This window comes from Salvelinus fontinalis, chromosome 8 (genome assembly GCF_029448725.1).
Source record: "Salvelinus fontinalis isolate EN_2023a chromosome 8, ASM2944872v1, whole genome shotgun sequence".
Classification (NCBI taxonomy): domain Eukaryota; kingdom Metazoa; phylum Chordata; class Actinopteri; order Salmoniformes; family Salmonidae; genus Salvelinus; species Salvelinus fontinalis.
In genome coordinates this window covers 9,988,512-10,257,360 of record NC_074672.1, presented here as the reverse complement: position 1 = coordinate 10,257,360, position 268,849 = coordinate 9,988,512, and the positions used below count along the sequence as shown (strand labels likewise).

The following is a 268,849-nucleotide window of genomic DNA, read 5'->3' as shown; positions in this document are numbered from 1 at the left end:
TTCACGTAAGCCTACAAAGGAGAGGGTAGTGAGAGTGAGGATATGTAGTGGCATAGTGTGTCGTCCCAAATGGCACCCTGTTTTCTATGTATTGCACCACTTTGACTAGGGCCCAGACACAGACGTAGTGTGGCTGTACCATCATGATCTGCTGAGCCCTGTCATAGTTTCCCTTTATGAGCCAAACTGTCTGAGTCGGGAAATTGATGGCTTCGGATGCGCTGGCCTGGCTCTGCACTGCGGCAGAGGAAAAGGCCGTGTGGAGTGTGTGTGTGTGTGTGTGTGTGTGTGTGTGTGTGTGTGTGTGTGTGTGTGTGTGTGTGTGTGTGTGTGTGTGTGTGTGCATGCTTGCGGGTGTGTGTGTGTTTGCATGTGAGCATGCAGAAGCAGAGAGCTCATCAGTAATCAGAGAGCGGTGTTCACTTTTTCTCTACATGTATTAATTAGTGCACACACACTCCGGCAAGTGTTACCTCGGTTAATGAACAAAACATAAGTACACACACTGATCATGTGGCCAACACACACAAACATCACCTACCTTATCAATTAACAGATGTGGCAAAGAGTCTGCTGATTTCCTCTGCTGTGTCCTTGTAGATCGTGGTGCCAGGAACAAGGGCTTGACATTACACAACAGAGCACAATAGAACTCAGGGCTATTTGGTCAGATCACAACAGGGTTCCCCTCTGACCCACTCAGCTCCAACCCTGTCTCAATCTCTCTCTCCAACAGGGAGGAAAATGATGTGTCACTAGTCCAGCACAGAATTTAGTTATTAGTTTAGTTACACATGTAAAAACACATATAACAAGGCAATGGACCCACATAGTAAAACTGAACCACACAAAATTCTGAGGGGCACAAAGTAAAGGAGGATGGCTGGGGGTGGTCCGGAAGGGTGTTAGAATTTAGCCTTTTTCAAACACCTGAAACAGATTTTCCTGCAATATAGAGTCATAATAAATGTGCTTAATTCTATATTTTTTTTTTTCTGCATATCTAAGTATACCTTTTTTTAAAGAAACTAAATATGCTTCTCCGCATCTCTGCTAAAATCTGGGTAAAAGATTGAAAGGAATGTGAGTCTTATTCAGGACATCAGTAATTGCTTGTTTTAAGTCTACCAGCCATGCCAGCTAAGATAGTTAGTCAAGCTAGCTACTCTAACTTGATTGACAGCCTGAAATGGCTTCTTGGTACCTAGTTATGAGGTTGGGAGATTGGGAACCTGTCTGGACTAGCTAAAGCCAACTTCATAAAATTGCTAGGTGATTAGTAGTATTACACAGAAACAAATAAACCACAAAATATATATATCTTTTTTAAACCGGACAAATCTGACGGGGTGCGTGCCCCTGTGCCCCCTATGGTCATGATGCCAATGACACTGTGTAGGATAACAAAAGCTGCTAAGAACGCAATAAGGAAATGTCTTCACCACCAAATACAGTGTTAGGGCTGATCCTGGAAGCTCATTGGACTGTGCCACATTGCCACAACAATGCCAGGATACTGATTTCCCTTAACCAGCGTGCCCTGGAGTTACTGCACGGGCATGGATGACTGAGCAATGGAGCTTTCTCTGCCTGTCCAGATGTCCTAATTTACTGCGACTGGCGGCGTATGTAGCCCATTTAAATGCCCTCACCCCCGGGTGTGAGCGGGCGCAGTGTGGAGTGCAGGTGTAATGGTGGTCCTCCTCCTCTTCCACCGAAAAGGAGGAGTATTGAGGGAACCAAGGCGCAGCGAAGTTTGAACACATATTTATTTAAACGAAAACACGAACTTGATTAAACTAACAAAACAACAAACGGTGAAGACAGACCTAAACGACGAACTTACATAAAACAAGTAGAACGCATGAATAGGACAATTAGACTACACAAACCGAACAAACCGTAAAACAGTCCCGTATGGTACAGACATGAACGAAACAGGAGACAAAACACTTACAAAATTACAAAACAAGAAAACTACGTAGACGAAAACCTGAACATGAACTTACATAACTAAACGTAGAACTCATGGACAGGAACAGACTACATCAAAACGAACGAACAGCCAAACAGTCCCGTATGGTGCAAACATAACACAGACACGGAAGACAATCACCCACAACGAACACTGTGACAACGCCTACCTAAATATGACTCTTAATTAGAGGAACGCCAAACACCTGCCTCTAATTAAGAGCCATACCAGGCAACCCAAAACCAACACAGAAACAGAAAACATAGAATGCCCACCCAACCTCACGTCCTGACCAACTAACACACATAACAAACTAACATAAATAGGTCAGGAACGTGACAGCCGGCTTGGTTACATCGTATCCATCCACCCCAGGTGACGGTGGTGGGACTACCCAGTTGACTCATGTAGCCTGTTGGAGTCCCTGGTTCAAGGCCTAATAGGACTCTACCATGGCCTTGTGACAGATTAGGTTCAAAGTCAGTAGGGAGAAAACGTTTATAAATGTTCTGAAATGGGGGAGGGACTGCCTGACTTTGTTCAATAACTCAATCACTAGAACTCTTCCTTCACTCACTAGAACTCTTCATTCACTCACTAGAACTCTTCCTTCACTCACTAGAACTCTTCATTCACTCACTAGAACTCTTCCTTCACTCACTAGAACTCCATTCACTCACTAGAACTCTTCATTCACTCACTAGAACTCTCCATTCACTCACTAGAACTCTTCATTCACTCACTAGAACTCTTCCTTCACTCACTAGAACCCTTCCTTCACTCACTAGAACTCTTCCTTCACTCACTAGAACTCTTCCTTCACCAACTAGAACTCTTCATTCACTCACTAGAACTCTTCATTCACTCACTAGAACTCTTCCTTCACTCACTAGAACTCTTCATTCACTCACTAGAACTCTTCCTTCACTCACTAGAACTCTTCCTTCACTCACTAGAACTCTTCCTTCACTCACTAGAACTCTTCCTTCACTCACTAGAACCCTTCCTTCACTCACTAGAACTCTTCCATTCACTCACTAGAACTCTTCCTTCACTCACTAGAACCCTTCCTTCACTCACTAGAACCCTTCCTTCACTCACTAGAACTCTTCCATTCACTCACTAGAACTCTTCCTTCACTCACTAGAACTCTTCCTTCACTCACTAGAACCCTTCCTTCACTCACTAGAACTCTTCATTCACTCACTAGAACTCTTCCTTCACTCACTAGAACTCTTCCTTCACTCACTAGAACCCTTCCTTCACTCACTAGAACCCTTCCTTCACTCACTAGAACTCTTCATTCACTCACTAGAACTCTTCCTTCACTCACTAGAACCCTTCCTTCACTCACTAGAACCCTTCCTTCACTCACTAGAACCCTTCCTTCACTCACTAGAACTCTTCATTCGCTCACTAGAACTCTTCATTCGCTCACTAGAACTCTTCATTCAGTCACTAGAACTCTTCATTCGCTCACTAGAACTTTTCATTCGCTCACTAGAACTCTTCATTCACTCACTAGAACTCTTCATTCACTCACTAGAACTCTTCCTTCACTCACTAGAACTCTTCCTTCACCCACTAGAACTCTTCATTCACTCACTAGAACTCTTCATTCACTCACTAGAACTCTTCCTTCACTCACTAGAACTCTTCATTCACTCACTAGAACTCTTCCTTCACTCACTAGAACTCTTCCTTCACTCACTAGAACTCTTCCTTCACTCACTAGAACTCTTCCTTCACTCACTAGAACCCTTCCTTCACTCACTAGAACTCTTCCATTCACTCACTAGAACTCTTCCTTCACTCACTAGAACCCTTCCTTCACTCACTAGAACCCTTCCTTCACTCACTAGAACTCTTCCATTCACTCACTAGAACTCTTCCTTCACTCACTAGAACTCTTCCTTCACTCACTAGAACTCTTCCTTCACTCACTAGAACTCTTCCTTCACTCACTAGAACTCTTCATTCACTCACTAGAACTCTTCCTTCACTCACTAGAACTCTTCCTTCACTCACTAGAACCCTTCCTTCACTCACTAGAACCCTTCCTTCACTCACTAGAACTCTTCATTCACTCACTAGAACTCTTCCTTCACTCACTAGAACCCTTCCTTCACTCACTAGAACCCTTCCTTCACTCACTAGAACCCTTCCTTCACTCACTAGAACCCTTCCTTCACTCACTAGAACTCTTCATTCGCTCACTAGAACTCTTCATTAGCTCACTAGAACTCTTCATTCAGTCACTAGAACTCTTCATTCGCTCACTAGAACTTTTCATTCGCTCACTAGAACTCTTCATTCACTCACTAGAACTCTGCATTCACTCACTAGAACTCTTCATTCGCTCACTAGAACTCTTCATTCGCTCACTAGAACTCTTCCTTCACTCACTAGAACCCTTCCTTCACTCACTAGAACCCTTCCTTCACTCACTAGAACCCTTCCTTCACTCACTAGAACTCTTCATTCGCTCACTAGAACTCTTCATTCGCTCACTAGAACTCTTCATTCAGTCACTAGAACTCTTCATTCGCTCACTAGAACTTTTCATTCGCTCACTAGAACTCTTCATTCACTCACTAGAACTCTGCATTCACTCACTAGAACTCTTCATTCGCTCACTAGAACTCTTCATTCGCTCACTAGAACTCTTCATTCACTCACTAGAACTCTTCATTCGCTCACTAGAACTCTTCATTCACTCACTAGAAATCTTAATTCACTCACTAGAACTCTTCATTCGCTCACTAGAACACTTCATTCACTCACTAGAACCCTTCATTCATTCACTAGAACTCTTCATTCGCTCACCAGAACTCTTCATTCGCTCACTAGAACACTTCATTCACTCACTAGAACTCTTCATTCACTCACTAGAACTCCATTCGCTCACTAGAACACTTCATTCATTCACTAGAACTCTTCATTCACTCACTAGAACTCCATTCGCTCACTAGAACGCTTCATTCACTCACTAGAACTCTTCATTCACTCACTAGAACTCTTCCTTCACTCACTAGAACTCTTCATTCACTCACTAGAACTCTTCCTTCACTCACTAGAACCCTTCCTTCACTCACTAGAACCCTTCCTTCACTCACTAGAACTCTTCCATTCACTCACTAGAACTCTTCCTTCACTCACTAGAACTCTTCCTTCACTCACTAGAACCCTTCCTTCACTCACTAGAACTCTTCATTCACTCACTAGAACTCTTCCTTCACTCACTAGAACCCTTCCTTCACTCACTAGAACTCTTCATTCACTCACTAGAACTCTTCCTTCACTCACTAGAACTCTTCATTCGCTCACTAGAACACTTCATTCACTCACTAGAACCCTTCATTCATTCACTAGAACTCTTCATTCGCTCACCAGAACTCTTCATTCGCTCACTAGAACACTTCATTCACTCACTAGAACTCTTCATTCACTCACTAGAACTCCATTCGCTCACTAGAACTCTTCATTCACTCACTAGAACTCCATTCGCTCACTAGAACACTTCCTTCACTCACTAGAACTCTTCATTCACTCACTAGAACTCTTCCTTCACTCACTAGAACTCTTCATTCACTCACTAGAACTCTTCCTTCACTCACTAGAACCCTTCCTTCACTCACTAGAACCCTTCCTTCACTCACTAGAACTCTTCCATTCACTCACTAGAACTCTTCCTTCACTCACTAGAACTCTTCCTTCACTCACTAGAACCCTTCCTTCACTCACTAGAACTCTTCCTTCACTCACTAGAACTCTTCCTTCACTCACTAGAACCCTTCCTTCACTCACTAGAACTCTTCATTCACTCACTAGAACTCTTCCTTCACTCACTAGAACTCTTCCTTCACTCACTAGAACTCTTCCTTCACTCACTAGAACCCTTCCTTCACTCACTAGAACCCTTCCTTCACTCACTAGAACTCTTCATTCACTCACTAGAACTCTTCCTTCACTCACTAGAACCCTTCCTTCACTCACTAGAACCCTTCCTTCACTCACTAGAACCCTTCCTTCACTCACTAGAACCCTTCCTTCACTCACTAGAACTCTTCATTCGCTCACTAGAACTCTTCATTCGCTCACTAGAACTCTTCATTCAGTCACTAGAACTCTTCATTCGCTCACTAGAACTTTTCATTCGCTCACTAGAACTCTTCATTCACTCACTAGAACTCTTCATTCACTCACTAGAACTCTTCCTTCACTCACTAGAACTCTTCCTTCACCCACTAGAACTCTTCATTCACTCACTAGAACTCTTCATTCACTCACTAGAACTCTTCCTTCACTCACTAGAACTTTTCATTCACTCACTAGAACTCTTCCTTCACTCACTAGAACTCTTCCTTGACTCACTAGAACTCTTCCTTCACTCACTAGAACTCTTCCTTCACTCACTAGAACCCTTCCTTCACTCACTAGAACTCTTCCATTCACTCACTAGAACTCTTCCTTCACTCACTAGAACCCTTCCTTCACTCACTAGAACCCTTCCTTCACTCACTAGAACTCTTCCATTCACTCACTAGAACTCTTCCTTCACTCACTAGAACTCTTCCTTCACTCACTAGAACCCTTCCTTCACTCACTAGAACTCTTCATTCACTCACTAGAACTCTTCCTTCACTCACTAGAACTCTTCCTTCACTCACTAGAACCCTTCCTTCACTCACTAGAACCCTTCCTTCACTCACTAGAACTCTTCATTCACTCACTAGAACTCTTCCTTCACTCACTAGAACCCTTCCTTCACTCACTAGAACCCTTCCTTCACTCACTAGAACCCTTCCTTCACTCACTAGAACTCTTCATTCGCTCACTAGAACTCTTCATTCGCTCACTAGAACTCTTCATTCACTCACTAGAACTCTTCCTTCACTCACTAGAACTCTTCCTTCACTCACTACAACTCTTCCTTCACTCACTAGAACTCTTCCTTCACTCACTAGAACCCTTCCTTCACTCACTAGAACTCTTCCATTCACTCACTAGAACTCTTCCTTCACTCACTAGAACCCTTCCTTCACTCACTAGAACCCTTCCTTCACTCACTAGAACTCTTCCATTCACTCACTAGAACTCTTCCTTCACTCACTAGAACTCTTCCTTCACTCACTAGAACTCTTCCTTCACTCACTAGAACCCTTCATTCATTCACTAGAACTCTTCATTCGCTCACCAGAACTCTTCATTCGCTCACTAGAACACTTCATTCACTCACTAGAACCCTTCCTTCACTCACTAGAACTCCATTCGCTCACTAGAACACTTCATTCATTCACTAGAACTCTTCATTCACTCACTAGAACTCCATTCGCTCACTAGAACACTTCATTCACTCACTAGAACTCTTCATTCACTCACTAGAACTCTTCCTTCACTCACTAGAACTCTTCATTCACTCACTAGAACTCTTCCTTCACTCACTAGAACCCTTCCTTCACTCACTAGAACCCTTCCTTCACTCACTAGAACTCTTCCATTCACTCACTAGAACTCTTCCTTCACTCACTAGAACTCTTCCTTCACTCACTAGAACCCTTCCTTCACTCACTAGAACTCTTCATTCACTCACTAGAACTCTTCCTTCACTCACTAGAACCCTTCCTTCACTCACTAGAACTCTTCATTCACTCACTAGAACTCTTCCTTCACTCACTAGAACTCTTCATTCGCTCACTAGAACACTTCATTCACTCACTAGAACCCTTCATTCATTCACTAGAACTCTTCATTCGCTCACCAGAACTCTTCATTCGCTCACTAGAACACTTCATTCACTCACTAGAACTCTTCATTCACTCACTAGAACTCCATTCGCTCACTAGAACTCTTCATTCACTCACTAGAACTCCATTCGCTCACTAGAACACTTCCTTCACTCACTAGAACTCTTCATTCACTCACTAGAACTCTTCCTTCACTCACTAGAACTCTTCATTCACTCACTAGAACTCTTCCTTCACTCACTAGAACCCTTCCTTCACTCACTAGAACCCTTCCTTCACTCACTAGAACTCTTCCATTCACTCACTAGAACTCTTCCTTCACTCACTAGAACTCTTCCTTCACTCACTAGAACTCTTCCTTCACTCACTAGAACTCTTCCTTCACTCACTAGAACTCTTCCTTCACTCACTAGAACCCTTCCTTCACTCACTAGAACTCTTCATTCACTCACTAGAACTCTTCCTTCACTCACTAGAACTCTTCCTTCACTCACTAGAACTCTTCCTTCACTCACTAGAACCCTTCCTTCACTCACTAGAACCCTTCCTTCACTCACTAGAACTATTCATTCACTCACTAGAACTCTTCCTTCACTCACTAGAACCCTTCCTTCACTCACTAGAACCCTTCCTTCACTCACTAGAACCCTTCCTTCACTCACTAGAACCCTTCCTTCACTCACTAGAACTCTTCATTCGCTCACTAGAACTCTTCATTCGCTCACTAGAACTCTTCATTCAGTCACTAGAACTCTTCATTCGCTCACTAGAACTTTTCATTCGCTCACTAGAACTCTTCATTCACTCACTAGAACTCTTCATTCACTCACTAGAACTCTTCCTTCACTCACTAGAACTCTTCCTTCACCCACTAGAACTCTTCATTCACTCACTAGAACTCTTCATTCACTCACTAGAACTCTTCCTTCACTCACTAGAACTTTTCATTCACTCACTAGAACTCTTCCTTCACTCACTAGAACTCTTCCTTGACTCACTAGAACTCTTCCTTCACTCACTAGAACTCTTCCTTCACTCACTAGAACCCTTCCTTCACTCACTAGAACTCTTCCATTCACTCACTAGAACTCTTCCTTCACTCACTAGAACCCTTCCTTCACTCACTAGAACCCTTCCTTCACTCACTAGAACTCTTCCATTCACTCACTAGAACTCTTCCTTCACTCACTAGAACTCTTCCTTCACTCACTAGAACCCTTCCTTCACTCACTAGAACTCTTCATTCACTCACTAGAACTCTTCCTTCACTCACTAGAACTCTTCCTTCACTCACTAGAACCCTTCCTTCACTCACTAGAACCCTTCCTTCACTCACTAGAACTCTTCATTCACTCACTAGAACTCTTCCTTCACTCACTAGAACCCTTCCTTCACTCACTAGAACCCTTCCTTCACTCACTAGAACCCTTCCTTCACTCACTAGAACTCTTCATTCGCTCACTAGAACTCTTCATTCGCTCACTAGAACTCTTCATTCAGTCACTAGAACTCTTCATTCGCTCACTAGAACTTTTCATTCGCTCACTAGAACTCTTCATTCACTCACTAGAACTCTGCATTCACTCACTAGAACTCTTCATTCGCTCACTAGAACTATTCATTCACTCACTAGAACTATTCATTCGCTCACTAGAACTCTTCATTCGCTCACTAGAACTCTTCATTCGCTCACTAGAACTCTTCATTCGCTCACTAGAACTCTTCATTCGCTCACTAGAACTCTTCATTCACTCACTAGAAATCTTAATTCACTCACTAGAACTCTTCATTCGCTCACTAGAACACTTCATTCACTCACTAGAACCCTTCATTCATTCACTAGAACTCTTCATTCGCTCACCAGAACTCTTCATTCGCTCACTAGAACACTTCATTCACTCACTAGAACTCTTCATTCACTCACTAGAACTCCATTCGCTCACTAGAACACTTCATTCATTCACTAGAACTCTTCATTCACTCACTAGAACTCCATTCGCTCACTAGAACACTTCATTCACTCACTAGAACTCTTCATTCACTCACTAGAACTCCATTCGCTCACTAGAACACTTCATTCACTCACTAGAACTCTTCATTCACTCACTAGAACTCTTCATTCACTCACTAGAACTCTTCATTCACTCACTAGAACTGTTGTGGACATGCTCAGTTTGAAACCAACTGTACCGTTGTGTTCTAAAAGCAACAGGGGGATTTGGAAATGCACATGCTCAGTTTGAAACCAACTGTACCGTTGTGTTCTAAAAGCAACAGGAGGATTTGGAAACCTGTCTTCCTGTTGGGGAAGTTAATCCACTGTGGAACTGTGTTACTCTCTAATGCATAGAGAGGGATTTAAACAGAGGGATTTAAACAGAGAGAGAGAGAGAGAGAGAGAGAGAGAGAGAGAGAGAGAGAGAGAGAGAGAGAGAGAGAGAGAGAGAGAGAGAGAGAGAGAGAGAGAGAGAGAGAGAGAGAGAGAGAGAGAGAGAAACTCTCTGGTAAACAACTAATAAAACACGTCATCCCTGATCCAGGCAATACACAAGTAAGGATAGATCAAAAGTCTGTACTGTATACACACAATTGCTTTAACATCATGGAGGTGGATTTGACTTGCAGATGTGACCTGATGGTACGGGTTCCTCCGAGTAATTAGAGCTGGGTATCTGGGGACCAAAGTAAGATGTTGAGACAGGCTGTGTGAGGTCACATTGACCAGGCAGTGGGTTGGGGTTGGCACCTCTGCCACCTGTCTCCTGGCAACGGGCCTTGTCTTAGGCACCCACCACCAGCTGGGAGGCTTAAACTGCACAGGCACGCACACATGCACACAAATGGGATCGGGCACAGACACACACACACACACGTGCACACACGCTCACACGAGTGCACGCACAAACACACACACTCCCAGATGTGGCACGTTGGGAGACAGATGTTGTGTCACTGAGGAGAAGACAGGGAGGGAACGAGGGAAGGTTTCAAACAGATTGTAGAGGGGAAGGTGTGCCAAGAGTGCAACCTGTCAGTCTGTCTGTCACAGTACATCCCTGGGAGGGGAATTATACTGGGAGGATACGGCAGTGTTCTGTACTTTCAGGGGTTTTTACTGTGTGTGTTGATCGGGAAAGTAGTGTAGAGATTCCTTATTTTCCTTTATTAGTGACGTTATGTTCTAGGACTGAGTGCACTAGCTCTGAGTGCTCATATGAGTGCACTCAAATTTCTTCTCTCTCTCCAAACTAAATGCAGAAGGCGAAGCTCCGATCCTTGCAATGATTCTCACGGAGTTGTCTGTCTGATGACCTCACTGCAGGTTTAAACTGATAAGACAAGAGTGATTGGCCCGTCTACTGGGGTTAATATGCCCGATCATTAAAGAGAGAGCTACTTGATATGCGTACGGTGGTGTGGCCTTTCTATAAGGAAGTCAACGAGACACACTAAACACACGCACGAATGCACACACACACGATTGATAGGGCAGAGCTGTCAAGGGCCTGACATTATCACGGTCAACGACGTGTGATTGAGCCACACGATGAGCAATCATTGTCCTTTGTGACCGTGTCAATAGCCTCTTAGACAGATACAATTACCCTGCTGCTTCTGATCAGCCATTTACACACAGTGGGGAAGATTACACGAGCAATAGACAATTTCAGTATATTCACTCCTTAAAGTTACTCTACATGAAATGTATGGATCAGGGAGAAACTGTAGATTGACAGGACAATCAGAAATGAAACCAACTTGTATAACATTTTCCTTGAATGAATTGGTTCATTTGTGGGTGTCTGTGAGCTATGCTAGTTAATAAATACACCTGAAACTGTAACTCATGGTGCCAGTCATGACAAGCTTTATTAGCAGAGCAAAAGAAAAGGAAAGAATGTCCAAAATACATTTCAAACAACTACATGTCAACCAAAAAAAAGCAAAGAAAAATAGCAATTATAGCTATCAAATAAATATTCACATCAACAACAACATATTGGTCTTTCATTGTTTGAATCAAACAGTTTCCTGCGACATTCTTTAAAGATGTCTTTACAAAGATTATAAAACAAGATATGTACAATCATACAACTGTTATAGGACATGCTAGGAGTTGGACTGCGTCAATGTACCACACACTGACTGTACTACACAATGGCTGGCTGCATATTAACTGATATGGTCCATGAAATGCTTCTGTATCCAATACCTGAGCCCCCCGTATGAGCTGGGAACTATTAGAAAACTCAAGAAAAAAATATTCTGAATCCAAATTCCGATCAACCCTTGAGATAGAAGCAGAATCTGGAGTTACAATGTATGTGGATATGTCCTGTTATGTGATATGCCCTCTTCACTCCCTATCTGTGCTACGAACCAACCGAGAGACTCAGAGGAGCCAGTCTGAGTCTCGATTGGTTTCCTGTGTTGAACTGTTGCTAGGCGTTGTTGAGGAATTCCAGTGTGTGACCAACAAGGAACTAGAGCCTTTGTGCAAATCATATCACTCCTCTAGTCACTGTGACTGACTGACTACCACAGCTTACCACATAGGTTAACAAACACGGTCTCAGTCACAAAATCAAAACAAGCATTCAATTCACGCTTTAATACGAAAATTAAAACACAATAACCCCAGAAAAACGAATAATGGAAAAATATCTTTCTTTGGACAGGGCCAGCCTGTGCATTTGTTAGTCGATTGTTCGAAGTTAGGAGGCTTCCACATAGCGTACCCCAATGCAAAATGCTTCAACAAGCCAACCGTGGCTGGAGCCTAATGTCTTAGACCAGATCATCGCTTAGTGCTATTTCCTTTACCCACTCATCTCCTAACGATACTGTACATCCGACAGCAGACTCACTGACATCCTCAAATAGCATTGTTCACCTTTAGTCTCAAATTTAAAAAATGGTTTAGTGGCACAGCAAGCCATGTCATTGGTTACCCTACATACCAGTGGCTACTGACGGGTAGAAGAAGAGAAAAGGGATGGGACGGAAGCTTCTTTTCACAGCAGAAATGATGGTGGTTCCGTTTGTTTCGCCATACTGTACATAGGCTACTGTTTGTCCATGGAGCTGTCACATGACATATCTCCCAAACTGATCCCAAAGCTGCATTTTTATTGCCACTCGATCAGTTGACTTTGCATCGCAATAACTTGGATCATTATTGCTTGATATGCTAAAGCAGAGCTAGATCACAATGCCATAGTGTACACACACATTTATAACCATGAAGCCAAAGATTGAAGCAAAAAAAGGGGCATAGTTTAGCGACACATTGGACTGGACTGCCCTCCATGTTGGTGGGACTTAAGTGCTGCTCACTGGAGGTTTACTAGAGGAACAAGAGGAATAGAAGGACGAGAAGAAACATTTTGGAAGAGTAAGAGAGCAAAGGAAATGGAGTGCTACATTGGATTGTTGAAAATTATAATAAATCAACAGCTATATTTTTCAACAATCAAGATGAACTTGGGGGATACGATGTTAAAGACATAATAGAAACTGCACATCTTTGTTGGTTATCAACAGTGTTTCCCCCAGGATTTTTTTCAGCGGCGGTGGCAAATTTAGCGTGTAGGGGGGGAGTTAAAACTTTTCTTCACAAGATAAAAACTTTGTCACACATTGCACATTTTCCAACTTGGACAAATCACCATGTGCCTAAATAGTAGTGATGTCACACCATCATGGTTGCATACCGTTACTGTAACAAGTTAGAACAATGGTTAGCTGATGATCAAAAAGTCAAGATACAGTACTGAAAAATATGAGATATGCACTGAAGAGTACTTCAGGACAAAGTGGACAACAACGTGTCCACCTGTTCTGAATTGATTTCACTTTGAGGGGGGGGAGGATTCAACATGGAAGAAATCCTTCTCTTGATAAAACCCTCGTGATGAAACCCAACACGAGTGGCCAATGGCGCGGCCTCCGACCAAACATTTTAGAGGCCGCCGCAGATAAAATGTTGCTGTTTTAAAGTTAACTTGCTGCAGTTTTACACATTTTGTCATGGCTTATGCTGTGTTCTTATGCCATCTTAGTGACTCAAACATTATAACAAAATCAATATGGGCCTAAGTCATGACATTTTTTGCATTTTTGATTCTTTATTTTTCCTGTACTGGTCTGGAAACTGGAAATCCCATTTCCCCAGTGGATTCATCCTGACAGTTTTTAAGCAGCATATTCTAGTTGCAAACAGACAGTCCTTTAAAGAATCACCTCAGGGGATTTTCAACACTGACCTGGTATCCATTGTCATACGTAAGTTGACAGATCTCTTGACAGATCTGCATTAAACCATGTTGTGTCTATGGCCCAGGGAAGAACAATACCCCACTCCCTGGAAGTGGTTTCCTCTTTATCAAATGATGGGAGAGAACTGGATTTCTAGCACTCCAGTACATTTACTTGTTGTTTTTTTACTTCCCTATTTTCTTTGCTTATCCCAAAGCTCCAGTATCTATCTGTTCTGTACATTGCCTCTTTAGCCTGGTACTCCACTGACTGAGAGCCTAGAAGAGCGCAGATGGCTCACACTTCACAGTCTAGCCTGGCGTCTGCCTGTCTGTATGTGTCTCTGCCTCCCTCCCTGCCTGTCTGTCTGTCTAGACCTGCTGCTATTATCACGGCCGAGACAATGAGATGTGTAATGGCCCTCTGTTCTCGCTGTGGTCAAATCAAACACTCCTCTCTCCACGCCTCTCTCAATCAGCCCTCGTTGGGCCTAAATCAAGAAGAGCCCAAAACCCATTTGGGAGACCACCGATTTGCTCACGTTGCTACACCTTATAGTTCCCACTCTGCAGTGTAGGAGGGATACAATGTTCAGTAATGTCTGATATATTTTCATGCTAGATTTGTTTTGAAAAATAGGCAATACATTTTCTTGAGAGGCATTTTTTCTTCACAAAGTTAAAACTTTGTCACTTGTTGCACATTTTCCAATTTGGACAAATCAACATGTGCCTAAATAGTAGTGATGTCACACCATCATGGTTGCATACCGTTACTGTAACAAGTTAGAACAATGGTTAGCTGATGATCAAAAAGCCAAGATACAGTACTGAAAAATATGAGATATGCACTGAAGAGTACTTCAGGACAAAGTGGACAGCAAGGTGTCCACCTGTTCTGAATTGATTTCACTTTGAGGGGGGTGAGGAAGGATTCAACATGGAAGAAGAGCCTTCTCTTGATTAAGCCATCGTGATGAAACCCCCCCCCCCCCTTCCCCGAACCAAACAGTCAGGGGTTCTGGGGAATCGGAGCAGCGTGTGGGAGGGGAGTGACACCCCCCGCCCCGGGTCTCCACTCACATGACGGAGCAGCTCTTGGTCTTCTCCTTCTTGAAGGTGGAGGAGAGCAGCTCGGAGCGGCTGGGGAGGTGGAGGAGTCTCTTCGAGAGGCGCCGGGTGGGGCTGGTCTTGGGGAGCGGCTGGAGCTTGTTGATGCAAGCAAGAGCGGCCATACGGAACACACTGTGGATACTCTTCTCTGAGGTGAACGCTGAACACTCCAGGTAGGCCTCAGCGCCTAGCTGCTTGGCCATGGAGGAACCCTGAGGTAGGAGGGAGGCAGAGAAGAGAGAGTGGGTGAGACCTTGTTCTGTTCCATACAACAGATACCACGGCTCTATCAGAACATCGTACCCTCCTGAACAGACCCAGACTGTGTGTGTAATGTGTGTCTCAGTCTCACCTGCTCATGGGTGATGGGGACCTGTTTCTGATTGGACAGCTCCATCAGGGTGCAGACGTCAGTGCGCAGGTCGGTCTTACAGCCAATTAGAAGAATGCGTGTGCTGGGGCAGAAATCTAGGATCTCTGTCTTCCACTGGAAAGACAACAGAGCAGATATTTACTCACACGTAGTCATGATAATGAACAAGTCAGGATTAGGTCCGGATAGAGATCCTGAATTAATTCCTAATTATAATGATGGCAGTAAAGGCATAGGTGATGCATTTCCTGCTTTTACTTATGCAGGAAAATAACAGCAAAGCATGTGATATTTCAGAAATATAAATATTGTCAACCCAAATTACTGTTGTACAGTTATAAATACAGTTTATTTGAATTTAATACCAATCTTCTGAATAAATAGCCACTAAAATATATGTAAACAGGCCATAAATGTCTCAATTTGTGTTTTCTTGGAAAGCTGTGAGTGTTATTATATGATACAATATCAGGACTTGTTTCATTTACAACTTGTCTAAAGTCACATCATCAACTGATTTCAGCAAGTGGAATATTGGCAGTTAATTTGGAAAACGTATGTTATCATTCCCAGAGTTAGCGACCTAGTCGCTATATTTACTGCATTTTCAGACCCCTTCAGTGACTTTTATTGGTAAAAGATTCGAGCGACAAATTCAGCTACTTTCAGGCTGCCTTTGGAGAGGTTTGACAAAGAGGGTTTCTATGGTTTTGATAGCATTTTGCAACTTTTCCCACTCAATTATGCTGTAAACGAGAGTGGGAGAAACTGTCTGTGCAACAGAAGTCACAGCAACAGCCGCACACGGGCAGAGAAGCACAGGGGGTGTTCGACAGGAGAGGGGAGGCAAAAACACGCAGCAAGGAAAAATGGTGGTGTGTTGTCACATCAACGTCAAAACGACATCTAATGACTTCTAGCGACAAATCAAGCCAATAGCGGATCTCACTGAAACATTGTTGGCAACACTGATCATTCCTCTAAAACTAGCTGGCTATAGCTAGCTAACAAACAGTGCAGATAATCTTCAAATTCATTGTTACACAATATATTACCACAGCACTAGTTGACCAACTCCCTTAGCAAAATGGCTGACCTTTAGGGACATCATAAGAAGGTTCAATCCCATTCTAGTATTGTAATTCTTAATTCTATAGATAGGTCTCCCATATTACAAATGTACCTGCCTTATGAGTACCTACATAAGTAGTCTAAGGACCTGGTGAAGTACATAAACTAGCTATAAACTAGATAGCAACAATACATTGCCTCTGTTTTGAATATCAAGTTGTGAAAACCCCAATAACAGCCAGATTATTTTAGTCTGATGGCTGGAGACATACAACAGTATGTGGACACTATTTACACCACTCCAGTCGACGCTTGGCATTGCACATGGTGATCTTAGGCTTGTGTGCAGCTGCTTAGCCATGGAAACTAATTTCATGAAGCTCCCAATGAACAGTTATTGTGCTGACGAGGCAGTTTAGAACTCAGTAGTGCAACTGAGAACAGACTATTTGTACGTGCTATGCGCTTCAGCACTCAGTGGTCCCGTTCTGTGAGCTTGTGTTGCCTACCACTTCGCGGCTGAGCCGTTGTTGCTCCTAGACCTTTCCACTTAACAATAACAGCACTTACAGTTGACCGGGGCAGCTCCAGCAGAGCAGAAATTTGACGAACTGACTTGTTGGAAAAGTGGCATCCTATGACAGAGCCATGTTTAAAGCAACTGAGCTCTTCAGTACGGGCCATTCTACTGCCAATGTTTGTCTATGGATATTGAATGCCTGTGTGCTCGTTTTTATACACCTGTCAGCAACGAGTGTGGCTGAAATAGCCGAATCCACTCATTTGAAGGGGTGTCCACATACTTTTGGCCTATTAGTTTATGATGTATGGAGCTACATGCAACAATTTCAACTATTTTATGAAGTTACAGTTCATATAAGGAAATCAGTCAATTGAAATAAATGAATTAGTCCCTAATCTATGGATTTCACATGACTGGACAAGTGCGTAGCCATGGGAGGGAATAGGCCCACCCACTTTGGGCCCACATAATGGGGAGCCAGGCCCAGCCAATCAAAATGAGTTTTTCCCCAAAAAAGGACTTTATTACAGACAGAAATACTCCTCAATTTCATCAGCTGTCCGGGTAGCTGGTCTCAGACGATCCCTCGGGTGGAGAAGCCGGATGTGGAGGTCCTGTGCTGCCGTGGTTACACGTGGTCTGCGTTTGTGAGGCCGGTTGGACGTTTCACCATATTTTCTAAAACGACGTTGGCAGGACTGTGGGTTTGGGTTTAACACCGCACTCTCAAAGACATACTGTGCAAAGAAAACATGTTCTATTTAGGGTTGTACCTCGTTTGTGGAGGTATTGTCTGGGGTGGGGGAGGTGCATGGGGGGAGGAAGGATGTTGAATTGTCCAGTTCTAATGTTGTCACTCTGTCTTCCTTTTAGTTTCCTTTTCTGTATTTTTTCCAAATATCTTACACCGTACATTATTACTCTGAGACAAGTTATCCTGGCACTTTTGGGTATTCATTGCTTTCCACTCTATGCTCTAATGACAGGGTTGTATAACGGGAGTGCTCAGGGTGGGCAAAATAATACCATCAAGTACATTTTGTGGATCATCAAAGTAGCTAACAACACATTTAAAGGGTTTGAACATAAATGTAGCATTTCTACAAGAGACTCACTTGAGGACTGGTGAGCACTTCAGGATTGGCAGGAACTGGGTTGGTCAACTGTTCCACTCTAACTTTTATAGTAAATCAAGAGTTGCTGCCATTTTGGTTGATAAAACTCCTCCCTTTGTTGCTTCTGAGGTTATTCCTGATCCTAAGGGACGATACGTCATAGTAACTGGTCAACTGTTTACTACCCCTCTTGTTTTGGCTAGTGTTTATGCTCCCAATTGGGATGATATAAATTTAAATTCTACCTTTTAATCTGATATACCCAATTTAGATTCCCATTCATTGATGTTAGGGGGGACTTCAACTGTACAATATCCCCAGTTCTTGACAAGTCATCGCAAAGACCTTCAGGCCCATCTAAATGTGTCCTACTTGTTTAATATTTTCTTCAGAAATATGCTATGTGATGCCTGGTGTTTACTACACCCTACAGATAGACAGTATTCCTTTTTTTCTCATGTTCATCAAACATACTCCCACATTGATACAAAAAACTTCTACCTAACCTTCAGAGGTGTTCTTATGAGAGTATTGTTTTTTCTTTTTCTTTTTGTCAATTTAATCACCATTAGTGCTTAAGCTATAGATTCCCCAGCAACCTCCTATGTGTTATCAACAGTGTCTTAATTCCATTTTACTCTCAGATGAGTTTGTCAATTTAATTTCTTCTGAAAGTACCTTATTCCTAGAATTTAATTCAACCCCAGGTATGTCCTGCTCTTCCATATGGGAGTCCCTCAAAGCAAACCTACGTGGCCAAGTTAGTTCTTACACAGCCAACAAAAACAACTTTGAGACCTGAGTAAAGCCATAGCTACATTGGATGAGATGTATGCTACAGATCCTTCCTCTGATCTATATAAAGAAAGCCAGCTACTCCAATCTCAATTTGAGACAAGCTGAACAATTACTCTTACGAGCTCGATACAGATTGTATGAGCAAGGCGACAAGGCCAGTAAATTTCCTGAACACCAGATCCGTAAATCTGAAGGCATCACGTTTAATCCCACAAATAAGGACCCCGTCTGGTGCCACCACAGTTATACATAAAGAGATCAATGATCAATTCAAACAATTTTACTCTGCGCTATAAACCTCTGAATCTCCTCAAGACCCTTTGCTGATTGATTGATTCTTCGATGGTCTGAATATGCCTTCAATTGATACAATTGAGACTCCCATTAAGAAGAAGAATTTACACCTGAGATTGCAACTGCAGTGTCCTCAATGAAAAGTGGTAAATCACCAGATCCTGACGGTTTTCCAAACAAAGTTTATAGGATGTTTTCCGGTCTCCTTTGCCCATTCCTGTCTCGATTATTTGCAGACTGCCTTAATTCATCAAAGGCACCGCCTAGTCTTTATCAGGCTTAAATTTCATTACTATTAAAGAAAAACAAAGATCCCCTGGAATGTGGATCTTATCGCCCAATCTCGCTTTTAAACTGTGAATACAAAATCCTAGCCCTTAGCCATCCATATGGAAGGCTCGCTGCACCAGGTAATAAACTCTGACCAGACTGGCTTTATGAGAAATAGGCATTTGTTTTTCAATATTAGACGCCTTATGAATATACTGTACTCCCCAAGGTTGGGGGACCCAGAGGTGGTGGTCTCGCTCGATGCGGAAAAAGCTTTTGACCGCGTTGAGTGGGACTACCTAACAGCCACCCTTTATAGATTTGGCTTTGGTCCCAAATTCATTGCGTGGAAAAATAGTATTTATTTCTCTCCCATGGCTTCAGTACGGACTAACAACTTGTTCTCTGACTATTCCCCCTTGCACCGCGGATCCAGACAGAGTTGTCCACTCTCCCCATTGTTATTTGCTATGGCAATCGAGCCCCTTGCCATCGCACTGCGGTCTAATGAGGCTGTTTAAGGTATACTCGGGACGGGCTTAGAGCAAAAAGTCTCGCTATATGCTGACGACCTCCTTTTGTTTATCTCCAACCCTGATACCTCATGCCTTATCTATTATATAAAATAGAAAAATTATATTTGAAAAAAAAAAAGTACTTTAATTTGGTCCAGTGGATGGTCAGTCTATGGCCATGACTGTCTGTGAGTGTGAGTAGTTGCATTTCTCCACCCCTATCCAGCATCTGTTTACTACAGATTGCCCTTTAACCTCTGTACCCTTCTGCCCAGTGTGTTTAACTTGTCTAAAATACAGTATCATTATAGGTTTTGTTATTTTTTATGTTCTACTTGCATATATTATTTATATTGTTTATTGTGTTGTCCTATTATGTGTGTAAAACTGAATAAACAGAGTTTAAAAAACAGACATAAGTGAGAGATGAGGACCATTACCTTCTTAAGCCCACAGTCGAAAATGTCTGGGCGGCTGATGTCGAAACAAAGGAGCACCGCGTCAGAGTCACTATAACAGAGAGGCCTCACGTTGTCATAGTAGGGAGAACCTAGAGGAGAGGAGAGACACTTGTTAACAGGGGTCCAAGACAACATGAAGCAAATGCATAAATGGAGAGCATACAATGAAAGACAAAAAAATACTTTGTCAAACAACCATCACAAACACTATTGAGGGTAAAATATGGTAGACTGTTTTCTTTTCTAAATATAATGCAGAAAGGAGACATCATATTTAATAGAACAAACAACCTGTAGTTCGGTGTAGTAGAGAGAGAGAGAGAGCGAGAGAGTGAGGGAAAGAGAGCGAGAGAAAGAAAGAGTGTGTGAGAGAAAGAGCGAAAGAGAGGACAGAGATCAGGGATTATCTCGGGGGGATATTACTTCTCATACTGAGCTGAGCTGTACAATGCTGTCCCTTTCCTCTCTCTTTTCCCTCTCATCCTCTCCCCTATTGGTCTTTCAAAGGGGGAGAAGAGGACAACCAAGGCACTAAATCCACAATGATCTTTTTTAGCAGTGGATTAGGCAAGTGGAACAGAACAGTGAGGCTGGCTGGGGGCGGCAGAGCAGGCAGATGCTCCTACTCATGTGCTCGGAATCCTTAAGCAACTACTTCCCCCTCTCTCTCTCTCTCTCCCCTCTAAACGCCCCCTTGTCCTCCCCCCACTCAGCACGGCGCAATACCTCCAGTCCCTCTGCCGTTACCACAGCAACAGCCTTGGAATCCTCCATCTGCATAAGGCATTCCTCCCACCCCTCCTTAAAGGCTGGCCGCAACTGCCAATCAATCATTTTACACATCCCGCAAACACACTGCTGTGCCTTACTGCCCACCCACCTACCCTGCTTCCTGCTCTACACATTCCTCTGTTAAAACAATGTTGAGGCGCACACACATGCATGAAAACGCCTGCACACATGTATGAGGGCACACACACACACACACCCCTTGGTTATTTGAGTCTCTCGTTCACTCTATTTATTGGTTATATTTGGCTTCAGTGAAAGGTGATACTCATATCTTAGTCTAATCAAAGGGAAAACGAGAGGCTCGAAGGGATAATCTTGTTCCAATGGGCAGCTAATGGGTATAATCGATCTATATTTCCCCTTACGTCTATATATACCACACTAGCCGATGACGGCCCCGTTCATCACATATTACATTCATCCAAGCTAATATATGTACAATGTGATGTACAGAACAACACAGAAACCGCGGTGAAAGGATACTGTGCCATCGCCTCCAAAAGAGCACAAAGAACATGGGCGTGTGTTCGTATAGATCAGTCCATAAATAGTTAATGATTCTCCACATTATCAAAGAGTACAATTGAATTAGCCAGCTGCTGTGAGACGTGTTTGGAATAATGACAAGCTGTGGTAGAATATCTGAGTAGCTTGATGTTCTGTGTCGCTACTGTAGAGGAACAATAGGACTAGCTTGTTGCATCACGAAACACTTCCGTCTGCAGCTATGCCTTGAGAAGGCCACGGCTTTCATCTTAAGGATGTTTCCTCAGCTCACTCCTGACCATTGAGGGATGGAGAGCACGTACTTTGAGCTACCTGAACAATATCAAACAGATCATGCTCACCGACTTGTGCTGTTTTTCCACAGGAGGTAACACAGTCCATCAACCCTCTTTGTTTAAGTTTCAAGTCTTATGTAGAGGAGATACATGGTATATATCGTCCAACGAACTGCTTACTTGCAGGTTCCTTCTCGACAACGCAACGACAATAATAAATAATAAATGATAAGAATACGAACATAAAGTAAATGGCTCAGTAGAATAGAATAAACATTTTGGCATAAGTATAATACAGGAAGGCACAATTTGTAGTCCAATATTTACACTGGTGTTTTGGGGAAAGGGAGATTGGGGGGAAAGTGATTAAAATGTGCAGTATTCAGCAATCATACTAAGAGTTTGATAGCAGCAGATGTGATGTGGGTGTAGTATGAATGAATGTGTGTGTGTGTGTGTGTGTGTGTGTGTGTGTGTGTGTGTGTGTGTGTGTGTGTGTGTGTGTGTGTGTGTGTGTGTGTGTGTGTGTGTCATAAATATAGATATTACATTATCATTACTATATTATAATTTACATTATGGCATTAAGAAACAGCCAGACACACTAATAATATCAGACCAATTAATTAAGGCAGTTCAAAGGCAGGGACAAAGGCCGATTCTCATTATCATGATCAGTGTGTCCGTCAGCGTCTGCATGGAGGTGGCTAGCCGAGCATCCTTCTGCCTCCCAAAGAAGATTAAGAGGTGAGTGTGTGTGTGTGAGGCGTGGGTGTGTCGGGGAAGAGAAGGGCAGTCACGGACCGAGGAGCCCAGCGTGTGACTCTGCATTAAATGGCCACTGATTTAAATGCAGAGATCGATGGACAGGATGCAAACAGGTGACTGGGGAGCCATTTCAATGAAATACGGGCAAATTACTCAGCAGAAGAGGGATGAGCGAGGGGGGAGGATACACATGTCCTTAGGAATGACCTGCTGTTATGACCAACTGGGGTTTGAACACAGATCTCTTGTATGTAGCAAGACTGTGTTAGCCGCTGAGCTATAGCGTAGGTACCCTGTCCTCCAGTAGCTGGAGGAGGGAGGGAGGGAGGGAGGGAGAGAAAGGAGGAGAGGGAAGAAGGGAGGGATGGATGGAAGAGGGAAGGAGTGTGGCTGTCAGTGGCAGATCACAGTGAGACCTCCACTACCATTAATCCTTCACAGAAGAGGCACTTTTCCTCCGCTCTTTTACAGGCTTCTCCTCTGCTACAGGCTGACAATGCCACCACAGCCATACAACACACTGTACAGTGGAGCTCTCAGGTTGCCTGATTTTACACATATCAGAAGTTTGCTATATATAAAGGTTGTTCCATGAGATGGTTAACTTTTCTCCAGACGTTGTGAGAGAGCCGACACACCACTGAAAGCACAGATCCTAACTACGAGCCACGTGTTCTCTCTCACTCACAACTTCACTTTGCTCCTCCCTCTTTCCCCGCTTACAGATGGATACTTCCTGATGCATGAAACATAGACGGGGAGGATACAGTAGAAAGAAGGGAAAAAAAGAGGAAAAGAAGAAAAGAAACTAAAACGGTATCACCATTCCTGTCATGGCTGAACTCAATCACTACTAAAGCCTGAAGCGGTGTGTCGAGGTGGAAAGTGGGCCAGTATTGTGGAAGTGGGATGGAAGGACGAAGGGATAGTGGGATTGGACTGGCCTGTCGCAATATCCACACTAGCCTACAACTAAGCAACGCATTGGGCATAAATTCTAAAAGGTATACTAGTGTGAATATTTGGATGTTTAGTAGTACATCCGGGTGGGGGAGGGGCAGAGACGCAGTCTACTTTGGGGCGTATTATATTAATCAAAGAGTGAGTTCCTTCATGGTTATGCCTAAGAATCCACGTCATTACCCTACAACTCATTTAGAAAGAGGAAAAGAGGGCATTCCGAAGGTCAGGCAGATTAATGATGCAGACTGAGAGCTGGGATGACTCACTGGGTTTTGGGATGTAACTATCCTGACATATCCACCCCTAAGGGCTGCAGTCTGCTGGGCTGATAACTATCTCACAACAACAAAACAGTTTGGGAATCCTAAAACAACCCATGCCCATCCAATTTCCATTGGAAATGATTAGTATCCACCCTGACATCATAGGAGCAAGCCTTGACACATTTCAGAGTCACTTCCCTATCTAAACTGAAATTTTTATTCATTTTCAATGAGGAGAATTGGCATTTCAGTTTACTTCCTGAATTGCAATGGGATTCACCCAAACCCGGACTCATTCCCCATATCCCCTGCTTCCCTATGAATGTGTTATAATACGTGAATAGAATCATTTGATATTTTCTATAATTTCTTAATGGTCTCTGAATGTTTTACTAGCATAATGCAGATTGCCTCATCAGCTAAATGTCTGTGTACTGTAATATAGATGCATATAACAATGTAGTGTATTTATCAAACAGGTTAGCCTAATCATCTTATAATACATCTTGACAATACAAAGCCTGGTATCACAAAGTCTATTTAAAAGACCCTCAATCACTCTGAAACAATCTAACACCAAACACTGTAGATCATAATTTACTTTTCATGAGTTACAGCCACTGTGTGTGTGTGTGCATGTGCGTGCGTAGCTAAGTGTCAGGCAGGCCCAGTCCCTCTTCCACCCCTCTCTCTTTCTTGCATGCCGAACGGTCTAGCGTACTGATTAAAACCAACGGATTGATTTTAGCCAGTAAATCCCAGAGAACCGTCGGAGAGAGCTGCCACGAAACCCAGTGATGAGATCAGTCCAATCAATGGAGAGGAGCATAACTAATGAGGAGAGACTCACTCAGAGCGAGAGCATCAGGCTGGCATAGAAATATAATTACTAGAACAGTAATTCCTATTCAAGTCAATTGAATGGTTGTCCTTTCTAGTAAATATACGTCTATGGCCACAGCAGCAGCAGTAGAGCTCATACAATTATAACATATTACAGTTATGGGGTCACTCTGTGGCATGCATGAGGCATGATGACCATCAGTTAGGCAGAACTGCATGTCACGACCATGACTATGCAGTATGTTAGTTATCTGGCGGACATTATGTTTTCAGTACGGACACTGGCTGCTGTCAGTCACAAAGAGACAAAGAAGAGGGGGATGGAGAGTGAAAGAGGGGGAGAGCAAGGGCGGGAGAGTGAGGGTGGGGGAGAGAGAAAGAGAGAACAGACGGTAATTTTCTTAGATTATTTTTTGAAAGTCTAAGCCGTTGGGGCGGTTCTACTAAGCTAACATATGAAATTGTGTTGACATGTTCATACCATGGATAATTTAGCTATTTAATTTTAGTAGGTATTCAAAAAAATGTTTTAACAATTATTTGATCAAATATTTAAGTTTGCCTTTACTACTATAGCCCATAGAAATGCATTGAAAAACACATTCATAAAGGGCAAAAAAGACAGTCAAAAAATAAATCATAACGAATAAGATTTTGAAGCGTCTGTCTTAGGAGATAAGAAAGATCAGGAAAATGTTTTGTTTTTTGGGGGGGGACAGATATTTAACCCCTTATTTTTGTTGCCACAATACTACCTCCATACTTCCATTAATTTGTTTGGGTTACCTTCAGCCGACCCGGAGAACACCGTCATGTTCGTGAGAGTCTCATCTTTCTATTTTTACCAAGAAGGGGAGTGATGGAGTGCTGCACCAGATGACCTGGCCTCCACAATCACCGACCTCAACCCAATTGAGATGGTTTGGGATGAGTTGTATCGCAGAGCGAAGGAAAAGCAACCAACAATTGCTCAGCATATGTGGGAACTCCTTCAAGACAGTTGGAAAAGCATTCCATGTGAAGCTGGTTGAGAGAATACCAAGAGTGTTAAAAGCTGTCATCAAGGCATAGGGTGGCTATCTGAAGAATCTCAAATATGAAATAGATTTTGATTTGTTTAAAACTTTTTTGATTACTACATGATTCCAAATGTGTTATTTCATAGTTGTAATTCTACAATGTAGAAAATAGTAAAAATAAAGAAAAACCCTTGAATGAGTAGGTGTTCTAAAACTTTTGACCGGTAGTGTAAGCACGATGTGATGGATTGCGACACAGCCCATGCATTGATTTTTTAAATTATCTTTATTATGCACGGGTGCGTCAATAGCCTCTTAAGGATTCATTTGGACTTTGGCAGGCATTTTAAAAAGGGGACTTGATGTGCAGTAGCACCTTAGAATAGTTTTTAAAGTCGCTTTAGCCATGACTTCAGTGTTTAGTTGATTGAAATGCAGGTCATAGGCTGCTACATAACTACTATATCTCACTGAGTTTCTCATCTGCTCCAAAAATACCAAAAATACCTCCCTCTGCCAAATCCACTGGCTCTTCCCACTAACACCTCCCTCCTTCTGCCCTCTGCCCATCAACGGGCACTGTGCCACTCAGTCCGACCAATCAGATCAGAGGCCAGGGCTCGGATTAAAAAAAGAGCCAGAGATTTGCACTGAAACAAATTACATTCACTATTTTTACGTTTCATTCTGTTCATGGGGACAACACATGCAGAGTGGACGACGATGGCGGTGGTAAACATGACTTTATATAGGCTCCAAGTGGGTCTCTTATATAAAAGATTCACAATATCCACTATGAATGCGGCCAAAGGGTACTAATACATATTATTAATCACAGGCTCAGCCATACTGGCCTACAGTAGCCAACATACACATATCTAGAGTAGGGTATCTGAGTATGGAATGAGATATAGGCTATAGGTTGATCATGATGATCTATGTAAATAACATTAAGGTAACATTAAGTTGTTACAGTATGCTGACGGCCAAACCATACTGATTCTGCTAATAATAAGCCATCCTGACCCACTGTAGTTAACACATATCTAGAGTAGCCTACAGTGGTATCTGTATATCTAGAGTAGTCTACAGTGGTATCTGTATATCTAGAGTAGCCTACAGTGGTATCTGTATATCTAGAGTAGCCTACAGTGGTATCTGTATATCTAGAGTAGCCTACAGTGGTATCTGTATATCTAGAGTAGCCTACAGTGTTATCTGTATATCTAGAGTAGCCTACAGTGGTATCTGTATATCTAGAGTAGTCTACAGTGTTATCTGTATATCTAGAGTAGCCTACAGTGGTATCTGTATATCTAGAGTAGCCTACAGTGGTATCTATATATCTAGAGTAGTCTACAGTGGTATCTGTATATCTAGAGTAGTCTACAGTGGTATCTGTATATCTAGAGTAGTCTACAGTGGTATCTGTATATCTAGAGTAGTCTACAGTGGTATCTGTATATCTAGAGTAGTCTACAGTGGTATCTGTATATCTAGAGTAGTCTACAGTGTTATCTGTATATCTAGAGTAGTCTACAGTGGTATCTGTATATCTAGAGTAGTCTACAGTGGTATCTGTATATCTAGAGTAGCCTACAGTGGTAACTGTATATCTAGAGTAGTCTACAGTGGTATCTGTATATCTAGAGTAGTCTACAGTGGTATCTGTATATCTAGAGTAGTCTACAGTGGTATCTGTATATCTAGAGTAGTCTACAGTGTTATCTGTATATCTAGAGTAGTCTACAGTGGTATCTGTATATCTAGAGTAGTCTACAGTGGTATCTGTATATCTAGAGTAGCCTACAGTGGTATCTGTATATCTAGAGTAGTCTACAGTGGTATCTGTATATCTAGAGTAGCCTACAGTGGTATCTGTATATCTAGAGTGGGGGGAGTATAGAATGAGATCCAGGTACTGTATCTAGGCTAGATGTGTGGATCATCATGATGTGTGTCAGTGAGGGAGGGTGGTGTGTGTGTGTGTGTGTGTGTGTGTGTGTGTGTGTGTGTGTGTGTGTGTGTGTGTGTGTGTGTGTGTGTGTGCGTGTGTATCAGGGAGGGAGGGCAGCAGTGGGGGTGGGGGGGTATGAACAGGTGCAGCTTGGCAGGGTATATCAAGGTTATCAGTTAGTCGGTTGTTTTCAGGTCAGTGGTTTTACAGTGGAGGGCCCTGGGGAGGTTTTACACCAACACCATGCTGCACTCAGTTAGCCTAACATACAGTGTAGTTAGCATAATAACATACTGTAGGCCACAGGGTACACGACTCAGTTAGCACAACATATAGTAGGACCAGTGGTTTTAAAACCTCTCCTCGGGAACCCCCAGACATTTAAAAATGTAGTTGTAGCCTCGCTCACCTGATTCACGTAATCAATGTATAATTAGTTGAGAAGTTAAATCAGGTTTGCTAGCTCTGGAAAAGTTAAATTGCATGGAAAGGATGGGGTTCCCCGAGGAGAGGTTTTGAAAACCCATACTGTAGGCTAGTGTCAGTAGGCTACACGAACAGGATTCTATGACGTCGTACACACTACACATGCATCAATATTGTGCTGCCACATAATAAGACTGGATGTGCTGTGCTTTCAGGCGTTGCTATGATATAGTAAGTCATGTCAGTAATGTATCAATGTTCAACACAGTCAAAAGGAAGAGCTAAAGGCCGGCCCTGAGAGCGAATACTTCAGGCCACTGTGACGCAGGTCATATAGCGGGTGAGATAGTTAGAGGAGAGGATATCGGATGGAGGGAAAGGAGGGATGATATAGGATGAAGGGTGTTGTTACCTGATGTGTCCCACAGACTGAGCTCTACACGCTGCTCCTCCAGTTCCATACACGCTGTGTAATTCTCAAACACCGTGGGCACATAAGTCTACGGAGAGAAGCAACATAACCTCAACATCCCTGCTACTAGTGATGGAATTTATAATTTCATAATTAGGACCTACATGAAAGGAAGCTCTCTAATGTGAAAATAGTACAAATGTGAATGTAACTAATTGGTCTAGTCCAATAAGCAATTATGCAGTAAATCATTTCTGTCCCTATAGGCATGGAATATAAACAAAAGTGGGAAAAGTGAACAAAATTAACTATTTAAATGAATGGGGGAAAAATTATGCATGATTATATATGGTTTATATGCATGATTATATATGGTTTATATAAGCACATTCAATATCAGAAGCGTACAGTAGAAAAATTGATATAATGAAAACTGAATTCTTGAAAATGCGCATCGTGTAGCAGCTACTGCAGCCTCTAGTTGAAACGGAAATTAATCCATTATCAATTAGATTACATTCCTAGCTTTCCAAAAACATTTATTAGGCTTATCAAACACACAGAGGCATGTACTAAATCAATATGCATGCTCTGCAGAACATAGACGATTTGTATCTTAAAATGTCAGTATTGCAAATATTCGCATACCTCTGGATAGCAATCCTTCGCGAGGACTTGCAAAATCGCCGTTTTTCCGCATTGAACATCGCCAACAAGAACCAGTTTACATCTCACCACCAACGGCTGCGTATTTCTCCTTTCTTTCATATTTGTAACGGTAAAGAACAAAAGACTTCAAAGAAAATGAGTAAAACACGCAAAACCCCAAAGAAAAACGGTCCTCGGTCACGTAAAAGCACTGTAGCCTATTCCGACGTGTGGTTTACTGCAAAAACTGATCCCTGCAGTTGATGTGAGAGAAAGAGGCAACACTGCGGCTCTTTATACTGAGCTCACAGACAATATGCGCGCGCGGTTCTCCTGACTTTCTAGCGTTCCTTTCACTGCCTCACAGTTCTATTCTCCCCGACGACTCAAATTAAATTGATTATTTGGCCTTGTAATCAATTATATAATAGATTGTTATAGAAAGCTACCTAAAAACCTATAGAATAATCCACATAAAAGTATTATTACTAGGTTTGTGAAGAAGACAGTCAAACTTAATTGTAGTCTTTTCTCTAGGGCCTAGATTAGAGTCAAGGAGGCAATACCTATACCTGTGCTGTAGAGATCCAAGTCAAACACAAATCTGCAACAAACAAAAAAACATTACCTTTGTAACTAACCATAAATCTCACTATTTCCAATGGCAGTTCGTTTAACATATTTTTCAATGTGCGTTTCATTACACTCAATAGGCTACAGTATTAGTATGTTGGTCACTCATTAAATCAAGTCGGTCTATTATTCCTCAGAACATACTGTATAGTGCGGTCTGTTGCTCTAGGACTAGGCTTTGCAGACATAAATTAAATCATTAGATGGACTGAACTCTGCTAGATCAACAGATCAATAAGCACCACAATAGAGTCAACAGACCCTTCCCACTGTTAGATAATTAGTCTGCTTTCATCAGCACCACAGGCTCAAATTACTGGGTAGAGTCTGTCTCAAGCCAGGCTCAATCTAATTTGTCTGGAGAAATACGACAGTAATTGCGCTTTCTAAGCATTCTAAGCAGTCATTTCATTAATAAACCATCAACTTTTCATAGATCTTTTTTCAACGAGTAGTTGGAGCTCCGATCCTTGATTTCTCATCCATCTATTTAACTGTAGTGGTCAACTTCACAAAGGAAATTGCTCATAAGAAAAAACTGTTAGGTTAGTGATGATGATCTGTTGACTCCTCCCAAAACTGTAGCACTCACTTCTGTCATCATGAAGTGCTTGGAGAGGATAGTTAAGGACCATATCACCTCAACCGTACCTGACACCCTAGACCCACTACAATTCCCATATTGCCCCAACAGAGTCATGGACGACGCACTCACATCCTTCAACACCATAGTGCCCTCCAAGCTCATCACTAAGCTCAGGGCCCTAGGTCTGAACCCCTACCTGTGCAACTGGGTCCTGGAATTCCTGACGGACGGACCCCAAGTGGTGAAGGTAGGCAACAACACCTCTGCCATGCTGATCCTCAACACGGGGGACAGGGGTGCGTGCTCAGCCCCCTCCTGTACTCCCTATTCACCAATGACTGCGTGGCCATGCACGTCTCCAACTCAATCATCAAGTTGGCTGACGACACAGCAGTGGTAGTCCTGATTACCAACAACAACAAGACAACCTACAGGAAGAAGGTTAGAGCCCTGGCGGAGTGGTGCCAGGAGAATAACCTCTCCCTCAACGTCAACAAAACGAAGGAACTGTTCTGGGACTTAAGGAAACCGCAGAGAGAGGACGCCCCCATCCACATCGAAGGGGTCGCAGTGGAGAGGGTCAAAAGCTTCAAGTTCCTCGGCGTGCACATCACTGACAGCCTGAAATGGTCCCTTCACACAGAGAGCGTGGTGAAGAAGGAGCAACAGCACCTCTTCAACCACAGGAGGCTCAAGAAATTTGGCTTGGCTCCTAAGAACCTTCTACAGCTGCACCATTGAGAGCATTGAGAGCATCCTGTCGGGCTGTATCACCGCCTGGTATGGCAATTGCACCATCTGTAACTGCAGGGTGGTAGGGTCAGCACAACGCATCTCTGGGTGATGCCCACCAGGACATCTACAGCACCCGGTGTCACAGGAAGGCCAAGAAGATCATCAAGGTCCTCAGCCACCCGAGCCAAGGCCTGTTCACCCCGCCACCATCTAGAAGGCGGAGGCAGTATAGGTATATCAAAGCCGGGGCCGAGAGACTGAGAAACAGCTTCTATCTCCAGGCCATCAGATTGTTAAACAGTCACCACTAGCCTTAGTCACTGTTCTAGCCGGCTACCACCCGATACTCTACCCTGCTGCCCAATGTTTTTATTATTTTTATTTTTGTATTTAACCTTTAACCTTTACTTAACTAGGCAATTCAGTTAAGAACAAATTGTTCATTGAACACTGGTCACTTGAATAATGTTTACATACAAAACAAACCATTATATGTATATATATTTATTCTGGTCTCTGATATTTTCTTATTTTTATGTATTTTTCTGAGTATGTGTGTATTGTATTTTAATTTTTTTTGTTATTATTGCTAGGTATTACTGCACTGTTGGAAGTAGAAAGAAAAGCATTTCGTTGCACCTGCGATAGCATCCGCAAATCTTCTTATGCGACCAATAAAATTGGATTAGATTTGATTTGAATGGATGCAATTTCCACTGACTCTTCCCAATTTGCGTTGAAGCCCTATGATCTGGTGGATAAGTATCAGGGGGTGTTGTGATCCCAAAGTATTGCTTGTCTATTGACTGCAAATCATGTTGAATTTCACAAGTCAGATCTAATTGAGCTTTATATAGCTCATAGCTTTATCTCAATCACCCACACCCATGGGAAACTGGCACCTGGTAAGTCACGGTTTAATCTTACACATGCATTGAGGAAAAAGCCTTGCTTTCACCTATCAATTGATTAATGGTTAACAAATAACAATTCGACCCATGTCTGTGTTCAGAGTGTTGGTTTGGTACACAGAGATGTATCCCATGCTGTTTGAATGTCTCACCAGATATTTGAGATATTGTGAGAGAGGCTATAGGAGCAATGACCCATGTCTGTATTCAGGATGTTGGAAGTGTATTCCATGCAGTTTGAGTCGACCAGCAGATGTCAATTCTTTGAGATAGTGAGATAAATAAAGGTCTGTTTGAAAGGGGGTCATGTAAACGTTGCCATACATTTTTTACAGGTAACATACCACATCTTCTGTCTGAAATGGTTAATAGAGAGATAGTGAGATGGTCACTGAAGTGTATTCCATGCTATTGAAGTAGATGAGCAAAGAAAGGCTATAGGAGGTGCCAAGACAGAGGTATATTCCATGATATTTTGGTTGGTTGAGCAGAGAAAATATTGGAGGAATTGTGAGACAGTGAGAGAGGCTTTAGGCCGGAGCCAAGACCTCCTGCTGGGGACCAGGAGCCGCCAGGAGTCGAGTTGGAAGTTACACCTGTAATCATCCAGAGAGACAGACGTTACATTTCACACCTCAAGGTTACTGTATGTAAAGTGGTCTTAACACAACGAATTGGACATTAAAAGACAAAAGTCGATTAATATAACCATCCTCCCTGGTGGGTTCAAATCCATGTCCACTGCCTGTCTCTGCTACAAGACTGTGCTAGCCCGGTGAACTAAAGCCTAGGGCTAGGCATTAGCTTAGGGAGCTGACTTAAATAAAGGTTAAATTTAAAAAATAAATAGCGTAAGTCTTCAGCTAAATCAAATCAAATCAAATTTTATTTGTCATATACACATGGTTAGCAGATGTTAATGGGAGTGTAGCGAAATGCTTGTGCTTCTGCAGTATGCAGTAATAAACAATGCAGTAATAACCAACGAGTAATCTAACCTAACAATTTCACAACAACTACCTTATACACACAAGTGTAAAGGGATGAAGAATATGTACATAAAGATATATGAATGAGTGATGGTACAGAACTGCATAGGCAAGATGCAGTAGATGGTATCGAGTACAGTATATACATGAGATGAGTAATGTAGGGTATGTAAACATATAAAAGTGTCATTGTCAGGCTAGGTTACTCATCACCACCACCTCTGAACCACCTCCGTCATAACTAGCTAAATTAACTGTCAACCTCAACCAATCATTCCCCTCTTAGTTGAACGGCTCTGTCTGAATTTGACAGCCCAATACAACTTTTCCCTCAAACACAGCCCTGATTGAAGGAAATATAGAAATAGGGACATGGTATCCCTTGTCATGATTGTTGCAAATAATTTGTGATGACACAGTCATATCTGAAAATACTAATGCCTTCAAGTACTTTTCCATCAAACATGATGTTAGCTATAAACAGTTGAAGTTGGAAGTTTACATACACTTAGATTGAAGTCATTAAAACTAGTTTTTCAACCACTCCACAAATATAGTTTTTGGCAAGTCGGTTAGAACATCTACTTTGTGCATGACACAATACATTTTCCAACAATTGTTCACAGACAGATTATTTAACTTATAATTCACTGTATCACAATTCCAGTGGATCAGAAGTTTACATACAGTAAGTTGACTGTGCCTTTAAACAGCTTGGAAAATTCCAGAAAATGATGTCATGGCTTTAGAAGCTTCTGATAGGCTAATTGACATCATTTGAGTCAATTGGAGGTGTACCTGTGGATGTATTTTAAGGTCTACCTTCAAACTCAGTGCCTCTTTGCTTGCCATCATGGGAAAATCAAAAGAAATCAGCCAAGACCTCAGAAACAATTTGTAGACCTCCACAAGTCTGGCTAATCATTGGGAGCAATTTCCAAATGCCTGAAGGTACCATGTTCATCTGTACAAACAATAGTGCACAAGTGTAAACACCATGGGACCACGCTGCTGTCATACCACTCAGTAAGGAGACACGTTCTGTCTCCTAGAGATGACGTACTTTGGTGTGAAAAGTGCAAATCAATCCTAGAATAACAGCAAAGAACCTTGTAAAGATGATGGAGGAAACAGGTACAAAAGTATCTATATCCAAAACGAGTCCTATATCGACATAACCTGAAAGGCCGCTCAGCAAGGAAGAAGCCACTGCTCCAAAACCGCCATAAAAAAGCAAGACTACGGCTTGCAACTGCACATGGGGACAAAGATCGTACTTTTTGGAGAAATGTCCTCTGGTCTGGCAGCATCATGTTGTGGGGGTGCTTTGCTGCAGGAGGGACTGGTGCACTTCACAAAATAGATGGCAATGTGAGGAAGGAAAATTATGTTGATATATTGAAGCAACATCTCAAGACATCAGTCAGGAAGTTAAAGCTTGGTCGCAAATGGGTCATCCAAATGGACAATGACCCCAAGCATACTTCCAAAGTTGTGGCAAAATGGCTTAAGGACAACAAAGTCAATGTATTGGAGTGGCCATCACAAAGCCCTGACCTCAATCCTCAATCAGAAAATGTGTGGGTAGAACTGAAAAAGCGTGTGCGAGCAAGGAGGCCTACAAACCTGACTCAGTTACACCAGCTCTGTCAGGAGGAATGGGACAAAATTCACCCAACTTATTGTGGGAAGCTTGTGGAAGGCTACCCAAAACGTTTGACCCAAGTTAAACAATTTAAAGGCAATGCTACCAAATACTAATTGAGTGTATGTTAACTTCTGACCCACTGGGAATGTGATGAAAGAATTATAAGCTGAAGTAAATCCTTCTCTCTACTATTATTCTGACTTTCACATTCTTAAAATAAAGTGGTGATTCTAACTGACCTAAGACAGGGAATTTTTACTAGGATTAAATGTCAGGAATTGTGAAAAACTGAGTTTAAATGTGTAAGGTGTAGGTAAACTTCCGACTTCAACTGTAGGTTTGAAGGAGAGATGAATGACGAGAGAGAATAACAGATCAGATGGATGGATGGATGAATAGATTGAGGGATGGAGGGAAGGAAGGCGGAGGGAAGAATGGACAGAAGGATGGAGGGATGAATGGAGAGGGAACGAGCGATGGATTGACGGAAGGATAGATAAATTGAGAAAGGGAGAGGAGAAAGGAATGGGTTGACCAAAACAGATGGGCATTGCCCTGCTCTGAGAGAGCAACAGATGCCACAGAAATTCCCCCAGAACCTCGGTGCCAGCCAGGCCACTAAACAACAGTAAATAGACAGATAGAGACAGGGACACAGGGCACACGGGCTCTACAATGCCACTACCCCTCTCTCACACACACACACACACACTCTTGCATGCACGCACGCACGAACACACACACACAAACACACAGAAGTCAGTGAGCCTTATTGGTTGGTTGTGTAGTGGATATGGGGTCAATGAGCTCAGTGACCAATCTCTTCGGAGCATTTGGCAGTCCTATGCTGAGGCTATAGACTGCTATGCCTCATATGGCCTGCATGCCAGGTCAAATGAGAAGAGGTCTGAGTAGATGGATACAGGGGGTGATATCATAATTTTTTTGACAAATCTATTTAATCACTCACTGGATTTCATAGCAGTCCCCTGTTTCAATTGGTTTCAGTTGGACATTTTAATATTTGTTAGATTTCCGCTATTTGCCAGAATCTCTGGTCATGAATATTATCAGTCATTACCAAGACATTAGGTCACTCACATTAATTTTACAAGTATAGAAATCCGGTGTTAATATTCAATTTAAAAATCCAGAAATTGTATCAGCTACTGTACTATGACATTAGAAGGGGGAGTCAATTGAGATACATTACATTTAATTCATGTTCTATTTCATTGTATGGAGTCTCTGTGTTGGTCTCATAATACAGATGCTAATGCCAACGCTGCCCTGAGCCCCATAAAAGAACATGACTCATACAGTACTCTCTATGGCAGATGCTGTGCTCTTCTCTGTGACTGTGGGTTATGGAGACTATCCAGAATACCCAAATTGGTATTTGTTAGGTTGCGACAAATGTTCTCATAACAGAAAAACGGTCTAGTTGTGCTTATGATTATATTTGTGTAAAACATTCACCTGACGTTGCAAGAACATTCCCAGAACACATTTAGTCTGTTCTTTAATAGTTCCTAACACATTTCTTTAGGTTGTGGTAACGTTGTGGGGACATGGCAAGAGATATGTTGCCATAACACAAAAAACTGTCCGGTTGTGCCGATGATTACAATGTTTCTATTAGGTTGAAAAAACATTTGTCTGATGTTGTAAGAACATTCCCAGAATATTTTTTTATGTCCTTTAAAAGTTCCCAAAACACTAAAACTGTCGAGTTGTGCTGACATTCAGATAATGTTTTAATGTTTCTATTAGGTTACACAAAACATTCCCTCAATGTTCTTCCTATGTTCCCAGAATGATACCATTTTGTTTTGAACAGTCCATGGAGGTTTCTTTCATGTGTTTGTGTTATCTTACCGTTGTGGAAGTTAGTTAAACGACAATCCATGTAAAAACACATACGGCAATTTATTAGACATTTATTGTAAACATAGTTTTACCGTAATTTGTAGATAGTCACACGCAGGGATTGAACCTGGGAGCTTTGCAGCGTTTTATCTGGAATTAATCCACTGCGCCACTGGGATGGACTAAGACAACTATAAATCTGTTTACACTTATACTCTGACTTACAGGTCTTTGTCTTTACAAAAGAGAGGATAACTACATCTAGATGTAACGGCAGATTTCCTCCTCTTCGTCTGAAGAGGAGGTGTAGCAGGGATCGGACCAAGACTCAGAGTGGTTAGTGTTCATCATGTTTAATTAAAGACGATAAACGTGAACACTACAAAATACAAAACAATAAATGTGGAAAAACCGAAACTGTCCAATCTGGTGCATAGACGTGAGCTGAGTGGGCATTCTATGTTGTGTGTCTAGTTTTCCCGTTTCTATGTTTGGCCTGATATGGTTCTCAATCAGAGGCAGGTGTTAGTCTTTGTCTCTGATTGGGAACCATACTTAGGTAGCCTGTTTTGTGTTGGGTTTTGTGGGTGGTTGTCTTCATGTCTTCGTGTGTCTGCACCAGACAGAACTGTTTCGGTTTTTCACATTTGTTGTTTTGTATTTTGTAGTGTTCACGTTTATTGTCTTTAATTAAACATGATGAACACTAACCACGCTGCGCTTTGGTCCTCTCCTTCGTCCACAGAAGAAAGCCGTTACACTAGAAAAAGAAGTATCCTCTATTATTTGTTACTCTACCAATCTAATTTATATACTGTAAAGTTGGTGTTCTGACTTTTATGTTTCATACAAACTCGATTTCAGAAATCACTGGCAGATTGAGGTGAGGTGTACGTATACAGTGCCTTCAGAAAGTATTCATACCCCTTGACTTATTCCACGTGTTGTTGTGTTACCGGATTAAATATATTGGTTTTTTCTCACCCATCTACACACAATACCCAATAATGTCAAAATGAAAACATGTTTTTAGAAATGATTGAAAATGTATAGAAAATGTTATCCAGAAATATCTAATTTACTTAAGTACTGTATTCCCACCACTGAGTCAAAACTTTGTAGAAGCACCTTTGGCAGCAATTACAGTTGTGAGTTTTTCTGGGTAAGTCTGGAAGAGCTCTCCACACCTGGATTGTGCAACATTTGCTCATTATTATTTTCAAAATTATTCAAGCTCTGTCAAATTGGTTTTTGATCAATGCTGGACAACAATTTTCAGGTCTTGCCATAGATTTTGAAGTAGATTTAAGTCAAAACTGTAACTCAGGAACATTCAGTGTCTTCTTGGTAAACACCTTCAGCGTAGATTTGGCCTTGTGTTTTAGTTTATTGTCCTGCTGAAAGGTGAATTCATCTCACAGTGTCTGGTGGAAAGCAGACTGAAGCAGGTTTTCATCTAGGATTTTGCCTGTGCTTAGCTCCATTCCATACATTTCTTTATCCTGAAAAACTCCCCAGTCCTTAATGATTATAAGCATACCCATAATATGATGCAGCCACCACTATGCTTGAAAATATGGAGAGTGATACTCATGTGTTGTATTGGATTTGCCCCAAACACAACACTTTGTATTCAGGACAACAAGGGAATTGATTTGCCACAATTTTTGCAGTATTACTTTAGTGCCTTGTTGCAAACAGGATGCATGTTTTAAAATATGTTTATTTTGTACAGGCTTCTTTCTTTTCACTCTGTCAATTACGTTAGTATTGTGGAGTAACTACAGTGTTGTTGATCCATCCTCAGTTTTATCCTACCACAGGCATTTTGAAAGGGGGGACTATTTTAAAGTCACCCCTGGCCTCATGGTGAAATCCCTGAGCAGTTTCCTTCCTCTCCAGCAACTGGTGCAGCAACTGTAGTGACTGGGTATATTGATACACCACCCAAAGTGTAATGAATAACTTTAACATGCTCAAAGGGATATTCAATGTCTGCTTTTTTTTACCCATCTACCAATAGGTGCCCTACTTTGTGAGGCATTGGAAACCTCCCTGGTCTTTGTGGTTGAATCTGTGGTTGAGATTCACTGCTCGACTGAGGGACCTTACAGATAATTGTATGTGTGGGGCACAGAGATGAGGTAGTCATTCAAAAATCATGTTAAACATTATTGCACACAGAGTGAGTCCACGCAACTTTAAGAAAAATGTGACTTGTTAAGCATATTTCTACTCCTGAACTTATTTAGGCTTGCCATAACAAATGGGTTAAATAATAATTTGCTCAAGACATTTTTAATTCAGTTGTAAAAATGTTGACTTTGCCATTATGGGGTATTGTATGTAGGCCAGTGACAAAAAATCTCAATTTAATCCATTTTAAAATCAGGTTGTAACACAACAAAATGTGGGAAAAGTAAAGGGGTACTTTCTGAAGGCACTGTATGTACATATCTACTAAGACTCATAGATGGGTTAGCTGACAATGTCAAGAAAATCATGTGCACACTTCAATGGGGCAGAAGTCTATGAGCTGTTGTGATTCTGGATGGCCAGATAGCCACCAACAATGACAAGAAACTGCCATGTGGGGAATCGTAAGTGACTCGTTTCAGCTAGTTTCATCTTGTTCTTGATACCATGTCTTACCAACAACTGTAACGATGTATTTGAGAGACAACAAGTGCTCATTGTGAAAATGTATTTATGTTTTCATTAAATATTGGAGATTAAATATAGTTTACATGCTGTCAACAATCTAAGCCAACCCTGTCCGTTTTGCCCCATAGTTGTGCATGAGTCGGCTTTATTGCTAAACAACCAACCCGTCTATAGCCATAGTTTGGATCATAATTGAAGGATTTCAGTACAAAGGGATATCCACTAGAAACATTAGGATTCTGGTGTTGCAGCAGACTAAGTAGCCTACAGAGCTTGAAGACGGCAGATCGCAGGTTCAAATCTACTTGAATATCATACTTTACAAAAGCTATAGCTATATTTAGACAATATCCTAATAAAATCTAATGATGTAAGAAGATTGAAATGCCCTTTGTTGAAAAGTTGTGATAATGTTACATTACACATCCATATTAGCAGGACATTGCGGCAAGGTTTTCAGAACTATTTCCACTATGGTTGAAATATGTTTGTAGAACAATTCATCATGTCATAACCTTACAGGATACATTTATAAGAGACTCGCATGAATGTTTCTTCTTTGTTGTTAAAGGTGTTAGTAGTAATCTCCAACAACATTAGCAGAATATTCCAGGAATGTTTTTTTAGAACAACTATTGGTGAAATATGTTCAGGGAACGTTATTAGAACCATCATATCATACTTTTCCCTGCTTCTTGTTATGGGTGTTTTGAATAACATATCCATCAACATTAGCGGAATGTTCCTGAACCACCTTTATTGCTCCCACATTTTGTTGAGGCCGTATGTTCTAAGAACATTACTGGAACATTGTGTTATTACATTTCTTGGCAACCTAATAAGAACCTTGGGGGAATGTTCTGGGGTAGTTTTTACAGATGTTGTAAACAACCGTAATGTTAGGAGAACATTCCAAGGATATTTCATTTTAAACATTTTATAAAAACGTTGTTTACATTCCTGTTAGTGAGCATCTCTACTTTTCCAAGATAATCCATCCACCTGACAGGTGTGGCCTATCAAGAAACTGATCAAACGGCACAACCTTGTGCTTGGGACAATCAACTGCCACTCTAAAATGTGCAGTTTTATCACAAAACACAATGCCACAGATGTCTCTAGTTTTGAATGTCTACCAGAGCTGTTGCCAGAGAATTGAATGTTCATTTCGCTACCATAAGCCGCCTCCAACGTCATTTTAGAAAATTTGGTAGTACGTCCAACCGGCCTCACAGCCTCAGACCAAGTGTATGGTGTCGAAGAATGTGGTGATCGATGGTGTCAGAATCGGCACTGAGGTCTAGAAGCACAAGGACAGATTAAAAGATAATTGACCACCTTCACAAGGGCTGTCTCAATACTTTGATGGGGTTTAAAATCAGACTGGAGTGTTCCATATACATTATTTATCTTCAGGAAGGCAGTGAGTTGCAGAGCAACAGCTTTTTCAAAAATTTGGCGAGGAATGGGAGATTCGATATAGACCAATAGTTTTTACAATTTTCCGGATCAAGGTTTGGCTTTTTCATGAGAGGCTTTATTACTGCCACCTTTAGTGAGTTTGGTACACATCCGGAGGATAGGGAGCCGTTTATTATTTTCAACATAGGAGGGCCAAGCACAGGAAGTAGCTCTTCATTTGTTAAGTTGGAATAGGGTCCAGTAGGCAGCTGGAAGGTTTAAAGGCCATGACTATTTTTGTGAATGTGTCGAGGGATACAGGATTTAAAAAAACTTGAGTGTTTCCATTGGTCTGAGGTCCTGGCAGTACTGTGCAGACTCAGGACAACCGAGTTTTGGAGAAATAAGCATATTCAAAGAGGAGTCTGTAATTTGCTTTCTAATGATCATGACCTTTTCGTCAAAAAAGTTAATGAATTCATTACTGCTGAAATTAAGACCATCCTCACTTGGGGAATGTTGCTTTTTAGTTAGCTTTGCGACAGTGTCAAAACATTTTTGGGGGATTGTTTTTATTCTCCTCAATCAGGTTGGAAAAGTTGACTGCTCGAGCAGCAGTGAGGGCTTTTCGATATTGCAAGGTACTGTCTTTCCAAGTTAGTCGGAAGAGGGAATTTTCTGGAAACTTTCAAGGCTCTGGTATTTTCTGTGTACCAGGGAGATAGTTTTTTGTTTTTAGCGGTGCGACTGAATCTAGGGTATTACGCAAAGTTAAGATTAGATCCTCGGTTAGGTGGTTAACTGATTTTTGGACTCCGACATCCTCGGGTAGGTAGAGGGAGTCTGGAAGGGCATCTAGGAATCTTTGCATTGTCCGAGAATTGATAGCGCGGCTCTTGATTATCCTTGGTTGGAGTCTGAGTGAATTATTTGTTGTGATTGCAAATGTAATAAAATTGCGCTCCGATAGTCCAGGATTATGAGGAAAAACGTTTAGATCCACAATATCTATTCCACGGGACAAAGCCAGGGTATGATTGTGGCAATGCCTAGGACCCGAGACATGTTGGACAAAACCCACTGAGTCGATGATGACTCCAAAAGCCTTTTGGAGTGGATCTGTGGACTTCACCATGTGAATATTGAAGTCACCAAAAGGGATTAGGCTGCATAGATTTCATGACTAGAACCTCAAAAGACGAAAATGTAGTCTTTGTTTTCGTGAATTGAAATTTGCTGTCATAAATGTTAGCAACACCCCGTGGGATTTGGTCACAAGTGTAACCAGGAGCAGACGCCTCAATGAACACAGTAAATTCATCAGGCTTGAGCCATCTTTCAGTCAGGCCAATTTACGTTCAAGTTATTTAGCAGATGCTCTTACCCAGAGTGCATACTTTAACTCTTAACTTGAGTGCATACATTTTCGTACGTGTCCACTGTGGGAATCAAGCCCACAACCCTGGCATTGCAAGCGCCATGCTCTTCCAACTAAGTCACACGGGACTAAAGTTTATGATCAGTGATTAGTTCATTGACTATGACTGCCTTGGAAGTGAGGGATCTAACATTAAGTAGTCCTATTTTGAGATATGAGGTATTATCACAATCTCTTTCAATAATGTCAGGAATGGAGGAGGTCTTTATTCCAGTGAAATTCCCTTAAGATTTGCCAGACCTAGATTGAGGCACAGACACAGTCTCAATGGGGAAAACTGAGGTGATTACACTGACTTTGCTTGGGGCAGTCTCCACTAAGCTGGTAGGCTAGCTAACAGTCTGCTGCCTGGCCTGCACCCTATCTCATTGTGAAGCTAGAGAAGTTAGAGCCCTGTCTATGTTAATAGATAAGATGACAGAACCCCTCTAGCTAGGATGGAGTACATCACTCCTCAGCAGGCCAGGTTTGCTCCTGTTTGTGGGTGAATCCCAGAAAGAGGGCCACTTATCTACAAATTCTATCTTTTGGGAGGGGCAGAAAAGAGTTTTCAACCAGTGATTGATTGTTACAAGTCTCCTGCAGAGGTCATCAGAGACAATTACTCAATGCCAACACATCTTTCTAGCTAAATTACACGCTGAAGCTATGTTGCATTTGGTGACCTCTGATTGTTCCTTTCTAACATTGTTGTTGCCGACATGGATAACAATATCCCTATACCATCTATACTCGCCAATTTTAGCCTCAGCCAGCACCATCTTCAAATTAGCCTTTTTGTCGGCAGCCCTGCCCCCTAGTAAACAGTGTATGATCGCTGGATGATTCTTTTTAAGTCTCTTTATTGCATGTAATGGGATCGCCAATGACTAGGGTTTTCAATTTGTCAGCACTATTGGAGTCAGAGCTTCAGCGGCTCAGACCCTGTAACGGATGGAGGAGAGACCTGGGAAGGCTCTAAATCAGACTTGTCGGGAAAACCGGTTGAAAGCTTATATCAGCTGAATGAGCGACACCGGTTGAGCATGCATTTCTTTCCAAAAGCCATGAGAAAATTGTCCGGCCATCATTTGCTACACTTAAATTGCCCTTACCTAACGACTGCGTCTGAAGCCGGGCATGCAACTCAGCTATCCTCACCATAAGGCGATGGTTCTCCTGTATATTATGAGTACAGCGACTGCAAAGCTTAAGGCAAAATGTTAATTAGCTTTTTCAGCTGGAGGAAGTCCTGCAGATCCATGCCAGATAAAGTGTCCGGGGTGATGGTATACCACCCCTACCTTGTCACGACACAACTAATTGGCTCAAATGCATTAAGAAGGAAAGAAATTCCTAAAATGAACTTTTAACAAGGCACACCTGTTAATTGAAATGCATTCCAGGTGACTACCTCATGAAGCTGGCTGAGAAAATGCCAAGCGTGTGCAAAGTTGTCATCAAGACAAAGGGTGGCTACTTTGAGGAATCTAAAATATATTTTGATTTGTTTAACACTTTTTTGGTTACCACATGATTCCATATGTTATTTCATAGTTTTGATGTCTTCATTGTTATTCTACAATGTATAGATTAATGAGTAGGTGTGTCCAAACTTTTGACTGGTACTGTAGATCAACGGCGGATGTGGAGGATTCATACAAGGTAATATGGATGGAGAAGGAAATGCATTGCTTTACAATGACCATCAGGGTGTACCGTTTCCATGCATACCAAATGTTTGCAGTTTTGGTGACTTGACCTACATTGCATATGACCATAGCGCATGATTTATGGTCTTAATGGGTGGGGTGGGATTCTTATGACATTGCCAGCAGTAATATTTTAGTTCAATTTACAAAAGACAAGGGCTGTAGCTTTCAAATGCTATGTCACTTTCTATTTTCTGACAAACTCCCCAAACTCGCAGGACCCTGTACAGGAATATTCCCTGCTTGTTGTTATGGGTGATTTTAATAACTTTTTACCAGATAAGACTGAGAACATATTTTTATTTACAGCAATTGCCCAGGGAATAGTTACAAGGGAGAGGAGGGGGGATGAATGAGCAAATTGGAACCTGGGGATGAAAAGCACACAGAAAAGCAAACTAAATCAATCTAAGTGCATATTCTATATTCATAGCTGATGTGAAATTTCCTACATGACAGTAGCCAATTTGAATCTGCCGCCAATAAGAAAAAAATGCCCATTCACACACAGCTTCCAAATTCAGCATCACATTACAGTTTTGAATGCCCCCATACCTACTGCGGACAGGTTTGACACCAGTGTGTAGATCAGCAGATTCAGACTGCAGTAACTTGTTATGAGGGTCGAGGAGCCCCAGGATGTTCGCAATAAACTGTGCCATATGTACAAGTAGACTCGATTTCACTGAGCATCTCTGTGATGTTGACAGCGTGTTAAGGTGGCCAGTCCATCTCTGATCAAGAAGTCTTTTCAGTTTTTCTCCAGTGTACTGTGCAGCCACTGTGGGTTTCCTTAAGAAATTGTACAGGGAGCTACACACATTGAAAAAGTCTATCACAAAAGTCATCACACAGGAGTGATGGTTGCTGATAATGGGCCTCTGTACGCCTATGTAGATATTCCACAAAAAAATCTGCCGTTTCCAGCTACAATAGTCATTTACAATATTAATAATGTCTACAATAAATTTATGATCAACTTGATGTTATTTTAATGGACATTTCCAAGTGATCCCAAACTGTTGAACGGTAGTGCATAAATATTTAAACATGATTAAAGTGATCAATTTTCAGTGACTATGTACATAGGGCAGCAGTCCCTAAAGTGCAAGGTAGAGTACCCGGTGGTAGCCGGCTAGTGACAGTGAATGAGGGGTAGAGTAGGATACTAGGCAGAGGGCAGGGTACTGTGCGGAGGATTTCAAGTGGTGTCTGTTTAACAGTCTGATGGCCTGCTTTGACGCACCTGCACTGTCTCTGCCTTCTTGTTGGTAGTGGGCTGAACAGGCTGTGGCTCGGCTGGCTGAGGTCCTTGAGGATATTCATGGCCTTCCTGTGACACCGGGTGCTACAAATGTCCTGAAGGACAGGCAGTGTGTCCCCAATGGTGTGCAGCCCAACAGGACACTCTCAATTGTGCAGCTGTAGACACAAGTCAAATTTCTTTAGCCTCCTGAGGTTTAAATCGACCATTTCAGGTCATCAGTGATGTGCATGCAGAGGAAGTTGAAGATTTTGACAATCTCCACTGCCGGGGTCGTCGACTAGCAAAGGAGATGTGTTGATAGGATTTTGGGAGTTTCCATCAGATTTCCTTTATTAAAGTCCCCAACTACAATAAATGCGACCTCAGGATATACGGTTTCCAGTTTGCACAAAATCCAGTTTACAGTTGAAGTTGGCAGTTTACATACACTTAGGTTGGAGTCATTAAAACTCGTTTTTCAACAACTCCACAAATTTCTTGTTAACTTCTCGGGGATATGCGGGACGCTAACGTCCCACTTGGGCAAAAGCCAGTAAAAATGCAGAGCGCCAAATTCAAATAAATTACTATAAAAATCAAACTTTCATGAAATCACACATGAAAGACACCAAATTAAAGCTACACTTGTTGTGAATCCAGCCAACATATCTGATTTCAAAAAGGATTTGATTATGTTAGGTCAGTACATAGCCACAGAAAAACACAGCCATTTTTCCAGCCAAAGAGAGGAGTAACAAAAAGCAGAAATAAAGATAAAATTAATCACTAACCTTTGATGATCTTCATCCGATGACACTCATAGGACTTCATGTTACACAATACATGTATGTTTTGTTCGGTAAAGTTTATATTTATATCCAAAAATCTGAGTTTAGGCGGGACGCTACTGTCTCACTTGGCCAAAAGCCAGAGCAAATGCAGAGCGCCATATTCAAATAAATTACTCTAAAAATCAAACTTTCATTAAATCACACATGAAAGATACCAAATTAAAGCTACACTGGTTGTGAATCCAGCCAACGTGTCAGAATTCAAATAGGCTTTTCGGCGAAAGCAAACAATGCTATTATCTGAGGACAGCACCATAGTAAACAGAGAGAGAAGCATATTTCAACCCTGCAGGCGCGACACAAAACGCAGAAATAAAAATATAATTCATGCCTTACCTTTGACGAGCTTCTGTTGTTGGCACTCCAATAAGTCCCATAAACATCACAAATGGTCCTTTTGTTCGATTAATTCCGTCGATATATATCCAAAATGTCCATTTATTTGGCGCGTTTGATCCAGAAAAACACCGGTTCCAACTTGTGCAACGTGACTACAAAATATCTCAAAAGTTACCTGTAAACTTTGCCAAAACGTTTCAAACTACTTTTGTAATACAACTTTAGGTATTTTTCAAGTAAATAATCGATACAATTGAAGACGGTGTGTTCAATACAGGATTAATTCAAACTGTAGTTAGCTTTCTGGTCACGCGCCTCTAACTAACAGTACACTTCCAGTGACCTTCGTTCAAGATGGCCGTACTTCTTCATTACACAAAGGAAAAAACCTCAACCAATTTCTAAAGACTGTTGACATCCAGTGGAAGCGGTAGGAACTGCAAGAAGGTCAATTAGAAATTTGTATTCACAGTGAAAACTCATTGAAAAGAGAGTGACCTCAAAGAAAAAATCTGAATGGTTTTTCCTCGGGGTTTCTCCTGCTAAATCAGTTCTGTTATACTCACAGACATGATTCAAACAGTTTTAGAAACGTCAGAGTGTTTTCTATCCAAATCTACTAATATAATGCATATCTTATCTTCTGGGGATGAGTAGCTGGCAGTTGAATTTGGGTATGCTTTTCATCCAAACGTGAAAATGCTGCCCCCTATCCTAGAGAAGTTAACAAACTACAGTTTTGGCAAGTCAGTAAGAACATCTACTTTGTGCATGACACAAGTCATTTTTCCAAAAATTGTTTTTTAATCAGATTATTTAGCCCACTGTATAAGAATTCCAGTGGGTCAGAAGTTTACATACACTGAGTTGACAGTGCCTTTAAACAGCTTGGAAATTTCCAGAAAAGGATGTCATGGCTTTAGAAGCTTCTGATTGGCTAATTGACATAATTCGAGTCAATTGTAGGTACGCCTGTGAATGTATTTCAAGGCCTACCTTCACACTCAGTGCCTTTTTGCTTGACATCATGGGAAAATCTAAAGAAATCAGCCAAGATCTCAGAAAAAAAATTGTAGACCTCCACAAGTCTGGTTCATCCTTGGGAGCAATTTCCAAACGCCTGAAGGTACCACGTTCATCTGTACAAACAATAGTACGCAAGTATAAACACCATGGGACCACACAGCCGCCATACCGCTCAGGAAAGAGACGCGCTCTGTCTCCTAGAGATGAACGTACTTTGGTGCGAAAAGTGCAAATCAATCCCAGAACAACAGCAAAGGACCTTGTGAAGATGCTGGAGGAAACAGGTACAAATGTATCTATATCCACAGTAAAACGAGTCCTATATCGACATAACCTGAAAGGCCGCTCAGCAAGGAAGAAGCCACTGCTCCAAAACCGCCATAAAAAAGTCAGATTACGGTTTGCAACTGCACATGGGGACAAAGATCGGAGTTTTTGGAGAAATGTTCTCTGGTCTGATGAAACAAAAATAGAACTGTTTGGCCATAATGACCATCGTTATGTTTGTTGGTAAAAGGGGGATGCTTGCAAGCCGAAGAACACCACCCAACCGCGAAGCACGAGGTGGCAGCATCATGCTGTGGGGGTGCTTTGCTGCAGGCGGGGCTGGTGCACTTCACAAAATAGATGGCATCATGAGAAAGGATAATTATGTGGATATATTGAAGCAACATCTCAAGACATCAGTCAGAAAGTTAAAGCCTGGTCACAAATGGGTCTTCCGAATGGACAATGACCCCAAGGAAACTTCCAACGTTGTGGCAAAATGGCTTAAGAACAACAAAGTCAATGTATTGGAGTGGCCATCAGAAAGCCCTGACCTCAATCATATAGAAAATGTGTGGGCGGAACTGAAAAAGCGTGTACGAGCAAGGGGGCCTACAAACCTTACTCAGTTACACCAGCTCTGTCAGGAGGAATGGGACAAAATTCACCCAACTTATTGTGGAAGGCTACCCGAAACGTTTGACCCAAGTTAAACAATTTAAAGGCAATGTTACCAAACACTAACTGAGTGTATGTAAACTTCTGACCCACCGGGAATGTGATGAAATAAATAAAAGCTGAAATAAATTATTTCCCCTACTATTATTCTGACATTTCACATTCTTAAAATAAAGTGGTGAATCTAACTGACCTAAGACAGGGAATTTTTACTCGGATTAAATGTCAGGAATTGTGAAAAACTGAGTTGAAATGTATTTGGCTCAGGTGTATGTAAACTTCCGACTTCAACTGTAGTTCCTTGAGAGCCATTGCAGTGTCAGCTTGTAGGGGAACATACACGGCAGTGACTTTAACCAAATAAAATTATCTTGGGAAGTAATGAGGTGGGCATTTGAGGATGAGGTATTCCAGATGGGGAGAACAAAATGACTTGACTTTCTGTATGTTACCTCAATCACACCATGAGTTTTTAGTCATAAGACATTCTCCTCCACCTCTGTGTTTCCCGGAGAGTTATTTTTCCTGTCCGTGCAATGAACGGAGAACCCTGCTGGTTGTATGGATGGGGACAATATATCCGGAGAGAGCCATGATTCCGTTAAACAGACTATGTTGCAGTCCCTTATGTCTCTCTGGAAGGAGATCCTCGCACTGAGCTCATCTATTTTATTGTTCATGGACTGAACTTTAGCGAGTAATATACTCGGAACCAGTGGGTGGTATGCCGACCTCCTGAGTCTGACTAGGACCCTATTTCTCCTCCCTCTCCTCCGGCAGCAACTTTTTGGAGTATCATTCATGATGAATGATGCCGCCTCGGGCAGTTCAAACAAAGGATCCAGGTCTGGGAAGTCAAATGTCTAGTCTAATTTCTGGTGAGTGACCACTGATCTTATATCCAAAATGCATTTTCGGCTGTAGGTGATAGTACTTGAAACGTTCTGATTAAATAATGTAAGAAATAACAAACAAAAAAACGAAATATAGCAAAGTTTGCTAGGAGCTAGAAACAGGGCGACCATGTCTGTCGGTGCCATCTCATTACTGATACATTGTGTTATTACATTACCTGGAAACCTAATTAGAACATTTGGGGAATGTTCTGTAGTTCTGTTGTTACAGATGTTGAACACAACATTTTAGTTACCGCTAGGAGAAGATTCCAAGGATATTTCATTCAAAACATTTTCTGCAAAAAAAAAAATTTTTTTTGTTATCATCATGTTAGACAGTGAATAGAACTTAATGGGATTCTTAGGTAATGTTCTGAGAATGTTCCCGGTTTGCCGGGTGGGGTGTTGGGAGATGCTGTTTTATAGTGTTTTAGAGAGAGTGGATTTGGTGCTGATGAGGCGGCATACCAAGCACGCTCCTGTTATTTTGAAGTAGAGGATTGCCCTCTATTGAGGTAGAAGGAAAATGCCATGGAGGTGCGGATTCTGTCATACACAACAAGGACATCCTGTACATTAAAACAATTCATTAACAGATTTTATTGACTGCTCTATAAACAATCATATAATTGAGATGAATTAGGAGGTATATAAGAAAACATTTATATATTATTATTATAAAATAATAGTATATATATATACATATATATATATATATACAGCAATAGTAAAATGTTATCGACACACCTACTCATTCAAGGATCTTTCTTTATTTTTTAATATTTTTACATTGTAGAATAATAAATACCTATTGCAGATTCAGTCTTCCCAGCCTGGTGCAGGTCTACAATTTTGTTTCTGGTGTCCTTTGACAGCTCTTAGGTCTTGGCCATAGTGGAGTTTGGAGTGTGACTGTTTGAGGTTGTGGACAGGTGTCTTTTTTACTGAAAACAAGTTCAAACAGATGCCATTAATACAGGCAACGAGTGGAGGACAGAGGAGCCTCTTAAAGAAGAAGTTACAGGTCTGTGAGAGACAGAAATCTTGCTTGTTTGTAGGTGACCAAATACTTATTTTCCACCATAATTTGCAAATAAATTCATTTAAAATCCTACAATGTGATTTTCTGGATTTTTTTTTCTCATTTTGTCTGTCATAGTTGAAGTGTACCTATGATGAAAATTACAGGCCTCTCTCATCTTTTTAAGTGGGAGAACTTGCACAATTGGTGGCTGACTAAATACTTTTTTGCCCCACTGTATATAACATTAAGAACACCTGCTCTTTCCATGACGTAGACTTACCAGGTGAATCTAGGTGAAAACTATGATCCCTTATTGATGTCACATGTTAAATCCATGTCAATCAGTGTAGATGAAGGGGAGGTGTAACGGCTTTCCTCTTCCTCTGAAGAGGAGGAGCATGGATTGAACCAAGACGCAGCGTTGTAACTTGACATGATGAATTTATTTAACAAGACGAAAAAAACACGAAAACACTTTAACAAACTACAAAACAACAAACGACGTAGACGCACCTGAACATAAGAACTTACATGACACGAAGGACGCATGAAACAGGAACAGACTACATAAACCGAACAAACAAACCGAAAACAGTCCCGTGTGGCGCAACGTACATAGACACAGGAGACAACCACCCACAAACAAACAGTGTGACAACACCTACCTTAATATGGCTCTCAATCAGAGGAAATGAAAACCACCTGCCTCTAATTGAGAGCCATATCAGGTCACCCTTAACAAACATAGAAACACACAAGACTACCCACCCAAACTCACGCCCTGACTATCAAACACATACAAAATAACAGAAAACCGGTCAGGAACGTGACGGAACCCCCCCCCCTCAAGGTGCGTACTCCGAATGCACCACCAAAAGTCTAGGGGAGGGTCTGGGTGGGCGTCTGACCACGGTGGTGGCTCAGGCTCTGGGCGAGGTCCCCACCCCACCATAGTCAATCCCAGCTTACGTCTCCCCCTCTGAATGACCACTCTCCTATTCCACCCACTTAATTTAAGGGGCAACACCAAGATAAAGGACAGCTCTGGGACAAGGTAGCTCAGGATAGAGAGGTAGCTCAGGATAGAGGGGTAGCTCAGGATAGAGGGGCAACTCCCGACTGAAGGGCAGCTCCGGATAGAGAGACAGCTCTGGACTGAGGGGCAGTTCTGGATAAATGGCCGCTCTGGGCTGAGGGGCAGCGCATGACTCGCTGACGGCTCTGGACGCTCCTGGCTCACTGACGGCTCTGGCTGGTCATGACTCGCTGACGGCTCTGGCTGGTCATGGCTCGCTGACGGCTCTGGCTGGTCATGGCTCGCTGACGGTTCTGGCTGATCCTGTCTGGCGGAAGGCTCTGGCTGCTCCTGTCTGGCGGAAGGCTCTGGCTGCTCCTGTCTGGCGGAAGGCTCTGGCTGCTCCTGTCTGGCGGAAGGCTCTGGCTGCTCCTGTCTGGCGGAAGGCTCTGGCTGCTCCTGTCTGGCGGAAGGCTCTGGCGGCTCCTGTCGGGCGGAAGGCTCTAGCGGCTCCTGTCTGGCGGAAGGCTCTAGCGGCTCCTGTCTGGCGGACGGCTCTGTAGGCTCATGGCAGACGGCTTTGCAGGCTCATGGCAGACGGGCGGCTTTGAAGGCTCAGTACCGACGGGCGGCTTTGAAGGCTCAATACAGACGGGCAGTTCATGCGGCGCTTGGCAGACGGACAGTTCAGACGGCGTTGGGCAGACGGACAGTTCAGGCGCCGTTGGGCAGACGGGCAGTTCAGGCGCCGCTGGGCAGACGGGCAGTTCAGGCGCCGCTGGGCAGACGGGCAGTTCAGGCGCCGCTGGGCAGACGGCATACTCTGGCCGGCTGAGACGCACTGTAGGCCTGGTGCGTGGTACCGGAACTGGAGGTACCGGGCTAAGGACACGCACCTTCAGGCTAGTGCGGGGAACAACAACAGGGCAACCTGGACTCTCAATGCGCACTATAGGCCTGGTGCATGGTACCGGAACTGGAGGTAACGGGCTGAGGGAAACGCACCTCAGGGCGAGTGCGGGGAGAAGGAACAGTGCGTACAGGGCTCTGGAGACGCACAGGTGGCTTAGTGCGTGGTGCCGGAACTGGAGGCACTGGGCTGGAGACACGCACCTTAGGGAGAGTGCGTGGAGGAGGAACAGGGCTCTGGAGACGCACTGGAAGCCTGGTGCGTGGTGTAGGCACTGGTGGAACTGGGCTGGGGCGGGGAGGTGGCGCCGGAAATACCGGACCGTGTAGGCGTACTGGCTCCCTTGGGCATTGAGCCTGCCCAACCTTACCTGGTTGAATGCTCCCCGTTGCCCGACCAGTGCGGGGAGGTGGAATAACCCGCACCGGGCTATGTAGGCGAACCGGGGACACCATGCGTAAGGCTGGTGCCATGTATGCCGGCCCAAGGAGACGTACTGGTGGCCAGATATGTAGAGCCGGCTTCATGGCACTTGGCTCAATGCTCAATCTAGCCCTACCAGTGCGGGGAGGTGGAATAACCCGCACCGGGCTATGCACACGTACAGGAGACACCGTGCGCTCTACTGCGGTGTCTGCCCATACTCCCAATCTCCACGGTTAGCCTTGGAAGTGGGCGCAGGTCTCCTACCTGCCCTAGACCCACTACCTCTTAGCCCCCCCCCCAAGACATTTTTGGGGTTTCTTCTCGGGCTTCCTTGCTCGCTGTGCACCTTCATATCTGCGGTTTTGAGCTTGATTCTCCGGCTTCCAGCCACATCTCTTTGCTGCCTCCTCATACCACCGCTCCTGGGCTCTCGCTGCTTCCATCTCTTCACGAGCGCGGCGATATTCCCCAATATGAGCCCAGTGTCCTTTTCCCTCCAATATTTCATCCCATGTCCAGGATTCCTGTGTAGCAGGCCACTGCTCGAATTCACGTCGCTTGGTTCTGGTGTGGTGGGTGGTTCTGTAACGGCTTTCCTCTTCCTCTTCATCCGAAGAGGAGGAGCATGGATTGAACCAAGACGCAGCGTTGTAACTTGACATGATGAATTTATTTAACAAGACGAAAAAAACACGAAAACACTTTAACAAACTACAAAACAACAAACGACGTAGACGCACCTGAACATAAGAACTTACATGACACGAAGAACGCATGAAACAGGAACAGACTACATAAACCGAACAAACAAACCGAAAACAGTCCCGTGTGGCGCAACGTACATAGACACAGGAGACAACCACCCACAAACAAACAGTGTGACAACACCTACCTTAATATGGCTCTCAATCAGAGGAAATGAAAACCACCTGCCTCTAATTGAGAGCCATATCAGGTCACCCTTAACAAATATAGAAACACACAACATAGACTACCCACCCAAACTCACGCCCTGACCATCAAACACATACAAAATAACAGAAAACCGGTCAGGAACGTGACAGGAGGAGACAGGTTAAAGAAGGAATTTTAAGCCTTGAGACAATTGAGACATGGATTGTGTATAGTATGTATGGGGGGTGCAATTCAATAAGGTGTTCTTAATGTTTTGTACAGTCAGTGTTTGTATATATATATATATATTTTTATAATATAAATGTTCTCTTAGCTCTCTGATACATGGATCAAAAGCTTTTTTTCTGCCACATAATCAGTGGAGAAAAATACGCATTTTTAAACAAATAAAGAAACTGCAACATAATATCGAGAACACAACTTTCAGGCATTGAGTCAAAACACACGTCTTCGATTAACCATCTTAAAGCTATGCTACCATATACAGTGCCCTCCATAATTATGTATTTATTTTTATTAAACCTTCATTTAACTAGGCAAGTCAGTTAAGAACAAATTCATATTTACAATGATGGCCTACCCCGGCCAAACCCTAACGACGCTGGGCCAATTGTCCGCCGCCCTATGGAACTCCCAATCACGGCCGGTTGTGATACAGCCTTGAACCAGGGTCTGTCGTGATGCTTCTAGCACTGAAATGCAGTGCCTTAGACCGCTGTGCCACTCAGGAGCACAAATACTTATTGGGACAGTGAAGAATCTTTTCGTCTTTTGGCTCTGTACTCCAAAGGTTTGGATTTGAAATTAAACAAAGACTGACTGCTTTAATTTGAGGGTACTCTCATCCATATCGGGTGACCCATTTAGAAATTACAGCACTTGGTCCCATATTCATAGCACGCAATGACTACATCAAGCTTGTGACTACAAATTTGTTGGATGCATTTGCTCTTTGTTTTGGTTGTGTTTCAGATTATTTTGTGCACAATAGTAAATAATGCATTGTGTCATTTTGAAGTGACTTTTATTGTAAATAAGAATCAAATATTTTTCTTAACACTTCTAGATGCACAACTATCAGTACCCCCCCCCCCCCAAAAAAAAAAAAATTTAAAAAAAATATCCTGTTATTGTAACGGTGAGAGGATAGCATGTCTTGGCGGTATGATATTTTTGTACGTCTGTAACCAACCTTTTTGGGAACCGTTGGCTACAATCATAACTGCTCAGTGTTGGGGAGTGGTGAACTACATGTAGTTCAACTAGTAATTTAACTACATTTTACAGTAGCTTGGTGGTAGTTTAACTGAATTCAGATCTAGGTAGTGTTTTCAGTAGTTAATTACTTTTTTTGCCATGTGGTGGTGTAGCCAACTACTGAAAACCCACACTGTTTTTTGCTAAAAGAAAAGAAAATATGGGCGAAATAGGCAATACCTTCCTTTCTTAATTTTAAGTTGTTATGTTTAATAGGCCAAATTACACATTCTGTTAACATTTTACCAGTAAAGTGATCTGTTCTTGCAACTTGTAGTCTATGACATTTCAGATTTAAATTTGATAATTTTTCACAAAGTAGTTTTGATGTAGTGTACTACTTTTTCAAAGTAACTTGAAGGAAACTATATTTTTCTTAAGGGTAGCTAAGCTTCTAGTGTGAATTGGTAGCTTGGTAAGCTATATTTTCAGTGTAGCTTCCCCAACACCGTAACTGCTCTTCTCGTCTTGTGTTTGATTCCTGAGTGTGACAATATGTATAGAATTTGAACTAAGAGTAATTCTAGTTCTATGGTTTCATGAAGCTCCAGGGGAGTCAGCTCTCCTCTGTCACTCCCTTCAGACGAAGCTCCTCCTGGACCCTAGAGAGGTAGCCCGGGTCTGGATACCCAAAACTAACAAGGAGAAAAGAGAGACGGCGTATCAGCTTCAGTGTCACATTGATCTGCCATTTCAAAAACATGGCAAAGTTCAAACGCTCTCGAATGTCAATAACACCGTTACAACACTGTCATACACTGATATGGGTCTTCATTAGTCTTAGAGATAGAAATGTCACAACGAAACTTCAGGAGCATTCAAACAGTGTGTGAGTATTCTGATTCTATTTCCTCTGACTAGGATAGATAGGCCTACTTACAACTGTGGTCCTCCACTAATGTTGGTCTTGTGGTGTATGTCGTTCCATGTGATGGAGTTGTTGAGGCCGGTGGTGGCTGATGTCCCGATGGTGAAGATGAGCCTCCTGTGAAAGGCTGTCTGGAGCAGCCTCAGTACCTTCTCTCCTTCCTCACAGGTTGGCAGAAAGGCTGTCCTGGATGTGCTGCAGTACTTCTCACCCGGGTTCGGATGCTCAGGCTGGAGGGATGTGGCGAGAAAGAGTAATATCAATCAATCAACTGTGTCTATAAAAACCCTTTTCCACAGTAGCAAGGAAAACCTCCCTAGAAGGAAGAAACCTCAAGAGGAACCAGACTCAAAACCGGAGCTGGGTCTTCTCCACTGGCTGTAGGCCTAATCATGTTATTTCAAATAACTGACTGGTGGTGGTAAGATGAAACCTACTACTTATAATTAGGGACTCATGGAGGATCAAACTCGACCTTAGGTGATAAAGAAGTCAACAGCTAATCTGTCTGGCATGACATCACCAGCAAGACTGTAATGCCATGGAGGGGCAGTACTAAAGCAATACATCGACTTTCATATAAGGGCTTTCAAGAACAACATTAAGATGAATCTCTGACTAATCTCCGACTATAAGCATGGCCCTTTCATCTTCAAGTCAATAGTGGCACAATGTCTATTGACACTTTCAATTCTGCGATAAAATATAGGCCCATCTGCGTCACATATAAAGTAAACATAGGCTACAATAAATCTCACCCCTTGTACTCCGGCTGGAAAGTGATAATCAATCGTGATATGTCCATTCCCCTCCTCATAGCCAGGTAAACACTGCCAGTTGCGTCTCACTGTCATGATGCCGTTCCGGGGCTGCGTTCCTTCGTAGGTCCCGTGAAAACTATTACATACCGGACATGCGGGCTTAATTTTGAAAAACGAGTCAATACAACTTGAACAGAATGAGTGAGAACATTTTAAAGTGATCTTTTCCTGAAAACTGTCCATGCATATTATGCAATGGTCCTCCTCGTCGCCGCCGAGTCTCTGCTCTGTTGCAGAAGTACATCTGTCGCCTATGTTGGAGAATCCAGATGATGTCATTATAGATTAAGCGTTTGAGGACATTTTATACATAGCTAATTTGTAGCAGAAACAGGAAAACGCAAAGTCATCTGACCAACTCGTCTGAGCTGAACTTTGCTTTTCAGGAAGAGGACTATGTCGACAGAAAGAGTAAAGCCTCCCACATCTAGTCATTACCATACGTCATCCGTTGCTAATGTTCGGCAGAAGCTACAATGTAAGTGTAAAGGCTACAGTAACGTTCCACTTCAATAGTTTGCACTGCCATGTGTGAACCAAGGCATAGGATATCTTCCTGAGGGTTGAGTTGTGTTACAACCATAAATAAAATAAGTCTTGCTATAATATTGCATAATGGAGTGAAAAACATGTGATCATAAATGTCAGATTTGTACTGAGGCGATTTACATAATATTAAATCAATAATAAACAATACCACCACCATAAACAGAACATAACCGTTTTTATTCAAGTATTAAAATGTAAACCACATAATTGTTTAACATCAACAGACTCATAAAATACAAATGAACACAATTAGAAAAGCAAATCTTTAACTTTTCACAATCAATTTGCAACACAATCCTTTTCAGTATTTATTCCCCTGCCTGTACCCCAACCCCCAGTTCACATAGTTTACTGCATAGAAATATTTGCATGGTAGCTTGATTTGAACTACTATTCCTGTCTCTCAAAGATATTCGAGTTGATCCCTAAACAAAAAAATACAAAAAGAGATGGGGGAAAAGGTCAAGTCCCAAATGGCACCCTATATAGTGCACTACTTTTTCTATCATAAATAGGGTGCCATTTGGGTCGTAGCAAGGGATATTTAATGAATGTATGGGCCAAGTAAATTCTTTCACATCATCCGACTGCAGACAAATAAGAGGTTAACACAGACTGGACTATATGCATATTCTTCTTCACACAGTTTGATCATATGAGTGAGGCTAAATTTTTGGACTACTTCGACTGTTTATAACAGAAAGGTTACGTCAAATACACATCCGTTTCTATATTCTCAAACTGTAGAAAGGCAGACAAAGCACAAACATAATGCGGCTGACACTCCAAATAACAATTTGATACAGTCTACTGAAGAATTGCTTATCATTCATTAGTATCAACATGCTACATTTTCTTCAAAACTTGAATAGAAGGCACGCTAACAATGAGAAATGTATCAAAACAAGGTAATTCAATAAATCACTGGCAATACACCTATAAGGGACTGCAGTATTCTCCTTAACATGTTCATATTACAGGTACTTATTGTTAATCCTAGATGATATCTTAAGACAAACTTTAATTACAGCAGATAGATACCTCTTTATTTATGAGACAATCAAACATCTCTTCAGACAGGGCTGGCGTCCAAAATGGCACCCTATTCCCAACACAGTACACTACTTTTAACCAGTCCTATGGGTCCTATATAGTGCACCACTTTTGACCAGAGCCCTATGGGCCCCTAATCAGCACTCGTGCACTATATAGGGAATAGAGTGCCATTTCAGACACATAGTTAATTATTTCAGAGCCCTTTTCTGTCTTTGATTTGGTTTAAGTGGTTCGACATCTTGCCCTTCTCATTTGACATCATCGTGTAAATCTGGTCATTAGAAAATGAGGACCAATGACTGACTGGACATCAAACTGAACTGAACTCAAGCAGTTCAAAACCTGGTTCCGTATTCATAAAAAGAGAGTCTCAGAGTACGAGTGCTGATCTAGGATCAGGGTCCCTTATTTATTCATTATGATTTAAAAAGGCCACACCGATCCTAGACCAGCAGAAATAGAAAACATTCTTCCTGTGTAAGTAAAAACGAGAAGAAATCAAAGGAGAGGAAGATCAAAAGGGAAATGAAGGGCTCGAAGCAAATTGACATCAACTTATAGCTACCAGGCTATTAGCTTCAGGGCTGTTAACGACTAACACCTACCCGATTTGCTCAGAGCACTATTCCATAGACTAGTCTTGCCTGAAAAGGAAGCAGAGAACCATGATCATTCTAATGATATGCAGAGAACAACCAGCCCTCCACTGAACTGAACGACTGACTGACTCCCTCGGTCAAAGTGCCTGTGAGTGCTTTAGATTGCAACGTCTTTTAGAGAAATTAAATTATTTAGTTAGATGCTTTCTATTGAAGCAGACAGTGCTATTCTGCCTGCCACCTATCTCAGATATGGTCTTTATACAAACTGTAAGTAACAGGTTATCACGGAAAACAATGACAGAAAAAGATAATTATTCTATGAACGTACTGGAAAGACCACCAATAATGTGCGCTTGCAACTGGTAAATAAAGAACGTGTCCCCCAGCATGGAAATAAACATATCAGGCAAAATAGACTTCTCTTTTACTTAGATTTCAAAATAATACTTACCAACTTATTAAATCCCTATATTATAACTGCTCGGATGAGTTCAGCAAACAAATGTACTGCTATTGTCAACACAAGTGAAAGGTAGAAGATTGTGTCACACAGAAAATCACATTGCTCTCACTGTTATGTTTTCTTCCACACAAAGTGCTGCTGGATTGAGCAGAAGATAGATACCTAACATAGGAACACAAGGGTGAAACCTAAATTCCACTTTAGAAAATTTTTCACTTACACTTAAGTCGAATGGTCTCCCATTGACATCAATGCATGATTAAATGAAAATTCAATTTAAGTGGAAGTTAGGATTTTCCACATAAAAGAGGTATTGGAGTGATATGAGAGTCTTCACTGGGCTGTAGTCCTGTTTCTGCTGTGGAGCCAAGCCCTGTCCACTGTCGTATTCATCCGCAGCACTGCTGGGTCTAGGTCCAGGAGCCTGCAGCCTAGCAACCACCAGCAGCAGGACAGCTAGAGGTTCCTAGAATCCCTAGTGTTCCTAGAATGGAACATTCTGGAATCTGGACGGTCAGTCTGCAGTGATGCCTTTCTCTCTGAGTTCCTCAGTCACTCTCACCAGGTAAGTGGGGTCTGGGTAGCCAAAGCTGTCAGGGGAAATTAAATAAAAACACCATTAGCATGTCATTGAGAGTTGTCATCGCAGGAACAGCTAGAGTGCCTTCTAGGAGCAAATGGCCGACAGAAATCTTTATTTAACCTCTCACCACATGCTCAAAACATGGATAGCTTTCTTGTTCGGTCACATCTCATAAGACTAAAGCCATGTGATTCTATGTAACTTGTGAGTGATCGAGTTAAAGAAAGAGTTAGAGATATACAGTGGGGAGAACAAGTATTTGATACACTGCCGATTTTGCAGGTTTTCCTGCTTACAAAGCATGTAGAGGTCTGTAATTTATATCATATGTACACTTCAACTGTGAGAGACGGAATCTAAAACAAAAATCCAGAAAATCACATTGTATGATTTTTAAGTAATTCATTTGCATTTTAGACCTCTACATGCTTTGTAAATAGGAAAACCTGCAAAATCGGCAGTGTTTCAAATACTTGTTCTCCCTACTGTACATACATTTATCACTAGATGTTTGAAATGTGTGAAAAAACATGTATTTTAAAGCTACTGTCACATCTCACATCTTAGAAACACACAAAAATCTCCATTAGCCTTCAGTAAATTCAGGCGTTTCCATACCAGCGTGGTCCGCCCCATATGGAGGTTTTGTGGTGGATGTCGTTCCAGGTAATGACGTTATGCATTCCCGTAGTCATGGAGGTCCCTATAGTGAAGATGAGGCGCTGCTCAAAGGCCCGGCGGAGCAGGCCCAGGACCCGGTTCCCCTCTGGGCTGTCTGGGAGGTAAGCCATGCGGTCCGTACCCGGGTAGCTTACACCAGGGTTAGGGTGCTCCGGCTGCATGACCCAGGCATAATTCAGAGGAAAGTTTGAAAAGAACAGGAACAAAAATTAGATGTATACACACACACACACACACACATAATAACCACAAAAATGTGTTAAGTGGTATAGAAATTCAATAACATTACTTCAAGCATGGCATGCTTTCATTGAAATATCCAAGCTTTTTAAGACAAACATTAAGACAAACATATGGGTAAAATACTAATTGAGTGTCCAGTTATGAAAGATATGTTATTCCTGGATTTTCATAGCTCCAGGAAAACTACCAAAGTGTTTGAATATTCTTAAGTGAAAGTGAACCTGAAATGGACTTGAAATGATCCCACCACATCGACACGGTGGTGAAGGCAGCACAACACCAAATCTTCAACCTCAGGCGGCTGAAGAAATTTGGCATGGCCCCTAAGACCCTCACAAACGTCTACAGATGCACCATTGAGAGCATTTTGTCGGGCTACATCATAAATGTATGCAAAATGGCCCATAACTCTAGCTATACAACAACATACACCTAAGACTATTTTTTTTTTCAATCAATTTTATTTTATATAGCCCTTCGTACATCAGATAATATCTCGAAGTGCTGTACAGAAACCCAGCCTAAAATCCTACATCCTTTAAGCACGGTTCATACAGACAACTGGCTCCAACAATTACAACTTTTCACCACCAAATGGATGAAATGTCTGATTTTCAAGCTAGGCCTATTCCAGTACTTCATTTCTTTTCGCACCAAAGTACGTTCATCTCTAGGAGACAGAACGTGTCTCCTTCCTGAGAGGTATGACGGCTGCGTGGTCCCATGGTGTTTATACTTGCATACTATTGTTTTTACAGATGAACGTGGTACCTTCAGGCGTTTGGAAATTGCTCCCAAGGATGAACCAGACTTGTGAAGGTCTACAAAAATTTTCTGAGGTCTTGGCTGATTTCTTTTGATTTTCCCATGATGTCAAGCGAAGAGGCACTGAGTTTGAAGGTAGGCCTTGAAATACATCCACAGGTACACCTCCAATTGACTCAAATGATGTCAATTAGCCTATCAGAAGCTTCTAAAGCCATGACATCATTTTCTGGAATTTTCCAAGCTGTTTAAAATGGCACAGGCAACTTAGTGTATGTAAACTTCCAACCCACTGGAATTGTGATACAGTGAATTATAAGTGAAATAATCTGTCTGTAAACAATTGTTGGAAAAATTACTTGTGTCATGCACAAAGTAGATGTCCTAACCGACTTGCCAAAACTATAGTTTGTTAACAAGAAATTTGTGGCGTGGTAGAAAAACGAGTTTTAATGACTCCAACCTAAGTGTATGTAAACTTCGTACTTCAACGGTACCTCGTGTTTTTTCTCATGAACGTGTTTCTTTTGTCATATATACACTCACCGCCTGTAGACCAGGTGTGAAGCTATAGATGATGCAGATACACCCGTAGCCCTCATGTCCCGGCAACTCCAGATCTGGGTCCCTCTCCACCATCATAGTCCCGGAAGCAGGCTGATTCCCTATGAGCTGGCCGTACACCAGACGACACACCGGACACGCTCTCTTCACCTTGAAGGCCTGGTCCAGACATGACCGACAGAATGCGTGGCCACACCTTGGGAGGGAGTGAGAGAGAATGGTTTTACTTTAAAATTTGAAAGCATTACATACAATGCATGGCCTAGAGTATGTGGACACCTGCTCGTTGAACATGGGCATTAATATTATGTTGGTCCCCACTTTGCTGCTATAGTAGCCTCCACTCTTCTGGGAAGGATTTTCACTACATGTTCAAACATTGCTACATGGACTTGCTTCCATTCAGCCACAAGAGCATTAGTGAGATCGGGTGATTAGGCCTGGCTCGCAGTCGGCGTTCCAATTCATCTCAAAGGTGTTTGATGGGGTTGAGGTCAGGGCTCTGTGCAGGCCAGTCAAGTTCTTCCACAAACCATTTCTGTATGGACCTTGCTTTGTGCACAGGGTTATCGTCACACTGAAACTGGAAAGGGGCTTCCCAAAATTGTTGCCACAGAATAGAATGTCATTGTATACTGTAGCGTTAAGATTTCCCTTCACTGGAACTAAGGGACCTAGCCCGAACCATGAAAAACAGCTTCAGACCATTATTCCTCATCTGCCAAACTTTACAGTTGGCACTATGCATTTGGGCAGGTAGCGTTTTCCTGGCATCCGCCAAACCCAGATTCGTACGTCGGACTGCCAGAAGTGAAGCGTGATTCCTCTCGCCAGAGAGCACGTTTCCGCTGCTCCAGAGTCCTATGGCGGGTGAGCTTAACACCACTTAAGCCGAGACTTGGCATTGCGGATGACCTTAGGCTTGTGTGCTCGGCTATGGAAACCGATTTCATAAAGCTCCAGACGAACAGTTCTTGTGCTGACGTTGCTTCTAGAGGCAGTTTGGAACTCGATAGTGAGTGTTGCAACCGAGGAAAAGGGATTTTTACGCGCTACGAGCTTCAGTACTCGGTGGTCCCAACGGCCTACCACCTCGCGGCTGAGCCATTGTTGCTTCTAGACGTTTCCACTTCAGAATAGCAGCACTTACAGTTGACCGGGGCAGCTCTAGCAGAGCAGAAATTTGATGAACTGACTTTTGGAAAGGTGGCATCCTATGGTGCCACATTGACAGTCACTGAGGTCTTCAGTACGGGCCATTCTACTGCCAATGTTTGTCTATGGAGATTGCATGACTGTGTGCTCGATATTTTAATCACCTGTCAGCAACTGGTGTGGCTGACATAGTTGACCTTTGTGCTTTATTCTTATTTTTGCACGGTCTCTATGTACACTCACAGGGCTCTACACACAATGCACACTGATACTACAAACCACATACAAACACTCCATTTGCTCACACACATAATGTGCACATACATTTATACTGACTCTACACACATATTCATATATGCTGCAGCTACTCTGTTTATCATATATCCTGATGCCTAGTTACCTTACACCTCTACATATCTATCTCTATCGATCCAGTATGCCTGCACATTGTAAATATGGTACTGGAACTGACCTTGTACATAGTATGCTTACTTATTTTATACTGTTCAAATTTTTGACAGTGTTTTTTTTTTTTGTTGAACCTTTATTTAACTAGGCAAGTCAGTCTTAGGGATAGGAGTCCCGTCAACGAGACAGTTGTAAATCATGCAGCGCCGTGTGTCACGATTGCAGATTTGAGAGAAAAAACAAATGTCGGTACATAGAAGTGTCTAACATCGGCTGAAAGCTTAAATTCTTGTTAATATAACTGCACTGTCCAATTTACAGTAGCTATTACTGCGAAAAAATGCCATGCTATTGTTTGAGGAGAGCTCCTAACAATAACACTTTTTTCACCGCAATAGGTTTGATAAATTAACCTCCGAAGGTGAAATGTGTACTTACATTCTGAAATCTTGCTCTGATTTATCATCCAAAGGGTCCCTGAGATAAAATCCTTTCTCATATCCTAAAAAGGTCCATATAGCACGCACGATCGATTTTGTATTTCCACTAGTTCAATTTGCAAAGAAAGGAATCTGTGAAAATCTAACCCTAAACCTTGTTTCAATGAGTCAAATCATGTTTGTATTTATTCCTCATAGATCCTAGAACGTAACCAGACTTTACTATATCACTCGGGGTGTAGTATATCCTATATAACACCAAATTTGGTCAGAGAGCGACGCCTTCAGGACACGCCGATTACGCGGGCGGTCTTCACTTGATCAAATGTAACTTTGTCAAATAAGCACCAATCAGGGTCAAAGAAAGCTAGCTAGATACACCCGTAAAGCCCTGCTCATTGGCTATCGGGAAACCCCGTATCTGTCGCAAAATGTAGCTGCTAACCTTGTGCGACAGCAAGCCTTTTCCTTTTGTACAAAAATTATACGAATATGGAGAGTTATGAAAACGGGGTATTTTACAAATGTTGAACTTATAATATGGCTACTAATACTGGAAAAGCTAAATCAAAGTCCAAGTATACAGATTTGACGATATTCTTGCAGAAAAATGTAATGTGAATGTAAATGTCTCCTTCACGATTTGCCCAAATGTACCTGGGTGACTTCACACTAAATGTCATGTAGTTCTCATACTACAAGTTATCCGTCTGAAACTATACACATACACTGTTGCCATCTTGTGGACACCATCGGAATTACAACCAGAGTGATGGCAAGATTTGGGACCTTTCTGTTGCATTTCAAAGATGGTGGTAGAAAATAAAAAAGTAAATTTTTTCTTTGTATTGTCTTCTACCAGATCTATTGTGTTATATTCTCCTACATTCAATTCACATTTCCACAAACGTCAAAGTGTTTCCTTTCAAATTGTACCAAGAATATGCATATCCTTGCTTCAGGGCCTGAGCTACAGGCAGTTAGATTTGGGCATGTCATTTTAGGTGAAAATTGGGGAAAAAAGGGGCTATCCCTAAGAAGTATGAACAAATTCTTATTTACAATGATGGCCTACCCCGACCAAACCCGGACGACGCGGGCAAATTGTGCGCCACCCTATGGGACTCCCAATCACAGCCAGATGTGATGCAGCCTGGATTCAAACCAGGTACTGCAGTGACGCCTCTTACACTGAGATGCAGTGTCTTAGACCACTGCGCCACTCGGGAGCCCTACCTTTTTATTTTTAGTATTACATTGTTATTGATTACTGCATTGTTGGGGTTAGAGCTTGCAAGAAAGGCATTTCACTGTACCTGTGCACGTGACATTAAAACTTGAAATATGTAGCTATACCTCTCCAGCGTGGTCCTCTCCACCATGTCTCCCATGCAGATGGAACATGAGGTGTGGTCGTCTGCTTCACTCTGGGAGCGGCTATGAGAGGATGCCATCATACTGCAGTTGACTTCCATGTTGTCCTGCTTCCTCTGTCCTGATGCATCGTGGGACATGCAGTTCATGGAGTTGGAGAGGACCACACAGGCCTCATCCTCCGCAGGCTTCCTACACCTCTGTTGCTGCCTCTGAGAGCGTCTGGGCTGGGGAGGCTGAGGTGTTAGCAGGCTCCCCTCTCCATCCCCCTCCAGGACCCCCACCCCAACACAGGGCAGCACAGACCTCTTCCACTTAGGACCCCCCTCCTGTTTGCTCATCTCTTTCCGGGCGCAGCGGCATAAGTCTATGAAGGACTTGCGCGTCTCATTGGAGATGCATCCTCCCTCCATCATCCCTGGTCCTCCCCCAGAACGGGAGCCCTCTACGGGGCGTAGCCGCACTGCGCAGCAGCCTCCCCGCTCCCCTCTGCGGATAATGCCTGCGCTGAGGCCCTGCTTGTCCTGGAAGTCTATGAGCCAGGGCCGGCCGGCGGCAGCCAAGTAGTCCCACACCGCCTGGGACACCAGAACCTCGTCGCTACCCTGCCCCGCGCGCACACTCATTTCAACTGATGAAACTGCATAGGGAAACACAAGAGAGAAACCATTAGACACCAGTAGTGGTCGGTGACGTTTAAGATGAGGGAGGAAGAATTTTTTATTTTATGAGCATGGCATTTCTATTATAGCATATTGGATGACTGTTATTCATATTCCATTCATCCAGCTCAATAAAACATTGATAGGTTTAAGCTACTACATGATACTCAAATTTTCCCTATACCCATCATGTGGCTGCTACAACCTAGCCTATGAATAAACGTTTACAACGTAGATGCACAGGTCGAGAGAACATTATGAGTAATCAAGGTAACAGACTGACACATTCAATACCGCCTTGCAGACTCTTGCCTGCATCTAGCTGATCTAGGGCGTAATCATTAGTCCAACAGTTGCAAACGAGAGTTTCTATTGGACAAATTCAGGTATGTTTATCAAAGCTTCGTTTGCTTCCGTTTAAGAAACGGTTTTCAACAGAATTGGCAGAATGAACACACCCCTGATCACGCAAACAGTTCACTTTCATAGCATCCACATAAAAACAACATGATAATTTTTCTCATTTAATTCTCTCTCGCATCAACGCGCTCTCCTCCTCTCACCTTTTCCCTTCGCTTGTGGACTTCATGGCACAACACATCAGCTGTCACAAAGCCAAACCTTCATAACATAACCGCTACACACAGCCTACATCGTTGTCAACATATTAGCTAATCTCAAAATCAACATAGCTACTAGAACTAACGCGTTAGTAAACCTGCTACAATCATGCAGTAGAGAGTACAGTCAGCAAGCAGTTTAGCAGTTACACCGGCAGGCCCCGGTGGCAATAAATTAATAAAACCAAAAGCTTACCTTGACTTGGAAGAGTTCCAATGTTGGATAGCCAACTAACTAACATAGCATCCCTCTCTGTTTGAGCTAGGTGTTTGAGTAGGCTAAACTATATAGCTGCATTCGCTAGCTAAGAGAAAGTGAGAAAAAAAAATACAACAAAATATAGCTCTCTCCATCTCGTTCATTTTTAAAGAAATTAATTTGTTGAAAACTGTACAACTATAGTCTTTCACTCTCTTTGAGTCACATTTTATGCACTGCAATGCTAGCTAGCTGTAGCTTATGCTTTTAGAACTAGATTTAAACTCTGATCCTTTGACCGAGTAGAAATCTGTTAATGCTGCAAGTGCTCTGATAGGTTGGAGGACGTCCTCCGGAAGATGTCATAATTGCTGTCCAAGTCTATGGAAGGGGGTGAGAACCATGAGCCTCCTAGATTTTGTATTGAAGTCAATGTACCCAGAGGAGGACGTAAACTAACTGTCCTCAGGCTACACCATGGTGCTGACCTACAGAGTGCTGTTTAGGCTACTGTAGACCTTTGCAAAACAGTGTTTTAATAAATTATTTGGTGAATATATTTAGTATAGTTGTATCTAAAAAGTATAACTTTAATGTTTCACTATTTCAAAAAATCTATGAAATTCACTGAGGAGGATGGTCCTTCCCTGAGGAGCCTCCTCTGTTAGACACATATTCACGCCATTAAAGGAAAATATGTAATGTTACATTTATTACACCGGGATGAAACTGTAAACAGGGAATTGAACCCACAATCCTGTCGTTGCACGTTCCATGGTCTACTAACTGAGCCATACAGGACCAACAAAGTTTCTAATATGTCATTCTCTCATTTCAGGCAATCCCAATATACTCTGATCTGTATACATTTTTGAAAATCTGAGCTAAAATGAAACTGCACAGGAGACACCAAGGACAGAGAGAGAATGTGTCATACAGCCACCTCATAATCAATAGTGGCTTGTGATTAAGGCAAGCCACTTGTGAAACAAAAACATGTCAAGTGAAATACTGACCTTAATAGGCAACATCAGAATTAAATGAACATAATTAGGGAGTTTGGCTAATCCCATATTCTGAAATGACTAATTTCAGTTCATAAAACTTGAAATAAACACAATGTAATTGACTCCTTCCTTAATCTTTACCTAAATTTGAACCATAACAGTGTAACAATGCAGTAGGAGTTTACTAGCCTACCATGACAATAATGACACATTAATGAGATATAAGAACACCACGACTAGACTATATATGCAGTTTCCATTCGGTGCTCGAGTGGACTGTTACAACAACAAAAAAGCATGCAGCCAGGTTAAAATGTTGACTTGTGGTTTAAATCACTTATTTCTGCTGGTACATCGTTGCTACTCGGCCTACCGGTATGTTGCGTGAGGCAATGAAAGCAAGGTGTATGCACCGCGACGCAATACAGACAGAACGTTCGAATATCGCTAGTCTTAAACCACTACAAATAACAACTGTGAAACATGTCTGTTGGAGCGAGTGCTACCATTCCGCTTGAGCTCGTATGTTTGGTGTCAGTGGTCGCAGGACAAGTCAAAGCTACAACACGCTGGCTGGCTGGCAGTATCGCGGCAGTGCTGAAATGGACGTATCAGCTGTTCTGAAATGCAGACTGAGTAAACAAAGGAAACTGAGGCTAGCTCAACCCGATCCTCTATTAACATGTTTGGTTGTGAGCAACATTTGACCTCTGACAGTCATATGAAACAATTATACATATTTATTAGACAGTTACCTTGCGATCCCATATAATCCCTTCAATCGAGAAAATATCCCCCTGTTGAACATTAAGAGAAAAACTGAAGTAGTACAAATTGTAACATCAGATTACTAGACAAATATTCGCTGACATTCGAGTTGCGCAGCGAGGAACCCAAGGAATCTGTTCAAATTCCAAAGTGGAACGTCCATAATCATTTTACTAAATTAGAATGCGGTGTGGGGTGAACCGTCTCACCTTTTGCCGTAGCTGTCGGATGGGGTTTAGATTACGGAACTAGCTAAAACATATATGGACATTGCCTGAAAATCGTGTGCTGCAGTGGATATGTTGATAACACGTATTTTGTAGTCAATATATACTTGTTATCCATTTTAATCTATCCGTAACGTTAGCTAACAATTAATCGAGTCCCCTTCTCTATACTCGAGGTTGTCCTTCTCTTTCCACGTCCTTGAGACACAGCCTAATACAAAATCAACCCCTACTTACATCATACACATTCTGAACTTTCACATAACCACGTTAAGCTGTTTCATTATTATGACAACCGCGTACTCAATAATATACTTATGGAAATGGTTTGTACTTTCAAGCCATGCCCAACAGTTTAATGACGAGAGACAACTGAAAGCAGGAAGTTCGTCATAGAACCCTCTGTGATTGGTTAAAAATTGTTGGCAAGGATTTGGGGAGACTCGAGTATCTTCTTGGGCAATCCAGTGCAATCTACATACACACTTCTCAGCACAAATATGTACAGCGCATGCATTACCTTAGTGAAACGACCTATTTAACCTTGTTCCCAACATTTTCCCTAACATGCCGCTATGCAAATGTAATGCCATAACATTAACAGACATTTACCTCTATTCCTCAGCCCCAATATCTATATACCTCAGCCCACATACCCACATACCCACACACCTAAACCCCATTACCCACACACCTCAAACCCATTACTCAAACCCCCATGTCCTAACCATAACACCCACATGTCAATAGCCTGATATTGATACAATCAAGTACCGATATACCCATGTCTTAGCCCTAAATGCCCTATTTGTTATTCATAGACCCAGTTCCTTTGCCAATACATCTCATATCTGTTACTCGCCTATCCCAGCCTTGGTATCCACTTTCCTTAGGCCTCTATTCCCCAAATCACCAACAGTAATCTATATCCAGCTATTCACTGCACACCCCAACACTGTTATTTGCACATGTTAGTCCTGTGATCTCGGACATGTATGCACTCAAAATTTCAAAGATCATTTCTGAGTACAGTGGTATAATAAAACATGTAACCCAGCCCCACTGGCTTTTTTTCTACCACAAACTTGTTGCCAGAAAATATATGAATGGGCAATAGATGTCCATCCACACCCATTACCTGTATGAGCCTTGTGTATCCCTACACCCCATTACTCATATAAACCAGGTAAATCCAAGGGCATACTCATATAAAAACAGATCTACCCAAGTGCCCAAGCCTCAACATTCATACAAATCAGGTTTACACTTCTACTTCAGCGCCAATAGTGTTATAGACCAGTGTGAGGGAAAAATTACATATTTACCTGATTTATTTGATATTAATGGTTAACAATTCATATTTAACTAATAGTAAGACATTTCTGTCCTACTAGTGTCTGTGTTTTCATGGGCTCCACTCTAGTTCCCTGCAGCTAATCTGGGCGTATGGTCACTGGAGATGGCTTGAGCTGACAAATGTGTTAAAGACTGCATTACAGAGACAAAAATGTGTTTTACTAGAGATAGCTTAGAAGCAGAACAATCCCTCATTGTTTCAAAATCATCCTTGCATTTGGGAAACTAAGCCAGGGTGGGGTTAAGACAACAACCCACGTGCAGATAACGACAGGATGAACCCAGAGTGGCTTATGATGTTCTTTGGTCTGCATGAGGGGGGTTGAACCAACCATGACTGACCATTGTTAGTGTCAGCTATATATAGTACTCTGCATTTGTGTAAAGGTTAGGGTACTTGGTCCAACAATCAAGAGTAGGAGGTCAAGCAGCCTTATTATTGCAATAATTAATCAATATTAAATAAAGATTATTGTTTTAATAAATTACCAAATCTCTCTCAGTACTGAATTTCCACTACACCAGGTGTACACCTGCATGTCTAACCCAATATAGATGTACTTTTTTAAACAGGTCTACTGCTACATGCCAGAACCAATTGTCATAACAATGAGTACTTCTGCATTTCAGCCCCTATATTCATACCAACCAGGTCTACACCTGTACTTCAGCAATTTACATACCTATAAAGTCTGCACTTGTGTTTGATCCCAATTAGTAAACTAAGCCAGGTCTAAATGTACTCAAATTGTAAACCAGGTCTACCTCTGCACCACAGCTCCAGTACTCCAACAAACCAGGTCTACACCTTTGACTGAGTCCCAATACTAAGATAAACCAGATATACACCTGCAAATTTCGGACTAAATACCAACGTGCAAAAATCCACCACGTAGTCTTCGACACTATTGGAGTCTTGACACAGTTAGAGCAGCTTAAAAGCAGCCTCTCTTTCGGACAATGGAGAATCAAACACTTTTCTTACCTCTGCCACAAACTCCTCCAGACTGAGGCAAACAGTGGACTGTTACTCCCATATTGACACGTTCCTTCACAGATTATCGGAGGTGATTAAAGACAAGCTCGCAGCGCGGGAGCTGCCCATGGACCTCGACTCCCTCATAGCTTTGACCATCTGGATTGATGGGCGGCTACAGGAAACAGAGAATGTCTGTTTCCTGTCGCCCTCGCTCTTCTTCGAATTCCACCTGCCACTCGAGGAATCCCGGAAATCGCCAAAGTCTACATTTCTGAGAGAATCTGGTGTCAAAGAATCTGGTGCCTCGGAAATCACAGAGGGCTGTCGACCTGCCTGCTCCGGAGCCCATGCAATTGAGCAGGGCTAGATAGCAATGCAAATAGTCTGGGTAGCCATTTGATTAGATGTTCAGGAGTCTTATGGCTTGGGGGTAGAAGCTGTTTAGAAGCATCTTGGACCTAGACTTGGCACTCCGGTACCGCTTGCCGTGCGGTAGCAGAGGGAAGAGTCTATGACTGGGGTGGCTGGAGTCTTTAACAATTTTTAGGGCCTTCCTCTGACACCGCCTGGTATACGGGCCCCGGATGGCAGGAAGCTTGTCCCCGGTGATGTATTGGGCCGTACGTACTACCCTCTGTAGTGCTTTGCGGTCGGAGGCCGAGCAATTGCCATACCAGGCAGTAATGCAACCCGTCAGAATGCTCTCGATGGTGCAGCTGTAAAACCGTTTGAGGATCTAAGGATCCATGCCAAATCTTTTCAGTCTCCTGAGGGGGAATAGGTTTTGTCGTGCGGTAATCATTTAGGCAGGTTACCTTCGCTTCTTTGGGCACAGGGACAATGGTGGTCTGCTTGAAACATGTAGGTATTACAGACTCGGTCAGGGACAGGTTGAAAAGTCAGTGAAGGCACCTGCCAGTTGGACCGCGCATGCTTTGAGTACACGTCCTGGTAATCTGTCTGGCCCCGCGGCTTTGTGAATGTTGACTTGTTTAAAGGTCTTGCTCACAACGGCTACCGAGAGCGTTATCACACAGTCGTCCAGAACAGCTGGTGCTCTTGTGCATGCTTCAGTGTTGCTTGCCTTGAAGCGAGCTTAAAAGTATTTTAGCTCGCCTGGAAGGCTCACGTCACTGGGAAGCTCGCGTCTGGGTTTCCCTTTGTAGTCCGTAATAGTTTTCTAGCCCTGCCACATCCGCCGAGCATCAGAGCCTGTGTAGTAGGAGTCAATCTTAATCCTGTATTGATGCTTTGCTTAGTTTGATGGTACGTCTGAGGGCATAGCGGGATTTCTTATAAGCGTAGTGTCCCGCTCCTTGAAAGCGGCAGCTATAGCCTTTAGCTCAAAGCGGATGTTGCCTTTAATCCATGGCTTCTGGTTGGGATATGTACATACAGTCACTGGGGGGATGACGTCGTCGATGCACTTATTGATGAAGCCGATTCTGAGGTGGTATACTCCTCAATGCTATTGGATGAATCCCGGGACAATGTGTGCTAGTCCTGTAGCATAGCATCCGCGTCATCTGACCACTTCCATATTGAGCGAGTCACTGATACTTCCTGCTTTAGTTTTTACTTGTAAGCAGGAATCAGGAGGATAGAATTATGATCAGATTTGGTCAAATGGAGGGCAGGGGAGAGCTTTGTATGCATCTCTGTGTGTGGAGTAAAGGTGGTCTAGAGTTTTTTTCTCCTCTGGTTGCACATGTGACATGCTGGTAGAAATTATGTAAAAGGAATTTGAAGTTTGCCTGCATTAAAGTCCCCGGCCACTAGGAGCGCCGCTTCTGGATGAGCATTTTCTTGTTTGCTTATGGCCTTATACAGCTGGTTGAGTGCGGCCTTAGTGCCAGCATCGGTTTGTGGTGGTAAATAGATGGCTATGAATAATATAGATGAGAACTCTCTTGGTAGATAGTGTGGTCTACAGCTTATCATAAGGAACTCTACCTCAGGCGAGCAATACCTTGAGACTAATCTAATATTAGAAATCACGCACCAGCTGTTGACAAATAGACACACACCCCCACCCCTCATCTTACCAGATGTAGCTTTCCTGTCCTGCTGGTGCATGGAAAATCCCGCCAGCTCTATATTCGTTGTTCAGCCGCGACTCAGTGAAACATAAGATATTACAGTTTTTAATGTCCCGTTGGTAGGATAATCTTGATCGTAGGCCATCGATTTAATTTTCCAATGATTGCACATTGGCCAATAAAACGGATGGCAGTGGGAGTTTACTCGCTCGCCTACAAATGTTTAGAAGGCTGCCTGACCTCTGCCCCCTTTTTTTCCGTCTTTTCTTCACGCAAATGACAGAGATTTGGGCCTATTCCTGAGAAAGCAATATATCCTTTGCGTCGGACTCGTAAGACTCGTTAAAGGAAAAAGCTTCTTCAGGTTCGAGGTGAGTAATCCAGAAGTTCTTCTCGTCATAAGAAACGGAAGCAGCAACATTATGTACAAAATAAGTAAACAATGCAAAAAAACGAATAAAATAGGACAGTTGGTTAGGATATATATATATATATATATCCTAACCAACTGTCCTATTTTATTCGTGATATAATTACATTTTGCAACCCCACTCCCCCCATTTACCCAAGATGAATGGTTTTGACCTCTAAAGTTTTGCTTCACTACATGCTCCACTGCTTTTATTGGTGCAGCTAGAAACCACAAGTGTGTATCCTTTAATGAAATAGCACACCGTGAAAAGAAAATTCAAGTAACATTTATTGTGCTGTTGTTACATGTCATTTGCGGCATGCATCATGAGCAAAGTCGTTGTAGCCTATAATTTCACTTCCCCTGTGAGAACTATGAGCACAGGACTTGGCTTTATTGTACCGCAGCCAAATAGCCTGCCAGCCTACCAAAACTTGCACAGTGTCCATTACAGTGTAGAAGAACTAGTCTCTAGCCCAAACCGTTCAATATTTACCCATATTATCAGAGCTTCATCTTATTCTTTCTATTTCTATGGCGGATTTGAGTCCGCAATTTATGGAAGATGCCAAAACATTGAAGATAACAATCAATGGGGAAGTCAAAGATACTGGTTTCCGCTATCCATCTATGGCTAAGTTTTCCCCCAAATGCTTATGACAAATCCAGCTCCAGAACCAGCCATAGCCTAGACAGCTGGCTAATCTTTTGAATACGGTGTAGTAAAAAAAGAAATCCAGCAACAACAGATAGTATTAAATAGCAAGATAAGGTTAGCATGCTAGCTAGCTACACCTACTGCTGTCAATGCCCCTTTTTGTTGTTTCTCCACTCAACCTGGAAATCACTGCTATGTAATTCTTCAGAGGTGGAACCAAAACAATCATTTCCACTCTAGGACAGGAATTATGTTGAAATAGGGGTCGGCCTTGCCCTCTGGGCCCCAGCCCTTTTTAATGGTTGCAATGACTTTCAGTTCAGTTTCCTACGGACAATATGTTTATTGCACACTATAGGCAATACGTTTCCTATGGACAACATGTTTTCTATGGAGAATAAAGCAATGATCTTCTCTATCAACACCAGGCCAGGTGATGGGCATAACCAGGGTTAACATCAGGAAGTCCACGAACATCCTGTTTGTCATCCCCAAGCTAGACGTCTCTGACGCATACATTTTCTTCGGGGAAGCTAAGGCAAGTGACACTATTTTAACCATTGTGTGGTGTTTCTGTTTCTGTTATTCACCCAATGTTTACCCAATGTTATTGGGTTTTTAAAACAAAACAGACATAACAATTTACGTAAAAATACTTAATACTTAGATGTTTTCTCTGCTAGATCACATTTATAAATAAAAGCACAATTCGTTTTTTGTTGTTGATCAAATTTGATTTTTGTAAACAAATCTATCATAATCAGGACATGGGTGGAATAAATGTTTATCTTGAACAAATATAAATGAAACAAGGTTTTTATCACTATTGATGTTTATTGCTTTGAACTGAACAATTTGGAAGGACATATTTTACATACAGTATGGTATGGAAATTACAAATGTGCCCCATTGAACACATATTAAGGCCGGACTACACACACAGTTTTACTGTGTGATGCAAATGTATTTTGTTGCACTTAATGCATGTGTTATGTGTCTTCCTGTCCTTGATGCTACTGGCTGCAATCTAGAACACCAGCAGCCATATCACCCTGCATACCACTGCTGGCTTGCTTCTGAAGCTAAGCAGGGTTGATCCTGGTCAGTCCCTGGATGGGAGACCAGGTGGTGTTGGAGTGCCAGTAGGAGGCACTCTTTCCTCTGGTCTAAAAAATATCCCAATTCCCCAGTGTAGGGTGTTGTCTTTTGGATGGGATATTAAACGGGTGTCCTGACACTCTGAGGTCAATAAAGATCCCATGGCACTTATTGTAAGAGTAGGGGTGTTAACCCCGGTGTCCTGGCTAAATTCCCAATCTGGCCATTCAAATAAATGCAAACACTTAGTTCAGGAATTGTACTAACATCTCACTCACATATATAGTTACAGCAGGCCAAGGTAGGAGAGTCAGACACACACACACATGCAACAACATCACTCACACTTACTTCTGGTATTGGAGTTGTTGGTTCGGGCAGATGGGGCACCAGCATCCTCTTCACGATGGCTGCAGAAGCTGTGGTCCTTGGGATATGTTGGCAACTCTGGATTTGAGGTCTTACCCAGCTCCTCAAGAAAGAGCTGTCTCCTCTGGAGCTTCCTTCTGTTCCAATCTGGGTTCAATGCCATTCAGATGATGTCCAAGATTTGAAGAACATCACAAGTGCCCAGTTAACTTCCTCTTGAGGAGCTCCTGTCCCAGCTTGTGTGAAGTACATTTTTTTATTGCATGTGATGTTGTGGCCACGGAGTCCCTGTGTCACGTCCAGGACAACCTGCATCCCTTGATTATTCTCAGGGGCTCCTCCATCTGGCTTCCCCGTATACACTTGCAAGTTCCACGCATAGATGAAGCAGCATCACAGGCAGCCCAGATCTTGATTTCATATTTTGCGGGTTTAGACGGTATGTACTGCCTGAAGGGGCAGCGGCCCTTATAGATTTCATATTTTGCAGGTTTAGACGGTATGTACTGCCTGAAGGAGCAGCGGCCCCTAAATTATTTCATATTTTGCGGGTTTAGACGGTATGTACTGCCTGAAGGAGCAGCGGCCCCTAAATGATTTCATATTTTGCGGGTTTAGACGGTATGTACTGCCTGAAGGAGCAGCGGCCCCTAAATTATTTCATATTTTGCGGGTTTAGACGGTATGTACTGTCTGAAGGAGCAGCGGCCCCTAAATGGCATAAGCTGCTCATCAACGTTGGGCCCTGGGTTGTAAAACAGGGGAAGGCTGTCCACCCACTTGTCCCACACTGACCTGATTGCAGCTAGCTTGCCTCCGAGCTGGTTGTAAAACAGGGGAAGGCTGTCCACCCACTTGTCCCACACTGACCTGATTGCAGCTAGCTTGCCGCCGAGCTGGTCTGGTGTCTCGGTTATCAAAGTGGATAATCCTGAAAATAATGTGGAAAATAAGTTTTCCAGAGACATTGCAGCATGGAAAGGTTCTCTGCCAGTTTCTGCATCCCATAGGGATTCTGTGGATTCCACATTGGATCTGAAAACACCAGCAAGGATAAGAACCCCAAAGTATCCATGTAAATGAGTTTGGTCAATTTCCTTCCATCTCTCTACAAAAATGTGCCTTCCCTCCAAATTAGTGCAGTCCAGAATGATTTTCTGGATGGTGTCTGGGATGAACAGTTCAAAAGAAGACTTTATGTCCTGCACATGCGTAACCGCCATCTGCGTCAGGCCTAGTTTTATCCCTAGTTTTATCACATTGACAGCCATGCGAGGTGGCTCATTCCTTGGGCAAGAAGACCATTCAATTACACAATTTTGTTGAAGGGTGGTCCTGGGGCTGTCTGCTGATGGGCTGGTCCTGGGGCTGGCTGAGGGTCTATCTTCTCCTCTTCTTCCAACTCACTGTCAGACTCCGAATTGACAGAGACATGATCCTCATATTTGGAAAACACTAGCCACACATGCAAAGCTATTTATTTGTTGTGTCCCAATTTGTACCGGCTGGGGTAGAGTGAGGGAAAATACAGAATTTTTCACAATGTATCGAAATAATGTATTGTAATAACATTGTGCAGGATCCCACAAGAGATTGTGCTTCTACACCTGCATTGCTTGCTGTTTGGGGTTTTAGGCTGGGTTTCTGTACAGCACTTTGAGATATCAGCTGATGTAAGAAGGGCTTTATAAATACATTTGATTTGATTTGTGTAGTTTCACACACTACAAAGGGTAAAGAGTGCGAGAAAAGTTGGAGACAGGCCGACGGGCAGGGAGACAGACAGACAGGTTCTTGGTGCTATGTTGAAACAGCAAGCCCAGGGAGGAGGAAGACAAGAGTGAAGTCACAGAGGAAACCTTTTTGTTTAATTTTTATTTGTTTTTTCCCCTACACACCCACCTTTCCACACTTTTATTACACTTGGATAACCACATATGTAATATAAATGTGTAGGGGGGTGTGCACTCAATGAAAATGTGATCTTTTACATGTTCGTCACAGAAAATGAGCCAAGGCCAATGAGTCTCAGGTTAAAAAAAACATTTTTAATTTAGTAAACATTGAAAATGTAACCACACAAGGTTTAAGTAGTAATCAGAAACGCGAGGAGAATCATTTATCCATTGCATCTTGGTTGGATCTGAAAAAGTGTGGCTTCTCATTTCAGATCGGACGTGATTACTTTCAAATAGTTTACAAATACCTTATAAAATTGCTATAAATACCATAAGCAATTTATTTACATTTACATTTACATTTAAGTCATTTAGCAGACGCTCTTATCCAGAGCGACTTACAAATTGGTGCATTCATATTTATTAAAGTATTTATGTTAAGTTCTTTATGAATTAGAGATATTCTTGCAATTCTGTTTTCTGAGAGTGGATTTCCTTTTCTTCCAGATTGAGGAGTTGTCCCAACAAGCTCAGCTGGCAGCAGCAGAGAAGTTCAAGGTCCAGGGAGAAAACAGAACGTCCATCATCCAGGAGAACACACAGAAGCCCACAGTATACAAGAGAGCAAAGAGGAAGAGGTGAAGGGTCGAACTTAGCGTGGCCCCGTATCTGTTTGTGCTGTTCTGTCAGATCTTGAACCAGGCTTGTTCCAACCTACATCCTCTGGCGTTTACTTCACTTTTATCATAAAACATTGTTTATGACGTCAGCAGTTTTTACTTCCTCATTATGCTCTAACAGTTAAAGCAGTTCCTGATTCACTACCAATGTGTTCCATCATGCTTTGCAGGTTGATGAGACTGCCGTGAAGGACATTGAACTGGTGATGTCACAAGCCAATGTGTCTCGACTGAAGGCTATACGAGCGCTCAAAAACAACAATGACATCATCAGTGCCATCATGGTAAGAATATTTAATTGGTTGTCAATCTGTTGTAAATGTAAGATCATGTGTAATTTACGTGTTTCTTTGATTTCTATGTTGTAAGGTGATTACAGGCACATCTGGACATTACAGTTCTAGATTCTATTCTGTTCTATTCAATGTTGGAATCTCATTAGATGCAAAAACCTTTTGAATTCTTCTTTGCAGGAGCTGACCATGTAAACACCAAACAACCATGAGGATCAGGTCCAGTCCAACCTTTTAATAGACGTTGTCTAAATTAATTTCAAGGCTAGAAATAAAGTTGTTGAATAAGGAGATGGAATATTTTGTTTCTGTTTAGTGTTTACACTGTGTATTTATGTTTCCCATTTATTGGTAATCAAATACAAAAATCACATGTATTTTTTAAATATTGTTTACACACGTAACACCTGTTCATACACACCTGCGTTATACAGGTGAAATAGTTGAAATGATGTTACAGATCGTGTGTGTGTGTTGCCACGGTAACGGCGTTCAACCTAGGCTTCAGGTAAAGCGCGTGCAAGAAACTTCCCCCGGCATGAGAGAATGATCCAGAAAGGTCTCCAGACGGTGATAGTGAAACCAGCGAATACGAGAGATACGTCATTGCGCACGAGAACGAGGAAACATTGTGCCCTGTCATATTTAGCTACCGATTGAACTCAATATCCAACAGCACATTGTGACGAATACTGCCTTTCTGGAGCGGAAAGAACTAGATAGCAAGAGATGTAAGTGTGGGATGGAGGGTCGGATGAGAGAGCTAGCGTCCAACGCGATGGCCTCCCTTGCAAATGCAGGGTAGCTTGCTAGCAATTTAGCCATTGCTAGCTTCAAGTTTTGTTACTCATAGCTTAGCTATGTTAGCTAGCCAACGTTACTTGTCTGGAATGCTCCGACATGTATGTATAGCAACTCTGCAATAAAAGTACATTTTGTCCACGGGTCATAAACTGCAACTCTATAGCTTTAGCTAACCGTAGTTAGCTAACGTTAGGCCTACATGCTGCCTCCATGCACATGGGGTACGATTAGTGGGAATGAATGGAGCGCTTGTCAGTTCACACTAGTCGAATTGTCAGCTCTACACTCCAGGAAAAGTCTCATATGAGCCGTAATGAGATATTATCAATAATACAAGGCTGGGCTTTAGTTCTCCAAAACGGTTACATGAGCAGATAGTCCTTTATTCACGTGGGCTAGCTATTTCCTTGCAAATAGACTAGCCTAGCAAACGTTACTGGCTTGCAAATTGGAGTGACATTCTATGTGACCTGTCAGCTAGCTAGCGCATGAATTAATATATGGAAGAGTGTTGGATCTGGTTAGCCAAGAATAACCATTAGGAAATGCCAGCAAAACCACTGAAATAAGGGCAGAGACCAGTGACAATTAGCCACCTGACCAAGTATAACCTTGGATAAGGTTGAATGGGTGGAGGAGCTAGACTAGCTTGGCCACCTGATGATGAATGTTCCTGATGTATAGTATTGAATGTAACCAAACAATATTATCTTAGTTAGCTAGTCAATGCTTAAAGCAAACGTGCATGCTTTTTCTGTTTCACCTGATGATGCATGCAACAGACCTGGAGACTGCTTTCTAAACAGCAAATTATTCAGTTTTGCATCCAAAATGAAATGTTTTTATCCCTTCATTGTTTTCCATCCCTATTTCCTAATGATGGGGTTGCAATTTCCCAAATATTTATGTTTGGATTTTATGAACAGAACCTAGAAGACATTGGCCGTTGCTTTGTATTGGACTAATAAGTCTTCTCTCTTCTCTATTGTCCAATAGGCAGCCAGCAACAGCAAAGTGGTTTGACAGAAGGGACTCTGTGTTCATTGAGTTCCTGGTAGAAGACAGCAAAGATCTTCAAGTAAAGTTTGAAAAATCAAAACTTGATTTTCGGTAAGCTGCTTCACCATGACCCGGGACACACTGCAGTTTAATTGACACTGATGTTAGGGTAAATTGTGAGCTGTCCATAAATTACGCCTATTGCACTTGCAGAAGCAGTTTCCCGGACACAGATTTAACCTAATCCTGCCTGGACTAAAAAGCATATGTATTTTCCTTTTAGTCCAGGAATAAGATGAATTTTATCGGCCCTTACTGTCTGAATGAGCAAACCGTTCATCTACAGTGCCTTCAGAAAGTATTCACAACCCTTGACATTGACTATCCCTTTGAGCATGATGAAGTTATTAATTACACTTTGATAGTGTATCAATACACCCAGTCACTACAAAGATACAGGCGACCCTGCCTATCTCCGTTGCTGGAGAGGAAGGAAACTGCCCTAACCCATGAAGCCAATGGTGACTTTAAAACAGTCAGACTTTAATGGCTGTGATAAGAGAGAACTGAGGATGGATCAACAACATTGTAGTTACTCCACAATACTAACCTAATTGACAGAGTGACAAGAAGGAAGCCTGTACAGAATACAAAAAAAATCCAAAACATGCATCCTGTTTGCAACAAGGCACCAAAAGTAATACTGCAAAAATGTGGCAAATCAAATCACCTTTTGACCTGAATACAAAGTGTTATGTTTGGGGCAAATACAACACATTTACTGAGTACCACTCTCCATATTTTCAATCATAGTGTTGGCTGCAGTATGTTATGGGTATGCTTGTAATCGTTAAGGACTTGGGAGTTTTTCAGGATATAAATTAAACTGAATGGAGCTAAACAAAAGCAAAAACGTAGTGGAAAACCTGGTTCAGTCTGCTTTCTATCAGACACTGGACAATAACCTAAATCACAAGGCTAAATCTACACTGGACTTGCTTACCAAGAAGGCAGTAAATGTTCCTGGCTGAGTTACAGTTTTGACTTAAACCTACTTGAAAATCTGGCAAGACCTGAAAATGGTTGTCTAGCAATGATCAACAACCAATTTCACAGAGCTTACATTTTTTTTGAAAAGAATAATGGGAAAATGTTTGACAATCCAGGTGTGGAAAGCTCTTAGATATTTACCCAGAAAGACATAGCTGTAATTGCTACCGAAGGTACTTCTACAAAGTTTTGACTCAGGGGTGTGAATAGTTCTGTAAATGAGATTTCTGTATTTAATTATCAATACATTTGTTTTCACTTTGTCATTATGGGGTATTTTGTGTAGATGGATGAAAAACAATAATATAAATATATATTTAATCCATTTTTAATTCAGACTGTAACGCAACAAAATGTGAAATAAATCAAGGGGTATGAATACTTTCTGAAGTCACTGTATTTGACTCTGTTCTGTCTTTTCAGTTGTGTTGGCGGGATTGAAAACCTCAAACACCAAAATGAATTGGACCTATTTGACTCAATTGACCCCAATGTAAGTATTATTATTACATTTTTTCATTTAGCTGCTGAATCACCAACTGCAATGACCTGGATGTTAAATAGGATGAAAAAGATGATCCCTCATACAAAATTACTTGTAATATATTATGAGCATCTCTCTTCTTCTCCTTGTAGGAGTCCAAGCACAAACGTACAGACAGGTCTGTGTTGTGTTGTCTAAAGAAAGCAAAGGCAGGTATTGCATGGCCACGGTTAACGAAGGACAAGGCAAAGGTCAGAAATGTTTTGGTACAATATTCTACATTCCCTCTTCTGTTTTGTATTTCTGGGCTCTTCTTCAGAAAGTGTCTCAGAGTAGGAGTGCTCATCTAGGATTACATCCCTCATGTTCATGTATCTTATTCATCAAAAAGGTCAAACTGATCAGCAGTCCTACTCTGAGACTAAGATCACATAAGAGGGGCATTTTGTCTTAAATGTTGGTTAAAATGTTGATTTGGGATGTCTTTTTTGTTTTCCACAGTTTCAATGGCTGGGTGTCGACTTCAACAACTGGAAAGACTGGGAAGATGATTCTGATGAGGATCTGTCCAGTTTTGACAAGTTTTCAGAGGCAAGCAAAGCAAGCATGTCATGTTGCACAAAGTGTGTATTGTTTTTAAATGTTCAATCATTGTAGTTTTTTTTTTTTTAAATGTCCAAACAGTGATTGTTGTCTCTTATTTTCAGATGATGAACACGATGGGAGGAGAAGACGGTATGCCAGATCTGGGCATGGGTGGTATGGAAGGTCTAAAAGAGGTTTGTGTTTCTACTTATTTATTTTTTATCTCCAAATTAACCTTACAGCAAATATCAAAGGAATTGCAAACATGTAACGTTACTGTATACGATGATGTAAGGAAAAGGATATCTACTTGCTTTTATGTTTTGCCGTTTCGAGTAAATTTGACACTAATCGTCAATTTCTTTTATTTACAGCACGACAGTGATGATGAAAGTAAGTTTTGATAACATTTTAGCACATGACCAAAGAATGTAGGAAGCAGACCTTCTTGAGCATTTTCATAGTACATTTCATTTTAAGTTTCTTAAAAATCCTCATACCATCCACACATGAGCGATGTTGTGGAATTGGTAGAATAACTTTTTACCTTAAGTCTTCTAACTTTTCAGAGATGCCAGACTTGGAGTAATGGGAGCATAAAGGAAGTTTTGTAACCGATGACAACAAGGAAGTAAAGCCTCCAAAGGTCGGTTGAAGAGAAAGATTAGAGATGAGTTATTGGTAGTCATATTTGAAAGGAGGAAACATCACCAGTTTTCCAAACACATCACAGGAAACTCACTGACGAAAGACTGTTTGTCGTACCATGACACCAGAGCATTCTTCAGCCACTGTCCTAGTGTGGTGCTGTTCTAATTCTGCATGGAAAATTCAGTTGTTTCCATGATGTGTTGTTGTGGGGTTTAGTTATATCGTCCTTTAACTTAACCAAGGGCCACATTGTGGAACATTCAGATTGAAATACGTAATGTAGATCAAACACGCCTCTGACATGTAGAATTAAGGAATCATGTCGGTTCTATTCATGCTATTTCTATCTGCAACGTTTGACAATGTTTGCCTGCTGAATGTGGCCCTGCTCTGATGGGATAATATCTTAGTTACACCCCACCTCTCCCTTTTTTATTTAATATTGTCTGAGGTTACGTATTGAATTTAGACATATTTGTGAATTTTAAATGAGGGGGAAAAACAGGTTTCAAAACATCTGCCTATTTTCAATAAAGTAGTTTCTTTTCTTTTTTTAAATAAAAATGTCCCATTTTATTGTTCATACTGTTCATTTTGTTTCAGTTTGATTTAGATTTTTGTTAATGTATCTATACGTTTAACTCAAAGCAAATATTTTCCCAGTGTACATTAACGTGCAAATATTACAGGTAATAGTTCATTCATTGATTTTAAATATTGAGATATTTAAATGATTATGCATGTTAAACATATTTTACAGTATAACATAAGTTGTAAGTTATAATGAATGATACAACCTTTCCTTGCAATCGCATTTTGCGAGGATGTTTTTTTCTTTAGTATATATCAGTGTAAATACAGAACATTTTCAAAGGATATACCGGTAGTTTATTTCAATGCAGTGGTCCTTGGACATTTTGTATCAAACAAAAGTGTAGGAGCAGATAACAAAAATAAACATAACAAAAATATAACTTGTCAATAAGTTACCTAATTTAATTTGCAAGTGTTAAAGAAAATGCACTATGTTTCGGAACCCTTTTTTTTTTTTTTGCAGATCAGGTTAAATAAATTTCAGTTTTAAATGCAGTGGGAATTTTTGTTTACGTATTTCTAATAAACTGTCTGAGACTAAGTTGATGTTTGGAGGTTGTCCGGTTTAATACAGTGTCTCTTGCTACTTAAAGTGAGAATAACATGTCTCATATAGAGGGTATGAACAAAGATAATTTGTTATTTCAGCAGTTGTCACTTAAATGCATATACATCCTCTGGCCACCTGGTAGTGCTTATGGTCTACCATGGCTACAAACCCAGATATAGGCTATTGAGAGAATCTATTCAGATTAGGAACCATCATATCAATATAATGTGCTGCCAGTCTAGGATACCTTACCTTTTGGACAGTCCCACTTGAAGTTTTAATTTTTCTCAATAAAATGATTTGCTGTTGGGTCAATATAGGAGCATGCTAAATATCACAACTGTGTGCCATTCGGAGAGACTAATGAGACTTTAGTAAACACTAACACACACTGAGGTCTTAATGTTGGTAATATTCTCCTTATCGAAGATGTATGCACAAACCATTAATTCCAAGTCCATTTTTATTTACATAAATTCAATCCCTGTTGGAGTTAATATCAAATTTATATTGAGGTTAGATTTTACAATTGGCTTAGAAATAATGTATATTCGGTTCAAGGGGATTGGAGCCAATTGAGTTTATATTATTGAACTTAGTACCCTAAATGAATGCGCTGTAATATTGTATGTCATTGAGACCAGTAGTGACAATGCCCATCATTTACCAACAGAAATATGAGCATCTTAATAAAAGATATTTGTGTGAAATTGAAAACACCTGTCATCTGCCTGGTAATAATGAACATCAAAACTGTTTTTTCCTACAGTTCAATCTAGAAGAAAACAGACCGACAGAATAATCTGAATTTTAGGATGTTTTTTTTTTACATATAAAGTAATCAATCCAGGGTTCTCTGATTATGAAAGTATGTTTATAATATGTTCTTGATAGGATCCAAGCATATTGTTATATTGTATCACGTCTTTCCCCATACCTTTCATAACCAAATGGCCAAAGAGGAGACATTGTATAGATTTGAAATTATATTGTCTATCCATCCTGTTTCAACAATCATGGTCAATTAAAAAATAACATTTTACACTGTACATCACAAAGCTTTTCAATGGAATACAAACATAATTATTTTAATTTCAAAATGTTCAACATAAGTCATAAACTAAAATAAGGAAGGAAATCTATTCTATCTACCGCTGGAGGAATCAAGCGAAATGAAAGCGAATGTAAAAGGAGAATCAGCTTCATGTCTTGTTCAGTTTACTGCTCTATCAAGTAGTGAAAATGGAAGTGGTTTGTAATAACGCTATGAGCTGGTTCAACACTGCAGTACCCCTCCATCCCATCACAAGAGTCCCTGCAGCATCAACTGTCCTGTCACCTTTAGATCGGAACACAAAATGGCCGCCTTGTAAACAGTGGGAGGAGGTAGGGGGTGAAAGCGGGAAGGAGGAATGGAGGGAAGAGTGCGACTAAGGAGTCAAAAAAGGGGGGTTTGACCTCCAAGTTTAATGTCCCTCTGATAGAGATGTTATGAAGAGATCATACAGGTGCACGTTTAGTTTACCCCACGTCCACACCTAGTAACACAAAGCTAAAGAATTAAATCGCCTCAGTTTAGGTGATTATCTTCTCGATTCTTCTCTGTTTTTACCCCCCAGGTGTAAGAACCATAGCCTGGTTTCAGATCTGTTTGTGCTGTCTTGCTAATTTAGTGGCAACATATCACAAACAGAACTAGGACCAGGTTATAAGAACCTGAGTTTGGAGGGCAAACAGACTAGATATCAGAGAGGAGGGTGGACTTACCGGTACACTGAAAATAACTCCCTGATCTTAAATCGATCCCTCTTCCCCTAGAGAGAAAAGAGAACCTCTCCCCCTAGAACCTCTCCCCCTAGACCTCTCCCCCTAGAGAGAAAAGAGAACCTCTCCCCCTAGAGAGGAAAGAGAACCTCTCCCCCAAGAGAGAAAAGAGAACCTCTCCCCCTAGAGAGAAAAGATAACCTCTCCCCCTAGAGAGAAGAGAAAATGCACCAGGTGTCTGCTAACACCAACAAGAAGCCACTGCATCATCATGCACTCATTTTGGTTTTCAGCCACAATTTGGTGATTTTTTATCTTTAAAAGGTTATGTATAAGAAAGAACTACAATCAACTAAGAAAACAAGCTTGATCCACATAACAAAGCCGGTCAGGTTTTTTGTTGTTGTTATTACATAAAATGACACGAAATGAAAGCCAATCCAGCTGTCACACGTCTGTACATAAATCTGCTCTAAGGGCACAAGCTTTAATGAAAAAAAAGGCATTCCAGAAACTGAGTAAAACGTAACAGTCTGGTACAGATAATACTGGTACTGAACTGCATACAGTAAAAACCCTTTTATCTTCTTAGGCACTTAACATGGCTGTATCAAAGTCAAGGAGAGCCAACAGGTCAAAGAAGTGGAATTTTGTAGTAAAAAAATTATAATAATGTACAATTTGGTAGCTTTGCGGGTAGGAGACTTGCGCCAGTAACCGAAAGGTTGCTGAATCGAATCCTCGAGCTGACAAGGTAAAAATCTGTCATTCTGCCCTTGAGCAAGGCAGTTAACCCACTGTTCCCCGGGCGCTGATGACGTGGATGTCGATTAAGGCAACCCCCCGCACCTCTCTGATTCAAAGGGGTTGGGTTAAATGCGGAAGACATATTTCAGTTGAATGCATTCAGTTGTACAACTGACTAGGTATCCCCCTTTCCCTTTCAAGATGTGTTTAAATAGAGATGGAGATTGAGTTAACAAAAGACCTGTTAAGTTTTGTGTGTTGTGTGTTTATTCTGATATAAATCTGACTGTGTTTGTGCTCCCCTTGAAAAGACACAGACTCAGAACAATTTGACTTCAACGCAAAAATGTAAGGGCTTTGCGATAAAAGGGGAGCACTCTAAATATGTTGTCTGTAAAACTACTAGTGAATCAGAACTTTACTGTAGCAAAATCAATGAAGGAGGAGGGGGGCAAAAGATGCTTCTTTCCCTTAGAATAGGCTGCAGCGTGATGAATAAAGACAACAAAGCATGATAACGAACAAAGGAATTGTGGTAATGAAAAAAGGCCAGAATAAAAATGGTTTGCTAAAACAGGCACACACACGCACACACAACACACGCAAGACTTGAAAATGGAATTTGAGTCGAATAAAATCCTCATATCCTTATATTCTTTGAAGGTATAATATAACATACATGTCAGGTTCCCAAAGTTTCATGAAACAAAAACAGAAAAACACAAGGGAGAGATTCAAACTGGATAAAAAATTGGAAAAAGCATGCAGAAGTCCACTGCTCTACTGTAGCTTCACTCCTAGCAGACTACAAACGAGAGAGAGAGAGAGAGATGCCCCTGTCCTGAGCAGTTATAGCCACCTGGTCAGCCAGGAGTGACCCATTCCCTACACCACAGGCCACAGTAGGGTGCTTTCTTCAGTGGCAACTAAGTCCTCTTCTTACCCTACGTCTTTATCCTGCAGTCCAAGGGGGAGGTATGGGTGAGGGTCAGTGGTGGAGTGTTGGAGGGTGGTTAGGGCTTTGGCTGCCCTGTAATTCAGCACGTCCTGTTTCTGGATCAGCAGAGTGAGAATGAGGATGGTGAGGAAGGTGGAATTGTTGTGAGGGTGAGGAGGGTTTGTGTCTGTGGTTACTATGTGTGTGGGTGGGTTAAAGGGGAAGGGGGGAAGAGGTATGTGTGCGCGTGTGTGTTGGGTGGGGTTGAGGGTTCGGAGGGGGTTTGGGTACAGAATAGGGGGATAGGGGGTTCAAAAAGCCAACCTTCTTCCACCAGGCTTATAGGGCCTGAGTCTTGAGCTCGATGGCCTCTCCTCGGGTGTCCTGCTGGCTCTCAGCCTCTGTGGGCCTGGTGCCCTTCAGTATGGCCATCCTCTCAGAGAGACCGCGCATGCGGGGAAACAGCATGAAATCATAGATAATAGCTCCCATAGCACCACCAATCATCGGACCCACCCAGTACACCTGGCACATGACCAGACCAGACCAGGGAGAGGGAGACAGAGACACAAAGAGAGAGATAGAGAGGGGAATGTGTTGGTGAGTTCATCTAGCTTTTTCACAGTTCTAAACTCCAAACAACATATTGTAAGTTGTTGTAAATTGCTGTAAATTGTTGTAAAATCTTTAAATTGCTGTACGTTGTGGCTTTGTAAGGTGTGAACCAAGTGTCTTACCCAGTGGTTGACAAAGTTTCTGACCAGGACAGCGGGGGCGAAGGACCTGGCAGGGTTCATTCCAGCACCAGTGTAGTACATCTATATCAAAGAGAAAAGACCGGGGTTATATTTTGGTAACAGTATGTAGAGTGCAGTGGTGAAAAACCTACCTACATCATACAATAGTACTTTTTAATGCACTCATATTGGTCTATCTAGAGTCCTGACCATCAAAACAATGGATTACACACCCCTTCTCTCTTGTAGTCACAGAGATGGCGATTCCTGCTTCTGACATCATCTATTCATATACATTATTGGAATTGACCTATCCCTAAATATCCCACTTTGACTGGTGTTCTATATTGTTCAGGGCCGGGTTTCCCAAAAGCATCGTACTGTAGCGCTAAGATCATATTTCGTCCACTCAATTTCAATGGAATTAAGATGATCTTAGTGCTACAACGCATTAGGGAAACCTAGCCCTGATCCTAGCATAATGCGTCATAATGGTCTCTTACCACCCCACTCCAAGCCTATGTCTCTTAGTTTAGTTTATTGCTCTTTCAGCATTATTACAAGTTATTAAAAACAGTTGTCAAAAAAGTTAAGTAAATACAACATTTTTCAAGTGCTAAAAATCTCTAAACTTCAACCCACCCAACCCTGTGTCTCAGCCCGTTTTCACCGGATACAATTCCCTGTATTCTATGGTCTATAAACATCTATTTTATATATTTGGAAAACATGTCTTACCCCCAGCAGGTGTCCTATGAGGACAGAGAAGCCGATGGCTAGGGCGGCAGAGCCCAGGCGTCCATTACGCCTCTCATCGGTCACAGCGAAGATGCAGACAACCAGCTGCAGGGTGAGGAACACCTCCATGGTGGTGGCCATGCCCAGGCTGATACCTGGCTGCAGCTGGAGAAGGGGGACGAGATAGAACAGACAGTTGAATGAATGATTACTGTTCACTTTTTGAATTTATATCTACTCCACTGGCCGATATGAAAAACTCTAACAGTCAGTCAATCAATCAATAGGTTAAACCTTGAATGCATAAAAATAGCTCACTAAAAAGTATAATTGGCAAATCTTACATTGCGCATGCATTCTAAAGAGTGGTGTTTTTGTACACATTTAATTACAGATATTTTATGACTATTAACTATTCATAACATCTAACATTGTTCAAATATATATATATATATATATATATACGGTACCAGTCAAAAGTCTGGACTCACCTACTCTTTCCAGGGTTTTTCTTTATTTTTACTATTTTCTACATTTTAGAATAATAGTGAAGACATCAAAACTATGAAGTAACACATATGGAATCATGTAGTAACCATCCTTTGCCTTGATGACAAGTGCTCAGCATATGTGGGAACTCCTTCAAGACTGTTGGAAAAGCATTCCCCGTGAGAGAATGCCAAGAGTGTGCAAGCTGTCATCAAGGCTACTTTGAAGAATCTCAAATATAAAACATATTTTGATTTGTTTAACACTTTTTTGGTTACTACATGATTCCATATTTGTTATTTCATAGTTTTGATGTCTTCACTATTATTCTACAATTTAGAAAATAGTACAAATAAATAAGTCGTAGTTACACAAACAGATGTTCTTTATCACCTGTCAAGTTAATTTCATTTATTCATGGCAGATGACAAAAGAACTCTGAAATGTGTGATTGTCACCACAGACATTCCTATCAGAGTTGTGATCAATTCCATTTCAATTCAGTCAATTCAGCTGAATTGAAATGGAATTGACCCCAACCCTGGTTCATTCCTATATCACCTGTCATTGGTCAGGTAGTCTTACCGTGTTGAGTGCCAGGTTTCCCCTCATGTTGTTGGGGGTGACCCCGTAGAGCACGGCGGCCCCAGCCAGCGCCCCCAGACATTGGGCCACGATGTAGAAAAAGGCGCGGAACAGGGACATCTGGGAGCCAATCAGGTAGGCGAAGGTGACGGCCGGGTTGATGTGTCCCCCGCTGATGTGACCGATGGACTGGATGAGGGTGGCAGCGGCCAAGCCAAAGCAAAAGGCCACATGGAGAACGTTGTGGGGCCCGGTGGTCCAACGCAAAGCCGCCCCCAGACCAAAGAACACAAAGAACATGGTGCCATAGAACTCAGCGAACACCGCCCGCCAGAACGACATGGACCGGAACTCCCACATGGTGGCCAAAAAGTCAAGAGGCTACCCCAAAGCAATGGAGGGATGAAAAGAGGAGCGAAAACAGGAGAAAATGTGTATTCTCCTTTTGAGTCACCAAGCTCTGTTTACCGTATCAATAATGACTATCTCAGTGATGCCTTCAAGGTAGTATAAACAAAAAACAAGACAGCAAACTTAGAAGCAAAAAATGCCTCTCTAAACCTAAAGATGCTTCCGCACTTAAACAACAGTTCCACATGCAACTCTCTAGGAGTCACTAACTTTACTGACTTCCAATGACCTGCAACGTCGCTTTCTGTCTAGTCTAGTCATAGAGACCTGTGTCCTGTCTGTGTGGAGCGGAGCGTTGGTCTCTGTGCATCTATATGCCAACCCTGCTGGTGGTTAGTAGAGGAACATTGATAGACAAAGGTTGAGCATGTCCTGCAGACATTTAGCCTCACTGTCAGAGCAGGGGGAGCCCACGGGACTATTTATAACGGCCGCAGGGCCACGGACCCCAGGGGAGGGGGCTGGGAGGGGCCACCACACAATACAACAAATCAAAACAAAAATACTTAACCCTTCTAACACCCTGACCTCTCTACCCAGTGCCCATGCCAGGGTTCATCATCCTAACCCTTAACCCTAACTATGAGCTTTATATTGTCCAGGGGCCACGTAGAGAAGGACACAGCTGAAAGGTTTAAGGGGGATATTTTAGAAAAGATACATTCAAATACATTAGGTTTTCATAGACATATTACTTTTGATCAAAAACTCAGGAAATTCATATTGAACAGGAATCAGTATTTTAACTGGTTGTTAATGTTAGATGTTGGTTGAGGACAGGAAGGCCAGATACATGGTTTATTGACCTTCTGCTACAACCAGTAGTGGATTGCTTCAGACAAATATAAGACCAGGGCTATACATATGGGCGGTGCCTGGATAGCCTTTCCAGAGTCCCATTTGGCCCATCTCATCTCTCCAGTGGGGTAAAAAGGGTCTGGTCTTCCTTTCTCAACATTCTTCAAGTGCTGACAGACGCCAGAGAACAATCCCAGTATTCATAACACCATAGAGCAAGTGAGGCCCCATAACGGAAACCAGCCTGAACTCGCTACCTGCTGCCAATAGAAAGACTGAAATCAAATGTGTTGTTATGCATACAACTCCTATGGACACAGAGAGGAGCAGTACTCTTATCTCATTATGACGTGAAAGATGGGCCGAGTTACTGTTTGTTATGACAATATCAATGAAACTCGGACAATATTCTTTGATTACTGAGGATTTATAATGTGTTGCTTTATGTTAATGCGAATCAGTGATGTAAACTATACTCATATTAAGAAACAGATTTGCCTCTACAATGTTGTTCTCAACTGGCAGTATTTTCCAAAGTAGATCTCTAACACTGGCTTGAACTAGTGACAGGACTTCAACCTTTAATCATGTGTCATGTTCTGTTTAACCCCCTCAATTGGCAGCATGCCGAGTAGCACACTGCACCCAGAGGAATCCCTCACTATCAATCGGCCTTTCTCAATACTCTTTTGATTGTGTCCTTTTGTCCCACATACTCAACTATTCTCATTCTCACACATCCACTCTATTAAACACTTCAATTAAAACTCCTAGTGAAGGATCATTACATTCATTACAACACATGTATTACTTTATTCTCCATATGTAGTGCTCTCCATAGTATTCAGGATGGGTGCAGTGCAATGCAAGTTGGTTCTACGCAGCCCCAGAATTGATTAGGCAGACTTTTACATTGTATATGGTGACTGAGCGGAGAGGCTCGGGCTCAGGACAGATAAAGCGGCAGATAAACCCGTGTTGGGGGGGGGGGCCAGCAGAAGGTTTGGCATTGAGCTTCTGCACTGGAGCATCCAGCATCACGCTGACCAGGCTAGCCTGCCAGAGAGGGTGGATGGACTGAGCCGTGAAAGCATAGTGCTGTGGTCAGGGGCTTTTCCCCTCCCATCCTTTCATACGCTGGAGAAACAAACCGCTGGCCGTAACAGATTCTGTCGCTTTCCACGATCTGTTTTGTCTTGCTGCGCCTGCTGTCGAATGTATAAGAGCTTCCCTTATCCATGGTGGAGCAATAGCTGGTCCTTTAGCCTACTCTTTCCATCCCATCCCTATATGTACTATGTAGCCTACCCCTTACCGGAGTGCTTATAGTACAGCACCATGGAACTAAGAATACATTGATTTTGGGTGAGCCATGTATGATATAAATGACAATGTGTATTCAAAGGAAAGGGATGTTTGATTTTTATGATAAGATCAGTGTAACTCTAAGCTATTCTCTCATGCCAGTCAGCTGCACACTTAAATGTCATTTCCAAGCCACCTCTGGAGAAATGAAGGAAATTCAGTTGAGCACGTTGGATGCTATCACAATTTTCGTGAGTTGGCAAACAACTGAAATAAATGAACACTCAATTCTGTATTATCTCCAAGTCTGAGACGACCAAATTTGTTAAAACCAAGCAGAGAGAATCATTAGATCAGTTGTTTTGGTACTGTCCATATGTAGCTTGTTTTTGGTTGCAGGAATGGCTGAAGAATTGCAACATTTACCTGGAGATAACTCTGCAGATAGCACTGCTGGGTAGTTTGAAAAGTCATAGTCAAATCGATCAATAATATAATAATACTTTTAGCTAAAATGTTCATCTTTAGTTTACAATCTGTAGAAACGATGAGAACAGAAAGGTTCAAAACCTTTGTGAAGCATCACAGCACAGTTGAAACATATATGGAAAATAGAAAAAAAAACTGGACGGTGTTCAGAGATAGATGGGAGGGGTTGAGTGGAGCTGAAGGGTGGGATTGAAAACAAACAAAATATAACTATTGTAAAATACATTGTGTCCGTATAATGTGCATAAGCTGGAAGTAGAAGCCTACAGTAAGTGTTGTTGTCCATTAGTTTACTCCAATTAGGGGAGGGGTGGTAGGGTTAGGGGAAATGAAAAGAAAAATGATTTAAAAAATATCTAATATATATATATTTACCCAAGAATATATGGGGGATTGGAAATGATGCAGAAAATTACATTGATGGAAGCTACAATCTATCTGCAATATTAAAAGCTGTTTTCTGCCTGGCCTGTAGGTATTGGTAAGGCAAAGACGGACCAGGCTCAGAATGAACTCGTTGGGTGGTGGGTTGCTGTATCTCTTTTGTGGTCTATGCATTCTGCCTCCCTCCCGGCCAGTTCTGCGTTGGTAAGCCTTCTATTGTGGGTGTAAGCCTGTTTTACAGAGGACGGGGTTAAAACCTGCTAGAGTGGGGAATTTATCTTCTATCACCTCTCTGCTTCAGACTGCTGACACCAACACAACTAACCAATCCACAGCCCCTCTACCATCCAACTCATAGCTCGCTACCATCTATCTCCTACTCTCCAACATCAGCTCTAACACTATGTGGTAGAAACGCACGCTACAGCACACAGAAGCCAGGACAATCTCCTACTCTCTTCAATACCAGTCCTGGGCTGCCTCACAGGCCCTACATTGTGGTAGAAATAATCATTACAACTCTCACTACAGCACAGACAGACACCTGGAGAACTGAGTAGAACATACATGGCTGTAGACTAGTAATATAAGAATATAATGCACTGTGTACAAAACACTAAGCTTTGACCTGGACTCTTTCCATGACATAGACTGACCAGGTGAATCCAGGTCAAAGCTATGATCCCTTATTGATGTCACTTGTTAAATCCACTTCAATCAGTGTAGATGAAGGGGATGAGACAGGTTAAAGAAGTATTTTAAGCCTTGAGACATGGATTGTGTATAAGTGCCATTCAGAGGGTGAATGGGCAAGTCTAAAGATTTAAGTGCCTTTGAACAGGGTATTGTAGTAGGTGCCAGGCGCACCGGTTTGTGTCAAAAACTGCAACGCTGCTACGTTTTTCACGCTCAACAGTTTCCCGTGTGAATTAAGAATGGTCAACCAATCAAAGGACATTCAGACAACTTGACACAACTGTGGGAAGCATGATTCATGATTCATGATTTCTTTTAAAACCACAATTAGAGTCTCTCCACGGCCTCATTGTAACGGCAGTCCTCCTCCTCTTCATCTGAAGAGGAGGAGTATTGAGGGAACCAAGGCGCAGCGTAGTGAAATGACATATTTTATTAACGAAAACACGAACTTGACTAAACTAACAAAAACAACAAACGGTGTAGACAGACCTAGACGACGTACTTACATAAAACAAGAAAAACGCACGAATAGGAAACACAGGCTACACAAACCGAAAACAGTCCCGCGTGGTGAACAGACACAGACACGGAAGACAATCACCCACAACGAACACTGTGACATTGCCTACCTAAATATGACTCTTAATTAGAGGAACGCCAAACACCTGCCTCTAATTAAGAGCCATACCAGGCAACCCAATAAACCAACACAGAAACAGAAAACATAGAATGCCCACCCAAACTCACGCCCTGACCAACTAACACATATAACAAACTAACAGAAATAGGTCAGGAACGTGACACTCATAGATGATCTAGATACTTTTGCTATCCTCTCTGGATTAAAACGAAATTATGATAAATGTACCATATTACGTATTGTATCACAAAAAATGCAAATTTTACATTACCGTGTAGTTTACCAATTAAATGGTCTGACGGAGATGTGAACATACTCGGTATACGAATCCCAAAAGAAAGAAATTATCTCACTCCAATACATTTTTATAGAAAGTTATCAAAAATAGATAAGATCTTGCTTCCATGGAAAGGAAAATACCTGTCTATTTGTGGAAAAATCACCCTTATTAACTCTTTAGTCAGTTTACCTATTTGCTTATGGTTTTGCCTACACCTAGTGACCTGCTTTTTAAATTATATGAACAAAAAATATTCAATTTTATTTGGAATGGCAAGCCAGACAAAATTAAAAGGGCCTATTTATATAACAAATATGAATTTGAAAAGTGTGATAAATAAAAACATATACCAATTTCATTTAAGGACCAAAAAACTGACAGCTGTGCTATATAAATTGCAAAATAGTTGGGAAGAGATTTTCGATGTACCCATTCCATGGCACATGGTTTATGAATGGAGTAACTGAGTCAGGTTTATAGGCATCTTGCTCGCACACGCTTTTTCACTCCTGCCCACACATTTTCTATGGGATTGAGGTCAGGGCTTTGTGATGGCCACTCCAATACCTTGACTTGGTTGTCCTTAAGCCATTTTCCACAACTTTGGAAGTATGCTTGGGGTCATTGTCCATTTGGAAGACCCATTTGCGACCAAGCTTTAACATTCTGACTGATGTCTTGAGATGTTGCTTCAATACATCCACATACTTTTCTTTCCTCATGATGCCATCTATTTTGTGAAGTGCACCAGCCCCTCCTGCAGCAAATCACCCCCACAACATGATGCTGCCACCCCTGTGCTTCACGGTTGGGATGGTGTTCTTCAGCTTGCAAGCATCCTCATTTTTCCTCCAAACATAACTATGGTCATTATGGCCAAACAGTTCTATTTTTGTTTCATCAGACCAGAGGACATTTGTCACACCCTGACCTTAGAGAGCCTTTTTATGTCTCTATTTGGTTTGGTCAGGGTGTGATTTGGGGTGGTCATTCTGTTTTGTTTTCTATGATTTTGTGTTTCTATGTTTTGGCCGGGTATGGTTCTCAATCAAGGACAGCTGTCTATCGTTGTCTCGGTTTGGGAACCATACTTAGGTATCCCTTTTTCCCTCCTTTCGTTGTGGGTAGTTAACTTTGTTTGTGGCACTAATGCCCTAAAGCTTCACAGTCGTTTTGTATGGTTTATTGTTTTGTTTGCGACATTTCTAAAATAAAGGGAAAATGTACGCTCACCACGCTGCACCTTGGTCCAGTTCTATCATCGGCCGTGACAACATTTCTCCAAAAAGTACGATCTTTGTCCCCATGTGCAGTTGCAAACTGTAGTCTGGCTTTTTTATGGCGGTTTTGGAGCAGTGGCTCTTTCCATGCTGAGCAGCCTTTCAGGTTATGTCGATATAGGACTCGTTTTACTGTGGATATAGATACTTTTGTACCTGTTTCTTCCAGCATCTTCACAAGGTCCTTTGCTGTTGTTCTGGGATTGATTTGCACTTTTCGCACCAAAGTACGTTCATCTCTAGGAGACAGAACGCGTCTCCTTCCTGAGCGGTATGAAGGCTGTGTGGTCCCATGGTGTTTTTACTTGTGTACTATTGTTTCTACAGATTAATGTAGTACCTTCAGGCGTTTGGAAATTGCTCCCAAGGATGAACCAGACTTGTGGAGGTCTACAATATTTTTTCTGAGGTCTTGGTCACTGAGTTTTAAGGTAGGCCTTGAAATACATCCACAGGTTACCCTCCAATTGACTTAAATGATGTCAATTAGCCTATCAGAAGCTTCTAAAGCCATGACATCATTTTCTGGAATTTCCATGCTGTTTGAAGGCACAGTCGACTTAGTGCATGTAAACTTCTGACCCACTGGAATTGTGATTCAGTGAATTATAAGTGAAATAATCTGTCTGTAAACAATTGTTGGAAAAATTACTTGTGTCATGCAAAGTAGATGTCCTAACCTACTTGCCAAAACTATAGTTTGTTAACAAGAAATTTGTGGTGGTTGAAAAACGAGTTTTAATGACTCTAACATAAGTGTATGTAAACTTTTGACTTCAACTGTAGGTATGTGTATTTATATATGTATGCATATGTGTATGTATATGGATATATATATTTACCAAAACAAAGATATGGGGGATTGGAAATGATGCAGACAATTACATTGATGGATGCAACAATCTTTCCACAATATTAAGCTGATCCACTCCTTAAAAAATAAAAGGAAATAAAAATAAACTGTGGGAAGCATTGGAGTCAACATGGGACAGCATCTCTGTGGAATGCTTTCAACACATTGTAGTCCATGCCCTGACGAATTGAGGCTGTTCTCAGGGAAAAAGCAGGGTTGGGGGGGGGGGGGGGGGGGGCGTGCAACTCAATATTAGGAGGGTGTTCCTAGTGTTTGGTATACTCAGTGTATATGCCAAAGCGACTTATATGCGTGCATATATTTTACATACATTTGGACCCAGGAATTGAAACCACTATCCTGGTGTTGCAAGCACCATGCTCTACCAACTGAGCTACAGAGGACCACTAGTCTAGTGTGCTTCAGAGCAAGATGTTTATCTGCCTGTGAGCACAAATCTGTGGCCATTCTCCTTCAAGAAGCACTGTGACTCTGGTGGGAGTGCTGATCTAGTATCTGTTATTCATTATGATTTAACAGGCAAAACTAATTCTAGATCAGCAGTCCCACTCTGGAATGTTTTTTGAATATGGGCCCAAGTGCCTTGGCTGGGAGGGAGGTGAATAGAAGTAGGCTTATCATTGAACTGTGGAAACTCCAGATGGCAGTTGGTCAAGTTATAGAGTTGTTTTAATCCCTGTCTTAATCCTCATGGTGTTGATTGTATGTCTGTTTGGTGTGTTTCTTTGTCTAAAAAAGGAAATCAATCCAAAATTCAAGAAAAAGTGGAAGGATTATATTGTTTTGAAGACATACAAATACTGTTACATGCAAAAGGATTGTTGCCTATATTTGATGATCATGATGAAGTCATTGAAGCAGGGCTAGTTAAATTTAATCAGCTGGGCAATAAGGGCATCTATGATGATGATACACAAAACCAACGAAACCAACTATTAACAAATGTCTAAAGTAGTGACACAGTGATCACGTCACGTGCTGAATTCAAATCCATAACACTAGATCTAAGTAACAATTATGGAATTATTGGAACTAGTCATACCAGGATCTGTGACTATTGTAACTATTGTAAAGCCACAAATAACATTAAACTCTGGTGACTAACACATTTTAGACATCCACGCTCACTCAATTCCATGGAAAATATTAAGGATAGCTGAGTTCTTGAGAAAACCTCAAATGCATTTCCTTGATTCCTCACATCCTTTCTCCCGTCGGATGAGTTCAGAGGTCTCTGACAGAGTAGATAAAAGCTGCTGTTGAGAAAAGCCTGCAGTTATGTTTTAGTTTTGCTTCAGACTCTGTTACATTGTACTTGAATCCTACTTATACATGTAGGATCTTAATTCAGTCACTCTTTTGTTGCTGAGAATTTTCTTGCATGGCAGGAAATGCAAACTTGTAGTGTATTAAAGGTTTAAAAAGGCTTCTAAAGTTAGTAATTTCCACTTTAAAATATGAAAAATGTATCAACCCCTACAAAAAATGTCCATTATTTATAATGCACATAATAATTCACAATTCCTGTTGCTGCAGGATTATTATCCTGCTGTAACAAACTGGCTCAAATTAAGATCCTACAGCTGTACATAACGACTAAATAAGACTGTCATAGCCATGACATGACAGATGTCGTAAACAGTTGTGACAGTTTATGACAACTCTTTTAATAGTTCAAAGGAAAATAAATCTGAGTGAAGGTGGGTTGGTTTATATAGCCATGGGATTTATAGGAAATACATTTATTGTGGAAGTATGAATAATTATGACTTGTGAAGCATTCTGATTATAGTGCACACCCGCTTCATTTGCTCACAACAAATTTTTAAAAAGAAGAGAGAATGCTTCCGAATACATGTTTGAGCAAAATATCAAGATACCTTTGCATAGTTGAGAAAAAGACAGAATATATCATGGAGTATGACATTCCCTTAGAAAAAACAAAAGCGCAACTGGTCATTTAAAAGTAACGTAGTAAAAATGACAGAGAAATAACAAAGCATTGAATAGAAACATTTTGTTTTCTATAATACATATACTATCATAATAGCAACCTATATTTGTGCCTACTCATCTGAAAAAACTATATTTAATCTCATCACCCAACAATCAATGATTTAATATCACTCTACTATGTGACTATGTAGGTTATGTCATGGAATACTGTATAAGATGCCATGTAAAATCAACCATCTCTGTGCTACGGACATTAAAACTAGGTAAAACTAAGTTATTTACAATAAAAAGACAACTTAAAAATGGAAAGATATTTTCATTTTAAGCATTAGAGATCCAAACAGAATAAAAAATATTTTTTGTGGGGGGTCTGAAAGTGTGGAAGTCCCCTTGTAATCTACTAGGATATGAGGAATGTATAATTTGTACATACAAGCAAACAATGATAAATCATCAAACTACTACATAGTGAACTATCATATTGACAGCTAATAATGATGCCGGTATATTAAAGAAACACTTCACCTACTTCGAACCTCATATTCATTATATCCAGCCCCATAAGTGTCTACATATGTGCAAATGGTGTGTTTCTGAAATACTCCTTTAAATGGAAACAAAGTTTACTGTATAGAAAATATGTATGTAAGTACTGTATGAACACCCAACATGTACTTTATATGGCTGTGATCTGGTTTATTCCATTGTGTTAGAAAGCCTAGAAGTTTGTTCTCAGTCTCATACTGTAAGTAGCCTGGTTCCATATATGTTTGTGCTGGTATATTGCTAACTCATTTGGTCGTTGTCTTGGCTATACTATACTATTTATGTTGTCTGCATAATGTGGTAGTCTTCCCTTAGTGTACATCCATCAGTCTCATATCCTTTATACCAAAAAAGACAGAATCGTGACAGACGAAACAGACCAACGCGAATGCGAGATTTGGTTCTGGGTGCCAAAATGCCAGGCCAGAGCCTTTGCAAGAGATTTACTAAATAGATGATCCAATGGCTTTTAACACACTTCTGTATTATAAACTAGGGCAGTGGTTCCCAGATCTGGTGGTCCTCAGCAAGGAAAAAGTCGAGAATGGGAACCACTGAACTAGGAGAAAGGAGTGATAGGTATTATGTCTATGTCTCTCAGAACATCTTGTCTCTCTCAATACTCTTGAGTCGATATTCACGTCATAAGAAATCCTCTTGACCACGGCCACAAATTGGAGAATAGAAACATTGTTTCCCATTGTACCCCATTATAAAAGAGCTAACTTCGTTGTCAATTTTTTGCTATACATAAATAACAAAACATGCCAAAAAGCTGCTGTGTTGTTCAATGTACATGTAATCAGGTAAAAAAATCCCAACCTATGGTTTGCAATGCTCCCACGTAGGGAAATAGAGCCTGCGAGAAGAGCCCTGTGGCTTCAGGATTTTTGGCGTGGGAGAGTGGGCACCCGGTGTCCAAGTAGGCTACACATAGCTATGTGTATGGAAAACATTACATCACATGTAAGACATTTAACTTATTTAGTATAATCCGTTTGTAACTCTACTCACTACTTGAAGCTTAATGTTCCAGTCGGTAGCTAGCTATCACTCACTCCCTCACGTGGCTGCTAGCACCGTCATGAAAAGGGGCTTGAGTGAAGCTCTACAATATTACGTTTTTCTAAGTATTGAGAACGCTCGGGAGCAGGCAATGTTGAAAAGTAATCTTTAAACATGTTTTACTTGTCTTAAATGTAGTTTTGTAATTTACTTAAACAAGCAGACAACAAGAAAATTGCGTTTGAAAAAGATTGAGGTTTTGCTGTGAACTAACGGGGTAACCTAGGTAACCCTAGGTTGTTTTCCCCACAGGCGGGCAGGGGGCCGCAACGTTCTAATACCGACTGGGACTATAGATGCAGTAAATAGGTCAATCAAACTCGACTAAAACAATGGAATTGCCATGAAAACGTGTGAGGGAAAGATCCCTATTCTCCTCATTGCCCCCCAGCAAAATTAGCTTACATTTCGGCTAATGTTTATAAGCGTATTTCACACTAGGTTGAGGTAAAAATCGGAGTATAATGCTTGTATAGATGTCAACCGCATCACATGTTCATGTCATCATTACCAATCAACTGAATTACAGTTAAAAAATTACTACCACCGATTTCTGTATGCTAGCTATGCTAACCATTTTATACAAACGGAGTTAACATTTAGCAGTCACTTCTAAACCTGAAAAGGGACAACTTCTACATGTTATGCAGCGAAAATCCTTACGAAAAAGATTGCTGTCAGAGTGCAGTATAACTGCAGTATGCAACAAACACCGTTTTTTTTTTACTGCTGTAATTTTGCAGTGTAACTGCAGTTAGAGTGTAGTATAATTGCAGTTATTCTACAATTATGCGTCTTAAAATACCACAGTCGACTGCAGTTCATGCACTTTCACTGCAGTTTCAAAACGGCAATCTTTTTTTGTAAGGGAACAGCCAAATACATCCAAAACGGACTTAAGTAAGCACATTATGGGCCTATTACAATACATAAATCAAGACTGATTTGACGAATATCCACTTTGTTAGATCAGAGTGATGAGAAACTGTCTCCACTGGGCTCCTCCTCCTCTTACATTCCCCCTCGTCCTCTTCCTCCACTTTTTCCTACTCCTCCTTCTCCTACTCCGAGAGTGTGTTCAGAATCTCCTCTAGCTCCATCTCAGTAGTCGGGCCCTGGGACCTGAAAACACAAACACACAGTATATGGAGGAGTCTGAAGTGCTGTCCCAGTGAAGTGTCAAATACAGTGCCTTAACATACCCCTCAAATACATAACCCTTAACGTATTCTACAATTTGTTGTTACAGCTAGAATTCAAAATCCATTAAATTCATTTTTTTCACCCATCTACACACAATAAATACCCCATAATGACAACGTGATTTTTTTTTTTTTTTTTAAATGTTAGCAATTTTATTGATAATGAAATATAGACATATCTCATTTATATAAGTATTCACACCCCTGAGTCAATACATGTTAGAATCACCTTTGGAACCGATTACAGCTGTCAGTCTTTCTGGGTAAGTCGTTAAGAGCTTTGCATACCTGGATTGTACAATTGTTGCACATTATACTTTTTAAAATTATTCAAGCTCTGTCAAGTTGGTTGTTGATCATTGCTACACAAGTCTTACCATAGATTTTCAAGTCAATTTAAGTCAAAACTGCAACTAGGCCACTCATGAACATTCAATATCATCTTGGTAAGCAACTCGTGTATATTTGGCTTTCTGTTTTATGTTATTGTCCTGCTGAAAGGGGAATTTGTCTCCCAGTGTCTGTTGGAAAGCAGACTGAGCCAATTTTTCCTCTAGGATTTAGCCTATTCCATTTCTTTATATCCTAAAAAACTACCTAGTCCTTGCCGATGACAAGCATACCCATACCATGATGTAGCCACCACCATGCTTGAAAATATGAAGATTGGTACTCAGTGATGTGTTTTGTTGGATTTGCCCCAAATATAACACTTTGCCATATTTTTTTATTCTGTCCAGGCTTCCTTCTTTTCACTCTGTTATTTATGCTAGTATTCTGGAGTAAATACAATGTTGTTGATCCATCCTCAGTTATCTCCTATCACAGCCATTAAACTCTAACTGTTTTAAAATCACCATTGTCCTCATGGTGAAATCCCTGAGCGGTTTCCTTCCTCTCCGGCAACTGAGTTAGGAAGGGCGCCTATATCTTTGTAGTGACTGGGTGTATTGATACACCATCTAAAATGTAATTAATAACTGCATCATCCTCAAAGGGATATTCAATGTCTGTTTTTTCCCCATCTACCAATAGGAGCCCTTCTTTGCAAACCATTGAAAAACCTCCCTGGTCCTTGTGGTTGAATCTGTGCTTGAAATTCACTGCTCGACTGAGTGACCTTACAGATAATTTTATGTGTGGGGTACAGAGATAGGGTAGTCATTTAAAACTCATGTTCAACACTATTATTGCACACAGAGTGAGTCCATGTAAGTTATTATGCACATTTTACTCCTGAACTTATTTAGCCTTGCCATAATAAAAGTGTTGAAGACTTATTGACTCAAGACTTTTCAGCTTTACATTTTTTATTAATTTTTAAAAACATAATTCCACTTTGACATTATGGGGTATTGTGTGTAGTAGATCAGTGACACATCTCAATTTAATCCATTTTAAATTCAGAATGTAACACAACAGAATGTGGAAAAAGTCAACGGGTGTGAATACTTTTTGAAAGCACTCTATATCCCCTCTTCCGAGTGTGGTGTAACTCACATGTCCGGGGCAGGGAAGAGTCCATTGGGATTGGAGAGAGGGTCAGGATACATCCCCCCCTGTAGGGGTACTGGGGCCAGCTGGAAGGGGGTGTGGAACTGGTTGTTCCTGATGAGAACATGCAAAAAACTTTGATTTTTATTTGTAGCTATATTCAATTATGTAACTGTTATTTCACCAGATGAGTCAAGTTAGCCTGTTTTTGAACTTGCCAACTCCAGTGACAACGAGTTGGCATGATAGCAGCAAACAGACTGGTACTCAGGCTAGAGTCCTGTCACTGGTCAACACATGAACTTCACAGTAGCTCACAATTGCACATGAGACATGAAACTGACGGAGTCTGTCTGGGATTTAAAGCAAATGTCCAGTGTTTCCAGATTCCTATGAAATATGACCTTGAATTAATTATATGAGGGGAATCGTTTTCCTTCCAAATGTTTTAAATTAAGTATGTTAAAAAGCAGCTTTTCTGTATTGGAATGGTGTGGGCATATACCGGCCATAGAAAATATTGCAAACACATGCATAAACACACAAATTTACCCAGAATATCATGTTGTTCTCAAGGCATAAAAAAAAAAGATTTTTGTTAGGAATATTGTTTGATCAAAGTAAGGCTAGTTCTAAGACTCTGTGTGCTACATTGCTTCATTTCTTGTTACAAAAGGAATAACCTACTAGAATGTATTATTGTGACATCCAACCCCGTGATGGGGCTGTTTGTCACAATTGAACCGAGTGTGTTTGCTGACTAACGACTCCATGTTGGAATAAGAGATGTTTACGTTGAAATGAGTCTTAATATATACTGGTGCTGAGAAATACGCATCAGAGTAAAAAGTGTGACAACCAAATACCCTACACCCTACTGTTGTACTTGCCTGTCTTGCAGGAACACTTGCACTTCTCTTTTCTTAATAGCACTGACTTTGCTGATAGCAGCTTTGTTGAGGAAAATGTTTACTATGACATGTGGTTGTCTTACCTACAGTGCCGTGAAAAAGTATTTGCCCTCTTTTTAATTTGTTACTGAATGTTATCAGATCTTCAATCAAAACCTAGTATTAGATAAAGGTAACCTGAGTGAACAAATAACACAACAATTACATAATTATTTCATTTATTGCATAAACAAACGTATGCAACACCCAATGCCCCTGTGTGAAAAAGTAATTGCCCCTCAATAGCTGGTTGTGCCATCGAAACACTTCCTGTAGTTGTTGATCAGTCTCTCATGTTGCTGTAGAGGAATTTAGGCCCACTCTTCCAGGTAGAACTGCTGTGACTAAGCAACATTTGTGGGTTTTCAAGCATGAACTGCTCGTTTCAAGTCCTGCCACAACATCTCATTTGGGATTAGGTCTGGACTTTGACTAGGCAAGTTGTCCAGGTCCTGAGGCAGCAAAGCATCCACAAACCATGGTATGAGGTTCTTACTGTGGAATGCAGTGTTTGGTTTTTGCCAGGCATAATGGTACCCATGTCGTCAACTTTTGAATCATCTGTCCATAGAACATTCTTCCAAGAGTCTTGATGATCATCCAGGTGCTTTCAGGTGATATTTGGCAAACTTCTGTCAACTTTTTGGACGACATGGGTCCCATTATGCCTGCCGAAAACCAAACACTGTATTCCACAGTAAGAACCTTTAACCAACAGTCAATCATGGTGGTGGTAGTATGATAGTTTGGTGATGCTTTGCTGCCTCAGGACCTGGACGACTTGCCTTAATAGAAGGAACCACGAATTCTGCTCTGTATCAGAGAATTCTACAGGAGAATGTCATCCATCTGTGAGCTGAAGCGCAGCTGGCTCATGCAGCAAGACAATGATCCAAAACACATAATCAAGTCTACATGAAAATGGCTAAAAAGCAGCACATTTGACGTTTTGGAATGGCCTACTCAAGTCCAAACCTAATCCCAATTGAAATGTTCTGTCAGAACATGTAATGAGCAGTTCATGCTTGAAAACCCACAAATGGCACTGAGTTAAAGCAGTTCCTCCACAGTGACTGATCAACAACTACAGGAAGCGTTTGGTTGGAGTCATTGCAGCTGAACCAGCACAACCAGTTATTGATTGTGTGTTGCATAACTTTGTTAATGAAATAAATAAAACAAGTATACTTTTTTTTTGCTATTTGTAAACTCAGGTTACCTTTATCTAATATTAGGTTTTGTTTGAAGATCCGATAACATTCAGTATCAAAAATATGCAACAATAGAGAAAATCAGAAAGGGTGCAAATAGTTTTTCACAGCACTGTAGCTATCTTAAGACGAATGCACTAACTGTAAGTCTGGACAAGAGTGTCTAGTAAATGTGTCTTCCCGGCACTGTATAGTTTATCACATTAACTAACAAGGTACTTACGGAGAGAGAGAGTAGAATGGTGATGCACTGGCTCCATTCCCCTGGTCCCTAAGAGAGAATGATGAAGACCTTGTGAAGTCTGTTTGTGTGTGTGTGTGTGTTTGTGTTTGTGTTTGTGTTTGTGTTTGTGTGTGTGTGTGTGTGTGTGTGTGTGTGTGTGTGTGTGTGTACATGTGAGTGAGGGATTCAGACTCATCTGGCGTGCGCGTGTGTGTAAGTAAGTGATTCAGACTCACATGGAATAGAAAGAGGAATTGTTGTCCTGTGGGGTCTCACTGCGCTGAGGAGAGTCACAGTGGGCTTCCCTGCAAACACACACACACACACCAATAATTCACAACAAATAGTATGGTTTTAACAACATCATGTTAGGTAAAAAGGTTATGTCCCAAATGCCACCATATTCCCTGGTCAAAAGTAATGCACTATATAGGGGATAGGGTTCCATTTGGGACAGAACCTTGGTTAGTTACATAGCTTCTGTGTAACTTACACTCCTACTTTGGTCTGGATGGAGACTAAGAGGTATCCCGAGGTGGTATCCCGAGGTAACGGGTTATCTGGTCAAATGAGGCAGGGAAGAAGATTGGAATTCCCATTTAAACTGAGAATTCTTACAATTGTCAAAATATTAATCTAATTCAAAGCTTCTTCTCACAAATAATATTCTATTGCTCTCTGTGTTTCTGTCTCTCTCGTTCTCGCTGTCTATCTATCTGCCTCTCGCTCGCTGTCTCTCCGCCCCCCGCCCCACTTTCTCGTTGGTCAACAATAGGACTTGCCTGTGTAGTATTTTCGGAACACGTCATTCTTCGGCAGATCTGGATACACGTGTGTGATGAAGTCGATGTCTTGAATACGGTCACCAAGGGAACGGATCTCCAAGTCTCTCTTGGTGGACGGTTGAATATTCTGGATCTTCTGGCCCCCGTCTGGAAAGAGGGATGGAGGTTGGAGAGAGGAAAGAAGAGAGAAAGAAAGGCCACTTTAATAGGAATGTATCTCAGGATTTCTGGAATCCAGTGTTCCATTCCAGAGGTAAGCAGCCAGAATGAAAAAACAGCACGAGAAACTCCAATAGAGACTGTAAACCAAGTCGGACAATTACTTTGAGTGGACAGACAGACGGACGGACAGACTAAACCCTTACTCTCTGATGGAGCCACGTATGCGATGGTGATGCCTCCTATCTCAGAGTCGCTGAAGCGCAGTAAGAAGGTCCCGTTGGGCCGGTCCTTCAGAATCAGGTGGAGGTGCTGCTTACCGATGAAACCAAATATCAACCTAGAGGAAGGAAGACACCAGGACACACAGTTATCTACGTGTTTGTGAATCATATTCATTTTCTTTTAAATAATTTAACTGCTCAATTGAACCAATGGAGTAGTCCCAAAGGTGCAAACCCTGTCCATCTGACACTCAAAACAGGCTTGAATCTTTGAAACACTATTTGAAACCAGGTCTTCTCTGTCTCTCACTGGTAGACAGTCTTATTTATTAGGTCACACTAGCAAAAACATTTTCAAAGTCAAATTAAAACAAGCGTTTCTTATTGGATAAGTTCAGGTAGTCCTTTCCTGTTTCAGTCTGTTTTCTTCCGTTTGGTGCTTAATGAACAGGCCTAGCTCTGTCTCTGACTGGCAGACATGACTCACCCGTCACTCCAGTAGCTCTTCAGGTGCTTCTTGGTAAGCTCTATCACACCATCAAACCACTGCCAGAAGGTGAAAGGTCGTCCAGGGAGCACCTCCTGACCAACGAAATGACACTGTTTAATCCCTCTGCTTGTTACATTTCACTCTGTTCTGTCCACAATATTACTAGCAATCATGTGGCATATGGAGTTACCCTAGAGGTGGTGGGTGCCTACCCACTGGGCACACCACGTAATTTCAACTTAGAAATGTGGGTAATATTTGGTTGAGACCAATGAGATTTCAACCTTTATTCACCCACTCAGCCAGAAGTTTGTTGAATTCCCAATGTGTTATCCCTATGCTTCAACCCATCTAAAAGCACAATTGTATCGATGTGCGCTGAGAGTCGGGAAGCAAGTTCAGAGAGTGAGTGTTTTAATAAATAAACACAACATAATACAAAAATAAGAAACACGAACAATGCACAGAACTGACACAGGAACAGAAGCAATGATGCCTGGGGAAGGAACCAAAGGGAGTGACATGTATAGGGAAGTGATGGAGTCCAGGTGAGTCTGATGGCACGCAGGTGCGTGTAACGATGGTGACAGGTGTGCGCCATAACAAGCAGCCTGGTGAACTAGAGGCCGGAGAGGAAGCACACGTGACAACAAAGTTCCAATGGAAAAACTGTCTGACTTTTGGTTTAAACTTCACATCCAAATGTGTTATTACTGTACTTTCAACCATTTAAAAGCAGAACAAAGTTCAAATGGGGATACAATGTCAGATATTTTGTATTTATACAACTTAATGTGTTATCACTGTGCTTCATCTAATAGCACAACCAAATGACCAGGGCCTGGTTTCCCAAAAGCATCTTAAGGCTAAGTTCATCGTTAGAACCTTCGTAGGAACATGGTTAAATCTCTGAGCTGTTTCCAAAAACCATTGTTACTAAAGTTGCACTTGAAAATGCACTTTAGCAACGGCCTCGGACCATATAGAACAGCGTCACCTACTGCGTCACTTGATTCATAGAAGATCTCCTCTAAACATACATTCAATATGTTTATCTGTCTCTCTGTGACCGCAAAGTTGACTACAAATACAAAGTTGCCAATGTCTGTGCAATTGTTACAAACAAGCAAAGGATTCAAATGAAAACTGAGATGACTGCATTAACAGATAAATAGCCTTCACTGAGTATACCAAACATTAGGAACACCTTCCTATTATTGAGTTGCACCCCCCTATTTTGCCCTCGAAACAGCCTCAATTCGTCAAGGAATAGACTCTACAAGGTGTCTAAAGCTCCAATGCTTCCTACAGTTGTGTCAAGTTGGCTGGATGTTCTTTGGGTGGTGGACCATTCTTGATATACATGGGAAACTGTTGCGCCTGGCACCTACTACCATACCCCGTTCAAAGGCACTTAAATATTTTGTGTTGCCCGTTCATTCTCTGAATGGCACTCGTACACAATCCAAATCTCAATTGTCTCAAGGCTTTAAAAACCCTTCTTTAACCTGTCTCCTCCCCTTGATCTACACTGATTGAAGTAGATTTAACAAGTGACATCATTAATGGATCATAGCTTCCACCTGGTCAGTCGATGTCATGGAAAGAGCAGGTGTTCTTAATGATTTGTACACTCAGTGTACAGTAGGCCTATAGGCCAGATAGGTGTTTACATTTCAAAGATATTAAAATCAATTTCATGTTCATTCAATTGAATTTTATTTAGCTATAATCTGTAATTTTTGATAATGATATGTATCCTAACATCCTTGATGATGTGCCAAATCTTGATTGAGTGCATTATTATAGGTTAAGCATTAGAATAAGACGCCTCAATATTTGCAGCCATAGGTGATAATATCTGTCACGCCCTGACCATAGAGACGCCCTTAGTTCTCTATGGTGTAGTAGGTCAGGGCGTGACTAGGGGGTGATCTAGTATAGATATTTCTATGTGGGTGCTAATATGGTTCACAATTAGAGGCAGCTGTTTATCGTTGCCTCTGATTGGGGATCATATTTAGGTAGGTTGTTTCCCCACCTGCATTTGTGGGATATTGTTTTGTGCATGTGCACCACGTAGTCACGTTTCGTTGTTAGTTTATTTGATTTATTGTTTTGTTTTGATAAGTTTCACTCTATAATAAATATGTGGAACTCAACATCCGCTGTGCCTTGGTCCATCTCTCCTCACATTCGTGACAGAATATCCCACCAACCAAGGACCAAGCAGCGTGCTATGATGGGGAAAATAAGTTGGCCCTGGGAAGAAATAATGGAAGGACAGGAGATCCTTCCTTGGCAGGAGTCACAGAGGACGCAAAGAGAGAAAGGAGGACAGCGACGACGCCGGGGTTCGCGGCCACAAAGAAAGCCCAAAAAACAGCCCGAAAATATTTTTGGGTGGGGCACAAGGGGTGGTGAGGAGTGAACCAGAGCCAGTCTGGGAGAAGAGGGAGAAACTGGAGGAGAGTGAACGGAGAGAGTCAGAGACCGTCAGTGAGTAGATGGAGATATTGGAGGAGAGAGAACGGAGAGAGTTGTTGAGTTGATGGAAGATGCACGACATTTGCCCTAAGGAGAGTGTTATCAGTTTAATGCCATCTGAGTCAGCTCTCCGTACTCGTCCTGAGGAGCGTGCTATCAGTCTGGTAAAATCTGTGCCGGCTCCACGCACCAGGTCTCCAGTTCACCTTCCCAGCCCTGTACGTCCTGTGCCAGCTCTCCAAACTCGCATTGAGGAGCGTGTCATTTGTCCGGTACCATTTGTGCCGGCTCTACGCACCAGGTCTCCAGTGCGCCTCCACAGCCCAGTACGTCCTGTGCCAGCTCCTTGCACTCACCGTGCAAAGTGTGTCATCGTTCCGATACAATTGATGCCGACTATACACACCCGGTCTCCAGTGCGCCTTCACAGCCCAGTACGTCCTGTGCCAGCTCCTCGCACTTGCCGTGCGAAGTGTGTCACCAGTCCGGTACCACCTGTGCCGGCTCCACGCACCAGGCCTCCAGTGCGCCTTCACAGTCCAGAGCTTCCGGCGACGGTCCACAGTCCGGAACCTCCGGCGACGGTCCACAGTCCGGAACCTCCGGCGACGGTCCACAGTCCGGAACCTCCGGCGACGGTCCACAGTCCGGAACCTCCTGCGACGGTCCACAGTCCGGAACCTCCTGCGATGGTCCACAGTCCCGATCCAGGGCAGGAGCTTTCCTCTGCGCCGATGCCCAGTCCAGCTCCATGGCAGGAGCTTCCCTCTGCGCCGGTGCCTAGTTCAGGCACGGCGTCCAGTCCTGCTCCATAGCAGGAGCCTTCCTCTGCGCCGGTGCCCAGTCCAGGCACGGTGTCCTGTCCCGCTCCAAGGCTGGAGCCTTCCACTGCGCCGGTACCAAGTCCAGGTACGGCGTTCAGCCCGGCGCCATGGCTGGATCCGGGGTCTGGGCGGGGGCTACGACCTGCACCGGAGCCGCCACCGACACTAATCCCCCCCCCTCCCCCCCTCCCCATTTGGTTTCAGGTTTTGCGGCCGGAGTCTGCACCTTTGGGGGGGGGGGGGAGGAGGGGGGGGGGGTTCTGTCACGCCGTGACCATAGAGAGCCCTTAGTTCTCTATGGTGTAGTAGGTCAGGGCGTTTGTGGGATATTATTTTGTGTACACCACGTAGTCACGTTTCGTTAGTTTATTTGATTTATTGTTTTGTTTTGATAAGTTTCACTTTATAATAAATATGTGGAACTCAACATCCGCTGCACCTTGGTCCGTCTCTCCTCACATTCGTGACTATCTCTCTAGGACCTGATCGTCGTCAGTATTGTGGAATAACTAATGCTAAGGTAAGATTTGAATGGAGAAAGCTGATCGAAGGGCAGCACTGCCTTTCTTTTGATCCTATCAGTATCGAAACATGGCGCATTTAGCGAGCGTTTTGTTTGCGTGGTGTTTTGGGAAACGCGTGGTGTTTTGGGAAACGCGTGGTGTTTTGGGAAACGCGTGGTGTTTTGGGAAACACGTGGTACATCTTCGGCCGTTGCAGGAAAGATGCATCCTTAAAATATTCATAACCCTAAATTCCATTGCTATCGGGAAACCGGGCCCTGGATTGTAGTTGAGATTACATTAAAAGTACATGATCAATGTTGTTCAAGATTCTGTACAGATTATAATAGAAATTGTGAAGATCTCTACAGACCTGCAACCTTGCTATGATTACATAAGAAGACATTAACAGAAACCTCAAAATGTGGCCATGGATATGTTACTCATTTTAAGGTTGAATGTTACATTAGTTTGTAAGACAGCCTTAACGTTAGGCTATTTACTGTATTAGGAAAGTAATATTGAATTGTGTTTGGTTGACAACGCAACCAAATATCAACATTTAAAGGATATGTACTGTATCTAAGGCTTGGATAGTTTAATCTGAACCACTGGCTTAATCCTATTTTTTCCCTTTGGTTTTTGGTCATGAATCATTAATTTGTAGACAAACTGGAATTAAAACCAGATTAAGTCAGTGGCCCGGATAGAACTAGCCAAGCAGAAGACGCATCTCATTCAAATGTTTATTTGTTTGCATTGACAACCAAAACATCAAAAAAACATCAAAAACATCAAAAATCAAAGTTAAATAGGACTAAATAGCACTTTTTAAATAAAGTTTGATTTAGTCCTATTCTAAGTTAGATTGAGACGCGAATCCAACATATTAATTATATATAGTCTATTTTTAGTTGAACCCTGGGTTAAATTCAAACAATAGCTGTTGTAAATGCTATATAGGCCTAAATAGTCTCATTGATGACATATGACTTGTAAAGTATGGTTACATTTCATCTGTTAAATCTACCCTTTGGAATTACGTCAATAGCAACAGTGAGTCTATTTAGTTATTAAGAGATCTCTCAGTAGTCATTCTCACCATAGCACATTGCTAATAGTCAGTGACAAAAATCAAAGCTGGGCTTGGTTAAAACACTGGATGGGAGACCAAATGGATCACTGTAGGTAGACCCAACTCTCCAGTAGGAGGTGCTGCCCAGTCTGTTTTTTTTCTGATAGTGGATATAAGATTGAATATCTGACGTTATTACAAAGTTACAAATTCAACATATTTTATACAATGTTTGTCTATGTTGAAAATCAGTTACCATGATGACATAAAATGTGGTTGAAATGTCACCATCAAAACAACTGTTTATGCATAATATATATGTATTTAAATCAAATGTATTGTCCATGTAGATTCCACGTCACAATACGCTGACAAAATACATTGAAACTGCATTGATTCAACCAGTTTGTACCCAGTGGGTAAAGACTGGTGTGTGTGTGTGTGTGTGTGTGTCCATGTTGTGAAATTGTTAGGTTAGATTACTTGTTAGATATTACTGCATGGTCGGAACTAAAAGTACAAGCATTTCGCTACACTCCCATTAACATCTGCTAACCATGTGTATGTGACAAATAAAAATTGATTTGTGTGTGCGTGCGTGCACCTTGTTGAACTGTGCCCAGGATACCAGCATGTTGCTGTAGTCTCCAGCGATGTCTGGCTTGTCGAAGATCTTTTGGGCCAGGAAGTGTTGGTTGTAGTTGTCTAGGCAACGCTGCGTTCCGACCTCCGACATGAACTTACTGTTCAGGGTCCTGCACATCTGCTTCCAGGGAACGCGCTCCGGAACCAAAAACGGAATCCTTTCCTGATGACGTCATAAGATTAGAGAAGGTTGATGTTGTGAGTGAAGTGAGCAGACATACTGTTTAGTCTGTGTTGATAGTGGGTGTGATATGAGAGGGAAGAGAGTTGTGAGAGTGAGAGAGCAAGAGAATGAGGGATGGCCAAAGGCAGGCACTCACTGGTTCAGAAAAGGCACAGTCCCAGATGATGGTTGCTAGGGCATTGTTATCCTGACTACCGTGAACGATCACCACCACCGGCACAGAGATCATCTACAAGCACACAGGAGAGCAACACCATGTCAGTACAGCCATACTAATAACTGATCATCAAGACAAAACCTTTCCATTGAGGATCTAAACTATACTTGTACAGTGTGTCGTGAGATGCTGTATATTTTGCAGTTCAAATTAATAACATTTCAGCCTGGGTGCCAGTCTGTTTCTGCTCTCTTGCCAACTCCTTATGGAATTGTCATGCCAATGACAGCAATGGAGTTGGCAAGAGCATAAACTGATCTGGGACCAGGTTAATAACACATGTCACCCTAAGAGAATTTAGAGATGTGGCACAATCTGTCTGCATGTCTCAGGCCTGCTGTGCTATAATACTGCTATTACCAAGACGTTAAGAGATAAAAAGTGATGTCTAATCGTACATGTCAAACCTCAATTGACATTACACAGGCAAATGGGCGAGACCAGAAAAAGAATGTAGAAAGAGACCAATACTTTGTCATACCACACATTGGTGTCATTCGAGCTTTGATATGTACCTCTATGTTTGATCGGGCTGTACAAGTGTTATTAAATGTTGAATTGAATATAATATTAACATTACAGAGGCCAAAGGGAGAAAGGATTTGGAGCAGAAAATGAGGGGAGAAGGACACCTGACCTGTATTCTGTAGGGAATGTCACAGCCAGTGATGCTGATCTCTGTGGTGAAGAAGAGAGCAAACTTCTCCTCTGTAACAGACTCTGACCCCTTTCTGTCTGCTCGCTTGATCTTCTTAATAGACTGGAGGAAATGACAGAATAAGATATCACTTTATGAAGAATATAACAACAGAACAAGATAAATAGCTTTATGAACTATAATTTCATTTTGACATAATTATAAGATTTTGACTTTTTCTTACATATCTTTAAGACATACAGAATTTAAAAAATATATCTTCAAATCTGGTTGATTAAAAAAAATCTGGCAAATATGACATTACAGGAAGCAACACAAGAAGCTTGACAGTGCATGGTAAAAGCAAGGCTGCAGTACATACCATATTCCTGAAGGTGGCACATGTACTCTTGCTGGAAGTGTTGTGTTCCAAAATGGCTGTGTTATTGATCAACTCTCCAACATTCTCACTGGGATAGACAGAACAAAAACACTTATTTAGACTCGAATATAACTTCTTAAAGGCCTACAGTAATATGGTGAGTGATATCCGTGTCTATTGTAGATTATGACTAATTGGCCTACTATGCTCTCTGCACAACTATTGACAGCCACCAAGGAAGTTGCTCACAGAAATGTGTTAAGGGATGGATTGAAATGTACAGAATGGGTACCTGGAGAAAAATGGGGAAGGGTCATGCTTTTTACATTTCAGTCAAGGGAAGGGTTTAGTTTTTTGTTTTTTTATTAGTCCAGGGGAGGGACATGTAATTTGTAATTGCTGAAAGTTCAATATTTATCAGTGTTTTGGAATTAGTTGTTTATTAGGCTATACAGTGCATTCGGAATATAGTCAGACCCCCTGACTTTTCCCACATTTTGTTACATTACAGCCTTATTCTAAAATGGATTAAATTCCCCCCCCCCCCCCCCCCCTCAATCAATCTACACACAATACCCCATAATGACAAAGCTAAAAAAAAAGTTTGGATTTTCCCCCACATTTATATATATATAAAAAAAGAAGAAATATCACATTTACATAAGTATTCAGACCCCATAGTTGGGAAGAGACTTTCGATGTATTTTCATGAATGAATTTACATGCAAAAAGACGCCGGAATCAAAACTTAAATTATTATACAAAATTCTTGCAACCAATAGAATGTTAAATATATGGTGGATACAATCTTCCCAGCTATGCAGATTTTTCTGCGAGGAGGTAGAGTCATTAGATCATTAATTTTGGTACTGTCCATATGTAGCTCGTTTTTGGTCACAGCTCAAAGAATGGCTGAAGAATTGCAACATTTACCTAGAGCTAATGCTGCAGATAGCAATAGTGGGTGATTTGATAAGTCATAGTCAATTGATCAATAATATAATAGTTATTTTAGCAAAAATGTGTATCTTTAATTTACAATCTGTAGAAACTATGAGAATAGAAAGATTCAGTACTTTTGTGAAGCATCACAGCACAGTTGAAACATATATGGCAAATAGAAATCCAATATGGATGGTGTTAAGAGATAGACGGGAGGGGTTGAATAGAGCTGAAGGGTGGGACTAATAAAACCAAGATAACAAATGTAAAACATACAGGGACTGTAAAATGTACATAGGTTCAGAACTTTTGTGAAATAACACAGTTACAAATATATGGCAAATAGAAATCAAACTGGATGGACATCAGAAATAGAGGAAGGCCTGGACTAAAAACAAACAAAATATAACTATTGCAAAATAGATTGTGTCTGTAAAATGTATATAGTATGTATAAGCTGGAAGTAGAAGCCTAAGTGTTATTGTTTATTAGTTTACTCCAATTGGGGTAAGGGTGGTAGGGTTTACGGGGAACATACACTTAGGTTGGAGTCAATAAAACTTGTTTTTCAACCACTCCACACATTTCTTGTTAACAACATATAGTTATGGCAAGTCGGTTAGGACATCTACTTTTTGCATGACACAAGTCATTTTTCCAGCAATTGTTTACAGACAGATTATTTCACTTATAGTTAGCTGTATCACAATTCAAGTGAGTCAGAAGTTTACATACACTAAGTTGACTGTGCCTTTAAACAGCTTGGAAAATTCCAGAAAATGATGTCATGGCTTTAGAAGCTTCTGATAGGCTAATTGACATAATTTGAGTCAATTGGAGGTGTACCTGTGAATGTATTTCAAGGACTACCTTCAAACTCAGTGCCTCTTTGCTTGACATCATGGGAAAATCTAAAGAAATCAGCCAAGACCTCAGAAAATAATTGTAGACCTCCACAAGTCTGGTTCATCATTGGGAGCAATTTCCAAACGCCTGAAGGTACCACGTTCATCTGTACAAACAATAGCATGCAAGTATAAACACCATGGGACCATGCAGCCGTCATACCGCTAAGGGAGGAAACGCGTTCTGTCTCCTAGAGATGAACGTACTTTGGTGCAAAAAGTGCAAATCAATCTCAGAACAACAGCAAATGACCTTGTGAAGATGCTGGAGGAAACAGGTACAAAAGTATCTATATCCACAGTAAAACGAGTCCTACATTGACATAACCTGAATGGCCGCTCAGCATGGAAGAAGGCACTGCTCCAAAACCGCCATAAAAACATCAGGACAAAGATCGTACTTTTTGGAGAAATATCCTCTGGTCTGATGAAACAAAAATAGAACTGTTTGGCCATAATGACCATAGTTTTGTTTGGAGGAAAAAGGGGGAAGCTTGCAAGCCGAAGAACACCATCCCAACCGTGAAGCATGGGGGTGGCAGCATCATGTTCTGGGGGTGCTTTTCTGCAGGAGGGACTGGTGCACTTCACACAATAGATGGCTTCATGAGGGAGGAAAAGTATGTGAATGTATTAAAGCAACATCTCAAGACATCAGTCAGAAAGTTAAAGCTTGGTCGCAAATGGGTCTTCCAAATGGACAATGACCCCAAGCATACTTCCAAAGTTGTGGAAAATGGCTTAAGGACAACAAAGTCAAGGCATTGGATTGGCCATCACAAAGCCCTGACCTCTGTAGTACCCAGCGTTGTACGAGATCTGCAGTTTCTTCGCAATTGTTCGAATGGAATAGCCTTCATTTCTCAGAACAAGAACAGACTGATGAGTTTCAGAAGAAAGTTCTTTGTTTCTGGCCATTTTGAGCCTGTAATCAAACCCACAAATGCTGCTCCAGATACTCAACTAGTCTAAACAAGGCCAGTTTTATTGCTTCTTTAAATCAGGACAACTGTTTTCAGCTGTGCTAACATAATTGCAAAAGGGTTTTCTAATGATCAATTAGCCTTTTAAAATGATAAACTTGGATTAGCTAACACAACGTGCCATTGGAACACAGGGGTGATGGTTGCTGATAATGGGCCTCTGTACGCCTATTTTTCATTATTATTTTTATTTAACCAGGTAGGCAAGTTGAGAACAAGTTCTCATTTACAATTGTGACCTGGCCAAGATAAAGCAAAGCAGTTCGACACATACAACAAGACAGAGTTACATATGGAGTAAAACAAACATACAGTCACTAATACATTTGAAAAATAAGTCTATATACAATTTGAGCAAATGACGTGAGATAAGGGAGGTAAAGGGAAAAAAAGGTAAATACAATATAGCAAGTAAAACACTGGAATGGCCTAATGCCTATGTAGAAAATCCATTACAAAATCAGCCGTTTCCAGCTACAATAGTCATTTACAACATTAACAATGTCTACACTGTATTTCTGATCATTTTGATCAGGCAAACTCAGCCTCAAGTCTTCTTGGGTATGACGCTTCAAGCTTGGCACACCTGTATTTGGGGAGTTTCTCAAAATCTTCTCCGCAGATGCTCTCAAGCTCTGTCAGGTTGGATGGGGAGCGTCGCTGTATAGCTATTTTCAGGTCACTCCAGAGATGTTCAAGTCCGGGCTCTGTCTGGGTCACTCAAGGACATTCAGAGATTTGTCCCGAAGCCACTCCTGTGTTGTCTTGGCTTTGTGCTTAGCATCATTGTAGTGTTGGAAGGTAAACCTTCGCCCCAGTCTGAGGTCCTGAGCGCTCTGGAGCAGGTTCATCAAGGATCTCTCAGTACTTTGCTCTGTTCACTTTTCCCTCGATCCTGACTAGTCTCCCAGTCGCTGCCGCTGGATCACATCCCCACAGCATGATGCTGCCACCACAATGCTTCACCGTAGGGATTGTGCCAGGTTTCATCCAGACTTGACACTTGGCATTCTGGCCAAATAGTTCAATCTTGGTTTGTCAAACCAGAGAATCTTGTTTCTCATAGTCAGAGTCCTTTAGGTGCCTTTTGGCAAACTCCAAGCGGACTGTCATGTGCCTTTTAATGAGGAATGGCTTCCGTCTGGCCACTCTACCATAAAGGCCTGATTGGTGGAGTGTGCAGAGATGGTTGTCCTTCTGAAAGGGTCCCCCATCTTCACAGAAGAACTCTGGAGCTCTGTCAGAGTGACCATCGGGTTCTTGGTCACCTCCCTGAGCAAGGCCCTTCGCCCGATTGCGCAGTTTGGCCAGCTCTTGGTGGTTGCAAACTTTTTCCATTTCAAAATGATAGAGGCCACTGTGGTCTTGGGGACCTTAAATGCTGCAGAAATGTTTTGGTATTCTTCCCCAGATCTGTGCATCGATACAATCTATGGACAATTCCTTCGACCGCATGGCTTGGTTTTTGCTCTGACATGCACTGTCAACTGTGGGACGTTATATAAACAGGTGTGCGCCTTTCCAAATGCTGTCCAATCAATTTAATTGACCACAGGTGGACTCCAATCAAGTTGGAGAAACATCTCAAGGATGATCAATGGAAACAGGATGCACCTGAGCTCAATTTCGAGTCTCATAGCAAAGGGTCTGAATACTTATGTAAAATAAGATATCTGTTTTCATTTATAATACATTTGCTAAAAAAACTAAAACCTGTTTTCGCTTTGTCGTTATGGGATATTGTGTGTAAAAGCAATATGTTTCTTGCCCATTATTATAAATACAGTATTTATCAGAGTACTGTGTGTAGATTGATGAGGAACATTTTTTATTTAATCCATTTTAGAATAACGCTGTAACGTAATAAAATGTGGAAAAAGGGAAGGGGTCTGAATACTTTCTGAATGTACTGTATATCGATGTGTGCCCGATGCCGCCCCTCATCTCTGATTCTCTGCTGGGCGTGCAATATCACATGTGCCTATAGGCTATTCAGTGTGCTCAAACAAATGATCCATAGCCTATACACTACAGGCTACAAAGTGCATGCTCAGAGTAGCACAGAGCAGTTATATTTCTAAGAAAATGTTCTTCCTTCCCGAGTCTGATGGGATGGTGTAAATAAAACTAGGCTGCGTTACACACTGAAATGGATATTCCGGCCCAGCCCCGGCCTGCTCTGCTCTTGCTGATCAAAATGTATTTTTGTGCTGCCTTACCAATGCTGTGCTGTGTAGGCCTACAGTAGCAGTTCAAGAGGAGAGTCAAAGAACTCTTCTGAAATGTATTTTTGATAAGGCCAAGTCCAGAACACGAACTAGTCTATGTTCTGTTCAGTTTGAGAAGGAGAGCGAGAAGATGAGGAGGACCGGAGGTCAACTTTGATAGCTTGCTACTATTATATATGTGATTATATATACACTGCTCAAAAAAATAAAGGGAACACTTAAACAACATAATGTAACTCCAAGTCAATCACACTTCTGTGAAATCAAACTGTCCACTTAGGAAGCAACACTGATTGACAATAAATTTCACATGCTGTTGTGCAAATGGAATAGACAAAAGGTGGAAATTATAGGCAATTAGCAAGACACCCCCCAAAACAGGAGTGATTCTGCAGGTGGTGACCACAGACCACTTCTCAGTTCCTATGCTTCCTGGCTGATGTTTTGGTCACTTTTGAATGCTGGCGGTGCTCTCACTCTAGTGGTAGCATGAGACGGAGTCTACAACCCACACAAGTGGTTCAGGTAGTGCAGTTCATCCAGGATGGCACATCAATGCGAACTGTGGCAAAAAGGTTTGCTGTGTCTGTCAGCGTAGTGTCCAGAGCATGCAGGCGCTACCAAGAGACAGGCCAGTACATCAGGAGACGTGGAGGAGACCGTAGGAGGGCAACAACCCAGCAGCAGGACCGGTACCTCCGCCTTAGTGCAAGGAGGTGCACTGCCAGAGCCCTGCAAAATGACCTCCAGCAGGCCACAAATGTGCATGTGTCAGCATATGGTCTCACAAGGGGTCTGAGGATCTCATCTCGGTACCTAATGGCAGTCAGGCTACCTCTGGCGAGCACATGGAGGGCTGTGCGGCCCCACAAAGAAATGCCACCCCAGACCATGACTGACCCATCGCCAAACCGGTCATGCTGGAGGATGTTGCAGGCAGCAGAACGTTCTCCACGGCGTCTCCAGACTCTGTCACATGTGCTCATGTGCTCAGTGTGAACCTGCTTTCATCTGTGAAGACCACAGGGCGCCAGTGGCGAATTTGCCAATCTTGGTGTTCTCTGGCAAATGCCAAACGTCCTGCACGGTGTTGTGCTGTAAGCACAACCCCCACCTGTGGACGTCGGGCCCTGATACCACCCTCATGGAGTCTGTTTCTGACCGTTTGAGCAGACACATGCACATTTGTGGCCTGCTGGAGGTCATTTTGCAGGGCGCTGGCAGTGCACCTCCTTGCACAAAGGCGTAGGTAGCGGTCCTGCTGCTGGGTTGTTGCCCTCCTACGGCCTCCTCCACATCTCCTGATGTACTGGCCTGTCTCCTGGTAGCGCCTGCATGCTCTGGACACTACGCTGACAGACACAGCAAACCTTTTTGCCACAGTTAGCATTGATGTGCCTTCCTGGATGAACTGCACTACCTGAGCCACTTGTGTGGGTTGTAGACTCCGTCTCATGCTACCACTAGAGTGAGAGCACCGCCAGCATTCAAAAGTGACCAAAACATCAGCCAGGAAGCATAGGAACTGAGAAGTGATCTGTGGTCACCACCTGCAGAATCACTCCTGTTTTGGGGGGTGTCTTGCTAATTGCCTATAATTTCCACCTTTTGTCTATTCCATTTGCACAACAGCATGTGAAATTTATTGTCAATCAGTGTTGCTTCCTAAGTGGACAGTTTGATTTCACAGAAGTGTGATTGACTTGGAGTTACATTGTGTTTTTTAAGTGTTCCCTTTATTTTTTTGAGCAGTGTATATATATATGATTTTAATAAAAACAATATGTTTCTTGCACGTGATGTATTTATCAGAGTTACTGACCTCACAATAGGCCAGATTCGAGTTACATATTTGTGCTGAAAATGTAAGCAGCAGCCGGGGCACAATCAATCGGAAATGGACAGCTCATGGTGCTGAAAGTAGGCAAATTCGAGTAGACATAATTCATTTAAACCATCTTCCTTTTAATTAGACTTTACTTACAACAAGAGGGCTTTGTGTTGACCCTATTTATTTGACATGAAGAAATAAGAGGTAGGTCTATCTGTTTGGAAGATTATATTAGGCTATAGGCTGCTATATCAAATCAAAGTTTATTTGTCACGTGCGCCGACTACAACAGTGAAATGCTTACTTACAGGCCCTAACCAATTTTTGGTGCAATTTTTAGGTAACAAAAGGTATTAGGTGAACAATAGATAAGTAAAGAAATAAAAACAACAGTAAAAAGACAGTGAAAAATAACAGTAGCGAGGCTATATACGAGGCTATATACAGTAGCGAGGCTATATACAGGCACCGGTTAGTCGGGCTAATTGAGGTAGTATGTACATGTAGGTATGGTTAAAGTGACTATGCATATATGATAAACAGAGAGTAGCAGTAGTGTAAAAGAGGGGTTTGTGGGTGGTGGGCGTTGGGACACAATACAGATAGTCCAGGTAGCCAATGTGCGGGGGCACCGGTTAGTCGGGCTAATTGAGGTAATATGTACATGAATGTATAGTTAACGTGACTATACATATATGATTAACAGAGAGTAGATTTGTCTGACAATTTCTCCACCCACCATGCACTCTTTAAATAGTCTATCTCCGTGTCAGTGAAGGGCTGTCAAATTAAAACCAGGACTTGAATTGAGGGGGTATGAGAAGGTATGCCATAAGCCTACCTTTTACTAAAGAAACTGGCTGAAAGCACAGGCCTACCCATTGTTGGCTTAAGATTTTGAAAAAAAACTAAACGGATCCGATTGAATAAAGTGATCTACAACATTGCTTTGGTCCGTGATGCTTTATGCTAGAAACAAGGAAAGATGTGACTCCAATGTATATGGGGATATCATTGTTTCGTTTCTTTGACATTCAGAGGCTGATCTACAACTTTTTATAGCTGGAGAAAAGAAATTGACTTTGCTTGGGAAGTAAACTAATTCTGTCACTATCAATTGATTAAGCTATTTGGAACAGTTTCTAAAACAGCATATCTAAGGCTCTGGTCTGTCCAAGAAGTGAGTAAATGGTAGACATGTTCTCTGCTATCCACTTTGTTTTAATTATTATTTGGGGTATAGGGGACTTGTTTTCTTTTAAGCGTTCCGGGAGGGTTTGCTGAAGGGAGGGTCATCCATTTTCATTCCAGAGATGTCAGATTTTCTCCACGTAACCCTTATTATAAGTAAGGTTAACTCTCTAATCAGATTGAGAGAAGACTCTTTTTTGGCCATCTTGTCATGGGTTTACAATCTATTTTAGTTTGTATGCATTCTATCTAAGTGACTGAGTGGGCTAAGTGTAATCAAGTAATAGAGGAAGCCAAATGTTAGCAGACAAATATGTAAACAAAGAAATAGCCAATATTAAATTTGTTTGAGGAAGTTAATTTAACTTCCTCAATCTAAAATCTCCCACTGGTGAAAAATGATGTAGACTACTAAATGACATTTGGCAAGAGCTTTTGACCAATTCAGACCAATTCAACTTTATAGCTTTTCTCTACCTTCTGATCACAAACCATGCCATGGCTTTCATGGGTCCGGGACAACAATGCTTCATGTCTCATACAGTGGGTATGTGTTACACAGTGGATGGAAATAGATGTAATTGTGATTTTTTTTTGGTGTGTGTGATTGATCTATGCAAAATACTCCATAATGTCAAAGTAAAAAGTGAATTCCATTTTTTTTCTTAAATTAAATCACAAAAATATAGTTGTTGCATAAGTATTCGCCCCCTTTCTTTAGGCAAGCCTAAATTTCACACAGGAGTCAATCGTGGCTTAACAAATCACATAAATTGACTCACTCTGTGTGAAATAATAAGGGGTTGACATGATTTTTGAATGACTAACTCTTTCACTGTCCCCCATACATACAACATACATAAGGTCCCTCAGAAATGTAGAATACAAATATACAGGATAAAAATATTCCGAAACATGCATACTGTTTGCAACAAGGCACTAAAGTAATACTGCAACAACAACACAACAGAGGAATACACTTTTTGGCCTAAATGTAAAACCTTAAGTTTGGGGCAAATCCAACATAACACACCACTGAGTAACTACCTCCTTATTTTCAAGCAGGGTGATGGCTGCATCATGGTATGGGTATTCTTGACATCGGCAAAGACTGGGAAGTTTTTCAGGATAAAAATAAATGAGATGGAGCTAAGCACAGGCACAAAACTAGAGGAAAACCTGCTTCAATCTGCTTTAAGCCAGACACTGAGAGAGGAATTCATCTTTCAGCAGGACAATAACCTATAACACAAGGCCAAATCTACATTGGACTTGCTTACCAAGAAGACATTGAATGTCCCTGAGTGGTCAAGTTACAGTTATAATTTAAATCTCCTTGAAAATCTATGGCAAGACCCTAACACCTTGACAGAGCTTGAAAAATGTTGAAAAGATGAATAAGCAAATATTGCACAATCCAGGTGGGAAAAGCTCTTAGAGACTTACCCAAGAAGTCTCCCAGCTCTAATCACTGCCAAATGTGTTTCTAACCTGTATTGACTTAGGGGGTGAATACTTATTTAATCAAGGTAAATAAGTGTTTTATTTTTCCTCCACTTTGATTATGTTCTGTAAATCATGGACAAAAAGGTAGCCTAGCGGTTAGAAGCATTGGGCCAGTAACCGGATGTTTGCTGGTTCGAATCCCCGAGCTGACTAGGTGAAAATGTGCCCTTGAGCAAAGCACTTAACCCTAATTGCTCCTGTAAGTTGCTTTGGATAAGTGTCTGCTAAATGACTCCAATGTAAAAAAGACAATTAAATCCATTTTAATCCCACTCTCTAACACAATAAAATGTGAAGAAATCCACGGGGTGAATATTTATGATACCCACTGTAGTTCAGCAAGTCAGTAGTGATGCAAACTTAACCATCCACCACAGTGTTTTTCAACATCCGGTTCGCTGATGGAAGCAGTCACAGGAAGAAGGACCATAACGTACTGGTCCAACACAAAAAATACTGTAGCTTGCCTGTCCCCGGTACAAAAAAGGTTGAAGTACTCCACTACATCACTGACCTGGGTACGCTGCCCAGCTGTCCGAGGTTCCTAGCCTGGGCCTCAGTGATGATCTGGGCCTTGAAGAGGACTGGTTTTCCGGGTGCCACCTTCTCCCCCAGCAGGTAGCGCACCGTGGTGGAGAACTTAGACTGGGTCTTAATCACCTGGGGAGGCTGCTTGTCCACCATCAGGGAGCTGCAACCATAGAAATAGAGTTAGTAGAATGATCAATGGGTCTGTGATGTGTGGACTGGTAGCCATAATGTCCCCCCACCAGAGAGCTGCAACAGCATAGCGCAGGAGAGGAAACATGACTTAGTAAAATGAGTCAGTAGTGTGCTGGTATGTCCGCACTACTTAATGTTTTTAAAGGAATGGGGTACTTGTCTGGGGAAACATTGTCGATTCAGAGCATTTCCTGAAAAAGGGAAAATAACACCCAAACATGATATGACCGGCAACAACAATATGACTCAGGCATAACACTATGTGTTAGAAAGGCCCTCCCACTGCCCAAACTGGTTGAATCAACGTTGTTTTCATGTCATTTCAACAACAGAAAAATCTATGTGACGACATTGAATAAACATGGAAAACTGAGTGAATTTACAAAAAGTCATCAATGTAAAAGGAATTTAGTATATAAAAAAAAGAAGTTCCAACTGTAATATATTTGTTGATTGCACGTTGAATTCATGTTAGTTGACAACTCAATCAAATGTAAATCAAAAGTAGATGTTGAACTGACATCTGTGTCCAGTGGGCTGGCTGACTGGCAGGTCATAAAGGGAGGGACAACGTTAAGTCAAGTGGGTTCCAGCAGGGCCTACAAAAGCGGTTTGTTTGGTTTTCAAACTGAAGACATTTCAGTGAAGGCAAATTAGTTTTCTAATACATAATACCACGACATTAACGAATTAGATCACTATCAAACATATCAAGAAAACACAAAACGGTGTTTTAATAATCCTACAGTTTGGGTTGAAAGCACAGTCAATGAGGGATGAGGGACTAAGATTAGTTTTTACTGTCTGTTTCCACAGAAATTTGATTTGCGTCTTTAAAACTCCATACAGGACATATACTTTCTCATGGACAGATTACGTAAACATAAATGGTACCACAATTTTAGTTCTGGGTTAACCAAGATTACAGGACAATACAACATACAAAGCATAGAGGACAGGGGATTTACTAGGGGACTATGCAAGTGAACATAGAACTAACAGCATTCCATATAGTGCACTAGTATTTAAACCAGTCTTATTTGCCCTTTTCATAAGTAGCACACTATTATAGGTAACACAACCGACCTCTGGATTAGAGTTTGCAGCAGACGTCCCAGTCTCTCTTGCAGCTCTGGGATTGGCTCCCCGGCCAGCATCACTTCCTGTCTCAACTTCCCGTTCACCCCCAGGAGTTGTTCACACCTCAAAGAGGAAGAGATAGTGTGTTAAATTCATCAGAGAGAAGGGGGAGGGAGAGAGAGAGAGAAAGAGAGATGTAAAACACCAAATAATGCATGCAGAGCAGAATTAGGCCAATACCCACTAATTATCAAAAACCAGAAGAGCCGTTAAATTCTATAACCACCTAAAAGGAAGCAATTCACAAATCTTCCATAACAAAGCCATCAAAGAGCCAGAGAGATGAACCTGGAGAAGCGTCCCCTAAGCAAGCTGGTCCTGAGGCTCTGTTCACAAACACAAACAGACCCCACAGAGCCCCAGGACAGCAACACAATTAGACCCAACCAAATCATGAGAAAACAAAAAGATAATTACTTGACACATTGGAAAGAACTAACAAAACATTGAGCAAACTAGAATGCTATTTGGCCCTAAACAGAGAGTACACAGTGGCAGAATATTTGACCACTATAACTGACCCAAACTTAAGGAACGCTTTGACTATGTACCGACTCAGTGAGCATAGCCTTGCTATTGAGAAAGGCTGCCGTAGGCAGACCTGGCTCTCAAGAGAAGACAGGCTATGTGCACACTGCCCATAAAAATAGGTGAAATCTGAGCTGCACTTCCTATCCTCCTGCCAAATGTATGACACATATTTCCCTCAGATTACACAGATCCTCAAAGAATTCAAAAACAAACCCAATTTTGATAAACTCTCATATCTACTGGGTGAAATACCAGTGTGCCATAACAGCAGCAATATGTGTAACCTGTTGCCACAAGAAAGGGGAAAAAAGTGAGGAACAAACACCATTGTAAATATAACCCATATTTATGTTTATTTATTTTCCCTTTTGTACTTATTATTTCCCTTTTGTACTTAATTATTTGCACATCGTTACAACACTGTTTATAGACATAATATGACATTTGAAATGTCTTTATTCTTATGGGTGAGTGTAATGTTTACTGATCATTTTTTATGTTAAATTCACTTAGATTTATTAGCTACTTTGCTTTGACAATGTTAACATATGTTTCCCATGTCATTAAAGCCTTTGAATTGAACTGAGAGAGAGGGGGGAGGGAGGGAGGGATAGTGAGAGAGGGGGGGAATGGAGGTAGGAGAGAGGGGGGGAGAAATGACAGAAGGTCACAAAGCAATGTTACACTTCAAATCGTGCATCTGCAAACATATACAAATGTTGATGTGTGTCATAATTGATTAGACAAACCAGTCATTCACAGAGGATTAACCTTTACAGGCAGTTTGCATAAAAAGGATCTCATATTCAAACACGACAACCTGAAACTTGAGTCTTCATTTGTATATGTGTTTACCCATAGGCTTTAGCTGTTTAATAGTCATTTGCCTAGAGAAGTTGTATTATATGGATGAATGCAGTCGGATACGCGTGCGCATGGAGGTGGGGGGGGGGGGACATGTGTCTCGGCGGCTGGGCATGTTTCTTCTTGTCCGTGCGTATGGACAGGGTAGCATGGCTCCTCAGGTATCTGAACATCTTTGTGGTATGGTTGACTGTTTACGGGTAGCCTATGTGAGGAAAGCTCTATGTATATGAAGGGATGCTGTTGTTATGCATACAGTGGCAAGAAAAAGTATGTGGACCCTTTGGAATTACCTGGATTTCTGCATAAATTGGTCATAAAATGTGATCTGATCTTCATCTAAGTCACAACAATAGGCAAACACAGTGTGCTTAAACTGATAACACACAAATGATTGTATTTTTCTTGTCTATATTGAATAAATCATTTAAACATTCACAGTGTAGGTTGGAAGAAGTATGTGAACCCCTTGGCTAATGACTTCTCCAAAAGCTAATTGGAGTCAAGTGTCAGCTAACCGGGAGTCCAATCAATGAGACGAGATTGGAGATGTTGGTTAAAGTTACTCTGCCCTATAAAAAAACATTTGCAAAATTTGAGTTAGCTATTCACAAGAAGAAGAACCTGATGTGAATCATACCTCGAACAATCGAGATCTCAGAAGAGCTAAGATTAAGAATTTGCAAGTTGACTTGCATAAAGCTGGAAAGGGTTACAAAAGTATCTCTAAAAGCCTTGATGTTCATCAGTCCATGGTAAGATAAATTGTCTATAAATGGAGAATGTTCAGCACTGTTGCTACTCTCACTAGAAGTGGCCATCCTGCAAAGATGACTGCAAGAGCACAGCGCAGAATGCTCAATGAGGTTAAGAAGGATCCTGGAGTGTCAACTAAAGACTTACAGAAATCTCTGGAACATGCTAACATCTCTGTTGACGAGTCTACGATACATAAAACACTAAACAAGAATGGTGTTCATGGGAGGACACTACAGAAGAAGCCAATGCAAAGTTAGTTACTTTAAGGAGCAGTTCTCTCTGTGGGTTTAACCCAAGAAGTTCTGGAAAATGGTTAAAGACCTGGAGAATATACCCAACCCTCCTCATCACAGCTGCCCATGTCCCTTAATGTTGATGATATGGTTGTTACTGACAAGGAGCACATGGCTGAGCTCTAATCACCAGTCCATTAAGTCAGAGGTTGGACGTCTGTTGGATGTCCAAGATTTCCACATCTCCCACCCCTTCTAATGTGACTATCCCTGATGCTCCTCCCTCTTTTTCCCCTGCCCCGCTACAAAGTTTTTCCCTGCAGGCGATCACTGAGTCCGAGGTGCTAAAGGAGCTCCTTAAACTTGACCCCCAAAAAGCATTTGGTTCAGATGGTTTAGACCCTTTGTTCTTTAAGGTTGCTGCCCCTATCATCGCCAAGCCTCCCAAGTGTTGGAAAAACTTGTCAATAATCAACTAACTGGTTTTCTTGATGTCTATAGTATTCTCTCGGTATGCAATCTGGTTTCCTCTCAGGTTATGGATGTGTCACTGCAACCTTAAAGGTCCTAAATGATGTCACCATTGCCCTTGATTCTAAGCAATGTTGTGCTGCTATTTGTATTGACTTGGCCAAAGCTTTTGATACAGTAGACCATTCCATTCTTGTAGGCCGGCTAAGGAGTATTGGTGTCTCTGACGGGTCTTTGGCCTGGTTTGCAAACTACCTCTCTCAAAGAGTGCAGTGTATAAAGTCAGACAATGCTGTCTCAGCCACTGCCTCTCACCAAGGGAGTCCCCCAAGGCTCAATCATAGGCCCCACGCTCTTCTCAATTTACATCAACAACGTAGCTCAAGCAGTAGGAAGCTCTCTCATCCATTTATATGCAAAAAACACAACGTCTTATACTCAGCTGGCCCCTCCCCGGATTTTGTGTTAAACGCTCTACAACAAAGTGTTCTTAGTGTCCAACAAGCTTGCTCTACCCTTAGTCTTGTCTTGAACACCTACAAAACAAAGGTCATCCAGTTTGGTAAGAAGAATGTCCCTCTCCCCACCGGTGTGATTACTACCTCTGAGGGCTTAGAGCTTGAGGTAGTCACCTCATACAAGTACTTGGAAGTATGGCTAGATGGTACACTGCCCTTCTCTCAGCACATATCAAAGCTGCAGGCTAAGGTTAAATCTAGACTTGGTTTCCTCTATCGTAATTGCTCCTCTTTCATCACAGCTGCTAAACTAACCCTGATTCAGATGACCATCCTACCCATACTAGATTACGGAGACTTAATTTATAGATTGGCAGGTAAGGGTTCTCTCAAGCAGCTAGATGTTCTTTACCATTCGGCCATCAGATTTGCCACCAATGCTCCTTATAGGACACATCACTGCACTCTGTACTCCTCTGTAAACTGGTCATCTCTGCAAGACCCACTGGTTGATGCTTATTTATAAAACCCTCTTAGGCCTCACTCCCCCCTATCTGAGATACCTACTGCAGCCCTCATCCTCCACATACAACATCCGTTCTGCCAGTCACATTCTGTTAAAGGTTCTAAAAGCACACATATCCCTGAGTCGCACCACTTTTCAGTTCGCTGCAGCCAGCGACTGGAATGAGCTGCAAAAAACACTCAAACTGGACGGTTTTGTCTCCATCTCTTCATTCAAAGACTCAATCATGGACACTCTTACTGACAGTTGGGGCTGCTTTGTGTGATGTATTGTTGTCTCTATCTTCTTGCCCTGTGCTGTTGTCTGTGCCCAATAATGTTTGTACCATGTTTTGTGCTGCTACCATGTTGTGCTGCTGCCATGTTGCTACCATGCTGTTGTCATGTTGTGTTGAAACCATGCTGTGTTTTCATGTGTTGCTGCCATGCTATGTTGTCGTCTTAGGTCTCTCTTTATGTAGTGTTGTCTCTCTTGTCGTGATGTGTGTTTTGTCCTATATATATTTTATTTAAATCCCAGCCTCCATCCCTGTAGGAGGCCATTTGCCTTCTGGTAGGCTGTCATTGTAAATAAGAATTTGTTCTTATCTGACTTGCCTAGTTAAATAAATGATGTCTGAGTGTTGGCGTCTGTCTGTGTGTAAATAAAAAAAAACAAGAAAAGTGCCGTCTGGTTTGCTTAATATAAGGAATTTTATGTATAGCATTTGCTTTTACTCAAGTATGACAAATGCTAATGTTTTCCACCACTGCACACACACGGGCGCAGGCCTCACCACGTCTGCAGAGGGCTGAGGTTGTCATCGAAGGGGTGTCCAATAGTAGCTTGATGCTGTTCCCACCTCCAGGCTTTGATCCTGCTGATCAGGCGAGACTGACACTTCTCCAGACTAGACACTGCCTCCTGGAGCAGCTGGACACGCTTCTGCAAACGGACACATGCACACACACAAACACACGTACGCACACATAGTTTAGCTTATAGAGAGAGAGTTATGCAGAGAAAGGCAAACACAGATTACAGTACTGGGAAACTCCGACCTCAGGGAGACAAACAGTTCATACAGGGAGAGACAAACAAAACTAGTTTAGATGGCCCTCCGGCCATAGAGATCCACTTAGAGTATAGGTGTAGCAGGGTCATATTCAGAAGGGCACACCGTAGCAAAATATTTTAGACAACTTCAGGTATAGTCTCTCATGACAGATGTAACAATAGCAGGCTCACACGTGAGAACAACAATTGTGTGTGTTACGTAATAGCTTACCTTGGCTATGACTTGGCCATTGTACTCATGCTGTTTGATGTTAGTCTGGAGTTTGGTGACTTCTGACATGCTGGGGTCCATCCCATTGGTCTGGGTCTGCTGGAGAGTGCCTGTCACCCAATTAAATGTAACATTTATTTATTTTATTGGGCCGTTTACACATGCAGCCAAATGTGGATATTTTTTCCACTAATTGGTCTTTTGACCAACCACATCAGATATTTTCACATCAGTTCTTTTCCAGAGCTGATCTGATTGGTCAAAAGACTAATTAGTGAACAAAAATATCAGAATTTGCCATGCTGTGTAAACGCAGTCAAAGTAGCCTTGTCCGAGACAGAATGGCCCATAAGTCAGGAGCATATCTCCTGTTCCTATAGCGTGAGGCACAAGTCAGGGGAGGCGACTGCCCCCTCTCACTAAAGCCAAGGAAGTTCAAGGACGACTGCGGTACTGCAAACATTGTTAGCAGAAAACAGGATCCCCATTATTGTGAATGGAAAAATTACTATCTTCATGGTTAATCTTAGTGTAAAAAAGAAATAAAAATTGAAGACAATCATGGTACCAATAATTGCTTCTAACACACCAGATGTATGTCCTTGAACCGATTATTTTAAAATTGTGCACAGAAGAAGTTATAAGGATAATTTAGTTGCTTATTGCAGCCTGCAGTAACCCGGTCTGCCTTCAAATTGAGTTACTCAATGAGAGGGGGCAGCACTGAGCTAGCCTGAAACTTCACTTCCTGGAGAAGCTCAACTGTGCATGTTATGTCTCCATGAGACGCCATCTTAACCGACTTAATTTGGCTTAAATGCGCTATTGAGGAATTAATGGAATTAATGGTGTCATTTGATCAATGGCTTTGTCCAATCATATATACAGTCATTGGTACTAGTACACCCCCTAAACAGGATGCTAGTCTGTCGCAGAGCCTTGGAGGAAAATAATGCACACTGGGCCTCATTTCAACTAGACACAGAATAACATGGCTGTGTTTACACAGGCATCCCAATTTTGATCTTCTACCCAATTATTGGTAAAAGATCTGATCTGATTGGTCAAAGACCAATTATTGGCAAAAGATCACAATTGGGCTGTCTGTGTAAACACAGCCAAAGTCCGCCATGAGCTCAGGGCCCGTATTCACAAAGTGTTTCAGAACAGGAGTGCTTTTTAGAATAAGATCCCATGGACAGTGAGGGACCTGATCCAAGATCAGCACTCCTACTCTGAGATACTTAATGAATACTGGCCCAGCTCTCTGTTCCCAGTCTCTCAGCAACAGGGAGTTCCTTCCTATATTTTATGTCTGCTAAAGTCATCAGGCAACAATGTACTCTATGTATCCTGGGAGATATTCAAAAGCTAGTCAAAAGCTCTGTCTTTCCCTCTCTCTGGCTATGAAAAGCCAACTGACATTTACTCCTGAGGTGCTGACCACTATAACCACTGTGATTATTATTTGACCCTGCTGGTCATCTATGAATGTTTGAACATCTTGAAGAACGATCTGGCCTTAATGGCCATGTACTCTTATAATCTCCACTGGCACAGCCAGAAGGGGACTGACTGGCCACCCCTCAGAGAGCCTGGTTCCCCTACATCAGTGGTTCCCAAACTTTTTATAGTCCCGTACCCTTTCAAACATTCAACCTCCAGGTGCGTACCCCCTCTAGCACCAGGGTCAGCTCACTCTCAAATGTTGTTTTTTGCCATCATTGTAAGCCAGCCACACACACACTAAACAATACATTTATTAAACATAAGAATGAGTGTGAGTTTTTGCCACAACCCGGCTCGTGGGAAGTGACAAAAAGCTCTTATAGGACAAGGGCACAAATAATAATAATACATAATTTCGTTTAGCCATCTTACATATAAAACCTTATTTGTTCATCAAAAATTGTAAATAACTTACCACAGGTTAATGAGAAGGGTGTGCTTGAAAGGATGCACATAACTCTGCAAGTTGGGTTATATTGGAGAGAGTCTCAGTCTTAAATCATTTTCCACACACAGTCTGTGCCTGTATTTAGGTTTCATGCTAGTGAGGGCCAAGAATCCACTGTGGTTGCAAAGGGTATCAGTGTCTTAACAGCACGATGAATATAGTTGAATATAGTTGTGGAGAGTCCCTGTAATCCTAGATTCAGATCTTTCAGGTGAGAAAAAACATCACCCAGATAGGCCAGTCGTGTGAAAAACTCATCATCATGCAAGCGGCCAGACAAGTGAAAATGATGGTTGGTAAAGAAAACTTTAAACTCATCTCTCAATAAAAAAAAAACGTGTCAATACTTTGCCCCTTGATAAGCAGCGGAATTATGTTGTAAAAGCGTTGCATGGCTGCTGCCCATATCATTGCATAATGCAGAAAATACACAAGAGTTTTGCGCCATCAGTACAGATACCAACACATCTTGACCACCAAAGTCCATTTGATGTCACAAAGCTGTCCAGTACTTTAAAAATATCCTCTCCTGTTGTCCTGGTTTCCAGTGGTTTGTAGAAGAGGATGTCTTCCTTAATTGACCCCCCCCCCCCCATAAACGCAACGGACATATACCAGGAGCTGTGCCAGGCCCACCACGTCTGTTGACTCATTCAGCTGTAACGGATAGAATTCACTGGCTTGTATGCGTAATTGTTTCAAAACATCTCCTGCCATGTCACTGATGCGTTGTGACACAGTGTTGTTTAATGAAGGCATGGTCTGTATAGTGTTTTTTGCATTTTTCCCCAGCATTGTCCCAGCCATATCCGCGGCAGCAGGAATATTGAAGTCCTCCACAATAGTATGGGGCTTGCCTGTCCTAGCCACTCGGTAGCTCACCATATAAGACGCTTCGAGCCCTTTCTTATTAATGGTATCTGTTGCTGTTTATACATGTCTTACTACTCGAATGTCGTCTTAATTCTCGCTCCAAAAACTCCAGTGGCTTATTTTTCAAATTGACATGTTTCGTTTCAAAATGTTTGCGCAAGAGTGAAGGTTTCCTGCGAGAGAGTAAAGGTTAATGTGATCGGATGTTAATTATTACCTGTATTTGACATTGTGTTATTTCGCTGAACACTAGATGGCTTAATTTGATTTTTGGCAGTGAGAAAAAAACATCACCCAAATGTATAGCCCCGTTGGAAAAGCTAAATGGACTGTTTGAAAATGTGTATTACATTTTTATTTGGCGTACCCAACGGCATTGGGAATAGTTTAGGAATAGCCGCTCTAGAGGTTCCTAGTTCCTAGTTTCCTGCCTTTCTAGGGAGTTTCTTAGCCAACATGCTTCTACATCTGCATTGCTTGCTCATTGGGGTTTTAAACTGGGTTCTGTATAACCATCTGCTGATGTAAAAAGGGATTTATAAATACATGTGATTGATTGAACCATGTTTGGCTGTGAAAGCCATGATTTCCATTGTGGAAGACCCGTTTCATATGAATTGACTTAATCTTGACACCATAGGGATTACAAACTCTGCTACATCAAGCTGCTTCTACCATTGAATTTGAATAGAATGTGGTTGGCCAGGTTCTCAAACTAACAACAGTGAGGAATCTGGAATAAGAGTTGACCTTGGGGGTACAACTAAATTCCTCAGAATAACTATGAACCACATACACTACATGACCAAAAGTATGTAAACACCTGCTGGGCAATAATCTCATTCCAAAATCATGGGCATTAATATGGAGTTGGTTGTCACTTTGCTGCTATAACTGTAACGACTCTCTTTCGGTGAGTGAGTTGACCAAGGCGCAGCGGGTTGTGAATACATAATGAACTTTATTTAACAAGACGAAACTAAACACACGAAGAACACTTGAATAATTTTACAAAACAACAAAAACGAACTAGACAGACCTAAACTATGAACTTACATGAAACGAGGAACACATAAACAGGAACGACCGAACGAGACGAGACAGTACCGTGTGGTGCAACAAACACAGACACAGTGACAATCACCCACAAACAAACAGTGAGAACCTCCTACCTTAATATGACTCTCAATTAGAGGAAAACGCAAAACACCTGCCTCTAATTAAGAGCCATACCAGGCAACCCAAAACCAACATAGAAACGGAAAACATAGACTGCCCACCCAAAACTCACGCCCTGACCATCACACACATACAAAACAACAGAAAACAGGTCAGGAACGTGACAATAACAGCCTTCCACCCTCTGGGAAGGCTTTCCACAAATTGTTGGAACATTGCTGCGGGGACTTGCTTGCATTCAGCCACAAGAGCATTAGTGAGGTTGGGCACTGATGTTGGACAATTAGGCCTGGCTTGCAGTTGGCGTTCCAATTCATCCCAAAGTTGTTCGATGGGGTTGAGGTCAGGGTTCTGTGTAGGCCAGTCAAGTTTTTCCACACCGATCTTGACAAACCTGTATGCACATTTCTTTGTGCACAAGGGCATTGTCATGCTGAAACAGGAAATGGCCTTCCTTAAACTGTTTCCACAAAGTTGGAAGCGTAGAATAGTCTAGAATGTCATTGTATGCTGTAGCGTTAAGATTTCCTTTAACGGGAACTAAGAGGCCTAGCTCGAACCACGAAAATCAGCCCCAGGCCATTATTCCTCCTCCAACCACCAAACTGTACAGTTGGCGCTATGCATTCGGGCAGGTACCCAGATTCGTCCGTCGGACTGCCAAATGGTGAAGCGTGATTTATCACTCCAGAGAACGCGTTTCCACTGCTCCAATGGCGGCAAGCTTTACACCACTCCAGCCGATGCTTGGCATTGCGCATGGTGATCTTATGCTTGTGTGCCCCTGCTCAGCCATAGAAACCCATTTCATGAAGCTCCAGACAAATAGTTATTGTGCTGACGTTGCTTCCAGAGGCAATTTGGAACTCGGTAGTGAGCGTTGCAACCGAGGACAGACGATTTTTACGAGCTACACGCTTCAGCACTCGCTGGTCCCGTTCTGTGAGCCTGTGTGGCCTACCACTTTGCAGCTGAGCCGTTGTTGCTCCTAGATGTTTTCACTTCACAATAACAGCACTTACAGCTGATCGGGGAAGCTGTAGCAGGGCAGAAATTTGACAAACTATCTCGTTGGAAAGGTGGCATCCTATGACGGTGCAATGTTGAAAGTTACTGAGCTCTTCAATACGGGCCATTCTACTGCCAATGTTTGTCTATGGAGATTTCACGGCTGTGTGCTCGATTTTACTGAAATAGCCAAATCCACTAATTTGAAGGGTTGTCCACATACATGTATTGTAGTTGACAAACTAGTCTGAGCATGAGTAATAATCCATACAGTATATTTAGGTTGTGTCCCAAATGGCAACTATGGGTCCTGGTCAAAAGTAGTGCATATTATAAGGAATAGGGGGCCATATGGGGGCCAATTTGTCAGAACATTAAACCCAGATCAAAGAAGTATGTTGTGTTAAATTCTGTAGCTTCCATCCAGATTTGTATAGGTTCCAACTGGCTCAACTGGTAAATTGACAAAAAATGTATGTACTCAATATACAGTCTTTTTGGATAAAAGTGTCTGCTGAGTGGCATATAGGGACGAATCCTAACGTCCACTAAAGTCACATTTTACGTCACATCCCATAAAAGTCCATGCATGACTAAGGGGGAAATATTACTTAAAGACATGCTCCGGAAATTTAGCGACAACTATTTTATCAACTTGGGCTGAATGTGTCAGTGTGTAGTTCATACATGCATAATCTACGAGCAGAATTACTGTTTTACCTCAATTAGCCACAAAATCCCTAGTTTAAAAGCGAGTGTTTACTAGAAGCTGTGCGGCACCATTTTCCCTACATTTCCTCCCACATGGACCAGCCCACTAGCAATTCGAGTTCCAGCCAATGAGATTTAGAACCTCGCTATTTAAGTGACAGCTAGCAAGATGCACAATGACGTGGTGCACATAATGTATGCACCCTTGACTGTAAGTCGATTTTTGATTAAAAAAGTCTAAATGGGGCCACTTTTGGCTCGTGAGCGCTACTTTCAGAACTACTGGCTAAAAAGTATACAAAAGTACCAGAGAATCTCTTTATCCCCAGCCATCTCATGCCACGGAATGGATTCATAGTTCTGCCTCACCCATAGCTATTTGCTATGCAAATGCTCAGCTCGAATTAGCATTGCGGCTAAGTGTGACATGTTTTGCTATGGGGAAATGCTAACTGTTCCCCGTCTTAGTAATATGTGTCTTTGGTATTTCTCACCCTGCATGGACTCATAGTTCTGCCTCTCCCAGTTGAGCTCCTCCTGCAGCTGGTGGATCTGCTGTCTGCAGTCCTGGATCTCAAGCACCTTGAGCACAAGCAGGTCCACGTCCCTGGTGGGGGGGGCTGCAGCCATGGAATCCTGGGCTGGGGGTTGAGAGAAGAAGGCTAGGGCCGGGATCTGGGTAGACTGTGGAGGGGGAAGACAAAGTATTAGAGGTGTGTCTGGTGGTGGGGGCAGAGCCCATGGGGTTCTGGGCTGGGTTGGGGCCAGGGGGAAGTGGAGTGAGGGAATTTGGGTAAACTATGGAGGGGGGCGGACTGGTATTACCTATTATGCCCACATATTAAACATTCAAATGTTTTAAAAGTCAAATGTAAAAAAGCCAAATTTTTTACACGGAGCTTTCTTGTCATATTAACAATCCAAAACATATTTTGTGTTGGAAGTGAACTTTTGTGGTTTCTGTGGCCCTCCTATGTGCCCCAAGACTGTGTTGGCACGCTGAGCTAAAGGCTCTGTTACACTTACCGCCTGATTGAGCAGCTCTCTCTCCTTCCTCAGGACATCCCTGACTGTGAGTACCAGCTGGAAGGGTTGGGAGCGGAACATATTCTGGAAGACAGGCAGAGCTCCCATCAACCACCAGACCATATCCACATAGTCAGGTCAGTTGATTCAATATAAAATGACAATATTACTGAGGACAACATGTTCCCTCTGAGTACTGAGAACTGTTAGACTGGTCCTAGATCTGTTTGTGCTATCTTGCTAACTCCATGTGTGACAATTCCATAAGGACTTGGCAAGAGAGTAGAAACAGACTGGCACCTAGGCTACTGAACTGTATGCTTTCAAACCTGTATTTTCAGTTTTTGTCTTTACAGTAAACAATGGTGAGAAGACCATGTATAAGGCCCTGAGTGGGCCACTTCAGTATCATTAGTGTGTGTGTGTGTGTGTGTGTGTGTGTGTGTGTGTGTGTGTGTGTGTGTGTGTGTGTGTGTGCGTATGCGTGTGTGTGGACTTGACCAGAATGTCCTGACAAAATAGGAAAACCAGAACAATACTGAAAAGCAAAACTGCTATTTTAGGTTTAAGGTTTAGGGTCAAATGCCCACACCAGTAGAAATCCACTATTTAGAGCAGAAAGACGATGGCTGAAGATTACCCATGATGTTGCCAACAATTTAAGTCATCGTTTTAGTCAAAGTATGATATACACTGTGTACAAAACATTAGGAACACCTGCTCTTTCCATGACATAGTTTTCACCTGGGTATACCTGGTCAGTCTATGATCCCTTATTGATGTCACTTGTTAAATCCACTTTAATAAATGTAGATGAAGGGGAGGAGACAGGTTAAAAAATGATTTTTAAGCCTTGAGACAGTTTCCCGTGTGTGTCAAGAATGGATCACCACCCGTAGGACATCGAGATATCTTGACACAAATGTGAGAAGCATTGGCGTCATGGGCCAGCTTCCCTGTGGAACGCTTTCGACACCTTGTAGAGTCCATGCCCTGACGAATTGAGGCTGTTCTGAGGGCAAATATTAGGAAGGTGTTCCTAATGTTTTGTACACTCAGCGTATTAGGGCTTGAAGTGACAAATCCAAAATGCCCACTTTGTACAAAACCATGAGCTAGATTAGGTTAGCAAGATAGTTAGCTAGCTAGCTAGATAAGGTTAGCATGCTAGCTAGCTACACTGACAGCTGTCAGTGCCCTATTTGTTGATGTTTATCAGCTCCATGTAGAGATTCCCACACCCAATTTGTGAATATGTATAAATAGCCTTCGTCCGCTGGTGGAACCTGAACATGCATTTCCTCTCTAGGACAGGAAATTGCTTTGAAATAGTGTCATCAACTTCCTCAGGGGGAGTCTCTCTAGGTTAGGGTTAGGTTTATCCCTACCACCTTCTTGAAAACAGTTTAGAATTGCATATCTGAAGAAGTGCAAGCTATTGCTAATCACTCCCTGTTCACAGTCACTTTCCCCACTGCAGTAAAAACTGCTATGTGTCTGAAGAAAAGTAATCTAGATTCTTCAGCTGTTATACATTTTCGGCCACTCTCCAACCTTCTATTCTTAAGTACATTTCTGGAGAAATTTATTTTTAAACAGCGAAATTATTTTTTAAGCGCTAGCTGTTTAAAAAAAAAAATCCTATCTGTTATTTGTGCCCACCACAGCACAGACAGCCTTAGTTAAAGTGGTAAATGATCATAGAGCCAACACAGATGCCAAACAGCTCTCTTGTACTCTTGGATTTAAGTGCTGCATTCGAGGTTCGATTTTGGGTCCGTTACTGTTCAGTTTATAAATGTTACAACTTGGCAGCGTTATCAGAAAGAACAGCATTGATTTTCACTGCTACACAGAAAATACTCCGCTTTACATTTATGTGTCATTTATTTTAGCTCCACGGATACATTTTTAGACTGTATTGATTTACAGTTTTGCTTTTTCTTTGTCCAAAAATAATTGACTTGTTCAAAACAATTAACACAAACTGACACCAAATCAACTACCTCCGTCAAAACATACAACTTGTTATCTAATGAAAAGTCATTTCAATCAATCGTTACATAATGGCCCAATAAATACTAACTACAACTATCAATAAACCCTAACATGGTTAACCTTCTTTTATACAATATGTCTGTGCCATTTGTTTGTACTATATTTATAGTATGACCTTAAAAGGCAAGTAAACATTATCACATCATCGGCTATATTAGTGTTACCAAAGATGACCAATGCAGAAAGAATGTCACTCAAGAGCATGAACATCCATAAACAAAAGGCTGAATTTGACCTTTTTCCATATCAACTGAGGGCCCATCTATCTCTCCTTTGTCCTTGCTCTCGGCCTCTTACTTGGCCCGTTCTTGGAAACAGCAACTCAGAGGTGAACTCTTTTATGTCTGAATTAAGGACTGATTGCTGATCGAACAATTATGCGAAGAAGTTTTGCTCATGTGCCAATTTGTAAGTCGCTCTGGATAAGAGCGTCTGCTAAATGACTTAAATGTAAATGTAAATGCAAAAGAGGTTCACATTCATTTGAGTAATTTGTATCAGCTGTGACCAATTTAAAAAAAAAATGATTTACACAACTGAGTTTTGTGTCTTTTGTAGAGTTGTGTTTACTGTTTAGCAACAATGTGCTTAGCATTTGCATTGTGTGTGAAAGCAATGACAAATGACTTACAGTTTTGCAAAAAAAGAATACTGTTGTGCTCATTATGTTATGATGGAGATCAAGTGGAACCCAGTTTCATTAAAAGTGACTTTAAATACTTGGATGGCTCACAACTTCCTCCAGCTAAATCAAGATAAGACTGAAATTCTTATTGTTGGACAGAAAGAGAATGTGTCCGCACATTTTAATTTCCTGGTCAATAAAAAGAAAACACTCAGTAAAAAATTTTTGGGGTTTAGGGCAAATAGGATTTTGAATGGGAATCCATTTTTACAAGTGTGTGTGTGTTTGGTGGAGAGGATAAGTGTGTGTATCTACTGTACCATGTTCCTGGAGATATGCTGCAGCCTCATACTCTCCACCACATTGGGGTTCTGCCTGGCTAGATTCTGTAGGCAGGATATGATCTGATCGAGCAGGGTCAGAGCCTGGGGCTCCTGGTCTACCTTCTCTGGTTCAAAGTCCTCCCTGGGGAGGGAAGAAAGAAAGAAAGAGAGAAAAAAAGAAAGAGAGAGAGAGAGAGAGAGAGGTGTGTTTAGGGTGTATTTGTGTATCCACTTTCCCACTTTTATTTGTCAAAATTCACACTGTATGTGTGCTTTATGTGTGCGTCATACCATCTCTGCTCCTCAATCCAGTTGGCCAGGTAGCACCTGACGTCCATGGGAAAGGAGGGGGAGTAGAGCTCGTTGAGGGTCTGTGTGGCCAGATAGGGGATCAGCTGTTTCATCTGCGTCCACTGTGCCATGGTGAAGCAGAGCTGGAAGAGACAGGAATAAAGGACATTGAATGATGTAATATATCCATAAACATACAGGCTGCATCACAAATAGCACCCTATTCCCTATAGAGTGCACAATGTTATACCAGACCCTTTGGCTCAATTCATTCAAAGCCACATTGCTGTGTTATTAACAGTTAATGTGTCAGCTAATGTAGCGTTGATTGAATTCCATCTTAAACCAAAGGGAATTAGGGAATACTTGAGATAAATCTGTGAATATAAATCCATCATAAAGAGGTCATTTTTTTTTTAAAGAAGATTGACACGAGGTCAATGTAGGGTCCATGCATCATACAAACACCAAAACACCAGAGGGGTATACTACAAAGCAGGATCAGGATCGAGGATGTAGTCTTTAATTTTTGGGGGAAAGATAAGCTTGAAATGAGCATGGTCTAATTGATTTAACAAAAAATATATATATATATCTAAGTTTAGCTATAGTTATTTCTTGTTGCTTATCAAAGTTAGCTGGCTAACTCCTCGATTCTGCTTTGTAGTATACCCCTCAGAACATTCACTTTCAGACATGTCAATTATTATCCTAACTCAGTAATAAAATAACATACATAAGTCTCCAACAGGACAGTGGAGGGACTGAGACAAATAAAATGTTTCATCATTGTCCGTCTAGTGTTATGTTAATAGCGCAATGCCGTCACCCCTCAACAGATTAAAGCAACAAAAACGAGAACTACAGAAGAAATGCGGTGCAAATGCAAGACATGCCGAGCAAACAGTACATGGCAGTAGGATAAACAGTACAGAACAAGACAGGACAGTCGTGAGACTGATCCCCAATCTATTTTGTTCTGAGTGTTCTAAATCTGGAACACATGGAGGAGAGGCTAAAACAAGACATGAAGGCAGTCAAAGTCTGTGTGCAAAGTGAGGATATAGAGAGGGTCAAGTCCCCAACAAGACAATATATTGCCTGACCCCCAATCTATCTTGTACTGGGTGTTCTGAAATCTGTTTTGGGGAGGACAGGAAAGGCTAGCACTTTCTGTGTTGTTTTTATCTTTGGCCCACAGGTGTAGCTATACTAGAGCCAAGAGATGACAATACAGAAATGACGGTATTGTGTTTGTGTTGTTACACATAGCTGAATATTGTCACATCTTAACACACCTATAGCCTATATTCACCTGTAAAACAAAAAGTAAAGAGAAAAAGTAAAGAGTGGTAATATTGTGTAACATGAGGTGAAAAGCACCAATACTGTATCTGATACTGTAGAGCTGGGACGATAAACTGAACATGATCAACACTGACCATACGGATCACTTATTGCAAGCATTTTGACGATAATGTTCATTACGATAAGTAGCCTATACTAGAGAAATGTGAAGTTTGAAATTAAATATGTTTTCTCATATTTCTCAAACGGTTCTACAGCTGCAATATCGAGAGCATCCTGACTGGTTGCATCACTGCCTGGTACGGCAATTGCTCGGCCTCTGACCGCAAGGCACTACAGAGGGTAGTGCGTACGTCCCAGTATATCACTGGGGCTAAGCTGCCTGCCATCCAGGACCTCTACACCAGGCGGTGTCGGAGGAAGGCCCTAAAAATTGTCAAAGACGCCAGCCACCCCAGTCATAGACTGTTCTCTCTACTACCGCGTGGCAAGCGGTACCGGAGTGCCAAGTTTAGAACAAAAAGGCTTCTCAACAGTTTTTACCCCCAAGCCGTAAGACTCCTGAATAGGTAATCAAATGGCTACCGGACTATTTGCATTGTGTGCTCCCCCTATACCCCCCAAACCCTCTTTTTACGCTGCTGCTACTGTTTATCATATATGCATAGTCACTTTAACTATACATTCATGTACATACTACCTAAATTGGGCCGACCAACCAGTGCTCCCGCACATTGGCTAACCGGGCTATCTGCATTGTGTCCCACCCACCACCCGCCAACCCCTCTTTTACACTACTGCTACTCTCTGTTCATCATATATGCATAGTCACTTTAACCATATCAACATGTACATACTACCTCAATCAGCCTGACTAACCGGTGTCAGTATGTAGCCTCGCTACTTTTATAGCCTCGCTACTGTATATAGCCTATCTTTTTACTGTTGTTTTATTTCTTTACTTACCTATTGTTCACCTAACACCTTTTTTGCACAATTGGTTAGAGCCTGTAAATAAGCATTTCACTGTACCTGTTGTATTCGGTGCATGTGACAAATAAACTTTGATTTGATGGGTGATCGTTAATGGGGCAAATGATGGCTACAACCATCAAACTAGTAGTGGTAGTTTAAAGGATAATAAATAAATAAAACTGTGGTGCACATTAATGTTATAAACGTATTGCTCTATTTTATCGTTAATCAATTCAGGAAAGTTATAGCATTATGGATTTTTGGCGATAGCGCCCAGCTCTATAACTAGGACCCAGTTAAGTGGCACTACAACACTTTCACTTCTTCCTCTTCTCTACAGTATATGGCTGTGTGACCTACAACCAAAATGGACCCCTATTCCCTACATAGTGCACTACTTTTGACCAGAGCCCATCAAAAGTAGTGCACAATGTAGGGAATAGGGTGCAATTTGGGACGTAGCCTATTGCACCATTTGGGAAGCAAACTATGGCTAGCCCCATGGTTTCCTGTTTCTCTCTAACTGTACTGTACTGTCAGTTGGCATGTTTGAAGTGCAGAATTCCTAATCTTGGTCACATACTGTGATTAGTAGTTATTTGGAGTGCAGGACCCGTATTCACAGAAAGTCTACGAGCCCAGACTGTAATGTAGTTGATCTTAAACACACACTTTGACAATGAGCAATCACCTGCTATTCTAGTCAAAGAGCTCTTCTTTAGTGAAAACATTTCTTGGCTCCCAAATGGCACCCTATTACCTTTAAAGTGCACAACTTCTGACCAGGGCCCATATAGAATAGGGTGTCATTTAAATAGGGTGCCCCCCCACATACCTTTGTATATACTGTACCAGTCAAAAGTTTGGAAAACTCAGTCGGTGTCTCAACTTGCTGTTGAGAATTTGAATAATAGAAGACACCAGGTGCAATTTAAAAATGTGGCTGTGCATCAGCAGTCATTCAATTAGCCCATGACAGCTAACACTTTTTAGATTGCCAAGTTAGTCTAGTGGACAGCTATCTAAACTTGTAGTACGCATGGTCAAATTACCGACCAGGGTGGGGCCCACTGATCATCAGTTATCATATTAAAAACTGCACACATTTGCCTCCATCCTATGGCAAAGTGTGCAGAATTGCAAGAAATTAACTTTAAAACGGCCTCAGACCCACGAGCAACTGCAGCCCCTCATGATGAGTTATGATTTTTTTGTGGCCCTACACCCCCATCAAAGTTGTCAATCCCTGCTCCAGAGGAGGTCAAAGGTTTGAGAGATATTAATTAGTACCAACTACCCAGTGGGCAAAACTGGTTTAAATGATGTTGTTACAAACAGAAACCTGCTGTAATGGCGTCTTTTTTTTAACCAATTTTGCTCTGTTGATGTACAGTTGAAGTCGGAAGTTTGCATACACCCTAGACAAATTTAAACTCAGTCTTTCACAATTCCTGACATTTCATCCCAGTAAAAATTCCCTGTTTTAGGTCAGTTTGGATCATCACTTTATTTTAAGAATGTGAAATGTCAGAAAAATAGTAGAGAAAGATTTATTTCAGCTTTTCTTTCTTTCATCACATTCCCAGTGGGTCAGAAGTTTACATACTCAATTAGTATTTGGTAGAATTGCCTTTAAATTGTTTAACTTGGGTCAAACGTTTCGGGTAGCCTTCCACAAGCTTCCCACAATAAGTTGGGTGAAATTTGGCCCATTCCTCCTGACAGAGCTGGTGAAACTGAGTCAGGTTTGTAGGCCTCCATGCTCGCACACACTTTTTCAGTTCTGCCCAAAGATTTTCTATAGCATTGAGGTCAGGGCTTTGTGATGGTCAATCCAATACCTTGACTTTGTTGTCCTTAAGCCATTTTGACACAACTTTGGAAGTATGCTTGGGGTCATTGTCCAATTGGAAGACCCATTTGCAACCAAGCTTTAACTTCCTGTCTGATGTCTTGAGATCCTGCTTCAATATATCCACATAATTTTACTTCCTCATGATGCCATCTATTTTGTGAAGTGCACCAGTCCCTCCTGCAGAAAAACCACCACAACATGATGCTGCCACCCCCGTGCTTCACGGTTGGGATGGTGTTCTCGGCTTGCAAGCATCCCCCTTTTTCCTCCAAACATAACGATGGTCATTATGGCCAAACAGTTCTATTTTTGTTTCATCAGACCAGAGGACATTTCTCCAAAAAGTACAACCTTTGTCCCCATGTGCAGTTGCAAACCGTAGTCTGGCATTTTTATGGCGGTTTTTGAGCAGTGGCTTCTTCCTTGCTGAGCAACCTTTCAGGTTATGTCGATATAGGACTCGTTTTACTGTGGGTATAGATACTTTTGTACCTGTTTCCTCCAGCATCTTCACAAGTCCTTTGCTGTTGTTCTGGGATTGATTTGCACTTTTCGCACCAAAGTAGGTTCATCTCTAGGAGACAGAACGCGTCTCCTTCCTCAGCGGTATGACAGCTGCATGGTCCCATGGTGTTTATACTTGCATACTATTGTTTATACAGATGAACGTGGTACCTTCAGGCATTTGGAAATTACTCCCAAGGATGAACCAGACTTGTGGAGGTCTACAATTAGTCTTGGCTGATTTCTTTAGATTTTTCCATGATGTCAAGCAAAGAGGCACTGAGTTTGAAGGTAGGCCTTGAAATACACCCACAGGTACACCTCCAATTGACTCAAATTAGTGGCTAAAGACATGACATCATTTTCTGGAATTTTCCAAGCTGTTTAAAAGCACAGTAAACTTAGTGTATGTAAGCTTCTGACACACTGGAATTGTGATAGAGTGTGATAAGTGAAATAATATGTCTGTAAACAATTGTTGGAAAAATGACTTGTGTCATGCACAAAGTAGATGTCCTAACCGACTTGCCAAAACTATAGTTTGTTAACAAGAAATTTGTGGAGTGGTTGAAAAACAAGTTTTAATGACTCCAACCTAAGTGCATGTAAACTTCCGACTTCAACTGTAAGTAGATGAATGTTGGTTTGTTTAGCTTAACCAAAACATTTGGCATAATAATGTATCCTACTCAAAGCATTTGAGCATGTGGATCTGTTAAACAGAGATAGATCTCTTCGTGGCCATATAATAGAATAGGATGGACATTTGTCTGCCATCACCATACATACAGACTAATCCAAACATACCTTTTTACTGTGCTTTCTGACTCACTGACCGGTGTTAAGACAAGGACTCTTCTGAAGACTTTAGGAAAGGCAGCAGCTCAAAGGCAGCTCTACGAGGACACTCTCATCCTGTCCAGTGTTAGTGGGAACCTCCTGCTCTTCACTCCTAGAGTTAGAACATGTTACTTAGGTGTCACTCCAAAATATTACAGTACACAATACAGATTTAAAAACCACATTGTGTACCACTTAGAGTTTTGAGACACTGTCACTGGTATCACCTATCATACATTAGATCACCTATACACCATTGGTATCCTATAGAATAAACAGTTACTTCTCAGTTAACAGGTGAACAATAAAAGCCTGATAAGATATGTGAATTACTGTAAGGTTCTGGGTGTAGCTGGTGCAGAGGAGTCAGGCGCAGGACAGCAGAGATGAGTAACACAATGAAGTTTACTCAAAATCTCCAAATACATGAAGTAATACCAAGCCCACAAACATCGGACCGAACTTACACTAAAACAATCACTCACAAAAACCATGGGGAAAACAGAGGGTAAAATAATGAACATGTAATTGGGGAATTGAAACCAGGTGTGTAAAACAAAGACAAAACAAATGGAAAATGAAAAGTGGATCGGCGATGGCCGTTTGACGTCGACTGCCGAACGCCGCCCGAACAAGAAGAGGGACCGACTTCGGCGGAAGTCGTGACAATTACAAACTATTAAATCATTTCATGTCCCTTTGACCGGAACTTGATACAGGTTGAAATTGATGTAAGGAGATGAGGAAATGTTGAGTTTAGCAAGAACTTTCTAGGATTACATAATTATTCAGATTTCCTAATTAACTTCTCAAACCACAAACAGCTCAAATAGACACACACACACACACACACGCCACCGCGCACGTGAGCCAGTGCACACACACACAATGCATGCATGAGCACATACACATGCACACACACACACGCACAAACATACACACACACATACACTGCTGGATTATTGTTGTGTTATGATGGGAAATAGAGTTTTTCTTCATCACTTTGGTGCCATTTTCACAAGTATGTGCTACAACTCTAGCACGAAATTCTAAACAGATCATCGAAATGGCTCATGTTTCAAAACACTAAGCACATTTGCAATTGACTGAAGACAACAAACAAATACAAACTACATACACTACCGTTCAAAAGTTTGAGGTCACTTCGAAATGTCCTTGTTTTTTGAAAGAAAAGCACATTTTTTTGTCCATTAAAATAACATCAACTCCGGGATGCTGGCCTTCTATGCAGAGTTGCAAAGAAAAAGTGTGTTATTATACACACACGTTTCTCTCTTTACTCACCCTCTTCTGAACCCTCAACCAATTTGGTCGATAGAATGATGTAGCTTATCTCTCTGCCTCAAATTTCAGAACAGCTGCGATTTGACCGAAGGTTCCAAAAATATATACAGTGCATTTGTAAAGTATTCAGACCACTTGACTTTTTCAAAACATTTTTACATTACAGCCTTGTTCTAAAACAGATGAAATTAGTTTATCAATCTACAACAATACCCCATAATGAGAAAGCAAAAACAGGTTTTTAGAAATGTATTGAAAATAAAAAACAGAAATACCCTACTTACATAAGTATTCAGACCTTTTACTATGAGACTCGAAATTGAGCTCAGGTCCATCCGGTTTCCATTGATCATCCTTGAGATGTTTCACAACTTAATTGGAGTACACCTGTGATAAATTCAATTGATTGGACTGGATTTGGAAAGGCTCACACCTGTCTTTATAAGGTCCAACTGTTGACAGTGCATGTCAGCAAAAACCAAGCCGTGAAGTCAAAGGAATTGTCCGTAGAGCTCCGAGACAGGATTGTGTCGAGGAACAGATCTGGGGAAGGGTACCAAAACATTTCTGCAGCATTGAAGGTGCCCAAGAACACAGCAGCCTCCATCATTCTTAAATGGAAGAAGTTTGGAACCACCAAGACTCTTCCTAGAGCTGGCCGCCCGGCTAAACTGAGCAATCGCCCGGCCAAACTGAGCAATCAGGCATTTATGGTAGAGAGGCCAGACAGAAGCCACTCCTCAATAAAAGGCACGACAGCCTGCTTGGAGTTTGCCAAAAGGCACCTACAGGACTCAAGCTTCTCTGGTCTGATGAAACCAAGATTGAACTCTTTGGCCTGAATGCCAAGCGTCACTGTGACGTGGTAAGGTTGGACCCAGGTGCAGAGAAGAGACCAGACGAGGAATCAGTGGTTAAGGATAAAGATATTACTTTACTGAGAAACAGTAGCCGCAAGATCACAGTACATTTGAGAAAAAAAAACACTAAGTCTCCAAAACCTCACTCAGGAAACAAACACACACGGTAAACATTTCAAGCTTCTGCAAAGGACAACAGAAAACACACTTCTTTTAACAGAGAAACCATCATGAGTAAATTGGAGACACCTGAGTGTCGTTAATGTCTCTAGGACGGTCTCGGCCGCCCACTGGTGACAGGTGGAACCATGACAGTCACGTCTGGCGGAAACCTGGCACCATCCCTACAGTGAAGCATGGTGGCGGCAGCATCATGCTGTGGGGATGTTTTTCAGTGGCAGGGAGACTGGGAGACTATTCAGGATCGAGGGAAAGACGAACGGAGCAAAGTACAAAGAGATCCTTGATGAAAACCTGCTACAGAGTGCTCAGGACTTCAGACTGAGGCGAAGGTTCACCTTCCAACAGGACATTGATCTTAAGCACACAGCCAAGACAACACAGGAGTGGCTTCGGGACAAGTCTCTGAATATCCTTGAGTGGCCCAGCCAGAGCTCGGACTTGAACCCGATTGAACATCTCTGGTGAGACCTGTGCAGCAACGGTCCCCATCCAACCTGACAGAGCTTTAGAGGATATGCAGTGAAGACTGGGAGAGACTCCCCAAATACAGCTGTGCTAAGCTTGTAGCGTTATACCTCCAAAAAACTCAAGGCTGTAATCAGTGGCGGTTCTACCAATGGTGAGCTATACAACCCCCCCAAGTCACCTATACCTAAATCTGAATACTTATGTAAATGTCAATGGGTCTGAATACTTTCTGCACTGTATAGCCAGCAGTCTGCCTCCTGTTTAGCCAATGTTCGCAATGATGATGAAAAAATAACAGTAAATCGCTGACTGACTGACTGTCTGTGTCTTGCTTGTTTGATATGCTGTGTAGGCTACATATAGCTTGCCTAAATAGCTGCATGTCACTCCCCTCCAGAAAAAATAACATGAAATTATTGTACAACCTTTAAGAAAAATATAGTTTACTTAACTAAAGTTACAGTTCGATACTTCCAAACAACCTCGTGAAAAAATATAATATCTAAATCTGAAATCTCATAGGCTACAAATTGCAGATCACTCTGTAGTCCAATGGTAACAGTATGTGTGATTTAGCCTATTAAAGAAAAAAGTGAGATTCGGCACACAAAAAGTGTTTCTTGTGAGAATTAGGCAGGTCTGATGCCAGAAAAGAAGGGAAATCTTGCCTACTTTATACATATGTAATTTTATTTTTGAAAAAAAAGTAGTGTGTAGTTCCACTAGTTAGCTACACCACTACATGGCAAAAACGTTATTAACTACAGAAAACACTACCAAGATTTGAATGTACACTACCATTCAAAAGTTTGGGGTCACTTAGGCAGAGTTGCAAAGAAAAAGCCACATCTCAGACTGGCCAATAAAATTATTAAGATGGGCAAAAGAAAACAGACTGGACAGAGGAACTCTGCCTAGAAGGGCAGCATCCTGGAGTCGCCTCTTCACTGTTGACGTTAAGACTGGTGTTTTGTGGGTTCTATTTAATGAAGCTGCCAGTTGAGGACTTGCTGTTTCTCAAACTAGACACTCTAATGTACTTGTCCTCTTGTTCAGTTGTGCATCAGGGCCTCCCACTCCTCATTCTATTCTGGTTAGAGCCAGTTTGCGCTGTTCTGTGAAGGGAGTAGTACACAGCGTTGTACGAGATCTTCAGTTTCTTGGCAATTTCTCGCATGGAACAGCCTTCATTTCTCAGAACAAAAATAGACTGACGAGTTTCAGAAGAAAGTTCCTTGTTTCTGGCCATTTTGAGCCTGTAATCGAACCTAGAAATGCTGATGCTACAGATACTCAACTACTCTAAAGAAGGCCAGTTTTATTTCTTCTTTAAATCAGAACAACAGTTTTCAGTTGTGCTAACATAATTGCAAAATGGTTTTCTCATGATCAATTAGCCTTTTAAAGTTAGATTAGCTAGCACAAAGTGCAATTGGAACACAGGACGGATGGTTGCTGATAATGGGCTGTACGCCTATGTAGATATTCCATAAAAAATTTGCCGTTTCCAGCTACAATAGTCATTTACAACATTAACATTGTCTACACTGTATTTCTGATCAATTTCATGTTATTTTAATGGACAATAAATGTGCTTTTCTTTCAAAAACAAGGACATTTCTAAGTGACCCCAAACTTTTAAACAGTAGTGTATATAGTTGGAACTACCACCAAGGTACTGCAAAATTTAAAAAGTTATTAAAATTACTAATTGAACTGCTTGCAGTTCACTACTCCCCATTCCCCAACACTGGAATTAGGCTAATGGATCATGCATGTGCAGAAATCTCTGTGTTTTTACCAACGGCAAATCCAGAACCACTTGTGCCTGATAAATGTGCCAAAGTTATTTAAGAACACTGTGATGTGACCTCCCACTGCAGGATAAACATAGTTTGCTATGTCTGAACCTGCACCAAGCATTATTGCTCAATGAGTATGTATGCAATGTGCTCGAGTTTTTGGATTTCTAAGGAAAGGATCTGTGATAGGACGATGACTCAAAAGCACATTTAATTTCCTAGAAACGTCTAAATCTGGGCCTAGGCCTAACGATGATACTAACAATGTTGTTTCTCCTTATCAACCATGTTTGGTGTATCCCTGAGGTAGCCTACAGTCAATGGTGTATAAGTCAGGTCTGGCATTGAAGTATACATACAACACACAAGGTTTACAAAGATACTGTACATACCAGTTGGGGTACTATCACTCAAATTGGTCTCATATTGGAAACTTTGGTCCAAAACATATCACTTTGTCAAACTGAAAATGGCTAATATGTGACATCCCCCCTCATTCCAGACAGCAACCCATATAGGTAGTAGGTGTAAACCTACATTCTAATAAATGGTTCCTTCGGTCTAAAAATGTCCTTCCTGTTCATCATGTTAAGTTTGTACACCGCAAATGTTAAGCTTGCACTTTTAATATTTTATTATAAAATTATTAACATTGTTATTTATGTACTGTATCCGAGTGGTAACTATCACAACATTGGGATATGCATAGGTTCTTAATATAAAACTTAATAAAACTAAATGGCCCATTATTTAGAAGGTATTTTTTGGGCTGCGCCACCAGAGTCTCTGGGTTCGCGCCCAGGCTCTGTCGCAGCCGGCCGCGACCGGGAGGTCCGTGGGGCGACGCACAATTGGCTTAGCGTGGCCCGGGTTAGGGAGGGTTTGGCCGGTAGGGATATCCTTGTCACATCGCGCTCCAGCGACTCCTGTGGCGGGCCGGGCGCAGTGCGCGCTAACCGAGGGGGCGGGTGCACGGTGTTTCCTCCGACACATTGGTGTGGCTGGCTTCCGGGCTGGAGGCGCGCTGTGTTAAGAAGCAGTGCGGCTTGGTTGGGTTGTGCTTCGGAGGAGCTCCCGTACGGGAGTTGTAGCGATGAGACAAGATAGTAATTACTAGCGATTGGATACCACGAAAATTGGGGAGAAAAGGGGATAACATTTTTAAAAAATAAAATAAAAATAAAAGTATTTTTTCTTCTCCGTGATGTTACATACAAACCAGTATCTGCTTTGCTTCAACCTTGGTTTATAAAGACTCATTTATTAGACATTTGAGAGAACACACAGCTGACATGTTGAGTTCCATTTAAAATAGCAGCTACATATTATAACAAGCTTGCTGTATTGCCCAGTAAATAATTATTGAACGATATCTAAATAAGAATTATCGGAGGATGTGCTCTACCTTTACCTGCCTTGTGTTTGTGTAAATGACATTCCATATGTCCTATTTATATATGAAAACTGTACATATTCATTGAGAACTTTATAAATCACTGGATGTAAATGATTTTTGTTTGAAAAAAGAACTGGTTTACATTTGATGTCCCCTAGTCTTTAAAAAAAAAATACAATAAATAGTCACAATACAACATCCTTCGGACCTGGCAAGGAAAAACAATATAAGCCATTCAGCAGATGCTTTTCTCCAAAGCAATTTACAGTCATGCGTTCATACCAGAATGGTATCAAACCCAGAATGAATGGTGGATTGGCCACTGTGGGTGACAATCCAGCACTTGTGGAAAGAGGAAATTAGGAATATATGTATAATTATTTAACTACAGGTAGATGTGAAGTGAAATAGCTGTAAGTAGCAGTGGAAGTATTATTTGTCTGTTAGTTTACTTCAATTAGGATATCAGTGTTGTGTTCGAGACCACTTAAAGCGAGACTGATTCAAGATCAAGACCGGGGCGAATCGAGTAGGAGTCAAGACCAAGACCGGAGGGGGGTGAGACCGACTCAAGACCAATACCAGGAGGGGAGCGAGAGGTCCGAAACAGAGTCAAGACAGAGACCAGAAAAACCAGAGTCCAATGCAAGACCATGACTGTAATTTTGTCAAATCATCAACATAATAAAAGTTCAAAATGTCCAATATTTCTGTGTTCATATTTCAGAAGAACATACTGTATTTACATTTATTCTTTACACATTCAGAATGGTGAAAAAAATGCATGCCGATTGCAAATAGAGCCACTCTACAAAGTTCTACTAACTCAAAGACAGTGGGGAACAATGAGGGCCATCTATGCTTTCAGAGAAAGGCTAAGGATTTATAAAATAATTTAAAATATATATATATATATATTATTATTTTCAATTATGTTCTGATTCAATCTTTTCAGTTTTTGTTAGAAAGGAAAGGGTTAGCAACAAAATTCTATCAGGATTTTTCTTTGGTGGTCTCAGCTAGCTAAGTCTGTCATTGGCTAGGCCATCAGAAGCTTGATTGAAGGCATCTGCCATTCAACTGTATTAGTGTCACCCCACATTTAGGAGTGACAGCGGAATCAACCAATTACATTGACTCGTAATCGGTGGGACCGTTTTTACGAAAACATGGAAACTTCTGCCTTCTCGACGGCCAACAGGTCACTGTGCAATAGCTAGAAGTAGTTTTCCCACAGTCTAGCTAGCTAGCTTTTGTTGTAGGCTAGTTTGCAGCAGCTGCACCAGGTGTTATCGAAGAGGACGTTGTTGCTAATTTGTTAGCTTCTCCCTTTTCAAGAATAACTTTCAAAAATAAGTTTCAAATTATCATCATGTGGTGAGTGGAACTGTGTTAATTATTGCAACTCTCATGCTGTTGTTAGCCATCGCTTTACAAATAACTTGTGTGTGAAACATTGTTGCATTTAAACTTTACATCACCTTTGGTGCAAAACGTAAAATGTTTTTTGCAATGTTAAGTAATAGTTGTAAATTGAGATTGGGAAATGCTTAGCCTAATGGTTGTGTTTTTGTATTCTTATGATTGGGACCTACTGGCTTATTATCTCAGAGTGATAAGACTGCTGTCTTTCCATCGGCTCTATGCAGTAGTGTAGCGGTGCCTGGAGAAGTGGGTCCTGTGTGAAGGTAAGGTGCCCTGTGTGAAAAATCCTAGATTTTCATTACATTTACATTACATTTAAGTCATTTAGCAGACGCTCTTATGCAGAGCGACTTACAAATTTTCCTATAGATTTTTCAGATTTTCACTGTCAAAATCACACTTTTTAAAATAAAATACAAAAAATGACAGAAATGTGATGTTCTAAGTCCACAACAACGCTTAAACCACATCATGAGACCATTTTTGAGGTCTTGGAAAAATTGACAAATATATTTTTGGAGGGTGTAATTGCCCTTTAATTCTTTCCTACCTACCAGCTACCGATGTCATTATTCTGTGAGCTGCTCCATGTGACAACCAGTTGAGAGCTGCATGCTCTTGCTGCCTGCAGATTATATTCTGCTGAAACTAGGCTATGTGTGCTGCACGGATGTGAATATATTTCACATGCTTTGCAATTGTGTAGGTTACTGTGTGCATAATTTCTCTATTGTACTACATAATTAATAAGTCGTATACCTCCACTAAATTACTTTGATACGTAACAGAAGGGATTAAGAAGTGAGTATAGGCAATGCCCACTGAAAAACAAAGTGGGTATATGGCTTATACCTGCATATAGCCTCTACTACACCACTGGCCTTTTGTGATTTAAAAAAAGTGCACTCTCTTGCTGGTATTACGGTTGCTGTCCTTTCAGCATCAGGAGCCTGTCAGACACTGAAGGCCTAGGTCCAATCACACACTGAAGGCCTATGTCCTACAGGTTTGCTACTGTGCAAACATGTCTATAATAGGGAATAACATGAAGCCTGTTAATATTACCTTCTGTCAACCCTTACTAATAGTGAGCTTGCAAATGTCAAACTATTTCCTCCACTCTTCCCTACCAGCGAGTCAACGAAATTCTGACAAAGTTTGAGGATATTTTTTAATTAAAGTAAAGGACAGTAATGTTACTATTAAAGTAGGAATCCAAGGTTTCAATAGGCGATAAGATAATATTGTTTCAAAAAAAGGGTGTATATATTTTGCCTGGCGAATCGCTTTTATGCGCTGAATGAATGAAGCCGATATACTACATCACCAAAAGTATGTGGACACTTGCTCATCGAACATCTCATTTCAGAATCATGGGCATTAATATGGAGTTGGTCCCCCTTTGCTGCTATAACATCCTCCACTCTTCTGGGAAGGCTTTCCACTAGATGTTGAAACATTGCTGCAGGGACTTGCTTCCATTCAGCCACAAGAGCATTATTAAGGTCGGGCACTGATGTTGGGAGATTAGGCCTGGCTCGCAGTCAGCGTTCCAATTCATCCCAAAGGTGTTCGATGGGGTTGAGGCCAGGGCTCTGTGCAGGCAAGTCAAGTTCTTCCAAGCCGATCTCGACAAACCATTTCTGTGTGGACCTCGCTTTGTGCATGGGGGCATTGTCATGCTGAAACAGGAAAGGGCCTTGCCCAAACTGTTGCCACAAAGTTGGAAGCACAGAATCACCTAGAATGTCATTGTATGCTGTAGTGTTAAGATTTCCCTTCACTGAAACTAAGGGCCCTACCTGAACAATGAAAAACAGTGCCAGACCATTATTCCTCCTCCACCAAACATTACAGTTGGCACTATGCATTTTGGCAGGTAGCGTTCTCCTGGCATCCGTCAAACCCAGATTCGTCCATCCAACTGCCAGATGGTGAAGCGTGATTCATCACTTCAGAGAACACTTTTCCACTGCTCCAGAGTCCAATGGCTGCGAGCTTTACACCCCTTCAGTCGACGCTTGGCATTGCACATGGGGATCTTAGGCTTAAGTGCGGCTGCTCGGCCATGGAAAACCACTTCATGAAGCTCCCAACGAACAGTTATTGTGCTGACGTTGCTACCAGAGGCAGTTTGGAACTCGGTAGTGAGTGTTGCAACCGAGAACAGATTACTTTTACGCGCTACGAGCTTCAGCACTTGTCGGTCCCGTTCTGTGAGCTTGTGTGGTCTACCACTTCGCGGCTGAGCCATTGTTGCTCCTAGATGTTTCCCCTTCACAATAACAGCACTTACAGTTGATCAGGGCAGCTCTAGCAGCGCAGAAATTTGATGAACTGACTTGCTGTCAAGGTACCATCCCTATGACGGTGCCACGTTGAAAGTCACTGAGCTCTTCAGTAAGAACATTCTACTGCCAATGTTTTTTCATGGAGACTGCATGGCTGAGGCTGTGCTCGATTTTAGACGCATGTCAGCAGTGGGTGTGGCTGAAATAGCAAAATCCACAAATTTGAAAGGTTGTCCACATACATTTGAAGTCGGAAGTTTACATACACCTTAGCCAAATACATTTAACCTCAGTTTTTCACAATTCCTGACATTTAATCCTAGTAAGAATTCCCTGTCTTGCGTCAGTTAGGATCCCCACTTTATTTTAAGAATGTGAAATGTCAGAATAATAGCAGAGAATGATTTATTTCAGCTTTTATTTCTTTCATCACATTCCCAGTGGGTCAGAAGGTTACATACACTCAATTAGTACTTGTTAGCAAATTTGGTTGCCTTTAAATTGTTTAACTTGGGTCAAACGTTTCGGGTAGACTTCTACAAGCTTCCCACAATAAGTTGGGTGAATTTTGGCCCATTCCTCCTGACAGAGCTGGTGTAACTGAGTCAGGTTTGTAGGCCTCCATGCTCGCACACGCTTTTTCAGTTTTGCCCACAAATGTTCTATAGGATTGAGGTCAGGGCTTTGATGGCCACTCCAATACCTTAACTTTGTTGTCCTTAAGCCATTTTGCCACAACTTTGGCAGTATGCTTGGGGTCATTGTCCATTTGGAAGACCCATTTGCGACCAAGCTTTAACTTCCTGACTGATGTCTTGAGATGTTGCTTTAATATATCAACATAATTTTACTTCCTCATGATGCCATCTATTTTGTGAAGTGCACCAGTCCCTCCTGCAGCAAAGCACCTCCACAACATGATTCTGCCACCCCCGTGCTTCACGGTGGGATGGTGTTCTTCGGCTTGCAAGCATCCTCCTTTTTCCTTTAAACATAACGATGGTCATTATGGCCAAACTGTTCTATTTGTGTTTCATCAGACCAGAGGACATTTCTCCAAAAAGTACAACCTTTGTCCCCATGTGCAGTTGCAAACCGTAGTCTGGCTTTTTTATGGCGGTTTTCGAGCAGTGGCTTCTTCCTTGCTGAGCAACCTTTCAGGTTATGTCGATATAGGACTCGTTTTACTGTGGATATAGATACTTTTGTACCTGTTTCCTCCAGCCTCTTCACAAGGTCCTTTGCTGTTGTTCTGGGATTGATTTGCACTTTTCGCACCAAAGTACGTTCATCTCTAGGAGACAGAACGCATCTCCTTCCTGAGCGGTATGTCGGCTGCGTGGTCCCATGGTGTTTATACTTGCGTACTATTGTTTGTACAGATGCACTGGACCCTTCAGGCGTTTGGAAATTGCTCCCAAGGATTAACCAGACTTGTGGAGGTCTACCATTTTTTTTCTGAGGTCTTGGCTGATTTCTTTTGATTTTCCCATGATGTCAAGCAAAGAGGCACTGAGTTTGAAAGTAGGCCTTGAAATACATCTACAGATACACCTCCAATTGACTCAAATTATGTCCATTAGCCTATCAGCAGCTTCTAAAGCCATGTCATCATTTTATGGAATTTTCCAAGCTGTTTAAAAGGCACAGCCAACCTAGTGTATGTAAACTTCTGACCAACTGCAATTGTGATACGGTGAATTATAAGTGAAATAATCTGTCTGTAAACAATTGTTGGAAAAATTACTTGTGTCATGCACAAAGTAGATGTCCTAACCGACTTTCCAAAACTATTGTTCGTTAACAAGAAAATTGTGGAGTGGGTGAAAAACAACTGTACTTTTGTATATATAGTGTAATTATTCGTTTTTTACTCCGCTGGTCTCAGGAAGAAATTACGAGTCCACACTGTCCGAGACTTAGTCAATGTATCCGACACTGATACAAGACCGAGACATTCAATGTATGGTCTCGAGACCAAACAACACTGGATGGTAGGGTAAGATAAATTGTTTTTACATGCATTTGTTCATTCAATAAAAAGGGGGGTTTTGAAAACCATACAATCAATCATGATTGTAGGCCTTATACACATGCAACTCAGACAACAACAACAACAACAGCAACCACTGGTGACACTTTACATTACAGGCTAATGTTGAATTATTCCTGTAAGTACAGTGTAGCTAGCCTATGGTACTTACTTATTCTTACACTGTACTTCTTACAGTTAAACTACTTAGGGTTAACAACCATATAATAATGGGTTAATAAGCCACAGTGATCATAACCATGATGATTTTAAATAAGTTAGACTACTGAAAATCACTAGTTTGAGAACTTCATGTCGGCGTAGAATAGCAGAACATAGAGACAACTCAAGACATAACGTCAAGACATAAACAGAGTGAGGAAGGCCGACCTTAAATAATCAGACCCTGAATAATCATGGGTCTGCTTATGCATGTTGATATAAATTATAATTATATGACAGTGTTGGTAGTTGTATTCTAAAAATATTTGATCTTATAAATTGTTGACGAACTTCAACTGAAGAAAGCACTTTCGATTGCGCAGTGAACGCACCAACAGGCTGCCAAAACGATTAAAACTTGAATGTTTGATAAAAATCGATCTTCTGTGTAGTTATTGCATAATTTAACTCCAATATGAGACACATTTAGGATATCAATAACTTACCGTTCACAAACTCAATAAAAGTCAGCTATAAACATTTCAAAAGAGTTAGATATAATTCCGTTCCGTTTCTTCTCTCCGTCTTCCCTCACTCACGTGAAGACAGCTGAATATGTATATCGTACAGTTGTAACGTCAATCCATCTACAACAGCATAGCCTGTTGACTATTAGGCTATTTCTTAAAAGTTTAGCAAAGGAAAATAAAAATGTCGCGGCCGAATAAGGTTTTGGTGAAATAAGGTGAACGAGGAGGAGAGGACTTCCCTGTTAGGCATAACGCAAATAAACGCATTTAATAATGTAGTCTACGGAAGTGATCGTGGATCACGTTTACGTTCACATACTTAAGGGGGATGGGGGAATAAAAAAAATACATAGCAGGGTAGCCTGCTCATGGAACAACAGTTTAATGGTATCAATAACATTTGGTTTGTATTCACACTTTTTTTTTTTTTTTTTTTTTTTTTACAAATTTACCACAAATTAGTGAGTTGTTTCGGTTTGCTCTAAATTGTGCAAGAAACCATCCCCTTCTTATAAAATATATATGGAGTTATTATGTATTATTATACGGATATATGGTCTATAATACTTCAATAATACCATTCCACCTCTACATATATTCAAATTAAGGGGCCTGTGATATAGTCAGTGGCTTATCTGTAAAATAGAGACCATTTGAAACTACTATAGAATTTACATACTGGCCTATCTGCTATTGAGGAAGCATTAAATACATTCGATATGCATATGCATATCATAGCTCTAGTTTAGATCCCTGTAATATGGATACCGTCCATAGGACGGAGTTGAGTTTACTTTGCCATTGCATATCCGTGTAAAATGACTGCGTAAACGACCTTAAGCTGCTGGCACTCTGAAAACGAAACTAACCAAGCATACAGTGGTAGCCAATGGGCATGATATTATAGTAACAGACATAGTAAAGGTCCATTGAATGGTAACGGTAGGCGGACGAAAGCATTGTCGCACACTACACACAGTAACTTCCAGTAAAACAGGTGTTTGTTGTTAGGTTCTCAGGACTCCGGCATGCACGCCCACGCAGTACTGTTGGCATACGTTCATGAGGTGAATAGACAGACATAAATGGTGCATCATCTTTGGGGGACATAGTCATAGCATATTGGTTTAAAAAGTAATGACATATACAAACCACAGACATGTACATATTTACTTTGGTTCATGTGTAATGATGACCAGACACTTGTATCCTTACGCGTCATTTCACCTTTCTTGGCACACTTGAACGTTGGGCCAGTAACCGAAAAGTCCCTAGTTCGAATCCCACGAGCAGACAAGGTAAGATGGGTACATTTCCATATCCGTCATTAAGTGTATGGCTACAATCATATTAGGACAAGGCCATTTGCCAATTAGGCTACTTTAGCCACCGCCTCCTACGTGTCATGTAATCAAGTTAGATGTCTGCTGCCTTCTAGTTGCGTGCGCCTCAACCTCCAGATCTGACAGGCCACCATGCCCACATGAATGCTGGTGGGCACTAGAGAAAATTCGATTGAACATGATAATACATCATAGACTGAAGGTAAGTCCTAATTAACTTTATTTAAATATCGTTCAACGGCCTAACCATGAGCGTGTTATCTAAACATTTAGGGTATGCTACTGTAACCACAGATGAAAGGGGAAGTTATCAGTATCTTTGCTGTAACTTTCCATTGCAAATTTGTTTGCGGATGCAATGGTGCAAATGTGTTTGACTTTAGATGTGAGACCATAGAGATGCCACAAGAGGGAGTTGTTAGACCGCCTAAATTTGAATCCTCTTCATTCACTGCCCTCAGCAGAGGCAGCGAGGAGGCCAGGGCACTACATGAGGTGGAGGGATGTTCTCTGATAGATAGAACAATTGGGATATATGCAATGACCTCAACATGGTCAGTGGATGTGTTGGACATAGAACCACCATGATATAAGCCTGGTTGTAGATCGATTAGGTCCTGTCAGTGTTTGCTTCTTCCTGCTTGGGTTAGTATTAGGACAGGGAATGCTGATTTTTTTTTTTTTTTTTTTTTTTTAGATCAGTGATCGGGTTGGTTATAGGGGACCGCTAAAAACAGTTAAATTGCGTGTTTCACTGAGTATGTTTGTATGTGTTTCTCTTTGTGTTCTTGTCTGTGTTTTTGTATGTAAAGGCTTCCTGTGTGTGTGTACAGATTGGTTGTGCGTCTGTGTGTGTGTGTGCATCATGGTGTACAAGTAACGTTTGCAGTGATGAAGCTTAATGTGTCTGCACCACAATGCTGTAATCAATATCAATTATGCACTTAAAATAACATAAGGTAGAATATAAACACACAATAAGAAGAACATGAGAAAGTAGGCATACTATTTACAGGGTCAGTTCCAATGCCATATTTACAATGTGCAGGGATACTGAGTTGATAGAGGTAGATATGTGTAAGGGTAAAGTGACTAAGCATCAGGACATGTTATGATTAACAGTGTATCAGCAGGGTAAATGAAGAGTGCGTGTGTGTGTAGAGTCAGTATAAATGTGTGTGCATGTTATGTGTGTGTTGAAGTGTCAGTGTGTGTGAGTGTGTAGAGTCCTATGACTGTGCATAGAGACAGTGCAACAACAACAATAAAATACAAGGGTCAACTCAGTCTGTGTAGCCATTCTGTTAGCCATTTAGCAGTCTTATGGCTTGGGGATAGAAGCTGTTCAGGTGCCTGTTGGTGTCAGACTTCATGCACCGGTACCGCTTGCTGTACAGAGAGAACAGTCTATGGCTTGGGTGGCTGGAGTCACTCAAGGCCAATTTTCCGGGCCTGGATGGCAAAGTGTGTGGCCCCAGTGATGTACTGGGCTGTCCACACTACCTTCTGTAGCGCCTTGCGATCGAGGGTGGTGCTGTTGCCATACCAAGCAGTGATGCAGCCAGTCAAGATGCTCTCAATGGTGCAGCTGTAGAACATTTTGAGGATTTGAGGGATCATGCCAAACCTTTTAAACTTTGAGGGGGAAGAGGTGCTGTCGCACCTTCTTCACGACTGTGCGCGTGTGAGTGGACCATTTTAAGTCCTTAGGGATTTGGATACCAAGGAACTTGAAGCTCTCAACCCACTCCACTGCAGCCCCATTGATGTGGATGAGGGCGTGCTCACCCCCCGGTTTCCTGTAGTCCACGATCAACAGAAGTACCGCAGTTAGGGTTTCCTATGTGTGTGTTTTGTAGTATTTTGCCCTGTCCTCTTCGTTGCTATTTTCATTTTCTGCATGGCTGAAGGACTGCACCATTGAAACACTGTTTGAGATGGTCCACATTCCAGAAAGACACAGTTCAGCTGAAGGTTGTCATGAGTGAAACACTAGCAACACACACACACGATATTGTACTTGGTTCTTTTCTTATGTCTTAACCAAGGTTTTCTTTTTTTACAGGTTTTGAACAGCGCCACAGAAGGGTGGAGAATAGAGCCAGAGTATTGATTTGATAAAGGTAAGACTATTTTGCTTGAAAGCGAGAAGGAATTATTTATTTATTTTTCTTTCTCTCTCTCTTTCTTTACACAGCCCCTTAGCTTCCCTGTTTCTACATTGCCCAATACTAAATCAGTCATTATAGTGGATTAACACATAACAGAATTTGTCCCTCACAGCAAATAAACCTTTGAAATGGGAACTAATATTACAGTTTGATATATGGTTTGAGACAAAACAATAACGGTCAGGCCTATTAACATCACCACTAGGGGTCAACAGTTCAGCACGTCATCTTTAAAATGTATTTAGCCTGTTAATGATGGCCATCAGATTCCTATCTCTCTTTCCTGCTCACTCGCTCCCTTGCTCTCTCTCTCCCTGCCATAGCCTGGAGGAGTGTTGTAGCCAGCATCTGGAGTCAGGCTGTGTGAATGGGATCCTTTCTTACGGGGGCCTGCGCTCCAGTGAGCGCACTCAGGGCATGGGGCACTGCACTGCAGGCCTACCAAGGTAGGGGTAGGCAGGGGAAAAGGAGGTGCAGGGGTAGGGCCAGGCAGGCAGGGAAATGGAGAGGCAGGAGGGATGGAGTAGGAGAGGGGGTTGGGGATATTGGGACGCCACAGAGTTTATCACACGGCCACTAGCTTTGAGGCTCTTTTCAGAGTCTCACCTTTCCTGCTGTATACTATCTAGTTTCATGTTCTGTCCTCTCCCCAATTTATTTCTTCTTCCCGTCCTCTCTCTCTGTTTTAGGGGAAACGGTGGGGACAGGTCTGGTAGTATAAATGAAATGGAGAGGGCCAAGTGGCTGGGGTTAGGGAGACAGATTTATTGGGGTTTGGGATGGGAGGAAGAGGCTTGGTGGTCCAGTGCTGGGACTGGGGCTGGTGGGGATGCTAGCTACATAAAAATGGTTGCCGGTCTTGTCTTGTAATGAGATAATAAAAGCTTAAAAAGCTGGGGATCATGGATAATACCTTCCAAGGCCCTCTTCTCCACAGGGGACCTGGTGGGTGGGCAGACTGGCTCTGACTGCTTTCTCTTTTTATTTATTTTACTAGGCATGTCAGTTAAGAACAAATTATTATTTTCAATTACGGAACGGTGGGTTAACTGCCTTGTTCAGGGGCAGAACGACAGATTTGTACCTTGTCAGCTCAGGGATTTGATCTTGCAACCTTTCGGTTACTAGTCCAACACTCTAACCACTAGGCTACCTGCCACTCAAGTTGGGGATGAGGTGGTAGTTATAGAGAGCAGATGAGGTGTTGGTTTTATTTTCAGGTTCTATTCAGAGTTGTATTTTCAGGGGTTTGAAGTGCAGGACCACTCCTTTCATAGTTCTTTGAGCTTTTTATTGAAGTGATAGTAAAGATGGGGGAGGGTGAGTCAAAGGGCAGTGAGTGGGCCAGATTCGAACCCATGTCGACTCTGGCATACATGTGTGCCGGGGTCAGTGGCTGTAACTGCTGGACGACGCAGGCCACAGTTTAAAGGAAGCTTCAGACAACTGGAGGCATGAGCACCTGAATAGTGAACACCCCCGATGGCTCTACAGCCTCTCAAGGTTATAGCACATATCAATTATTATCTCTAGCTCTTTGTTGAGCAATTATATCCACATTCATTCATTAACTGAATCCCAAGGTGGAATGTACAAGAAATGTAGCTTGGCCAACTGAACATATAGCCGATAAACTCCGAAAAATCAGGTGAATAAATGGACGCACTCGCTTAGGCTCTACCGGTGCCCAGAGCTGACAGATGTTGCATTGATGTTACAAGTCATTATACCACCCCGCTCTTAATGATCTGCCCGCTTTGTTCCCCGATGGGTCAAATGCGAATGCTCCCCACATGTGGTTGCGTGCAATACAACGGAAGCGTAGGCTACTCCAGGGGTTATAGGCCTGCATCTGTTTGCATACATTTAATTGGAGAATTATATGGAGAGTGTTTTTCTCTTATTGACCCTACGAGGGATAGCCTATTCCTTTCCTTTGCCTTAAAAAAAAAATACAAGAGGTAGGCCTATCATGCTGGCCAGGATAAAGGATCAATGTCTACTTTAGAAGTGTCATATCTATCTCAGAAGGCAGAACCAGTCCTAGACAGGACTCCTTAATAATTATCACTATATTTACATACTTCAAAAACACTAATTATGCTAGTTGACTGCACATAGCATAGACACATAGTGCTGACGCTCACTCCGCAGTGGTTGGGAATGGGTACGGGAGTTGAACATGCAGCGACCCAGACCCCCTTACTGTCAGAGATTATGTGTAATGACATTCTTTTAATGTATAAAAAATAATAATCATAAAGAAGTGTCTCATTTAGTCCTAGTTGGGCAATGGAATCATAAGTGTGTGTATATATACTATGTATTTTTTATTTCTTATTCTCCTTCATAACGCACCTTGCTTAAAGGGATATTTTGGGAATGAGGCCCTTTATTTACTTCCCTAGAGACAGATGCGTGCATTTTGAAGGAAGTTTAAGTCTAAGACTAGCGCAATTGCTAACTAGCATTAGCACACTGACTGAAGTCCATGGGTATCTTCTAGCAGGTTGTAAATCACAGCTGGCGTTGTACATTGTTTGCTTCCTTCAGCCATTCGGGAAAGACTGTTTCAGTTTCAATGACTCAATATTTTGGACAAAAAACTGATGAATGTAAATAAGGCTGGGAATGTCAACACAATCAGACTAACAAGTCAATCATAACGTGGCTAATAGGCTAGCGTATCTATTTATGTAGCTATTTATTTAGTCAGATAAAAACACAGAGCATGAAGTTAGCTAGCTGCTGGGATGATTTTGTCATTGGACGAGTGGGTGAGTGGCCAACTTTTTCCACTCATATCATTTTTGTTTAAGGTGTCATTTAGTTAGCTACACTGAACAAAAATATAAACGCAACATGCAACAATTTCAAAGATTTTACTGAGTTATAGTTCATATAAGTAACTCAGTCAATTAAAATCAATTATTTAGGACCTAATCTATGGATTTCGCATAACTGGGAATACAGATGTGCCTCTGTTGGTCACAGATACCTTAAAACAAATTGGGGCATGGATCAGAAAACCAGTCAGTATCTGGTGTGACCACCATTTACCTCATGCAGCGAAACACATCTCCTTCGAATAGAGTTGACCAGGCTGTTGATTGTGGAATGTTGTCCCTTTCCTCTTTAATGGCTGTGCGAAGTTGCTGGATATCAGCGGTAACTGGAACACGTTGTCGTACACGTCGATCCAAAGCATCCCAAACATGCTCATGGTGGCATGTCTGAGTATGTAGGCCATGGAAGAACTGGGACATTTTCACCTTCCAGGAATTGTGTACAGATCCTTGCGACATGGGGCTGTGCACTATCATGCTGAAGCATGAGGTGATGGCAGCGGATGAATGGCACAACAATGGGCCTCAGGATCTTGTTACGTATTTCTGTGCATTCAAATTGATATCGATAAAAATGTGATTGTGTTTGTTGTCCGTAGCTTATGCCAGCCCATACCATAACCCCACCGGCACCATGGGGTACTCTGTTCACAACGTTGACATCAGCAAACCGCTGGCCCACACGACACCCTACATGCCATCTGCCCAGTACAGTTGAAACCAGGATTCATCCGTGAAAAGCCCACTTCTCCAGCGTGCCAGTGGCCATCAAAGGTGAGCATTTGCCCACTAAAGTAGGTTACGACACCGAACTGCAGTCAGGTCAAGACCCTGGTGAGGACGATGAGCACACAAATGAGATTCCCTGAGATGGTTCCCTGACAGTTTGTACAGAAATTCTTCGGTTGTGCAAACCCACAGTTTCATCAGCTGTCCGGGTGGCTGGTCTCAGACGATCCCAAAGGTGAATAAGTCGGATGTGGAGGCCCTTGGCTGGCGTGGTTAATCGTGGTCTGCGGTTGTGAGGCCAGTTGGACCTACTGCCAAATTCTCTAAAATGACGATGAAGGTGGCTTATGGTAGAGAAGATTAACATAAAATTCTCTGCAACCACTCTGGTGGACATTCCTGCAGTCAGCATTCCAAGTGCACACTCCCTGAAAACTTGAGACATCTGTGGCATTGTGTTTTGTGATATAAATGCACATTTGAGTGGCCTTTTATTGTCCCCAGCACAAAGTGCACCTGTGTAATGAAAATGCTGTTTAATTGGTTTCTTCATATGCCACACCTGTCAGATGGATGGATTATCTTGGCAAAAAAGAAATGTTCACTAACAGGGATGTAAACAAATTTATGCAAAAACATGTGAGAAATAAGCTTTTTGTGCGTATGGACAATTTCTGCGATCTTTTATTTCAGCTCATGAAATGGGACCAACTCTTCACATTTTGCATTTATATTTTTGTTCAGTGATTCACTTTACTAGCTAGCTATGCTGAACTTGAACGGCTTTTATCCGCAGTTAGCATACCTCTTAGTTGTCAATGAAATGTATTTGGCATCGATGAAATGTATTTGGCATTGATCAAATGGGCGGGTAGGCAGGCAAGTTCCCATGGAGTTGTCAAAACGTGGGTTGGGACGAACATGCACTGGCAGGCAAGCTGCAGAAGGGCGAGCAGACTACTATTCCCCATTTGTTTATCAGTGCAATTTCTGTCAACCAACTACGAGCTGTTCCCTTGTTAGATTTTAGCTCATCTCGCTCTGGCCAACATTTGTTGTTGATCTTTTTGTTGTTGATGAATAGTTCCCAAATGTAAGAGGACTCCCGTGGTATTTACATATTTTCAGAAATCCATTCTGGTGTATTGGGGCTTTTGGCGAGTGCTTTCTAATGATCTAAAGTTGCGCTGTTGCTACTGCCTGTAAACAGAAGTGCTCCAATGTCAGAAAAAAAAGCATCATATATTCTTCCTGGGGGTGTATATGAGCAGATTTTAATAAGGTTTCTTATTGCTAAAATGCTGCGAGTTCCACTTTAAGTCTGGTCAAGACTTTATAATGTATATATTTTATTTTGTATTGCACAGAGACATAGTCACTGACCAATAACCTGCATTTAAGGGGAAAGACCTCTACAGCGGCACCAATAAGGTCGCTCTCTCATCTGTGCAATAGAACAGGACAGGTTTATATGGGAAGCATCAAAGGGGAAGAGGTGAAAAAGGAACATGAGGGATTTATTGTCTTGTTAATATATGCCCACTAAGAAGCTTGAGGATTGAGCAATACTATTTTAATTGTAGCTATTTATGTAGTGAATCAACAACTTACATAATGTATGGAGTCAATATGAGACAAAAAATATGTAAAGACTTTGGCTATTGCGGTGACCACAGTAAAATTCCACGTGACCATTGAGTCATGGTAATCTCCTTTTATGCTCTCTGGACATGTGTTGGTAGTACCCAACTAGCTAACGACCTGGCTAATGGCCTGGTACTCAGGGCTTTATTGTCCCTCTAACCACTCTGACATCAATGCAAATGCAATCAAAAATCACATCAAACACATCATCAAAACAGTATGTGCTTTTAAAACTCACCTCACTGTGAGCTGAGTGGAAAACATGGTCATTGTGGATGTTGTTTGAAAGCCTAACACAACAAAATGGACAGTGCTCTCTAATGTGATGATTCATTCAAAACACTATGCATATTCAATCTTATGCATAGGCCTATATATGAGCCCAAGCACCCCCCCATTTATTCAAAAATAAATAGTGATTGAGCCATTATACAATACATAGCCTACTACATATTACGCACAGCAGAAAGAAAACGTTTTAAAAAGCTGAACATAGTTGGTCTAGCCTATGCTCCAAAATTAAACAAATTCTAGTAATCACCTTTGACTGCATTATTATGCATCCTGGATGGACTGGTTACCTTATGCTAAGCTCCAAACTTTCTATCCATGAGTCTGGGAGAGAACATATAGGCCTAGGCAATGCTGTTGGTTCATTGATTGTGCAGAGTTAGCCTACAATTCTAATGAATTTGTATTTGATTTTGTATTTGAATAGCCTAGAAATGGGGAACTTTTTAATATTGTCATAATTAATAGGCTTATACATTACCTTTTTTAGCTACAGAATATCTCACCACTGTGCGTTTCCATCTCTCTCTCCTTCATTCCTTTCTTGAGCGAGCATGTTTCACTGTGAAAATATGTTAGTATTGATGTTCCCAAACAGATTTCAATTGGTTTCCCAAATTAAGCATTGGGTAGCTACAGGAACAGGATTGGAGAGCCCAAGGCATACAGAATTTGAGAGAAATATCACCTGTCTGGCAGAGAGGCTGCATGCTCATCGAACAGTGGTTGATGAGTGGAGTGAAATAACAGGAGTAACTTACCCGAACCAGCGGAAAGCGGCCTCTGTTTGCTATTGGAGTGCATACAGATGACATTTTTTACCCCATTTGATAAGTGGCTTTTCTAAATCTTAACTGCTTTTACAGATTCAATTGAGAATAGTCTGATGGGTGAAAATATGATCACTTGATAGGAGAACAGTGCAGCCTGAGGCAAGGAACCGAGCACTTTCTCAAATCATCAATATATCGTGTAGTGACATCATGCAGCCCATCTATGTTTTTATTTCTAAGACATTTTAAGGTTTGTATCATTCACAACTAAAGTTGCCAAATAACTCTAAATCTAGCGCATAGGACCTGTTTCAAATGATGACTTTTACGGTCAACATAGCCACTTCATATGTGCACTAGCTTCGGAATGGAAAAAATATCCTTTCTATTTTATTCAGCAAAGTTATCATTATATTCTTCTTACTATAAAACCATATAATATAAAATAATGGCATATGATTTATAAGACTATCTTATCTACTAAATGGACAAACCTACAGCCTATGGCATGGCCCATACAGTAGGCCAACTCATATTCTGTTCTTCTGAACTACATTTTCTGAAATACATTTTCCCTATATCATGTTTCTTTAGACCTGCCTAAAATAAATATAGGATTTATTGTGATGGTGTATATTACATTGATTTATTAGACTTTTTATATTGTTTATATTAATTAACGTTCAATTACTGTGAAGATGGTGAGAGCGGCAGTCTTTTGCATGACAATAATCGGCTGATATTTCATGACGGCCACAACCCTAGTAAAGACCCATTTCAATATAATGTGTTATGGATACATGAACATGTGTGCCATGGGATGTCAATGGAATTGTGGAGGCTGTCAAAAGAATTAAGGTATATTCTTATAAAAAAAAAACATTTTTAAACACCGTCATCAGGTTTAGGTAAGCTTGGGATGGGTTGTCATTCTCCTCCACCTACTACTTAATATCCAGAGGAGTATACATTTTCATTGATAAAAAAACTAAATCACATTGAAGTCTACAGAATTTACTACAAACCCAAATGGACGTTTTATAAGGGAAACCTAGCACATTAAAAAGTCACTCTACTGAATTGTTATTGCCCAGATGAAGAGGACCCAATGTTCATTAATGATCTTATACTAAATCTTTCTCAATGTAACCGGAATATTATATGGAGAGGGTGGTATTTTAATTGTGAGCGGATGCAACTCTAGACAAGTCATCAACAAAACTATATCCTCTTCCTAACATGTCTAAAGTATTAAACCACAACTGGAACAGTTCTCACTCATCATTATTCACGATTCATTCAGGGCTACCTGTAATAAGGAAGTACGCGTACTGGGATATGTTTCCGGGTAGCCTCTGAGAATAACATCAACGAATATACGGTGACTGAGTTCATCAGGAAGTGTATAGGAGATGTTGTACCCACAGTGACTATTAAAACCTACCCAAACCAGAAACCGTGGATAGAGGGCAGCATTTGCGGTAAACTGGAAGCGCGAACGACCACATAACCATGGCAAGGTGTCTGGGAATATGGCCGAATACAAACAGTGTAGTTATTTCCTCTGTAAGGCAATCAAACAGGCAAAACTTCAGTACAGAGACAAAGTGGAGTCACAATTCAACGGCTCAGACACTAAATATATGTGGCAGGGTCTACGGACAATCACAGACTACAAAGGGAAAACCAGCCACCTCGCGGACACCAACGTCTTGCTTCTGTACAAGCTAAACACCTTCGCCCGCTTTGAGGACAACACAGTGCCACCGACGCGGCCCGCTACCAAGGACGGTGGGCTCTCATTCTCTGTGGCCGACGTGAGTAAGACATTTTAAGCATGTTAACCGTAACATATTCAATCTCTCCATATCGCAGTCTGCTGTCCCCATTTGCTTCAAGATGTCCACCATTGTTCCTGTACCCAAGAAAGCAAAGGTAACTGAACTAAATGACTATCGCCCCGTAGCACTCACTTCTGTCATCATGATGTGCTTTGAGAGGCTAGTTAAGGATAATATCACCTCTACCTTACCTGACACCCACTCCAATTTGCTTACTGCCCCAATAGATCCGCAGACGATGCAATCGCTGCCCTATCTGGACAAGAGGAATACCTATGTAAGATTGCTGTTCATTGACTATAGCTCAGCGTTCAACACCATAGTAACCTCCAAGCTCATCATTAAGCTCGGGGCCCTGGGTCTGAATCCAGCCCTGTGCAACTGGGTCATGGACTTCCTGACGGGCCGCCCCCAGGTGGTGAAGGTAGGAAACAACACCTCCACTTCGCTGACCCTCAAATCAGGGGCTCTACAAGGGTGCATGCTCAGCCCCCTCCTGTACTCCCTGTTCACCCATGACTGCGTAGCCACGCACGCCTCCAACTCATCATCAAGTTTGCAGACGGCACAACAGTAGTAGGCCTGATTACCAACAATGACGAGACAACCTACAGGGAGGAGGTGAGGGCCCTGGGAGAGTGGTGCCAGGAAAATAACCTCTCACTCAATGTCAACAAAACAAAGGAGCTGATCGCGGGCTTCAGGAAACAGCAGACGGAGCACGCCCCTATCCACATTGATGTGACCGCAGTGGAGAAAGTGGAAAGCTTCAATGTCCTCGGTGTACACGTCACTGAAGATCTGAAATGGTCCACCCACACAGACAGTGTGGTAAAGAAGGAGCAACAGCGCCTCTTCGACCTCAGGAGGCTGAAGAAATTTGGCTTGGACCCTCACAAACTTTAACAGATGCACAACTGAGAGCATCCTGTCGGGCTGCATCACCGCCTGGTACGGCAACTGCACCGCCTGCATCCGCAGGGCTCTCCAGAGGGTGGTACAGTCTGCCCAACGCATCACCGGGGACACACTGCCCACCCTCCAGGACACCTACAGCACCCAATGTCACAGGAAGGCCAAAAAGATGCACTATTGTAAAGTGGTTGTTCCACTGGATATCATAAGGTGAATGCACCAATTTGTAAGTCGCTCTGGATAAGAGCGTCTGCTAAATGACTTAAATGTAAATGTAAGATCATCAAGGACATCAACCACCCGAGCCACGGCCTGATCACCCCGCTGTCATCCAGGAGGCGAGGTCAGTACAGGTGCATCAAAGCTGGGACCAAGAGACTGAAAAACAGCTTCTATCTTAAGGCCATCAAACTGTTTAATAGCCATCACTAGCCAGATTCCACCCGGTTACGCAACCCTGCACCTTAGAGGCTGCTGCCCAATATACAGTTGAAGTCGGACGTTTACATACACTTAGGTTGGAGTCATTAAAACTCATTTTTCAACCACTCCACAAATGTCTTGTTAACAAACTATAGTTTTGGCAAGTCGGTTAGGACATCTACTTTGTGTATGACACAAGTCATTTTTCCAACAATTGTTTACAGACATATTATTTCACTTATCACACTCTATCACAATTCCAGTGTGTCAGAAGTTTACATACACTATGTTGACTGTGCCTTTTAAACAGCTTGGAAAATTCCAGAAAATTATGTCATGGCTTTAGAAGCTGCTGATAGGCTAAATGAGTCAATTGGCGGTGTTCCTGTGGATGTATTTCAAGCACTACCTTCATACTCAGTGCCTCTTTGCTCGACACCATGGGAAAATCAAAAGAAATCAGCCAAGACCTCAGAAAGAAAATTGTAGACCTCCACAAGTCTGGTTCATCCTTGGGAGCAATTTCCAAACGCCTGAAGGTACCACGTTCATCTATACAAACAATAGCATACAAGTATAAACACCATGGGACCAAGCAGCCGTCATACCGCTCAGGAAGGAGACGTGTTCTGTTTCCTAGAGATGAACGTACTTTGGTGCGAAAAGTGCAAATCAATCCCAGAACAACAGCAAAGGACCTTGTGAAGATTCTGGAGGAAACAGGTAAAAAAGTTTCTTTATTCACAGTAAAACGAGTCCTATATCGACATAATCTGAAAGGCCGCTCAGCAAGGAAGAAGCCACTGCTCCAAAACCGCCATAAAAAGCCAGACTACGGTTTGCAACTGCACATGGGGACAAAGGTTGTACTTTTTGGAGAAATGTCCTCTGGTCTGATGAAACACAAATAGAACTGTTTGGCCATAATGACCATCGTTATGTTTGGAGGAAAAAGGGGGAGGCTTGCAAGCCGAAGAACACCGTCCCAACTGTGAAGCACGGGGGTGCTAGCATCATGTTGTGGGGGTGCTTTGCTGCAGGAGGGACTGGTGCACTTCACAAAGTAGATGGCATCATTAGGAAAGAAAATTGTGGATATATTAAAGCAACATCTGAAGACATCAGTCAGGAAGTTAAAGCTTGGTTGCAAATGGGTCTTCCAAATGGACACTGACCCCAAGCATACTTCCAAAGTTGTGGCAAAATGGCTTAAGGAAAAGAAAGTCAAGGTATTGGAGTGGCCATCACAAAGCCCTGACCCCAGCCCTATAGAGCATTTGTAGGCAGAACTGAAAAAGCATGTGCGAGCAAGGAGGCCTACAAACCTGACTCAGTTACACCGGCTCTGTCAGGAGGAAAGGTCCAAAGTTCACCCAATTTATTGTGGGAAGCTTGTGGAAATCTACCCACAATGTTTGACCCAAGCTAAACAATTTAAATGCTACCAAATACTAATTGAGTGTATGTAAACTTCTGACCCACTGGGAATGTAAAGAAAGAAATAAAAGCTGAAATAAATAATTCTCTCTACTATTATTCTGACATTTCACATTCTTAAAATAAAGTGGTGATCCTAACTGACCTAAGACAGGGACTTTTTACTTGGATTAAATGTTAGGAATTGCGAAAAACTGAGTTTTTAAATGTATTTGGCTAAGGTGTATGTCAACTTCTGTATTTAATGTTCAAGCATTCTTATTGGTTAGTTCAACTCTGATGACAATAAGGTGTGTTGTGATTGGCCCCGCTTGCAGATAGATGGAGATCGCGAACGTCAGGTCTTCCCAGTAGGAAAATGTGATGCAAGGGGTAGGTCACGTTCTGAATACTGTTTTCTATTTTACAATGTGTACAAGTTTGCTGTACGTTACTGATTTATACATGTGTGGGTATATGGTACCTGTTAGGGATTGAGGGGCTTCTGGGATGTGCTTTGGCATATGATTTCTGTAAATAAGTGTGTTAGCTAGCATACACCGATGTCATGGTCACATAAGCCACTGCTAACACAGTTGTCTTCATGCTACAGATTTTGCCATCGACAGCCATCAATACTGTTAAGCCCTGCACAACTAACTTGCTGTTTCCCATTTAACAACAGAAATAAATGATGCTCAACTGGGACCACTGGCCGAAGTGATTTATTATGAGAAAACACAACGCATGGAGAGTACATTATACATCTGTTACATAGACTTGGAATCACTGGCCACTTTAAATAATGTTTACATACTGCTTTACTCATCTCATGTGTTAATACTGTATTCTATTCTACTGTATTTTAGTCAATGCCACTCCGATATTGCTTGATCTAATATTTATATTTTTCTTAATTCCATTCTTTTACTTTTAGATTTGTGTGTATTGTTCTGAATTGTTAGATACTACTGCACTGTTGGAGCTAGGAACACAAGCATTTCGCTACACCCGCAATAACATCTGCTAAATATGTGTATGTGACCAATAAAATGTAATTTAATTTGATGGTAGCATCCATATTAATGTAGAAGTGTTTAGAATCATAGTCTATTCTTATTTACAATAGAAGTCACATAATACATTATTCACCATTCATTTCTAATGGGCACAAAATGATCTGAAATGCCACTAAAACAAACATCAAATGCATCCAACAAGTTTGTGGAGTCACAAGCTTGGTGTAATTATTGCATGCTTGGAACTGGGAACCAAATACAAACATTCTGACTACTTTAATACACATATAAGTGAATTTGTCCCAATACTTTGTCTCCTAAAATGTGGCGACTATTTACAAAAAGTGGTGTAATTTCTAAACGGCTCACCCGATATGGATGAAAATACACTCAAATTAAAGCTTACAGTCTGCACACCATATTATTTCAAATCTAAAGTGCTGGAGTACAGAGCAGAAAAAACATGTCACAGTCCCAATACTTTTGGAGATCACTGTATGTTGATGTTGTACGAGGTTAAAATATGCTCGATTTGAGTTCAATGGAAAAGCAATAAAAACGAATTGTTGAAAAAAAGACACAAATAATGCTTGTGAAACAGTGTGATTTAACCATTTAATCTGGCTGTTCATCTACAGAGTTCTTCTATAGCCTAGCAGTCCATTGATGACATTATCCGACAGTGTTAACTCTTCCCCTGCATGTCCTTTGAAGCCTCGCGCCTGTCTCCTCTCTATTGATCCTGCTGATGCTGTGACCCTCTGAGTTGTCATGTCTTTGATGCGTCCATGCTGTAGCTGCCCAGTGCCTTTACAACCCAGATCAATGTCTTGTGTCTGCTGCGTTGTGGTACGGTAGAGCGGAGGCCGAGGACGGATCATACACACACACATGGACGTACGCACGCACACACACTGGAGCTGTGGCTGAAAGCCAAGGCTGGAGCTAGGTAATAGGATTGTAAGTGTCTGGGAATGAAGGGTAATGAAATGACCATCCAGAGCAATCAGAGGGAGAGAGGAACTGAGGAAGGAAGGAAGGGAGGGGAGGGGAGGGGAGGGCTAACTGACAGAGACAACCTGCAATACCCTACAGACCAGAACAACACTTCCCCTTTCTCCCTGGCCATGACACCATTACTGCGGTACACACGTTGCAGGATGAAAGGCGTGGCAAGCTTTGGTATTTCATACTCTGCTGATAACTTTTATCTCTAACACAAGACATGGGATTATGGTATAATGGTGTTCCCCACAGTCAAAATAACTTTTATGTCTCTGAAAGATATTACAGAGCTCAGCCTGCCTCTAAAAAGACACCTACAGATTCCCATGTAGGCCCACAGCACAACATAGCACAGCACAGTGTGTCCATGCAGGGGCTTTAAACTAGCAGGAGGTCATTTTGGCTTCTTGAAACTTAGAGCTTCCGTTTTGTTGTCTGTTTTCTATATCTTGTCCCATTCCCCGACTCCTTACAAATATTCTTCTTCCTGTCTATTCTCAGAATCCCGGTCCGCTTCTGTCTGCTTCCATGTGCTTTTTAACAAATGTTTCGGTGCACTGTCTTTATGTGATATGTATTCTATTCCCATTGTGATTTGATTTGTGGAACAGAAATGGCAGATTAGTCTTAAATCCTCCCAAATAGATGATCCACTCATCTGTGTAGCTCATGCATCCAGGGCCTCAGCATAATTGCTGTTGATTTGTGGTGAAGGCTGGACAAGACCTGGGTTCAAATAGTGGTTGATATCTTTCAAGTACTTTTGAGCGTTTACTTTAGCCTGCCAGGAGTAACAATTGGGCAGAGTTAGCAGTTTTGGGACTATTATATTGGTCCATTTAAGCCAGGCTATCTCAATCAAGCACAGATCAATTTGTTTTAATGATTTTAAACCCAGGTCTGGACAGGACAATGCTTGGCTTATAGCCTACGCTGAGCCAGGAGAAAAGGAGCCGATCTGCTCTGCATCCTTCTATCCAACAATACCATCCGATCCAGCATGTGCTTATTAAAACCGTTGTGGACCAGGGCTTTCCCCAGTGTCGCCTCTCCCTGTTGTGTCCTATCTGATTGATGTTGACTGGGGTCACCTAAACTTGTAGGAACCAGGGGACCAGGGTATTGCTGTGTGTATGTGTGTGCGTGATGGTGCACACAGGGGGCTAAACGTTTACATTCATTCATTTGACTTAATTTGACTGGTGGCCTAGGCTGAGGTACAGACTCTAGGCCTTACAGATATAGGATCTTAATTTGACTTGTATTGACACAGCTAAATAATCTTGCCGCAACAGGATTTGAACGTTTAGTCCATCATGTTGCTTGATCTGTGATTAGTCTATTAGCTGGTCAAAAGTAGGCTACATGGAGGAAGGATTGTTGACATATATTTTACATTTGTATCTAAAATCATAATTGAGAAGTAATTAAGCAAAGTTGGCATATTCATGATATGTGGGGCATACCCAGGCCTCCTTCAAGACTCCATAATGTTTCAACTGTAGATGCTACAAAGCAAACATTTTATACAAAGCATCTTATACAGAGAAATTGGCATGATAGACAATCATTGCACATCCTGCAAATCACCAGCAAAGGGTGTCCATTTTGAATCCATTTTCACATTCACTCTGTTGGTAATGCTTACAAATTGGATCATAACTCTAAAAGTAGCAGAAATCCTACTCTTGAACTTTGATTTCCACGTAGAGTATGTTATGTTCAACAATATTTTGAAAATAAACATTTTTTGCCAAAATGTCATAAATATGCTAACTTTTATCAATAATTTCTCAGTTATGCTTTTAGACACATGTCAAATATATGTCAACAATACTTCCTCCAAAGGACTATTCTAGGGATTAGTCTTCTTTTGTCTGTGTTTTCTTGAGGAATCACTTCAGAAAGTATTCAGAACCCTTGACTTTTTCCACATTTTGTTATGTTACAGCCTTATTCTAAAATGGATTAAATAAAATAAAAAATCCTCAGCAATCTACACACAATACCCCATAATGACAAAGCGAAGACATTTTTTTATTTTTTATGTTTGCAAATGTATTGAAAAGAAACAACAGAAATACCTTATATATATACAGTTGAAGTTGGAAGTTTACATACACCTTAGCCAAATACATTTAAACTCAGTTTTTCACAATTCCTGACATTTTAATCCGAGTAAAAATTCCCTGTCTTAGGTCAGTTAGGATCATCACTTTATTTTAAGAATGTGAAATCTCAGAATAATAGTAGAGAATTATTTATTTCAGCTTTTATTTCTTTCATCACATTCCCACATACACTCAATTAGTATTTGGTAGCATTGCCTTTAAATTGTTTAACTTGGGTCAAATGTTTTGGGTAGCCTTCCACAAGCTTCCTACAATAAATTGGGTGAATTTTGGCCCATTCCTCCTGACAGAGCTGGTGTAACTGAGTCAGGTTTGTAGGCCTCCTTGCTCGTACACGCTTTTTCAGTTCTGCCCACAAATGTTCTATTGGATTGAGGTCAGGGCTTGTGATGGCCACTCCAATACCTTCACTTTGTTGTCTTTAAGCCATTTTGCCACAACTTTGCAAGTATGCTTGGTGTCATTGTCCATTTGGAAGACCCAATTGTGACCAAGCTTTAACTTCCTGACTGATGTCTTGAGATGTTGCTTCAATATATCCACATAATTTTCTTTCCTAATGATGCCATCTATTTTGTGAAGTGCACCAGTACTTCCTGCAGCAAAGCACCCCCACAACATGATGCTGCCACGCTCATGCTTCACAGTTGGGATGGTGTTCTTCAACTTGCAAGCCTCCCCCTTTTTCCTCCAAACATAACGATGGTCATTATGGCCAAACAGTTCTACTTGTGTTTCATCAGACCAGAGGACATTTATTCAAAAAGTATGATCTTTGTCCCAATGTGCAGTTGCAAACTGTAGTCTGGCTTTTTTATGGCGGTTTTGGAGCAGTGACTTCTTCCTTGCTTAGCGGCCTTTCAGGTTATGTCGATATAGGACTCGTTTTACTGTGGATCTAGATACTTTTGTACCTGTTTCCTCCAGCATCTTCACAAGGTACTTTGCTGTTCTGGGATTGATTTGCACTTTTAGCACCAAAGTACGTTCATCTCTAGGAGACAGAACGAGTCTCCTTTCTGAGCGTTATAATGGCTGCATGGTCCCATGGTGTTTATACGTGCGTACTATTGTATGTACAGATGAACATGGTACCTTCAGGCGTTTGGAAATTGCTCCCAAGGATGAACCAGACTTGTGGAGGTCTACAATTTCCTTTCTGAGGTCTTGGCTGATTTCTTTAGATTTTCCCATGATGTCAAGCAAAGAGGCACTGAGTTTGAAGGTAGGACTTGAAATACATCCACAGGTACATCTCCAATTGACTCAAATGATGTCAATTAGCCTATCAGAAGCTTCTAACATAACACGCCTTCTAACACGCCATGACATAATTTTCTGGACTTTTCCAAGCTGTTTAAAGGCACAGTCAACTTTGTATGTTAACTTCTGACCCACTGGAATTGTGATACAGTGAAATAATTTGTCTGTAAACAATTATTTGAAAAATTACTTGTGTCATGCACGAAGTAGATGTCCTAACCGACTTGCCAAAACTATAGTTTGTTAACAAGAAATTTGTGGAATGGTTAAAAACAAGTTTTAATGACTCCAACCTAAGTGTATGTAAACTTCTGATTTCAAATTAAGTATTTAGAGAGACTTGAAATGTAGCTCAGGTGCATTGGACTCCACCTGTGGTGAATTCACTCTACCAATCAGGCCTTTTAGGTAGAGTAGCCAGACAGAAGTAGCCAGACAGCCACTTCTCAGGACAGCCCGCTTGGAGTTTGCCAAAAGGCACCTAAAGATTCTCAGACCATGAAAACAAGATTCTCTGGTCTGATGAAACCAAGATTGAACTATTCGGCCTGAATGCCAAGTGTCACATCTGGAGGAAAACTGGCACCATCCCTATGGTGAAGCATAGTGGGGGCAGCATCATGCTGTGAGGATGTTTTTCAGTGGCAGGGACTGGGAGACTAGTCAGGATTGAGGCAAAGATGAACGGAGTAAAGTACAGAGAGATCATTGATGAAAACCTGCTCCAGAGTGCTCAGGACCTCAGACTGGGGGCGGCGCTTCACCTTCCAACAGGAGAACGACCCTAACACACAGCCAAGACAATGCAGGAGTGACTTCGGGACAAGTCTCTGAATGTCTTTGAGTGGCCCAGCCATTGCCCGGACTTGATCTCTATTGAATATCTCTGGAGAGACCTGAAAAAAGCTGTGCAGCAATGCTCTCCATACAACCTGACAGCTTGTGATGATCTGCAAAGAATGCGAGAAACTCCCCAAATACAGGTGTGCCACGCTTCTACTGTAGCGTCATACCCAAGAAGTATGGGGCATGGTGTGTAGATTGCGGAGGAGGAGGGGGGAGGGGGGGGGGGGACAATTTAATCAATTTTAGAATAAGGCTGTAACGTAACAAAATGTGGAAAAAAGTCCAGGGGTCTGAATACTTTCCGAAGGCACTGTGTTTGTGTGTTAGTGTGGGTTTTCAGTGAATGTGTTTTAAGTCACAAGGCTCTTCTACATTTCCTGCAGTGCAAGAAATAGCTTTTGGCTCTTTCAAAGCGGAAAATAAGAAATCCAGAAATCAATGTTATGTGTGACGAGTCTGGGTTTCAACAGTGAAGCCAAGTACACACTCAGACTGTGTGGGTCGTTTACTGACTAATGACAATGTTGTGTAAGAGTTGCATGCTGATTTTGCTCCTCTGTTGACGTTACTGAGAGCTGATCGACTGACTGCCGTTAATGAGAAATATAGGTCAATTGGGCCATCTTCTCCTCATCGGAAGCTAAGTTTGATAAAGAAAGACAGGGGAAGGAAAGATGTTAATAGACAGAAACTATTGTTGTGCTGAAGGTGAAACAGCTCCTGGGTGTTACTGTAGAGCTTCTGTGTCTCTGTACTGCTTAAATTCACTGAATGATCAAACAGTTGGCCATTTGATTCTTGTGGTAAACATTAATTGCGTACAAAAAAAGCCTTTTTCACTCTGATTGGATCGTCTGTCTGTCTCTGTCTCTCTCACATTTCCCCCTTAATACCAATACAGCTTGTGAAGGCATTACAAATTGGAATGTGCTTTTGTGCTTGTGCGTGTCTATGTTTTGAAATTAACGTTAACCGGCATGGGGGGGTGGGGTTTTCTAGGGGTAACTGATTGTAGAGTGATTGAGTGTGTGTGTGTGTGTATCTTTGTCTGAAAGAACAGAGGAGAGAGCAGACAGTGTGAGAAATGACTGATTGTGTGCTAGTTTCTCTCAGCCATTAACCAGACTGGCCCATTGTTATTTTCACATCCCCACTGGCACAGTGTTGCTTTGAGTGACAGGCTGACACGCTGGCTCTGTAGGTTGGCCACATGGTGAGTAGACTGAATGAGGAATGCATGGCATCACTGCCGCTCTGACTCAAGATGCAGCGTCTAGCTACACCTTCTCATTCTCAAGTCAACAATAACAAAAGCATGACACAGCACTTTGCATTGTTGTTCTGGGATGTGTGTTGTTTTGTCTGTGTGTACAAATCAATTATAATTAATTGAAGTAGGCCTAAATACTAATGGGGGAAAAGTGTGTGTGTGGTGCGCACACACACACACACAACGCCCGTCCCAGACTTCCGACTCCACAGGGCTGCAGAATGGAGAGTGGCGAGACCGTGAGTCGAGAAAGAGTGGGATGTCTTTCCCAGCTCTCCCAGTCCCAGAGGAGGGGAGGCTGTCTCATGGAATCCTGTCCAGACCCAGGCTGACCAGGAGGCAGAGAGAAAGAGGAGGCTGATGGTAGGAGCCTGGGAGAGCGATCTAGCTGATGGCTAGAACAATAGCCAGGGACATCTGTCATGCGTGGCTGCTTTTCCCTCCGCAGCTCCACTCACAATAGGGCCAAGGGACCAGCAAGTGGTGGCTTTCTTTCTTTTCTCTCTCCCTCCTTTCTGGGGACACTTCTTCCCCTTTACAATGGCCCTTTTGTCCCCCTCCCTCCTTCCCTCCCTCCACACTTTTCCAACGCTTTAGCCCCTCAAGCCTGCTCATTTTCTGCCCTCCCTCGCTCGCTCTCTATGTATCTTTCTGTCTTCACTGGAAAACAAAACCTATTTGACTATTCGCCACCTCCTGCTCTCTGATTCTCTGCTGCTTTGTCTCTAGATGTGCAGCTGCTGTGTTGTTGTAGTGTGTGCGTGTATAGAGAAGATTCCTGCATGGTGTGGTCCTGGACTATAGGAATAAACTGAGACAAACTAAGCCTCACACTCCAGCGCTTGCCTTGCATAGCACTTTCACACGTCTCTTATTTCCCATCACATCTTGCCCCTTGCAGCACAACATGGCTATAGCCTCTGGCACTAGGAAACCACCTCTCCTCTTCCCCTCCCGTCCCTCAATCTGTTACAGTTATCTCAATGGTGTCCTCTTCCCATCGCCTCCATTGTGTGTCAGCCCATCCCCAGTTTCCAGGAAGTCAATTCTACTTAAGATGCAGCTACATAGCACACACTGCCCGTTGGTGCGACACAAATCCGTTCCCCCCTGGTTGAGACCTGTCAGTGTGTGTCTGTAGTGTCTGTGTGTGTATCAATGTATTGACCAGCCAGTGTATAATAATGGCAGGCCTGTGGATACCTGGAGCTGTGGTCCCGAACCATTGATTATCACACCCACAACTGTTGGTTGTGTGTGTGTGCGTGTGTGTACGTGTGTGGGCGTGCGTGTGACTGTATGTCTGTGTTTTTGCATGCATGTGCGTCCATATGTGTGTGTGTGTGTGGGCGTGCGTGCGTGCGTTTGTGTGTGTGTTAGGATGTAATTACGATGCAGTCCTTGGCACCGTCTTCTTTCTTACCATTTTCAACACATTGGACAGAGGCTGATGTAAATTGTAAATGGATTATTTTCCCCTGCCTCCCTTAAAGACTTAAGGGGTTCAATCCGGTCCACGATTGATTGGAGTCAAATTGTAATTTGTTAATGGTGTCAGCAACAAGACTTTTCAAGGGGAAACTTCTACATCCGATGGGTAAACTCATCCGGATGATGTTGGTTCGCCAACTTGAGACAGTGAACACACTGACGGACTTACCATTAGGCAAGAAGAGGAAATTGCCTTAGGCCTCACATTATCAAGGGGCCTCATGAGCTGAGCTTAAATTTTTTTTATTCAAATTTAAAAAATCTCCGCTTGAGGCCCCCCCATGCTCCACTCGAGGCATAATAAATACATAAAAGACCCCTAAATCTGTCTGTTTAATCGAGAGATATCTGCCGTTTTTTGCACGGGCTGTGTCTCAATCCACCACAACCGCCGATGTTGGCCTTCCACATCTGCTGTGGAAGGTGGCAGAGCTACAGCGGTCTTTGTCAGGCCAGGAGACATCCCGAAAATTGGTTTTCTCACAAACGTCTGTAGCGTTCGAACGGTTTTGGCTACACACTAATATGACCCCTCTATGGAAAGATGAGACTCTCATGAACATGATGTTCTCTGTTTTGCTCTACAACCACCACAAGTGTCACAGGACTTGCCTGAAGGTAACCTGGTACCGGGCAGAAACATTTATTGAAGTGAAAGGGCATTTCCCACATGAAAGGTAATCTGGTAATTCTACGGAGTTTTCTGATATTACTCAGATATACTGTAGGACAGTAACTTCAAAATGATCTGTTTTTCCATGTATCAATCTGTTTTTCTACGTGTTTCTATGGGCTGATAGCAGCAGAGGGCAAATTCAATGTTTCATTTTTTTTAAATCATATTTTTGATACCTACAGCAGTCTTAAAATTCTAAATCAAATAGCAAATTGATCCTCGGTATGACCATCTTAAAACAATTACATATGTTAGCTTAGTAGAAACCCAGGCCTTAGACTCTAGCAGGATACAATACACATTTATTTAGTAAAAGACAGGTGCTGCTGAAAATACTGCCATCGTCATCGAGGGAGATGACATGTACAGTTGAAGTTGGAAGTTTACCTACACCTAGGTTGGCGTCATTACAACTCGTTTTTCAACCACTCCACAAATTTCTTGTAAACAAACTATAGTTTTGGCAAGTCGGGTAGAACATCTACTTTGTGCATGACACAAGTAATTTTTCCAACAATTGTTTACAGACAGATTATTTTACTTATAATTCACTGTATCACAATTCCAGTAGGTCAGAAGTTTACATACACTATGTTGACTGTGCCTTTAAACAGCTTGGAAAATTCCAGAAAATAATGTCATGGCTTTAGAAGCTTCTGATAGGCTAATTGATATAATTTGAGTCAATTGGAGGTGTAACTGTGGATGTATTTCAAGGCCTACCTTCAAACTCGGTGCCTCTTTCAACCAAGACCTCTGGTTCATCCTTGGGAGCCATTTCCAAACGCCTGAAGGTACCACGTTCATCTGTACATACAAAAGTATGCAAGTATAAACACCATGCGACCACTCATCCGTCATACTGCTCAGGAAGGAGACTCGTTCTGTCTCCTAGAGATGAACGTACTTTGGTGTGAAAAGTGTATATCATTCCCAGAACAACAGCAAAGGACCTTGTGAAGATGCTCAAGGAAACGGGTACAAAAGTATCTAGATCCACAGTAAAACGAGTCCTATATCGACATAACCTGAAAGGCCGCTCAGCAAGGAAGAAGCCACTGCTCAAAAACCGCCATAAAAAGCCACTGCACATGGGGACAAAGATCGTACCGTTTGGAAAAATGTCCTCTGGTCTGATGAAACAAAAATAGAACTGTTTGGCCATTAATGCCCATCGTTATGTTTGGAGGAAGAAGGTGGGAGGCTTGCAAGCCGAAGAACACCATCCCAACTGTGAAGCCCGGGGGTGGCAGCATCATGCTGTGGGGGTGCTTTGCTGCAAGAGGGACTGGTGCACTTCACAAAATAGATGGCATCATGAGGAAAGAAAATTATGTGGATATATTGAAGCAACATCTCAAGACATCAGTCAGGAAGTTAAAGCTTGGTCGCAAATGGGTCTTCCAAATGAACAATGACCCCAAGCATACTTCCAAAGTTGTGGCTTAAGGACAACAAAGTCAAGGTATTGGAGTGGCCATCAGAAAGCCGTGACCTCAATCCTATAGGATTGAAAATGTGTGGGCAGAACTGAAAAAGCCTGTGCGAGCAAGGAGGCCTACAAACCTGACTCAGTTACACCAGCTCTGTCAGGAGGAATGGGCCAAAATTCACCCAACTTATTGTGGGAAGCTTGTGAAAGGCTACCCAAAATGTTTGACCCAAGTTAAACAATTTAAAGGCAATGATACCAAATACTAATTGAGTGTATGTAAACTTCTGACCCACTGGGAATGTGATGAAAGATATCAAAGCGGGCATCAATCATTCTCTACTATTATTCTGACATTTCACATTCTTAAAATAAATTGGATATCCTAACTGACGTAAGACAGGGAATTTATACTAGGATTAAATGTCAGGAATTGTGAAACTGAGTTTAAATGTATTTGGCTAAGGTGTATGTAAACTTCTGTCTTCAACTGTATGTGAAGGACATGCACAGTGGCAAGAAAAAGTATGTGAACCCTTTGGAAATACCTGGATTTCTGCATAAATTGATCATAAAATTTGATCTGATCTTCATCCAGGTCAAAACAAAACAACCACAGTCTGCCTAAACTAATAAAACACAATGAATTATATGTTTTCATGTCTTTATTGAACACACTGTGTACACATTCACAGTGCAGGGTGGGAAAGGTATGTGAACCCTTGGATTTAATAACTGGTTGACCCTCATTTGGCAGCAATAACCTCAACCAAACGTTTTCTGTAGTTGCTGATCAGACCTGCACAACGGTCAGGAAGAATTTTGGGCCATTGCTTTTTACAAAACAGTTCAGCAATATTCTTGGGATGTCTGGTTTGAACTGCTCTCTTGAGGTCATGCCACAGCATATTTTCTTCTGTTGAAGCCATTCTGTTGTTGATTTAGTTCTGAGTTTTGGGTCATTGTCCTGTTGCATCACCCAACTTCTGTTGATCTTCAATTAGCGGACAGAGAGCCTAACATTCTCCTGCAAAATGTCTTGATGAACTTGGGAATTCATTTTTCCGTCGATGATAGCAAGCTGTCCAGGCCCTGAGGCAGCAAAGCAGCCCCAAACCATGATGCTCCCTCCACCATACTTTACAGTTGGGATGAGGTTTTGATGTTGGTGTGCTGTGCTGTGCCTTTTTTTCTCCACACATAGTGTTGTGTGTTCCTTCCAAACAACTCAACTGTAGTTTCATCTGTCCACAGAATATTTTGCCTGTACTGCTGTGGAACATCCAGGTGCACTTTTGCAAACTTCAGACATGCGGCAATGTTTTTTTTGGACAGCAGTGGCTTCTTCCGTGGTGGCCTCCCATGAACACCATTCTTGTTTAGTGTTTTACGTATCGTAGACTCGTCAACAGAGACGTTAGTATGTTCCAGAGATTTCTGTAAGTCTTTAGCTGACACTCTAGGATTCTTCTTAACCTCATTGAGCATTCTGCACTGTGCTCTTGCAGTCATCTTTGCAGGACGACCACTCCTAGGGAGAGTAGCAACAGTGAACTTTCTCCATTTATAGACAATTTGTCTAACCGTGGACTGATGAACATCAAGGCGTTTAGAGATACTTTTGTAACCCTTTCCAGCTTTATGTAAGTCAACAATTCTTAATCTTCTGAGATCTCTTTTGTTCGATGCATGGTTCACATCAGGCAATGCTTCTTGTGAATAGCAAACTCAAATTTTGTGAGTTTTTTTTTTATAGGGCAAAGTAGCTCTAGCCAACATCTCCAATCTCGTCTCATTGATTGGACGAGAAGTCATTAGCCTAGGGGTTCACACACTTTTTCCAACCTACACTGTGAATGTTTAAACGATGTATTCAATATAGACAAGAAAAATACAATTATTTGTGTGTTATTAGTTTAAGCACACTATGCTTGTCTATTGTTGTGACTTAGATGAAGATCAGATCACATTTGATGACCCATTTATGCATATATCCAGGTAATTCCAAAGGGTTCACATACTTTTTCTTACAACTGTTTGCTTAGCCCATGCGTCTGATGCTGTCTCAATAAAAAGATTATGGCATGTCATACTCTTTTTGGCCAGACAGCATCAGATACATGCGCTACATATAGTAAGACAGAGGGGCGCTGTTTCGCTCACTCGGATGCTTTTTCTGGTGACATAGTTTCAGCAAATTGCAAATTGAAGGAAAGTTGGCAGGTGCACAGCATGGACGTTACCAGGACCTAGCTTTCAGGGCTTTAACCCCGAATGATTTTGGGACAGCCCTGAATATTTTGTGCTGCTGCTGTGGTGTAAAAAAATGGTTGCGCCACTTAATTCATAGAGCTGTGGTTATGTGAAACTCCCAAAGTCATCCAACGTTAGAATTAGGGGTGTAGTTCTGCCGGTGTGCAGCGGAGCACGCCACTTCTCAATAGTGCTATGTCTCCCAAGATCACCTAATGAATCAGTATTCTACATAACAAATATAATATAATAGCATGATAATGTTACACAAAAAAAACGTCATTTCTTATGACAATTTAGGATGGTTGTGCTGAAACGTTTTTTTCTTCTCGTGCTGTAGTTGTGTTTAACTTAATCTGCTCTAAAACACGATTGACAGTGATGATGGCCTAATTTATAATAAGGTAGGCCTAATTTGGTGTTTTAGGATTGTATTATTTTTTCCCCCTTTAGCCACTTACAGTATGTATTTTATGCATTTTATGTATAGGCCTATTCTAAAATGATTTTCAACTTTCATTCAGAAATGATGGCTTAGTTATAATAGTAATAAAATAGTGCTCTGGTAGGCTACCTATGAAAATAGCACTAGACCACTGGTTACCATAAATCTAAAGCAATTGCCATGTGTGGTCAACTGAAAATTTCAGAACCATTTTGATTGGGACAGAGTCATTGCGCTGCTTTGAGACAAGCATGGGAACTCATCTTGATAAATCAATCAATGTCAGATTTTTGGTTGTCACTGAATCTCCGTTTTGGATCTTTGGTACAATTAGGCTGGGAAATGTTAGCTAAGTTGAGGTGAGTGCTCATGATCATTGGTCTAGCAATTGAAAGCAATCCAGATCTTGTCTACACAGACACACACACACACACACACACACACTAGGCCTGATGAGCTTCTCTGATGTTTTCCTAAACTTTCCAATACTTTTCTGATGCATTTCAGTCACTTAGCCTACTGATGCGAATACAAGGTTTGACAATGACAGAAGAGTTGGCTACTCTACAGCAGTATTGGACCAGGCTAGGAGTGGAGAGATTGAGGATTAGGCTTGCAAAACTGTCGGTAATCTACCAAAGTTACTGTAATTTTGATAATTAACAGGTAATCTATGGTAATTTAGGTAATTTATACTTGAATAACAAATAATATAGTATTCTTATTTAATTATTCTTAGTGTTCATGAGTTTCTAGTGGATAGACTATGGTTCAAGAGAAAATAGCCTAATTAAAATAAATAACATCTAATCAACAATGGCATTATTTTCTGTTACCTCTGCAACTCTTCTAACTATTGTCTTTTTTCAGAAATGCCACCAGTTTGGACCGCAAAACATTTACAGACACATTGGAAGACATGTTGCCATAAAATATTATATTGTTATATTGTCCCATATTGTTGTTTATCCTCTTGCTCTTTTGCACCCCAGTATCTCTACTTGCACATCATTATCTGCACATCTATCACTTCAGTGTTAATGCTAAATTGTAGTTATTTCACCTCTATGGCCTATTTATTGCCTTACCTCCCTACTCTTCTACATTTGCACACACTGTACATAGATTTTTCTATTGTGTTATTGACTGTACGTTTGTTTGTGTAACTCTGTGTCGTTTTTGTCGCACTGCTTTGCTTTATCTTGTCCAGGTCGCAGTTGTAAATGAGAACTTGTTCTCAACTGGCCTACCTGGTTAAATAAAGGTGAAATAAAAAAAATAAGTGTGTCAAAATATATAAAGGATATTTCATGCGGAAACCCTCATATTAAACACCAATGGTATTCACTAAGTTAATGGTTTCTACTGTAAACTGAAAAAAATATATAAACGCAACATGTGAAATAAAAGATCCCAGAAATGTTCAATATGCACAAAAATGTATTTTGCACACATTTGTTTCCATCCCTTTTGTTTACACACATTTGTTTACATCGTTAGTGAGCATTTCTCCTTTGCCAAGATAATCTATCCAACTGACAGGTGTGGAATATCAGGAAGCTAATTAAACAGCATGATCATTACACAGGTGCACCTTGTGCTGGGGGACAATTAAAGGCCACTCTAAAATGTGCAGTTTTGTCACAACACAATGCCACAGAAGTCTCAAATTATGAGGGAGTGGGCAATTGACGTGCTGATTGCAGGAATATCCACCAGAGCTGTTACCAGATAATTGAATGTTAATTTCCAGACCATAAGCCGCCTCCAACGTCATTTTAGAGAATTTGGCAGAACGTCCAACCGGCCTCACAACCGCAGACCACATGTAACCACGCCAGCCCAGGACATCCACAGCCGTCTTCTTCACCTGCATAATCGTTTGAGACCAGCCACCCAGACAGCTGATGAAACTGTGGGTTTACACAACTGAAGAATTTCTGCACAAACTGTCTCAGGGAAGCTAATCTGCTTGCTCCGACTTCAGTGGGCAAATGCTCACCTCCTCACTGGCACGCTGGAAAAGTGTACTCTTCACAGATGAATCTTGGTTTCAACTGTACCAGGCAGATGGCAGACAGCGTGCATGGCGTCATGTGGGTTAGCGGTTTGCTGATGTTAACGTTGTGAACAGAGTGCCCCATGGTGTCGGTGTGGTTATAGTATGGGCAGGCATAAGCTATGGACAACGAACACAATTGCATTTTAACGATGGCTGTTTGCATTCACAGAGATACCGTGACGAGATCCTGAGGCCCATTGTCATGCCATTCATCCACCGCCATCACCTCATGTTTCAGCATGATAATGCAAAGCCCCATGTTGCAAGGATCTGTACACAATTCCTGGACGCTGTAAAAGTTCTCAGTTCTTCCATGGCCTACATACCCACTAGACATGTCACCCATTAAGCATGTTTGGGATGCTCTGGATTGACGTATACAACAGCGTGTTCCAGTTCCCGCAAATATCCAGCAACTTCACACAGCCATTGAAGAGGAGTGGGACAATCAACAGCCTGGCCACAATCAACAGCCTGATCAAGAAGGAGGTGTGTCGTGCTGCATGAGACAAACGGTGGTCACACCAGATACTGACTGGTTTTCTGATCCACGCCCATACCTTTTTTTAAGGTATCTGTGCCCAGCATATGCATATACCCAGCATTGTTACACGTTGCGTTTTATATTTTTTGTTCAGTGTAGTTAGGATGCAGATTTGTCATTCAATTTTTATATTTGAAAATGAACCTATTAGATTTAAAAATATATATTTTACATGTGATAATGCCACACGGAGCGTCAGAGAAAATTACAGACACCTGTGATCATCTGAAGTACCCAAAAAGGCTATCCGATGTCATCTGATAAAATTCCATGTATTCCTTAAGTTACCGGAATTATGGTAGTTTACTGGTGATTTCCCATAATATACCCTGCCTTTGCAACCCTATTGAGGATGCACTGTGGCAGATGCAACGATACAACAAGGGAGTGGAGGAGTACACCGTCCGTAGGACAGATATCATTTACAGCGCTACAGTTTTAGCCACACACAATGTAATGGACTAACTAGCAACTAAGGCAACACTTTCTGCCACTGTGTCCTATGTCCTGTCCTGACAGATAATAGTTCCCAGCTGTTGTTGGTTCAGGGGAACAAAGGGCTGTTTGAAAAGTGATCGGTTGATTGGTCCTATTGGTGCTGTTTTAATAGGACGTGGATCAGAGGAGAGCTGGCATCTGTGTATGGTACTGCCTTACACACACACACACGGACACGCACACACACATTCCGGTGGCTGGCCCAGCATACTGTAACAACACTGGCCCATCTGTGTGTGTCCAAGTGGAGAGGGAGAGTGCGGTGAAGAAGGAGAGAGATTTTTACATTTGACATTTTAGTAATTTGGCAGATGCTCTTATTCATATTTAACTTGTTTTCATACTTGAGATAAAGGGCAAGAATGTGTATCTTTGTATTTGCTGTAGGGTAAGTAACTAAGCCAGTGCCCAAAGGTGGAGGATCCGGACTAGAGGGCGTCGCTGGAGGCTCCGTACCTGAGAGCGACACTGGAGGCTCCGTACTAGAGGGCGACGCTGGAGGCTCCGGACTAGAAGGCATTGCTGGAGGCTCCGGACTGACGTCCTTTGTTGGAGGCCTCGTGCCATAACTCCTCACTGGAGGTTTCGTGCCATGGATCCTCACTGGAGGCTTCGTGCCATGGATCCTCACTGGAGGCTTCGTGCCATGGATCCTCACTGGAGGCTTCGTGCCATGGATCATCACTGAAGGCTTCGTGCCATGGATCACAGGACTCACCAGGCTGGGGAGACATGCAGGAGGCCTCGTCCTTGGCCGAGGCACCGGATACACTGGGCCGTGGAGGTGCACTGGAGGTCTCGAGAAAAAAGCCTGCACAACCCTTCCTGGCTGTATGGTGACTTTGGCCCTGTGGGGCGCAGTCACAGGCACAGGACGCACTGGACTGTGCAGACGCACTGGAGACACAGTGCGCAGCGCTGGCGAAGGATAACCCGGGTCGAGGAGACGCGCTGGAGACCAGATGCGCTGAGCCGGCATCATCACTCCTGGCTCGATGCCCACTCTAGCCCGGCAGATGCGAGGAGCTGCGATGTAGCGCACCGGGCTATGAACACGTACTGGAGAGACCGTGCGCTCCACCGTATAGCACGGTGCCTGACCAGTACGACGCTCGCCACGGTAAGCACAGGGAGTTGGCTCAGGTCTCCTACCTGAGTCCGCCAATCTCCCCGTGTACTCCCCCCAAAAAAAGATTTATGGGGCTGCCTCTCGTGCCCGTTACCTCGCGCCAATTCCTCGTAGTTTCGCCGCTCTGCTTTTGCTGCCTCCAGCTCCTTTTTCGGACGGCGATACTCTCCCGGCTGTGCCCATGGTCCTTTGCCGTCCAAAATTTCCTCCCATGTCCAGGAGTCCATGTTCCCACGCTGCTTGGTCCTTTGTTGGTGGGTGGTTCTGTAACGATCGTCGTATAGAGGAGAAGGAGAAGACCAAGGTGCAGCGTGTTAAGTATTCATAATTCCTTTTAATGAATACGAATACTAGAACAAAACAACAAAAACGATAAACGAACAGTTCTGCAAGGTGACATACACTAAACAGAAAACAACCACCCACAAACACAGGTGGGAACAGGCTACCTCAGTATGATTCTCAATCAGAGACCACGATAGACAGCTGCCTCTGATTGAGAACCATACCAGGCCAAACACACAGAAATACAAAACAAGGACAACATAGAACACCAGACATAGAATGCCCACCCAAACTCACGCCCCGACCAACCAAAATAGAGACATAAAAAGGATCTCTACGGTCAGGGCGTGACAGTCATAGCCTACAAATAGGACCCAAAGTTTTACCTGACCAGGTCATGAAATTAGGAAAAACTCCAGGCGCCAGAAAAGACATGTACGAATTATGCCACACCACTTTTGAACCTATGGTGCCATCTCTGAATCCAGTGGCCCTCCAGGCGTGCTGTTATGACAGCTCACTCCACAGAGACATCCCGCCTGGTGGTGAGTTCTTATAGGGTAAACACTCACTCCGAATGTCTGTGGTGATGGGAGCAAGCTCAGACTCCCTAAATACACTGTAGCATATGTTTCAGTGTAGGACATGCTGCAGAAATCCAGCTGTGGATCAAGACAGCTCTGCACCTGAAAATATGGACCAAATAAGTGGGCAACAACCACAACACAGTACTATTGAATCTCCATCCCAGCAACACTGATAGAGCCATGGTGGTGTGGTGGTGAAGAATAGATAGGGAGAGCTGAGCATTAAAACTGGTTTGTCCTTGATGGTCCCTTCCTCTGTCCTCGCCTTCATTACCAGATCATCCGGACCCATCTGTGGCAACCCCAAAACCAATTATCCCCTATAACACACACCCCTCCTCTGTCCACCACACTGCTGCAGGATCTGTATTAAACACACACACACACACACACACAGGAGCACATATACACATATATTAAAAACTGTTCCACAACACCTGAAATTAACCTAGGATCCCACCACTCCTCCAGTAATCTGTATTCTATCTTTCTCTATCTTTCTCTCACCTTTCTCTCTCTCTCTCTCTTCTCTCTCCCGGCCCCCATGTACACGGCACTCAGCAGAACCAATGACACAGGGCTGCTGGTTCGAGATCAGCCTACACTTGGGGTAACGATAGTCCACATTGACGTTCTTCTGGTTCCCAATCATAGGTATGAGTGCCATAAAGAGACCCACAGCTGAGCACAGCCATATAGCCATGACTCATGCCATTATACACACAACCATGCGCACACACACACACACTAAACACAGAAATGACAGAGAGCAGCAACAGAAGTACAGGCTGTAAAATCTTCTCATGGTCCTCTTATAGAGCCCTGTAGGTCAGCCAGCACAGGGTAGTGCAGGTCTCTCTGTTTCTCTCTGCCTTTCTCTCTCTCTTTCTCTCTCTCAGCCTTGCTAAAAACTATTTCATATTTCATTATTTTATTATCCCGTTACTTAAAAAAATAAAACGTTACGTAGAACTATTGTGAGCACGGACACTGAACACCAATGTGTTATGAGTAGGTGACACTGTTTTTTATGTTCTTCCATCCTGTAGTGTACATAGAAACTCAGTATGAGTTTATTTATTGACATATTCCACATTTGTCATAGTGCTTTGCCTTTTGCTTCCCTTGACCCTTGTTGACAGTTATGAGCGTACACAGTGCACGTTTATTACTGTAATAGACTAAAAGGTGAGACCAAGGACAAGAGGTAGCTGGGTGAGAGGAGTGGACTGTCTAAAAGTGTGTGGACGTAATCGTATGTGGAGAGGAGATGGTAACCAAACAAATGAATTAATGAACAAACCTTTTCAAACCTCTATCTAGCCATTGATCAACTATGTGGTCTTCCACTCCTTCCATCTCATATAAATGTTATTGTTTTTTTCCCACAAATTTGCTTTGTGTCATGAAAAATGACATCTTTCTAAGACTGGTCTCCATCTCTGAACAAAAGCCTTCCCTACCGTAAAGAGGTACAGATCAATGTTAACGTGGCTGACCATCAGTGCTCTGCCTTCACTACAGAAAATGAACAGACCTTGGAGGTGCGGACGGCACAGTCCTCTTCATGTCAAAATTAAAGGCCTTGCAAATAGCACTGACAATGAGCAGAGCTGACTGAACGCAGTGGCCTAAATTATGGCTGAATGGACCTAGGAACCTGTGTGGGTGTGTCCATGTTTGTTTTGATACGAAGTGGCCGTAAATATAGCTGTGTTCTTTGTCCCCTTGTGATACAGACGGTAGGATACCAAGACGAGTGGGAGAGCAGAGGAGCAACGCCTTCCCTCTTACTCTCATCCCTCTCCTTCACTCTTCATCTCTCCATCTCCATCCTCTTTATGTACAGACAACATGAAACAGGGCTGAATAGAAAGAGAGAGATTGAATTGGCTCTGGGTCCGCTCTTGTGTCCATTTCAGAGTAACAGCATGCATTGACACATTGTTTACAGCATGCATGCAATGCATTGACGCTCAGTGTTTTTGTTTTTCTCTAATGTTCGAGGCACTGGACTCTTGTCTGTCTGTTGGCCTTGTGTTGCACCACTACAGCCCATGAAAGGCTGTGCTCCTCTGTAGCCAATATAGACCTCTTGTACCTAACAGAGAGAACTATTGCATGTGAAAGACCCCCTCGGTGTGGCCTCTTGTACCTCGCAGAGAGAAAGGGTTGTATTGCCAGGTAAACAGAAGAGGACAAACAGCACAGACCTTCTATCCCTCAGAACTCAGTGTCCTCTGGCCTCTAAGCTGCAACACACCGACACCATGGTCTTTGTGTAACATCATCTGACAATAACGCCATAATCCAACATTCCTTGGCTTTAAACTTCATTGAGATAAAAATGCCCAAATTTTGGGACTATCTGTGTATTTGAAGTGTGTATTCTAAATCCCTCTCTGAATGTGCTATGCACTCATGGATAGTGTTGAATGAAAGCCACTGTCCCCTTCAACAGACCCACCATGGCCTTTTTGTAACATCTGATAATAACTCCATAGCTAAGATCAATATTCCCTGGGTTTTACATGAGTTGAATACAGAAGAGGACTTTTATGTTTGGCTCCCTGGTACTCCCTCGGTACCCGCATTCCAAATGACACCCTATTTCCTATATAGTGCACTATAAATGGATTAAGGTGTCATTTGGGATACAGCACTGTCTATCCCAGCTCCATGTTCTCCTCAGCCAGGGGCCATTAAGCTATCAAGGATGTGGCCTGTAAGAAATGGAACACTGTCCAGAGATACTGAATTCCTCTGAACTGGGGGAGGAAAGGCAGAGGGTAGTGTGTGTGTGTGTGTGTGTGTGTGTGTGTTGGAGGGGGGGATTGTGTGTGTGTATGCATGCATGTGTGCGTTAATTTGCGCGTGTGTGGTGGCTAGGATGATGATGGACAGACATGGGGAACCCCCCAGTATCAAAGCAGCAGGAATGTAGAGCAGGAGACCGGTGGGACCTGGAACCTCTGAGCCTGCTGCTCCCATCTCACCTCAGCCCCCCTCCTACCAGTCTTCATTATAGCCCTGCTCTCTCTCCTCTCTCTCTCTGATCTGTAGAGTAGTGAGACACAGAGCAGACTGTATCCATGCAGATGTTCACCACACCTTCACAGTGTACAGCCTACTGACCTTCAAATTATTCATACAGCCATTCCACTTTCACTGAAAGTCTATGGTTTCAATAGGCTCTGAAGGATTGTGTGTGACACTGAATAGACTAACTTGTAATATTTCTGTTGACTTACACGGTTTACTGCATGTAGCCACAGTATGTATATGGAATCTGATTATATACAAGTCCATTGTTCTTTCTGCCATAACCTTGGGATGACCTCTGCAAAACGAAAAGTCTATATCTATTTAGTGAGAAGAACCAATACATTGTAAGAATGTGTGTTCAGTCCACTGCCTGGGCGTTGATCTCTGTCTCTGTATGAGCCAATCAGAGAGCAGCGCTGGCTAATTGAACAGGGCAGCACTCCATCACTGCATGGGGTCATGGGCTGTAGGCTAGCCGGCAGTATTTGGCCTCTAGCTTCCAGTCCACAGTCCAGTTTCATTTCCCTCTAATAGACCAAGCAAACGCTGCTTCCCACTAGTGTTAAATCACAGTGAGAGAGACACCTCGTAACAATCTAATGGTGTATTTCTCTGCTGCTCAGCTCAGTCTAAGAAACACCCACATGCATTCACTCACAGTATCAGAGCTTTGGCTGCAGCTGCAGTAGAGGCACCAGGAAATTATATCAGACCAATAACAGATGCGGTCCAATGTATTGGCACCCTTGCACAATTCACTATTTCTCCTAGAATAAATTTAAATTGAACAACTTTTGGTGTTTACCCATGTTTTTGTTTGATTTACAACTGCGCAGGACCAAGAAAAAAATATCTAAGCTGAAAGTGAGATTTTTCACTTCAAAGAAAGAAAAAAAAGTAATTTGGTTAGAGGCAATGATTCTTGTTTATGTGTAATTTATCTCACCAGTGGTAAATTGCAGTGACCTATATGAAAAACATAGCCCTACGACCAGTTTTTTTTTAAAGAAAAAACTGAATATTGTACTCCATTTTAAAGTGCAAGGGTTCCAATATATTTGACTGCATCGGTACATGGAAAATAATATTGTTTTTAAGTAACTTTGGCTTTGCTTAACTATTCCAATTCTCCCTCAATGCTGCGCTCCTTATCTCAAACACAAATGTTTTTGCCCCTTTTCTCTCTCTCTCTCTTTAACTCTTTCTCTATCATTCCCTTTCTCATATCTCTGCCTCCAGTCTGTGTGTCTCCCCTCCCATGCCCTCTCTCTCTCTCCTCCCTCCCTCCCTGTAGAACAAGAAGGCCGCTTCTCGCCACCGGCGCCTGGCTGAGATCATCGTCGGAACTGTTGGTTTTGTTTCTCTCTGGGTTTTTTCCCACTCTCCTCCACTACATAGGAACAAATGGAGAACATTCAATAGTTATTGATTTGGAGACAGACATACATCTTTTACTGGAGATTCCATTTAATCACAAAAGCTGATTTATCGCTGCCTATTCTGACAATCCCATTAAATTGCTGTCTAGCTAATCAAGTACATTCTCTTTCCTTGAGGAGTAATCTATTATAGGGCCAGCAGAACAAATCCGTACGATAACAGGATTGGAGTCTAGGTAGGGTTGGAGGCTCGGAGCGGGAGGCCCAGTTATACTGCCTTACTCTGCTCTGCCCAGACGGCCTCTCTCTTTCTTCCCGTAAATGAAAAAGAACATTCACAAGACCTTTATGATGCTGACCTTTCCTCCCTACGCCAGAACCACACAATTTGTCTTGTGAACAAAAAACACACCATTTGATTCCAGTAAGCGTTGGATTAAATTAAGATACAGAAAACAATGGACTATCTTTTTCTATACAAACAGTTTACAGTCATGTCTCTCCCTTACAAAATGACTTTGAAAAAAAAACACATCGTTTTCGGACACGTGGATATAATAATCTCAGCTTTTTACAGAAACAGGTGGGGAGAATGCTTAGTTATTGTTTCAACTGCCGATTGCCTCTTTAACTGAAATATTAACAAAGTGTACTCCCTGCCACAGTTTTGGTAAAAAGCTGAGGGATGGAGCTCGAGAAACACTCTCTCTTCAAGTACTGACCATCCATAATATCAAAATTATAGTTTTAATGTTTTTAGGCTATATGTTTACATTTACTTTGTTTATAAACATATTTCCATGTGAAACTTTAAAGGTGGTGTTAACATATGAACTCTAAAGTTAATATATGTGAAAAATATGGTTTCACGTGTTAAATTTAAGCGATTATGCAAATGTTACGTGCACACAAACTCATTTGGAACATAGCCTAAGATTTCAATCCAATTGTTCTGTGTTGTGGTCCAGACTTCAGATAGATAATGCTGTAATGTTGTCGTGAGATAAAGAGCAAAGGCTCCAGCCACTGTACGTCACTGTAGTTATTTTAATACCTGCGTGACTTGTCTTGTTGATCATGTTGATCTGTAAACCATCTTCTAATCCTGTAGCCAGGCAATGCTATGTGGCTGCTACTATGGAATATGCGTCCCAAATGGCACCCTATTCCCTATATAGTGTACTACTTTTTACCAGAGCCCTATGAGCCATGGTCAAAAGTAATGCCGAAAAAATGGAACAGAGTTCCATGCTTGGCCTACATTCTCTTAGCATTCTGATATTGTACACAGGGCCGGTGGATGTGATTTGTGACAGACACAGCTACATTTCTGCATGCACTCTGTGTGTGTGTGCGTATGTGTCCACCCTGTACTTTTAGCTCGCTGCTTTGGCAACGCACTGCTCGCCAGAGAGAGAGCTAACTATATTTAGTTGTATTTCTTTTGTTCACTTTCACTTAGCTAGTTTTGCACTTAGCTAGTCAATGTAAGGTTTTGGTTGAATTAATTTATTGCCACTGGGCCCTGCCAGTGAACTACTAAACTCCTTGCTGACTGTACACTCTACTGCATGATTGTAGCGGGTTTATTAATGCGTTAGTTCTAGTAGCTACGACGATGTAGGTAGGCTGTGTGTAGCAGTTAGCGGTTATGATGAGGTTTGGCTTGGAAAGTTTTTTTTGCCTGGTCACAGACAGCTCATGTGTTGTGCATTGATGTCCACAAGCGAAGGGAAAAAGTGAGAGGAGGAGAGTGCATAGATGCGAGAAGGAATGCTACTACGAGCAAAAGGATCATGCTGTTTGTAAGTGGCTGCTATGAAAGTAAATTGTGTTTGCGTGTGATCAGGGACGTATTCATTCTGCTTATTTTGTTGAAAAACATTTCTTAAACGGAAGCTAATGGAATGAAATGGGGATAAACATACCTGAGTTTGTCCAATAGAAACTCTTGTTTGCAACTGTTCGACTATTTATTACACCCTAGATCAGCTAGATGAAGGCAAGAGTGTGCAAGGCGGTATTGAATGTGTCACTGTCACCTTGATTAGTCACATTTCTCTTGACCTGTGCACCTACGTTATAAACTTTCATTCAAAGTCTAGGTTGTAGCAACCTCATGATAGGTATAGGGAAAATAGTTGTATCATGTAATGGCCTAAACCTATTGATGTTACATTGGACTGGGTGAATGGAATATGAGTGACAGTCTGTAATAGAAATAAGGCCATACACATTTTTTTTTAATCGCCCTCCCTAAGGCTGTTGTGGTGACTGAATTACTGCCACACCGGCGGTCACCAGTCATGAAGGCAGTCAAATTCCACGTGACCGTTGAGTCACAGTAATTAGGCTTCTCCAAGCTCTGATGCTGCTGATGGTCATTAGTAGCCTACCAAACTTGCTAACGTCCTGGTACTCAGCACTTTATTGTCCCTCTAATCACTCTGACATTAATGCAAATGAAATGGAAAATCTAATCAAACACTTCATGAGGGCTCACAAGCTCATGTTGTGCAACATTTCTATAGGCTATGCAATTGTGTGAGAAAAAAGAATGATGGCCTCTATTAAAAAGAGGGGGCTCCCATCAGCTTTCCATAGGCTAGGCCTACTATATTTATTTCACAACTTTCCTAATATTAAGCACATTGCTTCTCTTTACAACAGGAGTATAGAGCCTACCTGGCTGGCATGAAAATGAACCAGGGAAAAAGCATCCTCCATTCGCTATTTAAGTGCATAGATGACATATATTTTTCCCCGCTACCCCTGTTTCGAGACAGGTGCAAGATAATGGTCCATTCTAAATCAAAACAAATTTCACACATATATTATTTAGTATATGTAAAGACAAGACAAATACCTTTTCTTTTTTTTGTGCAACTTTTTGGACTCAGTCGCACACCTCATGTAGCCTAGCCCATAGGCCTATATGTTTTGATAAGATTTGTATCACAACTAAAGTGGCCAAATCATTTCTTAAAATTAAGCACCTTAATCCGCTTTGCAAGGGGTGTAGAGCCTAACTGGCATACATAAGCAGCGTGTGAATTTCAAGTTTGGGGAAAATAATTTTCGCTATAAAAATACACCTTACAAACATACATAATCGCATTTGTGGTCACTTATGATAATGGTGTTTTCCCGCTAATGGAACATTCACCCTTATAGCCTACTGCCATGTGTGCATTTGCTGCACTTATAATGTGACGAAATAGACTAATAGTTTATCAACATTTAAAGCTAAACGTTCTGATCTGTTGCGTCAGCCACATTGCGTAAAAAAATGTTTGGGATGATAGTGGTTGTATTAATTTGGGATCTATCGCATTCCACAACTGTCCTAGACCATGTTTGGAATATTTATTTCTCGCACAGAATAGAATAGGTCAACCTTTGTACTATGTGGGATAGTAGATTGACATAGGCTAGTGCTTTTGCTGTTGGCTGACAAAAAGTAAATGTGGACAGTTCTTCCAATATCTTCAATATGCACTTTAGAATTGGATAAGGACACGCGCAGTTGCGTCCCCGATGTTTCTGTCTTCACTTGTAGCCTGTGAGAAAGACAGGATGGAGAGCCATGTGAGTGAAAGGTGCTTTGGAGCGTGCAGCAGGGAGAAGGGCACAATGGTCACTGGCTGCTAAAGGTATGGATTTTTTTAGGGTGCATTACTGCCACACAAAGGGGATGCCGCCGTAAAGTTTTAGGCATTATCAAGTGCTTGTCAAATTGTGAATGAGAGACTGATAGTGTGTACAGACAAAGCAGAGCTCATGCTTTTCAAGCGACTTTTTTCAAATCATCATTAGAGTCGCATCATGCAGCCTTACAATGTATTAAAAATCGAAACATATAGCCCAATGTTTGTAGAACAACTAAAGTTTCATGATAAACTCTAAATTAAGCATATATGAGTACCTATTTCTTTGTTAACCGCTCAACACAGAATCATTTGGAGAAAATATAGTTTCTATTTTATTCAGCTTTGTTCAATTGTATTCTTCATACTATAAAATAATAATTTATAAAAGAATGCCACGGAGTTCTAAGAACATCTTGTCTGCTACATTAACTAGTGTAGCTACACAGCCATTTGACATAGCCAAAACTCAGAGAATGCTATTCTGTTCTTCTGAAATAGACTACATTTTCTTTATATTGTGCTTCTTTAGACCTGTCTAAAATAAATCATGGATTTATTGTGAAGGTGTAGGCTATATTACATGGATTTATTAGACTTTTTAAAATGTAGATGTTCCAAAGGTCAGCATCGGTGGCTTGTAAGCTATGTGTGGAAGCCAGAAGAGACCAAATGTGTTTATGTTAATTAACTTCAATTACCGTGAGACCGACAGTTATATGCTTGACAATCACCAGCTTATGCTTGACAATCACCAGCTGATGAAATTTCGGAACTACCACAGCCCTAGTCAACCCTCATCTTAAACTTTGCGACCGTCACTGGGGTGTGTATGTGTGTGATTGTGCCTTTGTGTATTGCATGCGTGCTTATGGGTCTTAGAAGTGTATATTGTATATGCACACAAGTGTGTGGTGTGGAGATCCTATTGGAGTTTAAATGAATTGATTCAAGGGAAGACCACTGGGGGCCCTAAACTCTGTCATAATGAAATGGTACTAGTAAACCCTGTGTTTTTGTGCACGTGTGTGCATGAGTGATTTTGCCTGCGTTTAGTGTGTGCGTGCACACATGAGTGTGTGTGTTTGTTAAGCAGCCAGGCCCTGCTTTACAAGTCAACCTCTTCATTGTGTTGTTCTCCATCCACTTAATGACGTGGAGACCCAACAGGAATCATCAGGGTGGAAACAGAAACCTGGAGACATTTTATTGGCTTTTATGAGTCACCACGTATACTATTTCACTGGCTGGGCCGACCCAATAACTTTCTAGGAAAATAACTACTGTGTCTCTGTACTACCTTATGTCTTTTCCCTCTTTGAATTTGTTTTGTCTATTTAGGCAAATTGACAGAATGACATGATACATTGCAACCAGTTTTGCCAGTGAGAGACCAGAGAGCCCAGCCCAGGCCATGCAGGCCAGGATAGGACGTATTTCTGCATCTGCAGTGTCTGTATGTCTGTCTGTTCGTCCGTCCTAAAGCACCAGCTCAGCACATCTCTAGATCTCTGTGGACTCGCAATGATTAAATCTGATCTCCTCACTTAGTCCTTCCAGGCTTGACAGAGACACACTACAAATACACAGTTTCTGAATGGAGATACCTAACTCATAGTCAAGTCTAAACAGGCTCGTTGTGAAGTGAAACTCACTCAACAGAATGTAGAGGTCCTTTATCCCTGACACCGTTCAATAGAAATCCTGCCTAGTCTCTAGATTGTGACTGCTTTTATCTTGTCTCATTTACATAGTAAAGAGTAGGTTCCCACTAAGAAAGATCAAGCCAATCCATGAGTAGCCAGTGCTGGACTCCTGCCAGTAGGACTCTGGCTGTGTCCGAAATGGCACCCTGTTCCCTACACCCTATTCCCATCGGGCTCTGGTCAAAAAGAATGCACTGTGTAGGGAATAGGGTGCCATTTGGGATGCAGCCTCTGTCGAGGTGGGGCCATGATGTTTGTCATTACCCTTATTGATAAACACACACACACTTCCTTATTGATAAGCAAAGGGGCAATTCTGTGATTTATTCTCTTGGGACAGACTTAAGCTTTAGTCACAAGTTTCAGCAGGACCCTGATCAATAGTACCCCATGGACAAGTACAGCACCACACATGAACTGTTGAGGAGAGGACACACACACACAATGGCACGTACAGGAGCATAAACACACAGACACACACACACACACACACACCATGAACTGAGGAAAACGGCAAATCATGTAAATGATCATTGAAAGTGATTGGTCAGGTAGCCATGTGGAATGTCGGCATAGAAACGGTGTAAACTGTGTAGCAAAGTGGATTAGCCAGTGAAAGTCTCACTGAAATATTTCACAATGTTCAAATTGTTCAAGAACTGTAGATCTATTTTCCAGTAAAATGTCATAGTATATTTGAAGGAGAACATCTGTGTATGTGTGGACTAAGTATGTCCCCATGTGTGTATGTCTGGAATAAGTATGTTCCTGTGCAGGTGCTTGTGTGTTCCCATGTGTACAGTACGTATATAGTATGTTCCCGTGTGTATGTTCCTGACTTCCCGCGTGCTCTCCCGTATGTAAAATACCCACAGGTGTCAATAGGTATTCTCATGACTCTCTACATCAACTTTCCATTTTGGCCCCGGTCTCAAAATGTTTGGAGTAGGATTACACTGAGCTATTTCTCCCCCATGTCACCCTGTGTCACGAGACATACAGTGCCTTCAGAAAGTATTCATACCCCTTGACTTATTCCACATTTTGTTGTTACAGCCCGAATTCAAAATTAATTAAATTGTAGTATTTTTACCAATCTACACACATTGCCCCATAATGACAAAGTCAAAACATGTTTTTAGAAATGTTTGCAAAAGTATTGAAAATTAAATACAGAAATATCTCATTTACATAAGTATTCACACCCCTGAGTCAATACATGTTAGAATCAGCTTTGGCAGCGACTACAGCTGTGAAGTCTTTCTGGGTAATTCTCCAAAAAGTACGATCTTTGTCCCCATGTGCAGTTGCAAACTATAGTCTGTCTTTTTTATGACGGTTTTGGAGCAGTGGCTTCTTCCTTGCTGAGCGGCCTTTCAGGTTGAACGTGGTACCTTCAGGCATTTGTAAATTGCTCCCAATGATTAACCAGACTTATGGAGGTCAACAATTTCTTTTATGAGTTCTTGGCTGATTTCTTTTGATTTTCCCATGATGTCAAGCAAAGAGGCACTGAGTTTGAAGGTAGGCCTTGAAATACATCCACAGGTACACCTTCAATTGACTCAAATGATGTCAATTAGCCTATCAGAAGCTTCTAAAGCCATGACATAATTTTCAGGAATTTTCCAAGCTGTTTAAAGGCACAGTCGACTTAGTGTATGTAAACTTCTGACCCACTGGAATTGTGATACAGTGAATTATAAAGGAAATCATCTGTCTGTAAACAATTGTTGGAAAAAGTACTTGTGTCATGCACAAAGTAGATGTCCTAACCGACTTGCCAAAACTGTCGTTTGTGGAGTGGTTGAAAAACGAGTTTTAATGACTCCAACCTAAGTGTATGTAAACGTCCGACTTCAACTGTATACATACATTTTACATATACATTTTGCATACATGGTACTTTTAATAAAACAGCCAAATAACAATAATACATTACCAAACATAAGCTCTTTAATCCCACCCCTCAGCCACTCTCAGCCCATCCCACCTATCACCATAGACCACCCTCGTATGGTTTCCATGTGCCGTATATGTTTCAATTGTGCTGTGATGTTTTACATATTTTTTTTACCTTTCTAATCGTATTGTATCCACAGATTGTGAGCTCAAGATGAAAACATTTCCTACGAGTATTATTATATTATTTATAGACTGACTATAGCTTTCCAAATCTCCCAACACTATTTGTAAGGTTAATTTTAAGTGTATGTTGTGATTTTTTTTTTTTTACCCATCCTGAACCTGTGACCAGATACAAGCGACATACAGTAGGGGCAATACCAGAATACATGATCTATTGATTGTCTCTTCGCAGCAAAATCTACAGAGCTGAGATTGTTGTATGCCACATATGTAGCATTCTGTTGGTGGCAAGAATCATTTTATAGAATTATTTGCATTGAGAAACTCAAGTGTAGTTTTTTGTACCAGTTCATAAACCATGTGTCATGGAATTGGTACATCGAAAATCTCCTCCCATTTATTTTCAACCTGTATGGTGCAGCTGTCAACATTTTTGTCCTCAGATGAAACTGGTATATTTTTCTATTTATGCCAGTTCCTTTCAGCCAATTTGTATCTTTAATATACACTGCTCAAAAAAATAAAGGGAACACTTAAACAACACAATGTAACTCCAAGTAAATCACACTTCTGTGAAATCAAACTGTCCACTTAGGAAGCAACACTGATTGACAATAAATTTCACATGCTGTTGTGCAAATGGAATAGACAAAAGGTGGAAATTATAGGCAATTAGCAAGACACCCCCAATAAAAGAGTGATTCTGCAGGTGATTACCAAACACCACTTCTCAGTTCCTATGCTTCCTGGCTGATGTTTTGGTCACTTTTGAATGCTGGCGGTGCTCTCACTCTAGTGGTAGCATGAGACGGAGTCTACAACCCACACAAGTGGCTCAGGTAGTGCAGCTCATCCAGGATGGCACATCAATGCGAGCTGTGGCAAGAAGGTTTGCTGTGTCTGTCAGCGTAGTGTCCAGAGCATGGAGGCGCTACCAGGAGACAGGCCAATACATCAGGAGACATGGAGGAGGCCATAGGAGGGCAACAACCCAGCAGCGAACCGCTACCTCCGCCTTTGTGCAAGGAGTAGCACTGCCAGAGCCCTGCAAAATGACCTCCAGCAGGCCACGGGGAGTTACAGCGATGAGACAAGATCGAAATTGGGGAGAAAAAGGGGGTAGAAAATATATAATAATACAATTTTAAAAAACACGCTGAATAGACGCTGAGTTGCAGGACTAGTCTACAATGTGATTATATCAGACACACAATGTCACAGCAGCATCATATAGTCCTGACGATCTGACGGCATACACACACACAGACATACACGCACGGTTGCACACTCACGCTCACACACACACACAATGTCACAGCAGCACTACTGACCTGACAGTCTGACAGCAGCTTCAGAATGGAGCGCTAACAGATTACATTAGTGGGTGTGGGTGTGCCTTGACATTACAACCATGTCATACATGTTTGGAGAAAGATATTGTTTTCCTGACAGTGCTTGGCAAGATATGGGTGGCCTTTACCATCACATCATAGCACAATGTCATTGCATGGTACTGTAGAAGTAAGAGGGAAACGACTTTGAACATTGACTATGATGATGGCCCACCCATTCCTAGTTTTCATGGCACAGCTTCACATGGTCTTCCTTCCTCTCTCTCTGTGTAACACTTCATATACAGTCATTGATGTATAAACCCGGAGGTGGAATGCAGATCCTGTAGCCTTATGGCTGCGTTCCAAAGGGCACACTATTGCCTATATAGTGCACTGCTTTTGACCAGAGCCCTATGTTCTGGTCAAAAGTGTGCCATTTGTGATGCATAAACGAGGGCAGAGACACGGCAATAGCGTTTGCTGGCCGAGAGTACTTAGCACCTCCAAAAGTTGTTTGCGAACCGAGTTGCGCATCGATTTTACATGTAGAATTGGGTGAAAAATGTCAGCAGTCAGACTGTACAGCGGGTGGTCCCTAAAACACGCTGAACGAACACTAGATCCACATTTGGTGCGATGTGTGCAATGGGGCTATTAGGCCTAGTATTGCCCATATGTGTGGGAATAAACCATTGTCCCACCCTCTTACAATGAACTTGAAGTCGCTTATTGGGATTGATTTGATTGGGATTGAGAACAGTCAAAGTGCAGCAACAGAGTTAGCCACAGGTTTGTGCAGGGTTGGTGATAGCTAACTAACTAGCTTGTCTCCCTCAGCATAAGAGTTGGCTAATGCTAATAAGCTCGTGTTAGCGCTCAGTATCCTTAAGCTATTGGATGTCAGCCAGTTATTTAACAGTATATTCGGTGAATATATCAACATCCTTAGCTTGCCTAAGTCATGGAAGATATTAGGAAAAGTGTATATTTCCAGCAAGTGTATTTGATGGGTTTTGTTTCTGTAGCTAGCTTTGCTGAGTAGCTTCGGTAGCTACTGGCTCGCTAGCTAGCTGAGACCGAAGACATGAGAGAACGTTTTTTGACTGAAACACATATCTTCTGACAGTGACACAGTGCCCCCTTGTGGACTGAAGCTGAACTTTACTACAATTAGATATTAAACCCTGTTTAAAATGGGCAATGTTTAGGTGGTAGAACTGACTAAATGAAATGAATCAAAGGTCTTATAACCTATTCCATTCTACAGGTAAACATGCATTATTTCCATATATGCTATGTAACTATTTGTAAAAAACTACAAATTATTATGAAATTATTTCCTTAAGTTTGTATTTGTATTACTCTGTTTATTTACTTAGCTACTTACTTTTTCTATTGTTGTTGGGTTGTCAAGAGTTTAACCTGCAAGTAATAATTTAATTGCACTGTGTACTCCATGTGCAGTCGGAAAGTATTCAGACCCCTTGACTTATTCCAAACAAAGTAATGAGTAAAGGTATTTTAGTTTCTTATTTGTAATACATTTGCAACATTTTCTAAAAACCAGTTTTTTCGCTTCGTCATTATGGGGTATTGGGTTTAGATTGATGAGGGAAAAAAGTATTTAATCCATTTTAGAATAAGGCTGTAACATATCAAAATGTGGAAAAAGGGAAGGGGTCTGAATACTTTCCGAATGCACTGTATATCATGTGTATGTTGTCACGCCTGCTCCTGCTCCCCCTCTCGAGTGCCAGGCTGCCCATAATTACGCACACCTGTCACCTTCATTACACGCACCAGCGCTTCATTGGACTCACCTGGACTCCTTCACTTTATTGATTGCCCCGTCTATATCAGTCTGTTCCTCAGTTTGATCCCCGCACTAATGTTGTTTTATTCCGCTTGTCCAGACGCCGTCCTTGTTGTGTTTCATGTTCGTTATTTATTAAATATTCACTCCCTGTACTTACTTCTCATCTCCCAGCGTCTGTCCTTACAGTATATGACAAATAAACAAACTTGAACCTAGAAGTGAAGGGGGAGGACAGCCAGAAGGATAGAGGATAACATTGAAAATACATAGGCCCTTAAATTGTGTCTTCAAAGTTATATAATCTCACATTAGCTGTTAGAACTGACGAAACTGAAATGAATTATACTTATTTCATTCTACAGGTAATTTGTTGGGCTCATGACTATGTATATTTATATATCCTAGGGGCTACTGTATGTCTCTTCTTATATGTCATGTCTGTCACACCCTGATCTGTTTCACCTGTATTTGTGATTGTCTCCACCGCCCCTCCAGGTGTCGCCCATCTTCCCAATTATCCCCTGTGTATTTATACCCGTGTTCTCTGTTTGTTTGTTGCCAGTTCGTCTTGTTTGCTTGCCATGCGGCAGCAGAGAGAACAGTCTATGACTTGGGTGGCTGGAGTCTCCGACAATTTTTAGGGTCTTCCTCTGTAGGGAGTTCGACTCCAGTGATGTACTGGGCCGTATGCACTAACATCTGTAGCGCCTTGCGGTCGGATGCCGAGCAGTTGCCATACCAAGAGGTGATGCAGCCATTCAAGATGCTCTTAATGGTGCAGCTGTAGAACTTAAGGATCTGAGGGCCCATGCCAAATCTTTTTAGCCTCCCGTGTCATCTGTTGCTGTCTCTCTTGTCTACCTTACTCTCTTGTCTGCTGCTGTCTGTGTCTTGTCTGCTGCTGTCTCAGGTACTTGTTTGTTACCGTCTCCTATCCTCTACTGATATGGACTGTTCTGTTCTTCTGGTGTTCCTATCCATCATATCTTATTCTTGTGTTGCTGTCTCTGTCTTGTCTGATGTGTCTCTAGTTTTACAATCCAAAATGGTCAAGGGGATACTGGGGTAGCTTAACTTGTTTAGGGCCTGTGTCTGGCTCACCTACAGCATCCTCTTTCCTATCAGTTTCCCCTGGCTGCTGCTGTTCTATAAGTGCTCTACTGACCTGCTGTTCTCATCTGTCCTCCTGCAAGGTGGCAATATGCAACATGTCATTAGTTTTAAAGTTACTTTATACTGACAAGACCAGGGCAACTCAACTGTAAATAATAATTCAAGTGTCCGCATAACAGAGCAACACAACTCCAAACATTATCAGGCATGAAGATAAGACCCAGATGTAGACAACGTCGAATTAACAATGGTTTAATAATCCAACAGGGGCAGGCAATAGACAGGTCAAGGCAGGCAGGGGTCAGTAAACCAGAGGTGGAGCAACGGTACCAGACGGCGGGCAGGCTCAGGGTAGCCAGAGATCAATAATCCAGAGGTGAGGCAAAGGTACAGGTCGGCAGACAGGCTCAGGGGCAGGGGCAGGCAGAGTGGCCAGGCAGGCAGGCTCAGGCAGAGTGGCCAGGCAGGGTCAGGGTCAGAGGCAGGCAGAGAGGTCAGGCAGGCAGGCTCAGGGGCAGGCAGAGTGGCCAGGCAGGCTCAGGGGCAGGGGTAGGCAGAGTGGTCAGGCAGGTAGGCTCAGAGTCAGGACAGGCAAGGGTCAAAACCAGGACGGGAAGAAAAAGAGAGACTGGGAAAAGCAGGAGCTGAGAACAAAAATGCTGGTTGACTTGACAAACAAGACGAACTGGCAACAGACAAATGGAGAACACAGATATAAATACACAGGAGATAATGGGGAAGATGGGCAACACCTGGAGGGGGGTGTAGACAATCACAAAGACAGGTGAAACAGATCAGAGTGTGACAAATTGGGGTACTGGTAGTGTCTGCAGTGGGAAGGTTCAAGTTACCTGAAAAATATCTCAAAGTGCACCAAATTCATGCCTTTAGCTGTTGAAATTCCTTTCTTTGGGGCGGGGGCTCCCTATTGGGCTAAACCACATAATATATCTATCACCTAAGACATTAAAAACAATGAATTAAACCACAAATATCTATATTTAAAATGATAGAACAGTGCAAACAGAGCTTGCATGCAAGTAAAGACCACTTATAATGTTTAGAAATTACATTAGACAAATATACTTTGCTCTCACAGTCTCAACATTTTAGCCTCTTCTGCAATTGTCTGAAAATACACTGTATTCGTTCAGCAAATATGGCAAAGGACAGAGAGCAGACTGGAACGGAAGGGAGGGATATTACACCCCAGGTGCAACTGACTGAGATCGTAAATTGAAAATAGAGATAAAATCACTTTGTAAAGGCAGAGCGGAGCTATAGAAGGAAGAGGGAGGAAGGAAGGTGGTAAAATACAATTATCCATGGAGGTGTTAGGTATTATAGTTGACCCTGTAAAGCCATCCAGCCAGGGTGTGTGTGTGTGTGTGTGTGTGTGTGTGTGTGTGTGTGTGTGTGTGTGTGTGTGTGTGTGTGTGTGTGTGTGTGTGTGTGTGTGTGTGTGTGTGTGTGTGTGTGTGTGTGTGTGTGTGTGTGTGTGTGTGTGTGTGTGTGTGAGAGAGAGCTGTATTATCCCGGCTGTATAATTGAAAATCATTGAGACAGCTGTACAGTTTAACCTTGGAGAAACATGGTCTTAGTGCTAATTGATGGCTTGGCATGCAGCAGCAATTGAAAAGAGAATGGGCTTGTGTGGGTGGGCATTGGGAGGTGTGTGTGCAGAAGTTTGGGGAATGTCTGCTTGGGTCAGCCATTGTGTGTGTGTGTGTGTGTGTGCTTTTGACAGTTTACAATACGATAGAAGTGTGGAAATTGCTTATTTAACTTTTATTCCCCAAACCTTGTTTCATTTTCCGTGCTTCTATTGATTGTCATTATTACTATACAACAATAGCAAACTGTGTGCACTGCATCCCCAAACCATCATACTGAATCACATGTACTATCCATGTTACAACTACAGCAGGGCCAGGAGAGGGATAGGCCTGCTCAGAGGAAGCAGTGTGGCTGTGTCCCAAAAGGCACCCTATTCCTTATATACAGGTGCACTACTGTTGACCAGAGTCCTATGAGTGGTAATGCACTATACGGTGCTATGGGACACACCCTGAGAGTGCTTTAGTTTGAGATACAGGAAGTAATAAAGGAAGTCTTCCATCAGACTGCAGGCTCCAGGCTCCTATGTTTCCCAGCTCAGACCAGTATATGTGGCTCTCTGTCTCTGATCCCAGCCCATTATACAGTATATGTATGTAGTATGTCTCCTAGTCTGTTTCACTGCCCTGGTGGAGCAGATTAATTATTGATGGATGGCTGATTGGGAACTCAATTAAGTGAGGATTACTGGGAATGAGGTTGGACTAGGCTGAGGGAGCCGAGCAGAGCAGCAGAGACTTGGCCATTGGGCCACTGAGAGACTGTCAGATAGATTGAATTAAGGTCGAGGAGAAAGAGGGAAAGTGTCCTTCAGAGACGCCTCTCCACCTCTCTCTCCGGGACCTCCTGGGGATCTTGAATGTACACAGGCCTAGTTCAGCCTTTTATATAGGCTATGACCTTTGTTTTTTAACTGAGAAAGAGAGAGTGTGTGCGTGCGTGTGTGTGTGTGTGTGTGTGTGTGTGTGTGTGTGTGTGTGTGTGTGTGTGTGTGTGTGTGTGTGTGTGTGTGTGTGTGTGTGTGTGTGTGTGTGTGTGTGTGTGTGTGTGTGTGTGTGTGTGTGTGTATAAGAGAGAGAGCAGTGCTGCTCTACTGAAGCTATTCCCCACAACATCTAGAATAGATCATTTCAATATATATCACTGCATAATAAGATATAGGCTGTATTTTCTATGACACACAAATGTCATTTCATTAGTGTAAAACAGTATTTCTGGTATTGCATTATTTTGATGCGTGTGCAATGTGTGCATGCCTGTGTGCGTTCTTGTGTGTGTCTGTGCTTGCGTGCGCGTGTTTGCGTGTGCACGTGGATTGTGTGTGTTTTTCCTTTTTCCTATATTATCAGTGTAATTTGATTTATCAGAGGCAGCTGCTCTTCCCCCTGAACTGAAATAGGCACCATGGTGTGAGAGACGGACAGAAGGGAAATGTATGTGCATAAATATTGGCATTTCTTCAAATCTCATTCATATAACATGGACCCTTGAATTGGAATCATGCCTTCCAGGGTAGAAGGCTATTACAAGTTGAATGTGAGATGTGTATTGAAGGAGGAGGAGATGGAGCTGAAGCATTCATCTCCTCCTGTCTGTTGGTCAGCTAAGTGCTCAAAGAGGAGGTAGAAGGAAAGAAACAAATAAAACTGAACAAGAAAGAAGAGAAATCCTTCGACTCTGTCTCCGTCTGTGTTTTGTACCGTTGTCTATGCATAGCTACAGTTTATTGTATTTATTAATATGGGACGAACATCTCTGATTCCGTTATGTGCCAACAGATTTCTACCGTTGGACTCAATGTTAGAAAAAAGTCACATACCGATATATGACTTTATTGGTGAGCAGACCATGCAGCTCTTGAAAGAGGCCATTGTTTGTGCTTACTTTGTCATTGGAGACAGAGACATAGATGGGATTAGTTGAACAAGAGGCAGCTTTCACTGGGGGTTTCTGCTTTGTCCAGCCAGGGGTTCTAGAGCTATCCAAGGGTTCTATAGTTGTCCAGGGATTCTAGATCTGTCAGGGGTTCTAGAACTGTACAAATGTTCTACAACTGTCCAGGGGTTCTAGAGCTGTCTAGGGGTTCTAGACCTATCTAGGGGTTCTACTAGGGCTGTGGCGGTCACAAACTTTTGTCAGCCGGTGATTGTCAAGCAAATAACTGTCGGTCTCACGGTAATTGACCGTTAATTAATATAAACACATTTAGCATATCCTGGCTTCCACACATAGCTTACAAGCCAATGATGCAGACCGTTGAAACATCTACCTTTTAAAAAGTCTAATAAATCCATGTAATATAGCCTACACCTTCACAATAAATATTTTTTTTATTTAAGACAGGTCTAAAGAAGAATGATATGAAGAAAATGTAGTCCATTTCAGAAGAACAGAATAGTATATGCTGAGTTGTCCTTATGTTAGGCCCTGTTCTGGCTGTGCCAAATGGCTGTGGATTTCTTTAGAATTCCATGGCATTATTTTATATTATTTTACAGTATGAAAAATATAATTGAACAAAGCTGAATAAAATAGAAAGGATATTTTCTTCAAACGATTTGAGGGAGTGCGCATATGCGGCTATTCTGTATTGAGTGTTTAACAAAGACAGGTACGCCTATATGATTAATTTAAAGTTATTAATGTAACTTTAGTTGTTCTACAAATGTTGGGCTATATGTTTTGATGTTTAATACATTGTAAGGCTGCATGATGCGACTCTAACGATGATTTGAAAAATTGGCTTGAAAGGCATGAGCTCTGCTTTGTTTTTTTGCGCAGGCTGTACACACTTCATTAGTCTCTCATTCACAATTTGACAAGCAGTTGATAATGTTTCAAATTTCACGCCGACATCCCCTTTATGGCCGTAATGCACCCTAAAAAAATCCATGTCTTTTGCGGCCAGTGGCCGTTGTGCCCTTGGCCCGGGGTTTCTGGGTGCTCTTAAGCACCTCTCACTCACATGGCTCTCCATCACGTGATTGGGTCTTTCTCACAGGCTACAAGTGAAGACAGAGACATCGGGCAACTGCAATATGGGCTAGGCTACATGAGGTGTGCAAGTATGATTAGAAAAAGTCGCAAAAAAAAGCTGTTTCTTATAGTGGGCATCATTCACAAGTGATAGGCTAATATTGTCACCAATCAGACTATTCTTGATCTAATCTTGTCTTTAAATATTCTAAATAATATATGTGTGAAATTTGTTTTGATTTAGAATGGACCATTATCATGCACCTGTCATGAAACAGGGGCAGCGGGAAAAAATACATGTCATCTATTTACTTAAATAGCGAATGGAGGACGCTTTTCCCGTGGTTCATTTTCATGCCAGCCAGGTATGCTATACTCCTGTTGTAAAGATAAGAAATGTGCTTAATATTAGGAAAGTTGAGAAATAAATATAGTAGGCCTAGCCTATAGAAGCTGATGGGATCCTCCTCTTTTTAGTAGAGGTCATCACTCTGTTTTCTCACGCAATTGCATAGCCTATAGAAATGTTGCACAACATGAGCTCATGGGCTCTCATGAAGTGTTTGATTAGATTTTCAAACCCATTTGCATTGATATCATATTGATTAGAGGGACAATAAAGTAATAAAGTGCTGAGTACCAGGCAGTTAGCAAGTTTGGTAGGCTAATAATGACCATCAGCAGCATCAGAGCTTGGAGAAGCCTAATTACCATGACTAAACGGTCACGTGGAATTTTACTGCCTAGCGGTAATATGGTCACCGCAAATGCCCTAGGTTCTACAACTGACTGTGTTAGACTGCTGAGCTAAAGCCTCACCAAACCATCTCCATGACACAATCATCAGCCATAGCTCCCACTTCTGTTGATGGATGTAGTGGAGGGACTAAATAAGAGCAATTGGCTGCTGTGACAATCTGTAGGGAAATGTAAGAACTCCCATGGACGAGTAGTGCTCTAACAAGGGATTAGAGCACAATGAGATATGTACTGCTATGGAATACTTAATGATTTGCAAGTGGCTGGAGTTAGCTAATAGCTACAGGTAACTACCAAAATAAAGGAAACACAAACATAAAGTGTCTTAGTAAGTCGTTGGGCCAGAACAGCCTCAATGCACCTTAGCATAGATTTTACAAGTGTCTGGAACTCTATCAGAGGGATGCGACACCATTCTTCAATGAAAAATGATATAATTTTATGTTTTGTTGATGGTGGTGGAAAACGTTGTCTCAAGCGCCACTCCAGAATCTCCCATTAGTGATGGGTCGTTCGCGATTGAGTTGGCTCTAAGAGCCGGCTCTTGTAGGTGAACGTTGGGAGCCAGCTCGCATATCAGAAGAGCCAAATCTATTTATACAATTTGTTTTTAAAGATATGAATAATCAAAAGATTTAAATGAATAGAATTAACTCATTCAAAGAACGAAAAAAATTATAAAATAATTTAGGCCTAAATGCTCAAGCGCGCACACATTCGTTCTGATTGTCTGCTCAGATTAACAGCCTCACCTGTTGTTCCTGTCAATCAGACACGCAGACACCATCAGACACCAAAGATGCATGAGGGAGGGCCGAGCCAACTCACTCAGTCACACACTTAGCAGCCGAGGAGAGAGAGGAAGGACTGTGAAAACAACAGCTGGAAAATGAGTCGGAAGCACAGTAGCATTTGGATGCATTTTAATAATGTAGACAATGTTAGAGCACAGTGTAGAATTTGCCAAAACAAAATCTCATATGAAGCCGGTTCTACGCACAAGCTACAACGGCATATACGAACTGTGCACCCAACTGTGAAGCTAGCTGTAGCGGAGCTTCGAGAAACTAGTGGGCCTGCTAGTGATAGTGGTTGATAATTGCTACATTTGTATGCACTTTCTTTATATACATTAAAAAAGTTATACTTTAAATGCACATGTGTAATAGCATCCTTATTTTTTACATTTATTTCAATTTGTGGGATGCTGCAGTTTTGCAAATTATTTATTTTTCTTTGATATGGTGCAATATTCTATTATGCTGTTCAGATTGTATTCATTTTGAATGGTTAGATTTATATACATTAAATTTATACTTTAAATGCATTTAATAACATTATTTTTCATAACAAACCAATGCATTTTTAAAAACATTGTGGAGTATGATTTCATTTAATCATTTAATTAGAATTGTTTTAATACCAATCATAGTCAAACTATTGCAAATGGTTTGACTTGAAAAAATACAAAACATATTTTTTTAAAGAGCCGTTTGGGAGCCAAAAGAGCCGCCTCTTTTTGGTGAGCTGAACCGAACGAGCCGGCTCACTGAAAAGAGCCGGAATGCCCATCACTATCTCCCATAAGTGTTCAATTGGGTTGAGATCTGGTGACTGAGACACACACACACACACACACACACACACACACACACACACACACACACACACACACACACACACACACACACACACACACACACACACACACACACACACACACACACACACACACACACCCTTTAAACACTCTATGCTCCTTTGAGACCCCTCTTTCAAAGTCACTGAGATCTCTTCTAGCCATGGTAGCCAAAATAATGGACGACTGGGCATTTTTATACATGACCCTAAGCATTATGGGATGTTAATTGCTTAATTAACTGAGGAACCAGCACCTGCTTTCAATATACTTTGTATCCATCATTTACTCAAGTGTTTCATTTATTTTGATAGTTACCTGTATCTCCCCACTGTCCCACTCCATCCAATTTTGTGGATGCTGCAACCCACACCCACCCCATTATCTGTCACATATAGTGATGTCTGTCTCTTGTTTTTACTCTCTCTCCACTCTCTCCACCCTGACGCTGTGTTGCCTCTCCCATCATGGCTCCAATGGGCTCAGTGTGGTCTGGCCTCTTCCTTTATTACACCTGCAGGCTCCTTTCTTCTCTCTGCATCCCTCTCTCTCTCTCTCATCCCCTTCTTCATCACTCTCTCTCTCTCACAGTGTCACAGGATGCTCTCACTAGCGCGCGTGTGTGCGTCTGTTTGTGTGTAAGATACTACCATATCCCTGGATATTGCTTCTCACTGGTTGCCTGCGTTCCTTCTCTTGACCAACATTGATTTCCCATGTGGAGCAGAGAAATCTATTCATCTGTTAGATTGCGTAGATATGAATTGTTTTTTTAAGAATAAAATCCATTTCTGATCAATTTCCCAGAAGTCCTCTCTGGCCTGGAACCATCAGTCATGGTGATGTCTACGTTCCAAATGGCACCCTATTCCCTACATAGTGCACTACTTTTGACCAGAGTCCTATGGGTTCTGGTCAAAAGTAGTGCACTGTATAGGGAATAGGGTTCCGTTTGGGACGCATACATCACCATGACTGATGGTTCTAGGCCAGAGAAGACTTCTGGGAAATTGATCAGAAATTGATTTAATTCTTAAAAATACAAATCCCCAAAAAAATATATTCTGTAGTATGTAGGTCTACTCCAACACATTCAGATGGGACGATTGGTATGAAGGCCATTTATTTATTTATTTTTCTGTTCAACATCACAGCAAACCAAAATTGTTTCTGTGAAGGTTCCCAGAACATTCGTGTGGTCACAGCAAATGTTCTCATAACACAAAAACTGTCCAGTCATGGTGATGATTATAGAATGTTTGTATAAAACATTTGCCTGATGTTGCAAGAACGTTCCTAGAACACATTTAATCAGTTCTTTAAATGTTCCCAGAATGTTTCATTAGGTTGTGGGAAGAGTGGTGGGAACAATGTGGGGACATCACAAAAGATACAGTATGTTCCCAAAACACAAAACTATCCATTTGTGTGGATGATTCCTCAATGTTTCTTTTAGGGTGCAAATAACATTCATCCTGATGTTACTCGAATGTTCCCAGAACACATTTAGTCTGTTCTTTAAATGTTCACAGAATGTTTCATTAGGTTGTGGGAACATTCCCACCAGAATGTTCCCACAACCAAATTAAACATCCTGGGAACCTTTAAAGAACATATTAAATGTGTTAAAGGAAGGTTCTTGCAACATCATGCAAATGTTTTATACAAACATACAAACTTTTGGGGAATGTTCTGTGGTAGTTGCAGAGATGGAAAAAAATACTAAAATGTCATACTGTAGTAAAAGTAAAGATACCTTAACAGAAAATGACTCAAGTAAAAGTGAAAGTTACCTAGTGAAATACTTTTAGACTTTTATTCAAGTAGTATATGGTTTTAAATGTACTTATGTACAGTGGTAGAAAAAGTACTCAATCGTCATACTTGAGTAAAAGTACAAAGTAAAAGTAACTGCTATACATCAAATTCCTAATATTAAGCAAACCAGACGGCACGATTGTCTTATTGTTTTTAATTACGGACAGACAGGGGCACACTCCAACACTCAGACATCATTTACAAACACAGTATTTGTGTTTCGTGAGTACGCCAGATCAGAGGCAGTAGGGTTGACAAATTGTTATATTGATAGGTGCCCTAATTCTGTCCTGGTTGAGCATTCTAAATGCAATGAGTACTTTTAGGTGTCAGGCAAATGTATGGAGTAAAAACCGACCAATGCTGGTTGCGTTTTGCTTGTACACACTTTGTTCTGTCTGCCTGTCTGTCTATCTGACTTACCAAACATCTTGTGAATGCATTCCATGATATTATTCCTGACATCATGCGGCGTGGTAAGCGATAGCTGGCAGAAAGCTCTCAATAGGCTGAGCTGGCTAAAATGAGTTAGCTAAGTTCTGAAAGTCATTTGGGTCATGAGAGAGAATCCGTAGAAAGATGTCTGTCAGAAATCATGAATACATTCATGCAATTTGTAGCTGACTACAGTGAATAAATGCATGATATTATTCCAGGAAATTATGTTAATTTAGGAAGCATTTTTGTAAATTCATGTCAGTGACTTGTGGTGTCAAGTTACAAATCCCCTCGGTAAGCAAGGTCCTACTTTGCATCAGTTATCATTTTTGATCTTCCTTTATTTTCATTATTAGTAGGACTCAGGAAACACTTAATACAACTCAATTAATTGAGCGTTGAGGCTGAGTGGAGGCACTCAGAGGGAGTGTAAGGGTAAGTCTTCACAGTAGCTAGTGGATTAGATTAGTCTTTAATTATTGCAAACACATGCACACACACACACAAACTGAACTGTTGATATCAGCTACAGCCAGTTGTGAAAAAAGTACCGAATTGTCACACTTGAGTAAAAGTCAAGTTACCTTAAAGAAAATGACTCAGGTAAAAGTGAAAGTCACCCAGTAAAATATTACTTGAGTAAAATCTAAAGGTATTTGGTTTTAAATATACTGAAGCATCAAAAGAAAATGTAATTGCTAAAATGTACTTAAGTATCAAAAATAAAAGTATAAATCATTTCACATTCCTTATATTAAGCCAACCAGACGGCACAATTTTCTTGTTTTTTTTCTACATTTACGGATAACCAGGGGCACACTCCAACACTTAGGCAATCATTTACAAACAAAGCATTTGTATTTACTTAGTCCGCCAGATCAGAGGCAGTAGGGATGACCAGGGATGTACTTTACACCGCTGGCCTCAGCTTCAGAAAACTCCTCCAGAGCATTTTGCCATTGCCTAACCCATGACAGAATTCTCCTGTCTCCTGAAACAGAAGGCCATTAAATCTAACATGGGTAACCTTTGTAGGTGTGGCAGGACCTGTTTCTTTGGCCCCAAACTGCATGCCTGAATGACACACACACACACACACACACACACACACGCACACGCACACGCACACACACACACACAGAATGACACACACACACACACGCACACACACACACACACACACACACACACACACACACACACACACACACACACACACACACACACACACACACACACACACACACACAGGCCCCAAACTGCATGCCTGCATGACATGGATCGTTCAGATTTCCCTGTCTTCTGTGTCACATGACCCATATGTCCCTCTACACATTAACAACGTGCATGGACATCTTAAAATATCCCAATGCTGGGACGCCATTGGCATCTTAAAACTAACAAATGATATAGAGATAGTCATTGTGTGGGTGCAGCAAGGCAATGTGCATCATTGTGCTGCTAATTTAATTGAATATTGTGGAATTATATATTTTCTTGATAGATAGTCATTTACGTTGTAACCATGGATAATCATTATCTCTCGGCCATTTTAAACATCACGGTTTGCCAGCGAGATAAAGAAAAAAGAAAAGCAAGAAACCATAGAAACCTTTCTTCTCTCCATAGCGTGTCTATAAAGTTTCATGAAATGCTACCAACAATGCGCCTGAAACTTCGCCACTGCCATAAACTTTACTGCCTATGTTGTCAATGAGAAAAGAAAGCAAGCGCCTCACAAACCTCAAATAAAGCTATGGTAACCAACTAAGCTAACCACCTCTTTATATGCTTGTCATCTATTAGAAGTGTAAGGCTAAGCTATGGGCATCAATCTGTGAACCACCCTTATCACTTTAGGCAGCAGTAAATCTGATGTGTCTGTTAAGTTCTGTTAGTGACCCCTGATGTGTGTCTCTTCTGAGCCTGTAGCACGCACGGGCGCACACACACACACACACACACACACAGAGACACACACAGAGACACACACAGTGCGTAGTGCTGCGTCAGTATCTGAAGTCGTCTCTCTGTGCTCTGTTGAGCTGCACCACAGGGTTTAACCTCACTGCATTGATCCCAGGCATGCTCCGGGCACAGTGCTCATTCTCCCATTTTCAGCTGTTAGAGATAGAATTGGAATAATAAACAGCTGAACCTCCCAGCAATAATCCCAATGACCCACCCCTCCTCCTCATCCTCCTCCTTCTCCTCCTCCTGTGTGTGCGTGCATATTACAGGGTGTGTGTGTGCATGTGGTGTGTGTGTCTCCCCTCCACCCCCACCCCCCTTAACTACCCAGCCCTGGGCAGGGCAACCGGGGCTGGGGTAGGGTTTCACCCCCCCCCCCCCCCCCCCCACCCCCACCCCACCCTAAACTCTGGTAAAGCCCCAGCACTCGCCTGCATAGCTCTATTGAAATAATATCACCCAACCCTAGCCGCCTGGAACTGATTATCACCCCCCCCCCCCCCCCCCCCCACACACACACACATACACACACACATATGCATGCACACACACACCGTTTGCTTCAGGTTAAATGCAATACATAAGTTATGGTTTCACACCTTGTATATTTTCAAAACGTGTTGTTTTGAATAAACATAATTGAGTTGATCACACAGTGCATAGTCTTTAGCTATAGTAGTTTGAGGCATGACCAGTTGGAGGCATGGCCAGTAGGGATGTTTAGTTGCTAGGCAGGGTTCTAAGCATGATCAGTTACAATCAGTGGGGGGGTTGGTCAGACTCGGAGGTCATTCTCTGTTAGTTCCCGACAACACAGCCCTAATAATAGGTGACTTTTATTTTGGGACAGTCCTGGAAGAAAGCAGGACATTATTCCGGCCACCGGCATCCCCGGAGCTGTTGTCTGTAGCCAAAAAGACTACCCTCTTTTATTTTACCAGGCCAATATTCTCAATAATTCACAAGTTGGAGATCTTTCCTTATATTACACAACCATCTTAGATTAGAAACCACACTTTAAACCAGCTAGGTCTACAATTCCAGTCATCCACAACTAGGAGATCTTTGTCCAGTTATGTCAAATGAGAAACCACACCATAGACATATTGTTATGCCAAGATAGGCTAATCAGCCAATGGAAATACATGGTATGCAGTGCTTGTCTTGCAGATTTCCATCTACCCAAATTAAATATACCATTATTCAATAGATCCCGGGTGATTAAGCCAGCTGACCTGCTTACACAGTTCAAACACACCCGCACGCACACGTAAATACAGTACACACACACACACAGTACACACACACACACACAGTACACACACACACTGATCCACAGTTCAGAGAGAGCTCAGCCAACCTGCTGTAGAGGTGTTGAGTTGACATAAACTGCGGTAAGAGATCATAACATAAGAATGTTGACCTGTAGCCTCTAGTCTATTCAGGAGTCATTTTCAGCCTGACACAGTGCTTGAGTTTTGGCTTCATATCTCTATCGCCATTAAGCCATTAAACACTCCAAAGCAGGCCTCTGAGCGTTAACAGCAATGTGAGAGAAAATTTTTTAGTGTTTACCTGATTTGTTTAATATTAATAGTTAACAAGTATATGCTTAACAATAGCAAGACATTTCTATTCTACTAATGCTGTGTTTCTGTAAAGGGATGTTTCCATTCTAGTTCCCTGCAGCTGGTTTAGACGTAGGGTCAAGCACTGTTAGCAATTCTATCAGCAGAAAGGAACGTTATCACTTGTTTGTGCACTATGACCCGATACACATAGCCACAAGAAGAAAACAAGGTTGCTTATGAAGCACTGATCTGCCAGGGAGGGGTGGAACCAGCCATGACTAAGCATTTTTAGTCTCACCTATATAAGACCCATGATTCCTCTGTAAGGTTGGGCTCTCAGTGAATCACCTACGGGTGGTTCGTTGACCAACTTCATTATTGCAATTCTTAATCGATAATGAAGATTGATTGTTTGAAGAAATTACAAAGTCTCTCTCACTTTTCGCCCGGAATGTCGCGGAGGAGGATGGGATGCTGACCTTCATCTGCTGACCGCTCCTAAGGACCTGGGTAAACTGTGCACAGGAGTAACCCTCATTGGGTACTCAGGGCAGACTACACTCCAAGAGTGAGCAGATGAAACCTGCCTAAGATCCAAGAAGGACGCGTTGGCAAGTGTATACAGTATTGTGAACATAAACCAATAGCACCTCTGTAGCCTTTCTTGAAAGCAATTCTTTCCGTGAGAAGCCAGTAGCTACTTGTGGGCCTTAGGTAACAAGACTAGTGTGGGAGGCTCTGAGAAGCACTCTCAATTAGGTGAGCCTGTTGGTTCTAGGCAACAAGACTAGTGTGTGAGGCTCTGAGGAGCACTCTCAATTAGGTGAGCCTGTTGGTTCTAGGCAACAAGACTAGTGTGTGAGGCTCTGAGGAGCACTCTCAATTAGGTGAGCCTGTTGGTTCTAGGTAACAAGACTAGTGTGTGAGGCTCTGAGGAGCACTCTTAATTAGGTGAGCCTGGTGACTGGGAAACAAGACTAGCGTGTGAAATTCTGAGGAACATTCTCAACTTGGTGAGCCTGTGGAACTGATCAATAAGAGTTTAATAGAAATGAGGTTATGCCATGGGTTAGTATTGTAAGATGTCAATGTATGAGTTACGGTATCCCAGAAACTAACACTGAGAGAGAAATTTGAAAATATTCCTGCAGGTTATAAAAAAAATACTGTAGAAAACAACAAATTGATTAGTGTGTTTTGGGAATGTGATATGAGAGAATTTGAAATTTGGATAATAAGAGATTTGCATAATAAACTGATTGAAATTTGGAGAATATGTTTCTATATATAACAGTTATCCAGGGACTCCGCCCATCACCACCCATCATAGTAATATCACGAGGTACGTGGGGCGCATTATTGCGATGACCGGTCGGGAGTATCCGGGAAACCAAAGTCTTTGGGTTCCGGGGGTAGTGTGGTTGCAAGGCGGATTTGTAGCAACGGAGAGTCGTTGCAATGCACAAGGAGTGGTGTTGATGTGAATAGCTAAGATTTATAACGTTATATATGGATTCTGTGAAGATATGAAAAAAATATGAATTTGTATATGGGTATAATCGATTACTGGAGATTTGATGAAGTAATTATGGAAATAATAATAATATACAAACTTGCACACCCAAACGTAGACGTACGTAGGGGGTGAAAAAGTAGGGGTGGGCAATTCCAGTCCCCGGCGGCCTGATTGGTGTGACCGTTTTAACCCAGCCCCAGCTAACACACCTGACTCCAATAATCAACTCATCATGATCTTCAGTTTAGAATGCAATTTGATTAATCAGCTGTGTTTGCTGGGGATGGAGAAAAAGGGTGACACCAATCAGGCCCCGAGGACTGGAGTTTCCCACCCCTGCTACAGGTTCTGTGAAATAGTCTCAGAAAAAGATTGCCGGATGTCCACTTTTAGTAAAAGTACGGGGACAGTGCCAGGCCAGTTATAGTGAAAGTTATAATCAGAAAGAAACCTAGCCTCGAGATCTACTTTAGAAAGTAAGCTGAATCCAAAGTTTATATTTTCTCTTCTGAAATTGGCCGATGTATTTTATAAATTTGGCTCATTACATGTTAATCTTAAAATTATAGACATTTAATGAGTGTGAAGCAAATAATGAATATCCAATGGAGATTGGTTATAGTATATACAGTAAATTCTGGAGTGGATTAAAACAAATTATTAAAGATTCTGTTAACAGAAGTTATAATGTTTTGTTTTGTCTATAATTTAAAACTTTTTGTTCACCTGGTAAAGTAACGTTAGACAGAGAGATTGTAGAGAGAAACAAGTATTTGAGTGGAAAAGAAATGTACTGGGTGATGGTGATTGAGAGGGCTTCTGAGTTAAACAGAGACAGTTGAAGTCATAAGTTTACATACACCTTAGCCAAATACATTTAAACTCAGTTTTTCACAATTCCTGACATTTAATCCTAGTAAAAATTCCCTGTTTTAGGTCAGTTAGGATCACCACTTTATTTTAGGAATGTGAAATGTCAGAATAATAGTAGAGAGAATGATTTATTTCAGCTTTTATTTATTTTATCACATTCCCAGTGGGTCAGAAGTTTACATACACTCAATTAGTATTTGGTAGCAATGCCTTTAAATTGTTCAACTTGGGTCAAACGTTTCAGGTAGCCTTCCACAAGCATCCCACAATAAGTTGGGTGAACTTTGGCCCATTCCTCCTGACAGAGCTGGTGTAACAGAGTCAGGTTTGTTGGCCTCCTTGCTCGCACACACTTTTTCAGTTCTGCCCACAAATGTTCTATTGGCTTGAGGTCAGAGCTCTGTGATGGCCACTCCAATACCTTGACTTTGTTGTCCTTAAGCCATTTTGCCACAACTTTGGAAGTATGCTTGGGATCATTGTCCATTTGGAAGACCCATTTGCGACCAAGCTTTAACTTCATGACTGATGTCTTGAGATATTGCTTCAATATGTCGACACAATTTTCTTTCCTCATGATGCCATCTATTTTGTGAAGTGCACCAGTCCCTCCTGCAGCAAAGCACCCACACAAAATGATGCTGCCACCCCTGTGCTACATGGTTGGGATGGTGTTCTTTGGCTTGCAAGCGTCCCCCTTTTTCTTCTAAACATAACGATGGTCATTATGGCCAAACAGTTCTATTTTTGGTTCATCAGACCAGAGGACATTTCTCCAAAAGTACGATCCCTGTCCCCAGGTGCAGTTGCAAACCGTAGTCTGGCTTTTTTATGGCGATGGAATTGGAATCACTGGAATTGTGATACTGTGAATTATAAGTGAAATAATTTGTCTGTCAACAATTGTTGGAAAAATTACTTGTGTCATGCACTAAGTAGATGTCCTAACCGACTTGCCAAAACTATAGTTTGTTAACAAGAAATTTGTGGAGTGGTTGAAAAACGAGTTTTAATGACTCCAACCTAAGAGTATGTAAACTTCCGACTTCAACTGTATGTAGTATGTGAAAGTATCAAAGAAAGTGGGAAAGAAAGGAAATGGGAAGTTAATTGGAAAGTAAAATGGAAAGTAAGAATTCAAGTTTTGAACTGTTTGGGCTGATTAAGATTTAACAAACATGTTCCCGAGGCTGTTGCCTTGGGAGAGTAGTTAGTGCAATTCTGTAGTTCTATTAAGTATAAAGGTACCCAGCTCCGTCCGTAAAGGCCATTTGTTTGTTTTTGTCCTATGTTTTACCACACACACACACACAACCCACCTGTTATGAATATGTATTGTGTTAATACGATGTTTGATGTATTGTGTTGGGTCTTTTCATTTGGTGTTAGAGAGGATGTAAATTCAATTTCTGGAGGTTTTTCTTTTCAGAGTTTTAATTGAACACGTGATTTTTTTTGATAAGAGATGTACTGAGAGAAAAAAACAATGTAAACCTGGTATACAAAATGCATGAAATTTTTGAAATTTTTTCAAATAATGAGTCGGAGGGAAAGAAAAGGGAGAGAAACACTCACTTAATGGGGTTGAATGACCTCTGACCTTGGTTCTGTCTTTCTGGTGGGGCCTGATCACCCTCACTAGAGAGCTTAGACACATTGGGTGAGATGTGGAATGTAATATGTATACACTCATGATTAGTAAGAAGTTTATAAACTCAGCAAAAAAAGAAATGTCCTCTCACTGTCAACTGCATTTATTTTCAGCAAACTTAACATATTAAAATATTTGTATGCACATAACAAGATTCAACAATTGAGACATAAACTGAACAACTTTCACAGACATGTGACTAACAGAAGTGTCCCTGAACAAAGGGGGGGTCAAAATCAAAAGTAACAGTCAGTATCTGGTGTGGCCACCAGCTGCATTAAGTACTGCAGTGCATCTCCTCCTTATGGACTGCACCAGATTTGCCAGTTCTTGCTGTGAGATGTTACCCCACTCTTCCACCAAGGCACCTGCAAGTTCCGGACATTTCTGGGGGGAAAGGCCCTAGCCCTCACCCTAGCCCTCACCCTCCGATCCAACAGGTCCCAGACGTGCTCAATTGGATTGAGATCCAGGCTCTTCGCTGGCCATGGCAGAACACTGATATTCATGTCTTGCAGGAAATCACGCACAGAACGAGCAGTATGGCTGGTGCCATTGTCATGCTGGAGGGTCATGTCAGGATGAGCATGCAGGATACCACATGAGGGAGGAGGATATCTTCCCTGTAATGAACAGTGTTGAGATTGTCTGCAATGACAACAAGCTCAGTCCAATGATGCTGTGACACACCGCCCCAGACCAAGACGGACCCTCCACCTCCAAATCGATCCTGCTCCAGAGTACAGGCCTCGGTGTAACACTCATTCCTTCGATGATAAACGTGAATCCGACCATCATCCCTGGTCAGACAAAACCGTGACTCGTCAGAAAAGAGCACTTTTTGCCAGTCCTGTCTGGTCCAGCGACGGTGGGTTTGTGGTGACGTTGTTGCCGGTGATGTCTGGTGAGGACCTGCCTTACAACATGCCTACAATCCCTCAGTCCAGCCTCTCTCAGCCTATTGCGGACAGTCTGAGCACTGATGGAGGGATTGTGCGTTCCTGGTGTAACTTGGGAAGTTGGTGTTGCCATCCTGTACCTGTCCCGCATGTGTGATGTTCGGATGTACCAATCTTGTGCAGGTGTTGTTACACGTGGTCTGCCACTGTCCGCCCTGTCTCCCTGTAGCGCTGTCTTGGGCGTCTCACAGTACAGACATTACAATTTATTGCCCTGACCATATTTGCAGTCCTCATGGCTCCTTGCAGCATGCATAAGGCACGTTCAAGCAGATGAGCAAGAACCCTGGGCATCTTTCTTTTGGTGTTTTTCAGAGTCAGTAGAAAGGCCTTTTTAGTGTCCTAAGTATTCATAACTCTGACCTTAATTGCCTACCGTCTGTAAGCTATTAGTGTCTTAACGACCATTCCACAGGTGCATGTTCATTAATTGCTTATGGTTCATTGAACAAGCATGGGAAACCGTGTTTAAACCCTTTACAATGAAGATCTGTGAAGTTATTTGAATTTTTACAAATTATCTTTGAAAGACAGGGTCCTGAAAAATGTACGTTTTTTTTGTTGTAAGTTTTTTGTTGTTGCTGAGTTCATTTTATCAACAGTCCCCTGTCTCTAGTCTATTTTACTATTACCTTATGGGATAAAATTATTTATGGAGTTATTAACGGTAGTAATTCTAATTCGATTTGTTATTTTTATTATTTTTATTTAACCAGCAGTGTTTTTTTTACACATTAATCACAATGTGAGTCATGTGTCAACAGGGGGGATTACCAGTCCCCTGAGGCTTGTTGGTTAAATATGCAGATTGTTTTGTTCACATGCCTGCCTGTAAAAGGAAGAAGTGTATTAAAGGATATATGCAGAAGTTTATGGCTATTTGTTTTGTTTGTTCTGTTTCTGTATTGCTTTAATATAAATCTCACTAGATTGGGTCTGCTGGCCCTGTAACTCTGCAGTGAGGTTGTCGAAATGATGGGGGAGTATAAGCCAATTAAAAAATAAATATGATTTCAACTATGTGTTGTTATTCTCTTTGACATGTGTCTTAGAAATTTGTATTAAGAATATTGTTAAAGTACTAATTTGTCATACAGTGAATCATTTGTATGGATTTCTTGGATCAGAAAACTAAACTGTTGTTCTGATCTGTCCTCTCTCTCGAGGTTATGCCGAAGGTGACCACAGATGGTATCTAGATGCATGAAAGGGAAAATTTGACTGTGAACAGTGTGAACCTAAATCCCCTCTAACCGGCTGAAGTAATGGCGAAAATGAAATTCCGTATGGTTCTTCACCACCTATACCATGAGTCCGAGTCCGAGCCAGCAAATGGACAAGACACAATGGACTGTAAAGGACAGTGGCGGCTCAGGTGAGAGACATTATCAAGGGCCATCCACTTTGAACATGTGTGCCATTGGGAAGACGAACTTTAAAGCTATCTGAAGAAGAAAATGAAGAGACGCCAGAAGATTGAATGCCGGAGGGGTTGCGGGGGGGTTGATCAACTGTGCCTGTATTGGGTTATCAAGTTGATTGTAGAGGTCTATACACTGTGAAATGTATAGTAATTTAGACTAAAAATGCTTTGAGAGACTGACCTGTAATTATCACCGTGATAAGAAAGTTAATGCTAGAATTATGGATAATTATACTGTATGTTAATGTGAATGTACATTCTGCTAGTACCGATGTGTGCGAAGTTGAGGGTTTTAACTTTGAGTGATAGAACCAATGTGAATCACTGAGCAATGTCATTCTAAATTTGGGTTGGATAATTAATTGGGTTTTAATTATGATTTGGAAACTGAATGATTTCCCTGAACTATTCCTGACTACATCTCTGATGATGAGGACCCCAATCCTGAGCATAAGGACCCAGATATAGAGCTCATGTTCCACACTGTGTGTACAAAGTGCCCAAAGAGGGGTCTCTGTCACTGGTGTAGGAAGGGTTCTGAATGAGATCACGCTGACCCCTGACCCGCTGACCCCTACAACTGCGCTCATTGTCAGCGGGATGACTGTTCCATTTGCTGTAATGAAGATTGTGTGTGATGTTCATTTTATGGGTTTTATTATTTTCCAGATTGACTGTGTTTTGATACAGAAGGTATTAAACTCAGCAACCCAAAGGAAGGTTGTTTACCATGGATGAAATGTCAGGCACCAGAAGGATGTATTTTGTTTGTTTAATAGGGCTAGGGGTCCCGCTACTTCCGGTGAAACTGGAGGGCGCGCAATTCAAATAAATGATCATATGTATTATGGATTTTAAATATTTATGTATATATAAGTGTCTTATATCGGCTGAAAGCTTAAATTATTGTTAATCTAACTGCACTGTCCGAGTTACAGTAGCTATTACAGCGAAAACATGCCATGCTTTTGTTTGAGGACGGCGCCCCTCAACAAAATATTTTTCCACCAGCACAGGTTTCATACATTCACAAATAACGATTAAATATTCACTTTCTTTTTGAAAATCTTCCTCTGATTTGTCACCTAAAGGGTCCCAGCTATAACATGTAGTGTCGTTTTGTTAGATAAAATAATTCTTTATATCCCGAAAAGTCAGTTTAGGAGACGCCATCGATTTGAGTAATACACTCGTTCAACTTGCAGAGAAAGGAATCCAAAAATCTACCCCAAAACTTTGTTTCAACAAGTCAAAATACATTTCAATTTGCTCCTCAGATACCCTAAAATGTAATCAAACTATAATATTTCTTACGGAAAGAAGTATGTTCAATAGGAAACTGATTTTAAACAGGTGAGTAATGTCTTCATGGGGCATGCAAACACGAATTTCCAAGACTGTGTCCTTCTACTAAAACTGATATTTCTTATTCGTGTTTGAAGATACAAGCCTGAAACCTTGAACGTAGACTACTGACACCCTGTGGAAGCCATAGGAATTGCATCCAGGGAGCTAATTTTCAATATGACCCTTCTCTTGAATTTCTAGGAGGATGGTCTCTCCCCCAAAACATCTGGTTGGTTTTTCTTTGGATTTTCTCCTACCATATCTATTAATTTATATTCTCCTATATTATTTTAACATTTCTACAAACTTCAAAGTGTTTTCTTTCCAATGGTATCAATCATATGCATATCCTGGCTTCAGGGCCTGAGCTACAGGCAGTTTACTTTGGGCAAGTCATTCAGACAGGAAGTGGAGAAAAAAGGGCCCTAGCTCTAAGAAGTTATTAAATATATTTTGTAATGCTTGTACCCTTACATTTGTATGAAATAAACTTAGTTTCTTGAGAGGGGAATGTGTGAGAAAAATTATGTATTTACCTGATTTGTTTAATATTAATAGTTAACAATTATATGCTTAACAATAGCAACACATTTCTTTTCTAACAATGCTGTGTTTCTGTAAAGGGATGTTTCCACTCTAGCTCCCTGCAGCTGGTTTAGACGTGTGGTCAAGCACTGTTAGCAATTCTATCAGCAGAAAGGAACGTTATCACTTGTTTGTGCACTATGACCCGATACACATAGCCACAAGAAGAAAACAAGGTAGCTTATGAAGCACTGATCTGCCGGGGAGGGGTGGAACCAGCCATGACTACGCATTTTTAGTCTCACCTATATAAGACCCATGATTCCTCTGTAAGGTTGGGCTCTCAGTGAATCACCTGAGGTGGTTCGTTGACCAGCTCCATTATTGCAATTCTTAATTGATAATAAATATTGATTGTTTGAAGAAATTACAGTCTCTCTCACTTGATTCGAATTTTCCACGATAGTAACAGTAAGTTAACCCTGCCCTTTCATAATGTCTTGACTTTTAAGCAGCGCTTTCCGACTCTGGGGACTTCAAAGCAGTCTCATACTATTGTGTTACGTGGTGACTTGTGAGGTGAGGACTTTTTGGGACTGTCATCTGTCAAACTCCCTTTTTCAAACCACACACCGGCTTGTCTGCACTGGCGTCTCTCTCTCTCCATCTCTCATCTCTTTCTCTCTTGTTTCTGTTGTGAAGTAGCATATAGCCCTCCTTTGTGCCCCAGTAGTGCTGGGCTCAGCATGCTGCCTGTGTCCAGGCTGCAGCCTCAGCATTGTGAAGCCAATAGAATGGAAGGATAGCAAAGAGTATAGAGTGACAGAAGAGGAGAGAGATAGAGAGAGGGGGATAGAGTGACAGAAGAGAAGAGAGATAAAGAGAGGGGGGGTAGAGTGATAGAGGAGAGAGATAGAGAGAGGGGGGATAGAGTGATAGAAGAGGAGAGAGATAGAGAGAGGGGGGATAGAGTGATAGAAGAGGAGAGAGATAGAGAGAGGGGGGATAGAGAGATAGAGGAGGAGAGAGATAGAGAGAGGGGGGATAGAGTGATAGAAGAGGAGAGAGATAGAGAGAGGGGGGATAGAGTGATAGAAGAGGAGAGAGATAGAGAGAGGGGGGATAGAGTGATAGAAGAAGAGAGAGATAGAGAGACGGGGGATAGAGTGATAGAGGAGGAGAGAGATAGAGAGAGGGGGGATAGAGAGATAGAGGAGGAGAGAGATAGAGAGAGGGGGGATAGAGAGATAGAAGAGGAGAGAGATAGAGAGAGGGGGATAGAGTGACAGAAGAGGAGAGAGATAGAGAGAAGGGGGATAGAGAGATAGAGGAGGAGAGAGATAGAGAGAGGGGGGATAGAGAGATAGAAGAGGAGAGAGATAGAGAGAGGGGGGATAGAGTGATAGAAGAGGAGAGAGATAGAGAGAGGGGGGATAGAGTGATAGAAGAGGAGAGAGATAGAGAGAGGGGGGATAGAGTGAAATTCCACAGTGTGCCATCACAGCAGCAAGATTTGTGACCTGTTGCCACAAGAAAAGGGCAACCAGTGAAGAACAAACACCATTGTAAATACAACCCATATTTATGCTTATTTATTTTAACTTGTGTGCTTTAACCATTTGTACATTGTTACAACACTGTATATATATAATATAACATTTGTAATGTCTTTATTGTTTTGAAACTTCTGTATGTGTAATGTTTACTGTTAATTTGTATTGTTTATTTCACTTTTGTATAATATCTACCTCACTTGCTTTGGCAATGTTAACACATGTTTCCCATGCCAATAAAGCCCCTTGAATTGAATTTAATTGAGAGGGGGATAGAGAGATAGAGAGAGGGGGGTAGAGTGATAGAGGAGGAGAGAGATAGAGAGAGGGGGGATAGAGTGATAGAAGAGGAGAGAGCTAGAGAGAGGGGGATAGAGTGATAGAAGAGGAGAGAGATAGAGGGGGGATAGAGTGATAGAGAGGGGGGATAGAGAGATAGAGGAGGAGAGAGATAGAGAGAGGGGGGATAGAGAGAAAGAGAGGGGGGATATAGAGATAGAGGAGGAGAGAGATAGAGAGAGGGGGATAGAGTGATAGAAGAGGAGAGAGATAGAGAGAGGGGGATAGAGAGATAGAGAGGGGGGATATAGAGATAGAGGAGGAGAGAGATAGAGAGAGGGGGGATAGAGTGATAGAAGAGGAGAGAGATAGAGAGAGGGGATAGAGAGATAGAGGAGGAGAGAGATAGAGAGAGGGGGATAGAGTGATAGAAGAGGAGAGAGATAGAGGGGGGATAGAGTGACAGAAGAGGAGAGAGATAGAGAGAGGGGGGGTAGAGTGATAGAGGAGGAGAGAGATAGAGAGAGGGGGATAGAGAGATAGAGGAGGAGAGAGATAGAGAGAGGGGGATAGAGTGATAGAAGAGGAGAGAGATAGAGAGAGGGGGGATAGAGTGATAGAAGAGGAGAGAGATAGAGAGAGGGGGGATAGAGTGATAGAAGAGGAGAGAGATAGAGAGAGGGGGGATAGAGTGATAGAAGAGGAGAGAGATAGAGAGAGGGGGGATAGAGAGATAGAAGAGGAGAGAGATAGAGAGAGGGGGGATAGAGTGATAGAGGAGGGGGGATAGAGTGATAGAAGAGGAGAGAGATAGAGAGAGGGGGGATAGAGTGACAGAAGAGGAGAGAGATGGAGAGAGGGGGATAGAGTGATAGAAGAGGAGAGAGATAGAGAGAGGGGGGATAGAGTGATAGAAGAGGAGAGAGATGGAGAGAGGGGGGATAGAGTGATAGAAGAGGAGAGAGATAGAGAGAGGGGGGATAGAGTGATAGAAGAGGAGAGAGATAGAGAGAGGGGGGATAGAGAGGTAGAAGAGGAGAGAGGTAGAGAGAGGGGGGATAGAGTGACAGAAGAGGAGAGAGATGGAGAGAGGGGGGATAGAGTGATAGAAGAGGAGAGAGATAGAGAGAGGGGGATAGAGTGATAGAAGAGGAGAGAGATGGAGAGAGGGGAGATAGAGAGATAGAGGAGGAGAGAGATAGAGAGAGGGGGGATAGAGAGATAGAGGAGGAGAGAAGAGGCAATGCTCTGTTTTCAACATCCTCACCAATCCACCATACCACAACTTCTATCTCTATAGAGGTGGAATCAGCTCAGCCAGTGGAGAAACAGAAGGTTATGTTCCAATATCCACACTGGCCTACCACTTAGAATACATTGCTTCGTACTAAATGGTATGCTATGGACATTTGAATGCGTTGTCTGTCTAATGTTATGGTACAGCTTTGGTAAGTAGGTTGTTTTGTGAGGTTACTTTGTTTCAAACAGAAAATTAATTGTGACTCTCTTGGCCTACATTCCAATTTGAGATGTGCTAACTGACTACACCAGCCGCTCTCAATAGAACTCAGGTCACGTCTTTGAAGGGGAAGCCTACTTTTAACCGGCTGTAAGGTTCATGTTGGGAGTCAAACACAAATGGGCCTGTATAAATGAGGCCAGGGGGACCAATGTCATGTGATGAACACACAATGTCACAATGTCATGTGATGAACACACGATGTCACAATGTCATGTGATGAACACACAATGTCACCATGTCATGTGATGAACACACGATGTCACAATGTCATTTGATGAACACACAATGTCACCATGTCATGTGATGAACACACAATGTCACCATGTCATGTGATGAATGCCATTTCACAATAGTGCAGTACTGTCAAGTACTGTCCACGTTAAAGGCATGATGAAACATTTGAGATTACTGTATCCCCTTCTATCACACTATATGTTTGTTTGTGTAGGTATGCATGGTGTGTGCATCGTTGTGTGTCAGTGTGTGTGTCGGGGTCAGTGTGTGTGTCGGTGTCTGTGTCGGTATGCCGGTGTGTGTTGTGTGGTAAGGCTTAAGGCGGGAGATACATTGTGCATTAACGTGCAGTAACGTGGTGTGGATGGATGTATGTGTTTGAGAGGAGAGGAGTTCAGTCTCTGTGTGTAACAGGAGGAGTCCTGCTGGCCGTGTGGCCCTTGGTGTGACTAAAAACAGACACACAGCTGGTGCTCTAAGAGAGAGAGGGAGAGGGGGAGAGACAGAGAGCGAGGAGAGAAAGGGAGAGGGGTAGAGCAGTAAAGTGAAAGAGAGAGAGAGAGAGAGAGAGAGAGAGAGAGAGAGAGAGAGAGAGAGAGAGAGAGAGAGAGAGAGAGAGAGAGAGAGAGAGAATGCCAGTGTGCTGGCGTTTCTTGTACTTCACTGCCAGTAAGAGCAGCAATAAACTGGGACAGCATCACCTGACCAGTGACCATGGGGATGGAACCCAGATCACAGGAACAGCTTACGTCATCAACATCACATCCATCTAACATTCTGTCCATTATGTCCTCTACATATAGCGACAACTGTTGAGCTTAGTTGGAATATAGTGTGTCTACTACAGTAAAACAAATGTGGAAATTTGCATTTGAAGAGATTTGGGATTGGTCTTGCTCGGTAAATCAGATTGCTTTCTTCGCAAAGGAGATTTGTCAGTAAATTACATGAATTGTCATACCTGTGGAATACGTTTTAAAAAAGATTTAATTTCAGGACACAATGCAGTTCTAAATAGCCCCTTTTTTTCTAAGAGTGTACCCCTAGATAATTCTCCAGGGGCCAAACTCAATCTGGTCATTTCCCTCAACCCTCATTCCTCTCCTCTTCTCTTCTTCTATCCTTCCCTCTCTCACTCTCATTCTCTATATGGGATAAGGCTATAGAATACAAGCCTTCTCTCTCAAGCATGATTGGTCAACTCCCCTTTTCCCTCTGCCCCCTCTCATTCTCTCTCGCCCTGCTTAAATACTTTTAACATAAAGAGAGAGAGGGAGGGAGGGGAGAGGGGGATGGGAGCGATGGGGGAGGGGAATTGTGTGTGTGCACTCTGTTGTCACTGGCAGAGAGAGAGGGAGAGGGAGAGAGAGAGAGAGAGAGAGAGAGAGAGGGGAGAGAGAGAGAGGGGAGAGAGAGAGAGAAGAGAGAGAGTAGAGAGAGAGAGAGAACGAGAGATAGAGAGAGGGGGGAGAGAGAGAGAGAGAGAAGAGAGAGAGTAGAGAAAGAAAGAGTGAGAGCGAGAGCAAGAGAGTGAGAGTTGAGTTGAGTTGTGGAAAAAAAGCCTAGCAGTGAACACACGCTCTGCTCTCTGCTCTCTGCTCCACAGGATTATCTAACTGCTGATTAAGATCTGCTAGAAAGAGTACATGCTGGCATGAACAGGTAAGAACAGCTTCTCTCTCCTCTGTCTCAGTGTGTTGTAGTGTTGTGACTGCACTGTGTTGTGTTTATACTGTAGTGTGGTAGGTGGCGGCTGCTGTCTGTGTGTTTGACTTGGCCCTATCTCTAGAGTTGTAAATGAGTGAAGTGAAGGAAGTGTTGACTTGTCTTTGGCCACTGGCCACTATGTACATCCCCCAACCTCAACACCTCCTGGTCTTCTGTCCGTCTGTTTAGCCCCTGTGTGCTTCTCTGCCCTCTCTCTTACCTCTCTATATCTCTTTCTGTAATTCTTTGTCATTGCCTGCACTGTTTATAGAATTGAATACCATTTATGGTGCAAAGCAATTGCTTTTAGGAATTAAAATCGAAATGAATAAATCGAAATGAATAAAGCTAGTTTAGAGATGCGTGTGTCAGGAGAAGTGAAATCACTTCAACCCACTTAAGGCAGAACTCTTATGTAGCCTGTAGGTTAGGGATAGTTGTGTCATATTGTGGTTATTGCATAATATTCACTTCCATATGATTGGATGGTAATTGTTGTACTGTTGTACGTAGAGGTTCATGCTCTTCATTGCATTCATGAAACATGCTGAAATCCACATTTGTACAGATTTGGGATATTCATGGAATGTTGTATTTTTAAGTTGTTAAAAAATTGGTTTAGCATTTTTTTATTTGATCATGACTGTAATAGAAAATTGCATATGTTAATTCTGACTGTCAACAGACATTTTTCTATATTTAGCCTAGTTTCTTCTAGCTGCTTTGAAATAGTCTGTGGAATGTATGCATTAGGTTTTGAGATCCAAGTCCTTCAAATATGTGCAATGTTTGAGACCTGACATAGTATGTTTGGCGTGATTATGTACAGTGCCTTCAGAAAGTATTCACACTCCTTGACTTTTTGACATTTTGTTGTGTTACAAAGTGGGATTGAATTGTAATTTTTGTTCCGCTATCCAGACAAAATACTCTGTCATGTAAAAGTGGAAGAAAAATCTGAACATTTATTTTAAAAATGATGAAAAATAAACCACTAATATATCTTGATTAGATGAGCATTCAACCCCCTGAGACAATACATGTTCGAAACAGCTTTGGCATCGATTACAGCTGTAATTTTGGGTAAGTTTGCACCCTGGATTGTACAATAGTTGTCCGTGATTCTTTTCAAAATTCTTCAAGCTCTGTCAAGTTGGTTGTTGATCACCATTGTATGAGTCAAACCTAGTGGTCAAAGAAGGAAATGGTTCCAATAGTTTTCCACCATTCATTTTTCACATTATAGAAACACTTTTAAAAAAGGTCTGTAGGCCTACCATGGCGTGACGTTTTGATAACAGTGTAAATCTCTCTAGGACAAGATTACTTTTATCAATATGTTCGCCTGTATTTACCCCCAAAAATGAAACAATAATTAGCTGCTAATGTGGCTGTCATAAAGAACTACAAATGCCATGATGATCTGGACAAGACTGCCGAATCGAGGCAAAGGTAAGAATCTCTGGATTAACTATCTAATGTTAGCTAAATGTAGTAATTCATAAATTGGCAATTCTGTGAACTGTCCTTGTGCAAGTTTTAAATTGACACAATACCTGTTAGTAAAGGTGTCAGCTAGAGATGACATGCAGAAGCTTGCAGGGATTTGTAGTCTTGCTTGATGTCTACTTTGATGCTAATTAGCATTTTCGAATCTGAGAGTAAATAGAGCCTAATATATTGATAAAAGTCACCTTGTCCGAGAGAGATTTACATGGTTATCTAAATGTCACACCAGAGTAAGCCTACATGAAACACAGCCCTTATTTTAAGTGTTTCTGAAATTCCCTATGGTAAAAATGAATGGTGGAAAAACGATTGGAACCATTTCCCTGTTTGACCACTAGGTTTTATGGGTATTAGGGCACCTCCAGTGTGGGGCTCTAGGGCTAGACAGCCTTGGCCTAGATATTCATGCCGATTTAAGTCAAAACTGTAACAACGCCACTCAGGAACATTCAATGTCGTCTTGGTAAGCAGCTCCAGTGTAAATTTGGCCTTGTGTTTTAGATCACAACCATTTGGCCTTGTGTTTTAGGTCACAATGGCCTCATGGTGAAATCCCTGAGCAGTTTCCTTCCTCTCCGGCAACTGAGTTAGGAAGGATGCCTGCATCTTTGTAGTGACTGGGTGTATTGATTGATCCTCCACAGCCTAATTAATAACTGCACCATCCTCAAAGGGTTTTTCAGCATCTGCTTTTTGAATTTTTACACATGTACCAATAAGTGTTCTTCTTTGTGAGGCATTGAAAAACCTCCCTGGTCTTTGTGGTTGAATGTGTGCTTGAAGTTAACTACTCGATTGAGGAACCTTACAGATGATTGTGTGTGTGGGGTACAGAGATGGGTAGTCATTCAGAAATCATGTTAACGACTATTAATGAACACAGAATGAGTCCATGCAACTGATTATGTGATTTGTTAAGCATATTTTTACTCCTGAACTTATTTAGGCTTGTCATAACAAAGGGGTTGAATACTTATTGACTCAAGACATTTCAGCTTTTTTATTTTTTATTCATTTCCAAAAATAATTACAAACAAAATTCCTCTTTGACATTATGGGGTATTGTGTGTAGATTAGTGACACAACACCTACATTTAATTCATTTTAAATTCAGGCTGTAACACAACAAAAAGTGGAAAAAGTCAAGCAGTGTGAATACTTTCTAAAGGCTCTGTATTATCTGTTCAATTCTCTGTGACCTGATATTGTCCTGGGGCTGTTAGAGAAGCTAAAGTCATATTGGAACAATAAAGATAGAAATTACAGGATTAAAACACAATTCTTCTGGTTACATTATTTCCCTAGAAATGCTTGACATTTATTATCTCCAACCTTCAAAAATGAAATATTTGTTTTATTTGTCCTTGGAAACTAAAGAAAAGCAACAAATTAAAATGTCTTTCTTCAAATGTTTTATGTGTTTTATACATTTGGGGGATTGTATTTTTGAGTACTCTTAGAACATAGCAGCATTGTGAGTTGTCTTTCATTTTGTATCAAAAGTATATCTAAGATCTGTAAAACAAGTCAGTTAAAATCGAACACGTGCTGTCAGTCAAACGTTGTTGTAGGAACCATTGTTTCTCGCCATTTGGACTAATTCTACTGCCATAAATGTGTTCAGGCTCATTGGAATGCAATCTTTACAGCCCTAGCTAACCTACAGAGCAACAGAGCAGTTGTGTGCATCTCAGCCTCAACTGTTCTCAGTTAATGCACAGAGAGGAGTGGTATTCTGGGTCTTTCTGTGAGGCAGTCAGATTAAGAAATCCCTCATTAAAGCTATGGCCACAGCCTCACAATCAGCTTAATGCTCTGTTTCCCTTCCTGCCCGTCTCTGTCTAATGAATACCTTGTGTGTGTGTGTGTGTGTGCGTGCGTGCGTGCGTGCGTGCGTGCGTGTGTGTGCGTGCGTGCGTGCGTGTGCGTGCCTCAATTTGGGAGACAGCCTGTGTGAGTGTGCACGTGCGTGTGTTTGGGTTTTTCTTCGACTTGTAGGCTGCTAGTTTTTTCTTTTGCTTGTGAAGAATTGTTTCAACTTATGTTGTGTGTTTAGATTTTTAATTGGTCTCGTGCTTGCTTGCGTACATTTGTGTGTGCGTGTGCATGTTCGTACAGAGACATTGTGCAACTGTAACTGGTCTGTAACTGTCTCTCCTCTCCTTCTCCAGGGCTGAGTGCAGTAGTGTCAGTACCAGCAGCAAACCCCAGTGATGGACTACAGGCGGACAGACGCTAACCTCGACCTGGCTCCTGCTATTCTCTCACAGTCCCACTCTCCTCCTAACTGAGGCCAGCTCCGCAGAATGCTGAGTCCTATTGTTCCCTATAGTAAGTACCCTACACTTATCGCCTATATTGTAGTAAGTACACTGCTTTTCGTGATACATATCAGTAGTAAGTACACTACATTCCCACCTGAGCAGACTTTGAATTCTCAGGTGTTCTCAGACAATCTAGGTGTAGTGTTCACTCTGTACAGTAATTGTAAACAGAAGAGGAATCCACTGTACTGTACTGTAGCTAGTTATAGAAGGGTTTGAGTTTGTTGGCTCCAGGAGCTGCCTGTACCTTCTGGTGCACTCTGAATGCACTCAGTGTTACTTTCCTGGCCACGGTCGGACATTGGCCCTGTCTTAACGTTCCATCACAAGGAGGAGAATAAGGGGAAAGGAAAGAGTAAGAGAGAGAAGAGGTTGGAGTGGGGATGGCTTGAGCAGCAGAAACCCTATGGTTCTGACAGTGTCATTTCACAAACCTCAGTCAGTCCTCCTCTGGTTCAGAGTTTAGGCTACCACAGTGGTCACTGCTGCCTCCCCCTCTCCCTCTCTCTCTGCCCCTCCCTCTCTTTCCCTTTAACGCGGACCTGATGACTGACGTGTCCATTTGGCAGGAGGTTAGGAAAGTGCAGCTCAGTTTCCACCTCATTTTGTGGGCAGTGGGCACATAACCTGTCTTCTCTCGAGAGCCAGGTCTGCCTACGGCGGCCTCTCTCAATAGCAAAGCTGTGCTCACTGAGTATGTACATAGTCAAAGCTTTCCTAAATCTCTCCCTCTCTATTTCTCTCCCTCTCTCTTTCTTTCTCTCTCTCTCTCTCTGCCTCTGCTCTCTCACTCTCTGTTTCCATTCCCCTTTACATCTCTGCCTCTCAATTCAATTCAAATGGTTTTATTGGCATGGGAAACATGTGTTTACATTGCCAAAGCAAGTGAAATAGATAAACAATAGTGAAATCAACAATCAAAAATGAACAGCAAACATGACACTCATAAACGTGTCAAAGGAATAGAGACGTTTCAGATGTCATATTATGGCCATGTACAGTGTTATAACGATGTGCAAATAGTCTCTCTCTTTCTCTTCCTCTCTGCCTCTCTGCCTCTCCTCCTCTCTACCGCTCTCCCTCTCTCTCTCCCTCTCTACTCTTCCGCCTCTCCGCTCTCCCTCTCTCTCTCCCTCTCTACTCTTCCGCCTCTCTGCCTCTGTCTCTCCACAAAAAGCATTGTTTGGCTGCCAGCATGGGGCTGCTGCTTCTCTCTGCATTTCAAGAGCTCCTTTTCTCCCTGCTCTTTAACTCGATTCAAAGGAGCTTTATTGGCATGACAGTTACAAGAAAAGAGGTCGAAATCGAACAAAATGGCCAATTTAAAAAGTATTACTTCATAATAGCTTGGAATAAATCCTTTTTCTAGCAATCTGGAGTATGTTGAGGAGTGGTAGTATTTATTGTGGTGTTTGTGGGAGTGTGCTGATAGGAATTTAACCTGGACAAACTTTGCAATTAGAGTAACTAAAGTATTTGTTGTGAAATTCAGTTTCTTGTTCTTTCTTTAAATGTAATTGTCTTCTAGCTATTTAACAGAATGTGACTGGCAGAAAGGGTGTTGTATGTGGAGGATGAAGGTTGCAGTGGGTATCTCAGATAGGGGGGAGTGAGGCCTAAGAAGGTTTTATAAATAAGCATCAACCAGTGGATCTTGCGCTGGGTATACAGAGATGGCCAGTTTACAGAGGAGTATAGAGCGTAGTGATGTGTACTATAAGGAGCATTGGTGGCAAATCTGATGGCCGAATGGTAAAGAATGTCTAGCCGCTCAAGAGGCACCCGCACTGCCGATCTATATATTACGTCTCCGAAATTTAGCATGGGTAGGATAGTCATCTGAATCATTAGTGAGTTTGGCAGCTGGGGTGAAAGAGGAGTGATCCAGCTTGGATATGTGCTGAGAGAAGGACAGTGTACCATCTAGCCATACTCCCAAGTACTTGTATGAGGTGACTACCTCAAGCTCTAAACCCTCAGAGATAGTAATCACACCAGTGGGGAGAGGGCTTTCTTCTTACCAAGCCATATGACTTTTGTTTTGGAGGTGTTCAGAACAGGGTTAAAGTCAGAGAAAGCTTGTTGGACACTAAGAATGCTTTGTTGTAAAGCATTTAACACAACATCTTGGGATGGACCAGCTGAGTATAAGACTATCATCTGCTTTTAAATGGATGAGAGAGCTTCCTACTGCCTGAGCTATGTTGTTGATGTAAATTGAGAAGAGCGTGGGGTCTAGGATCGAGCCTTGGGGTACTCCCTTGGTGACAGACAGTGGCTGAGACAACAGATGTCCTGACGTTACCAGAAGTCAGAAATGTTGCCAGATCACTAATAAAGGTCTGACCTTATTGTTATATGAAGAAAAAAAATTGTTTTGCAGTTGCTGCCCCTAACTGACTTAATAGAATATCTTATGTATAATCTTATTTTATGACGTGGTAATTCAGTTGGTAGATCATGTTCTTACTGATGTCAGAACTGTTATTAACTGAGTTCCATCCGGTCCTTGTAACCAGGCAGACCACACTGACTGACCAATCAACGCTCTCCTCTGCTCTCCTCAGAACATGTAGATCCAAGAATGTCACAAACTACTGGTGGAGTATTTTGAATGCCTTCGAATTCCTCTTGACTACGGGACACTGCTTTCTTTTACTGGACTCATTCAACACACCAAATATTGGGCGTTTGTCTTAAATGGTCTCGGCTGGCTCTGCCTCTACACACACAATACAGGTTTTCTTGTAGTGTGACTGTAGAGCTTCAGGCCATTCATTAGAAGAGAAGCTCTGTCGTGCTGTGGTTGTGTGTGGTTTCTCTCTCCCTCCCTCTATCCCCCCACCCTCTCTCGCCCCCTCCCTCCCCCATCTCTCTCTCTGTCTCTAACTCCCTCTCTCTCTCTCTCTTTCTCTATTATTTTATTGACAGTTTCTTCATGATTCTTCAGGACACAGATCATGTGAAGAGGAGGCTTAATGTATGTTGTGTACATGTGAACAATCTCACCTATATGTCGGTATTTTCTTGGTGGAGAAGACAGAAGTAACATTCCTACTTTTTAACGTTACTTCTGACTCCTAGCACTGGCATTTCAGCCCAGTCTGTTTAGCATAGCATTCACACACACACCTATAGTCACACACACACTCTGTGCTACTCTTTGTGCCCATAGAGAGCTTTCTTAGATCTAGATAAACACACATGCATGGCACACACACACACACACACACACACACACACACACACACACACACACACACACACACACACACACACACACACACACACACACACACACACACACACACACACACACACACACATGCACACACACACACACACACACACACACACTGCACAAATGCACTCTCTCCAGATAGAGAATAGATCTTTTATTCACCTTCTCTTTTCCCTCACATCGCCTCTGTGTTAGTCCGTCCGGCCTTGGTCCCTAACCCCTGGCTCGTGGCTCTCTCTCCCTTGTCCAGGAGACCCCAAGCTGGGCGTGGCAGCTAGGGCCGGACCTGAAGGAAACCTGAGAGAGATTCCAGGGGCCATAAATACTCCTGGAGGGATTTGGTGCAAAGAATCTGTAATCTGCACTTCAAACAGGCTCCTAAATCAGTCCCAGGCCGGCAACCCAGGAGTGCCCTAACTCTTGTTGCTGGGAGCCCCCACTGCTGTTGGTGAAGGGATACCTTTTCTTTTCAACCCACCGACGCACATAAGCCTGCCTGGCCTAACTCGGAGTAGATTAGAGCAGCTACTCAGATCCGGCAGATTTTTATAGCTCTCCTTTCTGTGACCCCACTCTCTCTCTCTCTTTACTCTCTCGTTTTCTCATTTTGTTCTCTCGTTCGCTCTCTCTCTCTCCCTCTCTCGCACACACTCTCTCTCTCTTTACTCTCTCGTTTTCTCATTTTGTTCTCTCGTTCGCTCTCTCTCTCTCCCTCTCTCGCACACACTCTCTCTCTTGTTTTCTCTCCATCTCTAAGAACAACTTGACCCATGAAAGCCGGGCTGACTTGAGTCATGGAGCTGTTTGAAATAAGGAGAGGCAGGGAGGGGTTGGAGCATGGCTCCCACGTGTATCTGCCTAGCACTCCTCTTACTCACTGCTCCCCAGGTCGGTCACCCTATAAAGCGAGTCAAACTGGTCCAAACGACATTATAAGTTTGAAAGAAAGGCACATGTTTTGAAAATGGAAAGCACAGGAAAAGCACACGTTTCTACTGGCATCCAGTATAGTGAGAGGACCAAGAATGGAGCATGGCTCCAGCATATATCTGTTCTAGTCCAGGTTGAACCAGCATAGAGAGTAGTGTAATGGGTGGTGTATTGGATGGTGCAGTGAAGGGCCCCAGGACACCCTTGAATAAACACAGAGCCCGCTGAAGTTTCTGTGTGAATGAGAGGCTGGGATCATTAGTGAGGGGTGTGAATGGGCTCTATTTAGCCCCCAGCGCAGTATATGTGTGTGTGTGTGTGTGTGTGTGTGTGTGTGTGTGTGTGTGTGTGTGTGTGTGTGTGTGTGTGTGTGTGTGTGTGTGTGTGTGCGCGCATGCGCGTGCGCGTGCGTGTGCGTGTGCGTGTGCGTGTGTGTGTGTGTGTGTGTGTGTGTGTGTGTGTGGGTGTGTGTGTGTGTGTGTGTGCGCGCAGTCTTAAATAAGTGCTTACGTGCATATGTGTTTATATTGTGTTCTTGCATGCATACACGTGTGTGTATGTCCAGAGATGGGGTAGAGGGTTGGGGTCCCTAGGCCAGCTCAGTACAGCCAGGCCTCCCTCTCCCTGGGTTCACCAGCTCATTATGGAGACCTTCGCTACCATTAAGTGCCCAATTAAGAGGCACACACACACTCACGCACTCACACACACACACACACACACACACACACACACACACTTCACAAGGGTTCTGAGGCAGAAGAATTCAACCTGAACAATGAGACTCACCGTCTTTCACAGTTCACACCATGGTGGCTAATTAGTAAATGACCTTACTTGAGAAATAACACAAACTACCTTCATCGTTAGCAATCCATTAGTAATGTACAGCGTACGTATCGTAAAACACACCACAACATCATTGAGTTGCTCCAACAACTGTGTAGTAACATTGTATTAACAATTTTTCAATTGCATAACAGTATTTCATTGTGAGCTTTTATGTATTTAGTGTTGTGAGTGTGTGTGCTAACAAATCTCATAGCTGTTGTCCATGTGGTCAAAGCAGAGGGCAGGGAGGGAGGGAGGGAGGGAGGGAGGGAGGGAGGGAGGGAGGGAGGGAGGGAGGGAGAGAGAGACAGAGAGAGAGAGAGAGAGGGAGAGAGAATAGTGGGAGAAGGGAGATTGGAAGGAGAAGATGGAGCAGAAGAGCTGTAGAGGAGAGGGAGATATATAAAGGAGTAGATTGGAGGAGAAGGAGGGAGGAGGAGGAGGAGGGAGACAGATGGAGGTGGTGATTGGTCATCACAGAGCCTTCGGACCGCTGTTCTTTGATATATTAGTGGAGAACACACACCCTAAACCCTGAAGCCTCCTCCTGCCTGCAGCCACACACACACACACGGCCGGCCCTGGCCGTAAGTGACATAAGCGGTCGGTTAGGGCCCCCAGGCGTTAGGGCCCCCCCAAAAAGGAACTCAGTCGGGGTCTGTTAAGAGTTAGAATTAACAAGGTGAAATTTGGTTGTGCAACATCAGTTTTTCTCTTGCTATGTCAGAGCCTGACAGTCACTCAATAAGCCCATGTCAGCTAATATTTTTTACATTGTAAATTTGTCTATCTAAACTTGTAGTAATCATGGTCAAATTACTGCCCTGACCTCCAGGAACCCCCCATTGATTTTAATAGTCACTCTCACTCAGATATCATACTAACATAGAATTGCAGGAAATTAGCTATAAAACTGCAAAAATGTCTCTCCACCCTATGTCAAAAAGTGTAGAATTGTAGGAAATTAGCTGTAAAATTGTACGTTTTTCTCTCCACTCCATGGCAAAATGAGTAGAATTGCATGAAATTAGCTTTAAACAAAATGTAGCTTAGGGGTCCCAAAAGGCTAGGGGCGGCCCTGCAAATACAGTGCTTTCAGAAATGCTCCTTGACCTATTCCACATCTTGTGTTACCCGACTGAGTTCAACATTGATTTAAAAATATATATATCTCACCCATCTACACACAATACCCCATGATGATGAATGGAAAACATGGTTTTAGTCATTTTAGCAATTTTCTTGGAAATTAAATACAGAAATATCTCATTTACATAAGTATTCACACCCCTGAGTCAATACTTTGTCGAAGCCCTTTTGGAAACGATTATAGCTGTGAGTCTTTCTGGGTAAGTCTCTAAGAACTTTCCACACCTGCATTGTGGAACATTTAGCCATTATTCTTTTCAAAATTCTTCAAGCTCTGTCAAATTGGTTGTTGAGCATTGCTAGACAACCATTTTCAGATTTGGCATTGTGTTTTAGGTTATTGTCCTGCTGAAAGGTGAATTCATCTCCCAGTGTCTGCTAGAAAGCAGTTTTCCACTAGGATTTTGCCTGTGCTTAGCTCCATTCTATTTATTTTTTATCCTGAAGAACTCCCCAGTCCTTAATGAATAGTAGCATACCCATAACATGATGCAGCCTCCATTGTGCTTGAAAATATGGAGACTGATACTCAGCAATAAGTTGTATTGTATTTGCCCCAAACATAACATTTTGTATTCACGACAAAAAGTGAATTCTTTGCCAATTTTTTTGCAGTATTACTTTAGTGCCTTGTTGCAAACAGGATGTGAAGTAACTACAATGTTGTTGATCCATCCTCAGTTTTCTCCTATCACAGCCATTAAACTCTGCAACTTTTTTAAAGTTACCAGTGGCCTCATGGTGAAATCCCTGAGTGGTTTCCTTCCTCTCCGGCAACTATCTTTGTAGTGACTGGGTGTGTTGATACACATCCAAAGTGTAATTAATAACTACACCAGGCACAAAGGATATTCAATGTCTGCCATTTTTTTACCCATCTACCATTTGGTGCCCTTTGCGAGGCATTGGAAAACCTCCCTGGTCTTTGTGGTTGTATCTGTGTTTGAAATTCACTGCTTGACTGAGGGACCTTACAGATAATTGTATGTCTGGGGTACAGAGATGAGGTAGTCATTCAAAAATCATGTTAAATACTATTATTGCACGCAGAGTGAGTCCACGCAACTTATTATGTGACTTGTTAAGCACATTTTTTGGACTAAACTTATTTAAACTTGCCATAAAAAAGGGGTATAACACTTATTCACTCAAAACATTTCAGCTATTCATTATTAATTAATTCATTTTTTTAAATCGAAAAACATAATTCCACTTTAACATTGTGGGATATTGGGTGTAGGCCAGTGACTAAAAAAATCAAAATTACAATCAGGCTGTAACACAACAAAATGTGGAGAAAGTCAAGAGGTTTGAAGGCACTGTATAGGCACTGTATACGGACCCTGTTTTTCTTAAATGGGGTTGGGGAGAAGCGGCTGTGGCCTCTACCATTTGTGGACGTGTGTGAGGGCAGGGTAGCAGGGTAGCAAGCACGGGGGATGGGAAGGGTTGTTTTCTAAAATGACAAGCGAGAGGGAGAGAGAGATAGAGAGTGGGTGTGTTGGTGTGTCAGTGGCCTGAGAGAGAATCAACATGGTGGCTATCTAAAACCGCTGTGTGTCCGCTCCTACAATCTCACTGTCCATATAGAGTATTTCAGAGGGGTTCCCCATTTTTTGAGGGCTGTAAAATAAAGACTGTTGACCTTAAATGGGATTTGCTTTTGCTGCTGCTGCACACACAATATCATCAGTAGGACCATTATTGAACATACATTAAGATGTGATGTCAACTTTCCTTTTTATTATCTTTATCCATTTCGTCTTGAATGGTAACACATATACATCTTCCGCTGATGGATGTTTGGGGAATAAAGGAGAGAGAGAGAAGAGAGAGAGAGAGAGAGAGAGAGTAGCTCTTACCAATAGGTTGAGGGTTTTCTGTTACTGTCTGACAAACTACAGAGGAGCAAGAGAGTGGTTAATAGGGATGCAAAGTTATTTGTAGATCAGGGATTTCATGCAGTCCGACTGACTCTCTCTGTGACACTGTCGTCCGGTGAAACGTGGTTGTGGGTAGATCAGGGATTTCATGCAGTCCGACTGACTCTCTCTGTGACACTGTCGTCCGGTGAAACGTGGTTGTGGGTAGATCAGGGATTTCATGCAGTCCGACTGACTCTCTCTGTGACACTGTCGTCCGGTGAAACGTGGTTGTGGGTAGATCAGTGTTTTTATGTTAGAGCCCCAGTATGCAGGAGAAGAACCACCTCAACCAGATAAGCATGTTGGATATTAGCGTCATAAATCAAACATAGGAGAGGGAGGAGAGAAAGGTACCACGACTATTGAGGGGTACGTCTGATTAACACATTCATAGGGTGGTTTCCTGGACTAAGAAGCACTTTACTGAATCTCCATCGAACAACATTTTTTGTCTAGGACTAGTCTCAGATTCTCAATTCTCGGAGAGCTCTATTCTTATTTTCTTGTTCACTTCCCTTATTTGGTTGTTCCTTGTATGTGAATTAGTATGTGTCTTTTATAATACAGGTGAACCAGAACGGTGTTAATGAGAGGAACATTGTTTAACATTCCAGTAGAGAGACTAGCCCTGCAGATAACCACTCTATAAACAATTAGCCGAGGTTATAGCATGCTGGAGCTGCATCCTGCTTGGCATTGATTACCTGTTGTTGACTGAATACATAACAGTAGAGCAACAGACTGGATGGCTAACCTGCTTTATCTCAGCCGCACGTTTGTGATTTATCAGTGCAAATACAGCCTCTGTCACACACTGTCTCTCTCTCTCTTTCTCTCGGACGTGGAGCTACTCTACCCTCTCGCTCTCATCTCATCTCGTCTCATCTCATCTCTGTCCAAGTGATTTATATTTCCAGCACCCAGTTTGAGCTCAGAGCACCGGGCTTCAAAGGTTTTTTAACGCGACTGTTTCTGAAACAGAATTCCACACATACTTCCTCCGTGCGTTAGAATCTCAATGAACTGTTCTGGACTCTTCTCCCTCTGCTGTCTGTGTTGGGCTGTGGGGGACAGGCTATAGCACTGAAACCTTTTAGGATCCTTCAGACCGTCTCAAAACCGGTTTGAGCTGGGAATTCTCTCAGGGAATGTCTGTGTCTTCTGCTTGACAGACAGACAGAGTGGCAGTTTGAAGTCAATGATAGAAGGTGGAGGCACTTAGTTACCTAGAATGTGCTTTATTACTGCTTTATTACTGCACACATGCACTGCATCTTCAATTCAGGTCTGAGAAGGGATCTATCAACCATGTTTGTGTGTTCTGAGGCTTAGGGTTGTCAAGGAGAGTAATCATGTTTAGACAGCCAATATAACACTTTGAGATTGTTAGGTAAACATGAATACACGTGTGTACATCATTTGTGAGAACATACACAAGCATGTTTAGGAATCAATTCCACTACTGGCATACTGAGGAAGTAGCTAGTACATCAAAGAAGGATGCTGTCCATTTAATAAACAGCACTTCAACCCACAACTGAGTTTGTAGGGAGAGAGGCTTCATGCAGTCGGCAAACATTTGATTAGGAGCAGCAATGAATGGCTTTTATAGATGCTGCTGACGTTTTATGTTGGGTCTTGTTTCTCCGGCCCTGGGTACAGGGGGTGGAGTATGTAGCTAGTTTACAGGTTTTGCTGGGTTAGGTGGGGTTGGAGGTGGACTGTGTGGCTCGCTCTCCCTGACTACAGGCTGATTGGATTTATCCAGAGAGGGAGAATCTGTCTCCTCCTCTCCACCTCCCCTTCTCTCCATCCTTTCTCATTTATCTGTCTGCTTTAATAGGTACTCCGTCCCAGAAGGCTTGTTGCATCCATGTCAGTTTTGTTCCTCAGGGCAGAAAAACATCAGTGCGGCCAGGGGAGATGATAGGCGGAGCTGGTGAGGAGGGAGAAGAGGGGGGAGACCCCCAGGGGAGCAGTGAAACAGCACCGGTACTAGGCTGCCTGCCAGGCTCACGTTTCAACCTCTGCCTCATAGAAAACCACAACACACTGACTGACAGTTCAGCTCCAGTCCACCATAACGGATCTAAACTCCCAGTTTCACTCAGTCAACCCGAAAAGCAATTGTGCCGTTGGAAACTGAGGAATACAAGTGAGTGAACGATTCAAAGCCAAAACCAAATGTCTAGCAAACACTGTTCCTCAGCTCTTAAGTTAAAACCCTCCTCCTCTCCTCTCCTCAAATGCCATAGCCAAGTGAGGAATACCACTGAACGGCTCAAAGATACCTAACTACCCTAGCACTGCTCCTAAACCCTTTCCTCCTCAGTGGCCTACCCAAAGTCATATTAAAGAGCGCTCTCCTTTCCTATACAAAAGGATGCACCAGCAAAGACACACACAAACACACACACACACACAGGTCCCTCAATAAATCCCCGGTAGGGACAAAGGCTGTCAGAGGGCTAGCTGCTGCTGCATAGATTAATACGATTTCCATAATTAGGCCTCAGGCAGCCAGCTGACAATAGGATCCTCTAGGCTTTGTCTCAGAGCCAACGGAATGGTACGATAACACACAAACACACAAGCTGGACGGCAGGGCTGAGGGGCCAGAGAGGATGTTTGGTGGATGAGTAGCTCTCACAATGACTGAAGAGACTCTGAGACAGTAGGACTAGAACGGTCAGTAGGGAACATCTGTCACACTCGCTCTCTTTTTCTCAGGGGCTGAGAGGACACACATGCATATTCACACACGTAAACATAGGCAAAAGCGCAAATACAAATAAGTTGCTCATCAGGTTTACGTGTGGAAGAGATACTGAAGAAAGTCCCTGAATTTCTTTGTGCATGTGTTATATTGGCTTTACAAGTCGACAATCAATGCATATTTGATGTGGACATTACAGAGCACGGAGTTGGCAATATGAAGTATTTAAATACTCTCCAATTTACAGAGTAAAGCAGATCTTTTCATTCAGTAAGCTTCCAAAACAAGTGAAACTAAGAGAGTTTCATAATATTTATTACTGCCAATGACCTTTCTAAATGTGGGTTTTTACCCATAATCCTGTGTGATCATGAACATTTGACTGAGAGGTCTCTGTGCCTACAGTACAAAATTCCCCATAGAGATGTGGCTTTTTAAACCACATAATCCCACAGAACTAGATAGAATTACAGGATCTGAAAGAGCAACTAGAGAACAACGTTACCATAGTTTTCGACTGTGGATGAACAACACCGCTATGTGCACTACGTGTGAACTCTATGGTGCACATAGCGAATTATTATCATGTGTTATCAAGCTTTTGAGAACACATTCCCTCCACTGGCGCACCAGACACCCCCACAGCCCCCATAAGGCAGGGGGGTCCACAAGCTCTGGGGGTCCATGCACCTGTCATTGATGTCAATACATTTGGATTAAAAAAATATTTTCACAGTAACCTCCCGAAAAGTCATTCATAAACCTTTTTAATGTCCATATGTACTAGGAAGCTAAGTACAGTACCAGTCAAAAGTTTGGACACCTACTCATTAAAGGGTTTCAATTTATTTTTACTGTTTTCTACATTGTAGAATAATAGTGAAGACATCAATACTATGAAATAACACATATGGAATCATGTAGTAACCACAAAAGTGATAAGCAAATCAAAATATATTTTATATTTGAGATTCTTCCAAGTAGCCACCCTTTGATATGATGACAGCTTTGAACACTCTTGGCATTTTCTCAACCAGCTTCATGAGGTAGTCACATGGAATGCATTTCAATTAACAGGTGTGCCTTGTTAATTTGTGTAATTTCTTTCCTTATTAAAGCGTTTGAGCCAATCAGTTGTGTTGTGACAAGGTAGGGTTGGTATACAGAAGATAGCCCTATTTGGTAAACGACCAAGTCCATATTATGGCAAGAACAGCTCAAATAAGCAAAGAGAAACGACAGTCCATCATTACTTTAAGACATGAAGGTCAGTCAATGCGGAACATTTCAAGAACTTTGAAAGTTTCTTCAGGTGCAGTCGCAAAAACCATCAAGTGCTATGATGAAACTGGCCACCACAGGAAAGGAAGACGCATAGTTACCTCTAAGTTCATTAGAGTTACCAGCCTCAGAAATTGCAGCCCAAATAAATGCTTCACAGAGTTCAAGTAACAGACACATCTCAACATCAACTGTTCAGAGGAGACTGTGTGAATCAGGCCTTCATGGTTGAATTGCTGCAAAGAAACCACTACTAAAGGACACCAATAAGAAGAAGAGACTTGCTTGGGCCAAGAAACACGAACAATGGACATCAGACCAGTGGAAATCTGTCCTTTGGTCTGATGTGTCAAAATTTCCAACCGCCATTTCTTTGTGAGACGCAGAGTAGGTGTACGGATGATCTCCGCATGTGTGGTTCCCACCGTGAAGCATGGAGGAGGAGGTGTGATGGTGTGGGGGTGTTTTGCTGGTGTCTCTGTCCTCTCTGTCACTTGATCTCTCCCTGCACGCAGCTCCCTCTGCATGCACTCTGCTCATGGCGCACTGAGTCTGTGTATCCATACCAATGACTCCAGTTGGGTTGCCCGGCCAGATATATTCGAGAACGGAGGAGATAGGAATCCCCTTTGGAAATCAATGGAGGAACACATAATGCCCCACCAAGCAGAATGTTTACCAATCACATTCACATTGCCATGCTGTATCACGCGGTTGCTAAGCCAATCATCACTCAAAGTACGTAATGTCACGATTCCAAAGCTATACAATATTACAGTTAATTATTAGCAAGTTAATTATCTCACGTCTCAGAAAAGATTTCTAATGTTGTACTTCTTGTTGATGAAATTCATGCTAATGTTGGGTTTTTGAGCTAGTGCCCAATTGACTCTCATTCACTCCTTGAAGGAGAGCTCTACTTGTCCCAGAATCGCCCAGAATGCACCGCACGGCCCATTGACGTAGCATTGGCAACGTACACAATGGGCGTTAACATGATTCCGATGGAGTTTCCCATCTCCTCAAAAGTATCTCTGGCTCCCTCTGCTCAAGGAATGAAGAGATGTGAGAGAGCAGTTAGCTACTTTTCGTCACTCTAAACTCCAACAAAACTCATGGAACATCATATATATTTTTTTATCATCTCTCCTGTCATATTTGATGAGGTTGAAGCACTCTGCGGTCCAAGTCATCCCTAACCATCTCAATTGGGTTGAGGTCGGGTGATTGTGGAGGCCAGGCCATCTGATGCAGCACTCCATCACTGTCCTTCTTGGTCAAATAGCCCTTACACAGCCTGGAGGTGTGTTGGGTCATTCTCCTGTTGTAAAACAAATGATAGCCCCTCTAAGCGCAAACCAGATGGGATGGTGTATTTCTGCAGAAGGCTGTGGTAGCAATGCTGGTTAAGTGTGTCTTGAAATCTAAATGTTTTGAGGGTGGACTGACTGTATTATTTGACATTAATTGACTGGTTTTGCCCACAACAACTTCCTTTCCCAGCTGGGAGAGAGCGTGAGGATGGCTCAGGTCATACAGGTTCAGATAGGACAATACAGGACAGTTGTATCTTTTTGTAAAAATCAGTTGGTTGCTGATTAGTATGCTGTTGAATCAAAAAATTCCCAACTTTAATTACTGAACAAGTAATTACATTAATAGCAGCCTTGCGACACCGTGTATAGCTTTGTGAAATGTTAGGCTTAACATGAGAAAATGATGACAAAATAGGCCTACCGATAAACATTTATCCATTAGCTAAAGCAAAGCTATAGGCTACATGCACTGGCACCACAGAATGCCTATCATCGATTAGATAGGCACCCCCAATAGACGTCTCAATTTCAGCACCATGGACAGCGATCGGTAGTCTATACTTTGTGAGTGGCTGTCTAGCTGACGCATTCAATGTATATATTTTTTAAATGTGGACTGCGACCTTATTGGGGGTCCAGAGAAACTGCGTTACGCCAGTGATCGCATCATTAAGAAAAGAGAGAGTGAGGTTTTTTTCTAATATGAGAAATAAACTGCCCTAGTGAGTCAGATTTTCTGTAAAAATGTCAGCCAACCTGTACCATATGCCCCAGGTCTCCCTGGAACAGGATCCGCCTGTACAGCTCTTGGCATGCTGCTCTGATGATGGAGTGGCCAGCAGTTAGACCCCCCTGGATGCCTCAATGAGGTCTCTAACATCCTAATGTCCTAACGTTCGCCCTCCTCCGTCCTCTTTGGGTCCTCACGCCTGCTGTCCAGTCCCTCCCTCCCTCCCCCCCTCCTCTCCACCTTCCCCTTCCTCCCTCTGTCCGCTGCAGGTTTTATGAGATCCCCTGGGCTTCCATCTGTCTCTGTCCCACACTGGCTCCGTTATTGGGCCTTACGCTACTCACAAACTGCCTGCTGCCGCAGATGGGAACGGATTGGCCTGCAGGACATGGAGCTAAGTCTCTCTGTAGCAACACTCTCTCTCTCTCTCTCTCTCTCTCTCTCTCTCTCTCTCTCTCTCTCTCTCTCTCTCTCTCTCTCTCTCTCTACCTGTATCTCTCTCTGTCTCTCTCTGTTTCTCTCTCTCGCTTTGTCTCTCTCTGTTTCTCTCTCTCTCTCTCAATTCAATTCAATTCAATTCAAGGGGCTTTATTGGCATGGGAAACATGTGTTAACATTGCCAAAGCAAGTGAGGTAGCAATACACAAAAGTGAAACAAACAATACAAATTAACAGTAAACATTACACATACAGAAGTTTCAAAACAATAATCTCGCTCTCTCTCTCTCTCTCTCTCTCTCTCTCTCTCCAATCTGCCGGACAATGACTTCTAAGTCAAACCACAGAAATATATGGTCAGCTGGCTGGGTGTGGAGTGGAGAATGTCCAAATGTCTTTAAGCATGTTTCCTAAAAAGACTGTGGTGTCCTAGTACAGGTTGTTAATGTTTCTGGAAGGACCGCCGTGTGTGGCAGGCTTAGGGGACTGATTATTTTAACTGGTTTGGACGTTGGGAACTTAAGGCAGTCTGTGGATTTGAATATGAAGAACTTCATAATCCAACAGCCATCTGCTCTGCTGCTCTGATCTGATGGGACTGAATTAATAGGGAGGCTGTAATCTGAAGAAAACACATGGAGAAGCTGAAGAGAGGTTGGAGGTTTCCAGGGGGAGAAGAGAGAGAGAAAAGGGCCAACGTTTAGGTTGAGGAAAGCAACACAGTCAGAGTGATGGCCATCAGTTGAGGTTGATTTGATTTAAATGATTGATTTAAAAGATGCCGTTTGAAGAAAAAAACATGGAGAGCGCTGGAGGTTGGAGGTTTCCACTGGGCGGAGAGAGAGCGATGGAGGCAAAGTTTAGTAGTTGAGAAAAGCAGCATTGTCAGAGTGAGACAAGAAAAGGAAAGAGTGAGGAAAGGCACAGCGGTTGGTGGATGTTGTTGAGGTTTGAGAGAGAGACAGAGAGAGACAGAGAGAGACAGAGAGAGAGACAGAGAGAGAGAGACAGAGAGAGAGAGACAGAGAGAGAGAGAGAGAGAGAGAGACAGAGAGAGAGAGAGAGAGACAGAGAGAGAGAGACAGAGAGAGAGAGACAGAGAGAGAGAGAGAGAGAGAGAGAGAGAGAGAGACAGAGAGAGAGACAGAGAGAGAGACAGAGAGAGAGACAGAGAGAGAGACAGAGAGAGAGACAGAGATAGACAGAGAGAGACAGAGAGAGAGAGAGAGAGAGAGAGAGAGATAGACAGAGAGAGACAGAGAGAGAGAGAGAGAGAGACAGAGAGAGAGAGACAGAGAGAGAGAGAGAGACAGAGAGAGAGAGAGAGAGAGAGAGAGACAGAGAGAGAGACAGAGAGAGAGACAGAGAGAGAGAGAGAGAGACATTCTATATTATTATTTGTCATTGTTTATAATTTTATTACAATGTATATTGTATACATTGTTGCTTTGGCAATATTGACACAATGTTTTTCATGCCAATAAAGCAGCTTGAATTTGAATTTGAGAGACAGAGAGAGAGACAGAGAGAGAGACAGAGAGAGAGACAGAGAGAGAGACAGAGAGAGAGACAGAGACAGAGAGAGAGTGGCAGTTGCCGGTCGGTGGATATTAGCGGTTTGATTTAAATGGCAATAAGAGTCCAGGCTCCAGCCTCACAGTCATACAGACAGAGGAATGACTCATGGATCATCAAGCAGCTAGGCCTCTCTCTATTGCTGAAGGAAATACTTAGTGTGCATCCCAAATGGCAGCTTACGTAGTGCACTACTCTTATGGATCCTATAGGTCCAGAAGTAGTGTGCTAGAAAGGGAATGGGGAGGGTGCCATCTGGGGCGCAGACTAGAAGAGGCCAGGCAAGTAATAATGACAGCTTCTTGTTCTTTATTCCTTTACCCCTCCTCTCCTCTTCACTTCGTCTACCTGGCTATAGTTCAAGTCCTCCACTCCTCTCCTCTGCCTGTTCTGCCGGGCAATAGTTCTAGTCCTCCACTCCCCAGGCCAAATCGTGACAGTTCAATAATGCCAAACTATTCCTGGAATATCAAGCTAACGCCTCAGCAAGAAGCAGCCTGACTGTGTGAGTCTTTATGAAACGGCGGATTCTACTAAGTTGTTTTTAATCCTTTGCATTCCTCCATATGCTCCCCTTCTCCCTTTTTTGCTCGTCTTCTCAGTGTATTGAACAGGCATGATCAATCAGAGGCTCCCTGCGTTGTGCTACACACAAACGTGCACCAACAAACGCACACACACACACACACACACACACACACACACACACACACACACACACACACACACACACACACACACACACACACACACACACACACACACACACACACACACACACACACACACACACACACACATATAGAGGAACAGTGCCAGCTAGAGTCAGCCAAAGTACAGAGTAACAGACAGGAACATGCATTCCACTCTCCCAATGTTCCATGGGAGGCTGCAGATGAATAGCACGCTATTCTGTGATTCCAAACCCACCCAACCCCCTCCTCCTTTCTCCTCTCTCCACAACACTGCCCAGTGTCCATACTCCCCTTCCCTCCATCCCTCTTCCCCCCCTCTCCACAACACTGCCCAGTGTCCATACTCCCCTTCCCTCCTTCCCTCTTCCCCCTCTCTCCATAACACTGTCCAATGTCCATACTCCCCTTCCCTCCATCCCTCTTCCCCCCCTCTCCACAACACTGTCCAGCATACAACCCCCCCCCCCCCCCCCCCCCCCCTTTCTCTGTCGAGCCGGCCAGGGGTCTGTTTTGAAGCGATGGTGTGCGCAAAGGGGTTGGTTCAGGTGGGTGGGGCCAGGGGGGAGGGGAAGGGGTGACAGCATGCAGCAGGGAGATAACAATAGGTCATCTGGGAGTGCTGCTGGTGCAGGGAGCATTAGGATAACCTTATCAATACTATCACCACCACACTACTAACACAACCTGGGAAACAGCTCCATCCAATTCCTCCTGGCCCCTTACCTCTCTCTCTCTCCAGCTCTCTCACTCTCTCTCCCCCTCTCTGTCTTTATTCTCCTCCTCTCTCCAGTCTCTCTTTCCCTCTCTCTCTCTCTCTCTCTCTCCCTCCCTCTCCCTCTCTCCACTCTCTCCACCCCCCTCCCCCCCCCCTTCTCTCTGGGTAATATGAGCTCCTTCTGTTGCCATGCCTGATGGTAACACTAAAACACAATCCCCTACCAGCAGGAGAAACAGGAAAAAGTCATTCCCACTAACAGCCTCTCTGATAAGAGGTGTTCTGGCCATGTATCACTGTGGACACAGTAGTAGCAAAGAGGAAAACAGGCTGAGGAAAAAGAGATTGTTGATGAAAGGAGTGTTGAAAGGCCTGTTAAACAATGTTAAAAGACAAGTGAGGTTGAGGGACGTTTTCCAATAATAATATATGTGAGTAGAAGAGAATAGGTTGCACATAAAAACAATAGGCTTTTATAGTGTTTCAACCAGTGGAGGCTCCTCATAGGAGGGAGAGGATGATCATCCTTTAAAAAAATGATCCTTTTTAGACAAAACTATACTCAATATACTCATGTCACCAAATGTTTGATTGAAACACATTGTTTGCAATGAAGGTCTATAGTAGCCTCACCAGCACTCTGTAGGTCAGCACCATGGTGGAGCCGGAGGACAGTTAGCTTCCATCCTCCTCTGGATACATTGACTTCAATACAATACCTAGGAGGCTCATGGTTCTCACCCCCTTCCATAGACTTACACAGTAATTATGACAACTTCCGGAGGACGTCCTCCAACCTATCAGAGCTCTTGCAGCATGAACTGACATGTTGTCCACCCAATCAAATGATCAGATAATGAATCTAGTACTGAAAGCATAAGCTACAGCTAGCTAGCACTGCAGTGCATAAAATGTGGTGAGTAGTAGACTCAAAGAGAGAGAAAAACAATAGTTGAACAGTTTTGAACAAATACATTTCTTCCAAAATGAAGGAGAAGCAAAAGGGAGTTAGAGACATATTTACTTAACTAGCAAATGCAGCTAGGTAGTCTAGCCTAGTCAAACACCCTGCTCAAACAGAGGGATGCTATCTCACTGGCTATGACTATTCAACACAACACTGGAACAAAAGAAGGAAGGGGAGCACTGCTGAGGTACACAATAGCAGATTTTGGTAGACGGAAGGTGCTATTCGGTAAAAGGGGTAAATTGGTCATCAAAAAGAAAGGAGGACCAAGGCACTCTTCATATAATTAATTAAGATGCCTTTATTTGTATGGCATGTTCTATGGAAACACAGTTTAAAAACACTGGAACTCTTCCAAGTCAAGGTAAGCTTTTGGTTTTACTAATTTATTGCCACCAGTGCTAAACTGCTTACTGACTGTACACCGTAACGTTACTGCATGATTGCAGGGGGTTTACTAACTTGTTAGTTCTATTAAATATGTTGACTACAACGTTATTTTAGCTAATATGGTGACAACGATGTAGGCTGTGTGAAGCGGTTATGGCTTGGCTTGGAAAGGTTTTTTCGCCTGGCCACATACAGCTGATGTGTTGTGCATTGAAGTCCACAAGAGAAGGGAAAAGTTTTAAGAGGAGATTGCAAAGATGCGGGAAGGAATACATTGTGGCTGCTATGAAAGTGAACTGTGTTCACGTGTGATCAGGTGTATATTAATTCTACCAATTCTGTTGACAAACTTTTCATAGGCTAGGTTGTAGCAACCTCATGATGGGTATAGGGAAAATTTGAGTATCATGTAGTACCCTAAACCTATCGCTGTTACATTGAAATGGGTGAATGGAATATGATTGACAGTCATCCAATATGCTTTAATAGAAATAAGGCCACGCTCATGATTTTTTAAAATCATCCTCCCTTCATCTTAAACGGCACCGACCGCCACTGGTTTCAACACATTTATTGTTCTGTGTTGTCTCGTATATTTCCTGGTTTCTGTCTCTGTCTCCTCCAGGCTTGTATAAGATGCACTGGAACCACTGTCCTAAACAGCACCTTACAACCTGGTGTCTCTCTCTCTTTCTGTTTCCTCTCCTCCAGGCCTGTATAAGATGCACTGGAACCCGGAGCATGCCCAGTCCCTCAGCCAGTGGCCTGAGCAGCACCTGGATGTGTCCTCCACCACCTCCTCGCCGGCCCACAAGTCCGAGCTGTACACCGCTGGCCGAACCCACGCCAGAGGAGGCTCCACCCACGGCTACGCCTGGGCCAATGACGACATTGGTGCCCTAACCGCCTCCAATCTGCTAAAGAGCTATGCAGAGAAGTACTCTGGTGTTCTAGACTCACCCTACAACCGTCCACCGGGGCCCACTGTAGGGGCCTACCCAGAGCCAGGGGCCTTCGGGGGCCTCAATGGCCTCAAGACTGAGCTGGAGCCCTGGCCCCTGAGCCACAGTGCGGAGGGGCCCTACCCCGGGTCCCTGGATGGTCTGTCAGGCCCCAAGGTTGGGGCCACATCAGCAGGGCCCCCAGGGGCCAGCAGTGTGTCAGTGGTCAACAGTAACCTCTCAGACTCTGGATATAGTGGTAGCAGCTCCTGCTCTGGGTCTCACTCTGGTGACTACAACCCCCCCAGCTACAACGGTACCTACCTCTCGTCTGGGTACTGCCCCGGGCCCCTGCCTGGCTCAGCACTTCCCCCCGCCTCCCTCCACCACCCCCTCCAGCCCACGCCCACCCTGGTGCCCAGCTACTCGCCCTCCACCCAAGTTTACAGCTACCCGCCAAGCAGCTATCCCCACCAGCCCAGCCTGGCCCCCGCTTACAGCCACCCCTCTGCAGGGTACTTACACTCCGGGCTGGCCACCCCTACTCCTCTCCCCTCCCGGCCCACCGTAGTCGGGGGTAGCTACAGCTACCAGGAGTCTGGAGGTGGGGTGAAGAGGAAGGCATTTGACATGTCATTGGAAGAGGAGGGGGAAGTTTCTCGATACAGGAAGTATTCAGGCTACGACCCAATGAAGTCCGGAGGAGGAGGGGACTCTCTCTCTCCCTACAGCATGGGGGATAAAGGAAACATCAGATTCACCACAGGCAGCACAGATCCCCTGGCATTTAAGCCCAGTAAGCCCTCCTCCCAGCCCCTGGTGTCCCCTCCCTATATGGTGGCTGTAGCAGGGGAGAACAGCCCGGCAGCAGGGATGACTGGAGAGAACGTAGGAGGAGGAGGGTCAGAAAACCAGGGCTTCTCCCACTCCCAGCAGCAACAGCAGCAGCACCGCTCCTCCCAGGCTCACAACCAGAAACGCCCCTCCATCCACGGCCAAGGCCAGCCTGGGTCTGGACCAGGGGAGACAGCCAGCCTGAAGAGTCCAGACCCCATGGTTCTGGATCTAGTCAACGGGGAAGTGCTGGACTGCAGCCCAGCCCTGCTATGGGGGGAGCTGGCTGGGCTGACCCACGTCAAAGCTGCCCTGGAGGAGGAGCTGTTGTGGCCCTGTCTAAGGCCCAGCCCCACCATCCTACCCCCAGCCACCGTGCTGCTGTTCGGCCCCCGGGGAAGCGGGAAGACCACCCTGGCCCGCTCCATGGCCGCCCAGCTGGGGGCCTCCTTCTATAGGCTCAGCGGGGCCATGTTAGCTTCTAAAGGCAAGGTGGATGCCGAGGGGATCCTGGGGGCCACGCTGCAGGTGGCGGGGGCGAGACAGCCTTCTGTTGTGCTGCTCAGTGAAGTGGAGGCTCTGGAGGATGAGGAGGGTCTGAGGCAGGTGTTGCTATCCGCCCTGGAGAAGGCCCAGATGGGGTTAGGGTCGGCAGGGGGAGCACCTGGGCTGGTGATTGTGGTGTGTACCACCGGCAGGCCAGACCTGCTCCAGGATACGGTGCATCGAAGCTTCGCCAAGCACTACCACGTGGGCCTGCCAGATGCGGGGATGCGGAGACAGGTGCTGCTGCAGGCGCTAGTGCCCCAGGGATGTTCTCTCAGTGACAGGGAGCTGGGGGCTGTACTGCAGCGGTCAGAGGGCTTCTCTGTGTGGGAGCTGCTGCAGCTCTGCCAGCAGGCCCTATCCTCAGCATCCTCCTCGGGCCCTCAGGGGCCCTTACACAGCCTTTCAGGACAGGCTACGGGGCCCCCAGCCCTCAAAGACTTTGAGAACGCCTTCTGCAAGGTGCGTCCGCAGTCGCACGCCACCCCGAAAGAACTGGACACTTGTATGGAGTGGAGCAAGGTGTACAGTCAATGAGAAGGCAGGGAGACAGCCACTGTATGTAATATAAATGTAGGGGACTGTGAATGTAAACCCTGTCTTCACTTTTGACATGATGATGAGTCTTGGGAATGTTTTACTGTTTAGTTTTTTTGTAATTACTTATTATTATGCAACCAAAAGAGTTAGATTGTCAAGATCGAAGGTTTGGGAGAGATGAGAAGCAGATTTAACATAGGTTTCTCTGGTTAGCATGCTGATGTTTCTATTAAATATACATATACTTTATTTTTCCCAAAGAAAAAGATAGATGAGGCCTTTGTGGACGGGGCAGTGTATTACAGTAGTAGTTGAACCTATATGGTGGGATAACTGCATCATTGGAGATTACTTCTCAAATCCTAACTTGAGATCCATGTGCATAACTTGTCTCAAATCTCGACATCAGTGCATGAATCACGCAAAGTCGAGTTTTGTGCAACGTGCATCTCTAGACAGTTTGGATTCCACCCAAAGTTTCATATTTTTTTGTGATCCAGCACATAAATCAGTAATGTGTTGTCAAGGTGACGTAGTCCAAGGTGATGGATCATCAGGATCTTTAGGAACAACCTGGACTTGTCCAATAAGAAACACCTTTTTTTTGCTTTCCGTTGCAAAACAGATTGAAAAGGGGCAGGACTACCTGGACTCGTCCAATAAAAAACACACATTTTCGTTGCAAAACATTTTAAAACATTTGTTTCCTCATGAACATGACCCAAGGATTGTTTGAGAGATCCCTCTGTCGTCTGACTGTTTTAGTTTTCATTGGTCAGGTGGAAACAGCTTAGAATCTATTTGAACAACTATGGTGGGGGTTTTTCCCACAAAAAAAATGATCAACAATTCCTCATTGTCTCTTAGCATTATGGGTTATTAACTTAAAACACCGCTTTTAGCTTCTCGCCAAAGTCATGTCATTGTGCTGAAATAATTCAACAAAACGCATCATCATCATTTGATCTGGTCTTATCGTGGACACTTTGGGATCAATGGTCCCTCTTCCCCCTATAGTACAGTATCACATCATTCACAGCTGTTTTGGAGACAAACCCACTACAATAGCTCATCAATTGTGTACATCCTGAATGGTGCCGTACGTACAAGAAAAAACGTTAACATGCAACTTTACAAAAACGTTGAAATGGAACACAAATGTCATGAGACTAGGTTGTGGTTGAATATACAACACTATCATTCAAAGCCATGAGTATAACATCCACACATACAATATATTTGAACTGTGGTTTATCACACATTCCTCATTCGGTGCAGTTTTCCCTGAGAATGCTGCTTTAATACAGCCCTGTAACACAGACAAGCACATCAAGGCAAGATGGCGCTTCCTTTGATGTCTGTTTGTCTCTTTCACCTATCTGCTGGTTTTCTTCGTATGTATGTATGTAGTCTTGTTTGAAATGCTCAGGAAGAATTTCTTTACCTCAAAGAAGAAATAAAGAATGTATGTAGTCGTCAGTCTTAGTGAAGAGAGTCAAAGAGGGGAGGAAGAGCTGACGAGCAAGAGGAGAAAAGACCTCACACAGTCCTGTTGTATACACACTGCAGCTGTCTGTGCATATGCCTCGAGGGAGAAACTTGAAAATGCTACAAAGAGTAACATTGAATGTAATTCAGGTATTTCAAAGGATATTTGATCCCATAAAATCCATGTTTTTATTATTATTATTATATATGAATATATAAATACAAAAAAAATCGTATCCTTTTATTTTTAATGTAGATGTTTTTGGTGGAATGATGATTGTCTTTATGAAGTGTTATGTAGAACACAGAAAATATTCATTTTTTTGCTGGACAAACTGTTTACAAATCAACCCAAAGCATTGTGAGTTAACATGTCATATTCATGCATTAATGTTATATACATCTTTTATTGTAATAGATGCAACTCTTTATAGAAATCTATTAATAAAAGGTGCACATTTATATTCCAAGCCTGGACACAGACAAGAAGCAGTAAAACCATTGTCATACACATTTAATTCTCATATACATTTAAGTGTCATATACATTTAATTGTCATATACAGCAGAAAGAAAATAGAAAATGAGCAAGGACCTAAAGATGAATCAGTTATATGCATTCGGCAGCTAATCATGTCTAACAATAACCATATATTGTTAATCAGTATTATGTACAATACAATACAATCCTAAATATAACATGACAATCCAGAGAAAAGCATACACACAGGGTTGTGCTATCGCTACTACTCTGTTTAACAACAGCCTGGAAATATCTTGTCATTCAGTTGAGCTGCAGGTACTGAGGTGAGGTCATGATTATTGGACCGTTACCATGGTGTGCAGACCGCAGGTACACTGGAGGATGATGTAATCGTCTTCTGCTTCTTCTCCTTCTCCCCATCTCTCGCTCTTCTCGTTATCTCTCTTTCTCTGTACCCAATGCAGTTATTATAGAGGTAGGGTCGTCCCTATAGCCCTAGCTGCTGGCCCCAGTGACCATGTGGCTGGCCCCCTCTGCCCTCTCCCTCCTCCATCGATCCCTCCCCTCCTCCTACCCCCTGCTTCCCTCCTCCTTTTGGAGTGGCATTGCTCTGATTGATGTCCGGGAACCTAATATCACAACCCTGGCCTCTCTCCAGTCTCCCCTGTACAGCTGGTGGCTTCAGTCATGCCATAGAGCCGGGTCAAACACACTGACCCCAGGGTTGAGGCACATTTGGTAAAAGTAGGACACTATAAGGGGAATAGGGTGCCATTTGGGACACACAGTAGGTTTAAGAAACTGGAAATACATCTTCAAACTAAGCAGGAGAAATAAGCCTTAGGGAGCCTCTGAGAGATGGGTTTAAATATGGAATCATTTATGTGTCATAACATTAAGATACATAATTTATAAGGATCATTAGAGGAAGTTATAATTCGTTTTCAGATAGAGGTGTTACATATCAGGCAGGGGCTGGGGCTTGAGGCAAATTGTCGTAGTTTATAACAGAATTCATGGGAGTTTAGTTCATGAAAAGCAGCCGATATCAATACTATCATTAGTTAATGTGAATAATGAAAAATATTTCAGCTATTTCCCAGAGCCCAGATTCCCAAAATCCTCCATGTTTGTCAAACATGTAGATTCAGAAAAACATAATCATTTTGTTCATTATTCTGTCAGTTGTTTTATTGTTTTTCATTAATGGATTACCTCACTCTACATATGTTACTGCTTAATGTATTAATCAGAGATAATGAGTGGGAATAGGTCTTATCGTTAGAGGTATTGATGATTGGGTGAGGTAGTACTTCCTGTTTGACTCATGCATATCATTGATATCATCTCTACAATACACCTTTGTTTAATCAGTGTTGTGTCTTAAAGCCAATAAGGAAACAAAAAATACAACAACAGTTTGTTCAACAAAATCGGCTTTTGTTAGCTGTTTTTAATCTAATATTACAGTAACTTTGTTCTTGCTTCTTGTACATCTTCTGTAACCATTTCTACCTCATTTGGCAACATATTGTACATGAAAGTATTAATTTCATGTCTTTTTTATGTCTGTTTTCAAACTGATAATAATGTTCTTGAACTGTAATAATGGTCTACCTCAGAAAAGACTGTATTTTAAGAGAATATTATTACACAATATTAAACAGAAATATGTCAATATTGGACTGCTGGCCCTGTCATTCTTTTTTTAATGACATCAGAGTGTATGATTTTTTTGTGAGTATTTTGACAGTTTTAAAATGAGAAGAGAATACAGGTAGGTGGGACGAATAGATGGGGGGTTTGAACCCCAGTCCACAGTGGGGAGCTTGATGTATGTGCCAGAAGTCTTGCCACTCAACCACAGGTTTGATCAAGCTCAGGGTTTTGGTTGAGGAGTTCTGATTTTGGATTCCAATTGGGTTGTTAAAAAATTCCAATTCCAGAGAGTGCTGGAATGACAACATGGTTTCATCTTACCTCACTCCACATCCATATCCTGGACTGACCCCAATGTTAAGGTCAGTTAAGTCACTTCAATTGATTAACAAATCATTTAATAAATCAAAACGCTAATGATTTTTCGCACTAGCAGTAACATGGCTTTATATACTGAACAAAAATATAAATGCAACATGCAAAGTGTTGGTACCATGTTTTATGAGCTGAAATAAATGATCCCAAAAATCTTCCGTACGCACAAAAAATATTATTTAGCTCAAATTTGGTGCGCAAATTTGTTTACATCCCTATTAGTGAGCATTTCCCCTTTGCCAAGATAATCCATCCACCTAACAGGTGTGGCATATCAAGAAGCTGATTAAACAGCATGATCATTACACAGCTGCACCTTGTGCTGGGAACAATATAAGGTCACTCTAAAATGTGCAGTTTTGTCACAAGTGTCTCTAGTTTTGAGGGAGCATGCAATTGGCATTCTGACTGCAGGAATGTCCACCAGAGCTGTTGCCAGAGAATTTAATGTTAATTTCTCTACCATAAGCTGCCTCCAAAGCTGTTTTAGAGAATTTGGCAGTAGGTCCAACCGGCCTCACAACCGCAGAACACGTGTATTGCATTGTGTGGGCGAGCAGTTTCCTGATGCCACCGTTCTGAACAGAGTGCCCCATGGTGGCATTGGGGTTATGGTATTGGCAGGCATAAGCTATGGACAACGAACACAATTGCATTTTAACGATGGCAATGTGAATGCACAGAAATACCGTGATGAAATCCTGAGGCCCATTGTGAGGCCCATTTTTTTTAAGGTATCTGTGACCAACAGATGCATATCTATATTCCCAGTCATGCGAATCCATAGACTAGGGCTTAATTCATTTATTCCAATTGACTGATTTCCTCGTATGAACTGTAACTCCGTAAAATCTTTGAAATTGTTACATGTTGCGTTTATATTTCAGTTCAGTATAGTTAGGCTATATTGCCGCCGTGCTATATATTCACACCACAGGCTGCTGTGGGGAGAACCTTATTATGGTAATGGCGGGAGGGGAATAGGTGGAATGGTATCAAACACATGTGTTTGATGCCATTCCATTAGCTTCGTTCCAGCCATTATTATGAGCCGTCCTCCCCACAGCAGCCTCCACTGATTCACACAGGCATCTCTGGTGACATAGATTAGCCTACACATGAATGATGTACACAGAACAAAGTATAGATTAAAATAAAGCCTTGTCTTGGTGGTTGTTTTTTGTGTTGGTGCTTGTGTTTTGGGAATGTGGTCATCCTCAGTGCTCTCGGGGTTCAAAGGCAGCAAAGAAAAAAAAGAATACTGCTTTCAAACCAAGCTGCATGAACATTAAAAAACTGTCCAGCAACTGTCAATGGAAGTTTGTTTAAAAAAAATTATGATTTATTGTTCAAATAAACCTTAGTTTCCTCCACTGTTCTCCAAAGAGTTGCTGGATATTTTTCACCTCCTTAGTGCAAAGATCCAGCAGCAGCAGCGGCAGTAGCAGACCCAGGCCAGAGACAGCTGAATAATTACACAGTACCCAAGAGGACCCAGAGCAGCAGCACCAGAGCACTGAGCTCCTCCATCCCTGTCATACCATGTAAACAACACCGTGCCCCATACTGTCTCAACTTTGCTATTTCTGGGCTTCCTTGACACCTTTCAGAAAACACAGACTGAATGTGAATAAATGACAAATGATGTATAGGGACGGTCAGTGACAACTACAGTTAACTCTGAAATAGTTCATTAAAGCTACTGGTAGCCCTCTCTCAAGAACCTGCAATCCAAATTGAATGGCAAGATTTTCCATAGAGGAAAAATCAGTAACAATAATAGTATAAGGGCTCGATTCAATCCGTTTCGCTGAAGTTCAGAGCTATAGTGTGCGAACCCGGGAACATTGCCTTTAAATTCAATCGCGCTATAGCACTGAACTTCAGCTATACGGATTGAATCAAGCGCTAACTCTGAAATTAGTCAGTTACTTACTAGATGTGGTTGATGGTTAGGGTTGTGGTTGAGGGTTAGAGTTGTGGTTGAGGGTTAGGTTTAGGGTTGTGGTTAAAGCTAGGGTTAGGGTTGTGGTTGAGGCTAGGGCTAGGGTTAGGGATAGCGGAAATGTCAACATCTTAACTGAGCTATAACGTCTGTGTGAGTCCCTGTAGAGTAGCGTGTGGCGGCGGTGGTGGTGTGTGTGTGCATGCGCGTGTGTGTGTGTTGGGGGGGTGAGAGGGTGGGGAGGGTGTTAACTGTGTGATTAATAATAGTCTAATAATGACATATAGCTGTTTTGTTCCCACATCCTTGTGGTTAGTGGCTGTCCTTCAGCCTGTCATCAAGGATAATTGTTTCCCCAGCTGTTAGAAAATTAGTTTTATAATTATTTTTTTTATTATCATCATGAACACACTTACAAACAACAGACCGAGACATAACCTTGGACAGGCAGTGAGAGGTTGGGAGTGGGAGAAAGAGTGCTGAAGGTAAAACACAGAACATGTGGGTTTTAATAATAATCATTTGTAATACCATTTTTATTATACTTCCCATTGTTCTCGAAGAGTAGATGAATGTTCTCTTCTCATGAGTTCCCTTCTATATAATGTCACCTTGGTTGGAGAACGAGGCAGCAATAGCACCTTGGTTGGAGAGTGAGGCAGCAATGGCACCTTGGTTGGAGAGTGAGGCAGCAATGGCACCTTGGTTAGTGAGCGAGGCAGCAATAGCACCTTGGTTGGAGAGCGAGGCAGCAATAGCACCTTGGTTGGAGAGCGAGGCAGCAATGGCACCTTGGTTGGAGAGCGAGGCAGCAATGGCACCTTGGTTAGCGAGCGAGGCAGCAATAGCACCTTGGTTGGAGAGTGAGGCAGCAATGGCACCTTGGTTGGAGAGCGAGGCAGCAATGGCACCTTGGTTGGAGAGCGAGGCAGCAATGGCACCTTGGTTGGAGAGCGAGGCAGCAATGGCACCTTGGTTGGAGAGCGAGGCAGCAATAGCACCTTGGTTGGAGAGAAAGGCAGCAATAGCACCTTGGTTAGCGAGCGAGGCAGCAATAGCACCTTGGTTAGTGAGCGAGGCAGCAATAGCACCTTGGTTGGAGAGCGAGGCAGCAATAGCACCTTGGTTGGAGAGCGAGGCAGCAATAGCACCTTGGTTGGAGAGCGAGGCAGCAATAGCACCTTGGTTGGAGAGCGAGGCAGCAATAGCACCTTGGTTGGAGAGCGAGGCAGCAATGGCACCTTGGTTGGAGAGCGAGGCAGCAATGGCACCTTGGTTGGAGAGCGAGGCAGCAATGGCACCTTGGTTGGAGAGTGAGGCAGCAATGGCACCTTGGTTGGAGAGCGAGGCAGCAATGGCACCTTGGTTGGAGAGCGAGGCAGCAATGGCACCTTGGTTGGAGAGCGAGGCAGCAATGGCACCTTGGTTGGAGAGCGAGGCAGCAATGGCACCTTGGTTGGAGAGCGAGGCAACAATGGCACCTTGGTTGGAGAGCGAGGCAGCAATGGCACCTTGGTTGGAGAGCGAGGCAACAATGGCACCTTGGTTGGAGAGTGAGGCAGCAATGGCACCTTGGGTGGAGAGCGAGGCAGCGACCGACAGTGTTCCTTTTCCTGTAGAAGACTGGAGTGAATACCTCAGAAAGGAGTACTAACAAACACCAAAGAATACCAAGAATGTATAAGCCAGCTCAAGCTAATCTACCCCTTTATCTAATTGTACCATAGAGCCTATAGGCCTGGTTGATCCTTGCTTTAACATGTGGTTTTCTTCATCCGATCAAGGAATACCAAAGCATACCAAGAATGTGTAAGACATCACTTACTAATCTACCCTTTATCCACTTATTACTATTAGTCCATGGAGGCAACAGGCCTATGTCTGGTGATGTATAATAGGATGTGTTTGAGGATCAAAGGAGATTTGTTGTGTTGGTGGAGGTCTGATGGGCACAACAGACAACGCCCAGAAACACTGCCTGTTGTCTCTGCAATCTGGCCACGGTGACGGTGTTGATATACAGTTGAAGTCGGAAGTTTACATACACCTTAGCCAAATACATTTAAACTCAGTTTTTCACAATTCCTGACATTTAATCCTAGTAAAAATTCCCTGTCTTAGGTCAGTTAGGATCACCACTTTATTGTAAGAATGTG

General features: G+C 42.2%; 7 protein-coding genes, 1 long non-coding RNA gene and 1 pseudogene across 16 annotated transcripts; 4 read left to right on the top strand and 5 right to left on the bottom strand.

The window, feature by feature from the left end:
* Positions 1–11,567: 11,567 nt before the first annotated feature.
* LOC129860516 (rho-related GTP-binding protein Rho6-like) lies at positions 11,568–29,676 on the bottom strand. The gene is made up of 5 exons (XM_055930958.1): positions 29,386–29,676; positions 28,738–28,825; positions 20,492–20,601; positions 15,445–15,579; positions 11,568–15,304 (listed from the first exon to the last, which is right to left on the bottom strand). The coding sequence occupies exons 1-5, from the start codon at positions 29,503–29,505 to the stop codon at positions 15,059–15,061; spliced, it is 699 nt and encodes a 232-aa protein (XP_055786933.1). The 5' UTR covers positions 29,506–29,676; the 3' UTR covers positions 11,568–15,058.
* A 24,874-nt stretch (positions 29,677–54,550) lies between these two features.
* On the bottom strand, positions 54,551–56,948 carry LOC129860515 (probable E3 ubiquitin-protein ligase DTX3). Its single transcript, XM_055930957.1, has 3 exons — positions 56,427–56,948; positions 55,681–55,898; positions 54,551–55,435 (listed from the first exon to the last, which is right to left on the bottom strand). Exons 1-3 carry the CDS (start codon positions 56,766–56,768, stop codon positions 55,357–55,359), a joined length of 639 nt encoding a protein of 212 aa, XP_055786932.1. The 5' UTR covers positions 56,769–56,948; the 3' UTR covers positions 54,551–55,356.
* A 248-nt stretch (positions 56,949–57,196) lies between these two features.
* On the bottom strand, positions 57,197–69,233 carry LOC129860513 (probable E3 ubiquitin-protein ligase DTX3). 6 transcript variants are annotated; one of them, XM_055930952.1, is made up of 6 exons: positions 68,838–69,233; positions 68,616–68,657; positions 65,355–66,012; positions 61,978–62,191; positions 60,361–60,578; positions 57,197–59,749 (listed from the first exon to the last, which is right to left on the bottom strand). In XM_055930952.1, exons 2-6 carry the CDS (start codon positions 68,626–68,628, stop codon positions 59,674–59,676), a joined length of 1,179 nt encoding a protein of 392 aa, XP_055786927.1. In that variant the 5' UTR covers positions 68,629–68,657; positions 68,838–69,233; the 3' UTR covers positions 57,197–59,673. The 6 variants fall into 6 exon arrangements, with proteins under 6 accessions (XP_055786927.1, XP_055786928.1, XP_055786930.1 ...); XM_055930953.1 differs by lacking the exon at positions 68,616–68,657; XM_055930955.1 differs by lacking the exon at positions 68,616–68,657 and having other exon boundaries at positions 69,093–69,233.
* A 5,502-nt stretch (positions 69,234–74,735) lies between these two features.
* Positions 74,736–79,043, top strand: LOC129861422 (nascent polypeptide-associated complex subunit alpha-like; annotated as a pseudogene).
* Positions 79,044–79,201: 158 nt separating this feature from the next.
* On the top strand, positions 79,202–84,345 carry LOC129860512 (prostaglandin E synthase 3-like). The gene is made up of 8 exons (XM_055930950.1): positions 79,202–79,368; positions 80,438–80,551; positions 81,914–81,983; positions 82,127–82,225; positions 82,476–82,565; positions 82,682–82,753; positions 82,934–82,952; positions 83,129–84,345. Coding segments are annotated over exons 1-8 (486 nt in total). The 5' UTR covers positions 79,202–79,366; the 3' UTR covers positions 83,149–84,345.
* Positions 84,346–86,127: 1,782 nt separating this feature from the next.
* On the bottom strand, positions 86,128–91,227 carry LOC129860511 (lens fiber major intrinsic protein-like). Its single transcript, XM_055930949.1, has 4 exons — positions 90,352–91,227; positions 89,278–89,442; positions 88,540–88,620; positions 86,128–88,327 (listed from the first exon to the last, which is right to left on the bottom strand). The coding sequence occupies exons 1-4, from the start codon at positions 90,709–90,711 to the stop codon at positions 88,142–88,144; spliced, it is 792 nt and encodes a 263-aa protein (XP_055786924.1). The 5' UTR covers positions 90,712–91,227; the 3' UTR covers positions 86,128–88,141.
* Positions 91,228–98,264: 7,037 nt separating this feature from the next.
* Positions 98,265–159,613, bottom strand: stat6 (signal transducer and activator of transcription 6, interleukin-4 induced). Of its 3 annotated transcripts, none has more exons than XM_055930945.1 (22): positions 159,292–159,613; positions 146,829–146,973; positions 141,380–141,522; positions 141,086–141,230; positions 138,083–138,166; positions 137,551–137,740; positions 131,329–131,438; positions 130,837–130,985; positions 126,166–126,282; positions 124,871–125,047; positions 114,771–114,858; positions 114,389–114,511; positions 113,671–113,763; positions 113,310–113,513; positions 107,814–107,908; positions 107,309–107,442; positions 106,941–107,090; positions 106,652–106,718; positions 106,395–106,463; positions 106,159–106,206; positions 103,781–103,888; positions 98,265–102,200 (listed from the first exon to the last, which is right to left on the bottom strand). In XM_055930945.1, the coding sequence occupies exons 3-22, from the start codon at positions 141,508–141,510 to the stop codon at positions 102,140–102,142; spliced, it is 2,343 nt and encodes a 780-aa protein (XP_055786920.1). In that variant the 5' UTR covers positions 141,511–141,522; positions 146,829–146,973; positions 159,292–159,613; the 3' UTR covers positions 98,265–102,139. The 3 variants fall into 3 exon arrangements, with proteins under 3 accessions (XP_055786920.1, XP_055786921.1, XP_055786923.1); XM_055930946.1 differs by having other exon boundaries at positions 146,858–146,973; XM_055930948.1 differs by lacking the exon at positions 146,829–146,973.
* A 682-nt stretch (positions 159,614–160,295) lies between these two features.
* On the top strand, positions 160,296–174,413 carry LOC129860509 (uncharacterized). The gene is made up of 4 exons (XR_008760385.1): positions 160,296–160,613; positions 160,754–160,860; positions 162,724–162,781; positions 174,046–174,413. It is a non-coding gene; the product is annotated as an uncharacterized LOC129860509 (long non-coding RNA).
* Positions 174,414–234,836: 60,423 nt separating this feature from the next.
* Positions 234,837–264,399, top strand: LOC129860507 (fidgetin-like protein 2). 2 transcript variants are annotated; one of them, XM_055930944.1, is made up of 4 exons: positions 234,837–235,105; positions 238,831–238,990; positions 253,313–255,620; positions 258,594–264,399. In XM_055930944.1, exon 4 carries the CDS (start codon positions 258,605–258,607, stop codon positions 260,738–260,740), a length of 2,136 nt encoding a protein of 711 aa, XP_055786919.1. In that variant the 5' UTR covers positions 234,837–235,105; positions 238,831–238,990; positions 253,313–255,620; positions 258,594–258,604; the 3' UTR covers positions 260,741–264,399. The 2 variants fall into 2 exon arrangements, with proteins under 2 accessions (XP_055786919.1, XP_055786918.1); XM_055930943.1 differs by lacking the exon at positions 253,313–255,620.
* The last annotated feature ends 4,450 nt before the right edge of the window (positions 264,400–268,849 follow it).

What these genes read in the sequence shown, in the direction of transcription:
- LOC129860516 (XM_055930958.1), bottom strand. Translation starts at nt 29,505, where the DNA reads ATGAAAGAAAGGAGAAATACGCAGCCGTTGGTGGTGAGATGTAAACTG. An exon ending in TCGACTGTGGGCTTAAGAAG is followed by an intron (nt 15,580 to 20,491) that starts GTAATGGTCCTC and finishes TTGTCTTTCCAG; the next exon opens with TGGAAGACAGAGATCCTAGA. An exon ending in TCCCCATCACCCATGAGCAG is followed by an intron (nt 15,305 to 15,444) that starts GTGAGACTGAGA and finishes CTCCTACCTCAG; the next exon opens with GGTTCCTCCATGGCCAAGCA.
- LOC129860513 (XM_055930951.1), bottom strand. Translation starts at nt 66,896, where the DNA reads ATGTTAGTTAGTTGGCTATCCAACATTGGAACTCTTCCAAGTCAAG. An exon ending in GAGAGGACCACGCTGGAGAG is followed by an intron (nt 62,192 to 65,354) that starts GTATAGCTACAT and finishes CTCCCTCCCAAG; the next exon opens with GTGTGGCCACGCATTCTGTC. An exon ending in ATATGGGGCGGACCACGCTG is followed by an intron (nt 59,750 to 60,360) that starts GTATGGAAACGC and finishes TTCCCCTGACAG; the next exon opens with CTTTGGCTACCCAGACCCCA.
- stat6 (XM_055930945.1), bottom strand. Translation starts at nt 141,510, where the DNA reads ATGGCACAGTGGACGCAGATGAAACAGCTGATCCCCTATCTGGCCACA. An exon ending in AGCATATCTCCAGGAACATG is followed by an intron (nt 138,167 to 141,085) that starts GTACAGTAGATA and finishes CCTGTCTTCCAG; the next exon opens with AATATGTTCCGCTCCCAACC. An exon ending in GAGAGCTGCTCAATCAGGCG is followed by an intron (nt 137,741 to 138,082) that starts GTAAGTGTAACA and finishes CCCCCTCCACAG; the next exon opens with TCTACCCAGATCCCGGCCCT.
- LOC129860511 (XM_055930949.1), bottom strand. Translation starts at nt 90,711, where the DNA reads ATGTGGGAGTTCCGGTCCATGTCGTTCTGGCGGGCGGTGTTCGCTGAG. An exon ending in GAAACCTGGCACTCAACACG is followed by an intron (nt 89,443 to 90,351) that starts GTAAGACTACCT and finishes CCCCTTCTCCAG; the next exon opens with CTGCAGCCAGGTATCAGCCT. An exon ending in GAAACTTTGTCAACCACTGG is followed by an intron (nt 88,328 to 88,539) that starts GTAAGACACTTG and finishes GTCATGTGCCAG; the next exon opens with GTGTACTGGGTGGGTCCGAT.
- LOC129860515 (XM_055930957.1), bottom strand. Translation starts at nt 56,768, where the DNA reads ATGACATCATCTGGATTCTCCAACATAGGCGACAGATGTACTTCTGCA. An exon ending in TTCCAGCCGGAGTACAAGGG is followed by an intron (nt 55,899 to 56,426) that starts GTGAGATTTATT and finishes ACATCCCTCCAG; the next exon opens with CCTGAGCATCCGAACCCGGG. An exon ending in ATTAGTGGAGGACCACAGTT is followed by an intron (nt 55,436 to 55,680) that starts GTAAGTAGGCCT and finishes TCTCCTTGTTAG; the next exon opens with TTTTGGGTATCCAGACCCGG.
- LOC129860512 (XM_055930950.1), top strand. An exon ending in AAATCAAAACTTGATTTTCG is followed by an intron (nt 80,552 to 81,913) that starts GTAAGCTGCTTC and finishes CTGTCTTTTCAG; the next exon opens with TTGTGTTGGCGGGATTGAAA. An exon ending in GTTTTGACAAGTTTTCAGAG is followed by an intron (nt 82,566 to 82,681) that starts GCAAGCAAAGCA and finishes TCTTATTTTCAG; the next exon opens with ATGATGAACACGATGGGAGG.
- LOC129860507 (XM_055930943.1), top strand. Translation starts at nt 238,966, where the DNA reads ATGCTGAGTCCTATTGTTCCCTATA. An exon ending in GAGTCCTATTGTTCCCTATA is followed by an intron (nt 238,991 to 258,593) that starts GTAAGTACCCTA and finishes CCTCTCCTCCAG; the next exon opens with GCCTGTATAAGATGCACTGG.